The sequence below is a fragment of the Populus nigra genome, chromosome 5 (genome assembly GCF_951802175.1).
Source record: "Populus nigra chromosome 5, ddPopNigr1.1, whole genome shotgun sequence".
Lineage (NCBI taxonomy): Eukaryota > Viridiplantae > Streptophyta > Magnoliopsida > Malpighiales > Salicaceae > Populus > Populus nigra.
Window position 1 is genome coordinate 20,084,246 of NC_084856.1, and position 283,254 is coordinate 20,367,499.

Consider the following 283,254-nt stretch of genomic DNA (forward strand, 5'->3'; position numbering starts at 1 on the left):
TTTTTTTTTTCAAATGCATTAATATCTAATTTGTTAAATTTGTTATGAATGGGCAAAATTAAAAGACAGGGAACTAGGTGGCTGTTTAACACTTTGGGCGAAAAGTTCACTTCTGTTCTTCACCTCAAGAAGGACAAACATGGAGAGGGGTTTTCGCCAACTTGTTATAGATGAGGAAGGAAGGCTACTTGAAGATGTTCACCATACAGAACAAACAAAGATCTTTAATTGGAAACGATGCGTCCACTTTCATCACAGTTTCTGTACAAAAATACCAGCTAGCCCTTTCTTCTACGCCCAACAAATCTGGCAGGACTAAACCGAGCAAGATCAACAATGGTGGACTGCCCATCTACTATAAGCTCAGCCATTGCAGCCCCAGTAGCAGGACCGTTTAGAATACCCCAACAGTTGTGCCCAGTGGCAACATAACAGCCCTTCACCCCTGGAATCTCCCCGATTACGGGAACACTATCGTCAGTGCATGGCAAGAAGCATGCTTGCTCCGCCTTCAACAGTGCCTCTCCTTCTACCAAATGGCTCGACACCGTACTGGCTACTCTCTTTAGCACCTCTAATGACTCTGGGTCGCCCACTATCTGCTCTGGATCCTCCGGCACCTCAACCTCGGATGACATTCCGCACAGGTACACCTCCCCTATCAATCAAGTCAATTATTTTACTGCTAACTGCCGTAATTTATAATTCCCCAAAAAATATAAGAAGTTAAAATGGAATAAGAAAAATACCTGAGGGCCGTGGATACACTTCAGGGTCCATGGGCTTTCCACCTTGGGCCGGATAATAACTTAAAAAAAGAGCGTGAGGGGTTATAGCATCAGGCTCTTTAGGCTCCAAAACAATACTATGGGCTCTAAGCCCATAAACTCTAAACAAAGAACTCAGCATCTCAAACTTCCCAGACCATGGCCCTAGTGCCAAAACCACTGAGTCTGACTCAATAACTCGCCCCCCTTCAAGCACCACTGAGTCTACCCGCCCTCCCTCAACCCCAACACTATCCACTTTCCCGATCACCACTTCCACTCCGAATTTCTCCACCGCTTTTGATAAAAGAGTTTTTGTGAACATCTGGGGGTGGACTTGCGCCGTTGTTTCAGTTGACCCAATGGCCCTAAGGTCTCGGGCAGGCCCATCAACCCAAGAAGGCAAATTTTGAACACGCGAGGATTGACTCTGTTTTCCTGATTCGGTGATTGTGAGGCTTAGGGTAGTGAGTGGACGGTAGCCGTAGGATTCAGTGCCGTTAAGTTCTTCAGCAAGTGAACGGTGAAGATTGAAGCTGGCACGGGCAAGAGAAGATAGAGGCCCGCCGTCGCACCAATCTAAGGCGAGGAATCCTCCGGACTTTCCTGATGCGGCGCATGCGACGGATGATTTCTCAATTAGCGTGACGGCGGCTCCCTTCTTGGCAAGGAAATAAGCCGTGCAAACCCCGATTACGCCGCCGCCGCAGACGGCTACGCGTTTTGGTTGCGGGTCCATGGATGATGGTGGCGGTGGTGGCGAGGAGCAGTGAACCGGGGGTGTTTTGGTCTTTTTGAAGGTTTGAAGAAGTGAAGAGAGAGTGAAAGTTGTTGGTGATGGCAGCGATGTCGCGAACATGGTTGGGTGCCGTTTGTTTTTGTTAGAAATGTAGAAGCTTCCTTCACATCTGACACGTGTACTATAACAAAAGAATATTTGATGATTTGTTTTTTATTTTCTTATATTTGAACCTGAGCCCAGGTGATTTTGGGCCTCAGCCCATAATTATCTCAAAATTCTGCAGATGGGATTTTATTTATGATATGCATTTTTTGGTTGTAATTTGTGATTTGAATATTGAAGTCTTTTTTTCTTCTTCTTCTTATTTTTATAGAATAACTGCATATCGAATTGGTAAAGTATTGATTCATTTGATAACGAGAAATTATGCAATAATGTTGTGTTGGTACGAAATGAAGAGATGAGGAAGAGGAATTTCTATCATGTTTTCAATTAATATTGTTTCGATTGATTATTGTTTGAGGATAAAAAAAAATAGAGATTGCGAGATATAAACATATTTAATTGAATAAATAGAAATATAAAATATAAAATAAATATGTTTTCAGTATATTTTTAAAATGAATTTTTATATTTTCAAAATAAAAACTATATAAGAGATATGTTTTTCATTTTTATTATCTCTTTCTTTTTTATTATAAAATAGTGACTAAGCTTTATCTAAAATATGTTTTCAGGGTATTTTTAGAATGAATTTTCATACTTTCAAAATAAAAATTATATAAAATATATATCTCTTATTTTTATTATTTCCGTCTTTTTTATATTCTAAAATAGTGACTAAAATCTACCTAAAAGAATATGAAATTAATTATCTCATCTCAAACATTCACCATTACCATTTTTTTAATGCATCATATATATATATATATATATATATATATATATATATATATATATATATATATATAATCGGGTAAAAATAGTTATGAATGCACCAAGAATAAATTGTTTTTTTTTTATATATAAAGTTTCATAAGAAAGAGTCTTAACTATAATGCATGAAAAAGGACTTCAACATAGCCATAATACATGCTCTGGGATAGACAATAAGAAGTAAGGAGAACTTTGTCTCCGATTTCAAGGGGTTTTTTCTTTAAATTTTGAATAAAAGTGTTACCATCCTCAGTTTCTGCCAGTTTTTGGAGATATTACAAGTTTTATATATATTATTTGTTTGAAATATAGATTCAAAATGGTAAAACAAAAAATATTTTAAAATTGATAGACACCATTCAGCCCTATTGTGGGCTTGTGATTTCATTATGTGCAAGTTTGGACACCATTCTAAATAAAAAATAATATAATGTAACCATTCTAAATACAAAATAATATAATGTAACCACATTTTCTATTTGTTTTAAGTTTGGAAAAATATTTTGAAACTTTGAGAGATGAGCAAGTTTTTCTGATTTTTCATTAAAAAATAGAGAGAAAAATGACTCGGGGTAGATTTATTGCAAATAATTGCCTCTATATTCGAAAGTGGATACATATTAATCACCAACCAAGATGATCAATGATTCCTGAAACCACATCACATACATGCTTCAAACTATCCTTTCTCCATGTGCAAGCTCAAAAGGAAAAACCAATTCAGGGTACCTTCTAAATGCATTATGGCAAGCATTTTCTGGATAATATGAGGCACCCATGACCAAATTGGTAATGTATACATATCAAGCTTTTCGAGCAGGTATTATGGGTAGAAATTTAAATTCGTTTAGACCTTTAATCAGACCTGCAAAATCAGATTGAAATCTTATTTATAGCAGGATTCTTTGCTTTCATATATTATCAGGGATTTTTCACCACCACTCACACTCGTTGAGGACAAAATTCAAGATGAAAAATCATCATCTTTTCTCTTATTGAATATTTATTTTGGATTGCATGAGAAGTTTGAATTTATATTTTATTTAATAGTTACTTGAAAACTCCTTCTAAAAAACTAATTACCTGGATTTTTTATTTTTATTTTTATTTTCCAAGAATACATTTCTGGTACTTGGAATTCATTTTAACATGTATATTTTGAGCCTCAAACATCGAAATCATGTGATTCTAAAGCCCAAAATCATCTACACATTCAAGACTATAAATTTTATGAAGGATACTAGGTCAGATAAAATTGTTTTGATGGTGAAAATCTAGACACAATTTGAAAAACGAGATTGGTCTCTTGATCTGATGAGAAAATTAATGGTGCTGAGCATCTCATTACAGCTAAGAGTCTCACATAGAAACGGTGGGTCTTAGGACCCAAGAAAGGTGTAAATCAAGCCTCTAACATGCTATGAATGAAAAAATACAGCTGAGATGGTCGGATAATATAAGAAAGCAAGTAAAAAATGAAGTCTAAGTTGCAGCATAGTTGGAATTACTGCAGAGTTGTGACACCACTAGAGTCTATTTTCAACATAAATTCTGAGGAATTTAACCAACCTTAAGGATTAGATAAAAAAGAAAGGAATTAAGTGGCATAAGGACTTCTAATTAGCCTAAGAATTCCGAAAAAAATTGGTAGCCAAGGGAGAGAATAAATAAAGCAGAACACGACTGAAATAGGAGCTCTGCAACATTTTTTTTCTTTTTTGTTTTTGTCAATTTTCCAACAGTTATGAACTAATTTTTGGCTTCTAGTTCAAGAGGAATACACACCATCTCCATTAACAAGTTATGAGAAGTAATATTATCATTGTAATTCTTTCATATTCAAGTATTTTTTTTTTGTTCAGAATTATGCTATTACTTGTTATTCAAGCTTATTGAATTGTTTTGAGATGACATGTATGCTTTCTAGTTTCTTTCAATCTGTAATTGCTATTAGGGACTAGAGTAAAAAGAAAAAGAATTAATTTGATTGCTGCAACTCTCATCTTGATTTATTAGGGGAGAATAAATTAAATTAAATTGTCAAACTTTTAAACATTTGCTTAAAATAATTTCACAAACTTTACTTCTAAGGCTATTATCGAGTGAATGAAAATTGTTTTTAATATTAATTTCGCTTGATGATAAGAAATTAATCAAAGAGCTTTGTCTAATAAAAAATTGATTAGAGAGCGCTATGCCTAATTAATTTACTCGTAATTTTATTGATTTCTCTATGCTTTAAGGGATATCAAACTTATTTGTTTGACGTGAAATAATATTTATTTTTACTTTAATAATCAACAGATTTATAGGAATGGATGCATGGATCCTAACGACATATCAATTTATTATTTTTATTTTCAGAATTTTGTTTCTTTAATTTTTTATTTAAATCCCTTATTTTTTATATTTTAATTTAGTATATTGTAAAAAGATTAAATAATTTTTTTTTTTAGAATCGACTTGATTTTCACGATTACATTAAGAATTTATTATGTATGTGATAGTAAAGTAAGGTTCCGACTACCACCAAAAATCTAAATTGAACATTGATTTTGCCACATTATATATCCACACCTTTTAGTGTTTGTTAATGAGCTTTCACAATCATTGTCGTTCACATACCAAAGGCCAAGCCTTGACAAACAAGTTAGGATCAAAATTAGAAGCAGCATATCAACAAGCTGTTGAAACTTGTTTTAGCCCATAAACATCTTTGTTAAGCACAATACCTGAATGAGTTTGAGAAACATACCCAGTTGGCTGCTCTGCATAAATGTTCTTATCAAGCTCACTGTACAGGGAAAGCATTTTTGACATGAAGTTCTCAAAGTTTCAAGCCTAAGCCATTGCGAAAGCAATAACAATTCCGGCTAAAGTGATTTAGCCACAGGCCACAGGGCTCAAAATTTCGCTGCCATGTAAAAAAACATGGTGACATCGATTCACTAGCGCGCGCAAAATGGAAAAAGAAAAAACAGAAACTGGTAATACAGACCCTTCTACTCGCATACAAAGATATGCAAGTGCTAGCAAAGACTTCTATGAGATAGGAAGACAGCAAAAACTACATGGATAAATGGAAAAACGAAGACCTACTATAGACATGTGATTATTCTGCATTTGGATACATGCAGAGACATAGAATTAGAAAGACACAAGCTGAAGGAGATAAACTGAAGTCAGAAAAACACTTGAAGCTTTGATTTATACATGCCTGAACTCGGAAGCAAATATGCCATTTATAATACAAGAAATTTAGTGAAAGAAACTAAAACATCACCAACTTTGTTCAACATTTAACAATCCCAAACATGATTTTATTGTTTCCTTCTCACATTCAGACGGACAAACCAGTCTTCTTTTACGCTTCCATGCGGATGATACACCTGAGACTTGCTCCACCAAGCATGTAGTCAAAAGCCTTGTTGATTTCTGAGAAAGGGACCTCATGGGTGATGAATTTCTCCAGCTCAAGCTCCTGTAACATCACAACTGCTGATGTTAACAATTGATTGCATGGAATGCATCAAAACTGAATAGAGGAATAGCTACTGTTTTGTTTCTTCACACGAGTCAAGATCCAAGCAATGGTGTTGAGCCTGTGTTTGGTAGTGTGGTGGAACCAGCTCTCACATTTACAACATTTAGCTAGTAGCAGCCAGAGCTATCCCCAGGGTGCTATTTGCATTGCGCTAGCAAAGAAGGCTAAGAAGTTTCATTCCCAGTAATCAATTTCGATCATTTTAGTTTGTTGTTTTGACCAATTAATTTTACCTTCAAGTTTCCACGAAGAAATTTCACAGGGACCATAATTCGACTACATATACAGAAATATATTCGTATACTGCATACCGAGTGAGATTAATGGGAACTCAGATATACCTTGTTCATGTACATTTCAACCACTGAAGGAAGGTCGGAGCGCGGTTTGTAGTTGCCAAAGAAGGTACCCTTGAGAGTCTTCTCATTCAGGAAACTCATTGGATGGGTTTTGAAAGAATCATCTTTGTTGGGCACACCAACAAGTACAGCAACACCCCATCCCTGCAAAGCAAGCAAAACGTCAACAATGTTAAGCATATTAACTCGGTGATTCTCTTTTTGACTTTCAATTCAATGACTGAAAAGAATTCATCGGAAATTACATCATGGACACATTCAAAGGCAGAAATCATGGCATTAATACTTCCAGTGCACTCGACACTTCGATCAACTCCTCCGTTGGTCATCTCAGCTATCACCTAAAGACATGGAATCAAATTTAGAACAGACTTGAGAGATCCATACACGCTTGTTTCTCAAAACACGATCCACAATCTTACTAACCTCTTGAACAGGCTTCTTATAATCTTTTGGGTTTACAAACTCCGTGACACCGAATTTCTTGGCTGTTGACAAAGAACAAGAATGAGCATCAGAAAGCAGGTACAAATACAACAGAGATAACGTGACTCAATGGGCAACATTATTACCAAGAATCAATACTCAGGCTACTTAATTTTATCAGTTTCATGTTATAGGCTATTTGACTGTGCTAAATATATATCAGTCAATATATAATTTTAGAGGAGCACTCAGCAGTGGATGCATTGCAATTTGATCTCAGTAAATGCTCCTCTCACCTTCATTGAACCTATTGGAATTCAAATCGACACCAATGATTCTTGAAGCACCAGCAATTCGAGCCCCTTCAGCGGCCTGTGATATAGAAACAACACGAACAAGTTTTGCATCAGCATCCACATTCTGAATAGGAAAATTGCTCGCTAATCTTGTATTGGAAAAGAAACTTACTGCAAGGCCTACAGCTCCTAGTCCAAAAATGGCTACTGATGAGCCTTTCTTCGGTTTTGCAACGTTCAAGGTGGCACCAAGACCTACAGGTCAAAAAAAAACAAATCTTTATTACATGAAAGCTACAAATTCTTCATCCATAAAAGAAAGATTGAATTGGATTTCGCCCCTAACCTGTTGAAACTCCACAGCTGAGGATACAAACTTTGTCAAGAGGAGCAGCCGGATTGATCTTGGCAAGACAGCCAACATGAACCACAGTGTACTCACTGAAGGTTGAGGTACCAACAAAGTGGTAAATGGGCTGCCCTCTAATTGAAAATCTAGACTTTCCATCATTCAGCATCACACCTCTGTCAGTGTTGATCCTAAGAAGATCACACATATTACTCTCCTCTGATTTGCAATGTCGGCATTCCTTACACTCTCCTGTGAAGACGGGAAGCACATGGTCACCGGGTTTCAGGTCTGTCACCCCCTCACCAACACTTTCGACAATCCTAGAAGAAAAGAAAATATTAAATTAGTCCCCCCCATTCCTCACGATCAACATAAAATGAGTTTATCGAAGTAGCACAAAAAGCAATGAACTAAGGGATCAAATTCATACCCTCCTGCTTCGTGGCCAAATATGCGAGGAAACAACGGCGTTTGCCCCTGAACATGACAAATTAACCATGCTAATTATATTATCAATCTCTAAGAACACAAGAAGGAACCACCCAGATTATAAAACCAAATCGTAATAGAAAACGCTAATCACCTTGGCTTCCCAGAAGTAAACATCAGTATGGCAGAGGGAAGTGAAGAGGATCTTCAAACGAACCTCCATAGCTTGTGGTGGAGCCACCTCCACTTCCTCCATCACTAATGGCTTTCCAGCTTCCCATGCCACAGCAGCTACAGAAGATTACACGCATCCCATTATTTAAGTGACGAAAGATAACGAGAAATGTAAAAAGCAAGAACCAAGTAAAGTGGCTTTTCTCAGTTACCTTTGCAACGAATGACTTGACCAGCAGTGCTTGACATATTCTTTCTTGTCTTGAACGAACTTTATGTTTCTTGACTTGAACGCACTTTATGTTTCTTGTGTTGTGAAGAGAAAGGTTTGTCTTTGTGGGTTCTTATAGTAGCAGAAGCATGTGTGTCTCTGTCATGCTTATGGTTAAACATTGATTTCAAGTATTAAGGAGAAAAACCAGCTACGATCTCTGCTGTTTTGTTGTGTCCACTGTATTGGACCCGCGGCTCCATGGTTTCTTGATTCCCTGTTTCTGTTTATTCTGGTTTGAGCTAACTACAATTAAGTCCTCTATTTAACATATTTTGATACATATAGTGTGACCATCCATTTCAATTTTTCCTACCTTTTACAAAAATTCTCTATTTGAATGGATTATAGTTTTATTTTTTCCATGATATCAAATCGTTCTTGATACTAAGAATATAATTTGCATGCTAGCTGGCTTTCCCTAGTAATATGCAACCAGGGACTTGATTTTAAGAAATGATAGTTAGATAGTAAGATTTCCCTAGTTTGAAATTCAATTTGAAACCTCCATCATGATCGGGGATTGATTTCTATTTAGACTTGGTGGTTTTATATTTCCAGTTGTGGTTTTGTGATTTATTCTTAGTTTATCTTGCGGTTTGTTAACGGCTAGTTGACATATATATATAAATTTCCAATGCCCACTCTAGCTAGCAGCCAGTAATAACCAATCTGTTCGAAGACAAGGATTAGTTTCTAGTGAAGTTGGATTTAAAAACTCATCTTCCCCTTGACTCTTTCGATCCTAATCTTTCATCAATGAATAAAAAAATCATTCTATCATTGTAACTCCTAATCAAAGTGGTTGTTTTTTAATTCTTCAAGGTATCCATAGCCTATTTCCCAGAACTAATCCTTTGAGGTTACGTCGGGTATCAAAACAGGAACTTCTCCAAAAAAAACAATTTGCAGCATCCACAAGGGGGCTCAAACACGAGAACACTTGCTTAAGCAACTAGAGTCCTTTCCACTCAGGTCAACTTTCTTTGGTAATGAACTTAGTTCATTTGAAACAACATCATCATATTACCAGAAAACATATAGCTTGCGAAGAAAACATTAGGCGCATGAAAACTCTATATTTGTGTAAATTATATTCTTAAAACAAATTCTTATCTATGATATCAAATAGTTGTTGACACTCAAAATATAATTTATGTGCTAGGCCTATGAAAACTTGGCTTCCCCTTGTAGGATGCAACTAGGGACTGATTTTAAGAGATGATAGTAGGAGGGTATAATTGAAAGATTTTGTAGTTTGATATTCAATTTGAAACCTCTATCGTGGCTGGGGATTGATTCTCTTTAGCCTTGTGGGTTTATATTTCCAGTTGTTGTTTTGTGGTTCATTCTTATTTTATATTTTGGCTTGTTAACTGCAAGTTGACTTATATAATTAATATATATTAATTTATTATAGGTCAACTAACAATAGTATCTTGTTGTTCTTTTTTTCTTTCTCTTTTAAATAATTAATTAAGTTTGAAATATCTTTTGAATGAAAAGAGGCTAATCATTTGTAAAACATTTTTAGTTCATATAATTTTGAAAAATTTTCGATTGAAAGATGAAAAATAGTATTTAAGCATTTTTTTTGGGTTAAATAATAAATGAATAATTTAACTCTTTTAAAGTTTTACAATGGTCTATTAATTCCTATGAAGTCCCTCTTAGGAAACCCTTCAATTCTCATGGCTCACTCCACTAAACAAAATGTTGTCGAAGTGAATCACAATAGAAATCTTGAGAATTATAGTGAAAACAATCTTAAAATTTCAAATTAATTTTAGAAAAATATAAAAAAATAAGTATAATTAATTATACAGAAGCATTTAAAATTAGTCAGATAATTTAAGTCTACATATAAGTAGAAAAATTCATTTAAAAAGTAAAGAATTACAAGACGCACACAAAATTACTCTCTCACTTAAAATCCCAAAGTAACTCAAAACTTATATTTTCTCTCTTCTATCTAGCCATAAAAGTATAGAGAATTTAAACACTCACAAATAGACCTTGACATGTAAATATGATAACTTTAGATTTTTTATATGGGTTAAGTTAACATAGATATTTATTTCCTCACATAGAGGTACAATTTAAGATAAACCTAACAAATCTCTACCTTGACTTAAATTGAGTCAACTTATGAAACTTAAACTCCTTTCTGATTTTCTCCACCAAGAATCTCTCAAGTACTACACAAACCAATTAAGTTCAAGTAATGCTTGAACTTGACTTTAGAGATATGCTTTGTCAATATATATATATATAGAGTTTTCAGTTGTAACAATTTTCTTCACTGATATAACATCTTATGAGATGATATCTAGAATAAAGTGAAACTTGATATCAATATATTTGGCCCTTTCATGATACATTAGGATCTTAGCTAGATGAATAGCACTTTAGTCATTATAATGCACAATGATCAACTCGTGTTATAAACAAAGATTACAAATCAAACCTCTTAGCCATAGAGTTTGTTTCACTTCCTTCGTCGATGTCATATGCTCAACCTCTATTGTTGACAATGAAAAAATGAATTGTGAAATTTCTTTCCAGTTAATGACACACCCTAAAATAGTGAAAACATAACTTGTTAGTGATTTTCTTCTATCCAAACTACTAGTATAATCTGAGTCTACAAAACCCTTAACATTACTTTTAGTACCACTACTCTTGTCATATATCAAACCAATATTTGTAGTACTTTTAAGATAGTAGAGCATCCATTTCATGGCATGCCTGTGAACTTTATCAGGATTTATCATAAACCTGCTAACCACACTAACAACATGTGAAATTTCTGGATAAGTATAGACCTTAATATAAATAATGCTCCCAACTGCACTAGCATGAGAAACATTTAACATGTGCTATTTTCCTTCTTAGTTTATAGTGACAAAGTTGAAGATAACCTAAAATAGGTTGTAAGTAAAGTACTAACTAGCTTGCAATCTTGCATATCAAAGCATTCAAGTACCTTCTCAAGATACTTTCTTTGTGACAAGTATAACTTGTTAGGACTTTGATCTTTGCATATTTGTATACCTAAAATCTTATTAGTTGTACCTAAATCCTTCATCTTAAACTCACCACTCAATTAGTTCTTCAAATTATTAATTTTATACATGTTCTTGGAGGCAATCAACATGTCATTAACAAGTATATAAATGAACCATTTGAGAGCTTTCTGAAATACACACAACTATCATTATCATTTCTAAAGTAAGTGTGTCCAAGCATAAAAGTATCAAACATTTTATACCACTACCTCTATGACTGATTCAAGCCATACCATGAATTCTTTGATAAACATACATGGTCTTCCTAACCTTGAGCAATAAAACCATATGGATAATGCATGTAGATCATCTCCTCCAGCTCACCATGTAGAAAAGTTATTTTTACATCCAGCTACTCGAGCTTTAAATTAAACAAAGCAATCATAGCAAGCAATATATGGATGGAACTATTCTTCACAACTACATAGAACACTTAAATGAAGTCAATTCTCTTTGTGTAAAGCCCTTAACAACTAGTTGTGTTTAAAACCCAGTATCCTCAACCCCTGAGATTCCATCTTTCCTACTACAAACCCATTTACACCCAACAATCTTCTGGTATTGTGGTTCTTTAACAGGCTCCTATGTCTGGTTTTTATAAAGAAACTCAATCTTCTCGTTAATAAAAAAATCAATTGTGAAGATTATTTATATAAAAAAATTACCTCTTTATAACAAGGCTCATGATTGTCAAGATTCTCTACAATATTTAAGGAAAAATCAACTAGATTAGTATAATCATACTTAACTAGTGCTTTTATCTATCTTATTTGCCTTTTTGTAGCAATATTGCAATGTTGTTCTTCAAATGCATTTACATCAACAATATCATGCACCACTTCATCAACAAGCTCAATTGGAACATATTTTTGCATTGTCTCTAAAGCTATATCCTCAAGCTCCACTTGTTTATTAATACCCTGATCCATCTCAAAATCAACACTAATGGACTCCATTTTTTTATGAAACATAGTAGACTCTTCAAATATCACATCCCTCAAATAATAAACTTATATAACTTAGGATTAACACATCACAAGCGATATCCTTTCACCTCAGATCTACCAAGGCTAAATCTACTAAACATATATGATGAAGTCCTAAAAATTCAAGTAGCCTAAGAATAAAGCCCTCATGTTGGATAATTGGTTAATCAATTGGTCTAACAATCTCATTAATTCTCCCTAGACAATGAGGTTGATAGCTTATACCGAATGCTTAGTAGGTCAAGGTGACTTATGACTAATACCTACAAAAGATCTCTTTTGATGGAGGTGGAGACTCTCTGATACTTAAATAAATATATTTTTAGGGAGAAAAAATATAAGAATATTCTAGAGAGAGTTGCTATAAAAATATATATGCAGTAGAGAATGAAGATTGTGAACCTTTGTTTTGAATGTCTTATGATGTCTTTATAGCCCATATAAATCTTGTCATTTTATGAAGATTGTTATCTCAAACTTCTAAAAAATTATTACTAGGATCTTTTGAATAATTCTAAAATCAGAAGAATCAATACAAAGGAGTTTTACATTGTTGATAATGCCAAGAAATCTGTTAGAATATTCCTTAATTGTTTTTTATTCTTTCATCTTTTGCATCTCAAATTCTCGAATAAATTCAACACTTGCATCCCTTTGATCTTCTCATTTTCTTCATATTCTTCCTTTAAAAAATCCTAAATTTCCTTGGTTGTTTTAGAGTTATTATTCTATTGAAAATGATAGGTGAGACTGCTGCAAACAAAGTTGCTCATGCTTTTGATTTTCTTCGCTTTCTCTCCTTATGATTTTTTATTTGTGCAGTGGTTGGATTGTCTGACAAGGTTAGAACTTCATATACTTGTTCAATAGTTTTCTACATATTATTAGCATGAAGATAGACTTCCATTCTAACAGCCCAGACCTCATAATTTATCTCACCAAACACTAGAGGTGTAATTATAGTGAATGACATTTCTAAATTCATATTGGATGTGTAGTGTTAGGTGATAAGTATTTAGAGATTGTGTTTTGGCTTTCTTAATCTCACATGTCCTTAAGATAATCAACTCTGATACCAATTTATCGGTTTTATACAAAAGAAAGCAAGTCTTTTAATTCTTAAGATGCAGAAGATGATAATTTTATTGAATATCAAAGCATTTATTTATACAACAGAAATAAAACTGAATTGCAAGAAAATCTCAAGATTGATTCTGCTTCTTGAGTTATGCTTGGTCAACAAAACATAGTGACATCGATTTACTACCCCAAGATTGCCAACTAAATTGACAAGAAACCAAACTAGAAAGATTGCTTTAAAACAACAAGAACAAATGGAAATTTTACAGCTGAATTTTTCTGTAGGAAAAAGAAAAAACATAAGACTGGTGGTAACACAGAGACCCTTCTACTCGCATACAATGACATGCAAATGCTAGCAAAGACTTCTATGAGATAGGAAGACAGCAAAAACTACGTGGATAAATGGAAATGCAGTCAAAGACAGGTGATTAATGTTACTTGTTGGGACATTACTTCTCATAAATGCAGAGACATAGAATTAGAAAGACACAAGCTGAAGGAGATAAACTGAAGTCAGAAAAACACTTGAAGCTTTGATTTATCTGTACATGCCTGAACTGGGAAGCAAATGTGCCATTTACAATACAAGAAATTTAGTGAAAGAAACTAAAACATCACCAACTTTATTCAACATTTAACAATCCCAAACATGATTTTATTGTTTCCTTCTCACATTCAGACGGACAAACCAGTCTTCTTTTACGCTTCCATGCGGATGATACACCTGAGACTTGCTCCACCAAGCATGTAGTCAAAAGCCTTGTTGATTTCTGAGAAAGGGACCTCATGGGTGATGAATTTCTCCAGCTCAAGCTCCTGTAACATCACAACTGCTGAGGTTAACAATTGATTGCATGGAATGCATCAAAACTGAATAGAGGAATAGCTACTGTTTTGTTTCTTCACACGAGTTTCAAGATCCAAGCAATGGTGTTGAGCCTGTGTTTGGTAGTGTGGTGGAACCAGCTCTCACATTTACAAAACCATTGGTACATTTAGCTAGTAGCAGCCAGAGCTATCCCCAGGGTGCTATTTGCATTGCGCTAGCAAAGAAGGCTAAGAAGTTTCATTCCCAGTAATCAATTTCGATCATTTTAGTTTGTTGTTTTGACCAATTAATTTTACCTTCAAGTTTCCACGAAGAAATTTCACAGGGACCATAATTCGACTACATATACAGAAATATATTCGTATACTGCATACCGAGTGAGATTAATGGGAACTCAGATATACCTTGTTCATGTACATTTCAACCACTGAAGGAAGGTCGGAGCGCGGTTTGTAGTTGCCAAAGAAGGTACCCTTGAGAGTCTTCTCATTCAGGAAACTCATTGGATGGGTTTTGAAAGAATCATCTTTGTTGGGCACACCAACTAGCACAGCAACACCCCATCCCTGCAAAGCAAGCAAAACGTCAAGAATGTTAAGCATATTAACTCGGTGATTCTCCTTTTGACTTTCAATTCAATGACTGAAAAGAATTCATCGAAAATTACATCATGGACACATTCAAAGGCAGAAATCATGGCATTAATACTTCCAGTGCACTCGACACTTCGATCAACTCCTCCGTTGGTCATCTCAGCTATCACCTAAAGACATGGAATCAAATTCAGAACAGACTTGAGAGATCCATCCACGCTTGTTTCTCAAAACACGATCCACTATCTCACTAACCTCTTGAACAGGCTTCTTATAATCTTTTGGGTTTACAAACTCCGTGACACCGAATTTCTTGGCTGTTGACAAAGAACAAGAATGAGCATCAGAAAGCAGGTACAAATACAACAGAGATAACGTGACTCAATGGGCAACATTATTACCAAGAATCAATACTCAGGCTACTTAATTTTATCAGTTTCATGTTATAGGCTATTTGACTGTGCTAAATATATATCAGTCAATATATAATTTTCGAGGAGCACGCAGCAGTGGATGCATTGCAATTTGATCTCAGTAAATGCTCCTCTCACCTTCATTGAACCTATTGGAATTCAAATCGACACCAATGATTCTTGAAGCACCAGCAATTCGAGCCCCTTCAGCGGCCTGTGATATAGAAACAACACGAACAAGTTTTGCATCAGCATCCACATTCTGAATAGGAAAATTGCTCGCTAATCTTGTATTGGAAAAGAAACTTACTGCAAGGCCTACAGCTCCTAGTCCAAAAATGGCTACTGATGAGCCTTTCTTCGGTTTTGCAACGTTCAAGGTGGCACCAAGACCTACAGGTCAAAAAAAACAAATCTTTATTACATGAAAGCTACAAATTCTTCATCCATAAAAGAAAGATTGAATTGGATTTCGCCCCTAACCTGTTGAAACTCCACAGCTGAGGATACATACTTTGTCAAGAGGAGCAGCCGGATTGATCTTGGCAAGACAGCCAACATGAACCACAGTGTACTCACTGAAGGTTGAGGTACCAACAAAGTGGTAAATGGGCTGCCCTCTAATTGAAAATCTAGACTTTCCATCATTCAACATCACACCTCTGTCAGTGTTGATCCTCAGAAGATCACACATATTACTCTCCTCTGATTTGCAATGTCGGCATTCCTTACACTCTCCTGTGAAGACAGGAAGCACATGGTCACCGGGTTTCAGGTCTGTCACCCCCTCACCAACACTTTCGACAATCCTACAAGAAAAGAAAATATCAAATTAGTCCCCCCCATTCCTCACTATCAACATAAAATGAGTTTATCGAAGTAGCACAAAAAGTAATGAACTAATGGATCAAATTCATACCCTCCTGCTTCGTGGCCAAATATGCGAGGAAACAATGGGGTTTGCCCCTGCAACATGACAAATTAACCATGCTAATTATATTATCAATCTCTAAGAACACAAGAAGGAACCAACCAGATTATAAAAACAAATCATAATAGAAAGTGCTAATCACCTTGGCTTCCCAGAAGTAAACATCAGTATGGCAGAGGGCAGTGAAGAGGATCTTCAAACGAACCTCCATAGCTTGTGGTGGAGCCACCTCCACTTCCTCCATCACTAATGGCTTTCCAGCTTCCCATGCCACAGCAGCTACAGAAGATTACAGGCATCCCATTATTTAAGTGACGAAAGATAACGAGAAATGTTAAAAACAAGAACCAAGTAAAGTGGCTTTTCTCAGTTACCTTTGCAACGAATGACTTGACCAGCAGTGCTTGACATATTCTTTCTTGTCTCGAACGAACTTTATGTTTCTTGACTTGAACGCACTTTATGTTTCTTGTGTTGTGAAGAGAAAGGTTTGTCTTTGTGGGTTCTTATAGTAGCAGAAGCATGTGTGTCTCTGTCATGATTATGGTTAACCATTGATTTAAAGTATTTTAAAGAGAAAAACCATCTACGATCTCTGCTGTTTTGTTGTGTCCTCTGTATTGGACCTGCGGCTCCATGGTTTCTTGATTCCCTGTTTCTGTTTTTTCCGGTTTGAGCTAACTACAATTAAGTCCTCTATTTAACATATTTTGATACATATAGTTTGACCATCCATTTCGATTTTTCCTACCTTTTACAAAAATTCTCTATTTGAATGGATTATAGTCTTAAAATCAAGACTATAATTTATATGCTAGGCGTGAGAGAAGTTGGTTTTCCCTAGTAATATGCAACCAGGGACTTGATTTTAAGAAATGATAGTTAGATAGTAAGATTTCCCTAGTTTGAAATTCAATTTGAAACCTCCATCATGATCGGGGATTGATTTCTATTTAGACTTGGTGGTTTTATATTTCCAGTTGTGGTTTTGTGATTTATTCTTAGTTTATCTTGCGGTTTGTTAACGGCTAGTTGACATATATATATATAAATGTCCAGTGCCGACTCTAGCTAGCAGCCAGTAATAATCAATCTGTTCAAGGAGAAGGATTAGTTTATAGTGAAGTTGGATTTAAAAACCCATCTTCCCCTTGACTCTTTCGATCCTAATCTTTCCTCAATGAATAAAAAAATCATTCTATCATAGAACTCCTAATCAAAAAATTAGTTGTTTTTTTTATTATTATTATTCTTCAAGGTATCCAGATGGGATCTTCTCCCAAGAAAATTTGATGTCTTCACTCGCTTAAGCAACCAGAGCATTTTCCACTCAGGCCAACCTACATTGTTTTTTCATTCACCAAATAAGCCTAGAAAACTAAGCTTAGGGATAAAATGGTATTCTCCACGTGATCCATTTGTCTATATTGTTTTGATTAGGGATACAATGATTTTTTTTTAATAGTAAAACCCCTTCAATACTATTAAATGCACAAAATTAGGGAATTAGTCTCCAAGGGTTTTTTTTTGAGATTTCATATTTTCTAGCATTGTGAATTTCCTAAAATAACTTTAGTTTTAAAATTTAATAAAGCTTTCTTTGGGGATATTTTTATATTTAAAATTTACTTTTTTATAATAAAGTTGTTTTGAGGGGTGAATTAGTCTTTCATAATAATTAAAAAATATTTTAAAAAAACAATATTAAATGCCTCATCGTTTCAGCAATACATACACTGTTATACAGAGGGTAAATATTTACTTTTACCATGTTATTTAATCTTCCTTAGAAAATGGTGGGTGCTTGGTTTTGATAGACAGATTATCACTGGTGTTTTTTTCCTCTTCTCTTCTCTTTTCTCTTGAGATTCGTATCAGGCATTTAAAATTTTAGAGCAATCTTGTTGGTTGGGTATATTTAAATATCAGTTCTCATTCTTTTAATTGTTTAATATTTGTCTTTGGCCCTTTTGTAAGGTTTTTTTTTTGTTATTTTCAATTGTATCATTCAATTTAGGCTTTTTGTTTTTAGATCTTTCAAATTTGATCCTGATTTTGTTTTTTTATTTGTTCCTTGTTTTGTTTTAAACTTTCAATTGTTTTCAATCTCATCCTTTAATCAAAATTTTTTATTTTTATATATTTGGTTCTCATTCTCTTTGGTGGTTTATTCTTTAATTATTTTATAAAATTAATTTTTCTTTTCAATTTAGCCCTTCAGTCTAACATTATCCATTCTCTAATTTGTTTTTTTTTTCAAATTTGATCCTCATTATTTTAGATGCTATTTTTTCTTTTGAATCCTTTTTTTTATTGATTTTGTATTTTTAATTTCATCATTTGACATTTAATTTATTGAAATTTGGGTTTCATGGTTTTTCAAGGTTTGGTGTTTGTAGTCAAATGGCCCGGTCATGGATTCACATCGTTTTTTTTTATTTTCTTTTTTAATATCATTACTAAACATTGATTTTTTTTTGTTTGTAGAATAAGCTTCTTGTTTTTCTCCGTTTTTCTTTTTATAGATTATCCTGATTTTATAATTTAACCCTCAAATTTGACGAATTAAGCTAAGTAGACTTACACTTTTTTTTATTTTTGTTTTAAATCCTTTTGTATAGTTAATTTTTTTTTATCTTTTAATATTTGACATGTTAGGAATTGAGTTTCGTATTTTTTTTTTATGTTTAGTGTTTTCAATCAAAAGGTTCAGGAAGGAATTTTATGAGTTAACATGGGTTGATATTATTTTATAATTTTTCTTTCTACTTATTTCTTTTGTTTTTATTATTTGATATTAGTATTTTTTTATTTAATAATTTTTTTTAAAAAAATATGTTTACATTGATTGAATATTATTTTTTTAGATTATTTTTTATCCGACCTGTGAGCCGGTAACGTAGCTAGTTGTAAATATTTCTTGTAGTAGCTCGTCATTATATTGTAATAATACGTTGTTTAACTAATTTGTTGCAGGTCAACTAACAATAATGTCTTGTCTCTTTTTTGTTTTTGGTTTTTTTCAGAAAATTTAAGTTTGAATTAATCATTGGTCGAACAATTCTAGTTCATATAATTTCGATCCGTGTAATAATTCTTCGATGGAAGGATGAAAAACACGTATTTATGCTCTCTCTTTTTCGGTGAAAAATATATATAACTCTTTTAAAGTCTTACAATGGTGTCTTATTTATGAACCTTCCATCAACTCCAATGATCCAGACACACATAAACTGAGAGATCCTGAGTGATTTTTTCAAAAAAAAAAATTAATTAATAATAAATTAAGAGATTATGGAACAATAAATAATAACTTTAATTCTTATCAATTAAATAATATATTAATTAATAACGACACAATATTTATAATGATTGTCTATAAAGCATTAATTAGATAATAACATGGACATCAAAACCTTGGGGGGAAACGATTAATCACCAATAAAATAATAATTTAATTTGCCAAGTCTTAAGAAAAGGGTTGACATAGCCTTGGGCAGGGGAAGAAACAGGGAAGAGATGAACAAGAGACTTAGATGCCATTTTTTTTAACAAAGAAGTGAAAAGATTGATGTATAGGATGATCTGTTGATCCATATCTTTATGTGATAAACTGATTTATTTAATAATTATTAATAAATTATAACTCGACAAACATTAATGTTATTTTTTTATATAAATAAGTTAACTCCACTTAAATATTATCAATAAAAAAATGAAATTCAGATATGAAATCTCTTGGGGAAATACAAATTACAAAAAATGAAAAACCTAAAAAGCATAGATGTTGTCTAGAGGAATCCACAATTTTTTTTCAACTTTTTAGAAAGGAAAAAAATTAAAAGGTAAAGGATTAAAATAAAAAAATAATTAGAGAAAATAAGTGATAATTTCAAAATTAACACAAAATGTTTACTTTAGTCATTTTACTTTTCAAATAATAACTTTTTGGCTCCTTTAGATTTCAAGTATTTTATTTTAGTATAAAATTTCATTTTCTTTATATTTCGGTTATTGATTTGAGAGAGGAAAAAGAGTGTTGTCAAATTTTGGTGTGAGAGAGAATATTAATCTATATTGATTCCGACTACAAAAATAATTAATCTTAATATTAATAAATTTTATTTGATGAAAAGAATTTTTTTAAAGTGTTATTTCACATTCAAATTACTTGAGAAAACAAATCTGAAACTGGAAAGTTTTTGAATTTCAAGTCGGTTTTTTTTGTTATTTAAAGGCATAAACAAATTTATTTAGAGTGATTTTTTTATGTTCTTGAATAAAAATAGTTAAAAAATAAATTCTAGAGTTAAAATACTCTTACCCTGATTCCATTTAATCACTGAAATCTAGACACTATCTTTAAAAATAAAAGGCTACTTTAAAAAAAAAAGGAAAGCTTAAGCTCATATGCTTGAGTTGGCAGACCCACTGTGCCTTTTTTTTTATATTAAGGTCCAGGTGTGGTAGGTAACTTAGGCCTGCACTTTTAGTATTTATTTTTTGGATATTTTTTATAGTTGATGAATTTTTTTTTAATTTTATTTTTTAATTTTAGATTTTTTTCTGATTTTTTATTTTTTTATTTAATATTTTTTTATTTTAAATTGTTCTTCATAAGTTATTTTATTTTATTTTTTTATTAAGTTATTCTAATCTAAATAAACAACTTACTATGTTATTAATGTTTTATTTTGTAAGTATTTGATTTTTTTATTATTGATTGAGTTAATTTTTACATTGTTTATTTAAAAAAATAAATTAGCCATGCTTTTTTTGTTTTTTTTCATTAAAAAAAAGTTAATTTAACCCGTTTTTTATTTAGAGTTTGTTTGACAATATGGTTGCAGGTGTTTTTCAAATAATTTTTCGTATCAAAATGTATGTCAATGATATTTTTTTATTTTTTAAAAATTATTTTTGATATTAATACATTAAAACGATTCAAAATATATAAAATATATTATATTTTAATAAAAAAAATTTAAATTTTTTTAAAAATATAGATTAAACCGCGTTCCAAACATTACCTAAATAAATAAAAAAGTGGCTGTACCAACTCAATCATTTGTCTCACACAAATGGAGTCAACAGCATCAGCCTCCTCCTTCCTTCTCCTCCTCCTCCTCCTCCACCATTCTTCAGCCACAACACCAACCCTACCCACTTCAAACTCTAGTTTTCCCAATGAAGCACTGCCTACAAAATCTGGGTACCTCCCAGTCAACCCGAAAACCAACTCAGCCATTTTCTACACTTTCTATGAAGCTCAACACCCAACTTCACCTCTCTCTCAAACCCCACTTCTCATCTGGCTTCAGGGTGGTCCTGGATGCTCCTCCATGGTTGGGAACTTCCTCGAACTGGGCCCTTATCGTGTTGTTTCTGATTCCGAAGAACAAAACGTTACTCTTCAACCCAATTTAGGCTCTTGGAACCGCATTTTTGGCCTCATTTTCCTTGATAATCCTATAGGAACTGGGTTTAGTATTGCTTCTAAGAATGAAGAGATACCAAGAGATCAAAACACTGTTGCTAAGCATCTCTTTTCTGCAATAACTAAGTTTCTTGAATCAGATCCAGTGTTCAAGACTCGTTCGATCTATATAACTGGTGAGAGTTATGCAGGAAAGTATGTTCCTGCAATAGGACATTACATTTTGAAGAAGAATATGAAGCTGCCTGTGTCAAAGCAAGTGAATCTGAAAGGTGTTGCTATAGGTAATGGGTTAACAGATCCTGTGACACAGGTGAGAACTCATGCTGTGAATGCTTACTTTTCTGGTTTTATCAATGAGAGACAAAAGAGGGAATTAGAGGAAGGTCAAAAGGAGGCAGTTAAGTTAGTTAAAATGGGAAATTGGAGTGCGGCAACGAATGCAAGAAGTCGGGTCTTGAGTTTATTGCAAAACATGACAGGGCTAGCTACGATGTATGACTTTACTAGGAGAATGCCTTACGAGACAAGGTTGGTTACGGAGTTTTTGCAATCTGTCGAGGTGAAGAAGGCATTAGGTGCAAATGAATCTATAGTTTTTGAGCACTGTAGTAAAATGGTGAGGGAAGCATTGCATGAAGATCTGATGAAGAGTGTCAAGTACATGATGGAATTCTTGGTAAAGAATACTAAGGTATTGTTGTATCAAGGGCATCTTGATTTGAGAGTGGGTGTGGTTTCCACTGAAGCTTGGATTAAGACAATGAAATGGGAGGGAATAGGGAAGTTTTTGATGGCTGAAAGAAAGATATGGAAAGTGAACGGAGAGCTTGCTGGGTATGTTCAGAAGTGGGGGAGTTTGAGTCATGCCTTGGTGTTAGGGGCTGGACATCTAGTGCCTACAGACCAGGCAATAAATTCTCAGGCTATGGTAGAGCAGCGGCGGAACCAAGGGGAGGCCAGCAGGGGCCCGGGCCCCTGCAAAACTTTTTTTTTTTAAAATATAATAAATAATAAACTTTTAATATTAAATTATTATTTTATTAGTTATGTTTAACTTTAATAGGCTAAATATCAGTGTATCCCTATGCAAGTAGAAAACAAAAGCTTTCCAATTTTTAATTCCTTTCCTTTACTGTCTCTCTCACATTCTTCTCTGCAAAGTGCAAACCTAGCCGAAAAAAATATAACCTACAAAGCATAAAAGTTAAAGCAAAGCTGCAGCTAATTAATTCATCGAAACAGGTAATTAGTAATTTTTTTTTTAATGTTTGTTAAGAATTTAATGAATACATATATATAATTCTGCTATTTTTTTTTTCAAATCTACTAGTTTTATTATTTTTTATTTCTTGTTATAGTGAATGTTGTTTTTTCTAATTAATTGGATATATTTTATGGGTTTGTTTGTTTCGATTATGCTTGGATTTTTTTATGTTTTGTTTTTAGCAAAGCCACCAAAATTAACAAATTTTTCTCACATGTACCTTACTATCACCAGGTCCAATATACAATTAGACACGGTCTTTCTAGCCAAATTGAGTTCTTTGAAGAGTGTATACCCAACTTTGATTCAGTGTAAGTTTTCTTTTTTAGGAACCAGTAATCTCATTTTTTATGTTAGATATGCTTTTATATATCAATTTCTTTTTTTAATATGTTAATTTTGCTTTCATATGTCAGCGTGGTTTACATGTAAAAATTTATTTTTGGTTCTGATTATTGCTTCAACACATCGTTATTTGTATTTATTTTTTAAATAGAAAACAATAAAAATTTATGATGTTTTGATTTTAGGTTGAACCATGAACAAAATAAGAAGAATTGATTCCTTTTTTGAGAAAAAGAGGAAAAATATTGATAACTCACAGCCTAGTGAATCAACTCCAATGTGTAATGTTGAAGTTATGGTTGAACAACCCCAATGTGCTTCAATTTATGAAGAACCTGCATTGATTAATGAGCAACCTCCTACTAGAATCGACATTGCTCATCTGATTAGAGATCCAAGCAATCGTCCTCAAATTTGGGAATACCCAGTTAATCAACAAGATGAAATTAGAAGGGCATACATTAATTTGGGGCCATATCAACCTTTGATGTCTGAATATCCGCTGACTGGTAAAAAACATCCTCGTCGATTTCAGTCTCATTGGTTCAAAAGTTATCCATGGCTTGAATATTCAGAGAAAAATACTGCATTTTGTTTCCCTTGCTATCTATTTTCAAGTAAGTCATCTGGAAAGCCAGGATCAGACACCTTTACTGTTAAAGGATTCAGTTGTTGGAAGAAAGTTAATGATGGGGAACGATGTGCTTTTTTAACTCATATGGGAAAAGGTCCAAATTCAGCTCATAGATTTGCTACCAGGTGCTTGGAAAATTTGAAAAATCAGTCATGTCATATTGAGAAGGTAGTTAAGAGGCAAACTACTCAAGGCCATGTTTGTTTCCCGGAATTCATTTTCCGGGAAACCACTTTCCAAACTTTCCTGTGTTTGTTTGCCATTAGGAAAGTTGGTCAACGAAAAACACTTTCCGGTCAACGGAAAACACTTTATGGTCAACGGAAACACTTTTCGGTCAACGGAAAACACTTTCCAGTCAAAGAAAAATTTGGTTTGATTTCTAGGAAAGTGTTTTCCCTTTTGGCTGTGTTTGTTTTCCGGAAAGTGGTTTCCGGGAAATCACTTTCCAAACTTTCTTGTGTTTGTTTGCTATTGGAAAAGTTGGTCAACGGAAAACACTTTCCAGTCAAAGGAAAATTTGGCTTGGTTTTCAGGAAAGTGTTTTCCTGAAAAATTTGGGCGGAAAACACTTTCCGGAAGTTGTGAAAAATTTAGAAATGTCATTATTTGCTAATTATATTAAATTTGATCCTCAAACTTTTGATTGCTATATATAATTTGTTTTGAATATTTATTTTTCAATTTCATCTCTTAAAATTTAATTTTTATATTAATTTTGGTCCTTATTTTTATAATTGCTATTTGCTTTTTTCTTATCATTTTTTATTGAAATTTTTTATCTATCAAATTTGGTCCTCATTCTTTTGATTTTTACTTATTTTATTTGAAATAATTTATGAAATGTTAATTATTATTATTTTAATTTCTTCACCTTTCATTTTTTTTAATTTTTTAGATTTGATCTCTATTATTTTGATTATTATTTATTTTATTTGAGATAATTTATGAAATTATATTTTTTTTCAATTTCATTCTCATTCAATTTTTTAATTTGTAAGATTTGTTCCTCATTATTTTAATAAACTTGAAAAAATAAAACATTAATAAGTTATTTTCCAGCTCATTTTCCATAACATAACCAAACACTGGAAAGTGTTTTCCAACTTATTTTCCATTACACTACCAAACATCGGAAAATACTTTCCCGGAATTCACTTTCCCGGAATTCACTTTCCCCGGAATTCACTTTCCAAAAGGAAACTACGTTCATTATTTTAAGAAATTCTAAATAATCGATTGCGTATTAAAGCTTCAATAGATATTGTTCGTTGGCTCACATTTCAAGCATGTGCTTTTAAAGGACATGATGAACGTCCAGAATCAAAAAATCGAGGTAATTTTCTTGAAATGTTGGAACTTTTAGCATCATATAATGAACAAGTAGGTGCTCTTGTTTTGGATAATGCTCCACAAAATGCTAAATACACCTCGCATCAAATTCAAAAGGAAATTTTGCATGTCTTTGCTAGAAATGTTCAGTCTTCAATTCGTCATGAGATTGGTGATGCAAGATTTTGCTTAATTGTTGATGAAGCTCGAGATGAATCCAGAAGAGAGCAAATGGCCCTTGTTATTAGGTTTGTTGATAGAAGCGGATTTATACGAGAACGATTTTTGGATATAGTTCATGTCAAAGACACAACTGCTTCAACTCTTAAGAAAGAGATTTCCTTTGTTTTATCTCATCACAATCTTGATGTTCAAAATATTAGGGGCCAAGGGTATGATGGTGCTAGTAATATGCGTGGAGAGTGGAATGGATTGCAAGCTTTATTCATTAATGATTGCCCTTATGCATATTATGTACATTGCTTAGCTCATCAATTACAAATGGCTCTTATTGCTGCAGCTAGAGAAATATCTGATGTTCACACTTTTTTTCAGAACTTGATTTTTATTATTAACATTGTTAGTGCTTCTTGCAAGCGTAATGATGAATTACGGGCTTTTCAAGCAACTACAATTGAACATTTAGTTGATATTGGTGAGATTGAAACGGGTAAAGGAGTTAATCAAGTAGGTGGTTTGCAACGACCTGGAGATAACAGATGGAGTTCGCACTTCAAATCCATTTGCAGTTTGATAAAAATGTATGGGGCAACTTGTTTGGTTCTTGAAAACATCGCTTTAGATGGATCTACTTATGCTCAACGTGGTGATGCGGCTTTTTCATTTAAGTTGCTAATGTCATTTGATTTTGCATTCATCTTGCATATAATGAAGAATGTTATGGGAATTACTGATGTGCTTTGCCAAGCTTTGCAACAGAAATCTCAAGACATTTTAAATGCTATGCATTTGGTGACTACCACAAAGACTTTAATTCAGAAGTTAAGAGATGATGGCTGGGAAACTCTTTTAGAAGAAGTAACATCATTTTGTAAGCATCAAGACATTGAAGTTCCTGATATGGATGCTTGTTTTTCTAGTGTGGGACGATCTCGCCGTAAAACAAAATCAATAACAGTTGAGCATCACTACCGAGTTGATATATTTACAGCTATCATTGATCAACAGTTGCAAGAGCTAAATAATAGATTCAATGAGCAGACGATTGAGCTTCTTAAGTTGAGCGCAGCTTTAGATCCTAAAAATAACTATAAATTATTCAGTGTTGAAGATATATGCTTACTTGTTGACAAGTTCTATCCTGAAGACTTTTCTGACCAAGAAAAAACTCATTTGAGATTTCAGTTGCAGCATTATGAGCTTGATGTGCCCAATCATCCAAAGTTAAAGAATATGTCATCGATTGCTGATTTATGTCAAGGATTGGTTGAAACAGAAAAAGCAACAATTTATCCGCTCATTGATAGGTTGATTCGGCTTATTTTGACTCTTCCTGTTTCGACAGCAACAACTGAACGAGCTTTTTCAGCGATGAAGATTGTTAAAACAAGACTTCGCAATCGGATGGAGGATGATTTTCTTGCAAATTATTTGATTGTCTATATAGAAAAAGAAATTGCTGAAAGATTCACAATTGATATGATAATCGATGATTTCTACTCCATGAAAGAACGACGAGCACAATTAAATTAAATATGTAAGAATCATTCTTTATTATTTTTTACTTTATTTCAAAGTTTTATCATACATAAATAATGCATCGCTTTAACTAATGTTTCTTATATATTTTGTATATTTATATTTGATAGGTATGAAGATCAACAAAATTAAAGTGATGAATACATTATGAAGATGACATTAACTTCATAGCTTTGACTCAATTTGGTATTGCTTTAAACTTCTTATCTTATACAAAGATCGTCATATGTTTGTAATTACTTATTTGAATAAAACTAAATCATGCAGTTTTTTTTTATTTTTACAATTTATGTATATTATTTTGGCCCCCCCTATTAAATAATCCTACCTCCGCCCCTTGGTAGAGGACTGGGTTTTGGAAAGAGGAGTCTTTACTCATGAGCAAGAGGGGGATTCTGCATCAGGATTGTTGGACGCACTCTGAAATTAGTATTTGAATCAAATTCGCATGGATTTTTTAGGCTTTCAGGCAATTGTTTGTAGTGAATATCAAGTGAGAATCTTTGTTTCCTCGAAGCCTTTTCAACTAGATCGAGGAAATAGATGAACATTGAGAACAATGTTCATCTATGATTTAATGTGTCCCGAGTAATGGACTATCATGCTGGAAATATATAGTGATAAATACAAGTCGGACTAAGATTTATTAATGCCAGAAATAGGCAGTTCTTGTACAAGAAAATCAAAAGCGAAAGTAAAGTTCTAACAGCCTTGTTTAATTCGCAATCTGAAACGTGAATTTCTTGGCTCGTCTCACACTGAGAACAGACCATTCTTATGCATCCATCCGGATGATACACCTGAGGCTAGCTCCACTAAGCATGTACTCAAAAGCCTTGTTGATTTCAGAGAAGGGGACTTCATGGGTGATAAATTTCTCTAGCTCCAGCTCCTGCACATATTACAACTAGTGAGGATAACAGACTGTTTTGCGTTGTGATATAATGCTTCAAAACCCGAGGAGGAATGGCTACTTTATTGCTCATGTTCATGTTCTTTAAATTAAAGCAATTCACTGTAAAGATCATTGTAGTTGATAGTTTGAGAAACTTCACATACAGATTTTCTTCCGATCTACACTAATAGAAACCACAATTCTGCTGGCTGTGGAGAGATGATTGGGAACGTATGCACCTACTGAATTTGATTAGTGGGGACTGAAGTTACCTTGTTCATATATTTTTCTACGACTGAAGGAAGGTCGGAGCGCGGCTTATAGTTTCCAAAGAAAGTACCCTTGAGAGTCCTCTCATTCAATATATTCATTGGATGGGTTTTGAAAGCGTCATCTTTGTTCGGCACGCCAACTAGTACAGCAACACCCCAACCCTGCAAAGAAATCCAAAATGTGAAACAGATTTAGGTGTTTTTGATGTCTTCGGTTTTTTTCTTTCTTCTCAATCGGCTAATGGCTAGAACAGTTTTCACAGGAACTTACATCATGGACGAATTCAAATGCGGAAACCATGGCACTGATACTTCCTGTGCACTCAACACTACGATCAACTCCTCCATTAGTCATCCCAGCTATCACCTAAAGACAGAAAAATCAAAATTAGAGCTGAAGCAATAGGTTTGCATGAACCCTTTCCACGAACATGATTTATCTTCTTACAAACCTCGTGGACAGGCTTGTCATGATCTTTTGGATTTACAAACTCGGTCACACCAAACTTCTTGGCTGTTGAAAGAAACAACAGAAATGAACATCAGAAATCAGCTGTTGGATAGCATATTAAGCACTTCTTATCAGAATATGTCAGCACTGTCACCAAGAAACAACAGCAAAGGTACTCGATGATATGCATATCAGTTTCATCTTAGTTACTTGACAGTGCTAAAGTCCTCTGTGCAACATCTTGTGTTTACTATTATGAACATCATTTTCATCCTCTCTCTCTCTCTCTCTGTTTTTTTCTTCTTCTTCTTTGCAGTAATTGAGTAGATTTAGATACAACATATGTCTGCTACATAATTAATCAAGTAATGCAGCCAACAAGTTTAGCCAGGAATGGATAAAGAACCCAAAAGGCAAATGAAACAAGAATAGGATTGAACTAAATGTTTGGTTTACCTTCTTCAAATCTGTTGGAATTCAAATCAACACCAATAATCCTTGAAGCGCCAGAAATCCGAGCCCCTTCTGCAGCCTGATCATGTCAAACAATAGAAACAGTTTTAATATAAGCAGCGGCCTAGCATCTGAGTTCAGAAATGGATAGAAAAAATCCCTTTGTTTAGTGCTTTGGGAAAGAAACTTACAGCAAGGCCAACGGCTCCCAGTCCAAAAATGGCCACAGAAGAGCCTTTCTTTGGCTTAGCAACATTCAAAGTGGCACCAAGACCTACAGCACAAAACCAAATCCTCATTAAAAGAAGGTAACAAATTCTTTATTCATATAAGAACAATTGAATTGCTGTTTTAACCCAACCTGTAGAAATTCCACAGCTGAGGACACAAACTTTGTCAAGTGGAGCAGCTGGATTGATCTTGGCAGCACAGCCAACATGAACCACAGTGTACTCACTGAAGGTGGAGGTACCGACAAAATGGTAAATTGGCTGCCCTCTAATTGAAAATCTAGACTTGCTATCATTCAGCATCACACCTCTGTCAGTGTTGATCCTAAGAAGATCACACATATTACTCTCCTCTGATTTGCATTGTCGGCATTCCTTACACTCTCCTGTGAAGACAGGAAGCACATGGTCACCAGGCTTGAGGTCTGTCACACCCTCACCAACACTCTCAACAATCCTACAACACCCCAAAAGAAAAATGGAGACGTGAGCAAAATTATCAAATTAGTCACCCCAATTCATCACTATCAAAATAAACAAAAGCATAATCCAAGTTCAGCAAGCAATGACTAATGGCTCAAATTCATACGCTCCAGCTTCATGACCAAATATGCGAGGAAATAATGGGGTTTGCCCCTGCAATTTTAAAGCCAATGTTATAGTATCAATCTCTGGATGCAGAATAGCCGATAAACAAGATCACATGCATGAGTAAGTAGCAATCACATACCTTGGCTTCCCAGAAGTAAACATCAGTATGGCAGAGAGAAGTGAAGAGAATCTTCAAACGAACCTCCATAGCCTGAGGTGGTGCCACCTCCACTTCCTCTATCACTAGTGGCTTTCCAGCTTCCCATGCTACAGCAGCTACAATACAACCATCCAATCATTTATTAAAAAAAAAATTGAAATACATTGACGTATTAAAGCATAGTTCAAAAAAATCATATAATATTTTTAAAGGCCAAAATCACAGTTAGATCAATCAAATTCATAATCCAGTTTTCTTTTTCTTTTTCTTTTTTTAAAAAAAGAAAAATAGTAATTATGAGTGAGTTCTCTAATTCTCCACACAATTTGATCTCACCGTCTGGTTGAAAACAAGATTTTCCATAAACAAAAAAGAATCTCTTTTGTTTCACTTTCCAAGTAACCAAACAAACCATAAAGGAAAATAGAATTCTGAACAGTAACAAACTATCACTGTTAAACACGCAAAAACAATCTCATTCCCAAGAGTTAAGAAGGCAGAAGGAAACATGCTCTGTAATAGCAGTTTGTCTGTTACCTTTACAACGTATGACCTGACCAGCAGTGCTTGCCATTCTTCGCATAACCTGAGCAACAGTGCTTGCCATTCTTCCTCGTTATTCTCTTGACGTAACAAACTTTGTTTTCTTTGATTACTTTCCTCTGTTTCTTGAGTTCTGAAGTAGCTCTGTGGGGTATTTAACTATTTATAGCGGCAGAATCTAGTACTCCAGTTGGCCTTTAATTTTCTACCAGCTATATTCTTATGAGAAATTCCAAATACATTTTAAAGATGTTCGACAAACAATGGTAAATGGCTGAAATCCTCCATAACATCTGTGGAACAGAAAATAAATGCAGCACATATTATGGAGAATCATTCGATTCTTCCTCATCACATTTTCGCTAGAATCTCCTTTTCTACGTGCCTTCATGATTTTTATTCTTTTCCAAAATACGTACGTGTACTATTTCTCTTTTGTAAACATCAAAAAGAAGAAAATTGTTTCCTAAGTTTCTCGATCCACATATCAAAAATAAATTTTAGACAAATATTTTAGCAAAGGATGGATGAGGGCACGAGATTGATTCTCTTAATAAAAACAGAGCTTATGTGGGCTTGTGATTACCAGTCAGTGATCACCGCTAGTTTCGTTTGCTGTAAAGGGAAAAGAGATGTAGGGTGTGATGAATAGATGGAAGCAAGCAAATCCAGGGTCTCCATTGCACGTCTTGGTTCCCATGGAACACGCATGATTGTTCCCTGGTTTTCCATTTTAAAGAGATTCGAGGCTTCACTACAGATAAAAAGGTGGCGTAACACATAAAGCGGCATCCAAAGAAGAAGGTTATTGTCATGATTTAAGGATGTCGCTCTATCTAGTGACATAAAATGTTTTTCTATAAATTAAAGGGTTTTTTTTTTAATCAAATAAAGCAAAAGATTATAGAGAAGCAGATGAATATATATATATATATATATGTCCGAACGAGTTCTTTATAGATTAAGTCAAATTAGATTTTCGTCCAATTGGAACAAACCATACATGTCTCTAATGTGTATTTATTTAATCTAGTAAGATGGAAACCTAATCTTACTAAAAAAAAGGGGACCCCATTAAATGTTGAATTTCATTTAAGGATTAGTTTTCTAAGAAATATTTTCCACGTGAATGATTACATGATAGTCGAAAATAAGTATTATAATTGTTAAATATGATACGGTCACTTTTAAAAATACAAGAATTAAAATTTAACCCGAATTAAATTTTTATTTAAATCAAATAAGATATTAGTCTGATAAAATCTGGTTGAGCTAGCCAAACTTGATTGATTTTTCACTCGAGTTAAAAATAATTAATTTAATAAAAAAATAATTGAATAATTGATATTGGTTTATCCAACAATTAATTTCATAACTTAATAATTTAAGTTTTTTATATATATTTTTTATATCAAGTTTTTTTGTGATTATAATTTTTAAAAAATAGATTTAAATAAAATACTTTTAGTTATGGATTTTAAAAAAATGGAAGACATGTTTAATTAAAAGTGTTGTAAAATGGTTTTTTTATATAAAATAAATGAAAAACAGATATTTAACTTATATCAAATAAGAATCTTAATTATATATAAATTTCAATATAAAAAAAATTATTCAACTAATCGAACATTTTTTCTCAAAAGCTACTCTTAGGGTCCCACTTTTGTTTTCTTGAAGGAAACACTCAGCGGGCCCAAATTCTGGGTCGTGTGCTGTGAGTGGGAGTGGAGGATACCCATAGAATATACAACGTATTAATAAGGCCTTCTGTGATGATGTTAGCATAGTGAATGGACCCACCCAAGAGAATACAAAACCAATCGACCCAAAATTATACTGTGTCTCGCCCCAAATCCACTCCAACTTTAAAATTAAAAAACCAAGACATGGCTTTTATCTTTTTGTTGTCGCTTATTTGAGATTGAGATGGCACTTGTGGTTTAAAATGTTTTTTATTTTAAAATGTATTAAAATATTTTTTTAAAAGAAAAATCATCACATCAAAATAATCTAAAAATATAAAAAAAAATTAACAAAATTTTTTAAAAACAAAAATTGAGGAAACATGATTTCAACCGCGATCCCAAACGGTTAAGCGATTTCACCGTAACCTGAGGGGTTTTGTTATTTAGTTAATGTTCAAGAAAAAAGTAGTAGAAGAAATAAAAACCAGTGTTTTAAAACTTGTACTGGTAGTAGATTAATCCAAAACCTGTTTTGATTCAAGATCTAAAGTAATTTGAATTGAAGAAAAAAAAAAGGCTCAGCTATTCTAGTAAAACTAAAGTTGATCTAGGCCTAACCTGATCAAAACTTGATCATCAACCTGCTGATTATGTTTTTTTTAAAAAAAAAATTATGGTCTAAATGATATTATTTTGATTTTTTTTAATTTTTTTTAGGAACAATCCTCAAACCCATAACTTCTTATCTAGAGTCACCCCCGAGTCATATTTTAAAATTATAATAAGAAAATGTGTTTAATTAAAAAAAATGAAGACAAAAATATAAAATAAATACGTTTTAGAAACAATTTCGAAGTCAATTTTTGAAATCTCAAAACAAGTACATGAAAATATATTTAATCTATTTTCACTATTTTCATTCTTTTTTATTCCGAGACAACCAAACACTACCAATAATACTCTATCTCTTTAAATAATAAGAATTGAAATCTCAAATCACGATTTAAGAAATAAAATTATCATGAATTCTCTTATTTTAACCTAGATAATATATCTTTGATTAGAATGGAGATGAATTTAAATCTTAATGTATAGAAGCTGATTTCCATTAGACATATATAAAACAAAAAAAAATGATTTAACTATGGTTTAATGGGAATGGAAACTCTAAATATATAATTTCTCCTAATTTTTTTTTAGGTCCCACCTTATTTAGTAAATAATTTAAGAAATTATAAAAAATAATTTAGTAAATTAGATGAAAAAAATATATCTTTCATATACACATGCAAAATTTCCAACTTTTAATCTTATTTCTAATAAATTTAAATTTATCTGACTCAAAACACTATAAAAACATAAATTTAACAAATCTAAAAAACTCTATTAAGTGGACTGTGCATAAGTTATCGCACAAGCCCAACAGGAACAAGTCTAGGTAGCCTTATTAAGCTCATTTCCCTTAGGTTTTGGTGGATCTTTTAGTATTTTATATTATTTCAATACATATTATTTTAAGTGAAATACAACTTGAAATGCCATATTAATTTATAGAGGTGAAATTACTCTTCAGCCTCTCTTCTCCATAAAAAACAAGATTAATAGGTTATAAATACTCTATGAATCCACCAAGTTTAAGGTTTATAATCTCTTCATTTTTAATATTCTCAGCACATATATTTCAGAGCTTATCTCTCTAAAATATTTTTGCATTTTCTCTTTCTATAAAATTATTGACTTAAGTATATAAGAGTCCACACATTTATCAAATAATATCTTTTATAGGTACCAGCTACCAACCACATTAGCTTATCAGGTACCAGACATTAGCTACCAACCACCTTAACTAGAAAAAATAAATCATATTACTAGAATTAAAAAATTAATCAATTATCTAATACATTAATTTTATTTCTAAACTATTTGAATATTTGACGTCACTCTCTAGCTAGAACATCATTTACAGCCCTTGGATTTTTTCCTCCCAGGATCTGCTAATGGCATATCACTAAGTTTGATAGTGCAAATTTATTAAAAACGATAGCTATCATGTCCATAATTTGTACGTAGTCCGTTAAAGATTACTCAGTCATGCTTTCAATAAAAGAAAAAAAAATCTCAATTTAATATCTTAGAAGAAGAGGGAACATATATAAATGTCTGGTGGGTGTTTGTTAATATGGTATAGGGTGTTTTTTAAAAGTGTTTTTTAATTAAAAATATATTAAAATGATAGTTTTTTTTATTTTTAATACTAACATATTAAATTTATATACAAAAAATATTTTAAAAATATCAATTTAATATTTTTTATATGAAAAATAATTTAAAAATTACTTAAAAAAACATTTTCAACCACCCAAAACAAACACTCAACAAGTAATTATAGTACATATATATCAATAAATTAATGACAACGATCAATTGTATATTCTTTCTATAAACTATACATGATTTCTATGATTATAGTACTTAATCAATGTTTCAAGATAAAAAGAAAAGATATAAAAAAATAAAAATATGCTTGGCTGGAATAATAAAAATAATAAGAATATAAAATGAAATTTCATAAATTTGTCTTTTATTAAAATAATGAGACAAACAACATATCTCATCGAATATTGTTTTCGTCTTTTATATTTCGATACATGCATGCACCATAAGTTTTGATAGTTTCAAACATTTACTATTGAATTATCAGAAGAATCCAAACACGACGTGATCTGCTGCAAAATTGGACTTTGCAATAGAAAAGTCCCCTGTGATCGAAACCTTAGTTAATGGGTGTCACCATGACTACTTCTGTCCATGGCAACTTGCCTGATCCGTTGCTACCATGAACGAACGATGCTTCTTCAACTCCATTGCCTTGGACAAAAACATCCTTCTTTCTCGAGTGACTCCTGCATTAGGACCCAACATTATTAATTCTGTCCGTGGCAACTTGCCTGATCCGTCGCTACCATGCATGAACGATGCTTCTTCAACTCCATTGCCTTGGACAAAAACATCCTTCTTTCTTGAGTGACTCCTGCATTAGGACCCAACATTATTAATTCTGTCCATGGCCACTTTCTAATGGTTTACATCAATTAATGGTATTTATGATCTTGGCCACTATGATCGAAACCATTCAAAGGGTGTCACCAATATTACTACTTCTGTCGATGGCAACTTGCCTGAGTTGCTACCATGAACGATGCTTCGACTCCATTGCCTGGGACGAAAACATCCTTCTTTCTTGAGTGACTCCCGGACAAGGACCCAAAAAATGTATAAAGATTGTGTTAGAAAAATATATAAATTATATTTTGATGTTTTATTTAAAAGTTTATATTATTTGTTTGAGATAGTTCTTTGACATGGTATCAGAGTTTTAATGACCAAGCAGCTGTCACGAATTCGAATCTCACCATTCTTATTTAATAAAAATTAAGTATAAGATAGTTTGAGTTTATACAAGTTCAAGCTCAAAAAGATTTTACTTGAAATAATATGTTAGAAAATTATATAAATCATATATTGAGGTCTTCAGATGTTGGGTTCGGATGATTCTTTGACATATTAAAAGGGATCATTGGGTAAATTTAAACCAAGTGGACATGATATTTTGTATATATGTTTATGTAAGGTAAGAAGAAATTATTTATAAGACTTATTGTTCATTGGTATTTCAGAAAAATAAAAGAAAAGGATGGATTCTTGAATTCGAATTTCATCCCATGGTTGCTGATCGATTAATATGATTTATTCTTAAATATCAGACCATTTTTCTTGATATGGAGTGGAGTTGAAGACCTATAATTACCCAGTGATGGATCCTAAATAATATTTTAACGAGAACAATATCATGGTTAAACACATAGTTTCATAGCTATTGTTAGCATTTAAAAAATTATTTATTCTTTTTTTTTCCAGTTATCTTTCTCTTGCTATATATTCTTTTGGATTCTATGGATGCAGCTCTGTGGACTCAGCCAAGATATTTGAATGCCTTCAGTTAGACGGCACATATAAACAGATAATATTTCTTAAGATGCTTTATAGTTGGAGAACAGCTTGTCTATGTTAAGCAAATCTTCAATCTTCTAGGGGTTTTATAACTGTATTTTAAGTTAATATTGTTTAGTATATTATTTTTTAAATTATTTTTTTACTTAGAAATATATTAAAATAGTATTTTTTTATTTTTTAAAATTTATTTTTAATATTAACATATCAAAATAATCCACAAATATATATATATATATATATATATATATATATATATATATATATATTAAATACAATACATAGCTTTTATGGAAAGAAAATCACATGTGACTTCATATGTTGTGGGCTTGGATTAGTTATAGGTTTAGAAGTCCTTGTTACACACAAGTGTGTTTTTTTTTCTAAGCAATATTAATTAAGTATAAAAGCGTGGGGGAAAATATTGTTTTCATATATTCTTTATAATAGTAATATATGGTGTTTTTTTTTACTGATTTATTTTAATTTAGACTTTAGTGTGTTTATGAAGATTTAGAGTTGATAATTTATTTTAATATTTATTTTATATAGTTATTACATTATAATAAAATATCTTAACATCATGGTATGATTTATTTTAAAAAAAATTAGTTAAATAAAAAATGATTTAAAAAAACTAAGTTATTAATTTTATGAAGTTAATGACTTGATTTGTGAGTTTGACAAGATAATTCTAATTACTTTAGTTAGCAGGTTTAGCACATAAAAAAAATATCTAGAAAAACTAATTAAAAATTAAAATTAAAATTTTTACAAAATAATGGTTGAATAGCATCTTTCATTGCTAATGATCATAATCCATTGTATTTTTAAGAATAATAAAGCACCGACTTAGATTTGAATTGTCACGTGAGTTTATTTTGGTTATAATGATAAAGTATTGATTTTATTATATTTTCATTTTTTATATATAAATTTATGGTTTCATTAAGAAAATATTAAAATGACTTCTTATGATATCATGCACGCATCGGATGACCAATCATAGTTCAACAAGAAATTATATTGAGCTTAAAATATTCAAGCCGAGAAAAGAAAAAACAATCCAAAACTTTTATATTTATTTATTTTTGCCCAAGAGGGAAGGTAACTGATTCCGGGAAGTCATAAGGCAACTTCTGAAATATTTTTATATAACAATAAAGTAAAAAATAAAAATAAAAATAAAAATGGTTTAAGGCACACGGTTTAAGCTTTAATTAAAAGGGGGCTACCTCCTGATTTTGAACACGCGTTTCAAGCGAGTTTGTGACGTGGCGCTCGCGAGTTTGCCTTTTCAATTCTTTCTCTCTTACAATCTGCTGGCGTTTTTGGATAATTTTTATATAAATAAATAAAATTAATATTTTCAGAGCCGTTAAGTGAAAACTATAATCGTAACAAAAACTAAAACAAATGTCTTATTAAGCCACGAAGATCCATTTATTTTTACCTTTCACGAATATTTTTGAAATTTTATTTATTTTAAATTATTTTGATATGTTGATTTAAAAATATTTTTAAAAAAATATAAAAAAAATTAAAGAAAAATAAAGCATTTCAACCAAAATATTTATGAATTCGAAAGCTTGCCTTCCATCTTCCCCATGATTGCTTGGAATGAGTGTCGTGCGCGTCATGTTTTGGTTTTTAGAACACACGTGGAAGCTGTCCTATTCAGACAAGAGAAGGTATTTTTTTTATCACCAAAAAATTATCCAATTTAATTGCGACAAGTTGCCTGCCACATCAGGCGACCTATCATCCGGTGACATATCATCAGTTAAAAAAACCCAAGACAAGAATGGATATTATATTGTTTGCTCTTGAGAAAAAAAATAAAATAATATCAGGAAAAAATATAGGATTTTTTATTATAGGCCAGGCATGGGAGCTTCTTTTTTTTGTTTAAGTTTTTTCTATTTAAATATTGATTAATGTCATTTTTTGTATTTTTTAAACTGTTTTGTTTAATTTTATTTTTAAAATGGTGATTGATCTTTTTTACGTTCTTTTTTAGTGCTTGGAATAGATTAGTTTAATTTGATTCTAAATTTTTCTCTTTTATATTTTATATAAATTAGTTGTATTTACATGATTTATTTATAAAAATAAAAATAATTTGTTATTAACTATGACAATTAGCCTCTAGTATAAAATTAACAAAAACATATAAAATAAAAAAGTATAATGAATGTAAAAGATTTGTGTATGCATTATCTTTTGCTTTTAGTAATTAATTAGTGTTGGCAATTCAGCTTTCCGTTTTAGTAATTAATTAGTGTCGATAATTTTATTTTTATTTACTAACTTATTTTTTAAAATTTATTTTATAAATAATAATTAACATCATTTTGTTTCTCAATTAAAAAAGTTTATGATATATGAAAAGGCATAGAGAATGAAGTTATATTTTTTTTCATTTAGGATAGAAATTAATTTGAAATCCACACCAACATAACACAGATGGGCAGAGAATTAGTATAAGCTGTTCAATTTGGAACAAAGAAGAAATTATGAGAAAACTACCTTAAATCTCACAAGATTTGAACGCAATAATATTTTTCCTTTGGTATTAAAAAGTCGCACTTCACATATCATTATTTATTTATACAATTAATTTCACTTTATATTCCAAGCCAAGAATTCGTGAGCTCAATAAAAAAAAAAATTTCTAAAATTTTACAATTTTGCTATTATGATTGATTTAGAATGTGTTTGGTAGTATGATTATGATTGTTTTTCAAAGTATTTTTATTTAAAAATACATCATAATAAAATTTTTTATTTTAAAAAAATTATTTTTTAACATTAATACATTATAGAAATTATTTGAAAACATCCAAAAAATATTAATTTAAAATTAATAAATAAATAAATAAATTTTAATTTTTTAAAAAAATATTTTTAAAACAAAAAACAAACATGCTTTTAATATCCAAAATACTCTTATAAATTTTAGTAGAAGAAAAAGAAAAGAGACACGAGCTATTAATATACATGGATATTTTTATATTTTTATTAAAATATAAAATTGGGTTGACCCTGAATGTAAAAAATAAATTGTTAAACATAAAAAAAAAAAAATTCATCGCGTTCAAAAATTTTCCATGTAATTATTCCTATGATCAAGATCCTAGAGTATTTGAATCCGAACGACAATAAAAAGAGCAGAATTTATTAACCATCATAATTATTAATTAATTAGAATTCGAGATATTAATTATTGGGCTCCGAATAAAAAGATTGACGGCAACTGAAGCAACATTTCAATGCGCGCGTGGTTTTTTTCTATACAGAGAGTCGGAGACCGCGGGCTGGCCATATGTGGAATTGACGCGCAGAAGCCACCCGAATTAGTTAGCTTTTGCCGCCACCTTTAACCCACAGGAAAAAATATTGACATTTCTCTATAACTACTCTTTAATTTTCAAGCATTCTCCAAATAAATAATCCATTTATCATCATCGGATCATCTTCTTCTTCTTCTTCTTCTGTCATCAAACTCTTGTTCATCATCAACCCAGTTACCATTCACATATCATCATCTCCAGCTTCTAGTTCTGTAACATGGAGATGGAGCTTGAGCAATCCATGCAGAGAGAGACCACTCCTAGTGCTCAAGCTATGCCCTCAAAAAATACTTGGACTTCTACCATTTTGGCAAACGACGTCTCACCATCAGTTACAGTACCTATTGGTATTAGTAGTTCTTCATCTTCTTTGATATCATCTTCTGCTAAAGATCTTTTCCGTTGCTCGAAATCGTTCAGGACACTAGATATCGGTGCCCCGAAGAGCTACACCACAGATAAAAAGCTAGCATGGTTGCGCTCTCAAATCATTGGTGATGATGTAGAGTTTGATTCTCCCTTTGGAAAGAGAAGACTCACCTATGCTGATCATACTGCCTCCGGGAGATCTCTTCGCTATATCGAGAATTTTATCATCAACAACGTCCTCCCTTTTTATGGTAACTTCTTATCTGTTTTTTTTTTTTGCTATATATATATATATATATATATATAGACTTGATAGTTCTTCATCTTTCCATTTTCAAGTCAGCAAGAGTAGGATTCCCACTTGAAACTTCCATAATCCTGTTTGAATATGCAAGATTTAAGAACATCGTAGTTTTTTTTACATAAGACCCAATTAGTAAGTCCCTGGTCACAGATAGATCAAATTTTTTAATTTTTTATTTTAACTGGATTTTTATCCGGATGAACGACTCGGGAGTCATCCAATTTTTTTATTTTTACTTTTATCGAAACTTTATCTCAAATCACTCTCTAAAATAATCATAAATGTATGTCGACAAAGAATGTTGAGTTTCTTCAAGCACTGTTTGACCAGAACTTTTGTGTCAAGTAAAGAAAGTACATTCACATGACGTTAATCGGGTGATTTTGTATCTTTTCCTTCTTTTCTTGCAACCATTTGCATAAAATAAATCTTTGTTTTTATTTAACGATAATTTATTCCTGAATACCCACTACTATATCTCTTTCGTCACCAAAGACGCTGCCACAATTATTTTCTTTTTTGGCCTAGATTGTTGCTTGTAGTATCTTCTTTTGTGTGTGTGGGCGCCCATATATATATATTATCCTAGATATTAAAACAAGTGGGAATTTCTCGTAGTAGTTGCCATTGTACATGCATCCACACACGGATAACGTTATATATTTTTTACAATTTTATTTTGATCCTTGAGATTTTATTTTATGCAATTTCATTTTAATTGAAAGTCAATTAATTGCTTCTAATTTCTTAGTCAATTGTGAAATTAAAAGAAAATAGATCATAATAAAAAAGACACCAAACATGGGTGGCGTGTGAAAAGTTTCAGAAAAGATACATTTTAGTTCTCTAATTTTAAAAATTACATAAATTTTTAAAATTTTGTTACCTCATTTTTTTCTAATTCAATTTTGATATAAAAAATTTATTTTTGTTATTTTTTAGTTCTTGGTTGAGAAAGGAGCGAGAGAAGTTGCCGGATTCCAACAATAGAAAGAAAAACATTGTTGACATTGATTTAGATCATCAAAACAGTCGGTTCCATTTGATTAGGGGAGTTCATTTTAGATTTTTTTACCTTGAAAATTCATGAAAAACAAGATCTAAGCTCGAGTAGATTTTTTATATCCCATCTTACAAGATTAAATAAGTTGATTCGTATTTACCTTTTAATTTTTCTAGTTTTTATAGTTTTTTATCATTTATTAACATATGTATTTCTCAATTTATTTTATTGCATGTATACATAAACTTTTTTATTTTTACTTAAAAATTTATTAGCTATCAAAACATGTTAAAAAAATCTACGTATGTATTTTGTTATTTGAAAAAAAAAAAATTTACATCGCGAGGCGCGAGTCAAGTATCCAGTGTACATATTAATTTATATACAAAGCCCTGAGATATATATCTCTAAATTAAAGTCAACAGATTGATTTTGAATTTAATTTATGTGCAAATACAATTTAATGACACTTGGATTTCTACCATTCAATTGAAAACATACAGTTTTATAACTTTCTTAATTAGCTTTCTTGTTAAAATAAATTTATTTTCCGGTCGTTAATTATTAGGAATTAATGTGTACAGGTAATACACATACTAGTGACAGTCATGTGGGACATAAGACCACAAAAATGTTGCATGAAGCTGCCGAATATATCAAGAAGTGCCTAGGTGGTGGCCAAGATGATGCCGTCATGTTTTGTGGCTCAGGCACGACCGCAGCCATTAAGAGATTACAAGAAGTAATGGCCATTGCTGTGCCATCAACTTTGAGAGATAGGCTAATTAAATGCCTAAGTAACGAAGAGAGATGGTTGGTTTTTGTTGGTCCTTATGAGCACCACTCGAATCTGCTCTCGTGGAGGCAAAGCTTGGCAGAAGTAATAGAGATAGGTTTAGACGACAATGGCTTGATAGACATTGAAGATCTAAGGCAACGACTTGAATCATATAAACATGCAAACAGGCCTATTTTGGGTTCCTTTTCAGCTTGTAGTAACGTGACTGGGATTTTCTCGGATACTCGAGGAATTGCTCAACTTCTTCATCAACATGGTGGTTTTGCTTGTTTTGATTTTGCTGCAAGGTAACACGAAATTTATTCTTGTTTTTCCTTCTGCTTTTTTAACCAATATTTATGCCTGAAATGCACTTATATTTTGTAATTGTTTATTGCATCATCAAGCACTAACTTCTTGGTTTGTACATGTACATATTTATGTAGTGGTCCATACGTGAAAATTGATATGAGATCCGGCGAGATTGATGGTTATGATGCAATTTTCCTTAGCCCACACAAATTCCTAGGAGGGCCCGGATCACCGGGAATACTTCTGATGAGCAAAGCCCTTTATCAGCTAGGATCCTCAGCTCCATCAACTTGTGGAGGTGGAACTGTTGATTTTGTAAATGGCTTCTGTGAAAAGGTATGCCTTACATGTTTCCTCTATTTGCTTCATCTCAATGGGATAAAAAGTGGGATGTCAACCTAAATTAAAGTTTTTTCATTAATTGCAGCATACATTGTACTTGAATGAAATAGAGGAGAGAGAGAACGGAGGAACTCCTCAGATAATTCAAACCATTAGAGCAGCATTAGCTTTCTGGGTTAAAGAATACATTAGCTACAGAGTGATTGAAGAGCAGGAGAATATGTACATCGCAAAGGCACTCGACAGGCTTCTCCCAAACAAGAATATATGGGTTTTAGGTAACACTACTGCTAAGCGACAAGCTATACTGTCCTTCCTCATATACTCCACCACAAACTCTTCATCAACTCGCATGATACATGAGAGCAGCACAACTGATAGAAAAAACACCAACGATGAGGTTCTTTACATGTGGGGAGAGATAGGAAACAAAAGGGACAAGCCTCTTCATGGACCTTTCGTCGCAGCACTCCTTAACGACCTATTTGGTATTCAAGCTAGAGGTGGCTGTGCTTGTGCTGGCCCCTACGGTCATAGTTTGCTCCTTGTCGATGAGCCACGCTCCCTAGCCTTCAGATCTGCCATAAATAAGGTAGATAGTTCTTTTAATATTTCTCGACATTATTCAATCAACTGCTGCTAAAGCACTGATGCTGTGATTTCACTAAATGTCAACGTTTGGTGCCATTAATTAATATTCTAACGCTTCAATTGCAGGGTTATGTTGGAGTAAAGCCAGGGTGGACAAGAGTTAGCTTCCCCTACTACATGTCAAGTGAGGAATTTGAGTTCATTCTTGCTGCGATTGAGTTTACAGCCATTTATGGCCAGCGATTCCTTCCACTGTATCACTTCAATTGGAAAACAGGTAGCTGGACGTTCAGAAACAAGGAATTCAAGAACCCAGTAGACAAAGAAAGCAATAATGATACCAACAAGTTTGCGTCATATTTTACGAGGGCTAAACACATTGCGAATCTGCTTCCCAAATTCCCTTCCCAACGAAAGATTCCTCGGGAAATAGACCTTGACCTCTTGTATTTCCGAGTCTAGTACTCCTCCACCTCCTGCTGGTGGCTACTACTTACTGATTGTTCCTGTGTGGAGTCATGTTGGCATGTCAATTTTTCTTCTATTGAGGTATTAATTAGTATCACATTGATATATATATATATATATCAAGAAAATATACACATTTTTTTTATTTTTTTTTATAGTTTATTGTTACTTGCTGCTGTCTGTCCATAATATTTCTCTCTCAACTATGTGCTCAAATAAATGCATGTTTAGAATTATAGTGTAAAATAATCTTTAAAAATATTTTTATATTTATATAAAAAATTATTAAAATAATTTAATTTTTTATATTAATATATTATAATTATAAAAATATTTAAAAACAATAATTTAATATTTTTTTAAAACAAATATACTTTCAAAAATACGAAAAATATTAAGCATTAGCTACTAAATAAAAATAATATTTTTAACATAAAATCATAAAAAATAACTTATAATTAAAAAATTTTAAAATACAAAAATTAACAAATTTAACAAATTAACATGATTAACTCTAAGATTTCATCAATATTTTAAAAATGATATTTTGAATTAAAAATATTAATTTAAAATAAAATTTAAATTTTTCAGAAAATCTTTTGAAAAATTCCAGATAAATAAAACCTCACGTATCCTCTTGTTTCTTCTCAAGATGGGTATTCATTATAAACTTCAACACAACTTAAAACAGACTCATTTAACTTCCAATCTCGATACAACAATGATTCATTAGAAATCCTTAATCTTAACAAGCTTTCATCGTGAAGTCTTAACTCCCTCTTAACATCCACAATCCTTACCTGGTTTTTTACCAGTACTAACAAAATTCGGATTTTGAAACAAGAACAGGAAACGTGATTTTTTTATTGTTTTGGTGTAAAAATAAAGTGAGTGGGATGCTAGCCAAAAAGGTCAAGAAAAGTGAGCAGTTGATTTGGAAGAAAAAAGATACGGGAAAGAAAAAAAGAAGTGGGGGAATAATGGGTTTGCTTGCCTGGGAGAAGAGGCAAATGGAAGAATTGATTGAAAGGGAAATTTGGAGGCCAAAAGGGAGAAGAAGACGACGACGACGACGACCAAAGGTAAAGGAAGTGGGTGTTTTGAGAGAAGGAAAACGTGCCGGAGAAGAAAGTGACAGGAAAGGAAACTATGGCAAATACTTGCCTCTTCGACAAAAATAAGAGTTTGGTATTCCAAAAAATAGCGAAGTGGCTTTCAAGTTACAATCACAATCATACCCTTTTTAAAGAGTTACGCTATTTTCACGTGGAAAATCGGTGGAGCTCTCCAAACATTTGCTTTCATTTATAAGATATTCTTGTTTTTCAATCACTTGTAAACAACATTAATATTTGAGAAAATGTCTCTGCAAATCTATGCTAGACATTTACCAGAAAAACGCTATTCAACTTCTGATCGCACTGGCTCGGGGCTACTTGTAAAAGTTGCTAGATATTAAAATGCTGCCAAAAATTATTTTTAATTGCAGTTCTTATAAATATTCGATGTCCCTTGTTAACTGTACTAATGTTGATGTTTTGTTCTAGGGTTATGTTGGGGTAAAGCCAGGATGGACAAGAGTGAGCTTCCCTTGCTACCTGTCCGATGAGGAATTCAAGTTCATTCTTACAGCTATCGAGTTTATAGCCATTTACGGCCAGAGATTTCTTCCACTGTATCACTTCAACTGGAAAACTGGCAGTTGGACTTGCAAGACAAAGGGATTGAAGGACCTGATGGGTAGAGAAAGCAGTGGCAATATTCATTTTCTTGCCATTGGAAAATACTAAACATCCTGGGATTGTCAAAATAAGGGGCCTCGAGTTCAACAGCCTTGAATCTGCAGATGATGTCGTTCACAGAAGTAATTACAAAGGGGACGCAACAGCGAGTCCTTCTATAATGAAAACTAGTGATGGACAAGTCAACTGGCTTGTTGCATCGACTTATAATGGGATTGTAGCAAATTGAAGATGATTCACAAATTCACCAATTTGTTTAATTCTGGTAAGCTTTGACTTGCTAAGATTCAAATAATTGATCTGCCTAGATATCTAAACTGATAGCAACCAATTAAAAATCGACCACTGAAAAAAGTCTTTCCATTTCCCACTTCCATGCTGGCCCCCGTGTAGTAATCATAGCATACAACAACAGTTGATACTGAACAAATTGTCTGCTGATGGATTCACAATTAGCACCTGTATCTTTGAGATTGACTGAATTCAACCCTTTCTCAGATTTGACAATCCTGCTTAATCTTGGAAAATTATGATAACAATGCAAGTAAAAGACCTGTTACCGTGGAGACATAGCCTTTGTGAGATTGCAAGTCCACCTGCACATAGGAGCTGAGAGTCTCAGACCAACATATTAGTGGCATGTTTTTTGAGCATACAAATATAATGTGCTGCTACTGCTTCAACAGAAAAGAAGCTTCAATCATATTGTAGAAAAAGATAAACAGCCACATAGTTAGCGAACAAGACTGTGGCAGCAGGACCATAAACTGTCACCAAGAAAAAGAAAAATGCTCAGCGGATATCATAACAACAAAGTTGTTTCTATATCAACATGCTTGATTCCTATTCCATGCAACACTTAACTTGGTTTGACAACTTGTCCAGCCCAAGTATGTGCTCACTAATTATGTTCTTGGGGGAAGACAGTGAACCCAACTTCCAGGTTGATCCAGCCTCTGGCAAGCGTGGAGGATTCAAGGGTGGTGGAGCTTGCTGATGATTTTTCAAGACTTTATGCTACTTATCAAAACAAGGATGAGATTTTACAAAATAAACTCTTAGAAAATGCCAGTGGTTCAAACCAGAATTTCCAACTGCAATTACAGAGCAATAATAAATAACAGAAAGTGGTTTAGTTTTATTTCCTTTTCATTTTCCCCTGAGAATTTTGAGGCCCATTCTTCATGGCAAGAAGCAACTGCATCTTGCCTATGGAACAAGTTTATGTAACTGACCAAAAAGGAAAAGGAGACTGTAAGGGAAGGGAAATGTCTTCTATGAGTTGACTAGAATGGACAGTGTGCATCATTCGCTTGTCTTTATGCATTTCATGAAACTCCACCACCCAGAAAGACAATGGAAGAAAGAAAGAAAGAGCATGAGAAGTAACTGAATACAAACAATGAAGAAAAACCCCCCACCTTTTTTATATCTAAGAAAAAACCCATCTGTTTTCAAAGGAAATGGCTGGCCATCAAAAGTTGTGGCCTCTCCTTGTCTTCTTCAATCTCCATTGAAGCTTCAGATCTTATTTCCTGAACCCTTTGATCCCAGATACCATCCATTAGCTTCCAAGTTTCATCACTGACAACTTGTGTCTGTTCACGAAACCATTTGAAAAAGAAACAGTCAGCATTACTAGCACGACAATGAATTTAATGTGGAATACTGGAATTCACACTACTTCATTACCTCCATAGGGCGGGGTGCACCAAAGGTTGCAAACCCAACATTTCCAGGTGCAAATGTAACCCTCCCAGGAAGGGTAATCCCATGGATCCCCCATCGTCCAGCATAAATTAGGGCTCCATATTCATCAACAGGATTTACAGCGGGCTGAATAACGAGTAATAGAATACAGAAATTAAAATGCTTAAATCAACATAAATATCCCAATCATCAACCCTTTATTATTTAAACATCTAGAAACTGTGGCATGACAAGTTAACTGAACAAGCATGAGAGCAGAGAAGGAGAGGAGCTGCCATGAACCTTGATGTTTTATGCAACTTCTCCTTCCCTGGTCTACCCCTTTTCCTTTACAGGCTTTCCTTTATCTAAACAAAACTTGTAACCTAATTATTTTCATCACCACTTATTTGAGATATTGCAAGTGCCATCAGAATTTGATGTTGCAGTATAATTTGACCTATCCCCCTTAAAATGTCTACAAGTAAATGTAAGACATCGTCATATAAACATGTATTTTATACTCTGCAAGCACTTCACAAGTTTAATATTGTGTAACATGTCCCAAATTATTTTTAAATGACACAAGAGAACAACTGGTACAAATTTCAGCAGAACCAGACTATAAAACTAAAATCAAATAAATCAAATCAGGATAGTAACAGTCAAGATAATAGTGTTTTAAGAAAATTCAAAAAGAAATCGTAGACCAATTCTAAACTCAATTTCTATAATAAGCAAATTGAAATAATCATATTCAAGGATAAGGTCAAGAACTCACTTGAGGTATTCGAGGAGCTCTTTTGTATATGTCCCAAATTTCTGACGCTTCTATCTGTCCCTTCTCAAGTAAAATGTCTGCACAGAATGAAGGAACAAGGCCAACAGATATCAAGCACTTCACATATAGAACTGCCTCAAATGACCAAGTTTCAACAAATAACTTATTAACAAATTGATAAAGCCAAAAATGTAACCTGTAATTGTTTCTACAGCTGAATGATATTCTCTCAGGACAGATGAACATTTGTCCACAGCGTATCGCATGTATTCATCTCGCAGAGCTTCAAGTTTAGCTGCAAGCTGTTGTGAAAAATAAAAATAAAAATAAAAATAAAAAATCACAAATGCAATATATGCATTCAGAAAATCTATTCAAAAATGTGCATAAAGCTCTAACAGATTTGGCAATTGGTTCCCAGAAATATACATTGGGCACAAGATCATTATGTTTCCTGTAGAATGCTTTCCCAAATGCTGTCATCCCAGTTTGGAGAATAAGAAATTCTGCATGGCGCGAAGCTTCCAAGGTAGCCTTTGCGGAGATCCAACACATGTTGTTTATCCCAAACATCTCCTCCTCAATCACTCTAGCTACATCAGATTACCAGTAAAACTCCTTATATGCTTTAAGGGAAAAAAAAACAAAGACAGAAAGGAAAGAAGAAACAACAATAAAGCCTTTTAATACAGTCCATGAGTATGATTCAGTGATCAGACCTGATTCAGAAGACTGCTAAATAGGAGTTAAAGCATAAATTACAGTCAAGGCCAACAGTAAGAAGGTGCCTAAAAGATGAAGTATGCAGGAGACTCTTTCTAATTGTTTTGTGATTAAAATCTTTCCCCAGTAATACTCCACATGCAGTTCCTTGGTGTTTTTCCATTTGTTTTTGTTTGGCACCTTTTCTTTATCCAGTGAAATTAGGTAAATGTAAGACTGTTATATTAAATAATTGTTGAGGAGAATTCTTGGAAGTTAAAGCAAATCCTTAGATGATAAACTCCCCCAAAACTTGAAGCTTAAAGAAAATGTTAACAGAAATTGGAAAAAAAGAGAGGATATTTAGGATTTAAACTCAAAGCTCGATAATTAAACCAAAATTTAAACCTTGAGTTTTTTAAAGCAAAAGATGATCCGATTATGCAGGGAAACAAAGATTGCTTTGATGGGATGCTTGATTTAAATGCTCTAGGTAGGAAGAATACAAATTCATTTATTTGCTTTCAAAACAGATTTCCTTTTATAAAATGATAGAAAAACAAACAAAAACATATCCAAAAGCTCACAGCATTGATCCATAAAACATACTACATTAATCTGTTTTAAAACAAATGCTAAACATAAATGTATGTAACAATGATATTTTAAGACAAGAACAAGATTCATGTAACCTACGAGCACATGCACGCACTATAGAGTTCACATAATCTGATTTCCTTGCAAAAATCCTTCCTGCAGTTTCTGTATAACGCATATTTGGCTGGCTGGTGATAGAGTTTATATCAGTCTGCAGGAGGAGATACATTCAAATACATAACTGTCAGATATCTCAACACTTGATCACAAAATACAACCCCGGAGCATATTCTTCAATTACCTCTGTGAAAGGGCGGAAGGGATCCGGAAGGTAGCATGCAAGAATAGCAACAGCTGCTTCTCTGTATGCCAATCTTAATTTCAATTCCTCAGGAATTTCAGTACTATCTTCTTGTCCTGTTTCAAATGTGCCTTTTTGCTGCACAATCACATAGCAAATGAATTGAGAAAATGAGAATGTTGGAAGTGGAAGGAAACATGGTTTTCACATTTATTTTAAGAAAAAAATTGTTATTTGGTGCAAAAAGAGAGACAGAAAAAGAGCAGCCCTAACCCTCTTCAAGGCCTCTAAAAGTTCTTCTCGCCCAATATAGTCTAAATCCTTCCTGGCAGTCAAAATTCCAGCTTCATTCCTGTCATTCAGTTTATGAAGAAATTAGCATCTCCTTTTACTGATATTCAATCAGAAGTAGAACTGTGCATATTCAATACATAGAACTATGCATTAGGCATTACGCACAGTATGTTCTGCAGCTCTGCCCCAGTAAAATCTTCTGTAAGCTCAGCAATTTCCTGCAGTAGAGTGTCCCTTTCCTTTTCTGACCGAAAAAATTTATTTCTAGCATGCACCTGCACAAGTTAAGTCCCAGTGATGATGTCAACACAAATTTAGAGATCCTGAATTTTTTATCATTTTGAAGAAATACCTTCAATATTGCCAATCTGCCATCCTTAGATGGCAAACCAACTCTCACAATCTTGTCAAAACGACCTTTTCTCAAGAGAGCAGGATCAAGAATATCAAGTCTATTTGTTGCTCCTATAACCAGCACCTGACAAACCCAAGTTTAGCTGTTGATCAAAAAAATTCAATGTCTCCAGCCCAAATAAATAATACAAGCACACCTGTGATGTAAATTCCTTAAATCCATCCATCTCAGTCAGTATCTGAAGCAGACCTTGCTCTCTCTCTGCACCACCCTACACAAACAATTGCATGGATGCACTGAATTCAGGGGGGGAGAGAGAGAGAGAGAGAGAAATAAAAGAATTATGTTCCAGTTTGTGTGCAGAAGTCACTGATATATCAACAAAGGCTTATAAAATGTTAATTGCTGTGCTGCTCGACCAAACTTCAACTGCTGGATATCACAATGAATAAGAAAATAAAACAAATACACTGCAATATTTCCAGTTTTTTTTCTGGTCATTTATTGGTCTTGTGGCATGAAGGTTGAGATACTAATTTGACAAGTTCTGCTGTGAATTTTATTGCATGTTGCTATTAAAGTCAGTATGACTTTAAAAACTAAATGGAAGCTCCTTAATTTCCTTTGCAGTTGTATAATTGCCACTGAAGCTCCTGTATGTTTTTGTTCATATCATTTCATTAGTGAAACTTAATGAATGCAGGCAATAGTACATACTATCTTACCCCACCAATATCAGGTCCACCACGCTTGCTACCAATGGCATCAATTTCATCAATAAAGATGATGGAAGGAGCGAATGATCTGGCACTAGCAAAAAGATCCTTGACACGAGATGCTGCAACTCCTACAAACATCTAGAAAGTCAACTTCGTTAGTTAGACAATTTTCTTTTAGTTCAAAGAGTTCAAAATGACTAAAAAGGGAAAATGGAAGCAATTTAATAAGAGTGAAAGTCAAGAATAAGAAGCAATGCCAGTCACAAGTGCCAGCCAGTTGTTAAAGCATAAGTACAAACGAGTAGCACGGAATTTATCAAACTTGTTAAGTAGTTACATAAGCAAAAATAAGTGGTGCTTCATGAAAAAGATAATTAGCTACTAAGGAAGCAACTTGAACTTTATCCTATCAACATTTATCCTATCAACAGAGGCTGACAACAGAAAACAACCAAAACCATGAAACAAAAGAAATGGCTATTCCTTTTAGATGTAAAGTATGTCCACACCTCTACAAAATCTGTGCCATTTGCAGCAAAGAAAGGCAGTCCTGCTTCACCAGCAATGGCTTTAGCGAGCAGTGTTTTACCAGTTCCTGGAGGCCCATGGAGAAGGACACCTTTTGGGCAATAGATACCTTTATCTTGAAACTCTTCATCATTCTTCAAAATGCGTACAATCTCTTGCAGTTCCCTCTTTATATATTCCTGGCCAGCAAAATCATCAAAGGTAACACCGGTGGTTTCTTCTGCTGATATAAACTTTGCCCTGGTGGAAAGGAAGTCAGAAATTAGACCCTAAGCGCATCATTGCGACACACAATAGTAACCATTAAATAAATCCCTTTTCCGGAAACAACAATATTTGAAACAATTAACTCAGAAACCATAGAGAATACATGCACGAACAGAAGTTTCAAGGGAGCTTGGAAGATCTAATCAAATTTGAATTAATTTCCATAAACAGAATAATAATTCTTTTGAAAACAACTAGTGAGAGATTTCTAGATAACACATGCAAGCCTGTGGACTGTATAGTAGATGAAAACGATCACTGGATGGTAGTCCATCAATTAACTTTAGCGTTACCAAAGTTCTAAACTGGCAATGGATAATAGATAACAATTATTAGGACACCAACTCTCCACACTATTATTTTCTTGATTTTAAATTAAATATAGTTTAAGCAAAGCTTCTAAATTCTGACAATTTTCCACTTACCTACTCTTGCCTAATGACCCAAGTGCACGACGCTTGAGTGGCTGCCTAACTGTTTCGCTCGGCTTTCCCAAGTCACAAGGTATTAACTTCGCATAAATAGGTCTCGTCATATTATCAATCCAGAGATATAACACAATAGAAAGAGCAAGTCGCATTGCCCATATGACAGCAGTTGCAACAGTGGAGTAGACTTCTGCAGGGACTGCATTCACATTATGGACATCAACATTGACTATTTGCTGGTGCAACTTTTGCCAAACATCATTCCAACAATCAATTGGCATACGGTCAACCACATGGCGCCGGAAAATTATTTCTTTGTTTGAATTTCCTTCTGATCCTTCCTTTTTTGCCTCTTTGTAGTATGGAAGAATCACTGTTCATATGAGCAATAAATTTTCAGCTGAAAATCTCCAATGAACACACGATGAGTAAGGTGTGGGCATCTTTCAGAATATAGATCTATTATAAGGTGATGAGGCAAAAGGCAAACTATGCCTTCAGGAAGTCTACGATTAAATAACAATAAAATCAACATTACAAAAGACCAGAAGATTCACTTGGATGATGCATCTGAACTTTAGCATCAATAGCAGGGACTGCAATATGAGAAAGAAATTTGCAATGGGGTACACATTTGTTCATAAGGAATAAATAAACAGAACATCATTGCCTTAATCCAGGGGCCAGAAAAAAGAAAAGGCTGCTTCGTATGTTACATGATGAAATCCAAGGAGATATTTTATAAAGATTATGATTCTAATATATTAACTTCTACTCAATTATGCAAAACATTAGTTTTTGTAATGGAATTCGAAAAACGACTCATGTGGCCAACCTGATTAGGCTTGCATTTGAGGCTTGACTGAGATAAGTTTAATCAGATATTTTTCTGGCAACATTCTTAGAGCGTGTTTGGCAGTGTGGTTACGGGTGCTTTTCAAATAACTTTTCGTGCCAAAATGCATGCCAACGATGTTTTTTTATTTTTTAAAAATCATTTTTGACATCAGCACATTAAAACGATCCAAAACGTACAAACCATATTAAATTTTAACAAAAAAAAAAAACAAAAAATTTTCAAATTTTTTGGGAACGCGGCCGCAGCCGCGTTCCCAAACGGTGCCTTAATCTCATTGAGAATTCCATTTGCACACTAATCAATTATTTTAAAAAACAGAAAGAAAATCATTTCCTATAATGTCTCTAATAAATGGACTACGAGAATGCACGGAGCAATGTACTGGACCCAGTTGCTGCAAAAACAATCCCAGCAAACGCAAGTACATATAAAAAGCACTAATTATTCATTAACCACTAAAAACAGTTAAAAGAACTAAAACCCAGAAAAAAAAAAATAACAGCAGAAAAGATTAAAAAGAACAACTTTCCAACCTGAAACATTCTGGCCGTAATTTGCGTACTCCATAAACTGAACATTATTGGAGTTAACAAGTCTCAAAAAATCACTAAAATCAATCCTATGAGAATTCTCAGGATCCCATTCCGTTCCTTTTAACTTTCCTCGCATCATCAACAATGCCCTGCTCCAGTTTGAAGCCATTACTAGATTCCTCTCTAATTGTATATCTGCCTTTCTCTCCAATTCTTCCAATTTATTAATTCTTTCTCTCTCTGCTTCTTTCAGTTTCTAAAAAGTTACACAGAAATAAAGTTACAATCTTTGAGAGGTTTTATAAATAAAAATTAAAAAAATGTACTTTATTGTTACCAAATCATTGAAATACAAAGATAGCCCTTCTATTTTCTTCTCTCACTTTCTGAGTGACCAAACAGTGGTTCATTCTCGGAAAAAAATAAAATAAAATATTTCAGAACTTGGGGATAGATAAATATGAATTTCAGGACCGTGTAGCTACATTTTCTTTCCGCACTTTCTCAGTATCCAAACAAAACTTATTTTTTTTGGAAAATAAATAAATCAAGTATGTGTGTGTGTGTGTGTGTGTGTGTATAACTGAAATTTCCAGTTTCCTAACAAATGAAATGAAAAACAGCGAATACTAAAACAAAAATAGAAAATTCACTTCAGTTTTTTTTTCCCATGAACTTTCCCTGTAACCAAACAGAACCCAACTTTGTTATAAATAAAATAAAAAATAAAAATACTAATGCATAAAAAGAAGAGAGGAAAAGATTAGTAAAAACCTCGAATAACTGTGTGGACTCGGGGTCTTCTTCAGCTACTTGTGCTGAGTTAGAGGAAGAGGTAACCGAGTTAGAAGAAGAAGCAGCAAAGACAGTGAATTTAAGTGACTTGTGATTCCTAAAGAGAAGTGAGTGACGATCTCTGAAGCTTAATTTGGTTTTGAAAACAAGCTTATGAGGGAATTGAATGGCTAGAGATGAATATGGGATTTGAAGAATTGAATTCGAAACGAGGGATTTCATTTCTCTACTACTAGAATTTATTATTAGAATACTATCAGTTTGAAGAGGAAAGGAAAAGGAATTGGATTCCTCTCTCTCTCTCTCTCGGGAATTCAGTTTAATGAATAGCAGCGAATGTGGGTTTGGATTAGAAATGAGTGTTTGGATTTTTGTTTTATTTGTTGCCCACTTCCTTCTCTGGGTTTTTGTGTAGGGGTTTTGGGATGGGAAGAAGGTGATGATCCATGATAAACCTTCCAACGGTGCCGTTTTAAATGATGGGGATATAGGAGGATACAAATGTTATAACTATTAAATAATATTATTTCTTTACACCTAAATGTTTATTTTCTTAATATGATATTTGAAATCATTTTTAATATTGTTCATAAAGTTAAGAAATTACATTTTTAAAAAACCTTAATATGATAATTGAATTCATTTAAAAAAACTTGCATATAGAAGAAACTTAATATATAAACTATTAGCTTGATTCAACAATTTACAAATTCATCAGGCCAAAATAATTCTAGTTGTAAAATCTACATCAACAAACTTAGACTGATTTAGATTAAAAAGGTAAAAATAACTTAACTCACCCTGATAAAAATCCTAGATCAATCCAAAATAAAAACTTAATCAAAACCGAACTTTTAATTTATTGATTTTTTTTAAAAAAATAAATTATCAAAACAATATTATTTTAATTTTTTATTTTAATCATACCTAGTAAACCTTCCTAACTTATAACCTAATATTGCCCCGGATATAAAACCATTAAAAACTATATTATTAAAGTGTTGTGTGACAGAAAAGAAGGTTTTACAAATCCAATTTTTTTTCTTTCATGCCATAATACCTCATGTCAAAAATAGTAGAAACATGGAATTTATTGTTAAGTTAATATTTTAAAAAAAATCTCATGACCCCAGGAAAGAAAAAAAAAAGAATCCCAATGGACTCGATTTCAAAAGAAGAAATAAAGATATTTCTTTCTTTACTTTCTGTCCCAACAACATGGATAATCGAATGAAATGCTCTCAGGATCACAGTGGCCAGACGGACAAAAGGGCGGGCTGATAAATTTCGGTCAGCACTCACATGAGATACAGTGTTTTACATACCAAACCATGATATGGGGCTCTCCTTGAACCGAATAATTCAAACAAAGAATATTAGTATAGGAGTGATACAACAACGAAATCTGGGTTTTCTGCTAGCGGCCATGCAAGTCCTTCTCCCCTCCTCTAACTCTGCTAATGTTAAGAACTAAGAATGAATGCTGGCTAGGCTCCATCGATTTTGGTTTAGACAACCAGCTAGCTTCTTGTTGATTTTAGTCACCGCCATACACTAACGGATACAAAACTTGGAAATCTTATGTAACGTCTAACTTGAGGGCATTAACTTCATTTCAAACTGCTTTCTTTGATCGGCAGATACACTCTGGATATGGATTCTCATAGAAAGATTCTTCAGTCCTCAAACGTGCTCGGCCTTTTATTCCTGGCAATGGACCATGTCTTTTTCTTGGAGCTCCTTGCCTGCAATTTTGATTAAAACAAAGTGAGTCCCTGCAGTTCCTCTGAGTATGTTTAATCGAAACATCTTACAGCTGCATAAGCAATTTGTATGTTTACAAATCATGATGAACAAAATGCAACTATTTCAATTATCAAAAGTACAAGCAGTGTGGTACAGAATGGTTTGAGATTACACGATGCAATTGAGTACAAAAAATTAATAGAGATGCACAACAAAAACGAAAACACAAACACAGAGAAAAAAAGAAGCAGCAGAAATAGACAGTATAAACTCTTTCAATAGAGTTACCTGTTCTTGTGCATTTCTTGAACAAGGTGAGAAAATGAGGACCCTAATTTCAGCTCTCCACTTTCTAGCTTATCAAATAGTTCAACAAGTCCTTTCCTGGATCACATTATTCACACAAGGGACAGGAGATAGTCAGAAGGAATTATATACAGAATGCAGTGCGTGAGTGTGCATGTGCAAGCAAGTGTTATGTATTCCCACACACACAGAAAGAGGAAAAGGAAACTAATTTATATCAACATCCATCTTCAACCACAATTCCAAAAACAGAGGGTGCCTTGTGCAAATCCACATTCGATTTTGTGTCAGCATTTGATTCTTGATTCTTCTCATCAAAAGGCGTTTAAGAAGTGGGTTACCCATATAAGACCTAATTTTCAGTTCCCATGCAACCCTAGTTGAATTCAATAACACAACACCGTGACTGGGTCCATACCTGTCTGGGTTGATTGTCCTGCGGTGTCCTAAGAATCTTCTGTGGCCCTCAACAGCTCTGGCCATATTACCTGAATGAGAGGGAACAAAGACATTGCTCTCTACAGAAATAATATAATCAAGTGCTGCAGTTTGACTGCCATGATTGGCAAATGGTTCTAACTCCTTTGCTGTAGCCAATGCTTCCTGATATCAACCCGACAACCACTTCATTGTTACTGGCAGTTTTGATGGCATCAAACCATGTCAATGAAATTAAATCATAAAATTATCATCAAACCTTGGAAATTATATTTGGGAAGCGAGACTTAAGTTCTGAAAGGCGAGCTTCACCACCATAAATTTCCCCCGATGCAATATAAATTGTTGTTATTGGAGGATACCCAAGAGATTCAAGAAATATTCCCACCTCTTTCGGAGTTAGAGGGCAAAAGCCTCCCACCCTCTGTTCTGTTGAGTTTATCTTTTTAACCTTCCAATGGTTAGTATTCTCCCTGAGAAAAATGACAAGAAAAGCATAAGTTATTGATAAACAAATATATCTGACAGCAAAAGAAACAGTTATCATAAGACTATGGCATTCTCTAGTTAACTACGTCAACATAATAGAAAACAAGACCCATCTTCTCTAAGTTTCAGACATTAAACCAATTGAATTTTCTTGTACACTGTTCAACAACAATCTCGATAATGAAGTTCTCATGGATATCTCTTGATATAGCAGGAATGCATCCTCAAACAGCACTCAAAATTTGAGAGAGTCCTGAGAGCATAACATCATTTCATATTTATTATTTCATATTTATTATTATGATCTTGAAGTTGAGGACAATTAGAAAATGCTAATGATTGCTCTCAGCATTTCAGATTTATTACTGGGATGTTGAAGTTAAGGACAACTAGAAAATGTTAATATGAGGAAGCCCTAACTGCTATATCCTTGGCTGATATATATGGATTATATGTCTATCTATCACACTTGTATTTCAGAGACATACCCATGCACAAACACATCCTCACCTCATTATTCGCAGCTCTTCAGATTCTGCCTCAGTCAGCCCATATGTACAGCCAGTAAAAGAGAGCATGTCCTTCTCATATCTCAGATGGAGAGCAATGTATCTTCCGCTGTGTGATCTCAGACGCTCCACAAGCTTCTGTGGTGTCATCGTCATGCATTCTCAGAACCTAATTTAGCAGGAATCCCCATAGGAGACCTCAATGCATCAATACTGAAAATGAATGTAAATTCAAGATCATGCACATTGAGTTTTAATCTTTTAAATCATGAGTATCTAAAATCGTAATGGGTAATGCCTTTCAAAGTTCAGTGTTGAAAATTCTTGGAGACTTCAGCCATTTCAATTGGCATAATTCACCGGAATCCAGTTTAAACTTGAGCAAAAGTTACAGAGGTGCTAATAGAAGAGGACAGGTGTTCCAAACCTTTCCTAGGCTTTCAATTGAAGGAGAAAAACGGAGAGCACGGTATAGAGCACGACATCTCAACCTCTGTATATCAAGAGGCAAATCATTGTTTGCCAGCCGGGAATCTGACTTCGCAACATGAATTACCTGCAGAGATTAAGATATTGCCATGATCAAACATTTTAATAATAGCAGAAGGCCCCAGAACTAATGTGCAGGGCTTATGCAAGAAAAGTGCTTATTAGACATGGATTGTTTTTTTAAAGTGACTAGACATCTTCATGAAGATAAAATAAACCCATATGACAAGGAACGTATTGCAAACATGTTTATGGACTAGATAGACAAGGCCAAACCTGAAAAGAAATCCATGAAGAAGCTCAGACACATCAGATATGAAGCTTGACAAAAACATCAGTAACATAAGATCAGATTGTTGGATCAGACTCAATTGGTCATATATTTTGACAGGCCGAGTTCTTATAGAGACCCACTTTGTCAGACATCAAACCATATAATCTTTCAAATAGAATCTTCCAAAATTAGGCTCAGAAGTTGTTGCTTTTTCTATTTTAATTATTTTCGCAGTTAATTTCAGATTTTAATTATTTGTTTCTTACTTAGCTTAGGTTTCTTGTTTAGGTCGGTTTTAGGATCTATTTAGATAGTTTTGGTGTTGTTTTAACATCAGATTATTATTCATATATTTTTTAATAAAACATGAGAGATTTTCTCTATTCCTTTATAGTGTTTAAGGTTGCAAGTTTAGGGCTTGAGAACCCTAACTTTTATCTTCGCTATCCGCTGCGTCAATATGCCCTCTATTAGAAAATGCAATAACTATTCCGCAGACTGTACCAAACTTCATATATAACTACCATGCGATTACTTGACACCTTTCTCACATGCAAACACAACAAAATCACACAAAATTAGCATGCATGGGCATGGCAATTTGTGGTGATCTAGAATGTGGGGGAAGCAACAACGACAATGAAATACAAGATATGACAGTAGGTTCTTCAACACTGAAAACATCCAAAACAAAATCTTAAGTTATTAGATGGCAACACACACATTAAATCAGAGAAGATCACAATTACAACCAACACAAATCGATCAACACCTTCTCACAAAGTTGTCCTTTCTGAAGCAAAAGGGAAAAAGAAAAAGGAACACCAAAACAATGATTTTGGAGACAGGGAAAAACAGGGGTTGAAGCAGACTGCACACAACCAGTTTTCCCATTTCAACTATGTTCATAAGATGTAAAACAAATGAACTAAGTGCATATTGCATGTAAAGAGGTTTCATCCTAGTGTGTGCATAAAGCAAGTTGGATTAGATAAAAACATCTAGTTTCAATTTCTGCTTATTTTTATAACAAGCATGCACCAACTGCTCTTCTAATTTCACTGTACTTGAAATCTGAAATTCACAGTTCTAAATTAGACGATTATATATGCAAAGCAATAATTTCATATACATGTCAATCATTACCGTCATTTGTACTCAAGACTACTAGAGGTTGAAAAAATTAATATCCTTTACCTGATAGTCCTTCCATAGTCGAGCCATCTCTTCGTAGTAACCCATGCCAGACCAGGAGGTGAAGTGTTTCCTGGCCCGAGGAATTGACTCCAATTCCTTCGGAAGCGCCTTAACAATCCTTACATCATCTTGTAAGGTCGTAATGAAATGAAGCTCATCAAATATATCTGAAAATGTGCTGTACATTTGGGTCATGTTAAGTGAACAATTTAGTAGGAGAAAGAAGAAAACTTAAAAAGAAACAGGGGATGTGAACTGAAACATTTCAAAAGAACACCATATATGATTGCTAAAAGAACACCTCGTGTCTTGCCAGAATGACCGTTTATCCAGTTGAGGGATGACTAAGGTAGCGTTCATAATGTGTGCCACAGCCACCATGTCTGAGATCTGCAGGAAGACAAGGTTAATGAGTTTATATAGATGAAATTATTCAGCCAGAATTAGGTTGTAATCTAGCAGAAATGTGAAGCCCCGTTCACATATTCACCAGTTACCAGTAGTTCACAAAACTATCCTGTGGTTATATTACATTTTTATTTTGCATGTGCTCATCCAAGACATATATGAAACAATGGACAGCATACTTCAAGCATCTTCCCATGCATTTGCAATGAGTTAACTATTCACAAAATATTCATTCATTGAATAAACCTTCATTACTATACTTCATAATGAATAAGGGAGATGTATGATTGCATAAAAGATACTTTAAAAATTCATAAATGATACTTATTCAGAACCTTTTTGGCATTTTGCTATCAAATGAAAAGGTCATTTTGGTACTTTGAAATTATGGACAGGATTTAACACCCAATAACATAAACCATTAAGAGAATGAATGCAGAAGACAGTAAGCAAAATACCGATGGTATTGAACTTACACCAGTGCGCATTTGATTTAGTCCTCCGTTGCTTCTCACAGTTATATAGTGATCTGATCCTTGGGCAGCTGACATTTGCAAGTTGAATTTAGAAAAGACTAGAGAGAGAAAGAGAAAGCCAAAGAAAAATGAAAAAAGAATTCATACATGGACAAGGTTCCAGGCTAGTGCATTACTCAACAACCACACATGATACACCTAGTATCCTTTAATTTAAAGGGGTAAAAACTATAAAAAAAAACTATTGAATAAAAAAGAAAGCAGGTTCATGTAAATGTTAATTACAAATTGAAACTTGGGACAGATGGAAAGACCCATACAAACAGAAAAGGAAGGCACAAGTATATGTTTATTTTTTAAACCTTTATGTCTAACTGTTGGCTTGATACATGGGTGCAAGCCATGGCTTAGAGAAGCACCCCAAAGGTTTTCATCTGACACCTGCAAAATTAGAAGCAGAGCAGCCTTACTTTCTTTAAAATATTAATACCAGTTATTTTCTAAAAAGGATATGAGCTCTCTAAAGCTTGTAGCAAACATAGAATGATATTTTTCTATTGTATTTTAAAAATGAAAGGTGCAAGAAGAATTTTGTGACATGTTTTGATAAGCCACTTTACATGAAACAATCTTTATTTGTCATAATAACCAAGCACAAAACAGATTCAATGCATTCAATATTGACATGAAGGTAGGTCCATCTCACAGTAGTCCTACCACATTAATGCCTTTCAACAGCCTCCCCAAAATGCTCAAAAGACAGAACCATGTCTTCAAAAGTTTGCAATTACAAGGATACTGACCAATGTTTATTATTCGTCTGTTCAATCTAAATTTAGCTTCCAGCCTTTTTCAAAGTTAAAGGGAATTCAAGTGACATTTTTTACTTTACTTGGGATAAATTCTTGACAGAAGCATGTACAACTTCCTCCAAGGTGAACCCAGAAAAGTTCAGGTTCAGGTTCAGGTTGATTAGGTGTAGTTGGAACATTCTAACTTCCCCATGATCCAATCAGCAATCTCCCAAGTGATTTTTATCCCGAAAAAACCAAAAGAAAATTCAAGCACGCAAGTGCAGTTTCCTGGACGAAACCATTACTACTCAACAACAATCATGAAAGAAACACCTGATTATCCAAGGCCAAAAGCTCAAAACTCCTCGCATTAAAACAAAAATAAAAATGAAAGAGACATTTAACATTTCTCAAAATTAAGAAAAGAGAACCGTAACAGTACCTGCTGCTGCACAGATTGAGATTGTTGGGGTTCTTCAAGTCTTGTATCATCTTTCAATATGTCATCTTCCTTTGGGGCAAATCCATAAAGTAGAAGGAAAATAGAAAAAACAAAAGCAAAGATTGTGAAGAGAGCTGTCGTAAGAATATATTGTCTTCTTGAGAGAAATCTTCTGAAATGGGGATATCCTCTGTTGTTTGCCATTTTCTTCCACGATTGCCGGGAGTAGCAGAAGCGGTTAAGGTAGATCTCTCTTTCACAGGAACCTCGGAAATCAGAATGTACCAGAGAATTCAATGGGCTTGGTTTTCCTCTTCTTTTTTTTTTTTTATGTCCATATAGGAAAATTACAGCATATAGGACAGAATTTCAATTTAGAAGCACAAGCCCAAATGTGTTAACAACCTGAAGAATGAGCCTATAAATCTTGGGCCAGATCACTAGGTGATTGGTAAACTATGTTGAATCTCATAATTGTAGACTAGCAACCTCGAAAGTGAGAAACCCTGTAATCTTCATAACTTCATGCCTAATTTCAATCTCTTTTTATATGAAATCATTTTATTTTATTTTCCCAAAACCTGAAGATCTTAATTAAATTCATATGAGAACATATATATATATATATATATATATATGGTCTTAAATACTTAACTTGTAAATTTTATAAACATCATTTCAAATAATTCTAAACCAGTTTTTTTATTACAAAGAAATCGGATTCATTTCTTTTGCTTTTGAATGTAGATTAGAAAAAAATGAAAACAGGTTTGTGCCCTATTTACTAGCTTAATTCATAAATCTTATAAGACATCATTTTAAATAACCTTATATCAATTTTTCTTTTAATAAAAAAATTCAAAATAAGCTAGTAGCATGTGAGGAGGGGATTCTTTTCCGTGTATCTAATAAAGAACTTAATGTGTTTGGTAATACAGTAAGAAAAATAAGAAGTTTGTTTTACAAATGAGATGAAGGAAAACAAAAAGAAATATAATAGGAAAGAGCAACTGAATTAGTATATAGGGGTGATCATTTTCGATTTGATTCGGTTTTTATCAAAAAAAAAAACCAAACTGAATTTTTTTTTTAGAAACCGAAACCGGTTCAAACCGATTGTTTCGGTTTGGTTCAGTTTTTTATGACAAAAACCGGTTGGAATTGGTTCGGCTCGATTTTTTCAATTTGGCTCAGTTTTTTTCGGTTTGGCTCGATTTTTTTTTCGGTTTGAGTTCGGTTTAATTTTTTCAGTTTCAACCTTATAAAACCAAACCGGTTTGTTTTTTTAAAATTTTAATCGTTTTGATCGGTTTTTTTTTTGTTAGGTTTCTTCGATTATTTTTTTCCGATTTAATCAGTTTTTCAGTTTTTTTGCTCACCCCTATTAGTATGTGTATTTGTTTACATTCGAATATCGTCTGCACTATGAATAAGATTGTTATCAGTATAGTTAAAATTAGATTCATTATACTATTTAAGTATGAGGTCATTCTTCAATTTATTTTTATGTGTATTCTTATATAAATAAACAAAAAAATGTTTTCATATGAAAAAAACTTAAACCTAACCTCTTAAAAAAAATGAGAAGAATGACATTTCTTTTTTCAAATCTAAGCAGGATTTGAATTTCACTAGTTAAGTATTTCTATCATTATGCATGATGATACATCTTTTAATAAATTAGACAATGATATAAAAATAGATTGGAAGATGTTAAACTTCTAAAAACAAATTGAAGACTAAATCTAAGATCTAAAAATAACTAAGAAACAAAAAAAAAAGGTTTTTAAAGATGAATTGAGTTTTGAAACTAAACAAAAAACACCAATATTTTACAACGTGTTTACTCGATCAATCCTTTTCATATGGAAAGGGGATGATGAGTTTGTTATCTTTATTGCTATAGGGATCAGTATTATACATCATCACTCATCCATTGCTCTTCGTTATTAGTGCTTAACTTTCTGTGTGTGCTTCTCTAACGATCCAATAGATATCTTTCTTTTCCGTATTGGATAACTTTTAGTTGTTTGTTTGGTTAGCTTTCTCTGATCAGTATTGCATGCACTAGTGTTTCCATTTAGCAAAAGAGAGGAACCCTAGCTCCAGTTTTCTCTCTCCCTCCCCCGTCTGAAGGCAATAGTTAGGGTTTGATACCAGGAAGTACTGGAAAGAAGTTTTTCCATGGCAATGGCCCCCGACTCAAAAAACCCACACCAACACTACTTTAACTCCTTAGCCATATCTATGCTTTTTCTATGATGATATGTAATGCAGAGCAGCCAATATAAAAAGCAATCGATTTTCTTCTTCTTCTCTTTAATTCATCCTCTTAATCATGTACTCTATATAGTTTCAAGATTAGAGTTGAATTCAAAACAAAAAAAGTGTGCGTGTGTATTTTTGGAAGTTAAATTTCAAAAATAAGTTAAATTTTAAAAATTAAATGATCAATAACCTTTATGATACTTTATAAAGAACAATAAGTTCACTTTTTAAGAGCTCGCTCCCTGAAATTTTGAAATTTTTTTTGCTAAAAATTATTTTTTGTGTTTTTTCAGATCGTTTTCATATGCTGATATCACAAATAATTTTTTTAAAAAAATTATTTTAATGCATTTCTAAGTGAAAAGCAATTTGAACCGTAACCACTACCACAATCCTAAATAGGCTACCACAATCTTAAGTTGGGTCATCGCCCAACTCCATGTTGAGCCGAAAAGCACCCACGCCCAACATCAAGTTAGGTCATGATGAGTCCGCGTCCAACTCCACCCTAGGTCAGGACGTGTTTGCGCCCACACCCAACATCCAGTTGGGCTATGATTAGTCCGCGCCCAACTCCACCCTAGGTCAGGAGGTGTTCGCACCCAACTCTAAGATGGGCCATGACACATCCCCGCCCGACCACTCTTGGGATCAACACGCAAGCTAAACCCTAGTACTATTCTCGGGTTCAACGTATAGCTAGAAAGTAACCCCACACTGAGTCTTCCCTGCTCCGTGCATGAGCTACTAATTATGATACCTATCACATTTCATTAATTACGAACAAGCAGTCAATGCTTATATTAAAGAGATGTGTTGGCACGAACAGTAGAATACTATTATTTCTACGAGATTACATCTCTACTCCTTACATATCATATGAAACAAGTCAAGATAGGTAATATAAAAGGAAGCTTGAGTACACAGAAAAAATATTCGAAACCTTATGCTCTTAGATATAAACACGTTTCTTCTTCTTCTTCCCTAACTTCTATATTTTCTTCTTCTTCTTCTTCTCTATCTTCATAAAAGCTTATTAATACATTCATTAATGTTTTTTTTTTCAAAAAACAAAATACATTGTACTGACATGATCTTCGAAGGGTTTCTCATCAACATCCTCATGGGTCTCTAAAGGATATTGTGCAAGAATTTACTCAAGAGAAAATTTACAACCTCTGAAAAAATTCATTAAAAAAAAGTCAATGCAGTCTAGAAGTGAAGGTCGTAGAACACACTGTGAATGATTTATAGGAGTCTTTAGGAAAAATTCCTTCAAGAATATTCTTTAACATTTTTGTAACTTCATCAAGTTGCTTAATGATTTTTTTTTTTTCATATTTCATAAAATAAAAGGAGCGCATAAATTTTTTTATGTCAAAACTTAGCATTTGAAGTAGAAGCACAAATATATAACTACCCTGAGGCGTCATAAGGCTCGGTTAAAATCGCTACAAAGTGCACTTGAGGGCCTAGCTGCTGTGGTCAATCGTGTGACTTGTTCCGCCCCCGTCCCGGGTTCGACCCTCTATGTGCACGCCTGTCACCCTCGCGGTGCCTAACCTGCCCCTGGACTTGCAGGATGTCCAGTGGGCCGTGGGGAATAGTCGTGGTGCGCGCAAGCTGGCCCGGACACCCCACGTAAATCAAAAAAAAAAAAACCGCTACAAAGTTGATTGGTAAATAACTTGTATATTAACAACAAAAAGAAAAAAGAGAAAAAAACTTAGACATTGAATTCGTACGAAAAACAAGAAATCCTCTAATTTTTACGTGTTTTTGCCACAAGTGACAACTCCATGCTAAGTTTTTATTTATCTTTTTTTTTTCAAAATACTACTTGGTTGTTTTAAAATATATATTCTATTGTGTATAAAGGATAAAAACCGATCAACAACTCTCTACAAATCAACATAAACTAAATTTATCCTTCAATCATTTTTTAGATGGAAAAAGCTGATGATCTTGTTATCTTTATTGCTTTAGGGATGAGTATGTATATCATCACTCATTTATTGCTCTTGTTTATTGCTGTGCAAGCAACTTTCTCCGTGCTTGTTTAAAGCTCGCGATCCAATGTATATCTTTCCTTTTTAGGACCATAGTCTCAGTGCTTTTTTAGATAATTTTTGTAGTTATGGTTTTTGCAATGTGTTTACTCGGTCAATATTCCTTTTTCATATGGAGAAGGGATGGTGAGCTCGTTATCTTTATTGCTATAGGGATATTCAGGACTCTGCATCATCACTCATCCATTGCTCTTCGCTATTAGTGCTTAACTTTCTGTGTGTGCTTTCTCTAACAATCCAATGGATATCTTTCTTTTCCGTATTGGATAACTTTTAGTTGTTTGTTTGGTTAGCTTTCTCTGAGTATTGCATGCACTAGTGTTTCCATTTAGCAAAAGAGAGGAACCCTAGCTAGCTCCAGTTTTCTCCCTCCCTCCCCCGTCTGAAGGCAACAGTTAGGGTTTGATACCAGGAAGTACTGGAAAGAAGTTTTTCCATGGCAATGGCCCCCGACTCGGAAAACCCTTTCAAGAGACTATGCCGGGCTTTCTATTCAAGGACCCCCCACACCAACACTACTTTAACTCCTTAGCCATATCTATGCTTTTCGAATGATCAATTAAATTTCTTTTTTTCCCTCTATCATTAGGTCTGAAAAAAAGGGGAAAAAAATGCTATGGAAGCTCCATCAAGGCCTTCGGCTATGGTGGGAGTTGCCTTCTTCAGATCTAATCCCACCGGCCCTTTCAAGGGTCCAAAACCTTAAATTCTTTAAGTGGTTAGCTTTCACGAGTACCGTTTCCATTTAGACATATACAGCAAGAAAGAGGAATCCCAGTCCCATTTTTCTCTCCTGCGGCCTCCCCCTGTAAAAGCCGTATTCTTAATTAGGGTTTTTGGACTGAAATCTACAAGCCCTCTTCGAGAGTACCGAGGGACGGGTGGATACAAGTTTTCCAAAGGAAATGGACCCCTACTAAAAACACTTTTTCGGAGAGCATGCGTAATGCTTGGCTTCCTTTTCAATGACTCCCACCACTACTTTAATCATAATCCTGCTTTTTCTTTGATGATAAACCCGGATTCATATATGCGTGCAATGCATGCAGAGAGATGTAAAGCGATCCTCCTCCCCCTTTTGAGTATGTATGATTTTATTTTCTGTTATTTCTTAGAAGATATTGATGTACAGATCTCCAGATGATAGCTACCAGTTTTCAGAAGATATTGTTTTTCTTGTAAGAACTTAATATCAACTGTTTTTAAGGATTTCCAAACTGATGCATGGAGTTGGGATCGTCGTAAACACCAGGGATCAATTTATTCAATTCATCTTCTTCCAAAAAAAAAATTATTCAATTCATGCGCTCACAATTAATGGACAATATTTTATACTACGTAAAAACTAAAAAATAATCACCAAAGCAAGTTTAGCGTATGCTTTGAGTGTATGATAGCTTATTTTTTAAGTAAAATAAGATTTAAACTAGATATAGAAGTGTTACCAATGCTTTAAATCTTGAGGGATCTACTGCTTCTCATTTTAGGGTATATCATCTGTTTGGCCGATCGTCAGAATGTGCATGGATATAATTAGATTCCTTTATAAATGAGAAGTTTGAAATTTGAATATCTTAGAGAAAAAAGAGACACTAGTAATTGTGGAATTACAACTGATCATTGACGTTAATTAAATTTCATTTTTTAATCCACAATTAAAGACTTTTTAATTGTTAACTTGGAAGTTCGAAGAGTTCAAGTAATTCTATGTTTCAAAATATTCTATTCTGTATAATTAAGGATAAAAACCGATCAACAACTATCGATAAATATAACAATATAAATCTTCGGTTAGGTCTAAATTTATCCTTCAATCCTTTTTGAAATGGAAAAGGCTGATCTTGTTATCTTTATATATTTTTTTTAGTTTTTACTTGAATATTTATATATATTTTTTTAAAATAGAATTAATTTTATTTGAGGTTTGTGATTATATCTCCCGACAAGTATGTTCGTTGAGAATCGAAATTGTATCTTGTTATCTTTATTGCTTTAGGGATGAGTATGCATATCATCACTCATTTATTGCTCTTCTTTCTTGCAGTGCAACTTTCTCCGTGCTTGTTTAAAGCTCGCGATCCAATGTATATCTTTCCTTTTCCCTATTGGATCACCTTTAGTGGTTGATCTGGTTTAGCTTTCACGAGTACAGTTTCCATTTAATTAGACATATACAGCAAGAAAGAGGAATCCCAGTCCCATTTTTCTCTCCTCCGGCCTCCCCCTGTAAAAGTCATATTCTTAGGGTTCTTGGACAGAATTCTGCAAGCCCTCTTCGAGAGTACCGAGGGACGGGTGGATACATGTTTTCCAAAGGAAATGGACCACTAAAAACACTTTCAGAGATCATGCATAATGCCTGGCTTCCTTTTCAATGACTCCCACCACTACTACAATCATAATCCTGCCTTTTCTTTGATGATAAACCCGGATTCATATATGCGTGCAATGCATGCAGAGAGATGTAAAGCGATCCTCTTCCCTCTTTTGATTATGTATATATGATTTTATTTTCTATTATTTCTTAGAAGATATTGATGTACAGATCTCCAGATGATAGCTACCAGTTTTCAGAAGATATTGTTTTTCTTGTAAGAACTTAAAATCAACTGTTTTTAAGGATTTCCGAACTGATGCATGGAGTTGGGATCGTCGTAAACACCAGGGATCAATTTATTCAATTCATCTTCTTCCAAAACAACTTAGTCAATTCATGCGCTCACACAATTAATGGACAATATTTTATACTACGTAAAAACTAAAAAATCATCATCAAAGCAAGTTTAGCGTATGCTTTGACTCTATGATAGCATTTTTTTAAGTAAAATAAGATTTAAACTAGATATAGAAGTGTTACCAATGCTTTAAATCTTGAGGGATCTAGTGCTTCACATTTTAGGGTACATCATCTGTTTGGCCGATCGTCAGAATGTGAATGGATATCCATGCAGATGCAATCTTTTGGCGTTTTAACGCAATACTTTAGTTATCAAAAAAATAAATAAATACCAAAAGCTACTTTGTTAAATTGTTGTCGCCCCACCAAAAAAAGTTTTGGCCACCCAAGAAAAGCAATTCAGGAAAAGGCCGTATATATCAAAGAAAACATGAATGCACATTTCACGTGTAGATTATAATCTCCACTGTTAGAGCCTCTATATAAAGGGTTTGATCATAAGAACTTAAACCATAAAGCCTTTGAACAATAATCACACTTAGCAGAAATGGCTATCAGAGAGATGTCTCTTCTTTTAGGGTTCTTAGTGTTGCTTAGCTCATTGGCTCCTACCATGCCAATGACATATGTTAATTGCACAATCCCACATGATCCTACATTTAGCAGAAATTCCTTCCCAGATGGCTTTGTTTTTGGGACTGGCTCAGCTGCCTACCAGGTAGCTAGAATATATGAACTTATCCTTCATGGGATCCAGTCCTAGCAATATGTTTTGTTTGTTACTATATAGTTTATATTTTAATCTTGATTTCTTTCTTTTTTATATATGTAGTTTTATTCCTATATAGGTCAGTGTTGATTGTCGAATCTAATGACAGTAGAGGAGGAAACTATACATCGATCCCTTTTTTAAAGGGCGGGCATGGAATATATAGTTCCTCTCAATCATAATATTCAGAAAAATATCTGTGTATTTCTAGATAAATCAAAGATAATACTCATATATTAAGGAGATTAAGATATCCTCTAAAGCATTACAAACTATAGGTTGCATCTATACGTTATTACTTTATTTATTTGTATAATATTAAAAATATAATTTATTTAGGTAAATTAGCAAACGTAAATTCCTATAGTTTTAGTTAACAGATATTGTTCATATATATTTTGATAAAACCACGATATAGAGTAAGTTTTCAGTATTTATTGTTGTGTATATATTGGCAATTAGGTTTTCATATCTAGCTAATGTTGAAACTATCTCTGTGCATGGTGTATATTCAGTACGAAGGTCATGCAAACAAAAGTAACCGAGGGCCGAGCATATGGGACACATTTACTCATGACTATCCAGGTATCTCAAGCATAAAAAGTCTGTGTTTTTTCGGGGAGGAAGGGAGACTATGATTATGCAATATCATGGGATTAATTGTTATTATAGTCGGCTCTTATTATTATTTATTATAATTTAGAAAAAACAATTGGCTATTTTTATTCTCCAGTAAGTTATATTTTTGGAGTTATATCAATCACATACAGACTCTCAAACAAATTAATTTGAAATGTTATTTGCATGAAATTTTGCAGCCAGAATAAAAGATCATAGCACCGGTGATGTTGCAATTGATTTCTACAATCTCTACAAAGTAAGGAGTGCTTGACAATGTTTTTGTTACAAATGCTTTCATGGTTCAGCACTGGGTAACAATCAATGATTATGGCAGGATGATATTCGCAAGATGAAGGACATGCATATGGATGCCTTTAGATTCTCAATCTCTTGGACGAGAGTGATACCAAGTAAGTATCTTAATTATGGCCTAGATTAGTGGCATGAGGCGTCGTTTAGGTATACAATGTTTGCTTAATTTTTTATAATTAATCACATTTTATTCTAATGATATATCTTTCTATATATATATGTGTGTGTGTGTGTTTGAAATAGGTGGGCAGGTGCAATGGGGAATAAATGATGAGGGAATCGAGTTTTACAACAACCTCATTGATGAAATCATATCGAATGGTTAGCAAATATTAACTCTTATTTCAAAATAATGTTCGGATTATATATATAGTTTTATAATTAATTTCTTATCTATTTCATATATATCTACAGGACTTGTGCCGTATGTGACTATTTTTCATTGGGACACTCCTCAAGCATTGTTTGATAAGTATGGAGGTTTTCTAAACGAAAGCATCGTGTAAGTTTCATATTTAATTTTTCATTAAAAATATAAACACCATTAGGAGTGCTTTTCAAGTTTTTGTATTCGAATGAAGTCGAGGATTTTAACTTGTATGATGATGAGTTTTTATTATCTAAACGACAGCAATGATTTTCGAGATTTTGCCGACTTGTGCTTTCAAAGTTTTGGTGATCGGGTGAAACACTGGTTTACTTTAAATGAGCCAAGCATTTACAGTACTCGTGGCTTTGATTCGGGCGTTTTTGCACCGGGACGATGCTCGGCGTGGGTGGATCAAGCATGCCAAGCTGGAGACTCTGCTACTGAACCTTACATAGTCACTCATAATTTGCTTCGTTCTCATGCAGCAGCTGTAAAATTGTATCGGGAAAAGTACCAGGTAGAGCAAAACTGATGAACCAAAATGATTAATCCATGAAACAATTACTGCTTATCTACAGTAATCGAGTAAAAACTTATTCCTCGTGTTGTCTTCTTCTGTTAAGTCTTGTAATAATGGATTGTGTAGGCACAACAAAATGGCAAGATCGGCATCACACTCTGTACCTTTTGGTACGAACCTTATTCAGAGACCCCGGCAGATTATGAGGCAGCTCAAAGATCACTTGATTTCAATCTTGGTTGGTGAGTATTTCTTACACTACTATTATTGAAGTCTTGATACAAATATAAAATAAAAATTGTCCAAAAAACTAATAGAGATTTTGATGTTTCTAGGCACTTGAGCCCAGTCACTTATGGTGACTATCCAAGGAGCATGAGAAGTTTAGTCGGAGATCGATTGCCGAATTTCACTGCCCAGGAAATCTTAGATCTTCGAGGATCTTATGACATGCTTGGATTAAATTACTATGGTGCATACTATGCAAAAAATCTTACCCATGATGATCCTGATCCAACTCGCCTTCGTTATGAAACAGATTCTCATGTCAATGTTACTGGTAAACTCACAATTAAATTCATAATAATTTATGAAATTGGAAGATAGAACATGGAAAGATAATGGATTGGCTAACTTTAAAACTCTCTGAGTAAGAGACAAGATGAATTCTTCACATGGTTTTTAAATTTTCTTTATATGTCTTTGCGCTTGGCCTGACTGTACTATAAGCGCAAGCCAGTTATTAATTAATGCCTTCGTAGATTGATTCATTAATTAAAATTTAATCAACTTTCAAAAAACAAAAAAGCTCTCGAAGTAAGAGAAGTGTTTGACAAGTGTGTTTTTGATATAAAAGATAACTTGGAGAGAAGTTTTATATATGTTCAGATTTTATAAAATAATGAATACAAAATTAAGAGTTCCCAGGGGAAAACTCAAGAATAAATTAATTTTAATTTGAGCTTATTCAAGCTTGGTGTATTACTATTCATGATTTATTTTCCTTCTTGTCTCACAGGGGAGAAAAATGGAAAGCTAATTGGACCGCTGGTTTGTGCGCAGTAAAACCTTTCTATAAAAATTAACAATCAGATACATTACATTAATATGATTAAATGCTAATTAGTTAATTACTAGAAAAACACATATGATTAACATGGTGTTTCTGAACATGTATAGGCCGCTTCATCCTGGTTATATGTTTATCCAAAAGGGATACGATATCTTCTGAACTACACCAAGGATCAATACAGGAATCCAACAATTTATATAACTGAAAATGGTATGGAAAATGTTATCAAATCTCAATTTAAGTGTAGTTAATTGTTATATTGTTAGATTAATCGTGATTTCTTCATTGTTTTGATCTATCATCAGGAGTTTCTGATTTCAACAACGGATCCCAGATATCATTGAAGACAGCACTTAATGATACTTGCAGGGTAAAATACTATCATGACCATCTCAAGAATGTTCTACGCTCCATTGAGTGAGTTTAATCTCTCTCTCTCTCCCTCGCACACACAGCTAGCAACTGTCTACTAATTTGACAATCTTGGCAGAAACTATGGGACCATTGTTAAAGGATATTTTGCATGGACATTTGCTGACGATTTTGAATGGACGGATGGTTATACCATAAGATTTGGTCTCTACTACACTGATTACCTGCATAACTTGCATAGATACCCTAAGAGGTCAGTGCACTGGTTCACAAATTTTTTGAAGGGATACAAGTGGAACAAGGAACCAGTGTCGAGCTCTCCATTGCGTTTCTACAGTTCTCCTCCGAGTGATCATCAGTTCCTGGATGAATGAAAAGTCATTTTTAAATAATCACCAGGATTGCATATCCAGTGAATTATAAGTTTGTGTTTAATTATTATGTATGCTTGTGTTGTGTGATAGTTATCTGATGCTTCCAGCATGGACTAGGAATTATCCCTTCCCTAGTTTACCATGATTGGATTAAAATTGTGATGGGACTTATAATTAAATAAAGCTTTGTGTTTACTTATTGTCTAGATCCTGTTTTCCCCTTTTTACATCGATCCTTTGGTATGTATAAGAAAAACGGTTGTTTCGTATTAATGCGTGTTCAAATATTTATCAAATTATATATATACAAGAAAATCATCAGGCTAATGTTAGAATTGTTACACAGTGAGTATTCAACACGAACACAATCAATGGTATAAGATGAAACAGAAATCAATTACTTTGAATTTTATTTTATTTGATCTCAAGGTGTCCTTATTTAACAGCATTCTTGCAAAAAATATTTGAATCACACACTTGTAGAATTGGTCAAGAAAGCTTGGGATTTCCTCTCATAGTAATAGTTATTAGAAGAAGAAGCATCAGCTGAGAAGATCATCACGCCATTGACATCAAATCCATTTGCCTCCAGCAGATTTAAAGCATCAAAAAATGCGTCTCCTTGAATACCCCTTCCATTCACTTCATAGCTAGGTAACAATTTATCCTTATCGAATTGCGTGGCTCGAAGCTGAAATGCTGCTAAATACCCTTTGGGGCTCGTAACTTTATCAGTATAAAATTGGTGATTAACATAGTCAATAACATCTCCATACTTATTAAAGAGCTCAATATAGGGCAAAACAGTGGTGTGAAAAGGTGCGATAGTGGCCACAGAAATGACACCTTGGTTTTTCAGTAAGGTAATGAGCTCGCCTATGCAGTAAGCGAAACTAGCATTGTTTATAGGGAAGTTTTCGTAATCGATGTCGATACCATCAAGATGATATTCCTTAGCTAAGGATGTAAGAGAGGTGAAAGCATTATTGATCCAAAGTTGAGGGTTTTCAGGGTTGTACCAACGAAGGACTTCGCCACCTAAACTCCAACCAGAAAGACTTGCCAAGGCTTTCACATTAGGGTGACGCTCCTTGATAGCTGCCACTGATTGTGGGGTTAATGTGTCTGCCCAATATGGTGAGAATTTTCCATTTTGAGGCTTAGCAGAAGGATCTGCATCAATGGCAAAACTAAGTATGAAATGGAAGTCAATGTTGTCTTCAACTGGAACAGTATTAAATGTCACGGGTTGGCCTGTGGCACCAATGTACTCCATCATCACCTTCGCATCTGATCAGAGTCACAAGAACAATGTATACATCAAGAGTTTGTGGATTTCAGCCTATACAGATTTTCTTTCCTGAGGTGGAAAAATACTCTTGATGATCATTTCCTGTTTTCTTGCAGAAAATCAATTATATAAAAAAAAAATATTTGATGAAAACTCCTTGTGGCTCATATTTTGTTTTATCTCTCACATACTTTGCAGATGAAAGTCTTGATAATTATCAGTATGATCGAACTAGCTGATCATATGTGTAGCTAGGGAGTGTTAATTTGAAGCTATTTTTTTAAGTTTTAGAATAAATAAATAAGAAAGGAAACAAATGAATGCCTGGCCCAATCAATATAAATAACCTTTCTTAAAGGAAATACTGGATTCTAAAGTCCTCATATTTCTTTTCTTTTTTAACAAAGAAAAACATTCCGAAGAAGCAGACTGCGTAGGGCCAATTTTTCCTTTTATTACGAAAATCAAAGGGAAATAGATGCACAGTTTGATGTCCTACAGAAATCGTAAAATTTCTATTGTTTTGACTTATTATATCTTTGAATATCTTGAAATCCGAAAAAAAAAACAATTATATAAAAGCTAGTATATAATCAACAAATGAATCCATTAACTTTTATTTTTATTACAATGGGATACAAAGATTAGTTTTATGTTCTTGAGATATTATTAAAATCTCAGATGTAAAAGGGTCGATTCACATACCACAGCATTGGTGACCAAGGAGAACAACTCCAGCAACACAGAGGAGAAAGAGATGAACCTTGACCAACCTCATGGTTTTCTGCTGTTTGTGTGATTAATTGGGAAGGTCAAAGGATTAGTACTGCATGTTAACCTATATATGGTCTCTTTACGAGCCAAGCCACCCGGCCTAGGGAGTAAGTAATCAGATGTAAAAAGAAAAGCCTAATATATTAAACTGACAGTAAATTAATCTATTTTTGTGACACTTTCAAGGTATCATTGCAGATTTTTTCAAGAAAATACTGCAGCATCTTTCTTATATTAGCCGCCCGGATTGAAAGACTAATTGATTTCAAAGATTTTATGACCAACATGGATTTAAATGATATTGCCGGCAGGGACACAGAAGCAAAGAATTTGAAGCAGTCAATGACTACATAGGAGCATATCTAAGGCAATGCTGCAAGAAAGGCCAAATCCCTCCCCCTCTTTTTCCCTCTACTAATTGACTCCAGATTACACTCGATGATAGCTAGAATATTAGTCATATAGTGGCCGGCCAACTCTCAACCCAGTTAGTTTTTGAATCTGTAATATATATATATATATATATATATATATATATATATATATATATATATATGTAGGATTTTTCTTTTTTCTTTTATCATCGATCAGGAATTTTTCAATTGATCTTGTACTAGACAATGGAAGTATTCTTTTTCCATCTCTAAATCCCACAATGCCCCTCAAAGGATTTGAATTGAGAGATGCAAGTTGCTATGCTGTCCATATCTTTCTAGGTGCAAGTAAAACTTGATATGAAGTTATTTGAAATGATATGTATTTTTTTTTTATTTGCATGTTATATGATTCATCATTTTTTTATTCTCATATTGATAATATCTTAAATAATTCAAGTAGTTTAGAAAAAAGATCTCGAGTTGGATAATCAGTTAATTAATTAGTCCTTGTAATCTCATCATTTAATCTTAGCCAAGATAGTTAATATCCTGTATTTGATATTTGGTTGGTCAGGATGGGTTATGACCAGTATGTGTAAAAAAAGTTTAAGTGACAAGGAAGTTTTAAATTGAAGGATTTTTCATTTTGCCACATTGTTTTCTTTCCCTTTTTCAAAACCTCTAAAGCTTGTTTGCTTTCTTTTTTTTCTTTCCTTTTAATATGTATGCTTTTAGCCATTTTCTTAATAATACTCTTGACTATTATAAAAAAAAATGATGATCATTTTAGGATTTTTACAACAACTACTATATTAAAGTTTTGGAACAAATATAAAATAAAAATTGTCTTAAACTAAAAGAACTTTTGATGTTTTTAGATGCTTAGCCTAGTTACTTATGGTGACTATCTAAACGCTACGAGAACTTTAGTTGGAGATCGATTATTGTTTTCACTGCCTCTGAAACCTTAAATCTTCAAGAATGTTATGACATTCTATGATTAAATTACTACTATGGTGTATACTGTCATAATTTATTTTTGAGTTATTTTTTAAATTCATCTTTTTTTTTCAAAACAAAAATCAAAAAATAAAATAATAATAGTACAAGGACTAGCATTTTGGCAAAAGTAAGTTGGGAGGATTTCAAATGTAAAACAAAATCAAGTTGCAATTTTGGATGGAATCGGATGTCTAATTGTATCTCATTTTACCCAAAACTAAAGATACAGTACATATTCAAGGTCAAGTTAAATTACCACTATGGTGTATACTGTCATAATTTATTTTTGAGTTATTTTTTAAATTCATTTTTTTTCAAAACAAAAATCAAAAAATAAAATAATAATAATAATACAAGGACTAGCATTTCGACAAAAGCAAGTTGGGAGGATTTCAAATGTAAAACAAAATCAAGTTGCAATTTTGGATGGAATCGGGTGTCTAATTGTATCTCATTTTACCTAAAACTAAAGATACAGTACATATTCAAGGTCAAGTTAAATAATTATTGGACGAATCTGCATAAAATTAAGTACAATGATATAATTAGATTTTTAATAGGCTAATTTGAATTAAAAAGTTTAATTATGTTTAAGAATTAATTTAATTACGTGTAAAAACTTAATTACACTTTAAATTGGTCAAATTAATTTTATTAGGGGTTTAATTGTTGAAAAAAATAAGTTTGGAAGCCCAATTTGGGTTTAATTGAGAAGATTAGAATTTTAGGAGACGAAAATTAATTTTTACAAAGTCAATTGATTCAAATCATGGGTAAAATCATTAAAAAAAATTAACAGTTTTGGGGTCAATTAAGAGCTAAATTAAAGAAATTTGCAACCAAGAACCATCTTGCAAAAAGCGTCGAACTATAAGAACCCAATTGATTGAAATCAAGGGTGAAATTGAAGTAAATTGAAAGTTTAATGGTCAATTGAGGGTCAATTTGCATAAATACAAGACTAAAGACTAAAATGAAAAAGACACTGAAATTTGGGGCTAACATTGAAGTTTGACACGAGTAGAATTGTATAAAATTGAAAGTTTAGGGTCAATTAGGGACAAGGTTGTCAATTCTGTTTCGGTAGGTGTTTTGTTTTTTCATCTATATATAAAATTCAACAAACATAATTCAAATTCAAGATAAATTAATTATAAATTATGCAATACAAACACAATGCCAAACAAATATAATTTCAAAATTTAAAATATTTCTAAATAGTCAAGATTAAATAGATCTTTAACTTAAAGTAATTCAATTTAAACAAAATATCAAAATATTATGAAAGTAAAATACTTTAACACAAATATTTTAAATATAAAGTTAGGTCAATGTTATCAAAGCTAATGGAATCTAAAGCATCCATTGTTTTGCTCAAATTCCTACAAAGTATAAACATGAAAAAAAACAACATGAATATAAACCATATATATTAGTGATAAATCTAATTTTAAAAAATTAATATCATTATTAATGAAAATAGTAATAATAATTTTCAATATTATTATTAATATCATTGCTATTGAAAATAGTAATGAAAAGGAGCTTTTTATATTTGGGTGGTTTAATTAATTGAATAAGGTTCAATTTGATTCAATAGCTTTTTAAGAGCGGAACGGAACATGTGAAATGGAACCGGAACGTTCCAGCCAAAATTTAGCCGAAAAATCCAGAACGGACCGAGATTTAAAATGAGATGAAAATTGTTCCGTTTTGTTCCATTTTTTAAATTGGTATGGAATGTTTCGGCCATTTCAGGAAAAACAGAACGGAATTGACAACCTTGATTAGGGGTGCAATTGAGAGAAATTAAACTAACGAGGATCAAATTGAACATTGGCCAAAACCCTAAATTAAAACTCTAAAAGCTAAAATGACGTTGTTTCATTAAATGAAACGTGTTTTTACCAAAATGACATTGTTTTGACCGAATAGTTAAACAAATAAGACAAACCAAACGACTTTTCATCTGGTTATTGTTCATCTTATTTTTCATTCAACCCGAAAAGACTGCTAAAGAGGCTACTTTTCAAGAGCATTTAATGATTCATCTCTCTATCAAATTTGACAAAACTTGCACAAAAATGATGACTGGACACTCAACCATACCTCGGTATGGGTTTTTTTGGCTGATTGACACCATAGCGGCATCAGCACCGCCTCAAAGTGACCAAATCAGGCAGCCTTGAGTTGTCAACATCTGACAGTCCATGATAGCCACTTTGACCAATGATTAGGATCCTTTCGATTCGAATTAAGGGTCAAGATTTGTCCCCAAAACAGATAAAATGTCCTTTTTCCATTCCCTATAAATAGGGGTGGATTCCATTTCCTGAGGGGGGAATTAGAAGCCAAAGTTGAGAAAAAAATCATTTATCTTCCCAGTTTTTTCTTTCTCCCCTCTCGGCCACCACTTTGGCCTCTTCCTCTACCACGTTTCAATCGTTATTGCCGCCATCAACCACACTCTAATCTACCCTGCAACACCATAAACGACTCCAGTAACTGTTTGCCTCCCGCCAAGCAAGGTTTCGCTACCTCCTCCTCTTACTTTCCCCCCTCCCCATGGTGGCCATTGCATGATTTTTCATGCAATGGCCGGATAATTAACATGGTTGTTAGGTCAAGCTAGCAACCATGCGAGCTTAGGTTGGGTCCAGCCCTACCCAATATATATAAAAAAAGGATTATTGGGTTGTCAGTTAACCCAAACTAGCAGAGTTGGACCCGTTCCAGCCCAAACAAAAAAAAAAAAAAGAGTCAGGTCAAGTTAGGCTGATAGCGGCCTAACTTGACCTCGCTGGGTCCAATATAGATGGTTGGGCTGGTCCATCCCAATATAATAATAATAAGAAAATAATAATAATAATAATTCACAAAAAAAATTCAAATGTCCTTTAAAAAAATTTGTGATTTTCTAGCATTTTTTCTACTAATTTTGCATAATATCGGGTTGTATATTTACACTATAAGATATAGATCCGATATTTAAATACTCAGTTTTCTCCTAAACATTTCTTAAAAAAATTGAAATTTCAAAAAAAACTCAAAAATTTTTAAATTAATTCCCTCTTTCAAAAAATAAAAAAATATTTTGTTTTTATGCATACAGTCGAATCCTAAAAGTTTTCCAAGCATATTTTCATTAAAAAAAAAACAAAAACAAAAATTGCATCTTTTTCATGTTTTAAAATGCAAAATAGCTACTGTAACAAGTTTATGATTATCCGTTAGGGTTTGACCAAAATATAAAAAACCATTCACCAATTATTTTATTCACTTTATATTTAAAGTGTTAGGGTTTAACTATAGACTTTAATATTTAGGGGTGTAAAACTATACAACAGAGCATACCTGCAGGTATTAAAGATACAAAGAAATAAATACGATGCTAAAATTTAGATTTTAGAATGGTTAGGATTTAATCTAATAAAGTGAAGACTTCTTCACGAAAAAATATCTAGCTTGAACCTTAAACAAAACCAACGAATAGAAACTTGACTCAGAAAAACAATCAAATAACAATACAGCTTACCTCAGGTAAGGTGCATTGGGGGTAATGCATCTTTCCCTTACACAACCAATATCTTACTCGAACTCTTGCAGATCATAGATTTTCTAGCAATCATAATATAAGGTGGCGACTTCTGAACTCATAATCATAATTTTCTGACTATTTCCTAACCCTATTTTCAACACATCCTCCCAGAAGGCAAACCCGTCGTCCTCGACGCCGCGCATGCCCCGCGACACATGCTATGTAATCCTGATCCAACTCACCTTCCTTATGCAACAGATTCTCATGCAACTGTTACTGGTAAACTCACAATTAAAACCATACAAATTTTTTCCCATCTAGCCATTCTGTCATTGAAATTGTTCTATCTTCTTATTATATCTTTTCTACATAATTTTCTCTCCAGGCATTAGAGTTTGGTTTCTGTACTGTCAGAAGTTAATTCCACAAGAACTACTCCGAAGCTGAAGACATCACTCTTTACTGTTAAATTACCTGTCAAGAGACACTCACTATCCAGGTAGCCAAAATTCCCCTGTATTTTTGTGGCTATATATATCAGCTTCACCTGGTGAAATCAGCTCTTAAGCTCCAAAATTAGCATCTTTACTGTGAAATCTTCATCCGGAAGTATGTTCACTGTCTTGACATTCCCATGAACGATTGGAGGGTTTGCTAAAGAATGCAAATAATCAAGTGCAAGTGCAGTCTCAGCAGCTACCCTCAAATGGTTTGTCCGAGTTCTCAACACCTGAGACTTTTATCATGGTTAAGATGCAAAGGGGTTCCGTTTGAGATGAATTTGTAAACTGGTAAAGGCTCTTTGGTCTGCAAAAATAGCCCGAATAGCTTTTGACCACATTCTTGCGATTGACTTGTAGCCAATTTCATGCTGAAATTCCTCGTTCATTTGAGCCTTCTCTACTCCCTTAAACTTCTTGACTGCAAGTTGGGTATAATCTGGTAAAACTCCTTTGTATACACAGCCAAAACCACCTTGGCCAAGTTTCTGATGATCATCATAATTGTTCGTTGCTTTTGCCAGCTCTGACTCACTGTAAATCCTTTCTCGCTGATGCTTTAAAACCATGCCCCCATATTCTCTAAAGTTTTTCTCCTTTCTTAATTTCATCAAAATGATGTAGAGTAGCACTTCAATAACCACAAGGGAAATACTTCCCCCGGTAACTGTATAGAAATATTCAATGGAAAGAAATGAAAAAATAATGAACTTCCGTGATAATCAAGCTCGTGTGTTCTAGAGTGTCCCAGAAAAGTTAAGAGGTTGAATTCTTATACCAAATTCTGAAATGTGTATGAATTCTAGTAATAAATTCCAAAGTGTGATTGATTTTTGGAGGCAGGCTCCATCAAGTCCCTCTCCTGTCAGTATAGATGGACCCAGACTTCACAGGCCAGTAAAATACAGATATTTTGGTTTTGAGAGGCAGACTCCCCTGAATCCATCTATGGTCTAATTTCTCAGTTCTCATACTAGGAGTAGTGTGTGTGTGTGTGTGTGTGTGTGTGTGTGTGTGTGTGTGTGTGTTTGTAGGTGTTGTCACTCAATTTTGGATCCACCAAGATTTTCTCGAATGTTATTTTATTTCTATTATTATTTATAAAAATCCAAAAAAATTAAGAAAAAAAGTTTAAAAATTCAAAAATATACTTTTCTCGAGTCAACTGCAACTTTCCATCAAAACCGAGTCCACCGGGTCAATACGGGTCAAACCATGTCGACCAGGGTAAAAAATGAGTTTCGGGCCGTTTCAGGTCAAAACCGTTATTTTTGGTCAAAACCGAGTCCACCGGGTCAATACGGGTCAAACCATGTCGACCAGGTTAAAAAATGAGTTTCGGGCCGTTTCGGGTCAACCGTCATTTTTGGCCAAAACCGAGTCTATCGGATCAATACGGGTCAAACCATGTCGACCAGGGTAAAAAATGAGTTTCGGGCTGTTTCGGGTCAAAACCGTCATTTCCAACCAAAACTGAGTCCACCGGGTCAATACGGGTCAAACCATGTCAACCAGGGTAAAAAATGAGTTTCGAGCTGTTTCGGGTCAAAAACCATCATTTTCGACCAAAACCCGGTTCACTGGGTTGATACCCATCAAAAGTTTTTTTCCCAGTGTTTCAACATAATTTTCGGTCATTAAAATGGATTTTTAGCGGTTGAATCAGGTTTTTTCTAATACTAAATAGAGTTTTAAATTTTGCCTACATAAATATATATTATTATACATAATAAAAAATAAAATAAAATAAATTGTCAAACGGCGCAACACGTTGCGCCGAAAGCAAACGGTGATTAAACAAATGCCGAAAGCAAACGGTGATTTAAAAAATAAGATCTGTGGAAATTCAAAGATTTGCATGCTCCACGTGAGTGGCTATAGCCAATGACAGTTCGCGAGATGGGGGAGGAAAAAAAGAAAAGAGGAGGAAGAAAAAGAAAGAAAGAAAAAAAAGAAAAAAAAAAAGAAATCTTTACTATTCACATTTTTTTACTATTTCTTCATGTGAGTAGGATATTAATTTTCAAAAAAAACAATTTGAAAAATACCAAATATATCCTAACCGTTAGATCTATAGTGTTTAAATCTGAACCGTTGATTTAATAAGATACAATAGGGCTTACCACACCCAATTAAAACCTAAATCAATCTCAGCCCTTAAAACAATTCTCCCTTGGATCCGGTGGCGCCACGTCACACGGTGTACTGAGCTTTCGGTACACCGCGACACATCTGATCACACCTTAGCCCATCCGGACCGTCCGATCAACTTGCAGATCCACCCAATCGCAGCCGCGGGATCAGTTCAACGACGATCCAACGGTTCACAGCCTTCAGCTGCACCGATGAACCGTGCGCGCGTTTACACCATAGCACATCTCAGAGCCTCTCTCTCCTCTCGCCGGCAACTCTCTCTCTCCCCCGATCTCCCATCTCCGGCCGTATCAAGCCTCCAAACCACCACAGAAAGGTCGCCAACCTCCTAAAAAGCATAACAACGGTCTTTTCTAGCGTTTTCTCGGCCCCGTTTGGCCGGAAAAGGGTCGCGATTGTCGGCGGCCACCGAAGCTTCAAGTCGTCGATTCTCCTTCGTCAGCCATCAACGGCCGACGATACCACCGCCATCAGAATCCTCGTCCTCAAATCTACCAGGATCGACCGTCGGTTGGACAGAAATCTCGCCGGGAGACCTCGCCGCCACCCACAGTAACCGCGCGTGTGCCACACGCGCCGCCAGTGGCATTTTCGTAATTTTTCAAGAAATCCGAGGGTATTTCAGTCTTTTACCTATACATTGACACTCAGGTAATTTTTTGGGTTTCAACTGGTATTTTTGATATTTTTTATATATAAATGCTTGTAAATTTTCTTGCATGTTGTAAAAAAAATACAAAAATCAAAGTTGACACGTCTCTTTTTTAAAAGGACCGATGTCAAAAATGTAAATACCAAATATAGATTATTTCCATTATTTCTTTTGGTAACCCAGACGTAATTCTCCTTTTTAGGGTTAAAACGTCAGTTTTTAGACGAGTCTCCTAATTTTTAGGGACTGATGTCATTTTTAACGCGTCTCCTATTATTAGGGACCGGCGTTAACCATTTAAAAAAAAAAAGCAAATTACCAATAAACCCAAAATATAATGGATTATATCTATTATTTCTTTTGGTAACCCAGACGTAACCCTCCTTTTTAGGGATAAACGTTAATATTTTAGACGAGTCTCCTAATTTTTAGGGACTGATGTCATTTTTAACGTGTCCCCTATTTTTAGGGACCGACGTTAATCATAAATTTTTTTACAAATAAGCCCAAAGTATAATCGCATTTGAATCAAATAAAAAACACACAAGTAAGGGTAACCTTTCTTTTGAAAGGATGTTTTAAGGGTGGTGTCTACCTTCCCTTAATCATAACTAACCCCGTACCCGAATCTCTAGGACCAGTGTCTAATTTGGGATTTCTAGTTCCCTCAAATTACTAGATGGCGACTCCAATAAAATCTTTGTTTCCCCCAATTGAAAAAAAAAACCCTTTTTGTTAAAATAAACAAAAAAACGGGAGCCGTCGCCCGACGTCGTGTATCGACAGTAGGGATGGATCAATTAATATAAAATCTATAATCATGGGGGAAAACTTATCAAAACTGTTAATAGATGTTCTGATAATATTGCCTTGATCAAAATTGACTGTATTTCTAAAACCTAAAACTAAATAATTTTTTTGAAAAGTTGCGCTACTCTCAATGAGGCAACATGACTCCTATGTTATGGCATGCAATGCATAGACGTATCAAATCAACAATCTCCATACTAACTGAAACTTCAAACAAAAATCTGTTTAAAAAAAAAACCAAAGCAAAAATCATGACTCAGCTAATTAAGTGTCTTGTAACATTACATGACATGCTGAAACCAATAGTTCTTCAAAAGCAGATTTTCTAGCTAGCATTGACAGGCTTAGTAGTGAGTCCAAAATCATAGGGGAAGAGGGGATCGTAATGAGAGTCACCAACATTCATAGGGAGCTGATCAACGGTCTTGAACCAAGTCCGAGGCAGCTTTCCAGTAAATCCATAATCCCCGAAAAGCACATCTGCTACTCCTTGACCTTCAGTGCCTGGCAACCAAGCAGCAACAAGAGCATCGATTTGTGACTCATAGGGCTCAATCACGACTGGACGGCCAGATACTGTGACCGCAACGCACTTAACATTGCCGCAGACATTGAGGATCGTACTTGGACCTGGTTCAGCAATGGTCAGGTTCAAACTGTCTCCAGCTGTCTCAGCATAAGGAGTCTCTCCGACCACAACAATGGCATAAGAGAAGTTGTTGGACTTGACGAAATCAGCACCAGGGTTCTTGCTGTAGACGATTTCTGTGCTTGGATCAACTGCGGCTGAGATACCACTTAAGATGGTGGTTCCTGCTCATTGTGCGATGGGACAAGTTCCATCAATACTGCTACTATTATATTTGAATTCAAGAGAATCGTGCTTGAAATGGAAGCAAAAAGGGGAAGCATGTTAATTATACCAGCAGTGTAATTGTTGCCATCAACTCCTTGCCAAGTTGCAGTCCATCCTCCACATTGATAGCCCAAATTGTTGGCATGGCTTCCGGCTACAAGGATCCTAGATGCTTTTTTAGGGAGGGGTAGAACTGGAGCATCCGCGTTCTCTCCATTCTTCAACAGCACAAGTGACTTCCTCACAGCTTCTCTTGCCAAATCTCTGTGAGCCTGTTTCATAACAAGTGGCAAGTTTTCAGGCAAATAAGTAATCTCCTGAAATGGGAAAGGAATGCTTAGAATCAGACGTATAAAGCTACCTGGCTTCCGAGCTGGTCAACCAAGGTCTCATCAGCTAAGGGAGTCTCAAATAGACCTAAAGTTAATTTCACTCGCAAAATCCTCCTGACAGCATCATCAATACGGTCCATGGAAATGTAACTGTTATTTACTAAGTCAGTCACAATATTGATGAACTCGGTATGGTTGTATGGAACCATGATCTGAAACACACATGTTAAAGCTTCAATGTCAAGAAAAGCAGCAGCTCTAATCAACCAGAACAAAAAAAACATTTTGTTTGTCAAGGATAGGAAAATTTCTGCTAGTCTTGAGAATAGAGAGATAGGAATCAACTAACCATGTCAATGCCGGCTGAAATTCCTTTCAGAACTGATTCTGTGTAGTTTGAATGAGGTGGGTAAGTAATCCTGTCAATACCCTCCCAATCAGAGATGACAAAACCCTGTGACGTTCAAAAAATGAAGGCAAAAGGTTAGAATTGTTTGCTTTTCATAATATTCTATGACTTAGTTTTGGATACATAATTTAATCAAAAACATCAGAAATTTAATTAAGCAGTACCCTGAACTTGAGGATATCCTTGAGAACAGTCTTGACAAGGTAACGATTGGCATGCATCTTCTGTCCATTCCAGCTTGAGTAAGAAACCATAACAGTTGAGACACCCTTGATAATGGAGTGAAAATAACCTGGCATATGAATGCTCATCAATCCATGGTAACCAATAACAGTATTGTTCTCGTTAATGCCCTTGGTGGTGCCCCCATCGCCAACAAAGTGCTTCGCACAGGCTGCAACTTTGTCCCTGTAACAAGGTTAGCATTATTATCTGAGCAGTTAATATATATATATATATATATATATAAATTAAATGTTTAAATTAAGTCACACTTACTTTCCACCAACATAGGGAACACCCTTTCTGGAATCTGGAGGAACATCACCTTGCAATCCAGGTATAATCTCTGTCATCATTTCAACAACTTTAGGATCCTCACTATAGCTCTCATAGCACCTACCCCATCTGGGATCTCTACAAACCTGTTTGTTATCCAATGATTAATATTTTATAATGATAAATAAATAAATCCTAATTTTAGAGATATGATCAGATTCAAATTTTTCTTTTAGATCACTGCGTACCGCAATGCATGGAGCAAAAACGTAAGGAATGCCTGTAGCCCTAACTTCAAGAGCAGTCGCTGCTCCGATCCTCTTCACAAGGTCAGGATCCCTGAAATAAAGAATTGTTAAGATCACAACTATGAACAAAAAAAAAGGCATATCTATTTTTATTTTATTTTTTGAGAAATTATTGCATAAACCTGGTCACGGTCCTGGTCTCGACAGTTTTCTTTCAATAAACCATGTTCGTGTAAAACTCTCTAAATTCTTTGGAACAAGAAAAGGTGGTAACTAACATGTGTATGTGTAGGTAAATGATATCTTACCTTGTGGCTCCAAGACCTACGTTATGGGGGAATATAGTGGCCTTATAAATATTGTTGTGCCCATGAACAGCATCAATCCCATAAATCATAGGAATTCCAAGACGACTAGAGAGTGAAGCATTTTGGAATCCATTAATCATATAAATCCAATCTTGAGCTTTGGCGTTAAAGAGAGGGCCACTTCCTCCAGCACTTAGTATGCTGCCAATAGAGTAATCCCTCAAGACATCAGCAGTTGCAACAGATCGCTCTATCTGTGCCATCTGACCAATCTTTTCTGCTAATGTCATTCGACTCATCAGGTCCCTTATTCGTACGTTAGTTGGCTGTTTCGGGTCTTTGTATTTTATGTAATCTCCTTCAGCTTGAATCTTAGTTGCAAGACAGCATAGCAGGAGAAATCCCACTATAGGGATTGAAATCCTTGACATCTTCTTGCCTTTGAAGAAACTCTTAGAGATTTCAGAACTATCAAAAAATATATATACATGTAGAATTGATTAAAAATAAAGTGAACTATAATTAAATAACATAAAAAAACTAATTACTATATATAAACAACAAAGTAGGCAAGCTCATTACAAGAGACTCAATATGTCTATGATAGGAGCGTAGGATTCAAAAGAGTATTTGATTTGAGAGACGGAAAAAAGACAAAATAAATCTGTCTTCGAAACATCAACAGTAATCAAACACTTGGGATATATCTTCTCCAATTTCTAAGTCGGGCATCCCAAACCCTTGTAAGTTGTAACTATAGCAATCTCAGATTTCAAAGCTTTTAGTAACAGTACTGGGTAATTATATGAACCTGGTTATTTATGTTTAACCATTGCTTAAAGCACGGAAACAAACTGGACATACCTTACAATAACATTAACATGAAAAGCACATAAACAAATATTTTTAAGTCAGTCCACACTCGACACACATGGACAGAGTAAAAATCAAAGCATGCTTAATGTGACATTGTCATGATAATATTCCAACTATTTCACATAAACATGAACAACATCCTCGTTCCTCCTGTAACAATAACATCCTCGTACCTCCTGTAACAATATCAACTAGTGCTTACCTGGTCACGTCAAAAACCTAGTAAGAGAGACAGAGGTGAAGCCACAATTTGTTGACTGAAACAAAGACGTGGAGAGTAAGTGCTTGGTTTTATAATAGTAATGGTGTTACAGTTGGTGAGTGACCGTGACACCTTTTTCTAGTAGAATTTGGAAAGTTTTGATAACTGATTTTGACTCCAATTCTATCGGATTATGTGAAATCATGGGTGTGATAAATGGATCTAAACTGTCTATATTTTTATGTAGAAAATTATACGGGTAGTTAAACATATTTTTAGATAATTATGGATAAGAACTCCATGATTAACAAGTTATTTAGTTTAATAAGATGATTAATCTTATAGGGTTTCTTTGGTCTTAATATACATAATTTTAATTTTGTTTTGAAAGTATAAAATCATATAAATTTATTATATGTTTCTATATATCTTTATCTTTTCAAGGTTGTATTTCTTCTGTACTGAAACCCTAATCAAAAAAGATTTCTTTGATTATATCGCTAAACGGCAAGTAAGGAGACCTTGATTATAAATTTATTATATGTTTCTATATATCTTTATCTTTTCAAGGTTGTATTTCTTCTGTACTGAAACCCTAATCAAAAAAGATTTCTTTGATTATATCGCTAAACGGCAAGTAAGGAGACCTTGATTATAAATTTATTATATGTTTGTATATATCTTTATCTTTTCAAGGTTGTATTTCTTTTGTACTGAAACCCTAATCAAAAAAGATTTCTTTGATTATATCGCTAAACGGCAAGTAAGGAGACCTTGTGGCCGCTGGGCCATTTCCCCTGCTGGGCCCGGTGTTGAATAACTAGGAAACTTAATATCTTAGAGAATCGATTGATTATTTTGGATGAAATTGAGAACATGGGTGGTCACATGGAGACAATTTTGAATTTAACTCGCCATGCGTTATGGATTGTTAGCTTGCCTAACTCACCTGCGTGATTTTAAAAAAAATTAAAAGTTGATTAAAGATTGAATGGATTAAATTAGAAACTAAAGATTTTTTTTAAATGGTGTCGAATCCTGGTGTTGAATTACATGGAAATGGCCATTGCAGGTGAAAACGGCGCCGTTTCAAAGCAAACCGTTCATCTTCTTCGTTCCACCGATTCAGCAGAAAACGACAGCAGATCGTGGTCAAGTTTCTCTCCCCCACGATGCATGAACGCATGGTATTCTCTGGATTTATAAAAGCCAGAGAAAGGCCATGATGAGAAAAAAAACGAAGAACAAGGGGAAGCAGGACGAAAGGGAGATAACACCAGAGGACGAACTGAGAGAACGAAAAGAACAAGGACGAACTGAGAGAACGAAAAGAACAAAGACGAACGTGAAGAACAGAAAACAAAACAACGAAATAGAAGGATCCAAAGAGATGGACCAGTGCGCCATCGTCTTCGACTTTGTCTCCGGACCAGGGGATGGAAAACTGAGATACAACGGATAGCTAGAGAGAGAACGAAGGAGGACGAACAGACAGCAAAAGACAAACAACAAAATATGGCGCCAAAAGAAAAGCAAGAAGAGAGGAGGAGTGAACGAAAAACAGAAGCAGAGGGGAGAGTAACATCAGCCAGAAAGAACGTCGCCGCCAGCTCCAGCAGACCAGCTAAGTCTTTCTTCTTCTCCTCCCGCTTTGTAATTTATGTGAAATCGATCCAAAAAAAAAACATTTGCTGTGTGCACATCACTCATTTATTGCTCTTTTTTTTTTATATGGAAAAAAGATTCGCTTTACGGAAGAGTCACTCAATTATTGCTCTTTTTTATTGGTGTGCCTCTTTCCTTCGGCCATGCCCGCAGAGCGAATAAATAACCATGCACCTTTTCCCTCAGCAATTTCTACAAGTCTTGGTTTTTTGCAAGAACTAAAAGTCAACTGTTTTTATGAATTTCCCAACTTATGCATGGAGTTGGGATGCGTTTATTTAATTTATCTATACGTGTCTGTTTTCTACTCGTGCTTCATGAACAATTTTTTTAATAATAATAGTTTAAGGAAAACGCATCATGCCATTCACTGTAAACGCTATTATGTTAAGAGCTTTTGATCTAATTACTAAAATATTATATTTATCAGACTCCATAATACAATTTATGTTAAGAGCATATATAGAAGTAATTAATACTCAATTGAAGAGCATTTTAAATTGTAGAACAGGAGAAGACACATGGAAAATTTCCTTCCTTGTGTCTTAGAACCCCACCATTTCCAGAGGGTCCTGACTTTATTTTTGAAAAAATATCTACATTTTTTTTAAATAATTTGTATACTATGTAATTTAAAAGAATTTTATCTCATATTAAAAAAATAAAAAATTTTATTGTACCTTATAATACACGAGAGACAACAAATCAATAAATTTAGATGTTGAAGAGAAGATTTGGAGGGCTTTATATATACATATGCACTATTGGTATTATATAATAAATTATTTTTATTATTATTTTTGAAATTAATTAATTTAATTTAATTGATTAAATTTTTTAAAATTAATTAATATAATAATTATACATGATATCTCTTGTCAAACTATTCAAATGATTTGAATAAAGAGTTGTCTTTAAACTCTGTAAGGATGTTATTTTATTTATAAATATCATTTTGATGTTGACAAAAATTAATTAGAAAGAATCTATTTCTCTTTTTAATTTTTCTCTACAAACTTTCTGTTTATATTTATTAGAAACAAAACAAAATTTCTTAATAAATTTATAGAAGCTATTGTCTATACGTTTAAGGTTTTGTTGTATTCTAAAAATATATTGGTTTAACCCTACAGCAAATATAATAACAACAATTAATACTTTAAAGATAATAATTTTCACACCTCAAAACTTATTTGTTATATCCATGCTGAATTACTTCCCACTGTAGTTATAGTTATGTTGGTCCATATTATTTAATGGACATTGTATTATACTATAATTAGATAACAATTAGATAAAAAAAAACAAATAGTAAACATTATCATTATTTAATGTACATTATATTATCTCTCAAGTCAATTTATCCGATTCAAAAACAAAAACAAAAAAAAAATAACCAAAGCAAGTTTAGCTTATGGGTTAAGTATATATGTGATAGCTTCTTTTAGCACAGCAAGATTGAAATCCCAGGGATCTGGTGCTTCACATCGTGGGGTATATCATCTGTTAAAATTGGTTTGGTCAATCGTCAGAATGTGAATGGATCTTCTCTAAAATTTTGGTCGCCCCACCAAAAAAAAAAAAAAAAAAGTTTCGGCAAGTCAGGACCAGGCAGAATCAAGGGCAAGCATGCATGAACGCACATTTCGCAGGTAGATTATACTTTCCAGTGGTAGAGCCTCTATATAAAGGGTTTGATCATAAGAACTTAAACCACAAAGCCTTCGAACAATAATCGATCACTCTTGCAATGGCTACTGGAGAGTTGTCTCTGCTATTAGGGTTCTTAGTGTTGCTTGCTTAGCTCATTGGCTCCTACTATGCCAATGACATATGTTAACTGCGAAACCCCAAAGATCATAAATTTAGCACAAGTTGCTTCCCAGATGGCTTTGTTTTTGGGACTGGCTCAGCTGCCTATATATCAGGTAGCTAGAATATATATATGGACTTATCCTTCATGGGATCCAGTCCTAACAACATGAGCTATATAGTGCATTTTCTAATCTTGATTCTTCCTTTTCTATTCATTCTTATAGGTTAATGTTCATTGTCGAATCTCATGAAAGTAGAGGAAGAAACTATACATCGATTGTTTGAGCGCATGGAATAGTTTCTCTGATCAATTATCAGATTAATATTCAGAAAAATATCTGTTTATTTTTTGATAAATCAAAGAGAATATATATATATATTAAGGAGACTAGGATGTCCTTTAAAAGCTAGCTAGCATATACACGTTATTAGTTTATTTCTTTATAGAAATAATAAAAATATTATTTTATTATTAGAATGAGGGTTTAATTTATTCATACCTAGCTAATGTTGAAACTATCTTTGTGCATGGTGTGTAATCAGTTCGAAGGTCATGCAAACATTAGTAACAGAGGGCCGAGCATTTGGGACACATTTACTCATGACGATCCAGGTATCTCAAGCATAATTAAAAAGTCCCCATGTACTGTGGGGCTGGGGAGGACAGGAGATATGATTGTGCACTACCATTAAATTAAATTATAAAATAAAATAAAATACATTGCGTTTTTGTCGTGGATGATTTACAGGGTACTTTCTCACACTTCATTGTACATTGGAGAAATTTTTTCATTTTGTTAATCAATTTTATTTATTTAATATTTTTATAAGTTTTGAAGGTTACTCTAAATTAACACGATTTTAATTCAAAATATTATCATCTCACATTAAAAAAACAATTCATTCTTTTCCTTTAATTTAAAGTAGATGAAATTAAAATATGTTTAGGGTATTGTTTTATTGAATATTTTTCAATCTTTGCTTTAAATTAAAAATGAATTGAATAACTCCTGGTGACTGTATCTATCTCTCACTTTTTTTTAATTTAGTTTTTGGTTATTATTAACATAATTTTTTAACATGGTGCATATAACTATATATATCGATTGATTTTATTAGAAAAAATATTATAAAAATTACTACCAAAACTTCAATTCCCTTCCAAAGGCATGTTATAAAGGAACATGACAATTTTTATTTGGAGCAATTCATGTTCTTCTTATAATATTCTCCAGTAAGTTATATTTTTGGAGTTATATCAATTATATACAGACTCTCAAACAAATTAATTTGAAATGTTATTTGTATGAGACTTTGCAGCCAGAATAAAAGATCATAGCACCGGTGATGTTGCAATTGATTTCTACAATCTCTACAAAGGAAGGAGTGCTTGACGATGACTGATTGAAGAAAGATATTAATATATAGTTTTATAATTCATTTCTTATATATTAATATATAGTATGGAGGACATTGTGTAAGTTTCATATTTAATTTTACATTAAAAAATAAATATCTACAACAGGAGTGTTTCTCAAGTATTTGTATTGGATTAATTAATGAGCTCGAGATTTTAACTTGGGTGATAATGAGTTTTTATATATTATCCGATCGACAGCAATGATTTTCGAGATTTTGCCGACTTGTGCTTTCAAAAATTCGGAGATCGGGTGAAACACTGGTTTACTTTAAATGAGCCCGAAACTCATGCTGGTCTTGGCTTTGATTCGTCTCGTTCTGCACCGGGACGATGCTCGGCGTGGGTGGATAAAGCATGCCAAGCTGGAGGCTCTGCTACTGAACCAAGAAATGACAGCTTTTTTTATTCAATTCTAAATTTGTTTGTCTTTATAAATGTTGTGGAATGAAAAACACATTCTAATCTATGAAAAATATTTTATAGTCAAAGAAAAATTTAATTTAATTTTTAAAAAAATATTTTTTTCATTTTGATAGGAAAACACTTTCTTGAAGTTATGAAAAATTTAAAAATATCATATTATTTGCTGATTATATCAAATTTGATCATCAAACTTTTGATTGCTATATATATTTTTTTAAAAATATTTTTTTTTAATTTTATCCCTTAGAATTTAATTTTTATATTAATTTTGATCCTTATTTTCATAATTATTATTTATTTTTTCCTTATCATTTTTTAATTGAAATTTTTTATCAATCAAATCATTTATGAAATGTTAATTATTATTATTTTAATTTCTTCATCTTTCAATTTTTTTATTTTTTAGATTTGATCTCTATTATTTTGATTATTATTTATTTTATTTGAGATAATTTATGAAATTAATTTTTTTTCAATTTCATTCTCATTCTCATTCAACTTTTTAATTTGTAAGATTTGTTTCTCGTTATTTTAATAAAATTAAAAAAATAAAACATTAATAAGTTATTTTTCAACTTATTTTCCATTATATAACCAAATACTGGAAAGTATTTTCCAACTTATTTTTCATTATACTACCAAACATAAAAAAAAAATTTGCTTTCTAAAAAAAATTTACTATTTTTCAACAAACAAACAAATTTTAATTTATAGTTTAATTAGCGTTCATAACTCTTGTCATCATTTATCAGTTAAAAATATTTTTTAACTTATGATATTAAAGGCATGCATTATCTTTTTATTTTTTAATTATCAAGATATAAAAAAACACATCTACGACACAACGTCATCTTTTCCTGCGCTAGTACCACACAAAACAATAAATATAGCAGTATCATCATCCTTTTCCGTATCAAAAAGACTGGTCGTTGCAAATACTGGGTTTGGGTATTTGGTTTAGCTTGGCTTCAAATTAAAATTTAACCTATTTTTATCTCTTTTTTTCACTTCGATTAAACCCTAACCTGAGTTTATTTTTTATATATTTTCTAAAATTCTGGTTTTTCACTCTTGAAAGTCTACAGGCTATTTTTAGTTGATCTGTCTAACTAAGTTTTTTGAATAAGTTTGAGAAAAAAACCAAAATAATATTGTTTAGAAAAAAAATTAATCAAATCTCACTCAAGCTTTAATAAAATTACTCGAGTCACAAGTTAAACTTTATAGCTTGTCTAAAATTGAAACTCGATCCGATAAAGGACTATAAAATATGAAGTTGTTGTTATGTCAAGTATCTAGATATATCATTAATAAATTTGTTTATCAAAATAAATTGTAGTACAAATTAACATACATATAAAATTAGTTTTTTAAAAAATATATTTTTTTTAAATAATTAGTTTTACGAATCACTGATAAATCATATCAACCTCATTAAAAATTAACATTCAATATCATTAAAAAATAATCATAATCTAAAAAAAGACTAAATAAACAGAAAAAATCATAAAAAATAGATATTAATTAAAATATAAATTAAAAACTTATTTTTAAAAAAAATATAAAAAAATAAATCAGGCATTATTGGGTTGGATAAACCAAGGCCATTGACTTATCCATCATGCAACGCCCCTGAGTAGTTCGTTGCCTGAGAATTAAGCGTGGACGACAACATGCACTCACCTCTAAGAGTGTGTTTGGTATCGAGGTTGTTGTTGTGGTTGTGTTTGTGGTTTTAAAAAAGTTATTTTATAAAAAATATTTTTAGTTTAGGTTGGTTTGAAAAAATATATATTTAGTTAAAACTGTGATTAAAATTAAGGTTGAACAAAAGGTAGTTTAAGGTGTTTGGTTAAAAAAATGCTTTTCAAATTGAGGTTATAAAATAATTAAATATATATATATATATATATATAACATTAATATTAATGATTTTTAATTTAAATATTGTAGATTTAACTACTATTATTACATCATGAAATAAATAATATTGATATCAAATATTTTTTATTATTCCATTAAACTATGTGCAATGTCATCATATACGAAATTTATCAAATAAGGACTATATTTTCCATGGTTTCTTAAGCGCGCAACAACAAAAACTGAATTTTTTGTTACGTCATCAAGCAATCTCCTTTTAATTTTTTGAATAAAACACAATTAAAATAAAAATAAAAACTGATTTTACTGGGTCGAACCCGGCAAGAACATAATTGGAATTGCGATCAAATTCCACAAATGCTACGTTATCATGCGATATCCTTCTAATTTCTGTAGTGTTATTAAATAATATTAAATACTAGTTTTTCGAGTAAAACATATTTTTTTAAAAAAATCAACAATTTCATTACGTACAAAATTCATTCGACAATAACTACAATTTCCATGATTTATCTTGCGTGCAATAAAATTAGGTAAAATATTATCGGCAATAAAATTGAGATTACAGTACAGGTAAATTTAATTCACCTTAAACTAATTTTAAAAAAAACCGTTCACGTGAACAATGTGAGTATAATCAATTAACTGCACTAGTTTTTCAAAAAAAAAAACCACACTTTTCGCACTGGTTTTTCAAAAAAAAAAAAAACAAAACTATTCACTTTAGTGAACGGTGCAACAGTGGAGCCATGCTCTGCTATTGAGGTTCCTCCCCCACCACGAGAAGCAGCAAAATGCTGCTTCTCAAAACCTGTAGCCCAATCTTTGATTTTAGTGGGTCCTACCAGTAAGATGTATTATAAATATTACTCTTGGGCCAAACGTTGCAGTTAGACCAAAGACTCTTGAGTATATCTTTGCTGAAAGACCTAACACTCTTAGATCTTAGCATTTTTTGATGTTTTTTATGCAAGGAAAAAAAATAACTCGTGGCGTATGCCTTTGTTTTTTTCCTTTTTCTTTTTAAGCGTTTTACTGTGGACTGCACAGTGAAAAAACTGATATCTTTAGTTTTTTTTGTCTTTTTATCTTTTTTTAATTATTTTTTTTAATTTAGTTTTTTAATATTAAATTTTTGCTGTTTAATTATCAGACTTTCATGACATGAATCATAGGTTTGACGGGTTAACCCAATTGATTCAGATTTTTTTTCTTTTTCTTCATTAGTTTTTTTCTTCCTGTAGTTTTTTTTTCTCTTTGCTTTGTCCTTTTTAATTAATATTTTTTTACTTATATATAATAATAATAATTATTATTATTATTATAACATTTACTAAAAGTGCTATGTGTTGTGCACTGCACAGTGAAACACTGAGCTGTTTTTTTTTGTTTTTAATTTTTTTTTTATTTAAATCATTTTCTATTTAGTTATCACACTTTCATGACACGAATCTCATGTGTGACGGGTTAACCTAATTTGGTGGGTTAACCCAGTTGATTCAGATTGTTTTCCTTTTTCCTCATTATTTTTGTTCTTCTGATTTCATCTTTTTATATGTATGCAGTCCACAGTGAAAAGGCTGATGCCTTTATTTTTATTTATTTTTGTTTTTTTTACGCCTTTCACGGTGTATTGCACAGTGTAGTCCACGGTGAAAAGGCTAATGCCTTTTTTTTCTTTGTAATTAATTTTTTTATTTAGTTTGTTGATATTAAATTTTTTTCTATTTAGTTATCAGACTTTCATGGCACGGATCTCAGGTTTGACGGGTTAACCTAGTTAATTCAGAATTTTTTTCTTCATTAGTTTTTTTCTTCCTGTTGGTTTTTTTCTTTGTTTTTTTCTTTTTAATTAATCTATTTAATTATTACACTTTTATGACACGACCTTGCAACCAGACTTACATCCAAGACTATTGGGTCTGGTATTCCAGCTAGACCCATTTAAACTTGATTCATGCAAGTTTAATGTTATTATTAATATTATAAATATTACTTTTAAGTCAGGTGTTGCAGCCAAACCCGAGACTCTTGGGTATAGTTTTGTAAAAAAACCTAACATATTTAGATCTTAGCGTTTTTTAATATATTTTATGCAAAACAATTAACTCGCGGCATCGCGCGGGTCATATAACTAGTTCAAATCTAAATTCACTTTGATATTGTGATAACAAAATAATATTTGAAACTTAAAAATATATGAATGACAAGTAATTTTTTTAAGTATTTTTATTTAAAAATATATCAAAATAATATATTTTTTTATTTTTTAAAATTTATTTTTAATATTAACACATCAAGATGATTTAAAACCATAAAAAATTAATTAAAAAAATATTAATTTTTAAAAAAATATTTTTTGCATCGCTAAAACAAAACAATGCTTTAAAGTCATCTAACTCTTACCCTGCTAGTCAATCCATTTTAATTATTTGATTAATTTTGACTATTTTTACAAATTGACATGTAGGTATGTAATTGAAAAGGCTTTTTAATAAAAGACTAAGATGTAATAACAAAAAAAGTAGGCAAAAAACTTTCTGATGAGAAATAGTTTGCAAGAAAATAAATACATAAACGGAAAATAAGTTTGTTTTTAAATTTCAGGAGCTAAAATGAACATTTCCAGAAATTTCATTTTACGGGTACATAAATGAATAGACTAAATGCCGCCATCTAGATGTTGTCACGACTATTCATTGACAGCACGTTGTCTACCAGGCGCTATGATGCTGCTGCTTTTTAATGTACATTTTTAATTATATATTTAATTTTTTATATTTTTGACATAAAATATCAAAATTATTAAAATATATATATTAATATTTTTTTAAAAATATATAAAAAACAATTTTTTAAAAAATTACCTCCAAAACAAACACTACCTCAAACAAAAGTGGACCAATTAAAAAAAATTAAAAACATCCAGAAAAAAATTCCACATCTGTGCCATATTTGAAGAAAAAAAACTATGAACATGATGGAGGTTGATATTTTAGCGGAAGTTTCTCTTTTTTTTTTCTTTTCCAAGCAAAACTATTTCTATTAGTCCTCTTTTCAGGATTCTTTTGATTTATATATATTTTTATTTTTTTCTTGGCAACATAATAATTATTAAACCTAATTTTATCTAATAAATTATAAACTCATGATAAAAAATTTTAATTTTAATTTAAATAATTTAAATATTAATTTAATTTATTTTAATAACCGACAAATTAATTTGTGATGTAATTAACTTAATCAAATTTTATATAAATTAATTAGATTAAAATTATAAATTAAAAAAATATTATAAAAAAAACTGTAATCAACTCAACAACTCACAAATTAACTCAATAATTCAATAATCCAAACTCTTAGACCACTGAATTAAACGTTTGTCATGTTTGAATGGAAAATATTGCAAAGAAATAAAATAAGAAAATAATCATAATGAATTATTATTAATGATAATAAATCCTCTTTAACGCCCTCCCACTCCATCAGCGCGCATCAGCAAAACCCAAATCTTCAGACATTATAAAAACTCAAATCAAAATTCAAATTCCTAAATTAAAATAAGAAGAAGAAAAAACAATGATTACCTCACCTTCCTCTCGCTCTCCCTCTGCAACAGCCACACCATTCCACCACCACCATTGCCAACACCAGTGACGACACGTCGTTCCTTCACAAAATCCGATTCGAAAGCGCAACAGCCGACGATCCCCTCTCTCTCGCAACTTCTCTTTATATTACATTTTCTTCTCCCTAAGTAAAAATATCAAATTTCTCTCATTTCTCTCATCAATTTCCTCGAGAACCAAACAGAAAACTTCGATTTCTTTCTCTCTCTCGGTAATTTCTCTCAGCTGATACCTGCCTCCGACTTAGGTTTTTTTATTATTTATTTTTTTGCTTCGATTTCGATTGGGCGTCTCAGTGCGGCATTTCAATTTTTAATCACTCAGACCAGTGAAAAAAATAGGGTTTCAGATTTCGAAATCAAGGTTTTTGGTCATTTATAGGGTTTAACATTGAATTCCAACTTTGTGTTTGTAGTTAGGGTTATCTTTGAATATCTGATTTGGAGAGAGGGAGAGATAAGTTAGGGTTTTATGATGGTAGATAGACAATGGTGAGGCTATTAGGATTAACTCGTGGAGAATCAGATGATTCTCCACGAGAGATTACCTCGAGGACGACTCCTTTAACTAGTGAGTCAGGTGAGAGTGGATGGTTAATTAGATTTTTTGATTCAGCTTTCTTTTGTGAGTGGATTGCAGTAAGTTATCTATATAAGCATGATCATGCTGGGGTTCGGGATTATCTGTGTAATAGAATGTATACATTGCCCTTATCGGGTGTCGAGAGTTATTTGTTTCAAATTTGTTATATGATGATACATAAGCCGAGTCCGTCGCTTGATAAGTTTGTTATTGATATGTGTTCTAAGTCATTATTAATAGCTTTGAAAGTACATTGGTTTTTGTTGGCGGAGCTTGAAGATTCGGATGATAATGATGGGATTAGTAGGATTCAGGAGAAGTGTCAGATTGCTGCTACGTTGATGGGAGAGTGGCCGCCATTGTTGAGGCCACGAAATGAATCTTCAAGTCCTGGGAGTAAGAATCAGGTTCTGAGTAGACTCTTGTCATCGAAGCAGAAGTTGCTGTCATTGACTTCTTCTCCACCTCCACAGAAGTGCATTTCGTTTTCACCCTCATCGGGGAATGGTTTGCAGGAGGATGGGACTGGTAGTCAGCTGTCACCGGATGAGAATAAGATTTTTAAGAAGTTTATTCCTGGTTCGAAGGTTAGAGATGCATTGTTGTTTAGGAAGTCATTTGATAAAGATGATCAGAAGGCTAGAGATGCTTTGTTGTTTAAGAAGTCAGCTGATAAAGATGCGGAAGAGGGTGAAAAGGATGGATTTTTCAAGAGGCTTATGAGGGACAGTAGTAAACGTGAGGATGAGGAGTTGACACAAAGTTCAGATGGGTTTTTCAAGAGGCTTAGAGGTAGTATTAAAAGTGAGGATGAGGAGATGACATCCGGCTCAGATGGTTTTTTCAAGAGGCTTCTCAAGGATAGTAGTAGAGGTGAGGATGAGGAAGTAACCTCGAGTTCCGATGGCTTTTTCAAGAAACTGTTTCGTGATAGTAAGGGCGACGCTGATGAAAAGTTGGTTTCTAAATCTTCAGCGGATGACGAAAAGGAGGGGTTCGTTAAGAAGTTTTTTAAGGATAAGTTTGAAGACAAGAAAGATGGAAATGATCAGAATGAGGATGAAGAGAGGTCAAAGTTTGAAGAGAAAGGTTCAAAATCTGCAGAGGATGATGAAAAAGAAGGGTTCTTCCGGAAGTTGTTTAAGGATAAGTCCGAGGACAAGAAAGATGGGACCGAGAAATCTGACGAGGGGGCTACCAATTTTGAGGAAGAAGAACCTTCAGACTTTTCCTTGTTTCGTAGACTGTTTCGTGTGCATCCTGAAGAGGTCAAAAATACTGGTGCAAATGAAAATAACGGTAGTAGCAGCTTGTTTGAAAGCAGCCCTGGTACTGAGAATTTTTTTCGCAAACTGTTTAGAGATCGTGAGCGCTCAGTTGAAGACTCTGAGTTATTTAGTTTCAAGAAGAACAAAGAGGTACGCTGATAATCATTTTGTTCATGACCTGTAGTGTTTGTCTTGAAAGTATGACTGTTGCTCTGCAGCACATTGCTCTTTTCAACTTATGCATTGTGAACCAGCACTTTGTAATTATCACTGTTAAATGACTATAAGTTATATTCTAGTGCTTGGTGATCTTAATCAATAGAAAACTGTGGCATGTACAGTGCATGTCGATACCTTATACTAGCAGTTCCCTACAGTGGGAATGTATTTTACTTGTAGTTATCTGCTGCGGCAACACAGTTATATTGACCTCCTTATTGTGTGCTTAAGCTCTAAGAAAGATTAGGGTCACTACATGCTGTTTGTTGGTTGACTGTATACTTTTTTCTTGTTGATATTGATAATTGGAGACTAAAAGATTTTTCATGTTGGAACTTAATTACCTCTCTTGATTTCTTGAAAATCATACTTCATATCCTGTTAGCTTAAACTTTAAAACAATGTTAGGGAAATTGTTTTTTTCTTTTTCATTGTCAATCTTTGTGATAGTATCATTATCCATGCTTGGTTTGTTCTGCTCTGTTCTGTTCTGTTCATCTGGTTATGCTAGTTGTAAATGTGAGAGGCCCCAGAGCAGTTTTAAATCGATCTCATATTGGTCTGTATAAAGTTTGTTTAATCTTAAGTGTGTGCTGTAGTCGTTTTATACCTTCTGGTCTTGGATGCTCTAATGATACTCTTCCAACATCTTGCTTGCAATAGGAGCCATAGACTACTTAAGCTTAGAGTGTTTCTGGAGGTCTCTCTCCATCTCTATACCTCTTCTTGTGAGCCGCGTATTTCTCATAACCTTCATCATTTTCTCTTTGTAATCGTTTCTTATCATAATCCATACTTTAGGTACCTGATAAAAGACCGATAGTGTTTTCACTTGAGAAAGTCAACTTATTGTCTGGTAGTTTTAACTGTGTAGCTACTTTTAACTAGTGAAGCCACTTGATGTGGTACCAAGGACCTGTGATTAAGGGAGGGCATGAGGGGCTGCCCTCAGTCCTCAGCCCTCTCTGATTAAAAAATAAACTAATATATAGTTTATATTGTCCATCTATCATAATTCATAAGATTTTTCATAACACCTTTCTTTTATGTGGCCATTTAGACTCTTAGTCTATTGCATCACCCATAACCCTGAATACTTAATGATATGGCATAAATTTGAGAATTGTGTACAAAAGTAGTTTTCTTTTAGTGAGAAATATAATCAAGAACCCTTTTTAATCGAGTGGTGTTCAGGTTACATGTACAATGGGCATCTAAAGATGTCTTCCATTCAAGCAAAAATCAACATTGAACTTGTGGATGTGAATGTCCCCATTTGTAACTATTATGTGGGGGTCAGGAAACTCTTTCAATACAGTGATACTGCAGGGGGGAAAGAAAATAGTTGGAATATGAGCAGCTGTAACTTTCAATATAACAGAAGAAGTTCATGAAACTGCACATAAGAATATTATAATCATGTAAACAGCTGGAAATAAGGATTTTTGCTAGGTCAAACCTACTTAAATTATCTTGGAAAAGCACCTAGTGGGCCTGATCTGCATGCTATTGTCGATGTCCTGTATTTCTGCTGGTTGGGAAGTGTATTTATCAAAGACTCTTGGCTACAAGTTTCTAATCATTTCCTTATTGAAATTTCCTGGGGCTCTAATCTTGCAGAAGCATCCTGGATCACTGAATCAACAGAATGAGAAGTTGAATACGAAGCCTCCGCTTCCAAATAACACTGCATCACAGTTCCGGAAAGGGGCTTATCATGAGTCATTGGACTTTGTGATGTCGTTATGTGAGACTTCATATGGTTTGGTTGATGTATTTCCTATTGAAGATCGTAAAAGTGCTCTTTGTGAGGTTAATGCTTTTCTAAGCTTTCTGTTTCTTACATACAGATATTACACGCACATATGGGATTTGCTTTCCTGTCCACTCTTTGGGCAGGTTAGCTAGCTGCCCACTTTTCTTTGATGAAGAAATGCACTTATTTGTTAGTTTTCTTGCACTTAAAATGAGGTCAAAACGGTGATTGCACAGAAATGTTTCACTTTCTTCACACAATATCACTTTTCTTGGACAAATAAATACCCTTAATTGTCAGTTTCTTGCATTTTAGAATGAGGTTAAAATGGTGACTTAACAGAATCTCTCTCCTTCTCTACACCTATCTGATCATTCTCTCGTGAAATCCTCAGTCAACAAAGACTCAGAAACCTTAATACCTTGGAATTGAAACTATGAATTAACAAACAAGTCCAAGATGAAGATAGTGGCCCATATCAGATACTCTGTCTCTTCACAAACAAACAGTCGTGAGTATTTAGATATGTGACTCATGGAAGAAAAAAATATTGATAGGTCTGGTAGTTCTATAGGCAGAAAGCTCACTTAAAGTGATCTTCAGCTCAAACTTAATTTATATTTCTGCCAACAAATTGCTATACAACCAGTGAAATCAATTAAGAAAGCTCAGAGAGCTCAGAGATGAATATTCATCTAACAGCAAAGATGAAATAGGTTTCGTTGTTTTGCAACAGTGATGAGAGAGATAGCAAAGATGAGTTCTATATATTTGTTTTCATTGGTGCATTGGCATGAAAGAGATTGTGTAATTAAATACAAAAAAAAATGTACTTGCATTTTAAAACTTTGAAATGATTAAAATAACATTTGAAATTTCAATTTTATTTGTACGAGGCTGAGTGTTTTAGTAAAAAAAAATGGGCCTCATGCTAACCTCCCAGAGCCTGGCAGGTTAATGCACACATACAGTGCATGATATTCTGCTTGAATGCTTTCTGAAAGAGTCTTTTTTTCATTCTTGTGTTTTCAGTCACTTGCAGAGATCAACATGCATTTAGCTGAGGCTCGAAACAGTGGAGGTATGTACCATATTGTATTTTTGTTGAAACATGACCATCTCAAAGTCACAACATGTTTAATTGTTCTGGCATATGTAATAGTTTGATGTGTGTAGTAGCGTCTAAAACTGGTCTTACAAATTGTGGCAAAGATAGTTCTGATTCTAGGAGGGTTTCAAGGTGTGAGGCAAAACACATGATTTTGGAACAAATCTTTCAGAATTTGCGTGTATAATAACTGAAGTGTGTGGGAAATCAGTTAAAATATGTATTCCTATATATTTTTAGCCCATCATACATGTATATGTGTACCTATTTTCCAATGATTTTAGGCTGTGGATGGGAAATCTGTTAACATATGCACTCCTATATTTTTTAGTCCATTATATGTGTATATTTGTACTTATATTTCTCAAATATGTTAGGTGTTGTGGAACCATTTTTGTAGCTTTTGAAAGATCATTTTGTAATCTGTGCTGCAAATTTATTAAGTTTCTTTTCTTTCCTTTTGAAATTTATCTGTAACCATTAAGGATTGTTATTATTTGTGTATGCAAGCTGGGCTGCTATATGTTATTTGGTGCTTTTTTTTAGGGGGGGGGGGTGTTCTTCAAAAAAATTCCCTATTGCCCCCCTTCTCTCTCTCTCCCTCTCCTTCTTCTGTCTATCCTTTTTGAATTACAAAAATTATGGCCTTGTTTAAATTGCCGATGTGAGTGGTCTAGTCAATGTTTATTCTTGCAATTGGGCCAGAATATGAATACGTTATGATCTTATGCTTTGCTGACTAGAGTTCACTATTTAATAAACAATATTTTCAGTTTCATTGAAGTTCTCTATATGGATGTGGATTTTAAACGTGAAAACTTTAACCATCAAGAAACTAAAGATTCTGCTGCTAAGTAATTTCACTCCTTCCACACATCATCCTAGTTGACCTGCATTCTTGTTCCACTTTTATACATCTGATCATTTGGTATATTCTCACAATCTTAATGTTGCTCTTTATACTTATAGGAGTTTGCTTTCCAATGGGAAAAGGGTTGTATCGTGTTGTTCATATACCTGAAGATGAAGCTGTTCTTTTGAATTCTAGGGAAAAGGCACCTTATCTGATTTGCGTTGAAGTATTGAAAAGTGAAATGCCAAGGTATGTTATGGAATTACAGCACTGGAAAATCCTGTAGATTCCAGTTGGAATGCATTGCAATACGTGACTTTCTTTTTTTAACAATGATTTTACGGGTACACATGCTTGATTTTTCTTCCCCTAATCCCTTTTCAGCAATAGCAAGGACACATCTGGTGCTCAAAACCTTTCCAGAGGAGGAATTCCTCTTGCAAATGGAGATGCATTCCTGCCGAAGCCACCTCCTTGGGCTTATCCTTTGTGGACTGCCCAGGATATGTATCGAAATAGTAGTGATAGGATGTCCCAATCAACCGCTGAAGCGATTGACCAGGCAATGTCCCATGCATCTGAAACAAAAATGAAATTTGTTAATGTGAATCTTTCTGTGGAGAAGAAATTGCCTAGCCAGTCAACTGTCATTGAAGCACCTAAATTAAATTCTGGCATCAATTTTATGCATCAAAATACTGCACATTGTAGTGATTTGGAATGGGTAAGGGTATTGCTGACAGCAGATCCTGGAGTTAGAATGGAAGATGTAGGGGATGAAGGGGCGCCACGACGTAAGGAGCATCGTCGTGTTCCTAGCACGATTGCAATAGAAGAAGTAAAGGTGGGCTATTTTGAATGGAATGCTGTTATCCTGTCTTTTGGATGGTCTTGTTACAACTTTACCTGTCTTCTGCAGGCTGCTGCAGCCAAAGGGGAAGCACCTCCTGGACTACCTCTGAAAGGGGCTGGTCAAGTTTCATCAGATGCACAACCAAATGTGAAGATTCATAAAAATAGAAAAATCATGTTTCCTGTTTCTTAGTTCAGAATGATGGAATTGAAAGTTTGAATTTCCACAGGTTAATGGTGGCAATCCCAAGGCCAGTGATGCCTTATCTGGTGAACTCTGGGAGGTCAAGAAAGAGAGAATACGTAAAGCTTCAGTATATGGGAAATTACCTGGCTGGGACTTGCGCTCTGTAAGTTCTGCTTATCAAACTGTGTTTTCTCTTTTAAGTTTTGCTGATAATTGGAATGGTTTGCTCATAATTTTTGTTCTTCTGAAACATGGTGAATTAGTTAATGCTTGAATGTTAATTGAATATCACAGGCACATTGCAAGTACATACATTTTCTTTTGTTGTAGAGGCTTCTTGTTTATCCTCATATTTTCTGCTTTAATTACAAGAACATGTATCTTGATGATGTATAGGTATTTACCTTTATCCTGTGTATGGTTCTGTATATCATCTAGAATGCTTAATTGTCTAAGGTGCTTGATTTGATTTTCCTTTTTAGGCTACAAACAGAATATGTTATGCTAATATAATTCTGCAGGTTGCTATTGTTTAATTGCCTCATGTTTTAATGAAATTGTTCACCTTTTTGTTTCTCATGTAGGTTATTGTGAAGAGTGGTGATGACTGTAGGCAGGAGCATCTTGCCGTGCAACTCATTTCACACTTCTATGGTAGGTGCCTGCAGATTTTGTTGTAGCCATCACAACTTACTGAACTATAGAGATTGTTTCAAGTTGGTCAATAAATTTACTGAACTATAAATAGGATGTCTGTATTTGCCCCCATGCGAAATAGCTAAAATTGCCTGCATTAAAAGAACCATGTTCCTCACCAATTTAGATGAGCAGTTCATCAATAGTACCAAAAAAGAATTACTGTTTATACCTTAGAGCTTACTTCACTATAGTGTGATGATTTACATATTCTCAGGAATCCAAGATGGCTTGTTATTTTCTTGATTGTCGGCTCAAATACTCTGGCGAAGTTGATGATGCTTAACTTGTTGCATATAAATGGTCTTTGATTTTTTTCCTCCTTCTTTTCTCTAGTGAAAATTAAACTTAGCTGTTACATTGACTTTGAGATGAAGAGTTGAGCCTCAATTGTATTCCTGTTGATGTTGCTAAGCTCCCATGCCCGGATTTTTTTTTACATGTTAAGCACTTATGTTCAAATTATTCCAAGAAGTTGGATCTTGTTTCCCCCCCAACAGTATGTTCAAGCTTAAAATGTTTAGGTTTTAATGCCAGATATATTTCAAGAAGCTGGTGTCCCTCTTTGGTTGCGTCCTTATGAAGTTCTTTGTACTTCATCATACACAGCTCTTATTGAAACAATTCCAGATACGGTAACTAAGTATTTATTTCTGTTTGAGTTGGTTGACAAGGACCGTTCTTTGGTGTCTCAGTGATATCATTTTGTTTTGCAGGCTTCAATCCATTCTATCAAGAGTAGATATCCGGACATCACAAGTTTGCGTGACTTTTTTGTTGCCAAATATGGAGAGAACTCCCCACGTTTTAAGCTTGCACAGGTATTAGACATTGCAAAAATAGGTGCACTGACAATGTGGTTAACCAGCCTTATTCACCCCAAGAATATCCATTGATGTATTAGCAAATGTATGGTGATTATTTAGGTGGGTTAGTCAAGCTGCTTATTCTTCCTGGAAGTGGTAGTTTCTTTCAAGTTTTTGTGTGTCTATACAAATGTGGGTGGCTTTCTTCATCTTTTATTTCGAGGGGAAAGCTACTAGAGGAGGAAATACTGTAATATAGATGGTGATGATAAAAGTAATCATAGATTGTGACATATAACTATAAAGAATTAGCATCCAGATTTACTTTAGACATTTTGTTTGCAACACGAATGATGATGTGCCATTGAGCAAGTGGTTGAACTTTGCATGTATTATGATTTACTTGACAACTAGCAAGCAGCAATAAATGTTACCTGATATATGAAGTTGAATAATTTTCATGTATCATGCCTTCAAAATTTCTGTCTTTTATTTCAAGATCATGATTTGTTACTCTAAACCTGAACTCAAATGTTTCACAGGCTGCTTTGAATTCAACCTCTCAGCTTGAAGTTCCCTAAATTATTATGCAAACCTTTCTACATAAATTAAGTTGAAAGGGCATAACCTGGAATTCATAGTAGTTGGAAGAAATGTTGTTTCTCTCAATAGAAAATGATCAACAATCTGGATTAATGTGAAAGCTGCCTTTTCTGTTTGATAGGATCGTCCTTCTATTAATGATATTTCCTTCTCAAGCGTGGTTTTTGTCTGAGAAAGATGGTGAAACCTGTTCTTGTTTTTGGAACATTTTCTCTTGTTAACAGAAATTATATTGCTTTTGTGACTGAAGTAAAAGTAGTAAACAGTGTCACTCTCCTAAGCTGTACATAGCATTAAAACTTCTGCTGTATTCTTATATTTGGCATATTATGTCCGTTCATAGAGATTGGAGCCCCATTGTTGATATTTGTAGTTTCTGGATTGTTGCTGTTCCTGTAACTTGAGACTGCATTTTGCATCAGTCCCACAGACCCTTGTCTTCCCCAAATTCTTACTTTTAATTTTAGCAGTGAATAGTGCATCGACTGTGTAGTTAGCTAATTTTTGACCTTTTTTTTTCTCATTGAAAGTATCTCTGTTTTTTTTTATTTACTTATCTACTTTTCATTTCAGAGGAACTTCGTTGAAAGTATGGCTGGATATTCTTTAGTGTGCTACCTTTTACAGGTATGGTGCCTGATCTCACTCTCATTTAACAATGATGCAGGTCCCAAAAGCAGATGTCCTGACTAGTCACCTCTCACTGGTCACACTCATCCATCTCGGGCTATGATAGAAAATTTAATTTTTTAACCATGTCTTAACTACTCTCTTTGTCACAAAAAATTTCTTAAAGGCAAATGCAAAGATGCTCTTTTACAATTTAAGAAATAAATTAAAACTACCATCCGCTTTTGAAATGGACAAACAATGTGGGATGGAGGGAGTATTAGATTTGCAGATAAATTAATTGCATATTTGTGTATCTGTAAAGTTAACCTTTCCTTGAGAGAAAGCTGCATTCCTCAATTAAGTGTTACTGTCATGTGAAAAAATATTTGACACTTCCAACCAACTGGTCAAACAGGGTGTATTTGCTTGTACTATTATCATTTTAACCCTAACAAGAGCTTTTGTGACTAGAGTATATTGCATCTTATGTCACTTATTAATTCTCTGTGGGAAAAATGTCTTCATCTTTTTGTTTAGGTGAAGGACAGGCACAATGGGAACTTGTTAATGGATGAAGATGGCCACATTATACACATTGATTTTGGTTTCATGCTCTCTAATTCTCCTGGTGGTGTAAATTTTGAAAGTGCACCCTTCAAACTAACCCGAGAACTTCTTGAGGTCAGATAGTTTATATTATGTGCCAGAGTGTGCGCGAGTGTACACATTTTTATTGCCTCCCTTTGTTATTGTTCCACAAGCTCATTATGTATTATGATATTTTAGAAACTCTCAAGCTGGTTTTTGAGTTTTTCTTATATTAATACAAAACTGGCTACCTGTAGGTCATGGATTCTGATGCTGAGGGAATTCCAAGCGAGTTCTTTGACTATTTTAAGGTATTGATAGACTTTCTAATGTTTGGATCTAATTATGCTATTTTTGCTTTTCAATCCTCTTGGATGTAACTTATGGTTTACGCCCGTCAAATGCAGGTTTTATGCATTCAAGGCTTCTTGACATGTCGTAAGCATGCAGAGCGTATAATTCTCCTTGTTGAGATGTTGCAGGTATAACTGATTTATTAGTAAACCTTCCAGTATTTTCTATTGTTTTGGTTCTTTATTTATTTCATTTTTTCCTATTAGCCGTTTCATAAACTAGGCACAACACATGCTGTTTTGGGACCATATGTTCCTGAGGCAAACATCATGAGACTGTTTTTTACGAGACTGCTCTTGAATTGCACACTTGATGGGTTATTATGCGTTAGAAGGAAAAGGTGGGACAAGTAAATGTTTAGGCGAGACTTGTTGGCCCATTGTGAAAAAGCAGGATCTTAAGAATGGGAGAGGCCAGCTTTATATGGTTTTCTGATCTGTACCAGGTGGGCTGGTTGTTAACATATGCCTCTTCTGGGGTCATGAGCTGAGATCAAAACCTTGTGGGAGTGGTTATGTTGGATATTATAGGTTTTTGAACCTGTCCTTGCACCTCTATACCCAGAATTTATCCTGGGCATGGGCTATCTATGTTCCCCATCCTCTTTCCAATTTTCCAATCCTTTCTCTGTCTGCTTCACAAAATCCCCCAGGTTTCATTGGCTTTCTCTTGCTGAAGTCTGCTTTCCCACACATTGTCATTTGTTTGGTTTCAGAGGCACTTGAGCTTGTCAGTTTCTTTCTATAAACCTGCATGTTTTCCTTTGAAATTTTGGTTCATTGTTTAATTTTGTGGCAATTTGTCTAGGATATTCATTAAGCCTTTAGATCATGTTTTGTTGCCTACAAAATTGGTAAAGAAATGAGGAAGAAAGTTGAAGTTTTTTATCTTTTATTTTATTTTTTTGTATTCCATGCTGTGGATTATTGTTGCAATGTGTGAATTTTGGATTTGAGCTCCCATAAATATTTTACCTCTGATTTCTTTTTCTCTGGTATAGAGTATCTCAGTCTGACCTATCAACCAAACCTGATCTGTTTCAACTTTAATAGTGCTGTTATTGTTGAATCAATAAAATCTGTTTGGACTGCTCATCCCCAATATGTAACTGGGAATTTGGGTTGGGGAGTGATGCTTGAGAAGTGCCAAACCTGGCCTATTGTCACTGAAGTTTAAATACGACAATTAGTATTTTCAATCGAACAAAATTATGTATTTTCTTTGGAGGGACCTGGCTTTACCATGCTGGTGCTTTTATGTTTGCATAACAATGCTTCGTTGACTGAAGGCACTTGTTTGCCATTTCTTTTTCTGGGTCAGGATTCTGGTTTCCCTTGCTTTAAAGGTGGTCCCCGGACAATACAGAACCTAAGAAAGCGATGCCATCTAAGTTTGACAGAAGAGGTAAAATTGTAATTTTATATTAGCATCTATCTGGACAAGATTTGACTGCTATTGTAATCATGATACTGTGTTTTTCTTTCTTGCAGCAATGCGTGTCATTGGTGCTCTCTCTGATCAGCAGCAGCTTAGATGCATGGCGGACACGGCAGTATGATTATTATCAAAGGGTTTTAAATGGAATCTTGTGAGGTTAGATTTGCTTGGTGATTGCTTTCATTGCTCCCCCTTTGATAAAGCCAGTCCAGTGAAGCACTTTTATTGGAGCTGTTTGTAAATTGATGTCGTATGAGGGAAATTGATTCACTGCACTGTGGCATTGGCAATTAAGCAGGATACTGATGACAGTTTGTGGCTGTTTTCGCTTGGTGTGAGGAAATTGTAAATGTATCGGCTGAAATACTTTTTAGAAGTCTTGCAGGCTGCATTTACTTCAGCAGGGTTTTCTTCTTTTCACTGTTTCCCCTTGTCATTTGTCGTAGAACTCTGCTGGCTGGTGGGGGGAATTTAGTTACTCAACAGGAGAACTTCCTTTTACCCATCTTCAGACAGCACATACTTGTACATTGTGATTCCTCTGGAGACAACGTTCCAGACATGAAATGGTGTCTGAGGCTGTAATTGCTGGTTGGCGTTGCAGCTGCTCTACATTTTACACCGGTCAGTGATCAGAAGCAGCCAAACATTCCCGATTTTATCTATCCATATTTGAAACTCATTATATTCTTCTGATTAAAGTTTTGACGCACTATATCGGACTGGTAGCCTGGTGGTTGGTAACTGGTCTCCTCCATTTGATGGCTATTCTTCCCAGGGTAAGATTCTTCCATACTTCCTATCAAAGGCTTGTTAGCAACATTAATGTTAGATTAGATCCCATTTGCTGTTTAACAGTTAAGAAAATTTGTTTATTTGATATTCCTGTTGTATATCAGAGTTTTGGTGGCATCGAATTTTGTTTCCAGGTTGTGTATTTCTTAATGAAAAGTTTGATGCTTGTCAGCTTGCTTGCACATGCTAGGTCTTCTTGCCTTTTTGGTCTTTATTTAGAATTTTATTACGTTATTGAATTTGCCACTGTGATGAGGAATTATTTAATCAATTTGTATATTGATCAATACTAAATCTATTTCCCAATATTTGAACTTGAGGAATTGATTTTTTTGGTGAAAATTTCGATTCTTAAGTGTCAATCTTGAAGACATCCCTAATAATTGACTTTAATTAATTTGCAAACGCTTTGACGTGTTACCAATTAAGATTTTCTTTTTAAAGTAGGTCTTGTGTGGAGACGACACGCATATTATAGTCAAAGTGAGGATAATTAAGTTTGCAAGGATAATTAAGTTGATCTATAAATATTACTGATAGGGGGTGTTCGGAAATATTAATGACTTTATAGTAATTGTTTATATTAATAAATTTATAGTAATTGTTTTTTAAAGTTTTTTTAATTTGAAATGTATTAAAATAATATGTTTTTTATTTTTTAAAAAATTATTTTTAATATCAATATTTTAAAATAATTTAAAAACATTAAAAAATTAACTCTAAATAAAAAAAATTTAAATTTTTAGAAAATATATGGATAAAAATAGTTATTAAGATATTAAAAAAATTAAAAAAAATAATGGATCAAGATAGATCCCAATTACGGTTTTTTTATATATCAAAAAATAAAAATAAAAATAAAAAAACCTAATAAGCTATAAAGGTTTTTTTTTATAGAGAAAACCTAAGAAAACTAGGTAATGCATCAAAAAAAAGCAATAAAAATCATAAAGAGAAATATTGAAAGAACATACAATAGAATAATTCTTTATTTATAGAGAAAAATAAGCTTAATGACCAAGCAAACTTAGAGGGAAAAAAAAACTAGATTAAACAAGAAAAACACTAAATAAAAATAAATTATTTTTAGAACAATATTTTTCCTAAAACAAGAATTATTTTTTTGCCGATCCTGTTGCTTCTTGAATCAGCCTCCATAAAGTTCACGGCAACCTTTCCCAATTCTGGCTTGTCTTTTCTCCAAATTCGGTCCTTGATGCTCATCAAATGTTTGGATTTGATACCTGAATAATGAAATCTTGTAATTTGCCTCAGCTGTTCATAATTAATTAAGAATGTCTATTTTGATCGTAAGCAATATGATATCAACTCACTTTATTATTCCTTTTTATAATTATAATAAACTTCTTGTTACATTTTTTTTAAAGCGATCAAAAGAAAAATATTATCTTAAATTAAAGTGAATAACTTTTTCAAAAATCAAATCAAATAAAGATTTAATCTTGATATATAAAAACTAGCAAGTAGCATTAAAAAATTAGTTTTTTTTTCTCTTTCCTTTTCTATTTATCTATTAGCAATAGCTTGAGTATTATATAAAAAACAATTACAGTATATTTATTATAAAAGAGAGAAAGGAATATTCCAACAACTAGATTATAATATTGGGCGAAAATATATTAAAATATTTTTTATTTTTAATATTATTATTTTAAAAACATTAAAAACATTAATTTAATATTTTTTATATTAAATATATTTTTAAAACGCTTCAAAACAGGCTGAAACAACGCAAAACAGCCTAAAAACCGGCTGCTAAGGGCGATGTTTTATAAATATATATTATATATTGTTAGTATCTCCTCCTTAAAGTCAAAATTAGTGAGGTAATCCAACCAATCACAAGTCACAACACAAGGAAGGATTCTTAATCACGCCGTATTGCTAATTTAATTTAGTACCCCAAGCCCTCTCTCTCTCTCTCTCTCCCGCTCTCCACACATCCTCTCACCGTGTCTCGATAAAAGCCGACCGATCCTTACGTTTGTTTCCCTCTGCTTTTCCACACGTTATTGTTGTTGGCGCTCCACATTTCGGCGTCTCTCGCTCGCTCGCTCGCTCTTGATCACAGCTCCTCTCTCTTCGGGTACGATTTCTAGGGCTTCTTCATCCTCTATTTACTTCTATTGCGTGTCCTTTTTTGTTTGATTTCTCGCTAGGGTTTGTAGCCTTTTGGGGTTTGATGATTTTGAGCTGTTTGATTGAAATTTTCATCTTGTGTGTGCAATTTAGGGTTTTCTTTATGGGTTTTTGTTTTGCGGAGGAGCTGTGATTGTTTAGGTGTTAAAGATTGTGTTTTTGCGTGATGTTTTTTTTTTGGTGTGTGTGTTTTGGTTTAGGGTTTGATTTTGAAATCAACGTCTTGATTGTGCGATTTAGAGTTTTGTTTTTAATGGATTTTTGCTCTGTACGAGGTGTTTTGGTTCTTCAGATGTTGAGTTTGTGTTTTTGCGTAATGTCCTTTTTTTTCTTCTGTTTTTGTGGTTAATGTATTTGGTTTGTGTAATTTAGAGTTTGATTTGAGTTGTGTTTTATCTTGATCCAGCTGAGATTTTGTTTTTTCTAAAATGGGTTTGTCTTTTATTATTGTTGTTGCTGTTTTTGTTGTTTGATTTCAGCTGATTTTGATTGTCAATGTCACTATTGTGTGATTTAGGGTTTTTATTGGTCATTTTTATTTTGTATATTTAGATATTGTGCTTGTGAAGTGACTTAAGGTTATGTTTTTCTAAACTGGGCTGTCTCTGTGCTCTGAGTTTCAGCTGATTTTCAAACTATTTTATTGTTTGCTTGATTATTGTTTTGAGGTCCTTTGTGTGTGGTATTTTGCCTGTGACTTCATTGTTTTGCACGTTGTTTTTTTCTGGTTTGTCTTGATTGGAATAGAATCTGTCACGATTTGATATTTTGTTTTATACTTTTTTATTGGATTGGTGTGACTAATAGATTGTTTTATACAGGGTTTATATTGCACACCAAATGTCTTTAGATCTCTACAAGACAAAATCATCATTACTGAGGTGTGTTTTTGGGTTTATGAACCGGGGGAGGCTTTGGTGTTCTTGGAAGTTCTTATTCAGGCATTGGACTTGACCATTCAGCTCTTTGTTTTTCTTTTGACACAAGTGTGTCATTCTCGCTGCTTTCAACTTTTAGATTCATTGTTTGTGCAAAAGACAAAAAGTGTTAGTGTATTAGATTTTGCTACCTGCCTGGTAAGTGCTCTTCTTCAGGCACCATTGGTAGCTGCTCCTGAAGGATCACACAGTGCATTGTGATTTGGGTATTTTTTTTTCTCGCTTGCATTGACATTCTCTTGGATTTTCTCAATGGGGAAAAAAAGTTCATTGCCTCCTGGCTTTAGGTTCCATCCAACTGACGTGGAACTGGTTAAATATTATCTGAAGAGAAAAGTGCTGGGGAAGAAACTCCATTTTCAAGCAATTGCAGAGGTTGAGATTTATAAATATGCTCCATGGGATCTTCCAGGTAAATCTTGCTTGAGAACTGGGGATCTAAAATGGTACTTCTTTTGCCCTACAGAAAAGAAGTATGCTAGTGGGGTAAGAATGAAGCGTTCCACTGATATTGGGTATTGGAAAACCACTGGCAAGGATAGATCTATTCAGTACAAAAACGAAGTTGTGGGGATGAAAAAAACTTTGGTTTTTCATACTGGTAGGGCACCTAAGGGGGACCGAACAGACTGGGTCATGTATGAATATAGACTTGAAGAAATAGAGTTGGCTGACAAAGGAATTGCTCAGGATGGTTATGTACTCTGTGTGATATTCAAGAAGGGACCTGGCCCAAAAAATTGTGCACAATATGGAGAACCGTTTAAGGAGGAAGAATGGGATGATGATGATGATGATGATGATGAGGTGGAGGAAGTGAATTTCCATAAAGCTATTTTGCCTGCTGCCATGCATACACCAGCATTTATGTTGCCAAAGAACTCAAACACGTCTATTGCAATGAGCTCATATGTGCCAGAGAGCACATGCACTGGACTGCCTGTCTCATGTCCTTCCCAAACTCCAACAGCTTGCACAACCCTTCCTATGGTTTCTAGCAATGATGTTGCTTCCACAGAAGATCATCAGGTTGTGCATGAGTATGTGAATGGTGGTGAAGCTGATTCTTCTGCTGGCATTTCAGCAACAGCTTATCAACAACCAAGTAACCCAAAAGGTTCCATCCTAGCAAGCTCTAGCTCATATGTGCCAGAAAATATATGCTACCCTGCTTACATTCCTAGCATGGATGCTTCTCAAGTGGAAGCTCCTCAAATCATAGATAACGGTGGTGATCTTCTTTTGCCACTGGCTATCTTCGACAATACTGAGGTGTGTTATATGTCCCATTTAACTCAATGACACGCATGTAATTATTTGCTCTGATTTTGGCTTTGTGCTATACATGGTGGCGGGTGGAAATTGACTTGTGAATCTATCATGTGGATTGCTTCTTGTGTTTTAATTTGTGTAGTTCTTGGGACCTTGTTAACTATGTAAATAAATCTCGTTGATTTGTGTTGTTCTTGGGTTTTGCTTTGGGTAGTTATTAAGACATGGTTAATCAGTTGTTGTAATGTACCCAATTATTTTCTTGACTTTCTGCTCAGGTTGTGCATGAATACATTACTCGTTATTTGCTGTTCCATGGCCGCTGTAATATCTGAAATCTACCATCCCTCGTCTTGATTTTTCTTTGTTCTGTCTAATACATTTATACTTCAGTTTGTTTTTTCTTTGCGATTTTATTGACTCTTTTGTCTAACAACTTAAATGAAATTTGATTTGGATTCCAGAATGTTGGCTTTGGTGGGATTGCTGAGCCAGAGACTGACATATATCAGAACTTGGGAGACATTGCCTCTTCGGGAACTGGGGATTATATATCCAACTCCAAGTATTTGATGGATCTAACGCTCCTAGACAGTGATGTGGGCTTTTTGGAGCTGATGGATCTAGACACCCCACTCTATCATAGTTAATAAAAATGTAAATTTTGTAATGTCTTCTCTTTTTTTCCAAAAAAAAATGCTCACCGAGTTCGATAGAGTATTGATCCATTAATTCATACTTGTATGGCATGAATTGGTTTTAAATCATACTGTAAGTGATTATTTTAAACCTGTGTCGATTTGATGAAATCTAAATTTGATTATTCTTTAGAAGTCTTGAGTGTTAACTTATAGCAGCCTTTTATTTTTCAGCAAGCTTGTTTTTAATAGTTGGTTGCTGCATGGCTGATTTACAGAGGCCGAGTTGCCTTGATTCCAAGAAACACTGGCCATAGAGAAATCAATATGTGTGGACCTTTAAATTTGTGTGGACCTTTTCTTAGGCCCAGCAACATGTATTGATGATTTCACCATGATTGATTAGAAAAAATAAAAATAAAAATAAAAGGCTGTATAGTTTCATTTATCGTAGATCATCTAACAAGAGCACTGTGGAGTGCTATAGTGGATCCACGATGATTTTTTTAATTGTTCATGAGATACAGGAATGTTCAATTTAGTCTTTAAAGTTTGATTTTCTCAACTTTAATCCTTGTAGTTTTTCATTTTTACATTTCAATCCTTAAACTTTATTCTTCTCATATTTTAATCTCTTTTAAGTATTAAAAAAAGAGAGAAATAGTTGCAAAAAAAAAGGAGAGAGATTTAACATTTTAACCACAAGAAATGTCAATCTTATTATGAATCATCTTGCAGAGGAAAAATCAATAAAGATAGTTTGGACCTTTAATAATATATAAAAATATATAGATTGAAACTAATCCAATTTTATTTTCAGCTGATAGATTAATGAGTGTTTTGGAGTTGAAAATAAGATTATTTATATTTTTAAAATATTTTTTTTATTCTTAGACAAAAATATGTTGAAATATTTTATTTTTAAAAAAAAAGCGTAGTTCTTTTTAAAAAGTAGACCAGCAGAACTAAGTTTTCAAGCCCAGAAACTTCAAAGCTTTTTCCCTGGAGCCTGGCCTTTTATGCAAGTCCAAGCACCTAAGCTTGACTATTATGCTGACCCTTCCCTTCTTTTATATTTTTTTAATGAAAAAATTACAATTATATTTAAAGAATATAATAGTGTACTTTTAAATAAAATTAATGACATTGTTAGTAATTATTTTATAAATAATTATATATGAAACTAATATGTATAATTTTTTCAGTAAAATTTTAAATAAGAAAACAATATAAAATAAAAAAGGAGGCTGAATGAATTGAATATGTATAGATAGGTGGCCGATATAGGGAAAGGCAAAACTTGGATATTCATATTTACATTGTCATATGAAAAAGAGAATTAAAATCAATTAAAAAGGAGCAGATGCTATATCTCTTATCTCAGTCAGCTGCAGCTGCTCTAATTCTTCCACAGACTGCATTTCTCTGCTAATATCCTTCATTCTGTCTCCATTTCGTCCTCCCACGGGCTCCAAACCCTACAGTTTCGATAATTACATATAATATCCATAGTTTACCATACAATTCATACGCGATAAATTAATAATAATTACTGAAAAATCATATACACCAATAACAGTTACTAACACCCAGGAAAAAAAAAAGATGAAACATATAAAATCATCAGCGATTTAGCAGGTCAGGATTTCAATGAAAAATAATAATATTAAGCTTCTATTATTTAACATGGTATAGAAACTTTAATGAAAAAGCGATTAAAGATTTAAATCTCACCACTTTATTTTTTTCTAATGAATCAAGTTGGAAGAATAATATAAAATCATTTTGACACTTTATTTAAAAAGGTTGAAATAAAATCGTTAATTGGAAAATGTTAATTAGGGCTTGCATTCTTGTTATAATTATTATTCTGCAAAATGAAATGAAAAGCATGCAAATTGTAGATTATATAAATATGCACTTACTCAAGAGGTTATTTACCTCTGTAAATATACTCAATGCTTCTTCTATGCTCCTCGTATTCACCACATACAGAGCTGCCTCCTGTGATAAAAAATTTAACCTAATTTTAGCCTGCAATATCACCGAATATGAAATAACTCCGCCCTACCTAATCATCAATCCCACAAACATTCCTAACATAGAAGTGCTGCCTGAAGTGCTACAGTACCATCCAAGACCCTCTCCTTCAGATATATATACCTAAACTATGAAACATCCAACATATGCCTTACTCTAGCAAATTGGATTTGATCCATGGTCAGAGTCCTTGGCTCACTTTCTATTGATGATTTTCTTTGAATCCTCACCATGGCTGCATCACCTTCCATCATTCAGAGAGAGAGAGAGAGAGAGAGAGAGGCAGAGAGTGAAGCTCTATGAGCAGGGAAGGGGGCCTGCAGGATATGGTATTCTTGTGCAATACTGGACCTGCACGTAAGTGAAAAAGAGCGGCAAAATCTTTATACAGGTGAGGTGATACGTGGCTAGGGTTAGCTGTTGCACCGCCTAAAGTAACTTCTCGATGAGGAACCATCAAGATCCGACCACGTGGCAAGCTAGGGATCGTTGATGTGACACGTGTCAGTGATCATATCTCCGTCTCTTTTCAAGAAATCTTTTGGTCCCTATGTGTACTCGTAAGATTTTGGTTCAGTTTATTTTGGTTTAGTTACGTGTTCCTTATGGTACGGAAACCAATAAAAAAGGGCCACGATCTATGACCTAATTGGTAGGTGTCGGAAACACTGTGACGACCAGAAACAACAAATTAAAAGCAAACCCGATACGTGTAGAGACATTATTTTCATGGATATTTCTCCATTATTCAACATGTTCATCCTTCAATCAAGGGATGCAAGAAAAGCAAAGAATCCAGCAAGGTACGAGAGAATAAATTTATCATCTTGTCTTGGCACTCTTTTCATATATATATATATATATATGTATGTGTGTGACATTTATATGACGTAAGACATCCAGAAGATTATTTCATGTTTGTTCATATTATATCTCCTCCTTCATAAACTCTTGAAATTACCATTTTAGATTAATCTTTTTATCTCTTTTGTAAGTGAATGATATTTTTCTCAATAGTGTGGATCATGGTGAAAAAAACATAATTTATTAGGGTTCAACCTTGTATTTAAACCACTTTTCATTGAAGATGAATATTGCATGAAGTCAATTTTTGATAGTAATCAATACATCAACACGTGTCATTGTAAAAAATGTGGTCAAGAACTCGAAAAATATCAAATAATCACATATGTATCCCTTGGTGTTTTTTTTAGATGCTCTCGTTAGAAATTAATAGTGTAATGGAGACTCTTTCTTTATAGAAACATGGTGATATTATTTAGTCACGTTAGCTTCTCTTACTCTAATGTAATTTTTTTTTGGATGGTGAGTTTTTGATCTATGTTGATTTTGCAAAACAAGTCCCGTAGGGAACGAGACATACTATAGCACTTAGGTAAGTATTTGAATTTGTTTAATCAAGTAACAAGCATATAGAAACTCAAGATGATTAAATAAAATTTTTTTGTGTGTAGAGAACAAATGTTAAGTGTAATGTTGTTTAGATCAATCCTCTTCTTTCTTTCCAGAAACATAGAGTATATAATTTTAAAAAATATTTAAAAATTAAATATATTGTGCAATTCACCATAAAACAAGAAAGGTGGCAATTTTCTTTCATGGTAATTTCCACCATGCACCTATATCTGAAGTGTAAAATAAAAAAGTGAAATAGAATAGAGAGAGAGGAAAAAAAAAAGGCTAACTCATTTAAGCCATGACTCAATTAAGCTAAAATAACACAACCCGACCGAGCTTAGGATAAAAAAAACATGTTTGGAAGTATAGTTATAATTATAATTATTTTTTAAAGTATTTTTTACTTGAAAATATATTAAAATAATATTTATTTTATTTTTTAAAAATTATTTTTAACATTAGCGTATCAAAATGATCTAAAAATATTAAAAAAATATTAATTTGAAATAAAAAATTTTAAATTTTTCCAAAAATATTTTTAAAATATAAAAATAAAAAAGGCAAAAACCTAGTTGGACCTCCTAACCAAACTTCATTATATATATATATATATATAAAGTGATTTTTTTTACCTAACAGGTTACAACAGAACCAGTCAGTTGGAATTTGGGCCTTGAAATGCTGACCAACCACAAAATTAGTTGGTAGCCTTTAAACAACTGACAGGGGCAAAGATAAAGAAAAATATTGATGGTTATGAATGTATTTAAAGAATATAATGTATATACAATATCTGTGATAATTTCACTCCCTTTATTATTATTATTATTTTTACCAGAGACTGTCTCAGAATCTCTATTTTCTTAACCATGGAGAATATCGTAGTAACACTTATATGAGAAGCTATTTAAAACTGTTTTTAAGAGTAATTTTTATTTAAAAATATCTTTACATAATTTGTATTATTGTTTTAAACTTATTTATAACATCAACATGTTAAATTAATTAAAAATTAAAAAACTTTTTAATAAAAAACAAACACACAGACAAACACCTGCCAAACTGGAGCTGTTCTTTCCCGCTGTCCCGTCGACGTCATGCATGAATGGGTTTTGGGTCAGCTTTGGAGAGGACACAAGGGATCTGCAAAATCTTTCCTTTTCATTTTTGATTTGACTGCTCGTGTCGTTTGTTTCCACTTTCGTGATTTAATTTGTCGGCCAAACATTAAAGAAATAACTTAAAAATAAACACAAGAAATTTGGCTTCCTTCTCGGTAAATGTTACTGTATCAATACCATGGTTTTGGTTGTTATTTACGGTAGAATTGGTTGTTTTTTAAAATATTTTTAATATTAAAATAATATTTTTTTATTTTTTAAAAATTATTTTTAATATTAACACATCAAAATCTTTAATTTATTTCTTAATTTATATTCATATACTTTTCAGGCTGGGTCATGTAATTATTAATTTTATCACAACAACTAGATTATACGATGTTAATTGAGTTAGAATTCAACCCCCTAACTATTAAAATCAATTCAAAATAAACATGGATTTACTGTGCTAACCCGCTCAATCGGATTGAATTTAAAAACTATTTCTCTGTCGAGTTTCGAAACAGAACTTTTATAGTCAGCATGATCTTGTGAACAACGAAATCTCTAGTCAAGAAAGGGAAAACAAGAGATTTAAAGACAAAAAACACGAAAAGGGTGAGGATACTTTTGGGTATGCTGGCATTTAGCTTAGTTCATATCAATCTAATCACCTTAGGCATTTATTAATCGGTGAACACAAAACTCAGTCAAAGCTACTGTGTGTCCAACATTATGACGTAATTTTTTAAAAAAAAATATATTAAAATAATTTTTTATTTTTACCTTCTGTATTAACATATTAAAATATTAAAAAAATAGAAGCTCCTAGTCAGTTTCATACATATTGTTTTACCTATAATATCGTTTAGTGGTGGTGAACCTTTCTTCTTTTTCTTTTCTTATTCTCTCTCCTCCCTAAAAATTATAGCTTGATTTTTTTTATTATTAATATTTCAATTTTAGTCTTTATTCTTTCTATTTCTATTTTTTTTCTTGGCTATTTTATAGAAGTTTTATTTGTTTTTAATTTTATCATTCAATCTTAATTTATCATCTATTATTTTTGCTTTCAATTTGGTCTTTATTCTTTTGATTTCTAGTTTTTTTCCTTGGTCTTTTTGTAAAAGTTTTATTGGTTTTCAATTTTATCATTCAATCTTAATTTATCATCTATTATTTTTGCTTTTAATTTGGTCTTTATTCTTTTGATTTCTAGTTTTTTTCCTTGGTCTTTTTGTAAAAGTTTTATTGGTTTTCAATTTCATCATTCAATCTAAATTTATGGTTTATTATGTTTTTCAATCTGGTCCTTGTTCTTTTAATTTTTTCTAGGCTTTTTGTCGAATTTATTTTTCCTTTTAATCTCACCCTTCAATTTCAGTCCTGTTGTTCAATTGAGTTTTTCTTTTCAATTTAACCATCTAATCAAATATAAATTTACCTTTATTTTAATTTTGATTCTTATTATTTTAATTGCTATTTGTTTTGTTTTGAATTCTTTTGTATAGTTGAAATTATTTTTCAATTCTATTCTTTAACATTTGATTAATTGATAATTAAGTTTTATAATTTTTTTCATATAGGGTGTTTCCGGTATAATAATTGAGATAACAAGTTTGAAAAGTTAACAAAGGTTAATTTTGATCTTTGAAAAAAAATAGGTTCTATAATTTTCATTGTTTTTTCCCTACCAGATTATCATATTTTCACGACCTAAGTCATGAGCTTGGTGAAATAACTCATGTTGGCTAGGTCCTAATGATTGGAGTTATAAGTTTCCCACGCTAACTCGGATTGACTAAAACCAGTTTTTTTAGATCCTTTATTTTATCCAATTTTATCGTTATACATTTAATGATCTGGAAATTGAGTTGCATTTTTTGTTTCCTTTTGAAAAAATATTATTTTCTTGGTTATCGTAATCATTTTTTTTTAATTTGATCTATCTATTGTTGTTTTTTTTATTACCTAATTAAAATAAAATCAACTTATTTAACATAATCATGTTTATAATTCAAATAGTGAATTCTTCTTCCTTATTTGAAACGTGTTTACGGTAACTGGATATTATTTTTCATACAGAAACAATCAGTCCCATGGGACAGTGCGAGTCCATAGCTAATGTATACTTCAGCCACTTTATACTAAATCCTTCATTAGTCAATTTTAAATAAACATTTTTTTACGGGGATTACAATTCACCCGATTCATTGTGTATTTTATGTAATTAGATACGGTAAATTCAGATTTTTATCTGACTTGACCACGAGGTAGATGTGGGCTTACCCAACCCGGTCCACCCGGTTTTTTAACCTTTTTATTTTATTTTATAGATATGTCATTTTATCTTTCAAAACAGCAGACAAGCATTTATCTTATTATTTACGAAGTATTTTTATGATTTCATGCATGGATTTAAAATTTTAAAGTTACTTTACAGGTTTACGATTTATAAATAAAAATATATTTTGTTTTTTTAGAACTCGACTTTATCTTTTAATAATTAATTTTAAAATAAAAAAATCAAGCGTACTCAGTGGGTACTCGTCAGTCGTCCGGTAAAGAAAGTTTTCCGATTAAACTGAATTGTTGCGAAGACATGTAATAAATTTAGACATTTCAAAATTAAGCTCCAACCCCAACCCTAGCCATTCATAGCCTCGTGGACATATAAAGAGAATATTTTTTTTTTTCGAATACTGAATCTAAATTTGAACTGAAGGAAGCCAAACCACCAAACTTACTATTAAGATAGTTAAAGTATAATAACCCATCAACAACCTTTTCTCAGTGTTCATCAACAAAAGTTTTGGAAAAAAAAGAAGAATGTTTTATAAAAACAAAACAACAAAACACCCTTTCTAGCTTATATCTCATGCCGTGTTTGTTTTTGTGATTTGACGATGTTTTTAAAATTTTTTAAATTAAACACTTTTACTAGTTTATATTTCTGATCGTATTTGTTTTTGTTTTAAATTATTATTTTTTGATTTTTTAAATTATTTTGATGTTATAGTATTAGAAATAAATGTTTTAATTTTTCTTGTTTTAAATTATTAATTTTTGATTTTTTAAATTATTTTGATGTTATAGTATTAGAAATAAATTTTAAAAAATAAAAAATATTATTTTAATATATATTTTTTAAAAAACACAGCCTCCTTTCCTCTCATCCGCAACCAGCCAAAAAAAGAAAAGAAAAGAAAAGAAAAAGAAAAGCCTACAGCTCATTCCCTGCCTCCTTAATCAAGCATCAATCAATCTTCGTTAAACCCACTTATCTTTCTGCTTTATCAACCTTTTCTTACTTCTACTTTGAACAAGAATAAAATTTATATATATTAAAAAAAAACAAAAAACACAAAAACTGGCATCGACAGAATATATTCAACCTTCGCCATTCCCAAGAACCAAACTAAAAACAAAAAAATAAATCTCTTTTTAAATAAATAAATAAAAGTAAATTGAAGGGCTGGAAACAGGTATCTTTCAGAGACACCCAATCCTTCTCTTCCCTCACTCCTCAATCCTACCCTCTCTCTGTATGGCTTGACCCGCTCTATCACTCAGTACTGAATCATGGCCCAGTCCAATCACACAAGGCAATGCTCTACTTCCCACCCTCGTCGCCGGAGATCTTCTTGGTGTTGTTCCTTCGCTGTACAGCCTTCAAGCCCAGAGAACCGTCCCTTCACAAAACCCGCTTTCCGCAAGAACAGGAAACCCGATAGTTCGGTCTCTAAGCCTGGCCCCTACTCGGTCCCCAACTCACCCAAACCCGGGTTAAATTTCGTGGGTCGGATCGACCCGAGAAGAATTCTCTCTCCAGGCCGCGTCTCGCCTATTGATTCGGATCCTACTGCCGACACGACCCGAGATATCATACCCGACCCGTCACCTCAGGTGGATTTGAGCTCGAAATCGAGATCCGAATCTTTCAGGGGAAGGAGTGAGAGGAGGTCGTTTTCGGATACGGGGTCAGATTCGGGTCGGGGCGTTTTTGATGTGAGGCTGAATTTGAGAGGGAGGAATGGTGGGGGTTTAGTGTTGGAGCTGAATTCGGAGGTCTTGATTGCAAATTCAGAAGTTTTTGCGGGTTCGATTTGCGAATATCGAAAAAAACTGGGGTCGAAATGTAATAGTAACGAGGATGATGGTAATTTGTCAAGAAAGATTTGTAGAATTGAAGTGCCTGATGTGGAGAATTTGGGAATTTTTAGGGACACAATTGAGTTGATGTTTGAAGAGGATATTGCTAAAAGGTTACTCAAGATTGGGGCTTATAGAGCCATTGGCATACTCGAGGTTAGTTGCTGCTGCTTCCTTTTCTTTTCTTTTTAATTTGAAGATTTTAGTTGGGTGCTGTCTCTATTAACGCTGGAGGAGAAATTTTTTTTATGTTTTTTTGATTTAGGGGCTTTGGATCACTTAAGTTTGTGTAGTTACAGGAATTGCTGTGAATAGTTGTGCCATGACTGTTTAACCTCAGTTATTTGTACATGACATGTGCTTGTGGTCAAGCGTAAGGATGCTATGGAGGCACTTGTGTATGTCATGCACGGATGGTTGAGATTGGACTGTTACATCAATGGCAAATGTTCAAAGCATTCCTCGCAGGCTTATATCTTAATCCTGCTTTGTATCGATGCAATACCATTGCTCTACAAGAGCTAGAATAGTAGTATCCGATTTTAATTTAGAGTAATGGATAGGTTAAGGTGGCAGTTGGATAAGGGTTTTGAGCAGTTGTGACATCGTTGTCGTTGTTTGTGCATGACTTGAGTATATGAACTGGTGGGATTCCCAGGTGCATGCCCGTGTCATACACGGGCAATTGAGATTGAACAATCACATTGATTGCAACTGTTAACAGTTTCCTTTGTGTGCTTTCTGGAATACCTGATAATCTTGAATAGATGGTTAAGATAAACAGTGAGCTAAGTGCTCCTCAATTTTTTTCACTGCATAGAGTTGTTCTCAAGGAATCAATGAACATTTTGGGCAGGCTTTGCAACAAGCGCATTATGAGTTCTGAGAAATAGCTCATGATATTATGGGGACAGAATTGTGGGCTGGGTTATAGATTTAGTTGTCTGTATGAACTGCAAGGCATGTGACATAGCAAAATAATTTCTCAAACATACCTTGTCTCTTGTTCAAGTACATTTTGTTTTATCATTCATTGTCGATTACTGGATGTGTTAAAGAGTAAACGGGGGAGAGGGCCTTATTGACTGTCTACTTTGCAATTGACTTATAATTCATGGTGCCTTTGAACATGTTTTTTATCTTATACTTTTGAATAGAAAAGAATTTGTAAATAATGTTACATAATCAAGTTAGAGAATTTTTTTTCTTGGCTTTAAATATTTTGCAGACAATCTGTTTTTAAGCATCATGCCATGAGTTGGAAGAAAATGATTTATGCAACTGATCCTAATTTATCAGAGATTGAGATACAGTATAACAGAGTTGACAATTACTCATTCCTCACTAAGACACAACACACACATGCATGTATGCTCATAGACATGTACAATTCACTTTTTGCAAGGGACCCTACCTAATCCCTTCTTCATATTCTTCCATATAGATATACTAGATGGAAATTGAGTCTGCAATCATTTCTGAGGATTCTTGAAGTGTGTGTTTGGTATTATAGGAGCAGTCACAAACTTTTCATCCTAATTGGAAAAGCATCAATATGAAACTTTTCCAATTTGATTGGTAAAGAAAACCCGAGATTTTTTGTCATTGCAACCACAATGTCACACACCAACAAAATTGTTTCTGCTCATCATTTTTATAACAGGAGTCGTCTTTAGAACCACTTCTGTGAAAACATTTCTCATATAAAGAGATCAAAGAAAGATCAGTTGATGCATTTTTCTTTTTAACCTATTTTAGAGGCATTATTATTTAGGAGTTGAATTCATAGATTATGCTAGGTGGGATAACTTAAAATGGGTAAAATGGGTGATGTATTTGAGCATCGGCTCAATGTCACTGGGGCTGCTAGATTTGAATAAAATAGCAAAAGGTTATCAACAAGATTCACATCTTGTAGTTTAATGGCTATCGACATTGTGTCAATGATCAAAGTGTCGAGTTGTAGCAAACACCCATTATTATGATCTTCAACTTCTTGTACTGTGCTCTCCCCTTTTCTAGATTATTACACAGCCTGGCATTAGAAAAATGATTGCTCACATTAATTACCATAACATAGAAAAGTTTACAGTACAAGGGCTTAGATTTTGTCTGTTGTAGCCACATATTGAAGAACTCAAATGAGGATGAGTTTTACTGACAGTCCCTTTGTCTTTATCCATTTGCTTATTGATCTAACAAGATCTTTTGAAACTATTGCAGGTATCAGCTGGCATCATGTTTACTAAAGGTGTTTTGTCTTGTTTGAAATACCTTGAGGCTGTTCCTTGGACGGAGGAAGAAGAGGACAAACTTAGGAATCTATTTACAGTGTTTAAATTTGATGAGACCACAACTCGAGATATTTTGGCTAGACTCCACTTGCTTAGTTCAGAAGATTCTCAACAAAATCTAGCTAGGCAGCTTGTTTGGTCTATTACTACTTGTGCCGATGCCAACGCAAGAAATGAACTGAAGTCATTAGTTAAGGGTCTCCTTTGCAAAAGTTCAGTGTATGAGAAGGATCAACATGATCTCACCAAGGAGGATCTTTATGATGTTTGTCATTCCTGTTTAGGTTCGATGGTCAGCCTCATGGAGGAAGCCTCTGATATCATACCCCAAGGGACAGTGGTGAAAAAGGAAACGAGTAAGCCCTTGATTGGACGCATCTCCAGACAGGTTGATAACATCATTTGGCTGCTGGAAATCCTCCTTGATCGTCAGATTGGTGAGGAGTTTGTGGGAATGTGGGCAGATCAAGTGGACTTGCTAAAAATGCATGAGAGTACATCTCCGATGGTTAGATACGAGCTCAGCCGGGTTTCTGCAATTTTATTTATTGCAATGGGAACAAGAAAATTGCATTGCCGCTCAGAAGCAAGAGCAGCGCTTCTCCAGGCATGGTTTGGCCCAATGCTACTGGACTTCGGTTGGTTACAGAGATGTAAAAAAGGGCTGGACATGAAAGCATTAGAAGAAGCCATGGGTCAGACACTCCTTACACTTCCTATGAAGCAGCAGTATATGTTGTTCACAGAATGGTTTGGGTATTTCTCCAAGCATGGTACTGAATGTCCCAATCTCAGCAAAGCCTTCCAGATCTGGTGGCGTCGTTCATTTCTGAGAGGGTCAGAAACTCACGCAATTGAATCCAGGTAATAGGTGTCTCTTGTCATTGCCTACCCCTGTAACCTTTGTGGTCGTGTATGCTGAGGGGTTCTGAAAATTAGGAACTGAATAATGTATATCTTGATGTAGAATCGTTGTAGTAGTGGTTAGAGCATTAAGTGACAAGATATTTTATTTTTTTGCTAAATTTATTTTAACCTTCATCCACTATAAATTATTTTGTGAAAAATATTTTCATGAGGAAAACAAGAGTTATTTGAAGGAATATATTTTTCTATAATTTATATTGTTTTTTTGCATATAAATTATAATATTTATGATAAAAATGATGGTAGTCATGATGGCAGCATTCAAGATTATAATGGTACAGTAATAGATTCAAGACTATAATGATGATTGTTGTTTAGTGGCAATGATGATTATAATGCTATAGTAATAGAATGATGATTGTTGTTTAGCGCCAACGACAATAATGAAGAAATGAAAATCGCGATCTTTTCTCCATTTATATTTTCTGAAAAGCCTCTATCCAGTAACGGTGAATACTTGAATTTGAAAGGAGTTCACGGATTCAAAAGCTTCCTTCCCTCTCAGCAATTCAAGTTAAATGCCCCATTACAAGTTGGGGCCGGAGCATCCTTCTTCGCAGTGGCAACTCGTTTAAATCTTACGACTCCCTTGGTTCTGTTAACTACTAATTATTACTCTTAACTTCAGAGATATATCCACATGCATGTTAAAATAAATTAAATAAATAAAACGTGTAAGAAAATTCATGATATTATGTTATAAAAACATTAAAACTTAAAAATATCCACAAAAATTATAATGAAATCCAAGAATTATCTTCTAGGACGTAATGATGAAAGCACCCTCTTCCCATGCATGCCCTATGCTTCGCCAATGTTCCTTCCAAGGAATTGCTATATGAACAATGAACTTGCTAGAGAAAGCATACGACAGACTTCGGTGGAGCTTTATTCATGAAACCTTATACCTAGCAGGGCTTCCTGACAGTTTGGTTGGTGTTATAATGAAGTGCATAACAAAATCTTCCATAAAGCTTTTGTGGAATGGGGATACTACCGAGAGTTTTGTTACATCGAAAGAAATTCGTCATGGGGACCCTCTCTCACCTTGTATTTTTGTTCTTAGCATTGGAAGATTAGCCCATCTTATCTTAAAAGCCGTTGAAAAGAGTTAACTGGGAACCTTTTAAGGTGGCTGGAAATGGTCTCTAAAAGTAAAAGTGTTCCTAGGAGAACAGGGCTGGAGTAGATGTATGGGTTTTCAATGGACTCATAATCTTGGGAAGATACCCTGGAGTTCCTTTAATCCCAGAGAAGGGTCACTAAAAGTACTTGTGGAGATATCGTGGATAGAGTGAACCGAAGATTAGCCTCAAGAAGAACTAAACAATTATCCTTTGCTGGTCTTACTTTTAGTAATTCAGTTTTAGCTTCACTTCCTATGTTTACTACGCAGACCACTACGATATTAGATACCTAAGGAGGTTTGTGAGATGATTGATAAACCTTGGCAGGGGATTTATTTGGGGTGATTCTAAACAAAGTAGAAAAATCCGAATGGAAAACTATTTGCCAGCCGAGGAACATAGGAGTGCGGAATCTCAATGAAGTTAGCTTGGGGTGCTGTGACAAGCAAAGAGGCATTGTGGGTTAAAATTAGTACTTTTACGAAGGGTACGAGGGTTTCTCTCTCTCTTTTACATGTATTTCAATTAATTTTTTAAAATTTTAAAATTAATGACAAGTCTTAATGAACTTGAACTCGTAATTTCTAAGAACAGTACCTGACCAATTAGATTAAAAATTCAGGTGGAGTATCTCACTCGTGTTGGCATGTGAGACTAGCGCGGGAAGTTGTGATGAAGAGTAGGTTTTGGGTAGTGGGAAATGGGCAAAAAGTGACATTTTGGTTAGATATCTGGGTGGATAATTTTACCATCATGCTGCCAGGAGATGTTTGGCCAGTGAATTGTCAATGCAATTGTATCCATTTGCCCCCTCTCCCCTGACAATGGTCATCGTCATCTGCTTTTTTTGGTCACATGGTGACAGAAATTCTCTCTCTTAAATCAGCTTGCTCTTGCTTGGAGAGTGGTAATCAATTTTGGAACCCTAAGGACAAGGTATGGGATTTAGTTTGGAAGTGGAGAGGGCCACAGCGCATTAAGACGTTTCTTTGGTTGGCAGTCCATAATGGTTTTCTTACAAATGGGCAAAGATTTCATAGAAAGTTAACTGCAAATGTTAGCTGTATTTTATGCTCTGATAGTGCTGAGACTACTCTGCATGTCTTATTAAGAGACTGTTCTGCAGCCATGCCTTCATGGTTTGGAGGATTGAGACGCAGTATTTGGGGTCTTGGCATGAAACAAGTGGAGTTGGCATGACGATAAGGTATCTCATCCCAGAGCCAACACTCATTTGAACCATGAAGGCGGCTTGGAGGTCTTTTGGCGCGTCTCCCCATGTCCAGTTACATTCAAAAAAATTGATTAATTGGACGCCTCCTCATGACTGTTGGAAAAAACTTGACAAAGATGGGGCGAGCAAGGGAAATGTTGGTGCTGGGGGCCTGATCAGAGACTTTAATGGCAGGTTAGTAACAGGTTTGGAAGCTGGCGGAGGAAGCTGCGAGGACTTGAAGGCGGAGGAAGCTGCGAGGACTTGGGTTGACAAATTGGGTCTAGAGATGGCTTGGAGTTCAGATGTGAGACTGCTCCATGCGGAGCTGGATTCCCAGTTTTTCCGCTAATCTCTGGCCTTTCGTACAAAAAAAGGAAGAGAAAAAAAGAACAATGAACTTGGTTCATGGGATTATAAATTAAAAAATAAAAATTTATTATATATTCAAGTAAATCAAACCAATCGTCTTATAAATTTATCTTTTTATCCAATAAACTCAATCTGTGAAAGATTTTTTTTCTCAAAATCTTAAGGGGTTGACTTAATAGTTGAAGATATATATTTTATTTCTTGATTTTTTATATTTAAATCCTAAGACAAGTATTTAAAGAAAGTTTTTATATTTTGACAGTTAAAGATTATCTATAATAGCTTTTAATTACTATCTTAAATTAAAATAAAAAAAATATGTTGTTTTATCCCTCTTGTTTGTTTTGAAGGAAAAAAATTACATAGAAATAGATTTATTTAATATTTTTATATTTATTTCTTTAAATAAATATTTTTTTTATTCTCTTTCTATATATATATATATATATATATATATATATATATATATATATATACTTATAAGAAACAAACTATATCACTATGAAATATAAGTTGTTTTGGTTGAGGTAAATCCAGTCAGTGTAATAATTTTATGTTCTTGAGGATTTTTTCTCTCAAAATCTTAAGGGGTTGACTTAATAATTGAAGATATATATTTTATTTCTTGATTTTTTATATTTAAATCCTAAGACAAGTATTTAAAGAAAGTTTTTATATTTTGACAGTAAAAGATTATCTATAATAGCTTTTAATTACTATCTTAAATTAAAATAAAAAAATATGTTGTTTTATCCCTCTTGTTTGTTTTGAAGGAAAAAAATTACATAGAAATAGATTTATTTAATATTTTTATATTTATTTCTTTAAATAAATATTTTTTTTATTCTCTTTCTATATATATATATATATATATATATATATATATATATAAGAAACAAACTATATCACTATGAAATATACGTTGTTTTGGTTGAGGTAAATCCAGTCAGTGTAATAATTTTATGTTCTTGAGGATATTTCTTTTCGTTTCCCTTTCTGAATTAATTAAAAAAGATAAAAAAAATCGACGACTCTAACCAACACTGCCACCCAGCCTTTTCACTCGCTCTCTACGAATGTTGACACTCAAATACTCTCTCTTTGCTGCTAGCTGGCTTCTACTGTCACCTTCATTTACTACTTTCTTTTGTACATTTTGTAGTCTGTTTGGTTCCTGAGGAAAAAAAAGGAATGAAAAAGAAAAATGGGTTTCTTTTTTAATGCTTTCTTCTGTTTTATGTAACAATCTGAGGTTCAGTTTTGTCAAAGATTTCCTGCAATTCCTTGGCTATGTCTTATTGTCTGTGGAAAAACTGCTGCATTCTCTTTTGATTGTGGTTAATGTACTATGATTGGCTTCAAAAAGGTTAAGATGCTGAATTTTTGTGTTTTTCTTTGTTGGATTGTTTAGATAAGCTAATTTGTGCAAAAGGGTGTCGGTCAAGATTCATGCTTGTAGTGAAAATTCATGTCATTTTGTATAATGAAGTGAGGTTGTAGTTTTCTGGGTTTAGGCCAAGAAATGATACCAAGGAGGCCACAGACTCCAATTGGCGGTTCCTCTTTGTTTAACTTGTGCTTTTGAGATCAAATTCTGCTATTTTGGGGTCTCAAGGAGGTGGTTCCATGCAGCTAGGTCAGTATAACATGAATTTGGTTGGGGACTTTCCAAGTATGTCTTCTCTTATCAATCAGAGTTTTGGGAATGGTGGCTCGAGCTCTGGACTTTCTGGTTTGGAGTCTAATCCCATTTCTATGGTAGCAAATGATGTAAGTTTCAGCTCATCATCTGATGGTTTTAATATGGTGAGTTCTGGTTCATCCGGGAAAGTTCAAAGCAAGCGAATTGCCAACTCTTCTGGTAATCACCAACCTCACGTTCAACAATTTGAGCCACTCATGTTATCGCATGGGCAGAAGCAATTCCATTCCATTCGAGGTAGTTTAGGGGCGATGGGACCTGTAAAATTGGAGCCACAGGTATTCAATGAACAGATTGGTCCCCAGCGTAGGTTGCAGTCCTTGCAGAGTCTGGGTTCAGTGAAACTAGAACCACAACAGAACCAGATTGGAAGAGGCATTGGACCTGTTAAAGTTGAAAATCAACTTTCTGTTCAGTCGAATTTACGACAGCAGCAGCTCCTCCACATGTCCAGGCAGTCTACTCAGGCTACTTCTGCACAGATGAATTACTTGCAGCAACAGCAGCAGCAACCTTTGAGGGCATTTCCTCATCAACAGCCCCAAATGCAACAGTTTCAACAGCAAAATCTGCCAGTTAGATCTGTTGCAAGACCACTGTATGAACCTGGAACAGGTGCTAGGCGTTTGACTCAATACATGTATCAGCAGCAGCATAGACCTCAGGTAAAATTGTTTGATTCCTGGAGAAAATGAGTTTTGTCAGTTTTTGGCATTTTACTTGTGTGTTTGTAGTTACTGATCTTTATGTAGGATAACAATATTGATTTCTGGACGAAATTTGTGGCTGAGTTTTTTACAACCAGTGCCAGGAAAAGATTGTGCGTCTCATTATATGGAAATAGCCGCCAAACAAATGGCATTTTTCCTCAGGTATGCTGTTATATTGACGAATACTAATTGACAGAAGGAGATTTTTCTGAAGGGATGTGGGTTAAAGTAACAAAATGTCTTCGGTCTACCACCTTATCTGTGCTTTAGCTTCAATACTTCTACAATGGTTACCTTGTTCAATTTTATGTAAGAGAGGTGATGAATAATTGCATTTATGAGAAAGATAATCGGTAAAATGCACAACTTTTGAGCTTAAATTCTATCCGGTGCTATGTGTAATGCTACCTCTTAAGCAAACACTAGCTTATGTGTGCAGTTGTTTTTATTTGAATCTTTGTAGAATTCAATGCAGTCATGACCAACTTGGAATGAAAACCATAGGGTTGACTGTGAAGTTCTTGAGTAATCATATGGAACTTGTGAACTTGATGTGAGAAAACATTTGAAATTTAATGGCAATGTTGCAGGATTTGTGGCACTGTGAGATATGCAATCACAAACCTGGTCGTGGTTTTGGTATGCTATTTTTATAGCCTGAGCTTTTTTGTTATTTACCATCAATTTGTTATGAGTTACAGTGAAATTTTGTGTTGTATTATATTAAGAAAAATGTGCCATTTATCATATCTTTGTCTACATGTTATACAATCTTCCTACTATATTTTGCAAATTGTGGATCAAAACTCAAAATGTTGCTGATTAATATGTGATGCTCTGTAATTATGAATGCAAATTTTTTAAGGTATCTAATTTTTCCTGTATCAGGATTTCAAAAACTTGCCCTTTGTGGATGCTTGATCTTTTCAAAGCTGAAAGAACAACTGAAACATGTTCTCTCTCTGAATTCGTGAGACATTTATTGCAATCTATTTAAATGTTTAAAACTTAACCTTGTTGGACATGGATCAGTTTTGAGGGGAAGTAGGTTTGTGAAGAGAAGGCGCAGATATTTTTTTTCCAAATGTGATGATATCAGTTGCACAAAGAAAATCAAAGTTTAGAGTTTCTCGCTTTCTTTTGATTAAATGATGCAGATGTGAAGTTGATCAACATTTGATGAAAAAAACGAAGTCTTCAACAAACTTTAAAGTTCCAAAGATAATAATTTATATAAAGTGAAGAAATTGCATCACCATTCTCTTTTCTCTTTCCGAAATAACATTTGATGTCATGTGCAGTACTCATTCTTCAAATCTTGTTTCTGCACTTTCAGAAACAACTGTAGAGGTTCTTCCCAGGCTGTTCAAAATCAAATATGAAAGTGGCACTTTGGAAGAGATTCTTTATGTTGATATGCCTCGTGAATATCAGAATGCAAGTGGCCAGATTGTACTTGACTATGAAAAAGCAATACAAGAGAGTGTTTTTGAGCACCTTCGTGTAGTACGTAATGGTCAACTTCGCATCATTTTCTCTCCAGATCTGAAGGTTTGTTGGTTGATAAATGGGCTTCTGGGGAATATTTAGATCTATATACTTTTATTATTAATTGATATTATCATTGATTCCCTAACTATCTTACTTCTTCCACATTCTCTAGATTTGCTCTTGGGAGTTTTGTGCATGCCGTCATGAGGAACTTATTCCGCGAAGGTTGATAACACCTCAGGTTGCTAATTTAATGCTTCTAGTCTGTATTATAAATTATGTTTTCTCGTGTGTGGGAAACTTGCTGCAGCCTTTCGTGGAGTCATTGAATTAGTTTATCATGCTTAGTGTATGTTCTATTCAATTCTCAGAATCTATCGTTGAATGGTCCTTTTTCTTTCCATATTCAGATTTTAAGTTCTTATGAATTTAGAGATTGCGTGAAAGTAGGTGGGAAATTTCCTCCTTCATATAAGCAGCAAGCTAAACTAATCTAGGAAGGTAGAACACGCATAAATTTGCAAATTAATCCAGCAGTGAAACCTTATACTTACGTATCTACATAATAAGCCATCTAGGGGATGGCTCCTAATGGGATTGGTGAAGGGAGGGGTCTTAAATAAATTCCTGAGATGCTTGGCCTCCTTGTCTAGGGAATTGGTCTCCATCCTTGATGAAATGATTCTCTTCATGCTTTTCCTCGATACTTAATTGGAAGTGCCTAATGATGGTCAATATATCCAAGTTTCATCAGCTTGTAGAAGATGTGTATGAAATTTCCCTTTATGATATTTGAGATGCTTCCAATGCTGGGCTGATCTAATTACTGCAATACTTGTCATCAGAGGTCAATTATTTTCTGAGTCACAGCTATGAATATTTTCCAAAATCAGAATCACTTGGTTAAATTCTGCTCTGAAGACTTCCACTTTTATGTGAGTGTGTGTATTTTTTCACGTGGATAATTTTTTTCCGTACATGATTTATTCTTTCTTGTCCAGTGGTGCTACTGAGGTGGTAAGGTGGAGGTTTTGTCAAATTCTTGTGCAACTTTTTATAGATCAAATTCCTATCTTGTAGGTAAACCAGCTTGGAGTTGCAGCACAGAAATACCAAGCTTCTGCTCAAAATGCTTCATCGAACTCATCTTCACCTGATTTAGAAAGTAACTGTAACATGTGAGTTCTTTTGCTGTGAAATTCATTTGATTGCGGTCATAAGTTGGTGGTGGTTTTTTCTTGCCACTCTTGGAAAATTTCATAGTTGAAAGCTTGTTGCTTTTTGTTGCACTTTACTTTGCTGAATGATGAAAATTACTGAACCTGAGAGGTAACATGAAGCTCCCCCATCTCACCACATGATCTGAAAGATCTTGCATTCTTTATAATGGACATGCTCCACTTATTTACATAATTTGTGTCATGTGGATCTTTGGGCATTCAACAAGCAACCTTGATGATGTAGCTTGGAAACTAAGTCAGCAAATCACTGCCCTTAACCATCAGATCTGCGATGTGAATAAAGTTCTTTTTCCATCCTACTCAGCCAGGACAGTTTTGCATTTTATGTTGTTGGATTTATATGGCATATCAATTTGGTGCCCACCCTCCTATGAATAACTGAAGGAAAATGCAATTAAAGTTATTTTGAGTAAAACTATTGCAATATGCTAATTTAATTCTTTGACTCTCAAATAGGGATTGATTCTCACTCCGCTATTCACCTTCATGATGATGTCGGTGTTAGCATCAAACAACTTGGCCTTTGACATTATTATGACTGATAAAGTGGAAACAAACAAGGATTGCAATCTAATGCATTTAAGATGTGTCTGGCATGTCATAGAAAAGTTACATTTAAATTTTTATCTGTGGGGCTACTCGATGAATATTCAACTCAATATAGATAATTTTTAGATGGCTAACTTGTTCAATTGATTGTTAGATTCTCAATTTGATACATATGATGATTGGTAAACTTGGTGGAACTTTTATTCACATCAGGCGGCCTTTGTTTGGCTTATATTTATTTATGTGAAATTTCCAGGTTTCTTGCATCTGCTTGTCAACTAGCAAAAGCCTTGGAGATACCTTTAGTTAATGATTTGGGATACACAAAGAGATATGTGCGTTGTCTCCAGGTACCATTTATTGCAATTTTCTGATTTCCTATTAACCATGCTTGATTATTGGACCCAAATAGGGTCATCTCTTTTTCCTTGGTTACTAGTGCACTGTTTGATATGTTCTGGAAATGGCCAAGGCATGATATTTTACTCAAGTCAAATAGTTTCTCATGTGAATTCATTTGAATGTGGTTTAAACTTGCTCGGTAGTTGCTCCCATGCATTTTTCTTTTTAGGCTTTTTTGATGCCATTGATGCATGATATCCTCTCCCAGCCCTTCATTCCTGCCTGCCTGATTTGATGTTTTGATCTTTGTAGTAACAGTGCTTACCAATTTACCTACCAATTGACCTTACTCTCGGGATTTTGGATTTAAGATCTATATCCAGCACTAACAAAGCACATGTACTTGAAGATGAAATATGCATCTTCATTTTTGTTCAGATTGCATTATATTTGAAATGTGATATTTGCATTCTGCTTGTTTTGGAGAATGTTGGACTGATCATATCTTGATTTTTTCTTTCTTTTTGTCTTTTTTTTCCTTCATGTTTGGTTAAACAAACTGCAGATATCAGAGGTGGTTAATTGCATGAAAGACTTGATTGACTATACTGCTCAAGAGGCTGGCAAGGGACCATTAGGTAAGCTTAAAGAAACTTCCAACATTTGGTATATGTTCTTTTTGACCTGTTCTGATTTATTGCAAATATAACTATCAATCAATTCTTATCAGCACAGATTGCCATAAGCTGCAACAGTTTGATGTTCTTATCTTTTATTTCTCTTTAATTTTCTCATGCTTTTGTGCTGATTGAAACTTTCTCTAAACTTTCACATCTATGCTTAATCAAAAAAGACATGAAAAGAAACCTACAAATTGAAATTTTCTAGGGAGGGTGCGTTGAGTATCTAATAATCATTCATCTCACCACCCAAGTAAGCTTGTCGATGATATGCAGAAGCTTTCTTTCCAAAATAAAAATAAAAATACATCCTTGCATAGAGCTTCCTTAAAGTAAAAGCTAGTAGCTTTTACAAACACCAAACTGACAAATAGATTGCAATGACACCTTGCTAGCTGCTGCTAGGTTCGTTGAGGATTCCCAAGTATTCTGCTAAAAGGGGGGAATAGCTTCAAAGGTTATATATTGGTGAGAATGGATTAATATATTACTTGACAACCTATATGTGACAAAACAAACTTCTCCTATTTATCCCAAACACATCAGAGTTTCCTAGAACGCAGGCTAAATTTGAATCTTTTGAGTTTTGACTCGTGGTTATTTAAGTTTTTATTTCATATAATAACATCTTGTTTGTTTTCCAGAGAGTTTGGCTCAGTTCCCCCGCAGAACTAGGCCTTTTTCTGGGCTTCACAGTTCTGATCAGCAACCACCTGAGAAAAAGCAGCATACTAAACCTACATCGAATGATGATCTTCATTCTGTACAGGCAAGTGTCATGCATCCTTCCACAAGCAATGGTGTTGCAAGTGCAAACAATTCCCTCGGCACAAGCTCCACCTCTTCCTCTGCCATTACTATTGCCAGGCTTTTTCATCAGAATTCCGTGAATTCATGGATTGAAAATCAGATGACTAGTCCCGGCAGTCCATATACTGGGACATTTGTTCAGATTCCATCTGCTGTCTCTTCAACCACTCTGACACTAGCTCAGCTCAATCCCTCCTCTCCCTTCTCTTGTTTAACACCATCATCATCTAATAATCCTCAAAGTTCTCACAATATGTTAGCTGCATTAACTGCAATAAACCATGTCAGTTCAGCACATTCACCTGTTCAAACACCAATGGAGCAGTCATCTCAGTCAAATGAGGTTGATCCAAATGAATTTCAGAGCTCTGTTGAGAAAATTATACAAGAAATGATGATTTCTTCACAGTTCAGTGGGGCAGGTGGTATGGTCAGTGTTGATTATGAAGGAAATGATATAAAGGACATAAATTGGGTCACACGGTCAACACAAAATGTGTTCACCAGCGGCCCTTGCCTGGAGGGCAGTGTGATGGGAAACAAGAAGTCAGGTACTATGGATGGAGGATTTGGGAGTTTGAATGGTCAAAATCATATCTCTGCCTCTACTAGCAGATTCACAGATGCCATGGGGAATGTCTCCAGCACTTTGTCTGGTAGGTTTGCCATGCCAGTGATGGATCATGATGCTGGTATGAATCATCAACAACAGGCACTGGCTTATCAGTTGCGTCTTGGAGCAGTAAATAGATTTCTTGATAACCAATTTGATTAGAAATCTCCCTGAAGAATAGTTAATTTTACTGGTACTTTCATGGTGATAGTTCAGACCTAGTACGATACCATTCAGGTGGTGATACAAGGGGCTTGAGACGTGGCCATTTTATCCCTTCTGTTGAATCATGAGAAAATTTTGTTTCCTTTGACTGGCAGCAGCTGCATATTGTACAAATATAGAACTTCTGCCAATAGGCAATTTCAGCTGATGGTGATGGGGAGTAGATATTTTCTTAATTAGCCAGAGATGGATTAGAATTTTATGTTTTCAGAAAGAATCAAGGAATATTCTGCTTTGATAATTAGTTCCATTTGTTCCATATCTTTCTCTAAGCTAATGTAAAATTCTGCAATACCTTATCACTGCTGCTTCGGGATTTCTTTGCACCCGAATCACTAGGAATCCTCGTTACTTCAAGATATTGTTCTCAGTTACATATAAATGGTTAAGGATGGTTTTTGCAATCGCCTTGGTTTTTTGGGTAAGCAATGATCGACCAATTTTCATGGATGCATTTTAGCTCAAGCTCAGAATTGCGAGACACGCAGCAATTGCGGTTCAGCAGATACATGTTTTTATCAAACTAGACTATCATGATATAAAAACTTGGGACAACATTGACACGACAAATACAAGGCAATGACAATTGTAACTAATGATTTCTAAATGATGTTTGCCGCTGCTCTTTATTCTCTTCAAGCTTCAACGTATTTTTCAATGGCAGCTGCCAAGGTAGCCTTTGGAACTGCACCTATAACACCTTCCTTCTTCTCTCCATTCTTGAACATTAGCACTGTGGGAATGCTTCTAATCGCATATTGTGATGCAATGTTTGGGCAATCATCAGTGTTCACTTTGAAACAAGCAATCTTTCCTGCGTATTCTGCTGCCAATTCATCAATCACCGGTGTTATCATTCGGCATGGGCCGCACCATGGTGCCCAGAATTCAACTAGAACTGGGATTTCACAGCCAATAACCAGGCTATCCCAGCTTGAATCTGTCACCACTTGCACTGTAGAAAAAAAAAATTAATCCCAAGAACATTCAGTGCACAAGCGCAAGCAAAAATGAACAATAGTTGTTTTTTTTTTTTTTATATAAAAAAAGCTATTGTGAGGGAGGGAGAGGGGCTTACCTACACCGACAGCTTCTTGAGCTTTGCATACAATGGTGGATTTATGATTTTTGACTGAAGCATATGAAGAAGAGAAAGAAGATGGAAATGACAAAGAAGAAGACCTCCTTAACCCCCTGCCCGTGGGCAATTTCAACTTCTCTTTTGAGCAAGCTACATGGTTTGAACATAATACTCCAGCTCTAGTAGTCGACATGGTGCTCATATTCATGCTTGCCTGCAGAGCCATGAACTATATGCAGCTTTTCCCCCTCCGTTTGCTAGTTTTTATATCCTTTGTTTACTTGGAAAATGAATCCTAGATATCCAGATATTAAAGGGTACTCAAAACAGATAAAAGAAAGCATGTGATCTTTCTTTCTTTTCAACTCGTTGGATTTTTAAGTGGATATTGTAAGAGAAATGTAAGGTTGAGGTGACTCCACTCGTGGATGAGATTTTGTCCCCATATATCTCATCACATGAAACTACTTCGCTCTGGAAAATAACATGTGGATTTTTGGATCTCTATTGTAAACAATGTGCACAGAGCAAAGGTTTTTTTTTGTTCTTTTCTTTGATAGATATTTACTTTTCCGTCGATAAAGAAAAAAAAAAAAAAAACTCTTGACAACAAAGGCCACCTACCAATCTACTATAGAGTTGTTAATGGGCTGAGCTCCACTTGGATTTTGTCAAAATCTAAGTGGGCTTGAATCAAAATCCAGTAAAACTGTTTTAAGGGTTTAAGATGAGGCCAGCCTCAAACTGGGATGCCATAGTCTTCGATTATTTGGTTCTAGTCAGTTCATTCATATCCATAAGCTATAATGGCTAAGAGTGATAATGGTTAAGAGTGATAATTTATGTGATAATGAGATCGTGAAAAAAACCTTAGATTAGATATGAACTTTTCATGATTATCTTGTGAAGATTTGGGTTGTTCTTGAAAAATAAATTCCTTGTGGATACATAAACTCTGATATTTAAGTTAATACATATAAGAGGTGAAAATAATACAAGGAAAATAAAACAAAATGAAGTGGTAGATAAGAAGAAGAAAATTCTCGTGCAAGACTGTTTTTGTCTTTTAAATTTATGCATGGAGTTTAAGACTTGTTTATTCTTACATGTGATTGGGGTATTTATACATCTAGTTCTTGAGCTTAGTTCATGAAATTTTTTTTTTAAATTGAGTCAAGGAGTGTTATGACATGGTTGTCATTGATAAATATATTAGTGATAATATTTTTCTAGAAAGTTGAGAGTTGCTATGCTATGTTTTTTATTAGTGAAGATGTTGACAATTATAGTACCAATAAATAACAACAGTCTAAAAGACACCATTGGTGAAGATGTTAGCATTTATAGTACCAAGAAATAATCATTGTCTAGAAAAGTATTGCCGGTATTTCATAGAAAAAATTGTGTGAACATGGAAAGTTTATATATGAGACTTGGAAACTTAAAATGTATAGAGGTGTGTGTATGACATTGCTGGGTAAGGAAGAAAAGAAAATGAAAAAGGAGAGAAAAAGAAAGAAAAACCCATTTCTTTGGTTTATCTATACTACTAAAGGAGCAACATGACTAGTGTGTGGAAAGGTTGGCCATCTTAGCCATTGGTACTAGAGGTATTATCATTAGAGCTTGTGTGTGACCCCGATATTCCATCCTTTCTTTTTTTATTTGTTTTTTTTCTTTTCCTTCTTCTTTCTCTTTGCTTGTCTTTTGTGCAAACTCATTATTCTTTATTCTTTTTTAGCCATTGGATCTCTTTATTTGGTTTTGTAGCCATTGAATCCTCATAAAACTTGTGAGTTGACTTTTACTCATTATTACAACTCACGAGAGAAAAATTCTTGTGCAATGCATTAGACATGCACAAGAAAAAAAAATGTGTGGACATGGTTAGGTCTTCCAACCGTTTAGACCCAATCCAAATTTTTTTTTTATTGCATCATTAGTTAAGGAATTATTAGATACTCTCAATACTATACTAATTCATTTAATTATGTGATTACATAATATCTAACTAAATTGCTTATTTTGTTAGTTGACTTGTCAATACCGATGAATTCTACAGTACTCAAGTTATAACTATTAATATTTATAATATATAAGAGAGGTAAACACAATAAAAAGAGAGTCATATTCTAACTTACCAAAAGTGATAAGAATATCTTTTCTTTTTAAAATTTAAATATACATATGAGGAGGAATTAGAAAAATAAATTTTAAAAAATAAAGATATTCTTATCATTTTTTGTTAGTTTGTATGTGATTTTCTTTTTCTTTTATGTATATTTCTCTATGATCTAAGTATTAGTAATTAAAGCTTAAGAATCATACAATCTTTCTATAAGTGCCATTACTATCATCTTATTTTTTGTTTCCAAAAGGAAGTTTCACTCTATATTTTAAAAATATCTCATATCTAAATTCTGAAAAGAAGGTAAGGAGATTAAAAAAATTATGCAATATTATTTAACCAATAGTCCTATGGATTGTTTGTTGAAAAAAGAAAATAGACATTTTCTTTCTTTTTTTCCTTTTCTTTTTCTTTTTTCAAAAAGATAACTATTGTCAAATAAAAGATTCTATATTATGTTGTCTATAAATTTGGTAGTATTAGTCAACTCTATAAATTATGAGTCACTTCTAATTAGGATAATGATTTGATCTGGTTCGTAATTTCATACCTTGTATTCTTCTTTAAATATGAATTTTACAGAGATTATTTTGATTCAAGTTAACATATTGATTTCTAGATAATACTTTGTCTTCATGGTATCAGAGCAGGGATTTGATCATTGACTTTTTCTAAAACCCTATATTTTTTGTTCTCATCCCTTTGCCACTCTTGTTCAGTGTGTTTGAAACAAAATCTATTACTACCCATAGCTCTAGTAATGAGCCACACTCAGTCTAAATCACCATCATCCATCTTAATGGCAATAACTTCTTATGTTGATCTTAATATGTGCATATATATATATATATATATATATATATATATATATATATATATATATAAAAAAGAACGAGAGTAAATAAGTTATCTGACTGACAACATAAGATATAAAATCTAACATATGGTACCTAGGATGCTGGAAAATCCAAGGTTATGCTACGTGAACTCCATGGATGAAGATATAAACTCTTTATATATATATATATATATATATATATATATGTGTGTGTGTGTGTGTGTGTTATTCAATGACAATGGAACTCTAGGATAATATTAACTAAAAATATTTTGATTTAGGTAATCAATCCCAAGTTTACGACTTGACTTTGAAAGATGGTGAGATTTGACAAGGGGAAAACAATGTCACCAAATTCTTTGACACACTAAAATGATTACAAGACATTGATATGTTTAATGATTACAAATTAATGAAAATCTATAAAGAAATGCAACCATTACAAGAAACATAGTAGGACTTTTAGATTTACAAATTCCTGACTGGACTTAATGTTGAGTTTGATAAAGTAAAATGAAAACAATAGGTAAAAAACCCCCATCTCTAATTGGAGAGGCATTTCAGAAGTTAAAATAGAGGAAAGCTGCATAGAGATCATGCTTGGAAAAACAACAGACTCCGTGACAAACACAAACATGTGGTTTCTGTAGCAAATAAAAAAGCCTTTTTAGTAAGGAGTATATGGAAGAAATTCTAAGACTTATAAAGTTCAATTCATTATCTATTATTCCTAGTGTTTTACTCGCTCAAATAAATAGTCATCCTTGTGCTCTATTTTGTTGTTCAAATCTTGCTTCTTGAATCATTAATTCAGGTGTAACCCATCATATGATCAATTATTCCCATCCATTTACAAATTATTTATCATGTCCTAGTAATGAGAAAATAAAAAATGTAGATAGTAGTTTCTTACCTATTGCAGGGAAAGGGTTAATAACAATTTTTAAAAGTATAAATCTTAAATTTTTTCTCCACATTCCTACACTAATTTGCAATATTATTATGTGAGTAAACTAACCAAAAATTGTAATTGTCGTGTTATTTTTTATAATTCTATCTATATATTTTAGGACTAGAGTTGGGGAAGATGATTTGCTAGGATAAAATCTTTACTACCCTGATGACAACTTCTTCGGTAGTAAAATAACTTAAAGCTTTATTAATATAAGTTCAATGTATATTTATGAACGAATAATGCTTTGGAATCTTAGACTAGGATATCCTAATTTTCTCTATCTTAAATATGTATTTCGTGAGTTGTTTAAAAAATTAAATTGTTTATCTTTTTATCGTGAAAGTTGTTCTTTATCAAAAAACCATTGTACACCATTTCCTTCAAAACCTTGTTGTGGTTTAAAACTATTTAATTTAATTTATAATGATTTGTAAGTTCCTTCAAAGATCACAACTTATCTAAAAAAAATTAATTTTTCATATTGATAGATGATCATATATGATTATGTTGGATTTTTTTGACGAGGAAAAAAATTGAGATGGTAACATTATTTAAATATTTTTGTCAAATGATAGAAAACTAATATTAGACAAGGATTAACATACTTTATTATGATAATGAAACATAATACTTTAGCAAGTATTTGTGAATTTTTTTGAAAGAAAAAAGGGTTTAACATTCTTCTATATATCGTAACACTCCTTAGCAAAAGAGATTTTGTTCCAACCCAGAGGGGGCCAATAATCTAGTGTTTGATAAAAGAAATATTAAAATCCTACAAACCATTTAGTTATGGAAGCATACCTCCAGAAAAATAAAGCAGTTCAAACTTCAGAAAATAGTCTCTAGCCTGATGGACAACCAAGACTGGTTAGTAGAAAGAGAAGCTTACCTTGTACTTGTAGAGAGAATCCGAGGACCTTATCTTTGCTACGTTTCCATGTTTACAAATAACAGATAAAAGAAATAAATGAATGCCCATGATCAACAATTCAATTAATTGAATATCATTCTCCTCAGGAATCCATACAATCAACGGTGAATACATAGACAGGAAAACACAATGACAACATGATGTTGACATTTGTGCCTCCAGTACACCGACAGTATTCGTTTATAAGAAAAATATCAGGGTGAAGTGTGTTATGAACTGGAAGTCCTAGCAGTTCATACATTCTCAGTGTCAGCTATTTTTTTTTTCATAGTTCTCAATCGCTATACGATCACAACCCCGTATACGCAAACCTCATTTGTTTTTCTTTCCGCCAGCCAAGATACGTTGAATCTGAAGCCCTCGGCTGAAAGCTTGGTTAAACAGCAGCCTGGTCTGGAATTCTGAAACGAATGGGAACCAGGCAAGTACAGCCACTGGTGCAAAGATGACCAAAGCCATCATGTACTCGTACCCGCGGGCTAGAGCTTTCACAGATCCCCACATTTTAAGGCCCTTCACTACTGGCCTGCAAGCTTGTGCTATCTGAAAACGAAATCAGCTTAATTTGTAAAGATCGATATTTAACTAGGAAAGCTCATGATCACCATTATGTTATGTAAACACAGAAGAGAAATATAAATTAAGGGAATGAGGCTCCTTTTTCCAGTACGTTACATTAAATTCCATGTAAGATGGCGTTTGATAAAACTTAGTGGGAGGTGATATGCTTGCGAGATAGAGGAAATGATTTTGCATGGTAGTCATGTACATACCTGCAGAATTGCCAAACCAGTTGGCAGAAAAGCTAGCAGACTCTGAAAGATGTCTCCAACTGTGAGGTGAAGAGTAGTGAACAGGATAACGAGAGTGATCACAGATCCAATAAAGAGAAACAGCTTAAGAAGTCTAAACATGAGCTGAAAATCTGCACTAAACTTCTTTCTTCCCATGGAAACAATCTGCGGTTTGAAGGCACTAGAGTTGGTGAATTGCATTCCACATGACAAGTTCATTTTTAAAAAAGATTTAAGATTTTTAGAGTTTGAACAATAACCTTTAAGATGATAATCATAGCAACAATGACCAGCCACGACAGACCATATACCTGAAATCACAAAACAAATTCATAGACATGAACATGGAAGGCATATAATTTCAAAACACAATACAGCTAAGGACTTCAAATTCATTTTCGTTAGGCAAAACAGCCAGCATGATGGTTTCCGGTTCTCATCTTATTTTATTTTTGCATTGAAAGGAAACCATGAGGGGCACCCCCTTGCCAGAAGCCCCCCTCTATAAACAAAAACAAGAAGCTAGTGATTCCACAAGAGTTATCCCTTTCAACGCATCATTATGGTTCCATGGTCATAATCACTATAAAAGACATCTATCTCTGCAATCCTTGAAAAGTAGATTTTGATATTGACATTTTGTGAGAAAAAAAGTTGGTAGACAATGAAAGATTTCAGAAGTTCCTTCATCAAATTAGACTAAGATATGTGCTACGTTTTAGAGTAGAAGAATATTAAATTTCATGTACTCACAATAGCACTCCGGCTTCTTCCAGGCGTGCTTTCCTTGACTGCTTTTAGCTGGTATACAATTCCATATTGATAGATGAAGAAACGCAAAGAGAGAAATATCTCCCAGAACCGGCCTAAAAATCCAGTGTGTTGCAGGTGCTCCTGTTCCTCATCCCACCAAGACTCCCAGCTCTTGTTTGCTGGGACACCAATACCACCCTGGCTGCTTATCCACTTTGACCAATCATCCCAATCATCCACAATCTTCTGCCACTCAAATCCGGATGGATTGAAAAGGAAAGGAGCAAACAAAAAAGAAGTCACTAAGAACCACATTGAGGCCGTGACAAGTGCAAAGCCTACTCCACTTGCTGCTTTTCCATATATCTTATAACATATAAGCAATATTAAAAGCTCCAGTCCTTTCACAAAGTGACTCCTCGAGTACATCCTATAGTTCTCAGCAAATTTCTGATGCCGAACCACAAAACCACGCCCAGTAGCCCTGTATTTTGCTCCACCATGCAGGATAGTGCGCCCAAAATAATGGACCTTAGTCCCAAGGGAAAAGGTGAAGAAGACAGAAGCAAGCTGAAGCTGCATGATTATTATGTCACCTAATGCTGTTCTGAACCCTCTCTCTAGCCCCATCTCCATGACCATGGGCAACGCCATCAGAAAACCAATCTGAACAAGAGACTGTGAGGCCATGGCTGCTTTTAGGGGATCATTTCCCCTAGCCCGTGCATACTTAATTATTGATTCCTCCAATCCACTTAATGACAGGTAAAGTTTACAATACAAGAAAGCATATACCGTAAGGACAACTATCTGCATATTAAAAAGATAAAAATTATCTGTTAGCTGAACTTCCCAAATGTGGAAACATCCTAACATCCCAGCCACAAATGCACACAGGAATAGCATTCAACTCAATAATTGCATAATCTGTGCAGGGCACAGCATATCAGAAAGAGTTTTCTGCACGATAAAGATGCAAATAACAGATCACATTTAAAAGGAGACACTACATTGAGTATGGTTTGAAAATCAAATGAAGATATATAAGTTGTTTAAGATAAAGGGTTTGCAAGCAAAGCTGTTCTTTCATAAAGATGCATAGATGACTCTGGAAATGAAACTGACTTTCATACTGAAAGCCTCTTCGAAAATCTTATCTTCTCATCAAACACAAGGAAGCAGCCATTTACTTGAGAGAAAAACCAAAAAGACATGAGAGATTCCAGACAGTTTAATGTAGCAGTTTGACAACTAAGAAAAAAAATATAAATATAAAAAAACTACATGATTTTTTTTACAAAATATAAATCATTGGATCATAAAAGAGAGAGAAAAAATTCTTTAGGTGATCCACAAGAAACAATACCCCTTTTCTTTCCAATTGAAATTATGAAATCCATATGACATTTATTAGAAGAATTGCTCTTCAATTCTTTGTCATTTAGCTCCTTGCTATTTGGACTTTGAACCAAACTGAGCACTGCAAAAAATGCATCTTATAAACAATGCACTGACACGCACGTGAAAACAAACAAATGCATACATAAGCAGACCAACACATTTATTCCCTAATGAAATATCATGGCCAAATATTTCAATCTCTAAGCTGTTCTTTTTCCCATAATGTACGTAATTTTCTAGGTATATTATGGCCTTGATAGCAACTATTTTGGTTGCCTTTTTTCATGCTTAGATAGAGTTCTCTGGAAAACAACAAGGTAACAATTAGATTTTTCAATTAGCCTTGTCCACACTGCTTGTCCAATTGCTTTTCAACATGAATTACACATTAAAAAAGAATTACCATTGAACTGACGTAAAATCCGATCGTTGTATAATAACAGGACATCATGCGGAAGAAATCAAAACGATGGCCTAGTCGATAGATATCCCTGCTGAGTGTCTGCTCCCCATTACCACATGCTACCTTTGCTTCAAACAGAGAGATTTGGTTGAGCCCGACATCTCGACCTTTCCCAACTTGAATATACTCATGATGAGTGACATTCCCTCGTCTCAATGTTGAGTTGAAACCTACATTGTAGAACAAGCATAGAGAAGCCGATGAAATTGTGTTACCGGAGATAAAATAAATTCCCAAACATTTTATTGGTTACTCTTCAACTACTTTTCTAGGTGACGAGAACAGGTTCCTTGAGAATAGTACCAGCAAATATGTCCTCACTCAAATTGATGCCATGAGAAGCCTTGCTGATGCCACCACGTGTTACGTGAAAGATTCTATCAAACACATCTGGATGCCCATAATGGAACCGGACCCTATAAATACCAATACAAATTTCAAGATAAAATGTCAACATTAATAAGATCAGCCAAAAAGGCCACCTGAATGGTTTTATTTAACAAAAGCAAAGACATCTTATGTTCTTCACGCTAAATAAAGTGGATGATCTAATATTTGGCATGGCCCAATTTCGAAGAAGCAAATGAACATATATGCATAGGGGACCACATGGACACACATGCGTGCAAGAGAGGAGTGGATTATCGTATCTATGCTAGTGATTCTCAAAGCTCTTTTTTTTAACACTGGTACATATTAAAAATATATTTCAGTTAAGATTAGCAAAATCACCTTTTTTTTTTATAGGAGCGGTACTATTTATTCCTTAAAAACCTTTATCTCAATAATGTATCTTAAAAAACGGCTGGTATTTTGCATACCATAGGTTGTACTACACTGTTATCTAAACATAGAAAGGAAGAAAAAGAGAAGGTTTACTTCAATGGTCTTGCTAGAACCCTTTGACCAATGGTGACAAAACTCGTTTCTTGGTTTGACATGAACCAAGCCAAAGAAGAGACACTGCAGCATAGATGTAAAAACACATTAGAACAATGACAAGGTATGATATTTGATGGTAATAGAGCATCAGAGAACTAGAAAAGATAAACATCCATCAGACCTTCCAGTAAAGATATGCTCCCGAACACCCAAAATTGTAGGTGGAAGCACTCCATGATCCTCATTAAATTCTTCAAGAAGGTTACGCATTTTAAGTGCTTCTTCTAAGTAATTATCCTATAAGAAATTGATATGAAAAATCATCAGAATAGGTATAAAAATCATAATGAAGCAACAGTACATTCAGTTTTTCCATGTTTTACCTGATTCATGTCAATGGCTTGCAGAGCTTCCCCTCGAGTAAATATAATGGCATGATTCTGATTCTCAGGCTTTCCTTCTCCTAATTTAGCTGCACCTGGCAATCTTATGCGATATATTTCCTTTTGGAGAAGATAGAAAACAATTAGCTTTATGGAAAAAGTTGCTCAAATGTAATTAAATGGGAATATCATAAAAATTACCTGATCAAGATTATCAACAGCTTTTACCAACACAGAATAATAAACCTTCTGTACCTTGCCACCTTCTCTTTCTCTTTCTTCAACTTCGTCAATATATGCAACACGGAGAGAGGGATTACTGTAGAAGATGTAGCAGGTTCAAAGTCTTGAACAAAATGTGCTCAGCAAACTGCTTGGGATATTCAACAGTGAGATGCTATAATTAGACAGAGAGCATACTTGACCATTAAATTGAGAATGTCTGTTGCACGACGATCTCCACTCCTCTTCTGATTTCCATAGTTCTGACAGGTAGCAACATAAGTGAATTTCATGTCCGCTACTGCCTCTATTTGAGCACTCACAGATCTTTGACTTTTCTTATCTTCCTCAGTTGGATCTGTGATGGCTTTGTAACCTTCTAGTATCTCTGCATTTATGAAAACATGTCAGACATTGGCATATTACTCCAAAATGAAACTGCTTCACTGGGCACTCATCATTTCTACTGAAAGAATTGACAGGTATATTGAAAACAAAAACCATAAGAAAATGGTATGCATCCCCAGGAAAAGTACAACTAAGGTCAGAGGCATTGAGCTCAATTTTACCAGTAAATGAATTAGATTCAATGAATAACTACTTTATAACATCAATTGGATTTGTATTCTTGCAAATATATGCTACTACATGGCAAGGAAAACGAATGAAAGAAGCCTGACGCAAGTCTAAGGCGTTGACAGTGAATTAATTAAACCGCAAGGGAGTCAGGAAATTATTTTATTCTTGAGAACTAAACTAGAGTAGCTCCCAGCGCATTCTTTCATGAAGAGCATAATTTTCTTCTTCAAGACTGAAAATGAAGTTTGAACTTTAGATTTTTTTAAAAATCATTTTTTTTTCTTTCTCCTTCAGATTACTTATCATATTCCAAGTTTTGGGAAAAAAAAAATACTGTTAAGGCCATTTATTTAAGCCATCATTCCTTCTTGAAATTTATGACCACGTGATTTCATCATTTTTAATCCTATAAAAAAGATCAGATATGACTGACAGAAGAAAGCTTATATCGAAGAGTAAGAAATCATATCTTATTTAGAAGATTCTGATATTCCAAGAATGGAACATGGATTCCACATGTTTGTTATTTTCATATTTCTAGAACTCATTATTTAATTTGCTCAGGAGGGCTACTTTCAGGAAATGAAGACCAAATGCAATTCCACATTTGAAAGTCATTTTCAAACAAAATGAAGAAAAGCATTTAGGCTCTCACCACTTTCTTTAGCCATATCAAGGAAAGCTTGAAGTTTTAAAGCTCGTCTGTAGTACATCATCCCTCTAACTGCAACATTTATGATCATTTGTATAAAAAAAAAAGAAAAAGATTAATGCATTTAAATGAGAAAATGTAAAGGGATCAACTACCTGTGCGACAAAGAGTTTGACCTCTTAAGGAGCCCCAATGACGAAGTTGCAAAATATTTTCTTCATTTTCCCAAACCTCACTCTCTTTTTTGCAATTTATTCTTTCCATGAAGTTATTCCATTCATCTGATGACAATGCAAATGGCTACTGAATTAATTACATCATTCATTCATTCAAAACAAATGCAAATCATACATGGTATTGTACTATAGGAGTTCACAAAACAACCCTACCTGGGTAAATCTTTTGCAAGTAGTAGATGATTGATACACCATCTTCATTCTCCATTTCAAGATCAGATTTGGAATAAACTGTCTCTTCACTATAGTAGGGGGTTAAGACACTGTGCATGGCAGAAGAGTAGTCTTATTATATAAAAGTTCATGTTGTTAAAAATACCTTAATTTCCTCAAAGAAACTCATCAAATTTCTCAAGACCTTGAAAAACTGTGTAATTTATCCAGGACAAGTTTATCTAGAACTTACAAATGTACTTTCACAAAAACTATAATAAATCAGACACTGACTTTGAAAGAGCAAAGAGTCTCAATAGAAGCATGTAGGATGATATTTGAACAAGCAATATTATAACAAAGAATTTGAGAAAAGGCACTGCCTTTCTTCTGGCTAACTGTTAGTTAGAAGTAGACTCAATTTGATCATATGCTCTGAACATATATTGTACAATGTCTGGTCAGGTGTAACCTAATATGGCTACCAATGACCAATATTTGGTCAAATTCAGGCCACTTGTCCATTAAACAACATAAAGGTAGCAGACAATCATTAGACCAACTGTAAGTTATCAATAAGTTGAATTCAACAAAATGTGAAGGCAATTCTTTGCAACTTGGCAAAGTCACTACAATATTCATTTTGCTATCGTTTTTTAATAAAAATGAATCAGACCTGAATGAGAGCATTTTACGGACTCGAGGAGGACGTGGCATGTCCATAAACAACGAATTTGTAAAGAATGAAATCCTTCTACGTGCTTCAAGGTTTGTTGGGACATCATTGGCAAATTCGTTCACCGTCAAAAGGAGATGAATGCGTCTTATCTAAGAGATCATTAATCAAAGCTTTCATCAATCCTTACACACACTAGAAGGGTTAGTACTTAAGATAATCATTGAAGCTCAGCAAGTGCTAGGGTACCTGTTCTTCCCATTGTGCTGTAACTACAGGAGGGAACATTATAGCAGGTTTTGTGTCAGTACCAGAAAACACTTGTCTTCCAGAATCCTTGCCACTTTGCCCAAGGTCTACCAATTCACTGAAAATCATCACACAAGAACAAGCTGGACTGTTAGCACTCATATGAAGGACAGGAGTGTGCCACTAAATCCAAGTAGAAGATGCAAGGTTCACCAACCGATTCTCATTCACCATCATATCATTAGTAAATACTTCTAACATGTCCTGCAGTATCAACACCACGGTATTTTGCTTGGAGGGATCAGCATCTTTCTGCAAGGTGGAAGGAAAAAGGAAGCGGTCAGTTTCCAATGCACAGCTGCAAAGAGAATTTCAGATTTACAAAAGCAAGCTGAATATACCATTAGCCGAGTTTCATAAATGACTCACCAATAATCTCACGAGCTCCACAAATTTGTTACATAATGCTGGTAAGGGACCCATTCTGAAATTTGTAAGAAGTGTGTTCTTTGAAATATTACTCTCAACTTCTTTAAAGATGATGCTAAGTATCCTGTTACATTACAACCACAGTTACACACTACACTGAACCATCATCCTAATTTCATTCAAATGCCAGATAAAGCTCTGCAGCAGATAGATTAACAGCCAAAACAATTAACTTTGTTAAACGCATATAGATATTAGTAAAGCACTAAATACCAGACCGGAACTCAAAATGTTATAGAAGGAATAAAAATGCTGAAGCGGAAATACTATAACATAGATTGGACTCTTGCAAACTTAAGCTTTGATTGGGAACAATGAAATTATCAGCTAAGAACCTGGTCTCCAAAGGAGGTATCTGTAACATTTAAAAGATTTAAATCCACAGGACAAGTCATCTTTCTATGGTAAGTTTCTTTCTTTCTTTCTTTCTTTCTTTTTTTTTTTTTTTTTTTGGGGGGGGGGGTGGTTTGTTGTTTAAAGAGAGGATGGAGAAAATGGATATGGATTATCATGGGTAAGGAAAAGAACACCGTCATCAACCTTTTCTCAATTTCTCCAACTACCAAAATATTCAGGACATGCTTAAAGGATTCGTAGCATTCAATGACTGCACATTTCATGTATTCATCTGCACATATGCGTTTCCAGAGGTCCGCATCCCTTGATCGGAATTGCACTGCCATATCCAAAGCTATCGGGATCTGTAAATGTAGAATATATTCAACAGTTAAAAACAAGTTCCATTCACTCAATCTGCAGAAAGAAAATACATGCTGACCTTGCTTGCAAGCATAATCGGTGGCCACTGAATTAATTTGAGGCTAGGATCTGATGTATATGGAACCAGCAACAGATCCATCTCCCTGCATTAAAAGAAACCAAATATTTAGTCTTAACAGGGGAAGGAACAGATAGAAATGAAATTTTATCTAGCTTATGAGGCCTTTCCTGTCACTAATGAGATCTTCTTCACGGAAACTACATATCACTTCATTCCATAACTGAGCAAATTTGGCAGCTTCACTTCTCTTGCTTGCAGTAACCTAACAGGAATGACATTGTAATAACTGAGTGAGATGCATGAAACTGCAAAACAATGATAATGATATAGAGAATTTGAAACATCAATCCAACCTCAGAAAATCTCTTTGAAAAAGAGAAACCCTTCTTCCGTTTCTTATCTGAAGGAACCAAATATGTGTTAAATGCACCGGGTAAGGACTGGAACCGTGACCTCAGCATGCCCAGAGTTCGAATCTGTTAGAAGAGAAGGAGGAAATTAATAGGCTACAGCCTTAAGTTACAAAAAATCCTGCAACCTAAGCTCGCTGACATAACTCACCCAAAGATTTAATGACATTTGAAAAATCACTAAAAGGAGAGTGAAAATTAAATGAGAGTTATATTCTCAAAAGGTGTTTGATATCTTACATAAATTACAAGAAAAGGAGAGTGATAGAAAATATTGGTGAACTTCAAAAAATCAAGTAAACAATGTGGAACACAGAAACTAGCCATTGGAGGTAAAATAGTATTCAGTGAAAAGGAAGGCTATTGCACATCTCCAAAGTAAGCACTAAGTTACATCTCTCAATAGAACAGAAAATACAATGTCCCAGCCAAGTTTACATAAAACAGGCCAATTATCTCACTAGAATATGTAACATGGAAGCAAGAAACGCAGCCAAATGCCTCATTTCAAATGATACATGAAGGTTTGTGACTGTATATGGTTTATGTAAAAGCATCCAAATGCCTCATTTCAAATGAACACAGAAAATGACCATCCGAAGCAAAAAAAAACAAAAATAATTGAGATAATTACCTCCCCTAGGCGATCAAAGGCCCCGGCAAAGCCACCATATATGGTTGAGAAAATAGAATACCAAATTTGAGTATCCATAAAATAGACCTGGATTATATTGTAACATGTCCGGAGACATCAATCATAGAATAAATATAAATTTCACCAAATAAAAGATATGAAAAAAGAAAAATAGGAAAGAGATAGCAGCAGACAAACCAAGATTACTGGTAACCAGAGTGACAAAACAGCTCCATAATTGTTTTTAGCTGTATACACAGGGTAACAGCTTATGTGAATATAAAACCTCAGCTGAAAAGCAAAATAAAAATAAAGTGAAAGAGTGATGAACACCATTTGGAAAAAATTCGTGCCACTCATAATCTACATTCCGAATGTTCATTATAGCTTTCGTTGGCTTCACCAGAGGTTTTATCTAGGCAAAGGACATGTAAAAGGGTTAAAGGAATACCAAATGAATGACCATAATAACAATGACAGTGATTATGCTGATAACAAAAGCCAACTAAAAATAGCCAACCTGGACAAAATAGCTGAATGCTATTTTTGAACACAAAAGTAACAGCCAAAAAATAGTATACCTGAAACAAAAAGAAAAACCTAGTAACAAAGTGAACTTGAACCAAATATGTTGGTGACTGCATAAATATAAACTCTCATCAGACTCACTTTATGAGTACAAATTGACTCTCATGCATTCCCCTGCCAACATAAATTCTTGGCTGCATAAATATAGATTTACTCAGTTAATCAGGAGAAGAGATAAAATTTTCTATAGCTGGATGACATAAAAAAATCATGAAAATGATACTGAGATAATGGTATCTAGGAGAAACAAATAACTTGTGGGAGAATCAGGCCAGCGAGCATACCTGTGACCACCATAAGAGAAATCTGATAATCAGCCAGTCTGAGTTTTCAATCCATCTTCGGAGCATGGGAAAGATAAACAAAGCAGCTGCCAATATATTTGGAAGCATGTATACAGCCACTGCCAAAAGGTATAGTGCAGGTATGTCCTTCACTTCTTTAAAGAATGACAGCAAATCTTTGATTTTATCAGGGGCCACTTTGAAGGAATGCACATAACATAGTGGAAGAATGATTGCCCATGCAAGACTAACAATGATCTTGAGAACATTTCTCAGGACATCAGTGAATTTCCACTTGTGGAACCCTGGGAAGTTCAGAACAAGGTCCAGAATACCTAAAAGGAAGAATGATGAGACAAAACAGTCACTTGAAACAAAAGCTATTTCAGAGACAGCAAATCAGGTCATGGGGTAATGACGAGAGCATTGAGGGCTCAAGTTGAAGGTAATATCAACGTAAAATAAAATATTAAAACAATAACAGAAAATTATCAGGTTTTATCACCAATGCTGATTAATATTTTAACTCTCATGTCACCTTACAAGCTTCACCAAATCATCAAAGGAGGAGTTGGTCACGGAAAATGCAAAATACATGTGAAATAATGTTAACAAAATTAGGCAGTGATTGCATAGTAAAAGAGTCATAAAAAGGTCCGAAAATTGTTAAAGAAGCAAAGAAATGCAATAAGAATGCTAAAGAAACAATTGCAAATTTGAGGCTTATATTTTTTTATGTGATGAATTATACTCTTTCCAGGTTTTCTATAAAAAAGATTCAATAACTTTACCATGTTACCTTGATTATAAAGGATAATGAAAGAAGAAGGTTATGGATAACAATAATTTCCCATTAATATTGGGATTTAAGAGAGGAAAAAATAAGATGGATAGAGGGAGCATGAGGCTAAGAGCATCATACTTTGGAGCAAGCGAAGACAGGCTGCTGTGATGAAAATGCTGGATAGCTGATATAATACATCCTTTTGAACAATGTTCAAAATCGAGACCCCACTCCAAGCAATGATGATCATTGCCTGCAACAATAAACCCATGTCTTACTGGAAAAGATTATATTAAAAGATAAAAACTAGAAAGATGCGCCAAAAGGTTAATAAAGTTGAATGCCTGAAGAGCAAGAATATAAAAGGTCCACAATCTGTCAAAACTTCGAAAAATGTGCCAAAAGGTTCGTGTCTCTACAAAATATGCTTTGCCTGTGCTTCTGGGTTTTTCTGAAGAAGCCTTTTTCCCCTGACAAAGAAATCATGTTAAGCAGATAGTGGTAAATCATTTCAAAAGGTAGTGTATTACTGGCAACATAAGCGCACTGTACCACATCTCTTGTAGATGTAAAAAAACTTCCATCATCACGCATAGGCCAACCAAGAGAAAAGCAGTCCGATGACCTGAAAGATATAAGCAAAGCCAAGTGTTAACCAGAACGAAGTGATAAAAAAACTCAAAAAGATCTATTCTTCATCAGAATTCTAATATTATATCCAAACTAACCAGAAGTATTCATTTAGATCATCATAATTGCACCACTGTGAGTGTGAAGCTTTACCATTTTTGCTTTTGTTGGCTTCCTGCAATAATTGGAACACAATTTTCATATTGAGAACAAAAGGACCAGAAATTTGATGACGAAATGAATCCTTGCACAATGACATACCTTTTCAATTACATGGTAAATTGGTGTTATAACCTTCCTCAGGAAAGCCTCGTCGTCTCCACCATAAGAAGGCTTAATATTTTCTCCAGTAACGATGCTGACGTTTCCAGCCAACAGGCCATGGAGTTCATATGCCATCTGAACAAATGAGAGGTCAACCTTATGAAGCTTTTATATAACAGAAAATGTGCTAATTACTTTTAAAAGGGATAAATAAAGGAAAGAGCATCCAACGCACACCAGCCTTCCATCCTGAATTCTGGTCTTAGAATCACCCATTTTCTGTCCTGAACTAGCTAAGGAGTCCGTTAATGTTATGATCAGTACTTACATTATGAAAAATATAGCATAGACATTCAGGCATGAACCGAACATTTGCTGCCTCGCCCCAGATGAGAAGAAAAAGGCCCATGTACAGTATCTTTCTCTGCTGGATTTCTGGCTGGCCTTGAGGGAGCCTGCAAGAACCACACATGTAGATGTTAACATAGCAAATTAATGATCATTCATTTGCAGCTTGCTTTAAGTTTTGAATGAATAAAAAAGAGTCCACCTACTTACCTTAAACTATGTTTCCGCCCTAAAAACTTGCACCATGTTTTATAATTCTTAAAAAGCTTGTTCATAACTTCATCAACAGCTCGATCATCAAGCTGCATAGGAGATGAGAGTCTAAGCACAGCACAGCCATTAATTAAGTATGGAAGTAATAGTTAATCAAGGATACTTGGTGAATTAGAAAAGGGATTAGCTAGAAAGGTTCAAAAGTTATTCAAATAATTTGCGATTAAATGCACATGCACATATACACATTCACTTCAGCTCCAAACCCTGAATCAACACCACAAACATCACAATTACCCATATCCTGGATGCTATAGCTATCAAAAGGTAGGATAATGTTAGAGCTGTAGCAACATCTAATATATAACAGGAAAAAAAAAAGGATTAAGGATTAGAGCATACCTTGCTAATAGGTTCAGGCTTGGGATTAAGCCTTATATGTTTGTTGGCAAGTAGTAAAATCAAATGCTCCCTCTGGTTCCTGACATTGTCTCTCTGCGTTCATCAAATTTAAGAGCCAAATTTTTAGTTACTGAAGATTCTAGTGTAACTCTCAGCAATTGAATTCTCTATTATTTCTTTTTAAAAAAAGTTTTCTTGGGTCAAGAACATGCCTGAAAGCCAAACATGGCCCTCAGCCAATCAAGAAGGTCTAAATCACCAGCTTTCTGCCTTTGTGGATCAAATGCAGTGGGCCAGTTCAAGCCACGAGTGTTCCACAGTGCAGCAACAGCAGCTTTGACCTGGTACATATGGACAGGAAATTCTCAAGCAGCATATTAAACTATGCATCGAGAGAAAAGGAGTGATCACAACAGCAGCAAGATAACTATGAAGAATATGTATAACCTCCTCAAGCTGCATTATGGACTGTGAAGCCCCGGCAGAATCCAGAGGAAGGATGTTGAAAGGGGCATATATTTCTTTCTTTTCCTGGACATCTCTGGCTGCTGCAATAATCTGCTCAGAGTAAAGTCATTAAAAAATACTTCACTACCCTGAAAAGGATTCATGCCGTAGAATGGCCAACTGCATAAGAACTAGTAAACGACAGACTATAACAGGGACTAACCTCAGGAGCAACTTCTTCTACTTTCTCTGTTTTGTTAACAGCACAAAGCACTTCAAAAAGAACACCAGCTGTCTGATAGGCCTTTCCAAGTTGAGCTCTGCAAAGATATTAAAGGTTCGTCATCACAACAGCATTTATGCTCTAAAGAAAAAGAAGTAAATAAAACAAGGGAGAGAGTGAAATAGCATTTATGCTATTACCGGTCTGCTTGCTCTCCCTGGTCAAGTGCTCTAACGTAGTGTTCATAGTACTGCTGATAAAAGCTCTCGATTTCCCGCGCATCAGTCTTTTTAACCCGAGAGGCAAGACTGGAATTATTGTCCTGAGATAAATAAAATAGTTTTCACATAACTTCTTCTGATGCTTCAAAACAATCCATGGCAAAACTATGTAAAGTTCTTTTGGATTATTATTAAAGGGCCCGATAATTGGATTTGGTTTTAGAAAATGCGAAAAAGAAGCATTCCTACAAACAAATTGAGTGCAATAGCTATCTATGTGAATGAACACGCCAAGAATGCATTCATCATGAGACTAGCAAAGGGAACAAATAAATTATCGCGACAACCACCTACTTTTGGAGATTATCGCATTCCCGCTATTCAGAAATTCTCCTTATTCCACAAATGACAAATGCAATGCAATTTAATTAATTAGTTTCTCTCTCCCACTTCCAAATGAGACCACAAATTCCCTCCGCCAGCTCTAGGCATTTAAGATTGCAAAATGACCATTGAGACCCCATTAAAAGTACTAAAGTGCAAACAGCTTCTTATGAACTTGAGCACATTTGATCACCACCCCCCTCTTTCACAACATTTTTTTTTCTTCCAAAAACACCGCCGTTGAATATGTTTCGACCAGGAAGAGAGGATCTTTCGCTTGTCATAATTCTTAGTAGATATAATTACTGTTCCATTACCCCCATTATGCTCACTCAAATCAGATAAGAAAAACAACACAAGAAAGAATGTGATCAAAACCATTGATGATTTAGAAACAGAATTTAACGAAAGTAAAATTTACCCTCTCCAATCTCTGCAGCAAAGATGTCTTGAACTGCCTCACACCACGACCACTTGAATTTGGATCCAGTCTATGGGCTTTCTCAAACGCATAAAACCTACCTATATTCCCCCAAATCAAAAAAAGAAAGAAAGAAAAAGAAAATAAATAATAAACAATGATTAAAAGAATAGTGATTTCCTTGTTACAACATAGTCGCTAAAATTGATGTAACATTATTACGTACAGAGATAGGCAACGCGAGGGCGTTCATGTTCGATTTCAGCTGCAATGCGGAGAACAGGGGCGATGGAACCGAGTGAGGAAGGGACGACCTCATTATCAAAAACCTCAAGAGAGAATGTAGTGGTGGCAGCGCTGCGAGACGGTCTCCGGCTCAGCATCTGTGACCCAGATGGTTCCAGGTTCGACATTGTTGTTCAATCAAATGCTAGCTCGTGAGATAGCCACCTTTTGCTCCTAACAGTGTCTTATTTCGCTAATTTTAACCACCTGCTAGAGAGTAAATTAATGAAAATCAGCAATTATGAATTTATCTTCTTCTTTTTTCAAGTCTGGTTGGGAAATGAGAAAATATGTAGGAAAGAGAAGAAAAAACGTAAGAAACAAGCTAATTATCTGAACATTGCTTCTGCGCTACAGCTACATTTTCAGCTTAATTATCGCTTAAATTGGAAAGGATAAATTAAAGCAAAAACTCTCGTGAAATTCATTCATTTAGCATCTAATTGAATTAAAACTCGGCTTATTCCTCATTAATGGTGCAGTTACATTTCTCGTTTGATTTTCCTGTTATTTATCGGCAACCAAACAGATAAAAAAAGTAAAAACAAATAAATATGTATGAGATCTCATTTACTTCTACTCTCAGATTCTCGTTTTTCTTTTTCTTTTTATTTTTCTCAGCAACCAAGCAGAAAACAACAGGGCACATACGTTCCCTCCTTTCTTTTCCAATGATTCTCATAAACCAAACAGCAAAAAGAGAAACAATAGATTAGCAATTATAACTTATAACCTATTTTTCCTTTCCTTCTTAATTAGCAAACAAACAGAGAGATAAACAAACAAACAAACAAACAAGTATTTCAGAATTCTTTTTCGTTTCTCGGAAACCAAACAGAGAAAAACAAATAAAATAAAAACGCACGTTATAATTAAACTCGAACTTCTCCGTCTAATTTGTTCTTTCTCTACAACAATCACTCATTCTCTTTAATCTTCCTACCGTTTCTCAGAAACCAAACAGAAACGACTTAATCCTTCAATAATATGTATCAAGTTAATAAATACCAACCAACTCCGTCTAGTAACAAGAAACTATACGTAAGTACATGCAGAAAATGTACGAAATTAAAAATAAATCTCGCATTCATTATTTCTTTTCTTTTCTCAGCAACCAAACAGAAACCACAACACAAAGAAGGAGGAGGAGATTCCAGAAACATGAAGCTTACGCGTTTTACAAGGAGAGATGGATAGAGGAGTATTTTAATCACCTACTTCGCCTATAAAGAAACAAAAACAAAATCAAGTTTATGATAGAAAACCGGAAATTTGTAGAGAGAAAGAAAAATGTTAGAGAGAGATACAGATTTTTTGTGTGGAATTTAGTAACCTTTCGCAGAAGAGAGGCGGGAGGAGAGGGAAAGAGAGTCTACTGAGATTAAATGGACGAGGAAACTTTAAAAATACGCGCGCGTTGTTTGTCCGTACATAGGTGGACACGTGGCGGGGAATGAGAGGGAGGGTGGTAAGAGAGATGAAAAGGGGAGTGGAGGTGCGCCGTTTTCGGGATGGAAGGAGGCCGTTTTGAAGGGGTCGTCCGATTTTCTCTGTTTGTTTTGTTTCCTTTCTTTCGCTGTCTATTTGACCTTGTAATAACTTAATTTTGTTTTTTACGGAATTTTAATTGGGATCGATAATTTTGGGTTTGGAGATTGACTGGGACCCATTGGACGAGGCCGATGTTTTGGCCTTCGTGGATTGAGATGGTTTGCTTTCTAGTTTTTTTTTTAGAATCGTGTATTAAAATAATTTATAAATATAAAAATAATAAATTTCAACTCATCATTGTTTTGACGGCAATCTCAAATATAGACTAAGGATTAAATAATACCTGTATTTTTAGGGAAATAATTAGTTAGTCTCTTAATATATATATATATATATATATATATATATATATATATATATTGAGCTATTATAATTGAATCATAGTTCTTTTTAAATAATTTTTTAATTGTTTGCTAATAGAAAGAAATTCAAAAGATAAAATAGGTATTTTTTAAGAAATAACAATGATAAATAATTATTTATTTTATATGAAATAAAATTAATGATAGTCTAAAAATTAATTATATAAAAAAAAGGTGTTTTTAGAAGGTCCAATCGTATATATGGAAGGAAAATCTGTTAAGGAGAAATTATAGTAATAGATTTTCCTTTCATATATACGGTTGGATCTTTCAAAAATACCTTTTTTTATATAATTAATTTCTAGATGATAATTGATTTTATTTCATATAAAATAAATAATTACATGTCATTGTTATTTCTTAAAAATACCTATTTTATCTTTTGAATTTCTTTAGATTAGCAAATAGTTAAAAAGTTATTTAAAAAAAACTATGATTCATAATAGCTCAACAACACACCTCTCATTTGTTCTTGTGATCTCAATTCAACTAGTAATTTTTATTAGTTATTATTTAAAAAAAAGTTGAAAACAAATAAGAGAAAAAATACGAGATATTATTATTATTTTTTGTGAATCATAAATTTGATTTTTTTCTCTTTTTTATTTGTCTATATCTTTCTTAAAAATAAATTCAGAAAATAACTAATAAAATACTATTAATTACTCCATTTTATTTGAAAATAATAACTCCAATAAAAATTGAGATTATTTTTTAAAAAAAATATTTTAAGGGTTCATTTCCATATTAACCTAGTGTATTTAAAGAAATTTAATATTTTTTTTCAAATACTTACTCAAGATTTGTTATATAATTAATATGAATTCTACATCTTTCAACATTACCATGAAACAAAAGGTATCGAGAAGAAATTATTATTATTATTATTATTATTATTATTATTATTATGTACAAACTAATTTATTGTTAGAAACAAGAGTGGTAAGTCAAAAAAACAAAAGTAAGGATCGAAATACTACGGTACCTGCACCTAAATTAAAATTGAGATGTTCTTGGAGTGATGAGAAGTCATGCTCATTCTAATCATATATCCAGCCCCTATTTATATCAGAAAAATCCATTCATTTTATAAATTTTGTTGTTAAATACGTGCTTTCTACGTGATTCATGTTGATATTTCCTACATAGATGAATAAAGGAAGAGAATGTTTGGTGATAACTTAAAAAATATATTCAATCTAGTTAATTTTCTAATCTATATATTTAATTGATGACTTTTGTATCGTTTTGTTCTATCTAATTTTTAAATTATGTTTATTTTCTTATAATCAAAAGAAAAAAATTAATTTGCTAATAATAATATACTAAAATCAGTTCCAATATTGTTATTTTTGCAATCTGAATTATTGGTTTTGAGTTTCTGTGTTATGTTTTTTTTTTGTCTGTCTCTTTTTTTTTACATTATTATTGGTTTTCATCATTTTATTTTTATCACATAGTATGAAGATTTTTTTTATTTTGTCGGTTGTCGGTGATTTAGTATTCGTTTTTATTGTGGTTTTTTCTTTTTAATAATTTTTAGTAAAGTCTTATTACTCGTTTTTCATGTATTTTCTATATTAGATTTCTTGGATCTTATTTAGATTATGCAGGGAGTGTGAGGGTAGAATTGTCCATGAAGAAAATGATGAGCTAGTGGAGGCTAGTGTTAATGAATTAGAATCAGCTCAGGATATGAGCAGAATTACTATCAGGGAAAAAAAATTCAGTAGCAGAGAAGATTTTCCTTTCCCTTTTCCAGTTTTTTTTTCCCAGTTTTTTTATTCCAATAAAAAATAAAAATAATATGTTCATTTTTAAAAAGTTTTAGAATATTTTTCCAACTTAGAAAACTAGAAAATATGATCGTATTATATTGTTTTTTATTTGGAGAAAAATAAAAATAATGAAAATTGTGTTGAAATTAAACTTGTTTTCTGTAATATTCTTTACATTTTGACATACTGTAAACACAGTTTACAAAGATTGTATTTTTGGGCTTACTTATCCCCAAAGATGCATAACTTCAACGAGCAAAATTGCAAAGATCAAAGCACAATGCATCAAATAGAATGCAAAATGTGATTTAAACCACAATAGCATTGTGTTGTGAAACGATCCAATTCACACAAGAAAAAAGTAATAAGAATCAATACGCCATTCTGTCAAGGCTACTCCTTCAGTCCTAATAGATTTGATCTTTGGGATGCACTAACCATGTTAAGGTGTGCCTTAGGTGTTCCTTGCAGCCCGAAGACAGAAGTGGTGGTTTGTTGCACAGTACTGGCTCGACTTCATATAGAGATTTTTGAATGTCTGCAACTTGATAGAGTTGCCTTTGACTAGGAGACGGTGACTCTATGAGCAGGATTGACAGGACTTTTGCAAGTTAGAATGGCTTCTTCAGTTCTCTTCCTTTGTGTAACATGTCTTAAGAGAGGGCTTTCTGACCATTGTCCTATTCTGATGAGAAGAAACTTAGTCAGCTGGGGATTACGACCTTTAAGATTTTTAGACTATTGGTGGGGTTACCCAAATTCATTAGGAATTTCTAAGCGTAGGTGGGAAGAGGTGTGGTTGACAGAGCCGAATCAATATAGAGTGGTCAGAAAACTGATCAAACTGAGAGTATTGCTGTGGCAATGGAATGCCTCTTCATTTGATAATTTGGAACATCAGCTAATGGAGGAGGAAGGACAAATCCATGGCCTAGTTATCATCAAAGAAGGACAAGGATTGTCCAAAAAGGAGAAGAACACGTACAGATAGTTGACCGCGAAGATGTGGAGCATTAGTAAAAGGTTGGAATCTTTGCGGCGTCAGAAGTCTAGAGCTACTGGTGTAAAGTTGGGTGATCATAATACTAGATTTTTCCAGCTACCAGCAACTAATCGGGGAAGAAGAAATTTTGTAGGAAGGATTTCATCCAATGGCGGTTGGATAACTGACCCTACAGAACTCAAGGCCGAAGCAGTTAATTTCTTCTCAGGTCTGTCTTCAACCGAAAATTGGTCACGACTGAATATTGGAGGACACGATTTCAGAAAGCTCAGCAGTCTCTCGGATGGTTTCTTGGAGAGGAAAGTGTATTTAAATGAAATGAAGCTAGCTGTACGGATCTGTGATTGTTCGAAAGCTCCAGGACCTTATGGTTTTAACTTCATATTCCACAAACGGGCTTGGAATTTTTTCAGTGGAGACTTTTTTCACTTGGCTTCGAGATTTTCCAGAAAGAGAATTTTGCCAAGAAGAATCAATGATGCCTATATTAGTTTGATTTCAAAGGAGAAGGATGCTGTTGCTTTTTCGGAATTCAGACCAATTAGCTTAGTGAATTCAGAGGCTTGTCTGTTCTTATTGAGAGAGATGAGGATGGCGGATTCTTTACTGGTATCTCCTTGGGACATGGTCTAACAGTTACCGATCTCCAATATGCTAATGATATAGTGATTTTCAGCGAGGATGATCATGACAGCTTGCTTAATATAAAGAGGATTTTGAGGTGTTTTGAGCTTCGTTTAGGCATGAAGATTAATTTGCACAAAAGTTCCATTATAGATATCAACGTGGATGATAGTTTCAGTGAAGGTATGGCTGGTTTACTACGGTGTAGGAAAGATACTCTCCCCTTCAAATACCTTGGATTGCCTTGTTAGAAAATTTGTTTTAAAAAAATGATTAATAGGTGGCCCAAATAAAAAAAATGAGAGCCGCAACATAATAAAAACAAAAATCATAAGCAACACAAAGATTCTGCCTAATAACATCACTATATAAAAACTTTAATTTCAAAATTTTATTATTGAATATTTATTTTTAAATAATCTCCTGAAATACAAATTAAACAACCATATTTATATTAATTCTAGGTCTAAACTAAATAAAAATAAATAAAATTTCTAAACTAAATAAAAAGAATAAAAACACTATATAAAAAATATTTTTCTAAACTAATTAAAATAGAAATAAAAACAACTAAGAAAACAAATAACTTCTTCTAAAAATCATGTTGTATCAGTCTCTCTAGGTTAGAAGAAACTCATCATCGAATTCAAATTATTATTGCCTCAATCTCATGGATATTCATTCAAGACTCTCCAACTTCTTTTATTTCTTTGCTTCAAGTATATAATAATTTTAGATATCAATTTTAATTTTTTAATGTTAAGATTATCATAAGAAATAACAATTGACAATTTATTTCTCTTCCACTGGATTCTAAAGTATTGAATTGCAAACATCAAACTTATTTTTTCAACATATCAATATTCATATAACCTTTGAATAAATATATATATTTTTGTGATAATAATAAACTTTATAATCAAAAGTTTTGTAAGATTCAATGGTTCGATGAGCGATAAAATAAATGTGTGACGAAAAAATGCTTGTAAATTCATCTAAAAATATTTGAACTCGATCCAATAATTGAATCTCTCGTTTATGCTATTTTAAGCCACTATTCTATTCTAGTTTAGCGCAATTAAATATTTTATTAAGCCTAAACTATCATATTGGTTTTTAAAAATAAGTCATCCATATAGTTTGTCTAGACTGATCTTCATCTAACTATAATAAATCATATCTAAATACTTAAATTTTAGTTTTAGAAGCTACATCATTAACCAAGTTTTACCAAATTAATATATTGTTTAATTCAACCAAAAACCCATATCAAATCAAAACTTTTTAAATCAACCGAGTTGGGTTTGGTATATTTTGGTATAAGTTGGAGATATCATCGGATGTCATATCCACTGCAAAGAGAATCAACTAGCAACCAATTTTTTTTATATAAAAAAAAACATAAAATGGCTAAAAACAGCCTCGTTTCTCAGCTCAATTTTGATTTCATTGATCTTCTCTTCATTTCCATTGCTGAAAGGCACGTCCGTGCTAGTAAGTACAGAATATGTTACGTATTCGTGTGTAAAAAACAAAAAAAAAAACACAGATCCACACACGGGGGAGTCTTTTCTTTTTATCCCACTTACTATTCATGTATTAATATAATTATTTCTTCAAAAAATAACATATTCATGTTCGAATTAAATGCATTCACGAGATGTTTTAATTTTTAATATAAATATAAATATATTCCTTTAAAATGTATGCTGCTGTTAAGGATTTAATGTTTCCTATCATGTATAGAAACAAAACAAGCTGTAATTTAATGGCTTTGTATTGCTGGATCAGCCTAGTAATCAAATTTAGTAGCTGCTAGGCCTCTGGCCAGTCTAAGTGCTCGAATAAGAAGATCACTTTAGCCCATTTACCTCTCTGTAGATTAGTTTCATTATGAATTTCAAATTAGAGTCTCGATGAATTAGCTAAGTACATATCTCCACCAATAATGAATAGTGAATCTCGCCATTACAAAATTAGTATCTAACTAGTCTGATTAACCATGCTATGCTACGGATTGTTATTTTAATCTACCAATACTTCGTAGGAGTAGATGAAAATAAATTAATTGTGTTTTTTTTATTCTTTATTTTTTTTATCCAAGATCGAAAATTTGTTTAATATGCATAGTCTGCTTTACTTTATTTACATAGAAATTTCATAACGGTACATGAAAATCAATTTTTTTTAATGATAAAGTATGGAATAATGCGTCTTTGACATGAAAAAAATCTTTTTTTTTGTTTTATCATATCATGGTTTTTATTAATAACAACTTGCCATGATTTAAAAAGCAAATTTTAATAAATAAAAAAAAAACATTATATCTTGATAATTTTTATGTTATTGCATAGAAAATAAAATAATAATTATTTCGAGAGAATTGTATAAAAATCACAAATTAAAAAAAATTAAAAATGGATATATTATTCTCATTAAATAATCATGAAAAGATTTTGAAAAAAATTACGCTCGCATGCTATGTTCATATACAATTATTTATAAAATAATTGCTAACATCACCATAAAAAAGTTATACTTTTATGTAAAAGGTATGATATAATTGTATTACAAATTTTATTTGAAAAAAAATTATTTTAGAATATAAAGAAATAAAACTGGGGAATTTTACCAAAAAAATATTTATGATGAATTTTACCATAAAACTATAATATTTTTAATCATAATATTTTTTAAAATTATCATTGTGATTATTGTATTTGAAGATATTTTTATTTTAGAATATAAATAATTAAATAAGAAATAAAATTGGGGAAGGGTCAAGAAAACCAAGCCTAGTTGTGCCTAGACTTAAAAAAAAAAAAAATACCAAATGACATGTAATCTCTTGCAACAATTCTCGGCCACTTCCATTGTTTGGAAAATCAACTTCCGAGTTTGTTTATCTTCAAAACTCAATTTTTAACATGTTTGCATCTAAAAATAATATAAAAAATCACATCATATATATAAACCATTATAATTAACTTTATTTTCACCCCTAGAACACATTCTAATTAATCTAAAAGTTCAAAATCAAATCAAAATACATTGTACAGATTTTTATATTTTTTTTTGGGCATGATTTAAAGCTTAAATCACCTCCATTAAACTATGTTATTTAAAAAAAGCCTACTGATATCAAATCAATATTTTTTTATTGTCGAACCGCCTAATTATGTTTTCTTTCTTGTGTCCTTTTTCAGCACCTCTTGTCAGGAATTAAAAAATATGACATAAATACAATTCCATGATCCAAATATAAAATTTAAAAACTAGAAAGACCAGAGTATGAAAAGACATGCACCATACACAAACATCGCACCTATAACTCAGTCTATTTGAAAACACACTTGAATATTATTTTTTGCACAAAAATATCTCCGGAGAAGCTCGGACACCAAAGCTAGTGGTTACTTAAAGGGATGGAGTTGGGTATTGGGAGGAAAACATTATATGGCTATTTTTTATTTTTTATTTTTTATTTTTTTTTATAAAAAAGTGTTATAGCAGACCTAACATGAATTAGAAGGATCGTGAACAGTCCAGTGTTTGGTGTTGTTAAAGTCAGGATTAGCCATCTAATAATATTCTTTCCTCACCAACACCTAAATTAATTCAAATTAATAAATTAATCCACTAATGTACATAGTAAAAAATTAGCCAGATTCCAATCATTTTCTTCTTTGATATTAATGCAACACCAAATCAGAAGAAAAGTATCAAATTGGTGGCCAACAAATCGTACAAAGGAAATGTACCAAATGATAATATTTTTATTCAAATTCTGCTAATTTTCCAAAAACTATGATTTCATTTTATGTGGTGGTTTCAACTTATGAATTAATATATGCATGCATGAAAGAAAGAAAGAAAGAAAGAAAGAGATTCCTGTGAGCGAGTGGTGAACTCCATTCATGTTTCTGGTTTGGCTTGAATAGATATATATTCTTTGCTAGACAGAAGATCAGCACTAGTCATGAAGGATATGGCATTGGTAATTAATTAACTAGCAGCGTATAATTAATAGTGGGGGGTATTATAGCTTCCATTGGTAAACTCAGCAAAGATACTCTTCTTTATGGCTTTTTTGTTTTGTATCGTCTGAAAATCTTCTTCTCTAGGATCGAATCTGCAATATATGTAATCGGTATTATTAAACTAGATCGAGTACGTTAACTCAATGATTTATTGATTTGTTTTTGACATATACTAGATTTTAAATAAAACCAAGTGAGAATGAATTTGGTGTAGCCTAATTAATTTGACTGTTAACCTATTATCTGATTGATTTGATTTGATTTAAAAAATAATTATTAAAATAATATTTTTTAAATTAACACTGTTAATATGAATTAACGCATCTAACTTGTAACTCTTATCTTAAAGTTTGGTTTAATAACTTTGGATATATTTAAAAAGGAATTATTGGTGAGCAAGAAAATAAGATATTAAAGTCTTCGTTAAATAGCATAAAATATCATCATAGAGTGTTTTTTTCTCTAGTTATTATTTGCTAAATAAGGAAACTTCAGAATTTCGTGAAATGGCACTAATATATATATATATAATTAGTTTGCTTACTTTTCTACATTGATTTATCAGTTTGGCCAAATGAAATTGAAAAAAAGTTGAAGTTCCATTGCCTGGAGTAATATATGGGATTGCCTGGCACTTCTTGGATCACTCCATTGTACTATGACTGTAGTCGCTACGTGAAAATTTTGTTTTTTTCTCTAGAAACAAAAAGAAAAAAAGAGAATATAATTTATTTTTTAATGTTTGAGGGGCAGAGAGAAGATTTGCTAAGCAAATGGGTAGATATATAATTAATATTTGAGCATTGTTATTAGAAACGAACAAAACAAATCAGGTGAACCGTATGCTAAATTGCTTTAAGGAGTTGCTTGAAAGCAATCATTATATATATATATATATATATATTTTGAAAAGATCAAAACTAAATTTATGTCATAATATATATATTTTTTTGTTAAGCTTTGTGTTGGAGCAAAAATACTTGATAGATGTATGAAATATTATAGAATAATATATATTATATTTTAAAAACTCATTTAAAAACTTAAATTATTAAGTTGAGAAGATTCTTTGATATAATATTAGAGTTTTAAAGACTAATTAGCAGTCACAAGTTTGAATTTTACTATTTATTTATTTGATAAAAATTAAGTATAAGATAGTATGTAATTATGTAAATTTTTTAAGTTTAAAAAGTTTTTATTTCAAGAAATATATTAAAAAATAATATATATTATATTTTCGATACATTAGTTAAAACCTTAAGTTATTGAATGAAAATAGTTGTTTGATATAAAACATAGAAATCATCTCATTGTAACCAACCAGTTAAAAGTTATTTTCATGCACAAATTATAATATCTCGAGGCTGCTGTTTTGAAATATTCTTTATTATTTTTGGACTCCTTTTCTAATGAGATTTGAGATATTTATTTAATTCAGATATTAGTAATTCAACTGTGCGAAAGTCACGCTAGTATTAGTGGTGAAATTCATGGATGTTTCTGTTCTAGTTTGGCTAGTTTTTATCTGCTAGACAGAGGAGAAGCGTAGGATTTGACATGGCATCATCTTACAATTACCTGTATTAGATTGACAATCAGCATGACTAATCACACAATTAGCAGTAAATAATTATGATTTGGGATATTAATTTCTTGGTAAAACTGGAGAATATCATAGCTATTAAGCTAAACATCCATAGGTATACGACAAATGAGATTTATATCACCTCAAAAGGAAAAAAAAAATTGGGGATCTTTTTTTTTTTTTTCCATAGTTATCCAACATGATTTGGCTGGCCGATCAATTTAATTAGAGACCTTAAACCTAGGATAAGTTGGCTTTTAATGTTTTTTTTTATATTTTAAAAAAATAAGTTGTCCCGTGTGTCACGCAGGCAAATAAACTCGTATATGTGGGTGTAGCATATTTATAAGAAATAAAAAGAATTACAAAGAAATTTTATAATTTAAGAAGATGAAATTTTGAAAATATTTTTATGTCAACTTTAATATATTTTCTTCAATGGGCATGAAAGTCATGCATGCTCACTACATATTAACTTTATGCTGGTTTTTTTAATTTTTTTTAATAAGGAGATGATTAATCGTAGATGTTCTTGCTTTCAAAGAGATAATCAATCGCAAATTTCTTAAGTCTTTGTTCGTATGAGTAGTTTCTATTTAATAATTTTTTATTTTTATTTTTTGTTAAATAAAAGGGCTAAATGTTCAAAATAAAAAAAGAGACTGGAAAGCACAAAGACAAAGAATAGCAACCCCGGCCCTTACTCTTATCGATAATTCTTATAGGCGAGGAATCAAAATAAAGCACTCCAATTGAAGCGAACAAGACTTGATTCACCGGCCAATCTGCAAACCTAAAATATATCCTCAAGAAAAATCAAACTAATGAATATGAACACCCCATTCTCTACTCAGAAGCTGCGATAATTATTCGAAGATAAGGATCAAGGATCAGAGATAAGATAATCATGGAGTCGACAAACTTGAGAAAATCATAGAATCATGGACCGAAAGGTGAACGTTAGCAAGCTTCTGGGAGATCTAAATTAATATCTAAGAACTCCATGATTGATCACCATGGGCATCTGTCTTCTTGCTTCTGCTGCCTGTCAATACTTACGTTCCTGTAGTGCATACACCAAATAGAGACAAAATACAATAAAGCCTGACAAAAACAAAAACAAAAACAAAAACCAAAACCAAAAGCATTAACGTATACTCTCCCCTTCTTTCTGCGAGAGGAGAAGGAAAGCCTGCCCTCCCCCTGTTTTTTGCCACCTGTTTTTAGAAGAGCCACTGGTTTTTGCCTTTCAAGACTCTGTCATTGTCTTGTATTTCTCACCTGTTAGCTTGCGGCCCCTACGTCACTCTTGGATATGCTTGATAATTATTGCACTATGTCATGGAAAAATATTGTTGGATATGATCGGAGAGACTGTTTCGATGGTGCAGAAAGCTTGGTCGATTTATTGATTTGATTAGTTTAAAATCTTGTGCTAGGAATCTTTAATCCTGATGGTCTGCAGGTAAATTATTAATAAATACTATGACTTTTTAATATAATTTTTTTTTAACTTGATTGAGTTACATGATTTGAAGTTTTGAATAACTATTTATTTTCAAGGGATTTACGCTTGAAATACTTGTATAGTGACGTGTTAATTTAATCAATGAACCTACTGATTTTTTTTATTATCATTAGTGTCTACATAATAATTAACACAACTACATAATAATAAAATCAGTTAAGTTACACAATAATTCTAAATCTTTCATATGATATTCATAGCAAAATATACATCAATTTATCAAAACTCATTTCAATATATATATATATATATATATATATATATATATATATATATATATATATATATATAAAAGTATGTTGATTAAATTATACTTAATCATTTTTAGACATTTAAATTATTTATAGACACACATAAAAAATTTGTATGAACTCACTAAGTCAAATATGTGAAACAAGTTTTAATACTATACCATACTTTCAAATAAGAAAAAATACCGAGAGAGAAAAAATGTAACTTATAGGATCTAAACTTATGCCCTTTCCTAACTCCAAGCATTTCGTTAACAATTAATTACAAATAAATATGTGATATAAAATGACAATCAATATATGTACATTGTAAATTAAGAGACCTCAATTAAATAATTAATCCATAATTATAGAACTAAGAGACCTTAGTTAAATAATTTTAATAATCTACTATGTCAATACAAGAGATGTTAAGAATAGTGGTTTTGCATGAATATTAATTTATTCATTTATAATAAGAAAAAAACATTTAATTGGTTAAATTAGTAAATTCAAACATTTATTTTGAACATATTTGAACACATTCATATTAAAACCCCTAAATTATCATAAACCCTGATATTTTTAATAACTAATTATAAAAAGATAAAACTAAAATTAGATAATGAAATAAATAGAAAAGATAAAAAAAAATATATCTAAAGTATAAAGCAAAAAAAATTACTTAGTTATATGAACTTGAAAAGAAATTTGCATAAGAAAGAGAAAGACAACAACTCAAAAGGAAAAATGATTCTCTATTAATTAGTGAAAAAAACAAAAAAAAAGGAAAAAGTTTAAGTAAATAAACTGAAAATATATATTATATATTATATTAAAATATAAGCAAACAGCAACTTTCCACTTTCCGTGTATCAAATCCTCCCCAAATTATTATATTAATATCCTAATATAGAAAATACTTAAAAAAAAATAAAGGGGGCAATTGCCCCCTTTTGCACCCACGTGGCTCCGCCACTGATGGTCTGGTTCTATCCATGATTTATGAGCTGGGGTGATCAACTTTTTGATGGGTGAATTAATCAAAATTTATTGAGTTTTTTTAATAAAATAATAAAATTTTGAAATAATATAAATTATATCTTAAAATTTTATATAATAATTTAAGTTATTGGGTTGGGATGGTTCTATGATATGCTATCAGAGCTTTAATAACCAAGTGGTCACGAGTTCGAATTTTATTTATTTTATCATCTTAAAAGTTTTCACTTGAAAAATATGTTAGATAATAATATAAATTATATATTGAGACCTCACTTAATAATTTAATCTATTGGGTTAAAAAGGTTTTTTAATATATTTTTTTTAAAAAAAAACTAAAACTACATCTTTTTAAATTAAAAAAGAAACTCAATTTAAATCAGATTTTAGTTTAATAAATTATTATATTTATTTGTAACTAAACCAAGTTTAATAACTATATATAATTAGAAATAAATGAAGAATAAAAATATGCTTTGAAAATAAGTCATAAATCAAAAACACGAGAACTGGACAACGGAGGAGTTCGTCCCTCTTCCGGCAGTTACAATTTAAAATTTATCAACATCAACCCTAACGTTTTTAGAATGTTTCAATGTAATCCCTGACTGACATGATGGATCTTAATGACTCATCCACTTTTTCCATCATCTTCTTTCATTTTTCTTTTCGTGCTCTCTCTCTCGCACACGTACACGCACACGCACATCCTCGTTCATGTGATTATACCAAAGATAATGCTTACAAGCTTGAAACAAATTAATTCAAGGAAGTTATTCGAAATTCGCTCTTGCAGTTAGGTGTTTAACATTTAGGGGCTGCATAGTAAAATTCTGGAAACATTAGGTATGATATTAAGAAATTCCAAACTATAAGGGCCAAAGTGACAAATCACTGAAAATATAGGCCACCTACCCATGAGCGATGTGGAATTGCGGGTATCCAATGTGCTGTTTCACCCTCTCTTTATCATTGTTTTATTATATTTTTGTTTATTACTTTATTTTTTTGTACAATAAATATTACCAAAAACTTTTTAGCAACAGCTATAATAAAATAAACAATGTCAAAAGACTTTATCAAATGAATTGGAGCGCAACTTGCTTTGATAATTGAAGAAGGGAAAAGAGAGGGACTATTCTGCACTAAAGACTTGTGTGCTTGGGAATTAACAGTAGCACAATGTATTATTCTTGCAAATATCTCCCTTACATTACAAGAAGTTCCTCAGAAAACTCAAGCTGTTATGATCAATAATCTATCAGTCTGTCAAATTTAGAAACTGGGTTGCAGCAAAAACACGGTCAGCAACAATTTATGCCCACGCTGGAGAGCTGACTAGACAAGCTAGACCCCTTATCTTGGGCTTAACCATTGGAGGTGTCCACAGACTGCTATACCCATGACGTGAGCCATTTTTAGCTTCACCATTTTCTCTGCTGCTGTAACCAATGTTACTGTCATTAGTGACTTTGCAACACCTGGATAGCCATTTGGACTGCATGTATGAGCTAGTCCTCCATGGGGGCACATGGAGCCCTCTCTCTCTAAGAGACTGTTTGGCAGCTGAGCAGAGCAGGGAGATGATTTTGCTGAGCTTGTCTTCACTGCCAACAAAAAAAGATGGGAGTGTGTCTGTTAGTTCTTTGTAGAATGGTGTTGGTCTTGCCAGTTCAAACTGGGACCTGAAGTCTATGTCCACTATGAGCCTCACTGTGTCACCATTTTCACCTTTCAATGTGATGTCAATGTACTCGTAAGCACCTGTAAAACAGCATTAAAGAAGAGAGTTAACTCCCACAAAAAACAAACACATAAATGAGCTTCAGAAAATTAAAATTACTTCCCTTGGACACTACACCATTTCCCTAGGAGCCAGAGCTTGAAGTTCAAAAAAGAAAAAGAAAAAGAAAAAATCCAGAGCTTTGCATCCAAGATCTCCAAAGATAAGGGTGCTGTCAACAAGAAGCACCCTGTTCAGAGTGTAATTACATGGCATGTCTGACTTTTTTCTGATTAAGAAGGGATTGAATTTATTTTTTTTTATGCTGAAGATTTCTGGCACTACCCCACATACACACACAAAAAAAATGTTTGTATCTACTTTGTGAAAATTTTGTGAGACAGACTTGTAAAACAGCTTTTTGAAAACTAATTTGTAAGGGAAAAGGCCAAACTAGCTAGCCTAGACATTTCAATCAAGATCAAGTACTCCAAACAGATATTTACAGAGATACGTAACAGAGAAAATGAGAGAAGTTATAGGCTTTAGTATATGTGGAGGTGTGTGAATAGAGAGAGGGGAGAGAGACTCACCAGCAGGGCATCCTAAGGAAGTGGCCCAAGAAGTTCGACAAATGGAAGCATTAAAACCATCCATTTTCAGCCTCTTCAGGAGCCACATCTTCAAACTGGTTGTTTTCTCTGCATCATTTTTGCTTCTCATATGCTTCAATAGAGTCTCAAGAACTTTAGTCTCAGCTTCCGTTACTCTCCCGAGTATCTCCTAACAAAACATAAGATCAAAATGAGCCCATAATATTAGGAGACACACATGGATAAAGGCAAAGCCAGACAAAGAACAAGAAGGAATATTTCAAGACACAACAATATTAAAGAAAGATTTACCTGTAAAGTAAAACACCTGGCTTGGTTGATTGAAAGGCAGTTTGAGGAAGCAGGAAATATGGGTGGTGTTGATGATTCTGATTCTATGAAGTCATGTACCATTTGAACCAGCCTTTCTTCTTCTAAGCTAACCATCCCTTCTGAACTAAGAACTTGATGAAGATTTTATCTTGGTTTTTCTTCCTCTTTGTACAGGCTATTGTGTTCTTGAAAGTCTTGCTTTTATAGCAGGCGGTGGAGTTTACAGCCTTACAAGGATGACAGATGAGGTCACAACCGGAGGTGGCATTACATGGTAAATATTGCTGGGAAACTATAAATAGGAAGAGAATAATAGAAGAGGATTATCCTTATCTTTGATAGATTTAAAAAGACCATGAAAGTGATAGTGAGATATTGTCCTCTTCCAGTTGTCCTGATCTCAGATGCAGTTTTCTATGCACTGAACACTTCAAGTCCTCATTTCTCTCTTTTTAACTACAAACCCATAGCACTTACTGGATTTTCTTTTTATTTCAACATTTGAACTATAAGCCATTTTAATGTTTTTTTTTTAAATTACTAGAAATTTATCAAACCTATTGAAATTTGATTTTTTGACCATAATCTTATCACATCTTAAACTAATGTTTTATTAATAAAAACCGTGGAAGTTAATGTGTTTCAAGTCTTTTGACCAATATTTTTTATATTATCTTGATATTTTAAAAAGAACTATCTGCAACTTATATATATAACATGAAGCAAAACATCCTGTACTTTAATTATAATAGTTTATAGAAGGGTAATTATAATGATCTAGATTTCAGAACGTGTTTGTTAGGACTAATCCTATACAGTAGTACAACACTATAAAGTGGTTGAGGGCATCTCTCTCAGAGGCAATTTGTGGTCTTTAATACGGCCTGATGGAGGCAGCAGTACCGATCAGATACTCATGCTTGCCCTATGCAGAATAGGGTTGAACCTTATGGCCAGGACAAAAGTTCACAAGGCCTTCACGTGCATTGAGGCATGTCCATCTCCAAAGATTTTGCTTTTTTATAGTTTTGGATTTTCCCATGCACTGGATATCTGTCGGTATTTATGAAACCTGATCCAGGTTAATTTAATTAAAAACATTATATGTTAGGTTACATAGATTAATTTAGGTGAATTTAAATTAATCCGAATTTTTTAAAAAAAATATTTAAAATTTTAATATTTCACATGAAAAAATTAAAAAACAATACATGTGAATATATGGTATATAAGTTATAAATAATAAAGTTTAAAATATTATTTTAAAAGGTTTTTTATCCCACGTTAAAAACAATACTATGTTATCCTTTTAAGTTGAAGTATTTAAACCAAAAGGATTTTTTTATCCCACATTAAAAAAATATAATTTTTTTCTTGTGAACATAGAGTATATATATTAAAGAGTTTCAAATCCCACATTGAAAAAATAAAATATTTTTCTAGTATTTATATAATGAACTTTGAAAAGTGTTAATAATCGATTAAAAATATATAAAAAAATAATCTCTCACTATAAGAAAAACCACATTTAAAAAAAAAAAGGTTTCTACCAGGTCACTCAGATCACGGGTCAACTAGGTTTAACCCTTTTTCTGCTTTTGCCTGTCTTTCACCTTTCTCAGACCGGTTCAATCACTAGGTAGACCAGGTTCTGGGTCGAACTACCGGGTCAATCCAGGTTTAATAACTATGGTCGGTATTAGTAACCTGAGACTTGGTTTGGATAATTTGACAGGATGAAGTATTAACCATCTGGAAATTAATAGACCTTGTTATATATATTACTAGTATATTCTCTCGCACTCCGCTACGAGTTAGAATTTTTTTAAAAAAATATTAAAAGTATAGAGATATTTTAGCGATATCAATAAATTTAATCAAACAGTTTGATCTTAAAACCTATCAACTTGACTCTTTGTTTAGCTTGAGTTTCAAATTAAATGGGTCCAAAGATAACTAAAATAACCAGTAAAAACTTTAAGATGATATATTTTTTTTAATAGTAAGACGATACTAGATTGGATTGACCTCAATCACTGGGGATCTAGATCATGGACTTCAATTAGTTTACTAACTTTGTTATTTTTATAAATTATTTTTATTTAATTTTATGATAAAATTAGATGTTTGCGAAAGCGAGCATCAACCCTAAAAAAACATTTATTTGAAATCATAATAACCCTATAAAAAATAAAAATAAATAAATCATGAATTCCGTTTCTCAATCAATCCAATATTGAAGAAGAGTGAAATAAAAAAAATAGAAAAATTAAAGGATCAAAAATTAAAAAAATATATATCAAGTTTTATGGGTAAGCTGCTAAACTCATGAATTGGATAACCCGAGTCAACACGTCAAACCTATAAACAGGATAATGGACTCCATTGGAATTAATACCTTTTTTTTCTAAACTTGTTTATTTAACTATATAATAGCAAAAATAGACAATCATAAAATCAAGTGTCAAACAAATACTAGGATTTTTTTTAAGACTATAATAATATCATATAAAATAAAATAAAATAAATTATGAACTCAATTCTCAAACGCATAATATCGAAGAATGAAATCGAAAAAAATAATTTTTTTTAAAGTTGAACTCGTTAACAGGCTCATGGAATTTAATAAAAAGGTTTTTTTCAAAATTATTTTTTTAACTATATATATAAAAATAAGAGATCACGTAATCATGATCAATAAGTAAAAAGAAAAACCACAACTAAACCTGTAAACCGAGGTAACCAAGATTACCTCGCTAGAATCACAAATTGGGTCATTGACTCCAGAAAGTTTAATAACCTAGTTTTGTTTTTCAAAATCATGTTTTATTTAACTAATTTTTTTCAAAAATATATCGTACTGCGATGCTGAGATATTTTCCTGATACTAACTCTATGCTAGGATATTTTTTTGATATCGCGATAACCATATAAAAGGTAAATTAAAATAAATTATCAACTCTAAATCCCCTAAACACATCATATAATGAATAAATTAAAAGGTCAATAACCAATGGATAAAAAAAAGGTCAAAACACAAAAAAAAGGTAGATTACAATTACAGCGCTAAGGTAGATTACAATTATAGTGCTAATGGGTGTGAGGAAACAATGTTTTCCTCACACCTTTTAACTTTATACTAGTACATTTGTTTGTGCTCCGCTGTGAATTGAACTATTCTTTTTCTAAACTAAAAAAATATATTAAAGAATACAATTATGTTTTTGGTAGTATCATTAAATCCAATCAAGCGATTCAATCTTGAAATCTATCAATCTGACTCTTTGTCTCGCTCGAGTTTTAAATTAAACCGCATGAGAGCTGATCCAAAGTGAATCATTCAATTTATTGTATCAAAAAATAACCAAATGACCTTTAAAAACATGTCATATCTTTTAACAAAACTTTAAGGCGACAATGTTTTATTAATATTGAGATTATACTATATTGGATCGACTTCAATCACCTGGCGACTTGGATCATGAACTTCACTAAATTTAATAACTTTATTATTTTTATAAATTATTTTTATTTAATATTATGATAAAATTATATACTTGCAAAATCGAACATCAATCCTAAAAAATATGTTTATTTGAGATCGTGATAACCTTATAGAAAGTAAAAAATAAATAAAAAAACCATAAATTCTATTTCCCACCTAATCCAATATTGAAAAAGAATGAAATATAAAAAACAATTAGAAAAATTAAAGAACCAAAAACTAAAAATTAAGCATATAAGGTTTGATGGGTAAACCCGCTAAACCCATGAATCAGGGAACCCGAATCAACATGTCAAGCCTGCAAACCGGGTAATGGACTCAATTGGGATTAATAACTTGTTTTTTTTTCTAAATTATTTTTTATTTGACTATATGATAACAAAAATAGATGATTGCAAAATCGAGTATTGGAACTTTTTTCAAGACTATGATAATCTCATAGAAAGCAAAACAAAACCAATTATAAAACTCAATTCTCAATCAGCCCAAGATCGAAGGATAAAATAAAAAAATGATTTTTTTTAAAAGTCAAACTCGCTAAACCCGTCAACATGGTCATGGACTTCTTAAAATTTAATAACATGTTTTTTTTTCAAAACTATTTTTTTAACTATGTGATAAAAAAAATAGATGATTACATAATCAAGTATAATTAGTAAAAATAAAAACCACCGCTAAACCCGTGAACCGGGACAACCAGGATTGCCTCACCAAACTCGTGAATCAGGTCATTAACTCCACAAAATTTAATAACCTAGTTTTTTTTTCAAAATCAGTTTTTATTTAACTAAACTCTTAAAAAATAGACTATATCGTGATGACGAGATATTTTTTTTTTGATACCATGATAATCATATAAAAGGCAAATTAAAATAAATTATCAACTTTAAATCCCTATAAACATATCATACAAGGACTAAATTAAAAAAGAAATCAATAACCGAAGGAAAAAAAGAGTGAAAATGCAAAAAAAAAAAACATTGTGGATTACTATTGTATAATCCACAATGCTAATGGGTGTGGGGAAAAATTGTTTTTCCCACACGTTTTAACTTTATACTAGTTATTTAACTCGCACACTGTATTTTTTATATATATAAAAAAACCCTAGGTATGCAAGCTATTTTCTAAAAAAAAAAAATCAAAGTATAAATCAAAAGGCTCATGTCTAATCAAAGTATAAATCATTTATGTAAAAAAAAAAAGTTAACAATAACCAAAATATAAACTAGAAAAATTAAGAGATAGATATAAGCCAATATATTTGATCTTGTAAAATGAGATATTTATCTATTTATATCTATTGAATTTACTTATTAAAATCAATAAAAAATGATACAAACAAAAACAAATACGGAACTAAAAACATTATGCAAGACCAAACATATAAGAAATATTATTTAAGAATAAATATTTTTATATAAAATAAAGCTCACTTTATGAAATAAAAATCATTTTTAAAAAAACTTTTATTAAAAAAAGGTCTAAAACCCACGGCTTAGGCCATGAGACTAGAATAAGCTGAGAATGAAATTGAAAATCTAACAAAACTTTAACAAAAGAGTCAAGGAAAAAAAATAGAAACCAAAAGAATAAGGACTGCATTGAAAAAATAATAATATATGACATTGTAATTCAATGACTAAATTGAAAATAACTAAAACTTTTATAATAAGACCAATGATGACAATAAACAATAGAAAATAAAAGAACTGAAATTGATAAATCTAAAGAAAATAGAACAAATGTACACTTTCTCTGGAAGAGAGAGAAAAGAAAGGAAAAAAAGAAAGGAAAGAAACGATCGCCGACAAGAAACCAACCATAATACACCGGTATGACATCTACTCGCTGGCGCGTGAACGTAACGCGCTAGCACCTTTTTTGAATAAAATAATTATTTTACAATATAGAAATACCAAAATGCCCTTCATGAACCTAAGAATCACAAAAAAAAAACTATAGTGAAAGTACACAAATGCCCCTAGACGCATGTCTTGATTTTTATCTTTTCTAAGAATATAATAGTATTTCTATTGTATGTCAAAGTATAAAAAATCAAAAAAATCCTCGATCAACAACTCTTTTTTTTCTTTTTTTACTTCAAAGGTAAAATAAGTATTTTAACTATTTCAATGTTTTTGAAAAGACTAAAAAGCCCTTGGAAAACAACTCAATAAAGGGTTAAATTTAGGAATATCCCTAAACAACTTTTTAATGATTAATGGACCACTTGTAAAGACTAAAACACCCTCAATACCAATACACTTCTTTTTTTCAACTCAGGGCCGAAGAGTGATTTGACTGTAGCCATTCATAGGAACTGTATCTACTACTACAATGAAAAACCATTACAGTTTAGAGTTTTGGTTAATTAGGCTGTTAAAGAAGAGTAGAAGTTACAGGAGCCTTGCAAAAAAGCTCCTGTTTTCAGATTTTTACAACGGGTCCTATCAGAATAAAACACTGTTATATTGAAGGTTAGGACATGGGTTTTGGTGGTGTAGGCAAAACGCATGACCAAGATTTTGTCCTGTGAGAAGGCAAGCAATAATGGGGGACACTTCCAACTTTGATTGTTATATTGGATTTTGAAGACTTTAATTAAAATCAATAAGTGCTAAATCCCCTGCAAAAACAAGATATGATAGCTGAAGAAATTGATGCACTAGGATATCTTGTGTGGGACTGGGACTGGGACTAACTGGGACTGAATGAATAACGGTGACCACCTCTGTATGTAATCATGAATTTGGCATTTCGAGCTTCTATTACCATGTCGAAATTAATAGACCATTGAATTGGTTAGAGTTCACCACACAAGCCAAAAGTTAGATTCAGGTGCCCTCACCTACTCAGGAAAGTGGGTCCATAAAATGCGATACTGAGAAACTTTTAGCAATTGGTCTTTGTAATCTGCTTGTACCATGCAAAATTCAACCTGTAAGTCCCAACAAAAGAACACAACGCAGGTGCAGTATTTAGTACTCACTATTGGTAGGGGAAGAGGATTACATTATTTAATTTCATTGCATAAACTTTTAACAGAGTGCGAAGTATCTGACAAATCATTGAACATAAAGTTCATTTAATCAGTTAGGCGAACAAGAATTCTGGTAAAAGAAACGTTACACAAGCTTGACATTCTGTACAGACCGTGATATGCACAGTTTGAAAGCTTAACAGATGAACTTACTATATTTCACCTGCATCGAAACTGTTTTAGTCATTCCATATCCAGTTTCAGTCACCTGTAATTGTCAGATACCTAAAATCAGCACCTGGAAATGATCTTTCTATCCAATGCTGAGCTGCAAATCAAATAATTGAAACACAGCTTTAGATGCACAACTTGAACCTGACTCTCAAGCATGTAGAACCCTGAAAAGAAAGAAGCCATGTAATTCAAAATTTAATGAAATGGGAACTCTTTATGTCAAAGAATAAAGCATCATCTGGGGAGAATAACATGGCCAAGGTCATGGATCCCAGAGCATCCTATAGCCCATTTGCTTATCAGTTTATATATTCCAAGTTGGAAAAACTCGGAATGGATTTTCAAAACAAATTTCAGAATTTATACTATAAATTTGATGGGAGATTTATTTATCCTTTTCTTCTCTATTTTTTCAAATTCACAAATATATTTTACAAAAGAGAAGGGGAGCACCTCGGCTTGAAGATTTCAAAATTTGTGAAGATTTTTTCGTCTGATGAAATTTCCAGCTAACAAAATTGATACCTCCTAGAGTGGTGATGCTGTCCATAAGGATTCTCACTGTCTGTTTAGATCAAACATCAACAAACAGCAACTTGAAAGAAGCAAACCATCTTGTCAAACCTGAAAATAATGCATCACACGTGCATTGTCATGAGTAGGTATAAATATAAGTGAAACCAAAATGTCCACGAATCCACATAAGTGAATTTGAATGAGAATTTGGAGATTGTACAACCCTTTCAGTTATGCCAAATGAATTGGCTGCTCTCGAGACTTGAACCTCAAGCCTTATGATTCCAAGAAACAGCCTCTATAATGCATGCATTAAGCAACAATCGAAGGCATTCACATCAAGATCTTGAACAGCCTTGGTGTATAGGCACTGGACCCAGCAGCTTAATTGATCTTTCAAAATAAACAAAAATTTTGTATGCATAGGAATAGGAGGCCAACATGAGACAACCAGCAACAAGCATCCAAAGGTGCACAGCACATCTCATGTCCCAGTTAACTCTTATCAGCAGCTTTGAAGAATCCCTTTGAATTATCCATGGATAAATGGAATATCTCAAAATTCACAATTGAGAAGTCAGAACGTAAAAACTGAAGAGAATACAGAAAGATATGTCAGCGAAATTTCATGAAAAGCTGCAGCATATATTGAACCAGAGTTGATTAGATACACCATGAAAGCCTCTGCAATAAAGCATTCATTCCAGTGTTCTACTCCAACATGATGGATCAAATTGAATCACAAATAGGGCTGACAGAAAATATAGCATCAATATGTAAAGCAACTGATAGCAATACTTGCTTTTCTACAGATTATGAACCAGCAAATCATAACAAAGGTGAAAATACAAAATTGCATTTAAAAAAATTTAGTTAGTGAAATGTAGAGGGGGAAACAATTAAAAAAAGCACGAATGGATATTTTTAATGGAAATACTTTGTAAAAGACCAACAGATTATTAACGCAGAGGATGCCAAGGAATGCAAGTTGCAATATTCCATTGAAATCTGTATTACAAAAAATTTTCCTTCAAAATATTCCTAGGCTAAATTCTAAGGAAAGTTTCTCTCCTGCTCTATTTATGTCATGGTCTCAGAAAAGGCCAGCTCTACATCATAAATTACTAAATAGCCCATGGATACATTAGAAGAAATGCTTTTTGACTCTGCAATAGCAATGAGTAAACCCTGAAATAAAACGCCGGATGAGAAAGGATCTAGCTGGATCCAAAATTGCATCCCAGTTCCGTAGGATTGTTAGATATCTATAAGTTTTCTCAAACAAAATGTTGAGTGGGGTATTCATGCTCATATCCATTATAATCATAGTATAGCTTCTCCCCTTTAGCAATATCACGAGTAGCAACCAAAATGACCCGGCATTCCCCATTTACACTGTATCTCACACATTTACAATTCTGCTTCTTCTTACCATCCCTGCACAGAATTGGATATAACTTTAAGCTTAACAGAGGATGGGCTGATAATTTCTAATTCGGATACAATTTGCACAAAAAAAGTAGAATTTTATATGTGAAGTCACATAGGATATGTGGAAGGGCAACATGTGTCGTATAGAGCAGAAGACATAGCAATAAAAAGGTTTAAGAATAAACTGGTCATATTTTGCTTCAATATATATATCATAATAGGAGAAGCAATGGGTTAAGCGGGCTTACGGGGTATGGTTGTTAATGCCATTGATAAAGCGAGCAATATTTCCACGTTTATCAGGGCAGATGACAAGGCTTTTGGATGGGTCTCTTGCCAAAAGAAGGGTCATCATGCTATCACAATCATCATGTTCTCGGTTTTTGATGTAATCCACATCACCTGAGTATTCTGCTATGATGGTCAAATCCTTTATCTGGTCATCTGCCTCAACTGTATATCTGCATAGAAGAATAGAGTTGAACCTACTCAAATATGCAGTGACCAAAATATAGTTGCTACCTCAATAAAGCTGTTCAAGATGCAAGTACCCTTCACATGAATCAAAAACAACTAAAAGAGGAGGGCATTCGCCCCTTTTGCACATGGCTCTGCACTGTTCCAATGTCTCTATGTCCTCCTTGGAAAGAACCTAATAGAAGTACCAGATAAAGCAACCAACATGCAATACAAAACAATAAAAGGTCTGGAGAAAAAATAAGGATAAAAAGAAAATTTTAAATTCAGACCTGCATGCCACCCTGCTCAAACTTGGCCTGATTGGCTGATTGAGGAGCCATGCCAGGCAAGTAGGTTAAATCATCACTAAATTCCATGTGCAATGCCGTTAACGCAGAAGCAAGGGTGCCCATTTGTTTCAGCCTTTGGGTGGGATCTGCTGATGGAATAAACGGCAACAGTCTCCTTCTTTTCTTTTGATACACCAATGAACGTCTCCGGCGCTTCCTAGAGTCTTGAAAACAACTCGAGAGAAGGGAATGAAAACATCAACTTTACATCACCAAATCTAATTCAACTAGTTGATGCATTAGCACTAGCATTTCTTAACTAAATGTTCATGTGCAATAAAAAAGCACAAAAAGAGCAGTGATAGAAAATTGTGTTTTCAAAGGTGCATGTAGCAAAAAACCAGGCAATAATATCATTCATGGAAACCAAAAGGCAGAAATAGGTTAGACAAGGCCCCAAACTATTTGTTCCATGAAAGTCAAAGCAGTTAAGAGAATAATTTAAAGCAAACAACAAAATACACTGACAAAACAGCAATTTCCTGTATTAATGTTTAACTTTTATCTAGGGCTTTTGCCTTTTCATTTTACAAAGATACATGGAATTATTAGTAAGAATTTAGAAATTTTGATACTTATATGGTAAACGTACAGTACATTTACCAGAGTGGATTCAATTTTCAAGAAAACTTAGTCTTAAAGAAAGGTTTTGAGAATATAACATAATTTATAAGAGTGATGCTTTATTATGGGAGTCAACAGTACATCAATTCATACATAATGTTTAGCTGAATACAAGGGAATGGAAAGAAACAATGATTTTGCCTTTCTATTACATTGCAGTACCTGCTAGTAAATGCAGATGTTTGGGAGAGTGGTAGCAGTTGCTTTTCAAAGTGTTTTTTATTCCAAAACACATTAAAATAATGTTTTTTTTAAAAAAAAAATTATTTTTGACATCAGCACATCAAAATGATCTAAAAACATAAAAAACATATTAATTTAAAGCAAAAAAAAATTCAAATTTTTTCAAAAACGTTTTTGAAACGCAATGCCAAATACACTAATCTTGTTGGGTAGCTAAGTACTATAATCCTTTTTTAATAAATTATGTCATAAATGGTGATGAATATGCAATCACAATCAAAGTCCAAAAAAGATGTGATAAATACACAAATTTAGGTGTCATTTGGTTTTCGGGAATGAAAGATCCAGAATGGATGAATTGGAATGAAAACTAAAGAATCGGAATGACATTTTAATTCTAATACTGTAGTTGGAATAGTAACAAGAAGTTGAAATGAAATTTAAAATTTTTAAAGCCTTATTTTTAAGATAAAAGTGAATAATGATTAAAAGAATGATTTCATCAACTATGATGGTACTGAAAGTAATAAAAATGATTGCGGTGGTGGTGGTATGATGATGTACGAGTAGGTGGTGGTATGATGATGTAAGTATAATAATAACAATTATCTATTTTTTAAAAAATTAATGTCATCACATTTGGAGGTGGCGGTGGAAGAAAAGTGGTGAAAGTGGTGGAAAAGTGATGGTGTAATAATAATAATAATAATAATAATAATAATAATAATATTTTTTGTAAAAAAAAATCGTCACCACCACCAATGATGACAACGACAATAGTTATTGAGGTAGTGATGATGGTTGAAATAATTGATATATAATGAAAAGAAATAATATAGCTTTCTTAAGAAGAAAATTCATTCTTGTTCCTTGTTTTTATTTCTACCTCCCTCATAGAAATGATACTATATTTAATTTTCATTCCCATTCCCATTCTTCATTTATATTCTCATTTCATTCCTTTTAACCAACTACCTATGAAGTAGGAATAAAACTTTCATTCTCATTCTCACCATTCCATTCTTTGTTAGCAAACAACACCTTAGTATGTTTGTGTAATCACATAACATATCATCAATGATCACACTCCAAACATTGATCCCACTAATTTTGAACATGCATGGGCAAAAGCTTGATGCAAATAAATGTAATTGTGTGAAATGATTTATATAGTATCCTAATATGCAAAACATAGTGATGAGGCATAATTTTGTTGATTATGAGATGAATTTCTCAACATATGTCGACAATAGAGCGCAATCTTCCCTGGCCCATGTGATTCTACATGTAAAGCAACAATTTGCTTGTTCTACAAAGTAAATGTTGAATGGACGTATCCAGGACTTGATTACATTGCTTGCTGACCATTCTATGCCTAAGTCATGGAGGACATGGATTCAAATGCTGATTTAAGAAGGAATTTATCATTTTCCTTCAATAAAATCTATTCCTCAGTTAACTCTATTTAGTATTATTCTGTTAAGAGATTAAGAAGAGGGCTTGATTAACAAAAGTTAAAGTTATTATCCTCATACTTTCCACCATCATTGCCATTGTTGCTGCGCCGCATCATTTTCAAATCTTTTATGTCTATACCCTCTATCCCTTAACTGTCCATCTTTTAGGTTGTTTAAGAATAGTAGATTAAACGCAGTTCATTTTTCTTTTCTACCAGTTTTGAACTCAATGTGTTTATTTAAATTTTTACCCTTAACATATGGTTCATGTTAATGAGCCATATGTTAGGTTGTTTAAGAATAGTAGATTAAACGCAGTTCATTTTTCTTTTCTACCACTTTTGAACTCAATGTGTTTATTTAAATTTTTACCCTAAACATATGGTTCATGTTAATGAGAAAGAAAATTAGATAATGCTCTCAATTATTACCAACTGATTTCTTTTACTTCAACATATTTTGGGCCATAAAAAGAACCAAATTTTAGACCATTTTTACAAGACATAGAATAAATAACCAAACTGAAAATATTTAAAACTTGGAACAAATTTAGTTAAGTATTTTCTAAGTCACTGAGTTTTTAGTTATATCTTAGACTGTGTTGTTAATAGTAATATAATGCTCAAAACAGTTTTATAATACAGTGAAACTCTAGTCCTTTGATACCACCCATTTAATATACCTTCTAAGGACTACTTTGTTGGTTCTAAATGTATCTGGACTAGTTCTGCTGAAATATTAGGTAGATTAGATTACCCATCATTTTGTGTTCTTAGTATTTATGCTCTTGACAAATACTCTCAAAACAGTTTACTCACATGCTCTATTTGGTAATGCAGTTCAACCCGCTTTTCAAAGTATTTTTCAAAAAAATAATTCGCCTGAAAAAGCATCAAATTGAATTTTTAGGTGCTTTTCGATGAATTTGATATATTGATATCAAAAATAAAAAATAAAAACTGAAAAGACATCATTTTGATGTGTTTTCAATTGAAAAACACTTTTACAAAAACACTCTTCACCACATTACCAAATACATTAATCCATGTCAAATGCAACTCAAGAGTGTAAGCCAACTGAGCAAAATTTGTTCAGTGGACATGAGATCTTAAAATTGATACCATTTATGATTAGATTAAATGTAAAATCAGGAAAAGAAGAGAAATAACTATCTTACTCAAAATAACAAGGATTATCACAAACCATACCAGAGGTCAATCACGTTTGTTGGAATCTTCTTTTAAGATGTGAAATGCCTCAAAGGTTTCTACATTTGATCTAACTTAAATATCTCTACATCTGGCAATGATCAACATTTAGAAAAAACAAAAAAAAAACAATAATTAAATTTCCCCATGGTGAAAAATAAAAGAATCAACTTCGCTCTAAATTGCAAGGCATTGAGCCCCTTGCCACGCTTTGTGATAGGTATTGAAATTCATAAATGTTCTAGCAGTAGTATTTCCAAAACTTCCTATGAGCTAGATCCAAAACAAAAATAATATCCATTTTTTCTTTCTTTCCTTTTGTTTTTCACTTCTTTTTTTCATTTTGTCTCAAAGTTCTTCTTTGTTCTCTATTTCTTTCCTTCTTTCTAAATTTTATTGTTTGTGAGTCATCTTCTACTGTCCTTGCTATCAGTTCTAGTAAAAGTTGAAAAATTTTAATCAATTTTTTTTACTTTTTTTTTCATTTTATCTCACAATTCTTCTTTATTCTCCTTTTCTTTCCTTCTTTCTAAATTTTATTGTTTGTGAGTCATCTAGTCCTTGCTATTAGTTCTAGTAAAAGTTAAAAAAATTTGTCTTATTTTGAGTTCTTTTGGCAGGAAGGGCACAATCCCACCCGAGTCCTACCCTCTCCCAATGCTTTGCAGTAAAGAGTACCATTTAGCTACACACCTATGATCCCCCCCCACTCTCATTCTTTATTATTATTATTATTAAAAGATTTGAACCCAGTAATTTTTTCACTTTTTTTTCATTTTATCTCAAAGTTCTTCTTTATTCTCTCTTTCTTTCCTTCTTTCTAAATTTTATTGTTTGTGAGTCATCTTCTACTGTGTCCTTGCTATTAGTTCTAGTAAAAGTTTAAAAAAATTATCTTACTTTGAGTTCTTTGGGCAGGAAGGGCACAATCGCACCCGAGTCCTACCCTCTCCCAATGCTTTGCACCCGAGTACCATTTAGCTTCACACCTATGATACCCTACTCTCATTCTTTATTATTATTATTATTATTAAAAGATTTGAACCCGGCAATTTTTTAACTTTTAGTATAATTTTTTGCTTGCAAATCCTGAAACAAGTTCAATAACAATCCAAAAAAATAAAAAATTCCATTAATCACAAAAACACACAAATTAGATGAATGAATAAATAAAAGTAAAACAATCTAGCAATTAGAAGGATAAATAAAGAATTCACCTTGTAGGGACCGGCATTTCATTTTAATATCATCCTTCTTACACTTCTGAATCCTAAAAAAATCGATTATCTTCCTCTGCGATAACCCTAGCACACAAAAATCAAACCAATCAAAACGCACATTTGTTACTCTCAAAACGACACTACAATCACATAAAAAAATTCAAAAGCAAAAATCAAATTCCCCTACTTCTTACACGTCTCTGGCCATCTCCAGAGCACTTGTTACAAATCCACGAGCCAATCGGAACCCTAACAACAATCGGTCTCAAGCACTTCATGTGATATCCTTTATCACATTTATCACATAACAACAGCTCCTCCGATCGTTCCCCGGAGCGGCATTGTTCGCAGCTGACATCGCCGTAGTCCTCCCTCTCCACCACCGCATACGCCGCCTTCTGCAGTATCTCCGTCAACAGCTTCATCCTCTTCGGAGGCGGTGACGGAGGCGGCGACCGCCTCCGAGGTGCCGATGTGCGGCGGCGAGAGCTGATTTGGCGCCTAGCCGCCGCCGTGGTGGTGGAGGTTGGAGGCATTGGTAAATTGGGCGGTGAGCGGAGGGTAGAATTGGAATTCTCGAAGCTAATTTGGTGTTTTTTTTTTTTTTTCTGAGAATGAATTTGGTGTTTGTTTGTTGCACTGCAGAGAGAGAGATATCAGGAGGTCTTTTTATTTTTTTCCCAGTCGCGGGTAATGGCGAGAGATGCTAACGTGCGCCGGGTGAGTGCACGGAATTTGATGTAACGGCCGTGACGGGGTTTTGGATTTTATAGCCGTTTGATAATTAAAAGACAAGAGTGGCCTTTATTTATTTATACTTGGTAAGAGCCTATCTCGGAACACGTTTAAAATTATGTTTTATAAAATTTATATATTTTTTAAATTATTTTTTTATATTTTTAAATTATTTTAATATGTTAATATTAAAAATAATTTTTAAAAAAATAATAATAAAATATTATTTTGATATATTCATGAGTGAAAAGTATATTAAAAAACAACTGCTAAAACATCCTCAAAAAATATTATTTCAAATTTATAAGTCAAACATTTTTTTAAGCCTTATTTGTTTTTGCGTTTTAAAAATACTTTTGATAAAATTTAAAAAAATTTTAATTTCAAATTAATATATTTTTATGTTTTCTGATTATTTTGATGTACTAATTGTTGATATTAAAAGCAATTTTTAAAACATAAAATTTGTTTATGATGTATTTTAGTCCTTAGCTTTTGTTTTAAAATAAACAAAAGGGGTCAAAATTTTATATAAAGGGTTACTTTAGATTTCTTTTTTGTTGTATAAATATTGGGTGTGCCTATCACTAATAAAATAAGGGAAGAAAAATGACTAGTGCTAGATTTCATGAACTTGTTTTTCAATTTTAATTTTTTGAAATTAAGCATATACTTGTATGGTCTCATGAATTTCGCACAATAAAGTTTTTATTGATCCGTGTGGATGCATGAGAAATTATTGATGCAGGAATTAGTTCAATTGATATTATACTGAAGTTTTTAAATTCATGTTAAGGATAGCATTTCTCATGCTTAATTTAATTATATAGATTACATGGATTGTTTTTATACCAAGAACAGATTAGAGACTCAATTTTTCCATATAGTTATTCAAATTGAGAAAATACACAATAATCAAACTTAAAAACAAGTCAATTTTCTTTTAAAAAAAATTAGTTTTTCTTGTCCATAAATATTCATGAAAAATCGAAGGTAAATATTAGATGAGCTTATTCACAATTGAATCCCAAAACAAACACATTTTATCAATTAAGTCCCAAATGTTTCAGACATTTTCAATTGAGTCCACCTGCCTTCGCATAATATCTATAAATCTAAGAAGATCCAGGCACCAGAGAGAAATAGAATCAAATTTGACTCCCTAATCCCTATGGAAAATGTAGTGAAGTCCTTTTATTATAGTTTTAGATAATAATTTGATACAAAAACTTGACAGCATCAACACACAACAGATTCTCCTCTCAATCCCAACAAGAGAGGATGAACAACATTCTCAAAATCTCTATTAGTAATTCATAAGCTACCTTGCTCTTTATATATGTATATTGACCAGAGGCTTGAGATGAATTCAAGACTGCTCAAAAGAACTCCACTTCTTGGGCCTGTTGAAAATGCCGGGTCCGTATGTTGAGAAGAAAATCTCAACAAGGAGAGGGAATTGTAGCAGAGCGAAAAGCGTGACAGGAAGACTAGCCAGCAATATAATCGGAAAGGAAATCCACGGAAAACGATCGCGAAGCATCATAAAAAGCGTAATGCCGAAGGTTATCATCATAGTTGCTATCGAAAAGAAAAGACAGGAAAGGCCTACAATCATTTTCGTAGGCAAGGACAAGAGGAAATCTTCCTCTCTGTACCGTGATGTCAGGATTCCTAAGAACATCAACAACGAAGATGTAGACGCAAACAATGACATTGCATCGGACACCATGAAGACCATGAACGAATTCCTGTGCAAGTATATAGGAATCCCTGAATACTGATCATATCCACCTGGAACAGTAAAGATCGCTGAAAACATTATGGTAGAAATAAGAGCAGCCACGACCGTGCAAGACTCAGATGTGTCCTTCATCCATCTCTCCCCTTCTTCCACTAATTTCCTGTGCTGTTCAGTGAATAAAGCTTGAGGTGTTCTATGGTTAAAATTTATCATCTCTCTGTACTTGGGTTGGACAATGCTCTCCACCTCCTGCAGTGCAGCAAACTCTTCTGAGAAATATGTGGAGTACATTCTGATGAAAAATCATCAACTATAGGAAGTAGGATTACCTTATACCATTGCAGCTCTCTTTGCATTTGTAATGCTGCACCCGAAACACGATCGAGCTGAGAGGAGGGTGCTAAGAATGCAGCTTGGTGTAAAATGTTGTTGTGATACTTGTCCCAAGAAGTTGCCATTGAGTTCTTCTTTGCTCCCATTTTGTATATAAGGCTGAATATCTTTTCTTGGCGTTGCAGGGTTGCATACAAGAATATGCCCCGGTTAAGATCATCCTCGCACCATATAACGTCAGGATAATGTCTAACAATCTCAACGATGAATTCAACAATTCCATGCTTAACAGCATTGAATACAGCCTTGTACACACCAATTTCTTTGAATTCTGATCTATGAAGAGTTGATATTTGTTCGCATAGGCAACACAGAACTGCTAGTGCTTGGCCATGTTTCAACTTCAGGTTATACATTTTCTTGATAGCTGGAACTGCAAGTATAATTTGGTTCAGGTTATTTTCGCATATAATTTGGTTATCTATTATTCAGAATTTACTTACCAAAAACCTTCAATCCCTTCCAAGCCATTACCAACAACTGGTCAGATGCTGCGAAGTCCATATAACATATATCAAAATGGAATTTCTGCTCTTATAAGGGAAAATAATGTAGTAACTATAAGAAACTGAAAACTTTTAAATCTCAGATTGACATCTCGTCATGTTTTATGGTATACCTCGTTTAACAATGTTCCTTCGATCAGTTGGTCCCTTATTCGGCCTCTCAATGTCCCCATGGCTGTGGCTAGAGGCAAGTGGATGAGGTACCCGGATACCTACAACAGGATAATGCCACAGTGAAGGATGTGAAAAGAAGAGCCAAACTGTCTTTCATAAAACCATCAGGTTTTTTTTGGCCTAATGGTCAAGTTCATCATGATTTTTGGAGATCATCCTCAATGGTATTATGTTTTGTTTGTAAACTGAGTGATAACAGCTGCATACCGTTGTATATCCATTGTTGCCACCAAGCAAGTTGAGTTCCACTGGGAAAAGCAGAAGGTTTTTGAGCAAGCATATCAAGAGCTGTGTCTTTGTCACTATCTTGATAAAAAGCCAAATGTGGGTAATGTTGAAGCAGATCCAAGGCAATATCTGCATGAGCATTAAACAATGAACCAAGAAAAGCGAACAACGGCTAAACAAGATAGAATTTTTAGGTGAACAGGAGGAGAAAACAAAAATATGATCAACCGATCTTATTTTTGGACTGAGCTCTTCTTATACCGTAGAGTTCGTCCATGATACATGTTGTGAGAAGCATAACCCCATTCTTATTGTTTGTAGCTGGACTGAGCTCTTCTTTCGGACTCACGCTGTACAGATAACGAACCATGCCTTTATGCCCATAGAGAGAAGCTACAACAACTGGGATGTGGCCATTCTGGTTTGCAACTTTAAGTAAACCTCCATTCTTTGCTACCAAGTCCTCGGCAATGCTTGTGATCCCTCCAATGGCAGCATAATTAAGAGCGGTGGCATTATTTCTGTTTCGGATTTCCAAGTCATCCGGATCTAACTGGTCCACCAGCTTCACAACAATCTCTCTGTGTCCAGCCAGAACCGCAACATGGAGGGCAGTATCCCCATCTGCTGAAATGCTAGCAGTCAGTCCATCAGGATGTTCTTCCAGGAACATCATTGTAGCGTCTAGGTCGCCCTTGTCAACAGCCTTGTATAGCGGCAGATACTGAATGTATTCCATATCTTTAATCTCAGCCAAGTTATAGCATCAAATGCGTTCTCATTAGTTATAGCATGAAACACATTGAATCATTTGTATTGAACACCAGACAAGATTTAAAGTTTGGAGGGTTAATTAATTACCATATTCCATGCTTGAGCTCTCCTTTGATTCTGAAGGCGCCCGTGATTTTAACTTGCGGGGTGACTTGCTTAAGGCCAAATCACTGTAAGGGTCCATATCTGTTGGAGAAATAGCCTATAGATATCATTGAAACTTACATCACATATTGTGACATAATTTGTTCACTAGGTAAACTAATTGAGTTATATTGTGCTTGACTTTCTACTTCCAGAGAGAATTTTTGGACATGCTCCCCTGCCACTACAGTGAATAACAGCCATAACAATGTGTGGGTGTGCACAAGCAGAAACTCTCAAAATTATGATACAAATCAATAAAATGGTGTATTTTTATCTCTAACAAGTGAGAATTCTGAAACATTGACAAGTATTTTAGGAGGTTATCAGTAGAAGTGAGATATCTTAAGAAGCGTGCACAGGCATGTGCCCTTTCAGGTTATTGGTCTGCTAAATACATAAATCTAATACACCAAACAGTTTGACTAAGAACTCAATATGCAAGTTCAATACTTACAGGAAGTACACTGTACAACCACTGCTTGCACTCGACAGGATTGGTTGCTGCAGACGAGGTGACCTCAAAATCTTGACAACTTCAAGGAAGTGAATCCAGATAATTTATAAGAGAGAGTGAGGCATGAAACATGAAAGAATAGAGGAAATCTCCATTTCAAGTAAATGAAACAAGCTTATGTTTCTGCTTTGGATTCTAACAAAGAAATGATTCTTTGTGTCTTTTGAAAGAGCTGACTGAGAACATATATAGGATCACAGTAATGTTTTCTTTCTACTGTGACCTGGATCTCATGTCCTCTTTAATGATTCTTGCAAAGGTTAAAGTTGAGAGAATAGATTTACGATCCAATTGTTCAAAGAAGATCAGTGTGCTTGCAGTCCAAGCAAGCCAAAGATTAGGGGTAGAAGACTCAGCTTCAAATACCTTTAGGAACAGCAAAAAAAAGGCATGGGATCATTGATATTAATATATATTTTCTTGCTAAAATCTTCTTTTTGTACATTTTGTTGGGTATAAACATTGAAGAAAGATGGAGTGATAGCTGGAAATCAAAAAGGATAGTTCCTGGTAAAGAAGAATAACTAAAACAGAAGTTTGCTCTTGCCGACAATAGCAATCATCCGAATGATTTGTGAGCACAGCGTTTCTTTCTTCCCTTCTTTACTCCTTTTCTCTTTTCTTGTTCGATTACTGCACAGAACTTCGAAATTCTTGCTCTTTTCTTTCTTTTAATTTCAGAGAATCGTTACAAGGATCGATTAATAATTTAACTGCTGGATTAATTTCCATACGAAAAGCTTAGTTAAGGCAAGTTCATTTCATAGATTGTACTTTTTATTATGGTAAATTTAGAATTATATAGATAGGGTGCCCGCACTATCTTACAAGTCTGCTCAATTTTTTTCAAATGCAAAAAAAATACAAAGCCAACACATGGCACTTATAAAAAAGCAAAAACAACATGAGATTCAAGTTATTGACTTGATTAAGTTTAATAAGCTTCATTAATTTAAATAATATGAATAAAAAATATAATGATAATAAATAAATTGATAAAAAAAATTAACAATGTAAAAAATATAAATAAAAAAACTTGCGCTTATCTAGGTCCCGGTTGCAATATTGGAGTAAATATGTCAAAAACAAAACCAAATGGAAGTATGAAGCTTAATTAGAAAAAAAAAAAAGATTTGTGTCAACCTGTTAACCTCGAGACCACATGTATAAGATTGAGGATAACCCAATAGAAAAGAAAAATGAAAAAAAAAAGCACGGAGATCAATTCTCAATAAATCAAATTATAAGAATGAAAAAGAAAAAAAAAACTCAATTTTAAAAAGAACCTAAAGAATAGATCAAATTCAAGCCGTGGTAACTTTCGTAACTTGTGACCCTGATCATGAGTTGTGGACCAACCCCATTAAATGAAATCAAATGATAGAGATAAAATCGAAGAAAAAAATCAATCAAAATAACAATCAAAATATAACAATCAAAATAATAAGAACTAAATTGGATACAAAAATCAAATACGAGTACACCTTTACATTTTTGTAAAAAGAAGAGAGAGAAAAGAGGAAGGAGAAGAAGAAAGTTGACCTAGGCCAAACCACTCCTTTGTCACCAGCACACGCAACAATGTTGGAAAGAAAACAGCACACTCCTTCTAATGCCACTTTGGAAGGCGTTGTTTTTGCACAGGGCAACACCACACATATTTTTTAAAGGGTGTAGGCGTCACCCACTCGTATACGCCAATAATGTTTTTAAAATAAACATCACAATTAATAAAAAGATTAAATTGTCTCTGTCCTTACATTTAAATTACAAGAAAACCAACTTAAAATGACGCAAATACCTCCCATACATCACTTTTTTTCTTGTTTTTTGAAGGTATATTTATTTTTATACTGTGCTTTAAAAAATAAAAAGACCGAATTGATCTTGACCATCCCTTTAACATTTTTAGCCTTTAAGGATAGATAAGTCATTTAATTGTCTATTTAAAGGTTTAAAGACCAAGTCACCCTTGATTAACCCTTAATTTTTTTTTCTTTTAAAGGTTTAGAAGTTATTTTACTATGCTTTTTAAAATTACAAAGAGAAATTTATTCCCGGTAAATTAAATAATGATAAATTAGTTAAATAAAAAGACAAAAATACCCTCAAAGTAAACTTAAGATTTTTCTTTGTTAGATTGTTAAAAAATAAGAAGTAATTATTCTATTCAAATGAGTAGTGCAATATGTCTAGTGCTCCAAGGATTTTACCATGGCAATCAATTTTTCTCAATTTCACATTTTGAAGAGGAATGCTATGTATAAGCCTATAAACCATGCCAAGGTTACAATGCTTTTTCAGCAATTTGTTTTCAGAAATTTAGTTATTTTTTATGATCTTCAAAAATTAATTTAATTTTACATCAGCTGAATAATTAAAGTAATATAAATTTTTATCTAATTCTGGTCTAAAAAACAACATACCAATATCTTTCTTTTTTTTGTTTCCTGAAGAAAATGAATATACAAATAGACTAATCACAAATCCAGCAAAGAATATTGGGTCTCTCACGTCCTTGTAATGAGACTTATATATAACACATTTATAAAAAGTCAACGATAAAGTTAATTTAATCATAAAAACTCTAAATTAAATGAGTTTTCTATGATGTGAGTCAATCCCCTGTTAGCATCTATATTAATTAATACTACCTTAAAAGACATAAAGCAATTTTTTTTCCAACAAGGTTCTTTTAGTTCTGGAGTTTTAAGTAAATTATGTGTCTGTTAATTTATTTTTTAATTAAAAATATTTTAAAATAATTTTTTTATTTATTTTTAATATTAATATATCAAAATCATTAAAAAATACCTGAAAAACATCAATTTAATATTTATTTTAGATAAAAAAAAACACTTTGAAAAATTGAAACTAACATGATATCAAACAAGTTTTATATATCTTTGCATATATAATTGGTGCATTAAATAATTTATTACAAACTTATTTGAATTTAAACTTAATAACCTGATTATCATGTTTATTTTTCTTATACTTGCTTAATCTAATATTTCAACTCCCTCACACTAAAAATAAAAATTAATCACACTTTCCTTCTCCTACTAGAGACTTTCACCGAACAAATCTTAGTTATAATAAGCTCAAATCAATTATTTTCATTAAAATAATAATATTTTATTATTTTATTTGATTAACCCAAATATTTTTAGAATGAATTAAACAAATTATTAGTCAAGTCAAACAAGTTTAACCAGGTAAATGACTTGCTTAATTGAACCAGGAAGTTGATATGAATTAGAACATGAATCCTTAAATTCTTAATTTTCTGAATATATTTGTGTCAAATTAGGTTAGGTTTAATAGCTATTTATAAAATTATTTTTTATTTTTTCAAATATACAATTTATATTTCAAAATCCAGTTTGATCCTAGGAGGTGAGGACTGCCTCCAAATAATAAAATATTGAAATTGAGAGAAGCCATCCATTTTGACTCAACTAGCAGAACATTCATTTCCTTGCAAGTACTTATATAGTGCCCATGATGTTTTGAGCTTTGACTTGTATTGTCTTCGATCAGATTTGTCTTTCAATTTTTTTTCTGATCTAAAATTATTATCAATATCAAAGCTTGCTAAGTGGCCAATCGTTTTGTTTTTTGTTGTCCAGCCACCGAAATAATTGCCCTGAACTTGGGGCATCCACACCACCTTTCACTTCATTTTTCTTTTCTTTTTTTCTCTCAATCCACCGTTGATCCTCCATCATGGACCCCTACCAGTATCCCACCACCGGCAAACCGCCACAACGGCCACCGCCACCGCCACCATCTCCAAAAAAAGAAATTCAAATCCAAGGCCCTAGACCTTCAGCGCTAAGACTCCACCAGGGCTCTCACAAAATCAAGAAGCCACCCCTCCCTCCTCAAAGACAACCTGTCATCATCTATGCAGTCTCTCCAAAGATCATCCACGCAGAGGAATCCAACTTCATGGCCGTCGTCCAGCGGTTAACAGGTCTCTCCTCCGCTGATTTCTCCCACGACGGGTCTGTTTCTCCAGCTGCAAGACTTGCTGCCACTGAGAAAGCAAGTCCAAGAGAATTAACGAGACCAAGTACCATTAATGATAGTAGTAATGATGATCTCATGGAGATGATTGAGGAACTGGATTTTGGTCAATTTCCAGGGATCTTGTCACCGGCACCAGCGGCGCTACCGCCGGTACCAACTGGGTTCTTCTCACCCGTGTCGACGGATGCAAATATTTCACAATCTTTCTGGAATGATAATTATAGTATGAGTCCATTATTTACGGCCAGCCCTTCAGGTTTCTTCTCAGGTTCTGGGATAGTTTCTCCTCTGCATTCACCAGATATTTTTAGCAGCCTGTTCATGGATCTCTAGACAAGAAAAGGAAAGGATTGTGAAGACTTTAGGGTTTAGTTTCGGATTGGATTCTTGTTTTGACCAAGACAAGAAGGGGTGGTTGGATTCTCGCATTGACTTTTATTTAGAAGACGATTCAAGATCAATAAGGTTTGGAAAAATTGTTGTAGATTTTGTTAGTGGTTTAAGGCTTTTGTGGTTAATTGCAACTTGTACCTATACAATTAGCAACATTTGGAGATATTTAATTTCTACCTACTCTTATATTTTTACTCTTTTTTTTTTTTTTTTGGAACTTTGTTTTCTTGGTTTTCCGTGGAGATGGTGTTCTATATTTAATGGTATTTATAGCTTTGATGGCTGGTGGGTCAAGTAAAAGGACACTTTTGGTCCACACTTCCTTGCTTAATTGCTCTTTCATGGTGGGTTGCTCATGCCTGAGGTGTTGCTTTGATCATCATGATGTCTCTTGAAGGAGAGTTTTCTACAGATTTAGTTTATGTTGATCGAAAGTAGTTTAATTGGTTGGGGAAAATATAGTCCATTGTTGTAATTGACTGATGTAAATGATTAGCCTCGTCTACAATACATATATCATAGCCTTTTTTAATGTATTTGAAAAGTAACAAAAATATTAAATTAATATTTTTTATAATTTTAATATATTGATATAAAAAATAAAAATTTTATTTTTAAGTATTTTAAAACAAAAATTACATTTTAAAAGTAATTTACATGACAATATCAAACATATCAAAGGGAATATTTAAAATTATAGTCTAAAGTATTTTTCAAAATTGTTTTTTACTTGAAAATAAATTAAAATTTTAGTTTTTTTGTTTATTTTTAACATCACTATATCAAAATCTTAAAAAAACACTAGAAAAATATCAATTTAATATTTTTTCAAGTCAAAAATATTTTTAGGTGTTTTTTTTTTTAATGACTCCATTAAATCCAAGAAACTTGATGTAACTCAGATTATAGTTCGGTTAAACTTAAAAAAATTAGTTGGCTTTTTTTATTGAAATAAACATGAATTAATCCACTAAATAGTGATCTATGCTTTAGCGTTTGGAAACGTGGGTCAACCCTTGTTTTTAAAAAATTCAAAAAATTGCTTTTACTAAAAACTAATTTTTTTTATGTTTTTGATCGTTTTGATACACTAAATTTAAAAATAATTTTTTAAAACATAAAAAATATATTATTTTAATATATTTCAGCATGAAAATATTTTTTAAAAGCAACCGAAACATAATTCCAAACAAACAAGCCATTAAATTATTGATAGGATTGGGTTTAACTTTGATTTCAGTAGTGATGATTTGTAAGGGAATCTACTATTTCTACAAGAAATCAGCTAGGAAAGTTGTCATCGTCGACTACCAAAGATGTAACGACAACCTTGAATATTAGTCTTTATCTGTACATCTAGAACATATATATATATATATATATATATATATATATATATATATATATATATATATATATATAGCCTAAGTCTAGGAGCAGCTTAATCTCCTCAATCTGTATTTATACACCTATTGTTTCAGCAGTAAAAAAAGAATAATCAATTTTTTTTATTGAATTCTCTATATGATTGATGTCTAATATATAATCCACAAGTTCGATCCACTCCAATTAAACGCGCTAAATCTTTTAGTCACAATTTCAAGTCAAGAAAATCATCTCAAGAATTCACCGCTAAACCGGAAACAGCAACCTACTCTGAAGTACTGAAATAAGAAATTTCGGGAAAACAGTCTTGGATATTATTTATTGGATTAGTTATTGTTTTTTAAAATATTTTTTTAGAAAATATATTAAAAATATATTTTTTTTAAAAAATAATCTTTTATATTAATACCAAAATAATTTAAAAATAACAAAAACAATTTAAAAAAATACAAAATTTTACAAAAAAACTTTCCAACTACAAAACACAGATAAAAAGTTAGACATCGTTTGTTTGCTGGAAAATATTTTTTTTAGAAAGTGAATTTCGAGAAATTGAATTCCGGAAAGTGAATTATTTTCCGATGTTTGGTAATATAATGGAAAATAAGTTGGAAAATACTTTCCAGTGTTTGGTTATGTCATGGAAAATGAATTGGAAAATAATTTTATTAATGTTTTATTTTTTTCAAGTTTATTGAAATAATGAGGAACAAATCTTATAAATTAAAAGTTGAATGAAAATGAAATAAAAAAATATTATTATTTCATAAATTATCTCAAATAAAATAAATAATAATCAAAATAATAAAGATCAAATCTAACAAATAAAAAAATTAAAGATGAAGAAATTAAAATAATAATAATTATCATTTTATAAATTATTTCAAATAAAATAAGTAACAATCAAAAGAATGAGGACTAAATTTAATAGAAAAAAAATTTAATTAAAAAATAATAAGGGAAAAGCAAATAATAATTATAAAAATAAGAACCAAGTTAATATATAAATTAAATTCTAAGAGATAAAATTGAAAAAAATATTCAAATATATATATATATATATATAAAAGTTTGAAGATCAAATTTAATATAATCCGCAAATAATATGATATTTTTAAATTTTTTATAATTTTTAAAAAGTGTTTTCTGCTCAAAATAAAAGAAAAACACTTTTTTAGAAACCAAATCAAATTTTTCTTTGACTGAAAAGTATTTTTCATTAATTAACTGTTTTAATGATAAATAAACACTAAAAAAATTTAAAAAGCACTTTCCAGAAAGAAAAAAAAAAAAGAGGCATTAAGCTTATTCCATAGAAAATCTAGCGATATAAAGAGTACATTTGATATTCTCTTTTATAATTTTTGGAACAACCATTATTTTCAACAATATTGTATTCAAATTGTATTATTTTTCTAATATTTTTTTAACATGAGCTATTTTTCTAAAATTTGTATGAAACTCTAGGAGAATTCTAAAATACCCCATGTATTAAATATAAAATGACTAAACGACAGCATGCTCACCATTCAATTTTACACGATTCATGTTCTCTGACAGAATCCACAAATATAATGATACCAATATGGTTCTAGCACCCAAGTCATTATGCCAGGAGGAACTGATAATCCCCCAGAATTGGTAATTGGTGCAAAATTTCATATGATTAACCCCAATGAACAATCATTTGAAACATAATTAACACCATAAACACAATTAAACCTAAGATTATAAGATGGGATTAGAGAGGCTCAGCGAAAGGAGAAGTCGTTTATAAAAGAGAGCTCACGACAAGAACACTGCGCTTCAACACATTTGGTGCTTAACCTCATCATAGCAACCGCATCCCTTGTGATACAAAAGGCATTGACTTGATAATGTCACTAAAATCCGCTAAGATAATTATGTTATCAACATTAGCCCAAATGAAAAAAAAGCTCTTTTTTTTCTCCCAAAAAAACCTGAACTATTCCACAAGAGAGATAGAAAGAGGGGTAAAAGGAGAATGAGCAAACAAGAAAGGTGCTCAGACAGCCAAGGGTTAGTAATCAAGTTACGGGAGAAGAAGCCCAGATCAGAAACTCTAGCCCACAAACAATTTGCTTCATCGCTATGGGAGTCGCGTAGAGGGAGTGGGATGGTTAGGTCAGGGCGGCGACGCAGTCTGTTGTCGTTGTTGTGACAATTGGTGGAGGAAAGGGGTTCTGGTGGTGGTGGTGGTGGTGGTGGTTGAATCAGTTTCATGACTGAGTTGAATCAAGTCAGATGACTTGAGGAATTTTGATAGAGAGAGAAAGGAAATGGAAAGAAAAGGGGGAATCCTTTTGCGTGAGAGAGAAAGCGGGATGAATTTGTAAGGGAGGGAAAGAATCGGGAATTTTAAAGGGAGGGAAGATAAATTTTATTTATTTTTTTAAAGATGTTAAATATTGGTGGGCGTATAAAATTCAAATACAAATAATAAGTTTTTAAACTATAACTGGTAATCTTAATACGAACCAAACTAGAAATTTTTCCTTTAATTTTATAAAAAATATGATTAGAAAAAATTTAAATAATACATTTGTGGTTTAAACATGAGTAAAAGGGGTGGATTCACCCCAAGAAATGAACACGTAAGTAAAAGACTGATCAAATTATTTTCCCTTCTTTGTTTTTTCTTTTTCCTCTAAAATTTCCTCTTTTCTTTTAAGGGTAGGAATAAGTTAGTTTCAAACTCTAATATATCAAAGTGAATAAGAATAAGTTGCTTGACCAACACTGCAACAAAATTTTCACCGTCAAAAATACAATGCAGTTCAAAAGAATCCAATATTTGACAAAATTATTTACAAAATTAACTTTAGTAGGTACCTCAGCTGGCAAATTTTGATGATGTTTTGGTTTCAACCCTGGCATGCTTTTATCTTCTAACTTCCAATGCAAGCTCCGAGATGCTTCCAACGAATAAGCTGTTTGCACAAGGAGCAAGTAGCCTCTAATCTAAAATCCTAAGCTACAATAGTTGAAGCAGCAAACAAATGGAAGTAATCATCATGTCCTTGCTACTGTTGAATTGCATGTCCCTCCAATCAACGTGCCAACCCTTTCTCCCTTTATTGCTTTTGCAATGTTACCCGGTTTGGATAGATTGAAGACAACAACTGTGATGAAGAAGCTCAGTGCAATAAGTCCCTTTTAGATGCTTTACGCTAAACATACCAATGATACACGCCACTAGAATTTTTCAGGAAAAGGAGAGGGAGGGAAGGGGAGAGCTGGCATCAGTTAAACAAAAATAAGGAACCATTCTCTTATGGTAACAATTTAGCTTCCCTGAGCACATGTGAGCCAGTGAACCTCTCTAAGGCAGCCACCTGACTCATTTCACCCATAAATGCAAAATGTTAAAATTCCACACAGATCATCATCCCAGATCACAAACCTTGGTAACGTGTCTATTAGCCAATCCTATGGATTTGAATGAGCGGTAGAATATCTTGGATCAAGCATCTTGTAAATTGTTAAAAAAAATCCCCAAAAAATGCAGGCCCAAGTTTCATACCCCTCAACAAATCCCTTTTCAGTGGCCACCTCCAACAGCTGCACAGGGCATGCAGGAAGGAAGGTTTACTTGTGCCTACAAATTAGTCAGATGCCTAATATGTCTTGGACATCTTTAAAATTTAGACAGATCTACCTACAGGCTACTATCTAGATGCAGATTATGTAGACATACCTGGAATATTATTTTCTTGGCACAAAGTAATGGCAGTCATGTCCATCACTGAAAGATCTTTTGAAGTCACCTCATGGTAAGTTAGATCTTCAAGAAGACGAGCATTTGGATTACGCTTTGGATCATCATCATAAACTCCATCAACATTTGTAGCTTTCAACACAACCTGTGCATTAACTGGAAGAACAATAGAAAATATCAGGGCAGTGAAATCATTTTTGTGCTAAGATACAAAAAGGTTATTTTGTCCTTCGATTGGAGTATATATTGGAAAAGAAAAAAAATTGTATATAAATATAAAGAATAAAAATACTAACATTTCAAAGTTTGCGCTAAGACACAATTTTGTATACTGAGGGGTCAACTAACGTTCAATATAGAAGTTTTTTATTGAAAAAGAATAAAATTAGCAAGATCAACAGGGGTTGCATATTAATTAAGAATGACAATGTGCAAAGTAAAACTCTGATACAGAAAATTAAACTTACTTTCTGCACAACGTAGTGCTGCAGCAGTATCTGTGGTGAAAAATGGATTTCCAGTTCCAGCTGCAAAAATCACAACCCTTCCTTTTTCCAAATGCCTTACGGCCCTTCTACGGATATATGGTTCTGCAACCTCTGACATGCGAAATGCAGTTTGAACCCTTGTTGGGATGCCAATACTCTCCATTGTTGCTTGAAGAAATATAGCATTCATGACAGTTGCCAGCATCCTATCAAGTAAAAAAAAGCAGAACACAAATAATGCAGCAGGGACATAAAGCTCCAAGGAAAGCATTTAGATTTCTGATAAATAACCACTTAATATCTACTGACTAAAATATCCTCGTGCCTATACAGGCTCAAAAGAGCTTTTAGATTTCAGATAACTAACCACTTACTGTCTTCTGAATAAAATATTCAGATAATATACCTATGTGTATCAATAATATAATTATAATAACCATCTGTACATTTTAATTGGTAAAAAATAATTGAAGAAAGCATTTATACGCAGCATGTTGAACAGAAAAACAGAACTGAAATTTTTACTTATGAGCTATGCTCAAGGTTGTCAAGTTGTATAAGGTCTATAACTTCATAAAAATGAAGCCTGTGTTGAAAAAAAAATAATGTGATCCAGAAAAGCTTTGCTCACGTATATGCTAGCTTATATTTTAAGTTAGCTTAAAAATAACTTATCTTTTATCATTGAAATCCCAGTTTCAAGCTCCTTTAAACCTAATAAACCAAGCTTTGTTGAAATCTTCTTCAACTGATTTTAGATTTGAGGATTAGGATAGCTAATGGGATCCAATTCCCATCCCTGGCAATAGTTGAGCGGCAGATATCCATGGTTAAAAGTCATGTGTGATTGCTGCTCATTATTTTTTATCAAAAGTTAACAGAAGTTTCCAATAGGTTAACCCAGAATTTGAGATTATTGGAACTAAAATCCAAGGACCAAGTAGATGTAGAAAGCAAAAGGGCACTAAAATGTAGTTAGGCCTGCTTTCTTTTGATAACATGTCAAAGATAAGATTGAGATCATTAAAACTTCTAATGGTTCCACCTTTTAGAATAAATTTCCAGATTGAAACCATTATAGAATGAGTGATCACTGGTATTAAACAAGTTTCCATGTGAAATAGAGAGGCAGCAAATCAATTCAGGAGAGTACCCAATGTAATCAGCTGATGACCGGTCAAGACCACTGCATCCTGCCCATGAAGATCCACGGAAGATATTCCCCCCACCAACAACAATTGCAACCTGCAGCAATGACCATAAATTATTTAGATGAAACAATTGATGGCCAAAAAGCATCCATCTTGTGTTCACAATCTCTATCCTGTAACAACCCCAATTAATATTAAATTTATTCTTGTCAGGCTTATTTACTTGACGAGATAACATTCCTCCCACCTAGCATATTGTCCACATCACATGGACCCTTTTTATCCAACACCAAAGCAGTTTACATGTTATAAGCTACACAAAAGCAAGAACCAGATATGAACTATGACACAAAAATTTCCACCAAAATGATCACCTAGCTTATGATTTGTACAGAAATCATCACACATGCCTTAGAAATGCCACAGTGAGATCACTAAAGTTTATTTTAGAAAACATTAAAAATAAAAATAATATCAATCACAACCATTAACTGCAATAAATTCAAGGAAAAATGAATTAAAAACAAATATATAGCAAGGAAAACTATACAAAGGTGTTGATGGTTAACCTCGATGCCAAGGCGTGTCACAGTTGCAACCTCCCTTGCAATCGCCATTGTAACCTGCATAATTACGAAAACTCATCTATCAGTGACCATCAAGAAATGAAGCCAGTAGGACCTTAAAATTAACATAATCATTCGCATTCCAAAACCTTAGGGTCAATATTCTGCATTTGGTCTCCTGCAAGTGCTTCTCCACTTACTTTAAGCAAAACCCTTTGCCATCTATAAGATTGCTCATTCATTGTCACCCCAAAGGGAGCCACTGATGACATTTGAGGCTGCCTGGTAACAAAAAGAAAATAATTTCTTAAAAAACACTAAGATTTAAAGTGTCTACAAAATGCCCAAATGCAGAAACTACATATAAATAGCAAAGCTAGAACAATGGTATTAAAGGCCACCGACAAGACTCTGCAATCCTGACTATATCATGTCGGGCCCACAATCATGCACTGTTCACAACACGCATCCAGGATTGCACAGTTGTGTCCATCGCAACCGCCCTCTAAAACCCATAAAAAGCCTGACCAAAAACCCATTGCTTCACACAGGCATTTTAACAAACACCCATAAGACATGAACACGAGCATAAACTTAAATTCCAGGAATCCATGACATCAAAATATAAACAAAAGCCATGTTAAGTTATTACCTTAGATTTATGGGGTCTGAAGTCGGACCCATTTCAGAAGAGCAATTAATCACCAACCGTCCATTTGAGCTTCGCTTACCCTTTATCAAGCGATGGTGATTAAACTTCACTGGACTCAAAGAAGAAGAAGGGGAGATAAAACTTAGTGAGGTAAGGGATGCAAATGAAGGAGCAGAGACGGCCATTGAAAACAGTAGTGGAAACTTAAAATAAGTGGCGGCAAAGCTGTCTGCTTCCGTTTATGGGGACTCTTGTGAGTTTCTCTATCTCTAGCAGCAAGATAATTGCTTTGTTTTTTAGATTTTATTTATTTAGTTATTGGAAGAGATAATAATGGCATCTTGGAGAAAAAAAAATTCTCGTGCGGAAAATAATAGCCATCTAGAAAACGACACCACAAAATATCATCCATATTTGTATTTTGTGCTAATTTTTCTTCCATAATTTTTAAAGGGAAGACTACAGATCAGTCCTCACAATATATGCTTGTTAACATATTAGTATCTGATGTTCAAACACTCGCTAATTCTTCCCTGTACTTTCTTTAAGTTCATTTCCTTAAGATTCCTTCATGTAATTAAATTATAAAGGTTTTCTATTGCAAGGGTGTGATTAAGAAAGGTACTTGAGGGCATAGCTGTTGTGGTCAATCGTGTGACTTGTTCCGTCCCCGTCCCGGGTTCGACCCTCTATGTGCACGCCTGTCATCCCCGCGGTGCCTAACCTGCCCCTGGGCTTGCAAGATGTCCAGTGGGCCGTGGGGAATAGTCGTGGTGCACGCAAGCTGGCCCGGACACCCCACGTAAATCAAAAAAAAAAAGAAAAAAAGAAGAAGAAAGGTATGTATCGAAATTAATGTCTGGTTAATTCATAAGATAAATTATATTTACTCGACCTCTTTTCTTTTTTTATGATTAAATTCATTTATTGCATAAGTTAATTGATTGAACTGTGAGAAGGGTTATAAAACATTTAAAAAAAAACATATAAATTAATTAAATGTGAATGATATATTTAAATTTTAATTACAAAAATTAATCTCGATTTACAAAATATTACCGATAAGTAGACCCCTTTTCCACTTCTTTTTTTTTTTTTTAATCTGAAAAAAGGAAGAAGCTTGGTGCGTGTTTAATTGTGCTTAGAAAGTCCATGGATTTCTGATGGGCTCTTGATGGGTCTCTGAGCTTGTTGCTTACGAGTTTATGTGCTGGGCCCTTAATAAATAAATTTCCCTGTTCGTTAAAATGAAATAAATAAGGCCTTGCATCTGAATAAAACTGAAGCTGAAAAATGTAAGGATGCAGGAAGTAATTGCAATGTATCATCACCTCGTCAGTGCTGTAATCATGCAAACTCTCTACACAAATATTAATTGCAATGAAATCAATATATATATATGTATGTATATATATATATATATATGTATGTATATATATATATATATATATGTATGTATATATATATATATAAACACGCGCGCGTGCGGTGAAAATAAAATAATATTAAATTTTTTTAATTTATTAAGAATTAACTTTTTTTATTTTTTTATATATAATATTTCTGGAATAATGACTCATTATAAGTTTAAAAAAAATAATATGTGTCAACATCTTCTGTTTTTTTTGCTTAGATTTTTAATTTTATTTTGTTGGGTTATCTTAATTTCATTACCTAGTGCATGATTTGCCTCGAGTTAATTCAAACATGATTTTTTTTAATCTATTTTTTTATCTTTTTATGTATTTTCAAAGATTTTTTTCAAAGTTATTGTGGTTTTTTTTTATATATATAGTGTCTGCTAAGTTTTGAATTATTAAAATCTGAACCTGTAATTTCCTTAACAGTTTACAAGCTACGTATCATTTTTTAAAAATTATTTTTTTCACTATTCTGCTGACAATTGCATTACCAACATCAAGAATCAAGAATTCCCTTTTTTTATATATTTAAAGTTCAAAGAAACATTTGGCCAAAAAGAGAGGAGGATAAAGGACACCTAACAAAAGAAAAAATTGACTGTATTTCTTTTTCATACCATATACATGTTAATCATTCACAAATAGGGAGTGAAGATTTTTAAGAAAAAAACTGTGGCATGACTCGATAGGCAGCATGTGACCACAGAATCCTAATGGCATGCAAGTTACAAAGCATGTCAAGTGACTCTCTTTCTGCTGGTGATTTGAGGATATTCTATCAAGAACAGGGGTGAGTACAAGAACTAGAGCAGGGAACATTTACAATAGAAGTCGTGGGGTTCGCATTTAAAGCTGCAAAATCATGATCATTTTACCTGCAGACTAAGATGGACCTGGCTAAATCACAAGTTGGCCCAAATTTGGATGACACCATATGTCATCTGGAGACACAGTGCTCGAGTAAACTTCATTAGCAAGACCAGGAAGATTGCTTGAATCTATTTGAGCATGATGGGCAATCCATAGTTGTGGAAAGCCCTGATCTTTCCATCCCATCCTGCAGTCACAATCACGAGCCCCCATGCTTCTGATAAAGAGATGTGGTCATTGGTGTTAACGCACTGCTGTTCATGAAGGCTTTTGATCTGCTGATTTTGATATTCAGCATCTAGAATTGGTACATCCCACATAGGAAGTTTCTCCTCAGGCCATGTTGCGTAGCTTCCCCTGCATCGACCGTCCATGAAGAACCAACTACCGAGAGAAAACCGTTCTGAATCTTTCCTCCAGGAAGCAATCTCCTCTGTTTGCGCATGACTCTGGAAACTTCTTCTACTACCCAGGCCTCTCACTTCTGTTCCCGTGCCTGACCAAGGCACTGCAACAGACACGCCTTCAGAGAAGAAAAACTCACAGGACTTCACAGATTTTATGTGTTTAGACCATGAGGTGCACAAGCCATCATAGTTCCATACATAAACACGACAGTCCTCTCCAACCGAGATTATATGTCTCCCATTTGAAGTAAACGAAGCCGACATCTGACTTCCTGACTTTGGAAGACCTATAATAATCAATAAAAAAAAATGCTAATTTAGGTTTGACTGGACCACATGGAACAGCAAACAATGAATATGGTGCTATAAAAAATGCAGATAAGATCACCAGGAATGTATGTGGAAATGCGTTGGAAACTCATAAAATAGGAGCATTGGAAGGGACTTGGAGGCCCTTTCTAGTACTTGAAAATATTGATTCTTATGAGACTGGTCTGTGGAAAGAATAAAAAATAAAAACCCAGAAGACTAAGCAGTTATTTGATCTCATGCCAGATCATCCTGAGCAGATATTACCAAGCATGAAGCAGAGAAAGCTAGGCATGTCTCTCACGAAAAGGGCCTCCCACAAGACACTTTAGACCTTTAAAAACTACCATATGCATTCTACTGTACAACAACACATGGCTCTTGATCACTAGTCCAATAGAACAAACAACTAGAGCATCTCTTTGCACAACCATAAATTAAACAAAAGAAGATGAAATGGCACTTCAAAATAGGAAATGTACATCAGAAACAAATTAGTAAAGGGTCTCCAAATAACCCTTGAAAAGAATTGATATTGCATATTTTACCTTTAAATTTATTAACGATGTCAACCCCATCAAATACACGAACTTTAGAATCTTCGGATGTGATCATAACCCTTGGACATATTTCCTGGGAAAACTGCAAGATGAGATGATATCAAATGTCAATACTGAACAAGATCATGTCAAGTTCAACTTTCTAATGAAAAGGGATTCAAGTGTAAAACCTGAATGCCAGTTATTCTGTTGCCAGAGGTTCTCCTTCTGCCTTGAATATGTACTTCTGCCTCAAGCTGGAGATCAGTACCTATACACCATAAAAAATCAGTTCAAAATCCTCTAAGAGAAGGATGAATGGAGGATGAATTTAAAAAAAGTAAAGCACTTCAACGTAGAAGAAATATCTACCTGATACTTCATAGAAACGGCAAGTGCCTTTAATGGTACCAACTACAAACCCCTGCTCAAAAATAAAAAAAGTTAGCATGATAAAAGTGTGGAAAATTTAGATGGAGTATAATATGAAAAGAATAAGGACCAGAATCATACTCTCCCATCTGGCTGGTAACTTATGGCAGATATTACATCTCGTACATCAGTCCAGTGAACAACTCGCTTCTCAGACACTCCCCAAATTCTAACTTTTCCATCGATGGAGCCACTAATGAAATAGTTTTTATCAACAGGATTGAACTGAATGCATGTTACTGTGCCATTCAAAGAAATGAAGCAGAGTCAGCTTAGAAATCATTAACACGTAACAGATTCAACTGGAAAGGGGGAAAAAGAAAGAGAACATATGAAATGATTTGCAAAAATGATAATGGAATCGCAGATCAAAGAGGTATGAGAAGGAACTTTTCTTGTAATTACCATAATTACTGTGGCGAAAAATGTTCAGACTATGGTTGCAACCCAATCTCCACAAACGAACAGTTTTATCCATTGAAGATGAAAGGAGGTGCTGCAACAGAAATTACCAATTTAGCTTCATATATATTGATCAAAGATTTATTATTTTGACAATTATGTAAATCAAACTGAGTTTTCTACACGATTTACTCACGTTTGAATCAGACCATGCCAAGTCTAAAATTTCACAGGCATGACCATGAAATTCTTGCATTGGTGTCTCTTCAATCTGGAAAACCTTCTCAGGAATTACTACAGATGAATACATTCCTTTCTTTGTACTCAAATTATTAGACTTGGCTTCTTTCAGATTGCTATCACAATGTCCTTCAGATGGGAAAGACTTGCAAGATGAATCCACCAATGTAACACGCCAAACGCGTATAATCCTATCTTCACCCCCAGTTGCCAAATACTGCCCATCTGGACTAAACTTCATTGTCCAAATGAAGCCCTTGTGAGCTTGAATTTCCTGTCCCATATATACCCCTGTAAACTCCATGCAACTCTTTTTGTTCTGCTTCACCTTCGTTCTGTTTGTTTTTGGTGCTTCAGTATCCAACTTCGATACCCCAGATACACAGCTACCTACTCTTTCCTCCTTGCTATTTTTTAAAAAGTGTTTCCACCAACTCTTCATTATACTGTTTCCTGAATCACACTTTTTACATTTTTCTTCTTCACATTGTTCGCATCCTTGCAAATCGAGTAAAGGTCCAATATTCTCATTTCCAGAAGCTACATCCGATTTGTCCACCTTGTCTTTACTCATTTGATCAACCACACAATTGGCTTCAGAATTTTCTTCTCTACCAGCACTGCAACTAACGATATTTACCTCTTCAACATTTGTACATGGAACTGAAGAACTTGACACAGCCCCACTGCATTCAGTGATCCTCTCCAACCCTGTATTCTCATGTCTCTTGGAAGCAAACCCATCTAGACCCATTCCGCGTAGAAAACCTTGGCGTCTCTCCTCAACACTTTGTGGCTCGGTCAACCAAATATCATACTCCAACTGATCACAACCCGATTCGAAGTAATCCACAGAATCATAGAACAGATCACGCTTTCCTTCATCAGAGCTCAGCATCTCTCCAAGTACTTGAGACCAATATTCCACATCAAAAACCACTGTCCTCAACACGCCCTTCTCTAGTTAACCATATCAAGTACTAACAACCACCTATATAAACCCACCAATGGCACAATTCACGGACCGAGTTCCACTGTATAAAATATGGAAAACAATATAAGTTTGCATTTACTAGGAAAGTACTAGGAAACAACTTCTAACATCAACGCCACCAATAACAAAGTCACAAGCTATTCATAAGCATTTTCTAAATCACCAATATAAGAAAGACCCCGAAACGAATAATTTATAACTATAAATCGGCACACCTAAAATCCGGAAATGACAATAATAATCAAATGGAATAAACAAAGACCAAAGCTCCTAGTAACATGTACCTTGATATTCATGCAGAGTAACCAACACCTCCACTACAAAAACCACTATCAATCACCGCCCCCTCCTTTAATTATGTATTGCAGCACCTCAAGAGTCAACGTGCACACCTTTCTGCACATTTAAAACAAGCCCATCAAAACCAATGCTCCTTAAGCGCTATGTATCGGAACACAATTCCAAACTCAATTGGTTGGCTAATAAGAGAAAATGGCGGATGAAGGAAAGGTGACACTGCCACGCACACAACAAAAATTGAACCACACCAATAAATGAAATGGCAACAAATGTCAATATCACCAATGGTTAAAAGGGTCCCGAGATCTGGATAATGTGAATGAAAAAAAGTCTATATCTTTACTTTATTTTGCAAGCGCACGAGCATCAAACACGAGTGGCTGCTAGGTCCAATAAACAAGAAAACTAGTGTTGGCTGTTGTTTTAGCTACAAATACTGCTAGCCTCGTTCTCTTTTGTGTGCTGTGATTGTAATGTAGCAGCAAAGCAGCAGTCTTTCCTTTCCCTCTGCAACAGAAAAGCCAAAGAAAAAAAAAAGAAGCAGCAAAGCTTAATGAGACACTGGTTTGAGTAACGAAACTTAACCAAGGGAGCAAATTTCAAAAGAATCAAACGTTATAAAAAGAAACCAAATTTAAGCCAAAGAATTGAATTTTTGAAAAGAACGACAGCTAGAATTGTACTTAATTATAGGCATTAAAGTAAAGCCACGTGAACATAACACGGTTGAGCCTGGTTTTTACTTCCTTTTTCTTTTTCTGGGTTTTTCGTTGAGAGTTTGTAAAAAGGCATTAAATGGTGAAATTTACAAGAGAAACTATAAAAGTAAAGGAAAGAACCAACCATGAACCAGCCAATCAAGACAGGCTGTGATACTACAAGAAGTAGCATAGCTATAGGCACAACAACACTGCACAACAGCTGCTGTGAGCCTAAGAAGCTATTGTCAGCAGTACTACCGAAACAACACAGCACATAAAACACGCTAGGTTGCTAGCTAGAAAGAGGACCTGAAAGGAGAAAGCGATTACTCAGCTGTTCTGATCACTTAATTAAAAGCCTATAAAATCTTGGGTTTTGTGCATCTTTTTTTCATTTTTAGAGATCGAAAGGAAAGGAGAGATTAGAGAAAGACCTTTCTGTTTCTGGGCTTTTCTGGTTTTCCGTTCTTGTTTTTTTTTTATCACACATTTCCGGGTTGTCTTGCTGACAGATAAATCCACAGAATGCAATAAAAAGACTGTAAAAAAACAAGAAAAGTCGAGAGAGAGAGAGAGAGAGAGAGACTTCGGATTCTATGATTACATGAAAACTCGGCTTGATATCTTTTGTTGATTGAAGAAGTATCTTGCTTTGTTTCCCTTACTATCATACATACCTTTCAGTTTCTTTCTTTCGCATTCTCCAAAACCCAATTCTCAGTTTTTTGCCTTTCCTCTGTGTAAACCCCCTTTTGGTTTTATTTTTTCACAAATTGTGCTGTGTCATTTTCGGTGAATTTTCCTTCATTGAGAGTCATTCCTGGTGAGGCCTAAAGACCTCTGCTTTCCTACTGTTCTGGGACTTGTAATATGGAGACCCTAATGAATATAGAGATTCTTGTAATTAGAAAAAATATATATATATTCTGAATTGTCTTAATAAATATGGAGACCCTAATGGCCACAGAAGCACTCCATTGTGAGGTGAAGACTGCGGTGTGCCAAACAGTACGGATGGTTTTGATGGTTGTGGGGAAGAGGAGACTCGCTGGAGAGGTCGCGACTTGTGAATGAAAAGGAAATGATAAGATGGATCATGGTCGGGTATCTATCTATCAATATCAATATTGGTAATGCATCGTGTCACATCGTAAATAAATAAAATCAAAATTGAGGACATATTGTTTTGTTTTTCAATCTTTAGAAGCCTCCAAACCCCTTTTTAGTTTGTTTTTTTTATAGCTAAAAACATGTTAGATAATTTTTTATTTTTAATATAAGTATATTAAAAACCATTAAAAAATCAATTTAATATTTTTCCAACACCACCCGAAACAAGAATAAATTAAAAGAAGAAGAATTCATTGTGAGTGTCACAATCTGAAAGGTCCGCCACAAGTTTTGGTATGCTCTTTAACTTTATCAACCTTTTGATTTGGACACGTTGATGTGTTGTGTTTGGTATTGGGTCCATGATTTAAATGTAGCAACAAGAAGTGACCTTATTCTATTTGCTCGATGAAAAGGGTTTTGTCTCCTTAGCCAAATACGTCTCCGTGAAAAGGAACCTCTTTTTCACCATTTGGAGTCGAGGGGAGTTGCCAAAAGATCAAATCAAGAAAAGGGCAAAAAGTTGAAGCAAGATCTTTTAGCATGAAATATATATATAAAAAAAGGGTTTTTACTACCATGGAGGACCGAGTAGAATGCCCATAATGGTTAAATATATCGATAGATTTGAGTTTGGTGTGATTTTTTATTATATTATTTAAATCTAACAATCTAATCGAGACGAATATTTTAGATTTTGTGTCGTTAATGGAAAGAAACCTAACATAAGAAACCTTGATGAGACCCACCATGTGCGATGGACAGATACTTAACTACAATGACTACAATACAAAACAATGTGCAAAAGTCTTAGCCTATTTATACCTAGAGATGCTCTTCTTCTTCTTCTTCTTTTTTCTCTCCTTTTCTTATAAAGATTAATGGGTTTTTTTTTTAATTAATGATACGGGCGCTAATTAATGATTTTTTCAAAATAATTTCCTTTCATGGATGAGATTATGCTGTAATTAAATGTGATTGTACGTATTTATATTCTATCTTGACAAGGAGAGCAAATCTCCTCGTTTATTTGCTGCATTAAATATGCATTATATATATATATATATAGACATCCACATCCTTAATTTATGTGATTGATGGGACGATGAGATGTTAACAGCCTTGCTATTTGCATTGTATGCCTCCACTGCCATATACTAGCATGCCCATATGAAGACAAGAATCCAAGGATAAGGACAATCAATGTGCTGGTTTTGTGTGGCATATCTCATCTCAAGGAGATAATCATTATTGATCTTCTAATTTTCAATGGCTGAAAAAATGAAGGTTGTGAACCCTACCTGGCAAGGGCATCTACTCACTAATCAAGATAGATTACAACCCACACGAGCTCTAATTATCGAGCATGTCAGTAGATCTAATCACTAATCTAATTCTTAATACTTGGAAGCGTTATGTGCTTCTCATATAAAATAGACAGGGTAAACCCTAAAACTTTTTTTTTTCCCGAACAAAATAATTGAATATTATAGAAGAAGTTTGCATGCCACTTCATGATTGAATATTATAGATCACGAAATCCTAGTTAATGCAGCCGAATGAACATAAATTATTCGTAGTCTTGAAATGCACAAAGATTACCTGTCATCAGTCTAGCATTTATAAGCTCTAACACGCAGATAATTTCAACTGAAATGGTGTTTTTGGAGGAGGGTCATGGGGTATTTTAACAGTAAAAAGTTTATCACACAATAATCAACCAAAAAATAATTGCAATAACCTAGTCGGAGATGGAGATGGATAGGTAGAGGTGACAAGACCAAGATATGGGCCAAAGTATATCGGGGAAGATGACAAGGGGTATTTTGGTGTTTAGTGCTGCAAATTACGCAGTTATATGACCCAAAAATCATGAGATTTGATGTGTTTAGGATAATATTTCGATCCTTAGAATTAAAAACACACTCCTCTTTTGCTTAATAAGAAAAAGGCACTGAAAATATTCACTAATTCTTTGCTACATATGCTATGTCTACTGTGCTTCGATGATAAGCACAAGGTATTGGACATCAATTCCAAGCTACAATAATTCTTATAGAAGGAAGTAATGACAAATAAATATATATATTTATTTTTTATTATCACTGCTATCTTAATTTTAGTGCCAGGAAACTTGGAGAGAAATGAGAATTCCCATACCATTTTTTTGCTAAATGGTAAGATCAAGACAGGGTTAATTTCCAAAGACGTACAGTGCCTATGTAACTATGCACTACATGGCTAGCAGTGAGAGGAAAGATAACAGTGGAAAATAAATTAAGAAGAAGAATTAAAGCAAGGGTTCAAGTCCTATCTTAGGAAAAGGACTGCCTCGTTTCAAAGAACGAGAATAAACCTACTGTTAGCAAATTAAGGGTTCTTTTCTCGACAGAAAAGATCAGCACTCAAAAAAACAATTAAGTTGGAAAAAGCAAGAAAAGGGAATTAATGGTAGATGCGTATAGTGTGAATTAAATTGCATCTAACCATAGCTTGCCTCTCATGAAAAAGATTGCTACTTTTGTATGTAGAAGAGAAATGTAGAAGGGATATCCAAGATGCGAACCCTAATGACTAAGGGACTCAAAAATCCCTTACTTCAGTTTCGAAATGGTTTTTATCCTCCATTCATTCATGTTTTTCTCGCCAAACAAACATGAGATAAATTCATGCATGCACATATATACACATAGAGAGGTATTCAACAATGAAAGTAAACACAAGCTCAAAAAGCCATAGCACGAGTATAAACTTGTACAAGAAGAGCAAATATTCAAAAAAACTGACCTGAAAAGTGAAAGCAGCGATGGAAGAGAGAGGGAGCCTCGTCAAGAATGAATTAGAGCTTGCAAATGCAGACTATCAATGTCCTCGACATATTTATATGGATAGATAGATAGAAGAGAGCGAGATGATAGATAATTAGTATGAAGACATGTTTGGGTGTTTAGCAAATCAAGTAGGAGCACATTGTCTTGTATATCATTTTTTATTGCACAACTATTGGAGAACTTCTTGCTCCTAGCATAATTAGCCACCTAGTCACCAAATGGTCCCTAGGTTTTTTTAGGGGCAAATCTCCGCTCAATCTTCTCTCGATTTCCTCTCATTTAAATCCAAAAAGGTGCATGCTTTATATATATATATATATATATATATATATATATATATATTGGTAGAGTATAGGGAAATCATGTTGGAGATTTTGTGGGTGTTTGATCACCCATTTATCATTAATTCTTTTACCACACACACACACACACACACACACACACACGTTAAGTTTATTACCCTCGTGCACACACACGTAAACACATGTATATCCATAAAATTAGCAACCCTTTTCCTATTATTTATTTTTTATTATTTCAATAGTTTTTTTGGATCTGCTTTTATGCATCAAAACCAAGGTTGTTTTAGATTATCGTGTGTGTATATAATTTGATGCATTCACGAGAATTTTTTTTTATTATTGAAAATCATCTGATAATGGAACTAGTGTTTCTACATACACTAGCTACATCGGATAATTGACCCTTTAATTATTGATTAAAATAAACCAGTTAATTCTCATTAAAAACAAAATAAAGTTAATCCTCTCATGAAATATGATCTATTATGTTTGTCAAATCTTAGTCTTTGAATTCAAATCAATGACTAATATTGTCCTGTATTATTTTTTCATATTTTAAGTAAAATACATCCTGTATATTTATGTATCATTAGTGAAAGGAATTAAAAAGAAAGATTTATATTTACTGTAATAAAGGAATTCTTTTCCAAGCATTCTCTATTCTTTAAATCAACCTTTTTTTATTAGTATTCTATTGGTGAAATAACAACCTTAAACTTATAATTAAATTTAAAAGAAAATGATTTTATCAGGAATTGATCATGTTTTACCTAAAAAAGATTTAATTTCCTATCAAGAATATCAGCAAAAGAGATCACCTCCATGAAGGTCAAGAGAGCTCCATTTAAATGTTCTGAGAAAATGGTTGATGTCTTTCAAATTAATGGCTAGCTTTTCCACGAGGCATAATTAAAAGTTTTTGTTTTTGTAGAGAGAGAGAGAGAGAGAGAGAGAGAGAGTTGAATAGCTGCTTAATTATAGCCTTATAATGCTCTTTATGATTAATATTTTTTCTTGAAATACTTAGTGTACGTGATCTTTTAAAAGTTCGCATGTAATTAATCTTTATTTCCATTTGAATCCAAGTTTTGATTTAGAAAGCTGTGAAATCAAATCCTAACCTTGATTTAAATCTTAAGGCTGCTGCATAAAAACATGATGCATGAAAGGGTTACGATTGATTTGTGTAAGAAAATCAACTAATTAATCAACAATATCGTTGGGTGGAAGAACATATACACAACATGGTTTCATAGTAGCCAATTGTCGTCAGCTATATATCTTAGCTCTACTGATTAAGACTTGTGTTCTTACAGTTCATCGTCATGATCATTGAAAGATTTCTTTTCATCAGATATGAACAGTCTTAGCTATCCATGATCGCATGTAAATTAATTAAGGACATGTTGACCATCTTCGCCATATTAGAATCATTTCTTAGTAGTTAATCTGTCATGGGACAGATCTCCAGGATATCTTCTACTGATATCTTCTTAATCAAAGCAAAAAGGTGGCTTTTATTCTCTTATTGTCTCCCCCACAGAATTCTTAATTACTTTCCATTTTTTTAATTTCTCAGGTCCTGTTTGTGTGTTAATTACGTATACTTGCCGAATAGTTTTGTATTCTAATAATTTGTCCTCAGGGATCTGAATATTTGCTATCAAACCCTCGTTTCCAAGAACACTTATCCAGGGGAGGAGGAGGAGAAATTCTTCGCTCATGCAATTTGGGATTCTTATTTTGAAAAGGCCCGCATCAAGAATTATGATTTTACATGAGATATTAACTATATAAATGAAGATTTAGGAATTTTAGGATTATCCATATTTTAGATTTATACCCTCATTTTCGACCTAGTCTATGCAAACAAAATTAACTAAACTATAAGGATGAAACTAGTTTTTTTTCTTAGCAAGAGGCAACATTATTGCAGTCTCTATATATATATATACTCCAGCGAGCAATTACATAATTTCAAGAACAGATGTGTGTCGACTGAAAAGAAAAACACCAAAGTGCAGTGACTCAAGAGCAATCAATCATGTTTTGCTCATCCTTGTCAATCTGTTAAGCATGGATATGCCTTCCTGCCTTATCAAATCCAGGACTTTTTGTGGGCTTCATGTTGATTATGAACCTATACCCCACTCACATGCCTTCCCGCTAGCTTCCTTTCAGACTCACCTGACTTGGTAGAATTTGACTTGAAATCATACACAATTTCCAAGTCCCAACCATCCTCTTTAGTTGCCTAAGTGCTTGTCTCATCAACCTCTGTGTATAGAATGGCCCATTGACAGCCCTTTTTGGTGTTACGTTGCTCTATTTAATAAAGTGATTAATTATGATTAGAGCAGCATTAGAGACTGATCTGAGGATATGAAGATCGTTTATCAATTAAATTATAGGAAAGTAATTTAAACGAGGGCCAGTGAGACCATGTGATCATATATTTAGCCTACCTACTTTATGATTTTCCCAAAGTATTTCCTCATGTATTCCACCCCACCTCCTCTATTTAGAGCTTGCCCTTGTTGCCTAAACCCACAAACACCATTTGTTTTTTTCTATTTAGAGATTAAATTAACGGGATATTAAATCAATTTATGGATACAAAATTAGTTAAAAAGACTTTCGATCAAGCTATAAGCAGATCGTTCAAGCTGAGATTAAGAAATTTACAATGATTTGATATCAATAAATTGATAAATTTAGAGCACTTGTGTCGTGTGTCTATCCACACAAAAATAATTTAAGAAGAATTTGAAGCACTCAAGCTGTCACTTCGACTCCATTGGGCGGGTTTCTTCGCAGTCGTGACGTTAAAACTTGGAAAGGTAGAGGAAATATCGTCTTCCAAGAATCACAGCCAACACATATTATTATCTTCCAGCATTTGGCGATCCATGATCCCACGAGAGCCTACCTTTCTGCACCCACTATACTTTAAAAGAATATTGACTTTTTAGTGGTCCAATAACAAATGCACCAACTACACTTGAATGATGCGGATCAACCCGGTCTCAAACATGTCGACGTAGAATCAAAAGATGGCATGGAGAATTAGAAAAAAGAAAATGTTGATCACATCATCCGTCCAGACAATAAGGACAGTTTGTTTGATGAAAATTAATTTTGATTGAAAGAAAGTTACTGGAATGTTTTTTATATTTGATATTTTTATAAATAAATAAAAACTGTAAAGTATTTAATTGAAAAACTACACTAAAATTATAGAGAGGTCAGAGACTTTCTTGACTGGAAAGGAAAAGACACGATCTCCCTCCATGTAGAAATATATTTTGGGGTCCCAAACAAGTATCTTTGAAATGCAGAGATTTGAGTGAGTGGACAAAACTTTTTATTACATAAAACAGGGACAGTTGTATATGGGTATAATGTAACACAAAGCAGACGTGTCATGACATGAACGTTTCATTATTGTCCCTAAAGATTCATTACGGGAAAAAAAAAAAAAGAATGCCTCCATTTTACTTCACAAGCAAAGTTAAATATTTCCATGTAATTTGTCGTGGCACAAGTTGGTTCATTCCCTCTCTTGCTGCACCGCTGCCATAAGGCTATCTTGAATTATGTTCCTTCGAGGAATATTTTGAGTGCTTTATCCATATGCAAATGGAAGCGAGTTTGTTATATTTTCACATTGTTATTTAGGATTTTAATTTTGAGGAAAAAATTTATGAAGTTTTTTTAACACACAAATCTAGATATAGATGGTTTAATTAAAACCCAATTAAAAGAGTAAATAATGCAAGAATAAATAATATTATATTTGTTAAATTTAACTCGAAAACTTGCTTTAAAAAAAAAGTCTTCATTGTTAGATTAACTTGCAGTTAAACTAGGTCAATGGTCAATAATTTTTTGAAAAAATTTCTTGGTGCCTCCATCAGATTTAGCAAAGTCTTGACAAGATTTTACAAAATTAATGTTTTTTTTTTATCACCCTGCCGAATTAAGCCGGTTTAAAAACTAGTCAAAGTCTTCAATTGAAAAAAGAGGTACAATATTCAAATCATAGGCATGCGTGCAATTCATCAGCAGACGAAGGGCCGAAATATTAAAATCTTACTCTTGTCTCAAGAGGGAAAATGTATATATTATATACATAAATGCTTAATTAATTGGCTAATCCTATAGGATTACTATGTAGTGGTTGACTAAAAAAAGATGGCAATATTATTTGTAATGCAGGGGGAGTGTGGTGTGGTCATTTCAAGGCCAACATGTGCTTTCTTTACTTTACATATGGTGGGATTTAGAAATGTTATTGGTTTGCAATGCATGAAGCTGTCGACTGAGTTTACGAGGATTTAGCTCCATTTTGTACAATCCATAGCTGGATAGAAAGCAATTGTTGAAAAAGGTATGCAGTAGTTGACATGGTGCAGTGTGTAGTTTGGATAGTTACGAGAGCACTTGACCTTTAATTTCTTTTTCTTTATTTTTTATTGGGTGGTCTTCGATTTATTTCCAAACTATATAAAAAACTTCATTTAAGTTTTCAAGTTTTTTTTTAAAAAAAAAAACAGAGAGAATTAAAGAATCATACAAAATTTGATTGTTATTTTTGCTTATAAGCATGGTTTTCAAGACAAAAATAGTGAAATAATACATTTAAAAAAATAATAAAATAGTATAATTAATTTATACATATCACGATTGATAAACTCAAAATTTAAATTTGTTGCTATTAAAAAATATGAAATTTTAAAGAAATTATGAAATGACATGCACAACTTATGATAAGTAGATAGGAGAGAAAAAAAATATAAAAAAATAAACATTACATAAATAATAAATCTCCAATTCATACTATCTCCAATAATAAATCTCCAATTTGACAGTAAATATGGCCCGCTCTCTTCACACCTTTCTTTATGCTATTTAATTTATCTTATAGAGATTTTTTTGATGGGGTTAGTAATGCCATAATCAAGATTTCATTGCACCTTAAGGGGTTTTTTTGTGTTTTTTTCTCTTCTCGTCATAATTTGTCCAGGCTATTTTATAATTTCTTTGAAATATTGCATTTCTAAATAAAAACCAAATTGAATTTTGTATTTTTCCAATGGCAACATTCACTAAGAGTGTTATTTCATCAATTTTCTTTATATCGTGTTATAGTGCTATTTTTTTATATATATAAAAAGGTGTTCATTTTCAAAGGAAAAAAATTCAATTTTTTTTTCCCGCAGGAGAATAATTAAGTTAAACTTCAGGAATGGTATTTGCTAATTGCAACAAGGGAGCTTGGCCCGATAAAAGTAAATGGACTTCTGTAGGAATTTTAGATTGATGAAAAGGGACTAGTTTTATAGGCAAATTGTTGGGCTCGAGTCTTCTCTCAGGTTCCTTTTGAACTTCTCTTACAGAAAGCTTTGCTGGTTATGGACTTCAATTATACCTCAAATTTCGAAGAGCAAGCACAACCCAGTCTCAGTAGAGCTCTGTCAACAAATATAATTGAACCCAAAAGCCAAGTATTTGATGACTGCACTGCTATGTGCTGTGCTCCGTTGGGAATCAAGAGTAGCATTACTAAAAATAGTGTTAGATAATAATTGACTGCTATGCCTTTAAACTTCACCTAAATAGTGATTTTAAGCCAAAAACAAATAAAATAAAAGTAGCTGAGCTTTAAAAACAGACATGTGTTTTAAGGAGGTGCATGCTTGGTATCTTTCTTTTTTTGTTTTTTATTTTTATGAGATCAAAAACTATATATCTCTTGTTTATTATATATAGCTTTTTAAAAATTGAATGGTTAGTATGATACCATTAATAGTGATGATTATTATAGTAATAGTTGAATTCACGATGATATATTAAAATAAAAGGTGATAATAAAAAAATAACAATAAAAATGATAATTAGTAATGGTTCCGATCATAATATAATATGTGTGGTTTTACGGTGAGAAAGTGACAATAATATTAGTTGTTATTATAATATTATTGGTAGAGTGATGATACGATAATAATAATAACATTAATAGTATAACTTGTACATAAAAAAAATATTCTCCAAATCCATTTACTTTTCTAGTCTTTGAACACAAAAGACTACAACAAAGTCGTGAAAATCTTGGGCATGGATCAAATATTATCAAAGTTTTGATGTCTATAGCAACAATGGTGTACAAGGGGATCTTAGACAATGTGTAGTGAGTGATGCAACCAAGTCTACATTTTAGCAGTCCTCTGTCTGTCTCCATGTATGCTGGCTTAAGAAGAGAAAACTGCAGTCAAAGCACGGCCTAGCCGGATTGAAACCTGAAATCATGGAAATATCTGATGTCTTTTGACTGAAGAAAGCCTGAATTCCACCGGAAAAGGGCCGATAGTCCAACTTAAAGTCCCATCACGCCACCAGGCTCTGTTATCTTTTATTTATATTGTAATGGTAAGTCTGCAAAGACCGTTGACCGTTACCTTAAATCTTGGTTAGTAGTTCAACTAGATATTCAATGTGGATATGGATATTGAATGTGGTTATGTGGGTTGTTTTGAATGGTTTTTTAAAATGGTTTTTATTTAGAAATATATTAAAATAATATATATGTTTTTTAAAAATTTTATTTTATATATTCATACATTGAAAATTTAAAATTCAAAAAAATCTAAAATTTTATAAAAATATAGTTGGCCCTTAATACCAAACAAAGTCTTAAATACAGCCAACGCGTGATTCTATTTACAACCCTACCAGACTCGAGAAATTCTGTATGGGGCTTCATTTTGGGTCTGCAGTTCATTAATCTATATATGAATGAATTAGTAGAATTCTCACAGGTCTGAAATCTGGCTTCCTCCTGCAAAACAAGAAAAAGAAAAGAAAAAAAGTGGGAGATAAAGAGCTGGAATACAGTGATTTGTCTGGGTCAAGAATGAGCAATCAAGCACACTTTCATAGCAAGAAAAAGAAAAGCACTGCAGAACACAGACAGAACGGCCTGATCCACAGGCGAAGGTACTGGGTCGGATTTCCTTTTAGCCCAAAAGGTGAACGACTTTCATTGACTCCGCCATCACCTTTTGAACTTTACGATTGTCCTCATTCTTAAAGTGAAGTGAGAGCAATTCTCATTTAAGAGGAAGATTTGCATTTTAGAAATTTCAAGCTACTTTTCTAACTCTTTTTTTTTTAATTTAAAATTCCTTGACATATTAAACACGACATCGCTTAGGATTTTGAACTTTCAATAGAGGAATTCAATATCTTTTAACCAAATGCTCCCTCAATTGAGATGTTGGTGTGGGTGCTAAATGAATGCAGCAATTTGTTGAAGTTATGGGATGTAAAAAAGCATTGCTAAATGGAGTTATGTACTAGAGCTCTCTATTCACATTTCGCCCTCTAATTTGAAATCACGGTCCAAATAAAGATAGATTAAAATTTAATTTTACTTTTTACTTAAAATTAATTTTTTCTATATATGTTTTTAGATTATTTTGATATTCCGACGTTAAAAATAAATTTTAAAAAATATATATTATTTTAATGTATATTTTAGCTAAAACTATTTTGAAAAACAATTGTTATCACACTCTCAAATACCCCTTTCAGGCTTGAGACAAACTAAGAGAAGATAAAACAAAATTATTAAAAAAGGTGAAAATACTAGTTTACACATGAATGACCTAGAAAAATATGAAATCTAAGTATAAAGATGTTTTTAATTTTTATTATAAATGTAATATAATTATTTTGAGTTAATAATACAACTTTTTTTATTAATTTTTTAATTTAAATGACTTTTTCATTTTTTAAAAAAGAAAAAAGAAAAAATCACGATAAATTATCAAGAGTGATACATTTAACGTGATCAGAATTCAGGGAATCAACAAAATATGATGTAACATCATTCATGTGTCATGTCACATATAACATTGCAAAGAGAACAACAAGAACAAACAAGCCCAAATTATTAGACGATTTAACATCACTCCCTTTCCTTCATGCTAGATGACAGAAAGTGCAATGCAGATGAACGAGCATGAGCAAAAACAAGGAACTAAGCACAAATTATTGAGTGAAAATTAGCATCATTCTCTCTTTCATTTATGCTTGGTGGGAGACATTGCAAGCAGCAGCAGCAGCAACATCAAAACAAACAAAGAAGCTAAGACAAAACAAGAACTATTAAGGTCATGCATCAATCAATACCAAGCTCCACCTTCCTTCGATCACATCCTTGGAGAGTAAGCCACAGTGACGATGATATATGCAAGCCCCCCCGCTTGAAAATCCATGGAGCTTTACCTCTCAAGATACCAGGAGCTCTCATCAATCACATGAAAAAGGTCACATGAGATGTCCATGGTGACGCAACATTGTAACCCCATAGAGAATAATGACACCTCCACTAAAAACAAGTAACAATTTGCACTCCATCACCATTTCATGTACAACTCTTATGACTACTAACCACACAAGGATCCACTCCCCAAATTAAACCCACCAATGTATAATGCAAGAAAAAGAATGAGAACAACAAAAAGGAAATGATAAAGTAAAGGACCTCTCCCTCTCTCAAGTGCTCAGGGAACCATCCTTTGCCACCTTTTGATGTTCATGTCGCAACCTCTCCCCACCCTTTTTGAAACATAGAAACCCCATTTCATATTTTACTATATTACTTGATTAATTTGCAATTAAGCTCGAGGTTTAGGTGGCTCCCTCTCTTTTCAAATCAAATTTTATAAGGGCCAAGCTTTCTGCTTTCATAGGGATTGGAGCGGTCAAGCCTACGCATTCATGTATCTTTCTCTGCTTTAACAGATTTTTTTTTTTTTTTGTTAGGGTTGTGATTCCAATCCCTTTCTCTCCTTTCTGCTATCAAACAAATCTAATTTGAAAGCTATCAAGCGAGCAAATCTTGAATGAAAGAGAGATATGTAGCTTGGAAGACAATATATTAGTCAGCAAAGCAAACCCATTTCAGAAATTATCATGGCTCTGTCTTACTCTAAATCTCTATTCGTTTGTTTGTTTTTAACCTAATTTAATTAATTAAGACGCACAAAACCAGTTTTGTAGTCAAAGTTTCTCCAACTTTGCTCCCCTGTCTCTAAGCTCACTGGGTGCTCGATTCCGGAATCTCTGTTTGCCTGACCACAAAACTGTCTAGTAAAGAGGACAAAAACAATTCAAGGCAGTGCAATTCCAGCTCATGCATGTGTTTCATTTTATCAGCAGCTTTTACTAAGAATAAATAGCATGCTAATTTGCAGGCCCCATTTGGCATCACAGCTCAGTAGAGAAAATTACATAGCAATTCAACGGCCATAAATATGGCAGATGAAAGTGATGCCAAGCTGAAAAACCATCAACTCAATGAAATTGGCACAGAAATTCTTTCTTGGTTTCTTGCATGAACCATGAAAGTAGCCAGAACATAGATCCCAAGAAAAAAAAACAGCACTGAACCCTGAGCAGCCCTCTTCTTTAACCTTATCAAAAAAAAAATTCTGAGTTCTTAACGTGTGATTTTAACTGTCGGGGATAATAAATATTTGGGAGTGCACGGTGAATTTTAATCTTCCTCAAACCATTGGGTTTAAGTTTTTGGCAAACCGGAGTTGCTAAAATGCTGATTATTAGTAAATGGGTGCATTTTTTGTCATTTAAAATATTTTTTTATTTAAAATATATTTTTTAATATTAACAATTTAAAATAGTAAAAAAAAATTAATATTTTTTTAAAAAAAACACGAAAGCTAGTGGACTCCAAGCATATTTAAATTATTGGATTTGAATCTTTTTTTTACCAATGGCAGAGATTTCACATCTTGAGTTAATCTCCCAAAGGTATAATTTGAACATTGGATGAGAAGTCCTTCCATCTATTATTGCTTCTCTTCCAGTCTGTCTATGAATTGTCAGTCACTTTTGCTTGCTATAACTGCAAATATTACAGAGGTAGGAGACCACAGTTTGGTTTCAGAGTACGAGAAATCTCACTGTTGATGAATGGCAAGGGCAACACAGGAACAATTTTGCAGGACATGATTGCAATTTGCATCAAATCATCTATTTTCACTTTCATTTACAAAACAATACCATAAAGAAAATCCATGAATTTCCCATGCAAAATCAATCAATTGGATTCTCTTTTTGTATTCACTAACAAAATTTTCCTTTGGATTTACAAGAACAAGAAAATCTCTCTTGAAAAAAGAGAGAAAAACTATATCAATCACACCCCATATTTGCAAACACACGATCAGAAGGGCATGATGTGAGTAGTCTTAGTTTCATAGCTAGAAAGACAAGAATCAGACTTAGAATTCACCCTGAAAATCTTCAGCAAATCACCAGACATTTGCCTGGCTCCAGGTGAACAGTTACTTTGCATTAACAACAATATCTTCGTCAACCCGTTGCTCTTCACTACTGCATCTTGTGCCACCCGATCTCTGAACAAATAACACGCACTCCACAATATCATCACCGCATGTTCCGTCGCCTCACTCGAAACTTTCAGCACTTTATTCATCACAGCCTCAACACAAGCTGCGTCATTGCAAAACTCCGCCCTCCCTTCTCTGAATGACGCTACCATTTCTAGCAACTTCAATGCCTTTTCTATGATCGAAACGCTCGCGTTCTGCCCTCCTGTTAACAGTTTTCTTAGCTCTGCAATTATTTTTAAATTGATTAGCTTTATTTTAACACGTTTCGACATAGATATCGCTGTTAAACACGATAAACTTGCTTCGATCAAGCTCGGATCTTTTTCTAAGCTGATCAATTTAACCAATTCGAGCAAGAACCCTTCTTTCTCCGAAAGCATCTGTTTTGACTCGGCGTCGAGAGTTATGGCTTCAATGATTTTAATAACTCCAACTCGTGAATTCACGCTTCTTCCTTGTTTCAAGACAAGAAGGAGAGAAGACAAACAATCGTGAGAGCCATCATTGTTTTGCTTCAAAATCAATAACCTTAACGCCTTGTAATCTCCAACTTTGTTCAGGATCATAGCAAATACTCTAACGACTCGCTCGAGAAAATCAATGTCCTTATCGCCATCAAGAAACCCGACGAGCATTTCCACGAACCCATCAAATTTCGCCAAGAACTCGCAGTTCTCCTCGGATTCTTTAGCGAAACAGATGAATTTCGACAAATGATCAACTTTCTCCTTCTGGGCTCTCATTTCTTTCACTAAAACCTCAACCTCTTCCTCGGTGACGACCGAGTGGGCGGCTGAGTCGACTCGGAGATCGTTCTGAGTCTGGACTGAGTCAGACCAGATCTGGATGAGTCTCTGTAAAGTGCGGTTGGGAACGAACTCCTTGCTGTTGAGAACCTGCATCGTGGCAGGACACGTGTTGTTGCCGCTATCCAACCACCGCTGGATGCTGGTGCGGTCGTAGGTGACACCGGTACAGAGACTCACAGGTGATTTCATCACGTCAAGTGAGATGGGACACCGGAAGAGATTAGGGACCGTAACGTACAAATTAACGTCTCTCACCATTTTTATTTTGTTTTCTTTTCTCTGTTTGGGTGCTGAGAAAGTGGGAGAAACTGAGAGTGGAGGAATGGGAGGGCGAGTGGAGATGGTGGGTTTAAAGAGAAGATAGAGAGGGAGGGTCAAAGGTTCGGTGACGTCAGATTTTTACTTTCCGTAGTGTTTTTTTTTTTAAAAAATCGGATTTAATTAATTATATTTCTTCGGCTTTTTAATTTTTTTTGGAGTCTTTGGTCAAAGGGAGAGTTTGTTTTCTTTGCTTGGCGTGTGTAATGTACAAGTGCGTGTGAGTTGGAGTCTTTTATTGAATAGTAGCAAATGACCTTTTAAGAAAACTCAATAGGGTTTATCCTTTTCGGAGTTAGATGTGTAAAAATAATTTCGAATCTTATAAAATTATCCTAGTTTTGTTGAATGAATGATCTTAGCTAACAAAACGGTGAGCATTTAAAATTGTAATAATTTATGTTTTTATATATATTTTTAAAAATAAATTCACTTGAAAAAATATTAAATTAATAATTTTCTAGTATTTTTTTTATGATTTTGATGTATTTTGAAGATATTAAAAATAAAAAAGATAAATATAGTTTTAAAAAATATTAAAAATAAACACTTTTTGAAAAGTATTTTGAAGGTGCGACTCTAGGATTGTGTCTACTTCATATATTAAAATAAAAAAGATAAATATAGTTTTAAAATAAATTTTTATATCTTTTAAAATAAGGAGATGTAAGAAGATATATATTCATTTTATTTCTATTATATTTATCTATTTTGTTCCAAGTCTTACCTATATAAACTATAATTGTAATGCCATTTTTTTTATAAAAAAAACAAAACTAGTTTTAAGTGACCAAAACTTGTTTTGTGACAAGAACCATTTTCTATATATATATTTTTTTTTTTATTATCGTGGGTGTCCGGGCCAGCTTGCGCGCACCTCGACTAATCCCACGGGCCCTGAAGTTAACGACCATGTAAGCCTCCAGTGGCCATCATATGAGCAGTCATAGGGTTTGAACCTGAGACCTAAGAGGGAGCAAACCCCTTAGTCCCAAGCTCTTACCACTAGACCACCACCTAGATGGATATGGATATTTAGGTCAGCTTGCGTGTACCTCGACTAATCTCATGAGCCCTGAAGTTAACGATAAGTAAGCCTTCAATGACCCTGAGATTTGTGAAACTCGAATTGGTGACTAGGGGTGATCATTTTTTGTTCGGTTCTGTTTTTATAAAAAAAAATAACCAAACTGAATTTTTTTAAAAAAAACCGAAACCTGGTCAAACCGACTGGTTTCGGTTCGGTTCGGTTTTTTAGGGCAAAAACCAGTTTGGCTCGGTTTTTTCCGGTTTTGGCTCGGTTTTTTTGTTTTGGCTAGGTTTTTTCAGTTTCGGTTCGGTTCTGTTTTTTGCTTATAAAACCGAACTGGCCGGTTTTTTTAAAATTTTAATTGGTTTTTTTGATTTGGTTATTTTTTTTCCAGTTTTCTCGGTTTAATCAGTTTTTTTGCTTACCTCTACTGATGACTTCTAGGGAGCAAGTTTAAAATCTGAACAGGTGAGCTACACACCTCAGAATTAGACATCACCATGTTTTTATACAGTATTAAATATTATCCCAAATATAATAGTGTTACTAGTAACTATCCTCAAAGTGGCAATTCAAATGATAAGTTATTCTTTATTAGATCATTGTCTCGAGTTGCAATTGAAACTAATAATCGTATGGATGGTTCATCGGACTCGACTGAGAAAGAAATTAATTTCGATATTCGTCTGAGGATATTTTATTGTGTACAGTTTGAAAGCAATATTGTTTGAATCCTCGAGGTATAAATCTAAATGACGAAAAGAAGATTCGTTCAACTTGAGTTTATATATTCGTGTCTCATCATGGATATTTTACAATATAATATATTTATGTTCAATTAAATTTATTTTATAAAAATATTTTAAATTTTGATCTTAATTTATGTGTTGTATAGAGTTCTTTAATATTTAGAAACTATTTGGGAACGCGATATAAACCGTGTTTTTAAAAAATTTAAATTTTATTTTTGTTAAAATTTAATATTGTCTGTATGTTTTAAATTGTTTTAATGTGCTGATATCAAAAATAATTTTTTTAAAAATTATTTATATATATTTTAAAATAAAAAATTATTTAAAAAATAATATCTATTGCATTGCCAAACATACTTTTACTGGGAAGGAAAGTCACAAAATTATTTTGAAAAATAAATAAAATCAAACTGAGCGAAAGAAATCGATTGCACGCTCCGTTTTACCGCTCAATCAAATTATTTTGATCCACATGAACTGCATTAGAGGGCTAGGAGCTTTGATGATGGGATAATGGACGGCTGACATGAGAGGAGAAGGTACACGTGGGGAGGAGTGGAAGGAGGGTTCCATGAAAATAGATGAGTATGATGAGCAGGGAACGTGGGGGTGGTGAGGGCCCAGTAAAGCCCACTGTGGGTTAGGTTTGGTCGGTCTGATTGCATCATTTGTACGTTGAGTAGACCAAGGGAAGATATGGTTTTGTGGAAGGGAACTTTTTGGATTTCTTTTTGCTATTTTTGGTTTTTAACACTTTTTTAGAAAAATACGGGTGGAATAATATAGTTAAAAATATTCATATAATTTATATAGGCAAGACTTTTATAGCTCATTGCTATTTAAAATAACATCTTTTAAAAAAAATTAATTGGACAAGAAAGAAGCAAGAGAAAAAAAAGAAGGAATACACATCACAAATATACATCAAAGTTTTGATTACTATACCATTAATACTATCAAAAAAATATTAATAAAACAAATTTAACGACACAAAAAAAATCAATAACAATGACCTAAATGGACTATAAGATGAAAAATAACTCGTTTATTTATTGTTGATAACCTTATTTTATTTAGTTAAATTCATCTTATTAAGATTGTTTTAATAATTTCAGTGATATGGTAATTGAATCTTCATTATATTTCCAAGTCTATTTCATCCATTCTTTTTATAACTGTTTTATTTGCAAATATTTTTAATTAACTGTGAGATTTTTTAAAAATCTTTTTTTAATCCGGGAGGATGTTTTTCTATTGTTGGAGTTTGCCTTTTTTTTTATCCCTCACTTCACCTCCACTTATTTATGTCTCTTTTAAATCTGATTAATCTGAAATATTAATTTATGATTCGATAGTTACAATTAAACAAAGTAGTGATTAATTCAATTAAAATATCTGATTTAATATCTTTTAGAAATAGTTCTTTCAAAGAAAACAACGTTATTTTTTTCTTGAAATGATGAGATATACTTGTACGGCATGCGTATAACAAAATCCAATTGAAGACGAATTCCACGACTGAACTCATTCATCTACACGTACATGTTTGTATTTTAGAACTATACTAGCTTCTTAGACAGGCATCCGAAAATGAATTATCATTATCATCAACCTTTTCCTTTTCTTTTCTTTTCTCGGTCGCTGCTCATCAAATATGTCCGTGCGCAATGGGCAATGGCAACCAACCTAGGGCTGAGAGCTCATAATTTACCTCTAGGTAAGAGACATCATTGCCATAGCAATAGCACCGAAAGTGTCATCTAACAGAGAGGCTACAGCAGCATTTTTTCTTTTCTCGAGAAAGTTCAGCAATGTTTTCCTTTTTCACCGAGTGCCTTGATAACATGAAAAGTGCCTCATTTTCTTGCCTGAAGCTTTAAAAGGAATTCACGGATTGATGGTGATTATTGCATTAATTCGGGGCGTGCAGGCATTAATCATGTACAATTTTCAGATGTGACAATCAACTTTTGTTTTCCACTGCACATTTTCATGTTAAGAAGATGATTTCATGAGTGCTTGATAGGACAGGGATAGTTTGGATTGATTTTACATGCGCCCATGATATCACATATTCCTGTATATAGATGGCTTCATTGACGACTACAGGGTCCAATAGCTTTTAGTCAATTTGCATAGGATTCCATTTATACTTTGATTTGGAAGTCCTGTGAATCAGATTTTTTAAACCAAGTTTGTTTTGTGATGTAAAAGTATTTTTTTAAAAAATTAATTTCTTTCTTTGTTTAAATTATTTATTTTATATTTTTAGATTGTTTTGATGAATTAATATTAAAATTTATTTTTAAAAAATAAAAAATATTATTTTAATATATTAAAAAAAACATCTTAAAAAACAACTAAAGTTACTCTTTAAAACGCATGGATTGTGATAGGTAACTAATTATGACTAATAATGGTATAGTCCATTCTAATTTTGCTACCGAATACATAAGCATATAGCTGACTATGATGGTAAATAATTAGTATAATGAAAAAAATGATGTCAAATTAATATGTCAATGCTTCCAATGAGAGATTCTTCCCCATTTGTACTCTCTTTTTTTTCCCTTTATCTCGCATATGGTGATTAGATATTTGAATTTCTTGTTTTTTAATAAAAAAATAAAATGATATTATTTTTAATAATATTATATTAATTTTTTAAAACAAGAGTTATCCTAAATAAATTTAGATAATTCAAGTTAACTGGATAAAATCATATCAATTTTTTATTTGGTTAAATTTCAAATCTAGCCTTGATCAGGTATTAATGGATACACGTATATATCTAGCAAAATCAAGTTTGATAACATTGATTTTAGACTAAAAGACATTTAACTTTAAGAAACTCCTAAACCAAAAAAAAAAAAAACAATCGAAATAAAATCAAAATAGCATGCTCGAGATGCCTATTGAAATGCATCTTTTGTATTGAAATCATCTGACTAAAGTTTAATTATACTGGATAAAAGACTTCCATGTTCCCATGGAGATTACAATATACAATACAATATACATTTTTGCATCAAGAATTAAATATACCAACTTTCCTTTTCAGATTGTTTTTTCATGGTTTAATAAATATATCGATGCAAGTATTGAAATTTTAATTAAGATTATAGTTAATAGATATATTTGAGGTCAAATTAAAAAAGTTATCTGCTCACTTTTTGAGTTAAGATTTTGTTGAAATATAATCTCTAACATAAACTATTTAACATGAAACGTTAACATGGTTTAAATAAATTATAGATGAATAAAAAATTAATTTTAAAAAACTTTTAACTAACATGTTTGAGAATCAAATTTGATATAATCAGCAAATAAGATAAAATTTATAAATTTTTTCACAACTTTGAAGAGTGTTTTCCGTCCAAAATAAAAGGAAAATACTTTTTTAAAAACCAATCTAAATTTTTCTTTGACTGAAAAGTGTTTTTCATTGACCAATTTTTTAAACGATAAACAAATATAAAAAAGTTTGGAAAGTACTTTTCAGGAAATCATTTTTCATAAAACAAATAAGGCCTTAATTACTCTGTTTTTAAAGTTCTGATTTTACTTTTTATTTACTTTCTAATCAAGAGTATAGATTCAGTTTTTATATAGAGATCACTGACTTTATTTTCTTAATTTATTATATTTTATTTATAAATATATCTAAATAAAAAAAATGATTAAATTCTGAAAGGCCTAACCAAAAGAGTCTCTTTCCACCAAGTGATTTAATATCATTGTAAAACATGTATTTATAAACATGAACAGGTCTATCTTATACATAAACAAACAATCAATATCTTTACAGATTATACACATCCAGTAATATTACTCCAATATACTAAAGTCCAGCATCAATCAATACACCAAAAGTTAATATCAAAAAATAATAATAATAATAATAAAAAAGCTTCGCCAAATAAAAAAGTTGCGTGTAATCAAATCACGAGGCCGTGTAGCCATGTCAAAGTACGTAGATTTTGCATGACAAGAAGACAAGGGATTTATGCGGCTTGTGGCAGTGACTTGTGGACTCGGAACTAAAAAATTTCCAAGGCAAAGACTCTCGCACTCCAAGCAATTTCCCCATTGACCAAACCTAACCTTGTCGCCTTTCGTAAATTCTATCCACCACCAAATTGGTGGATATCTCTGCTCCATACGGCAATTTGCTTACCATTTCAAAGTCAAATCTTGGAAAATCTCTCCACCTTCACATCAGGACCAACTGCTCTCACTGCTGGAAGAGAAGAGTTGATTCACATGCACGTAAATTGCAATGTTTTTCTTGCCGTTGATTGCTTGCGAAGGGTTCTTGATAATACTTTGAAACTGCAATTAATTCTTGTAGTCTGTGGAGTCGGCAAATTTATTTTGGGTTCCGAGTAACTTTCGACATGGTGGTTAATGCCACGACTCATAGGGTGGAGTCCAGTCTCAGGCTGCGAGAAAATAAATAAATTCAAGAGTCCCTCTACTCACGGTATATATAGTAAACTTTTGACCAAGCAAAAAAAATCACTCTAATTTTAATTTATAAAAAATGTCCTTATAAGATAAAATCAAAATCAAAAATCGAAACTTGTCCATGCTCAGTAAATAATTTTATATTCTGTGTTTGGAAGACCGACCATTTGGGTACTAAAATTTTAATATTATATTAAAGAGCTAATTTAATTAAAAATCTTAAACTTTATAATTGATGGAGTTAATTAAATGCTCTTATAAGAGCTCATAAAACTCTTTCAAAACAGGGGGGAGAAAACATAAGTGCTCAATACCTAAATCTTGGAACGCGTCCCTGTTTTAATTTTTGAAAGATTTATGCATTAATCTATCGGATTGTGTTAAAACTTGTACAAATTAACTCTATTTTATATTATTAATTAAATTTTAAATAAAAAAAAAATAAGATTCAAACTCGTGATCGTGTGATTATTAAAGTTTTGATTTGATGTTAATGAATCGTCATATCTAAAAACTTAAATTATTAATTATAATTTATATTAATTTTTAATAAAATTATCAACTAGAACCGATTTCAAATTAATCCTTGATCCGGAATAGTCTTAAATCAGAATTCAAGCCGGATAAAGGAAGCGTGTAGACAGGGAAAATGAACGGTTCGAGAGAAAATATTCCAAGGCCACAAATTTGTATAATAATTCGATTCCTCATCCATTTTTTTACAGAACTGGTGCACAATTAGTCAACAAAACATACACTAATCTCTTTAGACTGGTTGCATTCACTTTGTGAATCTCTGCTTTTGAAATTTGGGTAAAAAGAAATCTCCAAAATAAATTTCTTTTCCCTTAATTGTTCCCGAGGAAATTTAAAAAGAAGAAATGGAAATCATGCCCTTTCACTGGCCGCTAAAATAAAATTGATAGGGAACTTAGGGCATATGATAGTAATCTTGAAAGATGCCTCGTGTTTTGGGTGGCTCTTATGTCACCAATGCACTAGTAGTGGACATGATTTTCAGCGGTGAAAGCAAAGCTTGTCCAGCTTACATGAACTTTGCTTTTCTTTATACACACACAAAAGTCAAAATGAAGAGGATTCCATGCAAGGATTTCTATTCCTGTTCATCACCGAATAATTTGAACAAAACGTGGGTGTTTCTCTTTTGTAAAAAGAGGGGTTGACGAACAGTTCTTCAAGTCTGACCAGGCATGTCTCTTACTCCAAGATTTAAATTGCAATATGACAAATTATGTATACCAAAATCAAGGAATTTCTGGTTATTTTTTCTTAAAAAAGAAGCGTTCCTCACACGGCCATTCATTAGATGTAGCTTGTAAGAAACCATCTATAGAAACGAGTAATGAATTAGGTATAGAGTGCAATGTTGTACTGCATAGTATTATTATTATTATTATCGGTGTTTCCAATCATGTCATTTGCTTTGGATCTTGATTTGGAAAATAACAATAAAGCATGTATTAATGCATATTAGACAATCCTTTTCGTTTTTCGTTTGTTTCTTTTGGGAGGGAGGTAGATTTGACAATCTCTTGCAATTATTTAAATGTGTGTTTTTGCACGGGTGAGGCTTGATTAATTAATAAGGGTTATTATATTAATTGTTGTGTATTTTTCTTTCAAGGTGAGTGCTATGATTTTGGAGAAATTTGAGGGCATGAACTTTGTTTTTGTACATATAAGTAGTTTTGATAAATAGCTTGAAAGATATTATTACCTTACTGTTAAAAATTATTTTATGAATAATTATTTATGAAACTAACATGAAGATTGTTTTTACTTCTCATGAATATTAAACGAGGATAAAATATTTATTTTTTATTGTATTTTTTATATAATTTCATTAAATTAATTATTCTTTTATTTTTTTATGTAGTCGCGTCAAAATTGAAATTATTAAGTCATAATTTTTTTATTTTTTTATTCAAACTTGCTTTTAGGTGATAATTGTTTATTTAAAAAATCTTGTTCCTGATAAAAAAATTCTTTTTGTAAAAATAAATATGTAAATACAAAAATTAGTTTCTTACTTGAATAATTATACTTCTTATAATTACTTATTTTAACTGATCTAAAATTAAATAAAAATAAGATTCGAACATCACCTTGCAGTATCGCGCCCCTTAAAAAAAAAAACTAGTTATAGTTATAGTTGAAGTTAAAAAGGAGGTGAAGTGTTCGTGCCCCTGATGCCCATGGGCTAAGTAATCGGGCATGTTTCTGAAAGCCTTATCTTTCAATGAGCTGGGCCCGAGCAATTAAGAAAAAGGCCTCGGCCCATGACAGTTGGAGGTTATATACGCCTTTCCATTCCCTTTTTTTTTTTTTTTAATGAATAATAACCACCTTCCAATTAGCAAGTTCAAGAAATCAGAAGACATTGGAAGTACACATGATTGTTAATTTTAGAATTTATATAATTAGTTGAGATATACGACAAGCTGTTCTGAACAATTTATATTAATCAAAAAATAAAAAAAATTCAAGAAATTAGAACCTCAAGCACAATCAGCTATAATTTGTTAACAACTCAAATTTTCTCAACATTATCAAAATCACCTTCCCATGATTTATCTGATTAATCCACATGGTATATAATAAAAGCCTGTTTCATGTTATAGTAATGATTATTTTTTATTTAAAAATATATTATTATAATTTTTTTAACATCAACATATAAAAAAATTGAAAACATAAAAAAACTAATTTAAAAAATTATTTGCGAGACTTTATCCAATAACATGAAAGAAGCTAGATTTACAGATCACAAAGCTCAAAGGGAATAAAAAAATAATAATAATGTGATAAAACAGCTTGGCTGTTTTCACCTTTTAAATTAATTTACCCCCACATGAAATAGTGAGTGGGGCCGGCAACATCCCATGCACCATCAAATCAGTGGGGCAGTCTTAGAAGACTATATTATTGCATTAAAAATGCAATCCAGTCCTATGCACTTTCCTTTACTGCTTTCATTAATGTGTTCTCTGAAAAAAAAATAAAAAGTATGATATTCAACGGTCCATTCCTAATTTGTCCAGCTTATTTTAAAATCTGTAGGCCCCTTTAATTTAAGAACCAACCAGTAAGTATCCTTTGCCCTCGAATTCCAAGTGAATTTGCTCTTTAGAACTCGTATTTTTGTCATTTACTCTTAAAAACTTATGTTGTTATATATATGATATTTTTAAAACAATTTTATATTATTTTTTTAACTATTTGGAGTTTAATTTGTATAAATACACCACTAACTTGTGTTTCTTTTCTTAAAAAAAAATAAATTCACAATCACTTAGTAATTAAAACTCTATCTAAGATTATTAAAAAAATTATTTTAAAACCACAACATGAGTTTTAGGTTATCATATTGTATTTTATCCACGCAATTTCAGCAACATTTTTGTTAAATCTAAGATTTTTACCAAACCTTTTTCAGCTCTTTGCACGAGATGGAGCCCCCGATTGAGTTAACGACGTTACCTCGAGTGAATTTGGATCAAACCCAAAAACCACTCGATGGTTCCATTTCCCCCCCGCCATTGCTCCCTTTTAATATGCGAATGGGATTGTGTAGTTTCCACACATGCAATCTTATTTTTTTACCATACAAATTAAACTCATGTGTGGGCATGCACGAATAATTCAAGTGGCTTTTTACATAATTTCGTGCTTTTTATTTCTAGGGCACGAATGTTTACTTTCTTAGTGAAATCAAGATCGATATTGGGATCGGAAGAATGCTGCGTTAGAACACTACAGTAGTAACTAACATCAAATCGCATTTATTAGTCGGTTAGGATCGAGTTGAAGAATGAAGACCAAGTCACCCAGAACAGATGAATTTGGACCAGCAAAACAATGAGGGAATTTATTGAACCTCATAGGTTTTGGTACGGTCCAGTCGACACAGGCATGGTCCACGAAGACCTAAAACACACATCAGATTTTCTTGGCGTGGAGGTTGGAGCAGGAACCATTTATTTAATGGCCCAGATAGATGCAGTCTGTGTGAGAGTCTCGTATATAGCACACACCCTCGTATGATTTTGTTAGGTGTGCTCTTATCCAAAATAGTCTTTTCTCCCAATTTTTTATAAGCAGATCTTCACTGAGGTTGATCTGGAATTTGGGTCAACAAGGACTCATCTTGGTTCCCCCCCCCCCTCGAATAGACTCCATGTTTATTTTTTTCAGTGACGGGAGAGGCTCGAACACATGTAGGTTCCCCCCCCCCCCCTCGAATAGGCTGTGGTCCAACTCTTTTTTCTTCTTCCAAACAAATGTGGGTATTTTTTTTTAAATTGACCCAATTTAGATTTTGATATATTAACTGGTTCAACCAATTGACTCAACTAAATCTCATAACACATCACTTCTAGTATCTAAGCCAAGTCTTAACTACTTGAGATAATCCTAGGGGTTTAGAAATGATCTTCTAATGGAATGTATTTGAGTAAAATCTCTACTAAAACAGAAACAATTATATAATATAAGATTCATTAAGATCAATAATATAATCTCTATTAAAACAGAAACAATTATGTAAACAGAAACAATTATTATTTTTTAATGTTTTTCAATGATTTGGATGTATTGATATTCAAAAATTATTTTAATAAATTTTTCAATAAAAAATATTTTACATCGCAATAAAAAAAGTAAATTTTATAAATTTAATTTATATATAAATAGATCCGTGCTAACTCAATAAGTTTTGATAAAGGACCTCAAATATAGCGCTTAAAAAGTTGAACTTTAAATTAACAACTCACAAGTGGCTCGACCCAATATTAATCAATATTATAAAACCAATTCTCTAAAATTATGTCGGTAGTCATATACACTACCACAATCTTTAGATTTACCGATGGAATTTTCTGTCGGTATTTGTACTATCATTTCGTTGGTAATTAATTTATCAATGAAATCACTGACGAAAATACTCCGTCGGTGAATCTTTTATCGGTAATTTTTTGTCCATCGATAATAAAAAATATTATTATCGATTGATTTACTGATGGAAAAGGCAGGAAAAAAAATAATTATTCGCTTCATTCCGTCAGTATTTTCCTCGCAAAATATCATATGTAATTCCATCGGTAATTATTTAAAAATATTTTTTAAATAATCCATTTTACAAAACTATAAAATAATTAAATTAATATAAATCAACACTCTATAATACTCAAAATGCTTGGAAAAAAGAAAAAAAAATCATATGAAAAACAAATCCTACAACAACATTCATACAATTATTAAGAACAAAAACAATTAAAAATAAAAAAACAAATATAGTGAAAAAAACACAAAAAAAAAGAAAAAAGAAAAATCTTACCTTAATGTGGTTGCAAGTGAAGCTAAGAAAAGAAAAAAATAAAAATTCATAAAGTATATTAATTAAAAAAACTGAGAAAAAAAAAGAAGAAATGAGAAAAATACATACTTGAGCATGGAGGAGAAGAGAGGGAGTTGAGGAGAGAAGAGAAGAGAAAAAGATGGATATTGATGTTTTTTACATATGGGGAAGAAGAAGAAGAAGAAATGAGCTCTGTCTGTTGTGAAATTAGGGATTATAGGTTTTTTATTGGGCGTTTTACCGACAGTTTTACTGACAGATAATTAAATATTAATATTTTTAATCATTTCATCGGTGATTCCGTCTATAATATTTAATTTTAATTTTTAATTTAATAATTTTTTTTAAATCGCCAAATATCATCGATAACTTTTCAATCCGTCGGTGATTCTTTCTGTAATATTTAATTTAAAATTTTAATTTAATCAAATTTTTTCAGAAAACCGCCAAATAACACCGATGAATTTTCAATCCGTCGGTGATTCCATCTGTAAAGAACAATAATTAACAGTGCAATTGGGAAGTGAACAGTTCCAAAGCTCTTTAAAAAATACTGACGGAATTTTCCGCTGATGATTCATTTTGTAATTGACATGATGAACATTGTTTACAGTTTACCAACAAATTTACCAATTGAATAAATTCATTTGATAATTTCGTTGGTAAAAATGACATGTCATTGTTTCTCTTGTTTTTTTTAATTATTTTTTTCCACTATAATTTCATCAGTAAATATCGAGAGAATATTGCCGTCGGTAAAATCCGTCAGCAATTTATCAAAAAAAAATATTTTCACAATATTTTTATTTGTATTTATTGATTTTTTTATAGTTACACGAGTTATATGTGCAGGCTAGCAATATTATAAAAAGTTGTACTTTGAACAACTCTCAAGTCGCAACATAAACTGATTTTAGTGATTGAATTAGCAATCGAAATAAAAATTTTACTATACTAGAATTTTGTGGGGATTTTAGTTGTCTCCTAGTCTCTTGTTTCTTCTACGAACTCGATATCTACCACATCCCACTTGCAACTCTCTCTTATCGCTTCATACAGAGGACCTTTCTACGTAATCTCACATCTATTGTGGCAATATATATGAGGCTCAATATTGGACAGTAGACATGACTGTGAGCATGAATGGATCTCTTAACTATACTCCTTGGAAACCATATCTCTCTGGCTAGAAGACGATTATATGTATGGTAGCTTTGAGAGCTATAACAGTGAGGGAGATGGAGATAGATTTGAGAGGCAGTAGGTTGTACGTCGACCTACTGTAAGTGAAAAGGCACTGATTTTTGTTTACTCACTGTTCGTGCAGAATGACACACTGTCCTGTCGCCTTTAATTTAGGAATATGGGCAGGACAGGAAGAAAATACTATTAATTATATACGGATTTTCTCAAGAGTGAAGGTCCCTGTGATTTGATGTTTCAGTCATGTTAAAAACCTGTGCTTGATTTAAAGAATGATAATTGGATCCTTGACGTTCTGGATCCAAGCCGAAGTCATCCGCTCTTTCCATTTGCAGCCAAGTTTCCATTCATGTCAAGATTGTTAGCTTATACAAGAAGAAAAGGATACGTAGTACGCTTAATTGATTGAGATCTTGATCAAGTTTGACAATTCGCTAAACTTTATCAATATTTCTTTTTGTTTTACAGGAAAAAAAGTTCGTTTGAGATGTGATTTCAGGGCATGAAATATATAAATACCATTTTTCATGGTTGTTAACCTAATATGACTTCGCGAGCTGATTCAAAAAATAAAATTTAACTTGTCTAGGTTTATGATTGGATTGCCTAGGATTTTGACAGGTTCAAGGGCTCAATTAGGTCAAAAACAAGTTGACTTGAAAAAACAAAAAAAAATACCAAATTGTTTGAAGTAAGATTTAAACCGTGGATCTCTTTTACTAACTTCACCAAATTACTAATATAAGTGATTCAATTTATTCAAAAGAATATAAAGTTGAATTTGTTAAGGTGAATAATTCACGCGGACTCAATAAGTTTATCTAAGACTTTGCTTGAATTAGTCTCGTATTAAAAGACTATTTGAAAATTGTTTTTTATAAAAATTAAAATTTTTTATTTAAATTTAATATTTTTTATATTTTCATATCGTTTTGATGTGCTGGTGTTAAAAATAATTTTTTTAAAATAAAAAATATATTATTTTGATGCATTTCTAAACAAAAATCACTTTAAAAAGCAATCACTATCACACACCTAAATATACATACCCTAAGTATAATAACCATGATTCCATAATTTTAATGATCCAATTAGCTTTTCTAAACAATATGGTTCAATATTACTGAATCATCAAATCAGAAATACTTGTCCCAAATTTATACATCAAACTTATCGTATAGTTACTACCATATAAGTTCTAGAATATTTATCCAAGAAAGTTATCTCCTTGCAATATTATCTAACACCGAAACAACCTTACACGCGCGCGCGCGCGCGCGTGTGTGTATATATATATGCTGCATTATTAGCATGAAATATAAGAAATATTCAAGCCCTACAAATGTAGGGGTGGGGTGACAAGTAAGGGACAGGTTTTGCTGTTACAAGGACCTAAAACTACAGGTGGTATTCCAGCTTACAGTCGGCCATTTATAACAAGTGGGACCAAACACAACCTAACCCCAAGAAAAGATGACACCACAAAACCTTCCCATAACTTTAAAATCTTTAATCTTTCTTCCCTTTTTGCTCCATTCCTTTTCATTTGTTGGCGTTTGATCACAAAAGGAAAACCCTTTTTTTCCCATCTTTTAATAACACCCCTCCCAGCCCCAATAAGACCCGTTCAAAAGCTTTTTATCCAGCCTTTACATTTCTTTCAACTTTCTGCCTCCAACACTACCACTACTTGTAGAAGCATCTGATTTCTGTCTTTTAAAATCATCTCTCTCTTTCTCTCTCTCAACACTTCACACGCAAACGCACATATAGCCAGCCAACGTCTCAATCTAATAATACACACGATTCTTCATTGAATTGCCCATGTTTCCTGCTCTCAACACCTTTTGCTCATCAAAGTTATACCCTAAAAATCTAGCGCCACCCCCTTGTTACCTTCTCCATCTCTCTCTCTCTCTCTCTTTCTCTCTGTCACTTGTAGTTTTGCATGATGGTTGCATGTAGAAGACCTCTAACTCTACTTCTTTGTCTCTTCTTCTTGATCTTCATTTTCTTTGTTGGTTACTCTCATGGTTCAAGATCCACCAATGTTTTTAAATTCAAGCCAAAGACTCAGTACAAAGGCCATTTCTTGAATTTCCTGCCAAGACATCTACCTATACCAACTTCTGGCCCTTCACGGAGACACAATGGCATTGGCCTACAAAATTGGAGATCACCATGAAGATTAAAATAGAGTTCTTGAAGAAAAGGTGACTATTTTTATTTCATTTTTCTTGAAAACACTGAGGAGTTGGTGGGTACTGTATATGGGGTTGCTGGGTAGCATAATTCTTCTTCTTTTAATTGGAGGTTTGTTGAAAGAAAATGTAATGATTATGTATTGTTTCTCCTTTACTCTCAAGGAGAACTGGTTGGTAATTTTGGTGTGTATCAAATGTAGACAAAAACAGTGCTAGCTTGATGACAGAAGTCTAATTATTAGACTTTTTTTGTTTATATATTTTCCGTTTTGGGTTAATTACTCCTAAAAAGAAATACTACATGCAAAATATCATCAGTTGATGAAGAAAAGCTCCTTCGTTGCAATTTGCTTATATTTCTGAGCTATATAGACCCATGTTTCTGTATAAATGTACGTGTACGTATATACAAGTTATAGTTCTCTTTCGGGTTACGTATATATATTTTGGTTGAGTACCCAAAGCTTGAACTACCACTTCATTAATTAAATGTTCTTCGTCATCCATAAGGGTGAAATTTTCAGAAGTCATGTAGATTAATTTATTTCTTTATTTTCATGTACTCGTATGGAACATGAAGAAAGAAATTGAACAATATACCGATTTATGGATTTAGAGTATTTTAATAACATTTGAAGGCTATAATTCTAATTCCACCAAACTTTAATTAGATCTGCTCCTTCAAGGTTTTTTTATTTTATTTTATTTTATATATATGAAAGTCTCTTGGCAGACATTCTCAAATTAATCAAGAGGGTTGAGTAGGGTTTAGCCTTAGGATCATTAGGTTTCTTACACTTTCTTGATTTCAGTAATAACCACTGGCACAACAAAAAGCGTAATGGTAAACCTCATGTGATATTTTCTTCAACAAATCTTGATCACTGCCATTGAATATTAGGCAGAAGAAATCTCATGTGCCATGTGAGGCAGTTGTTAATTTGTACTCTTTTTTTATCCTTTTTTTGAAGAAATAGCCTGTACTTTCCTTGATTTGATACGCACGAATAAATCAATGCTTACATGTCTCCTACACCGAGTCAAAAAACCTACACGACTTCTACCACTATAGAACTTGTAATTTGTTTGCCATAGCATACACTATGTAATTCACTTCATCAAATCTTCCTGTCTTGACAGCATGGAGTATAAATCATTAACGTGTACGCGTATATCCACGATGTACGTATGTACGTATGCATCCATCATCAATCAACTAAATTTTCAAGCAATGATGAGAGAAGTGGACTTTGGAGAATTGTCCATCCATTTGTTTTTCATGGATATAGTGAATGAACAAGCGAAATTATAGGCTTTTCTGTATTTGTGGGATTTATCATAACATGTTATCATAACAAATAGCAAAGGACTTGAAAAGCCTCCATCAACTCAATGCTTCCCCTTTGATCATGACAAACCAAGGGAATAGGGGAGCTGGGGTCTTGATGGATCCACGTGTTTGGTTATTATTCACAACTCAATGGGATTCCGATCGAAAAAATTGAATTTTGGAACGATGAGAGGGCATTTATACGTGGAGAATGATATACCAAGCTTTTCTCCTATAGCTATGAATGTATGATCATGCTTAAAAGTCCCATTAATTTGATGTAATCAACCCTAATTACCATTGGCTTTATAGGTGAGTGGTATGAACTATGAAGCCTCTAATTGCATCGTGCAGGCTGTTCCGGATTCTATCCAATTTGTGATGTGACATAATAGATCCTAAACTCTTCTTTTGATGGCAATTAAGCCCCTGTTTGTGTCGCAATCAAACAATTTCTTCTCTTGTTCCGCTAGCTATTAAGTATTTACTAGCCCTTATCTGCCCGCCACCACCAAGACTGGATCGTAAGTCTATTTCTGGCAAATGAAAAGCGATTCAAGACCTAATCCCTCTTTCTTTACTTCGCTAAGGAGCCGGATGGATGTTTACATTCGAGTCACAATAACTGTAAAATTCTCATGTTATTTAAGAACGAATTAGAGCTATCCCCATGCATGCACATATGGTTTGGAAATTATATGCAGTTTAATTCGTGGTTACCAAGTTATAGTGAAATTAAGGTGTTGGAAAGTGGGAGTTGAAATACTTGCTGCGGTTAGTCGTCCAAGTTTGAAAAGTGGGAGTTGAAATGCTTGCTGCCAACCCAAATAATTCATGCAATTAATATTGGATAACCTATCACATTTTTCCATTGAAAATATGGGAGCTTTGCGTTGAATTTTTGCTGGTCGGTTGCGAGGGAGAGACTTGTTAATATGCTTGTCGGACGGCAAGCCAATCACTTTGATTTAACTTTCATTTTTACATTAGAAAAAATTATTCTACATGTCCACGCATGCATTACAAAAATAAAGTCTTCTACAACGTCTTTAGGAATTTTTAATTAGGTATGTCACTAACCAAAAAAAAAATCCTTTAGATTTAATGCTTTTTTAAATTTGTTTTGTTTTTAATTTTGTCCCTCGTTATTTAATTTCATTAAATTTTTTTTATTCAATTTACTTCTCATTCTTTTGATTGATATTTTTTTATTCTTTTCATTTTTTTTATTTTGTCCTTGAAATTTTAATTTAATTTTACTTTATTTTTATTTTTAATACTTATTTTTATAACCTTAAAGGTTTTTTTGTTATCTTTCTCTCATGTTTGCGCAATGCTAACCATATAATTGATGGTTTTGCAAAAGATGGTGCGGCTAGAAGTTATGATTTTATGGCCTGACATTGATCTTCTTAACTATACCGTGTTTCTAATTAGTTCATATATCTTTCAACTAATAGATTGTGTAGATACATTTTTGTTTGTTTTTCACCTATTTTTTTAGCATTTTAAAGCAAGCTATTGCTTATGAAGAGAAAAAGGAGAAGATTACTTCCTACTATGTAGTCCAACATCAATTAAGTTTTTTAATCCTCTTCTAAATTTTGATAAATAAGAATTCGGCGATTCATTATTTTGATTAGTGACTAATAATTTTACTAGTAAAATAACAAACGCACACAACTTGATCATGGCTATTTCGTGAATAATGAGACCCGTACTCTTAACATTTTCACTTATAGTTCATGAATTTGATTTGAAATTTGTAGGACCTCGATTAATATTTTTCTCAATGTTTCTTGCAAATCTTTAAAACTCCTTTGACTATAGCTTGAACAGTTCTCAATTCTTTTCCCTGTTTCATGGAAAAAAGTAATTTAAAAGGACCCAACAAAGTTTTCCAAATAAACAAAGAGTTAGAAGAACAATGATGCGCAATGCACCAAAACAACATATCGTGGCCCGTGAACAACTTAAAAAATGGTTCAGAAGAACCCCCATGAATTATGTGTTAAAAGAAATCATGCTAATCATTAGCTTCCATCCCAGAACCTAAGACGCTTGCTTTTACCACGTTTTGTCGCTTAAGGATGGCAAATTATGGGCATTTTCTGCTAAAAATTCTCAGCTTTCATCTCTTCCAAGAACTTTACAAAGATGATGCAGTATCTTCTGATGCATTGGGGGTGATTATGCATTTCGTTAATCCATTGCAAAGATTTAGAGGGAGGCCCATTTGATGTAACAGGCTCAATTAAATTACCATGATTACAGTAATTTTGTTTGCTTTAATCAGGGCCCATATATAGCAGCTTCCAATAACACCAATTAGTCCCTTTGCCTTTCAAGGATAAGTTTCTATTATAATACTATTTTGGATTTTTTTATTGTACTTTCTTTTGGCAAAACGTTGACCTATTTTCTTACTATAAATTTTCTTGCTACACTTCGGAAACCGAGAATGATCAAAATGTGATCTTGTGCACATTTTGTCGCTTTGAAGTATTATACGTTGTAGAAATGAGTGATTTAACAGAGGGGATTACAAGCACGAGATACTACTTTATAATTATTTCGAATCAAAATACATGAAACGATCGAAAATGATCTTGTGAAGCGTTGTTGGTTTACAGCCAGGACGTTCTAATAAAGGATTTTAATTTATAAAGAAATTATTGAATCTAGGAATTGACAAGTGTATATGATTTGAAATCATTATGCTAAAATGTAAAAGAAGGATAAGACTTGTGAGGCATGAGTGATCTTTGTGAGATTGGCTCTACTCGCATGCTTCATTATTTGATTTGTCCAACGAATGTTTTGCAATTATTACCATGGATTTTGTTCATGAAAAAAAATTAAATTCTAAAAGGATTCTTTCAACCGTCTTGTATTATTGTATCAATTAATTCTATTTTTTTAAAAAAATATTAATTCATTCTAAACCCCCCACCCCCAAAAAAAAAATCAAATAGAAAGTTTGATATGTTTAGGCTAAAAATTACATTAATTAAATTTAGCTCTTCTCTTATTTTCAAACTTTCATTCCATTTATCTTTTAAAAAAACATTAAATTCAAAAATTTTTTGTTAAAAATTAACTTTTTTTTATATGTATTGGATCATTTTGATGCACTGATCTCAAAAATAAAATAAAAAATATATTATTTTGATGTATTTTAGCACGAAAAACACTTTAAAAAACAATCACAACTACACTCCCAAATAGATCTCTTTCAACAAGAAATTAGTCTCTTTCAACTTGTAATATATATCAGATGACAACAATAATGCACATAACAATGATAACAATGATCTAAAATTATAATAACCAGGCGATTCCAAGAATAGTGTTTTGATTGAAATGCATTACCAATAAAAGTTGTTTTTGTAATCTTATTTCTGATTCTTTCTACGTTCCAATATTCCTCAGAGAGCCCATCACATTGAATGTGACCCTTCTTTTGGTTGATTTTACACAGCTCCTTGATCATCATGGCTGCGATATCTCTCTCATGACTTCATGGAAAAAAACTATTGGGATATGAAAATAATTGAAGCGATGCATGTACTATATTCTTAAAATATAAAAAAGAATATGAACAAAAGTGGTTGGCTTTCTGCTTGGATTTTCTTTGAATTGACCAGTCAACATGTCTCCTGTTCAAAGGCAATTGTTCAATTCAATTAAAATACCAAAGGAACAAGAGCATCCTTTATTAGCTCTTTCAATTTCTTAATCTATTAAGTAATTTGATTAATACTTGAAATAGTACTGTGGTGTAAAGCACATAATCAGATATATAATATGAACAAAATGATTGCTTACACATTAAATATCCTTGTCAATACCCAGAATTGCCCCATTTTTAAGGCCGATATGGATATCCTTAATCCCATTTCGTTTTTTTTTTTATTATTATTCTTTTCCCCTGATTTTTTCTTAAGGCTGATATGGATTTCCCCTCATTTTTCTTTTATTAGATCAACACCCCTCTACCATATGTTAACTAAAAATAACTCTATTTTTTTTAACTATATAGTAGGTGATTAGTGGTAAAAACTTAGAATTAAGAGGTTTGCTCCCCCTGTAATCTTAAGTTTGAATCCTGTAGGTGTTAATATAATGGCTACTAAAGGTTTAGGTTGTTAACTTCAGGACACGTGAGATTAGTCAAGATACGCACAAGCTGATCAAGATACCTACATTAATTAAAAAAATAACTTTTTTATTATTGTTGTGGAATGACACCCTTTATATGTGTTATTACTACATGAACTATGATATGTTTGGATTAGAACCCCTCTTGTCACCACCATTGAAACTTTTTTTTTAAACCACAATAATCAACTTAAAATATCAATAAAATAATTATTTTATCTTTATAAATAATATTTTAATATTAAAAATCATTTTTAAACATAAATTAAATTCAAGATTTTGAATTTAAAATTTTCAAGTTTTAAAATAGTCAAATCCATAATGATTGGATTTAAAATTAGTTCAAATAAACTTGCATCGACAAAACTTTTATACGACAAATAGTGGTATTGTTGTTGATATTGGATGAAACCTAATAAAAGGGCCTGCAATTATAGTTCATATATTAAAATAAAAAAAATATAAAAGGTGTTAATCGAAAAAACAGAAATAAATAAAGGGTCTATTAGTAGTTTGACATGGTGAAGAAAATATATATATAAAAAAAGAAGTCTCCATCCAAATAACCAATAATTAAAGGAGGTGCATGTTTGTACGGATTTACCTCCTAATCACTAAGCTAACATTGAGACATTAGTCTAATGATAAGAACAGGTGTCCTCCATTCTTCGTGATCATCTGGGGTTTAATTCTAAAGTTATGTTGCGAGGATCAGTGAAATTATCAGCAGAGATGTACATGATCAAAATCATATAGAATTCAATCAAATATATCTATCAATTTAAATTATTTTTTCACTACCCCCAACTAAAAAAAAAGATACTAATTAAAATACAAAGCTCAAGGTTTTAATCATATAAAAAATATTAATTATCATATAGAATTGGGTGAACTATGTTTTTTTGTCCATGCATGATATACTTGAAGTTAATATATTTCTATCTATTTTTCTTTCTGGCATAGCTACATATATAGGGTGGTTTGTGGTTTTTATTTCTTATTTTATTTTAAATTTTGTTAAAGCAAAGTGAAGTAGAGTGAAAGTAGATCAAAAACTATGATAATTACAGTGAAATTTGGGCTCATAATTAGCTATAATGTAGAAATATGACCCCAAAAATTACTCTCCTTTTCATTTCATCCTTCTTGCAGTATTTCCTAAAGTTTAAAAACTTAAAGAAGAAGCATTGTATATGACACCTAATTTGCCAATCAATTTTACTAAATGATGCTGCAATAACGTGCAACAAAGCATTATTTACAGCACAATATTCTTAATGGAGATGGAATTATTGCTTAAAATACTCAAAAAATAAAAAATAAAAAAATAATAATCACATGCAATGATAAAAATCATGTGAGAGAAATGGAGCTTAAGAATATAGATCACACAGATAAATACCATTAGTTGACCACGATCCCAAGCCTGATTAATGAGGATGGCCCATCCTGAATACTGAAGCTTTTGTATTTTATACACATCATGTTCCCTGTTCATTGACAAGAGCTCAATTCAATTATTACACAACCAAACGTGTCCTTAATCATTTGACCTATCAGAAATATATATAACATGACAGATTGCAATTAGGATTCTAACCAACATTCTTCCTTGATCTACTGTAACATGCATCAAACACTTTGTATTATAGATTTTATTTTCTTCAATTCGTGCCCCCATTTAATTCCCATAAATAAAGATTCGATGCGAATGCTATCTCAAGTTTTTTTTTTTCAAAAAAAGAACTGATCTATTAGATTTTGGATTTAACCAGAGATGATCATCCTTGTCGCTCTCTAATTTGGTGCATAAACGGGAGATAATTAGATTATGCCAGCCTTTCGGATAAAAATTATTTACAGCTTTATAAGGGAGTTAATGCATGGGATGGAAATTTGTCATCATTGCTCCAAAAGATTATGGCATGGACCAGCACATCAACCATTCGAATGATCTCTTAGGGGTGACCATCCTTCTTCAAGTAGCTAGAAATAGAAATGATAATCTCATCCATTCCATCTGCTACCCAGTTTTTTCTAATTTATTTAGATTGAGTTTTTATTCAAATGAAATGATGGTAAAAACTAACAGTTTTAGAGTAAATTTCTATATTTTTAAGACACGAAATACAAGAAACATGTTTTTTTTCTGTTTTTATTACTTATGAGACACCAACGAAATGTTATCAAGGATTATACGAACTAACAAGCACCCATGCTAGCGCTCTCAGGATCATGCGTAGTTTTACAGAGAAATAAAACTGGAATCTGGCATTAAAATTGGAAATTCAAGAGTGCGAGTCCTTATTCAGAAGCTGGATTACACTTGTAACACGAGTAGAGATATATAGATGAAAAATACTTCACAATATTTTGCTGTGTTGATATAAACCTTTTCCAGATGGCAAGTTTGAGCAGCAGATTAACGATATCATTTCCAGATATAGGGTTAACATAACCTGTTCAAGCAGAATCCAGTAAACAATAGATATGAACTAGACTGAAGAATATTATTCACTAAATAAGCCAATTAAAGGGTACCTATAGATAGTTTTGCCAAGACCGACTCTGCTTTTAGCGCATCAGCAATCTTTTGAACTGTTCTTGTAGGGATAGGACAATATTGCTCTATATTCAAGCTGTACAGTGGTATAAAAATACCATTTTTTAATGTGTAATATATTAAAAAACCTTTTTTTTTTCATGTTTTAACAGTGGTTGGAGCATATAATATTTACCAGCTCAGTGGTGATAAACCAAGTTCAAAGGATGCACCAATGTCTCAAGATGTTAGACCAATGTCTAAACGTTTTGCTTGATAACCTAATAATTCTTTTTTACAGAATGCTATTTCTCTGCTACTTAGATTGTTATTATCAATAAAGATAGAAATATTCCAATGGTTTGAGTTTTCTCCATTCGTTGTTATTGCGATTCCAGGAACTGGTAGCACATTTGGAAGCAACTGTTGATAAACACTGCCAAAGTAAGTGTAACGCAATTAGCAATCTACTTCACAAGGGAAACAATACACTTCAGCTTTTGAGCTATATATCTGTTCGTGCACCAGAAATCCACATGCAGAAATATCTGGTTTGCTTGCCCGCTTAACTGCAATTGAAGAAGAAATACCTCAGTAAAAATGGTCTTCGTCGTAGATTCCTTGACTAATTGAGCTTAAGCAAGAGATAAAATGTACATCATAAAAAGAGTGTGTTTTGCATTAAAAATTGCTATGCAGTAATGATTAACCAATCCATTCTTCCATTCACCTTGACCTCTTTAAATATGCTCGAGGGGTGAAAAATGGAATTGACCTGACTATTTCAAGCTGGACCTCCGGTGTGGGGGGAAAAAAGAAAAGGAAAGAGATGTTCCATTTACACTTGATTTTTCTCCTCCAAAAGAAAGTATCTGAACTTTCAACAAAGATTGAAAGGAAAAAGAACTGAAGCAAACTTGAAGTAGAGACTAGTGAAACGACTGTACACTCTTCTGAGACAAACTTTTTGTTGTCTCCTCGATAGCTTCATGCCTTCTTTTGGATATTTCTTTCATTGCTTCCTGATACTGCAGTTCAATCTTTCCCAGTTCTCTTCTCAACTCCTCATTGTCATCCTTGCAAGATGAAGAGGAAACATCAGATGCGTAACCAGAAGAGATGAAGCCATTCATACCAGCTTCGAAAAATTTGCCCCTGTCATCAATTGATGTAAGGATTTCCCTTTCAGTTAAAAAATCCCGCAAGATACCTCTCAAGCCATTCCCATCAAAGTTCACAGGTCCTGAATCTGTGGACATGTATGAAGTAAAGGAGAGCTTTCTATCATTCAATTCACTCGAGTTTGCTGAAACATATGACATTTCAGAATGCCGATCTTCGGCTGCAGGTGGATTCTGGCTATCAAAATCATCAAGATTGGACATCAAATCATCAAGTTTCACTGTACTGGGGCTTTCTCCTACTGTTGGAATCGATCCACCAAGAGAATTGGGGCGACTTGAACACCTCGAATGATTGGCAGCATCATGAGCATTTTGGAAAGGAGCCACAGCCATCTTTCCATTTCCCAATGAATGGAAGTCCTTTGACTGGACCCTAGGGGTTTGTTCTCTACTTGGCGGCACTAGATGCTCAATGTGAACACCAGGTTTCCAATTGGGTATTAATTTCAACAACAACAAATCAATCAACTCTGCTATGAATCTAACATTTTCAACTTCGAGTTCCAATTGCTCAACCATTTCACTTGAAACTGATAGCGCAGTATCACCATCAAGGTAGAATAGGAAATGAATATTCCTTACACGAGCACCTGTATTTAAGGAACAAATATGGAGTCCTGTTCTTATGAAAAAACAATGGAGAAGATGAGATTGGGAATTAGTTACAATAAGAATATACTTACCATTCTGATCAGCCATTCGAAGTATTAATGATACAGAGTTTTCATCATTTCCTTCACCTCTTAACAGGAAAACATTGCCTCTCTTTGCCCTTCGAACCTCCAAGCATAGAGAATGGGTATCCTCATCAACAGAACTGTTAAAAGAAGTGATAGTGGGAATCTCAGGATCATGACTCAAATCCATGGAGGGGGGCTTATTCCGTGCAGTTGCAGGTCCTTCTGACATCAAACAACGATCTCCAATAGCTGTCATCTTCGACATAAGAATATCAGAACGAGGGATGGAAGAATTCCTTGCAAATCCATTCACATCGAGAAAAGGGTCCATCAGAAGCTCCTTTGCTGGCAGTCTTTCAGATGCTGGTAGTAAACACTTTTCAATAAATTGTTTTAAATCTGGATCTTTAACCTTAGATAGGGAAGCAGGCTTTATTCCCTACAAAAAACTCAGGAATGAGATAACAGGCAAACCTTGTAAGAAACAGAATTTACAGTTAAATGAAACAAAAGCATGTTATCCATTGCACTTACAGAAGAAACTTTCTTATATATCTGAGCTGAGTTCCTACATTCACTGTAAGGATATTCAAAAGTGACCATCTCCAGCATGCACATTCCAAAGGAATATATATCAGCTAACTCATTGTAGTTCTCGTCATACAGCTCAGGTGCCATAAATTCAGGGGTTCCTAATAACAATCATTGACAAACCCATTCAATAGGTCCACATCAATTTAGGAAAAGGTGTACCATGTAAGAATACAATTATGGAAATAAAGAAAAAACTCCAAAGGACCTATCAAAATGAGAATGATTCTGGTTAGATAGACTATCTGATAAAGTATGATGATGCACCAAATCTACGTCATGTACAAGCAATATCAAGGAACAGACACAAAAGAAATACCTATTACACTTTTCGCATTAGCCTGCTCCATGACAGTTGCCAAACCAAGATCTCCGATTTTAACTTCTCCTTGATTACCATTGATAAATATGTTGTCACACTTTAGATCTCTATGTATAATCGGTGGATCATGATTGTGAAGATAGTTCAAACCATTCAAAATCTGTCTTGCCCAACCCTTCACAGCCTTCATTTCAATCTTTCTGTGTTTCTTACAGTATCTGCAACACAAATTAAATCAGCTACCACAGGGCTAATTTCACCAAAAATAAAAAAAGAAATCAAGTCACAATGGATAATTAAGAAAGAAATTAGACTTACTGTCTCAGGCTACCCGAAGTGAATAGCTCGGTTATAATATTAACAGTCTTCTTTTTATCGTCAATCCATGAATTGTAAAACCTTACAATATTACTGTGTTTCAATGTTTTCAGGAGATGCATTTCAGAATATAGCCTCTCCAAGTCATCAGGCGACTGCAACACCTCATCAATCCTAACTTGGTTCCATGCAACTTCAATTCCATTAACTTCATCAAATGCCTTGTAGCTAAACCGGTAGTAAAAAATAAGGATATAATCCAAATCAAAAGATGGAGAAAAATTTGTATCACAAAGAGGTTTTGATATTCCAAAAGTAATTATGCTAAAATGCTCCTCAGTTAGATTTCATCAGTTACTATAAAAAGAATTACTAATAAACAATTAAATAGCAACCAGTTCACTGAAACAAAATAAAAGGATACACTGTCTTGAAAGCACCCCTCCCTAGCACCTCCTTGTACTGTTCAAACCCAACATGCTATCGGTTAACAAACGATAGAACAGAAACCAAACCACACAGACATTCAATTTCATAAACGTTAAAAGATCAGCCAAACTAATAAGATACAGATTCTAATCGTGAGCTACCCATATAGACTTCAGTAATATAAGAGATCTCTTAAAATAAAAAGTAACCTGTCACTTCTCATTTAGAACAAAAACAAACATAAGACTATATAGCCAAATAACAAAATAAGAAAACCAAAACATTACCCGAATGTACCGACAAGTTGGATCAATCTCAAGAACATCCGGATCGGGAGGTTCCGAATGCGAACCGCCATCTTCTGAACTTTCCATATCAGCAAACCTTACAATTCTAACAACTCTAAAATCTAAAGTTTTTTTTTAAAAAAAAAAAATATGAAAAACCCACCAAACCCAGATTCCCAATATTAGTGATTCATAAAACAAATCAAATTAAACTCTAATAAGCTTCTACTAAAGCATAAAAAAAGCCAAGAACAGCCCTATACCTACATTCATTCATAATTAAATTCTCAACCGTAATTTAATACATCAAATCCAAATTAAACTCCCTTAAGCTTTCCATAAAAGCATAAATCATCAAAAATAGAAAAGAAAATCAAAACCTACATTCATTCAACAATGAGCACAGACATGATACCATAACTTCACAAGACAATCAAGGCCCACGATTTTTAAGCTAAAAATATTCATTACCCAAAATCCAAAAATCAAAATTAAACATCAAATTTTTTTAAAAAACCCACATAATAAATTGACAAAATTTCACAAAAATAAACACAACCCAGATTCAGATATCAAAATTGAGCTTCTAGGTTTTTACCTGAATTGAGAAATCACACCAAATTCTCCTTCTTTGCCTCCTATGCTTGATAAAAACCAACAAAAAATTAAAAAAAAGATTTTTTTTTCTTAAACCGGGTGATATTTAAAACAGAATAAAACCTAACCCTAGTTGAAACAATTGTTGTTTTGATGAAAAAATTAATAAATCAGCCTCTTTTCTAATCAAAATGTTCTATGAAAAAAAATTTGCGAAAGCTTGGCAGGTGATAAAGAATGTATATTTATACTTATCTATTTAACATTTCTAATTAAAATAAAATATATATTTTTTGTTGTTGTTAAGGTTTACTGCCTGTGATTTTTCCATTGAAACCATTAAATATATGGAGTTCAGTTATTGGTTGAGTTTGGGGTGTATCCATGAGGTGGAGTTTCCTGACTGGTTGAGTCTGGGGTGTATCCATGACGTGATAATGTATTGATTTTTGGATCCTAATAAGAATCTTTGATGAAAATACAGTCCTAACAATAATTTAATTTAAATTCTATATAAATTGTAAAAAGATAATATATTAGTTTTTGAATTCTAATTAGAACTTGATGGAAATATAATTCTAATAATAATTTAATTTAAATTCTATATTTATATATAAATAGGTTGGTGAAGTACATCAAAAGATAATGTATTGGTTTTCGAATCCTAATCAGAATCTGTTGATGAAAATATAATCCTAACAACAATTTAATTTAAAGTTTATATTCAAAAGATAATGAATATAGGCTTTAAATTAAATTGTTGTTAAGATTATATTTTCATCAACAGATTCTGATTAGAATCTGAAAATCAATACATTATCTTTTGACGTACCTCGCCAACATATATATATATATATATATGGTAAATTAGTGTCTTTAATTGTACTTTTTTTTGTATTTTTAAATTAGGTAAGTTTGGCAAATTATGTAGGTATAGTAATGTGGTGCAATATTTTAGATTTTATGTTGTGATATAATGTTTAATTCTTTAATTATTATGTGGAGTAAATAGTTTTTTTTTAATTTTTTAGATAAAAAATAGTTGTTATTAAAAAATATGCTTCTCAATGAATTAAATTTCTTATAAATTTATTTGATTATTATATCAAGTCGTGAACTAGAATCCTAGATTGTTTATATAGTTCAAGCTCTTGTTTGAGATTATGATTTAATAGAGGTTGATTAAAATTATTTTTATTTTATTTTTTATATTTTTATATCATTTTGATATGCTAATGTAAAAAGATAAATTTTTTAAAATAAAAAATTATTTTAAAACATTTATGAGCAAAATTACTTTGAAAAACAATTACTATTATACTCTTAAACACCCTCTAATTTATTTTATTTATTATTTGTTTTCTAACTTAAATAAAATCATACAAATCGCAGCTACAATAATTAGGATATATCTCGCAACATATGAGATAATCTTTGGCACATGCATGCATCTCATACATTTTGTTTCTAGAAATACATTAATGGATGATATCTGATTTTGCAAAAAAAAATATATGTAAACATATTTTTTGAACCTTATCTCTATCCTTGGATTGATTCAGATCATATTTCTTTGGTTTGGTTTTGAAATAAATAACCGATTATCAGAGCCCCAAAACAATTATATTTACTGAGATATGCTTCTGCCTGTGTTTGGTTGTTCATCAATTAGTAATTAAACCTGCGGCAGCCCACGAGATCAACCTGGTGATTTGCTAATCTAGAACCTTGTTTAGGCTTGGTTTTTAATTAAATCATGTAAAATTTGATTTAATTAACTTGACAAGTCAGCTTACTACACGGTTTATCTTTTTATTTTATTTTTTAAAAATAAACATTTAACTTAAAAATATCTAATGACACAGTTTTTTTTATTGACTCATGTCAATCCTAGTTAACCGACCCTACCTGTAACCTATATTTTAAACGAAGTCATGAACTGAGTCGCTTTAATAACTTTGTTAATAGGTTAGCTGGTGTCTTGTCCGGATGAGTCGACCTAATGGTGGAATTAATGCATTCAAATCTTTGATCAATCTAATGGTTAAAATAATGTAATTACACTGTTAAAAAATTATGAAATACAAATAAAAATACTGAAAAAATAAATATTATTAGAAAATAAATTATAAAGCCCCTCAAAGAGCACCCATGGCTTTGAAGCTAGTCAGAGAAGACATTTTTGCTGAGAAGAGTGCCGGCAAATGCTCGGTTGTACATTGATTCAGTCCCTGTTGCGACCACCTTAATTATACTCTGAATAAAGTCATACAGTACATGCACCCTCAATCGAACTCACCTTATTAATACAATAAAGAAAGACCGGTTAATACAATAAAGAAAGACTGGTTCCAGCCAAGGACAAGAGATACATTACTTTACTCACACGTCCACTTGCTGTTCCTGCAAAAAAACGTGTGGAAATAACCATAGAATCAACGGTCCATTGAGTTCCAATTTTCAGTTTTAAGATTATTCATATAGCTAGCTGAGAGTAAATCCATCTTCTATGAAGTTTCACGCAGGCCATTCATATCCAAACTAGTGTATTTACGAAAAAAATCCTTTAAATTCGAGACTAAAATGAAATCGTGAGGAAGCAAATAAAAGTTTTATTTCAAACAAAACTTGAAAGCTCCCATAATTAGTATAATTTCAGGAAAAATGTGCCTTGGAAGGAATGTTCTTGCAGGAAGCTAAACATGAGAACAAAGGGAGAGCCAAGTTGAACACGAGAAAGAAAAGTACAACCTTGTTGAGATTACCCGAATTCAAAATCCCTACTTTTCACATGTAAATTATAACATGATCTTTCGTTAGAAAGTGAGGTTGCTATCTAGCCTTTTGCATCGAGGGACATTAATATAATCAAGTTGTTCTGCCTTGCCCTAGTATTATGGCGGGGTATTAGCATTAGCACTAGCACTAGCACCACAATTGGCATCTCTCAAGTAGTTCAAGCTGTCTGCAGGAAGCTAAAGATTGTGTTATCAAAGCCTATTGATGGTACTTGACAACTAAAAAAGAATCTGCTGCAGAAAATTAGAACCAAGAATAGTCCCGGGGAAATTATTAAATGGCTGTTCAAATGGGGGATAGCATGATGGAAAAAGTGCACCAGCGCCAAGTAATTCCCGAGTTTTTTCAGTGACTTGACTGCATTGGCTTTGAAAGCAGAAAAGTAAGAGCAAGGATTTCCACCAATTGGTAGGGAAACGCGGTGGATTTTATGGCTAGACTTTTATGTTTTGAGTGCCTGGCTTGACTGCTGGACCAAAGAAAGAGACTGGACTGCTGGAACAATAGACATCCTTAAATTGACACAACCGTACCAAATGTTGTGTGTGGTCCCGCACCATGTGATGGTGGGACCACCATATTAATTAGTAAGAGACAGCAAGGCAAGGCTGTCTCTTTGAATTAATAGAGGAGCTGCCACTGTAGAGGCAGTAGCAAAAACGGGAGAAAAACAAGAGAAAAGAGAAGAAGAGGCAGCAGAGCAGCCTGTGTTCGTTCTTCGATTTCCAGCTCGTTCACCGTTGGATCGGGCTGAGATTTTGACAGCAGCTTCTAGACACATTCCTCTTCATTCTGGACGGTTGGATCGAAGATTGGTGGTGTGGAAGCTGGCCGTTTTGACAGAAAACGGGGCTGTCATTTTTGTGAGTTTTTCTCAAATAATTCTCCTTTAATCTTGTTGTAATCCGAGAATAAGTAGTTCTTGATGATATATATGTTGTATCCCTTAGTTGAATCTGAGGAAGAACAGTTGTGAACCCATTATTTGTGATAGTGGAAGTTTTTAGGTGGACTCCGGTCCCGTGGTTTTTCCCGCATCGGGTTTTCCACGTAAAAATCTTGGTGTTAATTTGTGTGATTATTTGCATTATATTTGATCATTGTTTGAATCTGTTTTTTACTGCACAAAGAGGGAAAAAGGATTGGGACTTGTGAATTGTGAATTGTATTCCGCTGAATTGATCCGGTTAATTGTCCCGAGTTTTCCCAACAAAGTGGTATCAGAGCATTTGGTTGTGTAGATTGAGTTCTTGTGCAGTTAAAATGGAAAAGGAAGATTCGGGCATGATAAAGCTCACTTCCTCAAATTATTTTCTGTGGAAAACAATGATGGAGGATCACTTATATTGCAATGATTTGGCTTTGCCGATTGAATGTAAAGGAATAAAGCCTGATGACATGGATGATGCAAAATGGAATGGACTAAATAGAAAGGCTACCGCTAATGTTAGAAAATGGGTATCTTCTAAGTCCATTAATCATATTTCTCAAGAACATGACTGCTATACAGTGTGGAAGATGTTGGAAGAAACATTTGCCAAGGAGAGTGCACAAAACAAGGTTTTTGTAATTAGAGACCTTGTGAATTTGAAGTATAGAGATGGTGAAGATGCTTCAGTGCATATAAATGTATTCCAAGGGTTCTTGAATCAGCTGTCATTGATGAACCTTGAGTTAGCCGATGAAATGCAAGCATTAATCCTATTGAGTTCATTGCCGGATAGTTGGGAGACTTTGGTAGTGTCACTTAGCAATTCTACTCCGAATGGAAAGCTCACTTTGAAAACAGTGAAGGATTGTATCCTCAATGAAGAGAAGAGGAGGAAAGGGACAAGCACTTCCGAGTCTCATGCACTTGTTACAGAAAGTCGAGGGAGAAGTCAAAGCAGGTTCTCTCACAGCAAGCAAGATGGAGAATCCAGCAATAGAAAAGGCAAATGGAAGCCAAGAGGAAGATCTCAGTCAAGGAAGGGTTTTAAGTGTTATTATTGTGACAAGCCTGGGCATATGCAAAAAGATTGTAGAAAGTATAAAAGAGATAAAAAGGGTAGAGATGAAGACAAGAATGAAGAGAATGGTACAGCTGCAGTTGTATCTGATGGTGATGTTGCCATTGTGTGTGATGATGGTTGTGTTAATCTTGCATGTCAAGATACCACCTGGGTTGCAGATTCAGCAGCTTCTTACCATGTTACACCCCGACGTGATTTTTACACATCCTACACTGCTGGTGACTTTGGTCAAGTTAGGATGGGAAATCAAGGGATGGCTAGTGTTGTGGGCATTGGAGATATTTGGTTGGAAACCAATACTGGGTGCAAGTTGCTACTCAAAGATGTTAGGCATGTGCCTGATATGCGCCTACATTTGATCTCTACTGGTACTCTTGATGAAGAAGGCTATCACAGTTACTTTGGAGATGGTAAATGGAAGCTCTCCAGAAATTCCCTAATTGTTGCTAAAGGGAAGAAGATGGGTCTCTACATGTCACAAGCCAAGGTGATCAAAGGGGAGGTAAATGCAATTGAAGATTGCTCTATTGATTTATGGCATAAGCGGCTTGGACATTTGAGTGAGAAAGGCCTTGGAATCCTTGCCAAGAAGAATTACCTTCCTTTAAAAGGTATGAACTTGAACACATGTACTCATTGTTTAGTTGGTAAACAACATAGAGTTGCATTTCAAAGATCATCTTCACATAGAAGGTCACATGTTCTTGATTTAGTTCATACTGATGTTTGCTCAATGATTGATAAGTCTCTTGGAGGTGCATTGTACTTTGTTAGTTTTATTGATGATCACTCCAGGAAGATTTGGGCTATTTGTTTGAAATCCAAAGATCAGGTGCTTGATGTCTTTAAGGACTTCCATGCCAGAGTTGAAAGAGAAACTGGTAGAAAGCTGAAATGTGTTCGAGCAGATAATGGTGGTGAATACAGGGGTCCTTTTGAGAAGTACTGCAGGGAACATGGCATCAAGTTAGAGAAGACAGTTCCTAAGACTCCACAGCAGAATGGAGTGGCTGAGAGAATGAACAGAACAATTGTTGAAAGAATTAGATGTATGCTCTCTCATGCAAAGCTGCCTAAGTCCTTTTGGGGCGAGGCAATGAAGACTGCAGTTGCCATGATCAACCTTTCTCCATCAGTTCCTCTTGAGTTTGATGTTCCAGATAGAGTTTGGAAAGGAAAGGATGTTTCCTATGCACACTTGAGAGTGTTTGGATGCAGAGCATTTGTACATGTTCCAAGGGATGAAAGGTCTAAGCTTGATAGCAAGACAAAGCAGTGTATTTTCTTGGGCTCTGAAGATGATGAGTTTGGTTATAGGTTGTGGGATCCAAAGGAGAAGAAAATTGTGAGAAGCAGAGATGTTATCTTCTTTGAAGATCAAACCATTGAAGACTTTGAACTGAAGGAGAAAACAGAGTCTACTACTTTTATTCCATCTAATTCAAATCCAGCACCTACTCCACAGTTATCTTTGATGCCTGCTAATCATGGGGGAGACTTGCAAAATGATGAAAATGGTGGTTTTCTTAATGAGCCATTAGTTGGTGATCCTGAATCAGCTAATAATGATATTGATGTTATTCCTGAACAGGTTATGCAGGAAGCTCCAGATGAGCCACAATTGAGGAGGTCAACTAGACCTCGCCAACCTTCCACCAAATACTCTCCTCATGAGTATGTGCTGGTTACTGACGGGGGAGAGCCAGAATGCTTTGATGAAGCTATGTCACATGAGAAGAAAAGTGAGTGGTTGAAAGCAATGCAAGAAGAGATGAAATCCTTGCATGAAAATCATACATTTGATTTAGTGAAGCTTCCTAAAGGTAAGAGAGCACTCAAAAACAAATGGGTGTTCAGGTTGAAGATTGATGAACATTGCTCACAGCCAAGGTACAAGGCAAGATTGGTTGTGAAAGGTTTCAGTCAGAAGAAGGGTATTGATTTTGAAGAAATCTTTTCACCAGTGGTCAAGATGTCTTCAATCCGAGTTGTGCTTGGCTTAGCTGCTAGTTTGAACCTTGAAGTTGAGCAACTTGATGTGAAAACTGCCTTTCTCCATGGTGATTTAGATGAGGAGATCTACATGGAACAACCTGAAGGGTTTGAAGCAAAAGGTAAAGAGCAGCTAGTTTGCAAGTTGAAAAAGAGCTTATATGGGTTAAAGCAAGCTCCAAGACAATGGTACAAGAAGTTTGATTCTTTCATGGTGGATCATGGTTATGACAGGACCACTTCTGATCATTGTGTATTTATGAAAAGGTTTCCAGATGGAAACTTTATTATTCTCCTGTTGTATGTGGATGATATGTTGATTGTTGGCCATGATGCTAAGAAGATTCAGATGTTGAAGGAAGAGTTAAGCAAGTCTTTTGCAATGAAAGACTTAGGACCGGCAAAACAGATTCTTGGCATGAAGATCACACGTGACAGGAAGAAGGAGAAACTTTGGCTATCTCAGGAGAGATATGTCCAAAAGGTACTTGAGAGATTCAACATGAGCAACTCCAAACCGGTTTGTTCTCCACTTGCAAGCCACTTTAAATTAAGTTCTAAGCAGTGTCCTTCAAGTGATGAAGAAAAAGATGAGATGGAAAAGGTTCCTTATGCATCCGCAGTTGGTAGCTTGATGTATGCCATGGTTTGCACAAGGCCGGATATAGCTCATGCAGTTGGTGTGGTTAGTCGGTTCCTCTCCAATCCTGGTAAAGAACACTGGTCAGCAGTGAAATGGATACTCAGGTATCTCAAAGGTACTTCCAGTTTCAGCTTATGTTTTGGTAATGATAAACCTGTGTTGGATGGATACACAGATGCAGATATGGCTGGTGATGTTGATTCTAGAAAGTCCACATCAGGATACTTGATGAAGTTTGCAGGGGGAGCAGTCTCATGGCAATCAAGGTTGCAAAAATGTGTGGCATTATCCACTACAGAGGCTGAATATATTGCTCTTACTGAAGGGGGCAAAGAGTTGTTATGGATGAAGAAGTTCTTACATGAACTTGGCCTAGTTCAAGAGAACTTTGTGTTGCACTGTGATAGTCAAAGTGCAATCCATCTCAGTAAGCATCCTACTTTTCACTCTCGGTCAAAGCACATTGAAGTTAGATATCAATGGATTCGAGATGCTATGGAGATGAAGTCATTTGTTGTTGAGAAGATCCATACTGATGACAACGTGTCAGATATGATGACCAAACCTCTACCGAGAGAGAAGTTTGAGTTTTGTAGAAGGGAAGCAGGCTTATCAGAGCCTCCTAAATTGAAGCTTACATGTTGATCGCCAATATGGCGAATTCCTCACATGGTGCGTGAGGGGGAGATTTGTTGTGTGTGGTCCCGCACCATGTGATGGTGGGACCACCATATTAATTAGTAAGAGACAGCAAGGCAAGGCTGTCTCTTTGAATTAATAGAGGAGCTGCCACTGTAGAGGCAGTAGCAAAAACGGGAGAAAAACAAGAGAAAAGAGAAGAAGAGGCAGCAGAGCAGCCTGTGTTCGTTCTTCGATTTCCAGCTCGTTCACCGTTGGATCGGGCTGAGATTTTGACAGCAGCTTCTAGACACATTCCTCTTCATTCTGGACGGTTGGATCGAAGATTGGTGGTGTGGAAGCTGGCCGTTTTGACAGAAAACGGGGCTGTCATTTTTGTGAGTTTTTCTCAAATAATTCTCCTTTAATCTTGTTGTAATCCGAGAATAAGTAGTTCTTGATGATATATATGTTGTATCCCTTAGTTGAATCTGAGGAAGAACAGTTGTGAACCCATTATTTGTGATAGTGGAAGTTTTTAGGTGGACTCCGGTCCCGTGGTTTTTCCCGCATCGGGTTTTCCACGTAAAAATCTTGGTGTTAATTTGTGTGATTATTTGCATTATATTTGATCATTGTTTGAATCTGTTTTTTACTGCACAAAGAGGGAAAAAGGATTGGGACTTGTGAATTGTGAATTGTATTCCGCTGAATTGATCCGGTTAATTGTCCCGAGTTTTCCCAACACCAAACAAGAGCTATATCCCTATCCATGGCTTCCATAATCTTTTTTCTTCTTCTTGCCTTATCTTTTACAGCTTCAGCTCAAAGACAGACCAATATAACCCTGGGATCTTCTCTAACACCTATCACAAACTCCTCATGGTTGTCACCTTCCGGTCTTTATGCTTTTGGATTTTTCCGACAACGCAACGGCTATTCTATAGGGGTTTTTCTATCCGGGATTTCACTAAAGACTGTTGTGTGGGCTGCTAGAAGGGATGATGCCCCAGTCCCCAGTAATGCGACCTTGCTCTTCACCAGTGATGGCAGGCTTGTCTTGACATCAGCACAGGGGGGTGAGACTTTGATAGTTTCTGCTACCCAGCCAGCTTCTTTAGCTTCTATGTCTGATTCAGGCAACTTTGTGCTATATAATTCTGATCGCGAGATTATATGGCAGAGTTTTGACCACCCAACAGATACCCTTTTGCCAACTCAACAGCTCAAAGCAGGGGCAGAGCTGTTTTCTCCTGTTTCAGAAACTGAACTCTCAACTGGTATTTACCGACTCAAGATGCAAAAAGATGGCAACCTTGTGCAGTATCCGGTTAATACTCCAGATACAGGTTCATATGCTTATTTTGCTTCTGGTACTGATGGGGCGGGAGATAATGTGACCCTAAATCTTGATCCGGATGGCCGTCTCTACCTGCTCAATTCCACAGGTTTCAACATAAAAAACATTACAGCTGGAGGATATCCCACGAAAGAAGCAATTAATATGATGAAACTTGATGCTGATGGGATTTTCAGATTATATTCACAAAATCTGACACGGAATGGAAACTGGTCAGATGTGTGGTCATCCACAAGCAACAAGTGTGACCCCAAAGGATCATGTGGTCTTAATGGATATTGTGTTATGAAGGATCAGGAAGCTGAATGTACTTGTCTTCCTGGATTTGAGTTTGTTAGCCAGGGAAATTGGACTTCTGGCTGTGAGAGGGATTTCGATGCTGAAAGTTGCAAAGACAAGAATGGAAGTAGCACATACACCATGGAAGAGCTGTCTAATACTGAGTGGGAAGATGTTTCATACTCCGTTTTGTCAACAACAACTAAAGACAATTGTAAGCAAGCCTGTTTGGAAGACTGTAACTGTGAAGCAGCATTATTCACTGGTGGGCAGTACTGCAGAAAGCAAAGGCTTCCTTTGAGATTTGGGAGGAGAAACTTAGAAAGTTCGAACTTGGCTGTCGTCAAGGTGGGCAGACCCATATCCACCATGGACAGAAAAGAGCCTATAACCGAGAAGAACCTTGGCACGGGCAGGACAATCCTAATAATAAGTTGTTCATTGCTTTTGGGCTTGCTATGGTGGCGATTTTCGGAATCATCATTTACAGATATCATGTATTGGCATATAAAAAGGTGCCCAGTAATGATAGTACAGGATTGAATGAGGAATTTGCTCCTCGAGCTTTCACTTATGCAGAGCTAGAAAATGTTACTGGTGGTTTCAAGGAAGAAATTGGCAGGGGATCATTTGGGACAGTTTATAAAGGGATAATATCAAGTAATCAGAAGGTTGTTGCTGTCAAGAGACTGGAGAAAGTTCTAGCTGAAGGGGAAAGAGAATTTCAGAATGAGATGAAAGTCATTGGGAAAACACATCACAGAAACCTAGTCCGTCTGCTCGGCTATTGCCATGATGGACATCACAGGCTCCTGGTATACGAGTACATGAGCAATGGCTCCCTCGCTGACATACTCTTCTCACTTGAAAAACGACCTTGCTTCCCTGAAAGGTTGGAAATTGCTCGCAACATTGCAAGGGGTATTGTTTATCTACATGAAGAGTGCGAGACTCAGATCATCCACTGTGATATAAAACCTCAGAATATACTAATAGATGAAAGCAGGTGCCCCAAAGTTTCTGACTTTGGATTGGCAAAGTTGCTGAAGTCAGACCAAACTAAAACCTTCACCGGAATTAGAGGGACGAGGGGATATGTAGCGCCAGAATGGCACAGGAATATGCCGGTGACAGTTAAAGCAGATGTTTATAGCTTTGGAGTTATGTTGTTGGAGATCACATGTTGTCGAAAGAATGTGGATTGGAGTCTTCCAGAGGATGAAGCTGTTCTCGAACAATGGGTTTACCAATGTTTTCATGACGGTGATATGGAAAAACTTGTGGGTGAAGAAGTCGTCGAAAAGAAACAGTTAGATAGGATGGTTAAAGTGGGAATTTGGTGCACTCTTGACGAGCCATCCCTCCGCCCTTCAATGAAAAAGGTCCTCCTGATGTTGGAGGGGACAGTCGAAATCCCAATCCCTCCAAGTCCTACTTCTTTTTTTACTGCTATATGAGCTGCGTTTTGTTGTTCAGAATAAGGGATTCATCAGCAGAGTATTGTATTTTATTTTTCAGGTCATTTATTCCTTTTCTTTATAAAATTGCAATATGTTTCCGCAGCATTCCTGTTGATTTTTCTTCTAGTGTTAATGCCTGTAAAGTTGTTTCCCACCGTATCTTAGATATTAAAAAAAAAGGTATATAAAGAGGAGAAAAGAAAACGTTAGCATGAAAGCTTCATGCGTTCTTAGTATAAACAACGTTTGTTGGTCTTATGTTATCTCAAGAGTGAGCTCTTTACGAAGAATAGAATTAATGAGACTATGATCTTTGCTTGTTTTTTCCCCTTCTTCTTCTTCTTCTTCTTCTATTCTACAAGGCAATTCCTTGCCTAAAATGCAATTGTCCATTCCCACGGTCAAGCTCAGTTGCAGGGCATTATTGGTGAATCGAAGTCCAATACAACGGTTGGTGACAGTACGTTGTTGCAAGTCGCCACCAAACAGACTAATTGCCAGAAGTGAGAAGAACATATATGTTGTCAACTTCCTTTTGTTTTGTCCGGAATGATTCAGTTGAATCATTTCATATTAATTTAAAAAATAAAAACATAATAATTTTCATCTTATTTTAAATCTTGATCCGTTCTAGATTTTTCAGCTAAATACTTTTTAGAATTTTCCGGTTTCATTTTACATGTTCTGTTTCGTTCTTAGAAAATCATTGAATCAAATTGAACTTTATTCAATTTAATTAATTAAATCACTTAAATATAAAAAGTTCGTTTTCATTACTATTTTCAATAACAATGATATTAATAATAAAATTAAAAATTATTATTACTATTTTCATTAACAATGATATTAATTTTTTAAAATTAGATTTATCACTAATATATATGGTTTATATTTATGTTGTTTTTTTTTATATTTATACTTTGTAGGAATTTGAGTAAAACAATGGATGCTTTAGATTCCATTAGCCTTGATAACGTTGACCTAACTTTATATTTAAAATATTTGTGTTAAAACATTTTACTTTCATAATATTTTGATTTTTTGTTTAAGTTAAATTGCTTTAAGTTAAAGATATATTTAATCTTGACTATTTAGAAATATTTTAAATTTTGAAATTATATTTGTTTGGCATTGTGTTTGTATTGCATAATTTATAATTAATTTATTTTAATTTTGAATTATGTTTGTTGAATTATATATATATGAACAGTACAACCCCGAAATGGCATGTCGAAACAGTTCAAAACTGAAATATTCCATTTCAATTAAAAAATCAAAACACCTATCAAAATATTAAAAAAACAAAACACCTATCAAAACAAGAATTAACAACCTTGAATATATCAAGCAGAATTATGTTAAAAGGAAGCCTTTACAATCAAATTGCAAACAAACGGAGAATATATCATTTATCATAGTTAAGGTACATTTATTTGAAAAATATCTTAAACATTTGAAATATATATACTAATAAATTATCAAAAGAAAAATATTATTCTTTCTAATTATGATCTGAAATAAAAAAATATACTTTTTCCATCATAAAACTATTAATCCATGGTGAAATGTTACTAATAATATTTTTCAATCACTTTAATCATCATTACCATTACATCAAATTTTATTATAAACTAAAGGTTAATTTATTAAATCAAATTTTATATAAAAAAATTCAATTAAAAGATCTATTAATTAAATTAAACTTATCTATTTTTCAAAAACATAAAGTCGAATTAAACCAAACTGGATTTGATTATTTGGCCTGGTTCAAGATTTCGGGGTGGGCAGGTTTGGCTGGATTTTTTATTTTACTAAAACTGAACTGTTTAGACCAATGCTCCTAGTTTCAAGTCCAAAATATTTTACAAGTTGGAAGAACGAGGAAAAATGTAATGCATTTATCTTCTTGTTTCGTTAGTTTTTTTTTTTTTTTACGCTGGATAATTAAATGTTATTTTATTTATTATTTGTTTTCTAATTTAAATAAAACCATACAAATCGCAGCTACAATAATTAGGATATATCTCGCAACGTATCAAATAATCTTTAGCACGTGCATGCATCTCATACATTTTTTTTTTTTAGAAATACATTAATGGATGATATCTGATTTTGCAAAAATTATATATGTAAACATATTTTTTTGAACCTTATCTCCATCCTTGGATTGATTCATTCTCTGGTTTGGTTTTGAAATAAATAACCGATTTTCAGAGCCACCAAAACGATCATATTTACTGAGATATGCTTCTATCTGTTTTGGTTGCTCATCAAATATAAAACTAGCTAGAAGGTCTGCAACAAGGACACCAAGAAGAAAAAAAATTGTATGTATCCTCTCATGTACCTATACATGGAACCTTCATCATTTTATTATAAATCAAGCTTTTATTATTATAAATTCATCCACCTCAACATTTAGTCTATCAATATCCATGTTATATTCTTTTTTTTCTTGAAGATTCATTACATCAAGTAAACAAAACTATAATTTTTTTATAACCCATTTTTTATGTCAATTTTTTGACAATTTAATGCGGTATATATAGTTTTTTTTATGTGTTTACTTATTTTATAGCCTTTTCCTTTAAAAATTTATTATATGAATATATAATTTTTAAATGTTAAGGTTTGTTTAAGATTTTAAAAAATTATATTTGCTTGTTATTTAATAAAATTGAGTTTTATTTTATAATTTAGGTGTTTAATTTATAATGAAATAAATAATGAGTTATTTAATGCGTATGTTTCATATTTTATTAATTTTATTATTAAGGTGAGAATTTAGATAAATTTAAGGAATTTAATTTTTTTTTGAAAGAATCAATTGATAACATAGATTGAGAAGTAAAATTCTCGTGAATTTGTAGTATGAAAATATGATTGGACCATAAAAAAATAAAGGAAAGGAAAGGAAAATTATGTATTGAACTGTTGATTATATATATACTTGAACCTTGATATACTGCAACTTTCATGGCAGCAACACTAAATTAGATCCGATAAAATAGAGAGGAATTCGGTGGAGTAGGTGGTGGTGGTGTGACTATAGCCCCATCCACCATCAAATTCACTTGCATCGTTGGTGGCCTTAAATCTTTCTCTATTTTCCCATACCACAATCCAATCCCAACCATTTCTCCAATTCTTCCGAGTTCACTTCTACTTCACCAATCACTTTCTTCAGCTCTCCAGCTTCAGAGCACCCGTGAACCCACCATCAGTATTACTTCTTCATCAGGAACTGACAAGTCCATGTTCTTCCTCCAACACACAATCCCAAGCAATATGATGCCAAAGCTATAGACATCAGCTCTGGTTGTGATAGTTGTTTTGTTTTTGTGCCACTCAGGAGCTTCATAGCGACTTGTGCCTCTTGGAATTGTGTATGTTCTTGTTTGGTCAGGTTTTTAGAGCTTGGACAGTCCAAAATCTGATATTTTTGCAGACCAAGATTTATCCATGAGTACATTTTGAGGTTTAATGTTACAATGAATGATCTTGAACTCATGCACAAGAAGCCTATTTGATCCTTCACTGCAAAAGCCAATCAAACGTACCAAGTTATTGTTACGAGTCCTCTCAGTTATCTTCACCTCGTTTCGGAACTCCCCTTCTCCATCTTCCACCAACTTCTCTAGACTCTCCACTGCTATCTCTTTCCCATCATTCTTTGCTAACGAGCCTCTACAGACCCTCCTGATGCCCCTTTACCGATTTCTTCCTTAAATCATCGTGGCCACCGCAAGTTGATCGTAGCTAAATGGTGCAGATTAATACCTTCAGCGACATCTGGTGGACAAGCTTGGCGTGTCATCATGACCATCAAGTCAGATGATGCAAAGACCACCAAAGAAAAGGCAATCAAAACCACACCAGTACTTAGAAGTTCCTTGCCAATCTTCTTTGTGATGATCTTATTTGGATGGGTTGATCTAACCTTCATAAATCAAGTTGTGTGGGTTAATCTAACCTTCACAAATGCTTTAGGATATGTTGTTGTAGAGAGAAAATTTGAGTAGATATTTTAACTCATAAACCTTGATTGAATGTGCATCTTTTCAAAGTACTGTTGCTGAAATCGTGGAAAGCAAGTTGCACTGAAATCGTTTGCCCATATCGACAGGCAATTTAGCCTCAAGGAAGAGGATACAATCCTCACCAACAAAAACGAGGCTTGCTCTTGATAATTAAGACTGCAGGTTCATTTCACAGTGCGGTCCATACAACTGTGTTTCTTGGCCTACCAATGAGCCAAGTCCCCGCCTTGAAGCCATTGGAGCTAGGATAAAACCCGAAAGCGAAATGACCAGAAGGAGAAGGCCAGAAGTTTGGGGTGGAGTTGGTGTAAAGAGTTGGAGCCTTTTGTTGTGTTAAATTGTGCAGATTAAGATTTTTCCGTGGAGCATAGGTATATAAAGAGGAGAAAAAGATTTGTTGGCATGAAAGCTTCATGTGAGTATAAACAACGTTTGTTGGTCTGATGTTATCTCAAGAGTGAGCTCTTCATGAAGAATAGGATGAGAGTAGGATTTTTGCTTGTTTTTGCCCCTTCTTCTCCGATTCCACAACGCATGCAGTTTCTTGCCTAAAATGCAATTGCCCATACCTTCACACAGGTACAGTTGCAAGGCATAAACGATAAACGACAGAATACCATGCAGTCGGTAATTGATCATGTATTTCTGACGGATTCCCTTATGGAATCGTCAACATAGAAATTATGTCAGTGATTCTATCAACAGTGCCAGAAAAATAAACTGACAAAATCATCAACATAATTTTTATGTTCGTTGGCTATTTTTTTTTAACATATTTATTTGGATTAAACAAGTTGATATTAAACAATATTAAATGAAAGAATACATTTTATATCATTAGTTTAATCATAAAATCAATTACAAATATCTTAATACATTGAAAAAACTCCTAACTCTAACTAACTAATGTGTTGGAGCTGCATGTGGAGGTAGAGGTGGAGAGGAATGAGTATTTCCTGAAGGTATGCTATAATCTGCTCTCATCGCTTTCTACAATTCGTTCTCCCTTCCTTCCCTCGAGGTGTTTACGGTCGTACAGTCTGTCTTTGTATTTTAAGTTATATAACAACTTAATAATAAAATGGATAAGGATTTGTGGCAAAATAAGGAGGGTTGCTATTTTCTGATATGAAAAAAAAATATATATATAGAATAAGAAGTAGAAATGGATAGAGGTGGGGTTGTTGCAATACTAATAAATTTATCGATAGAATTTTCGATGAGAACTAGTGATAAAATATTTTCATTAATAAATAATTATATATCATACTGCCGATGGAATTACTAATACAATATTTATTTATTTTCTAATTGTTTTTATTTCATCAGCAATTCTATTGACAATTATTGATCACATATATTCCATCTTAATGTTCAACAAATATGTTTCATCGCTATTTTCGTCGGATATTATCAATGTAATATTTTTTGTCCATTGCTAATTGTTAATTTTTTGATAGTGAGAAAATTTAATGTTATATTCGGTAGGCCCATTTCAATAGTTTTTTGTTTTTTGGTTCTAATAAGACGCATTTCAATATAATTTTAATTCAATTATAAATGGATTCCACATTTCTAGAGGTATCATTTATCAAAGTTAAGTTGTATTTATTTTATGAAAAATATTTGACATATGAAATATAGTAAATTTTTTTTTCTAATTAACAATAAATTTTAATCTTGTAAAATAGGATTTTAATCTTAAACGACCAACATGTAAACAAACTTAGTTTTATTTTGTTTTAATTTGTTGTGTTTATTATCTATGCGAGATAATTCTTCTTTTTTCATTGCAAAGCAAAAACTAGAAATTTAGGAGTCCTAATTTACGGTTTTCACTTTACATTTAAATGCATCAATTTCGCGTTCAATCGATTTGGTATGTATGGGATCCTCTAGAGTTTGTTTAATTCTATATATATATATTTATGCCAAGTAATTAAATCCTTTTAAATTAGTCAGTTTCAGTCATGTATTTAGAGAAGCAAATCAGATTGCAAAACATTTAGCAGCTATAGCAAGAGACTAGATGTGCACCTGCGCGCTGCGCCATAGGGATGAACTTTTTTTTTTAAAATAATAATAATAATAATAATAATAATATTAAAAAGAGAGAGTAAAATTCCTTTTAAAATAAAAGCGACCAGTAAAAAAAGTCAAATTAACTTGAATTAACCTATCAAACTCGTGACTTTAAGTTAAGAAATCGAAATAACTAAATTAAAATGGAAATAAAAAAAACCATAAAACCTTTTAAAAAAAACTAATTTTAAATGATAAAATAAAAAAAATAAAGTAAACCTTTATAAAAATATAAAAAAGCTGTTAATTTTTTTTTTATCCAAAAAGAATAATTAAGTTATTCCATATATTTTAAAAATATAAAAAAATTGAATTATCTCTAAATATACCCGATAAAAAAACCACCGTATTACCTCAAGACTAAAGCTAATGATTTTTTTTTTTAAAAAAAAACAAAGTCATCCATGTGCTGTTTCAATTCATAAGGTATCGAGTCTTGTGCTACAATAAACATGACTTTCAACAATATTTTTAAATTCAATTCCCAGTGCTAATGAGTTTTTTAAAGTATTTTTGTATTCTAGTCTGGTGAGTTGATTCAATTTTTTTTTTATTTATTTTTAAATTTTAATTTTTAATATTAGATTATTGAATCTTGAATTTTATAAATTTTTTTATATAATAGTATCTGATCTTAATATATTTTTAAATAAAAAATATTTTAATCCGTTAACAAACTAAAAAAAACTGGCTACAGCCAAGGACAAGAGATACATTTCTTTTTTTGTTCCTGCAAAAAACGTGTGGAAATAACCATAGAATCAACGGTCCATTGAGTTCCAATTTTCAGTTTTAAGATTATTCATTTAACTGTCATTTTTTTCTTTTCTTTGTTTGCATTTCAAAAGTATTTTTAAATTTTTTTATTTTAAATTAATATTTTTAAATTATTTTGATGCATTAATATTAAAAATAATTTTAAAAAATAAAAAAATATTTTTTAATAAAAAATACTTTCAAAAGTAACATGTCACCCTTCCAAAGAAGCTAAGTTTCACGCAGGCCATTCATATCCAAACTAGTGTATTTACGAAAAAAATCTCTTAAATTCAAATGGCTGTTCAAATGGGGGATAGCATGATGGAAAAGGGGGACCTCACCCTGGTAATTCCCGAGTTCTTTCAGTGACTTGACTGCATTGGCTTTGAAAGCAGAAAAGTAAGAGCAAGGATTTCCACCAATTGGTAGGGAAACGCGGTGGATTTTATGGCTAGACTTTTATGTTTTGAATGCCTGGCTTGACTGCTGGAACCCAAAGAAAGAGACTGGAGTGCTGGAACAATAGACATCTTTATATTGACACTCCTATACCACACAAGAGCTAAATCCCTATCCATGGCTTCTATCATCTTTTTTCTTCTTCTCGCCTTATCTTTTACAGCTTCAGCTCAAAGACAGACCAATATAACCCTAGGATCTTCTCTAGCACCTATCACAAACTCCTCATGGTTGTCGCCTTCCGGTCTTTATGCTTTTGGATTTTTCAGACAACGCAACGGCTATTCTATAGGGGTTTTTCTATCCGGGATTTCACTAAAGACTGTTGTGTGGGCTGCTAGAAGGGATGATGCCCCAGTCCCCAGTAATGCGACCTTGCTCTTCACCAGTGATGGCAGGCTTGTCCTGACATCAGCACAAGGGGGTGAGACTTTGATAGTTTCTGCTTCCCAGCCAGCTTCTTTAGCTTCTATGTCTGATTCAGGCAACTTTGTGCTATATAATTCTGATCGCGAGATTATATGGCAGAGTTTTGACCACCCAACAGATACCCTTTTGCCAACTCAACAGCTCAAAGCAGGGGCAGAGCTGTTTTCTCCTGTTTCAGAAACTGACCTCTCAACTGGTATTTACCGACTCAAGATGCAAAATGATGGCAACCTTGTGCAGTATCCTGTTAATACTCCAGATACAGCTCCATATTCTTATTTTTCATCTTTTACTGATGGGAAGGGAGATAATGTGACCCTAAATCTTGATCCGGATGGCCATCTCTACCTGCTCAATTCCACAGGTTTCAACATAAAAAACATTACAGATGGAGGATATCCCACGAAAGAAACAATTAATATGATGAAACTTGATGCTGATGGGATTTTCAGATTATATTCACAAAATCTGACACGGAATGGAAACAGGTCAAATGTGTGGTCGTCCACAAGCGACAAGTGTGTCCCGAAAGGATCATGCGGTCTTAATGGATATTGTGTTATGAAGGATAAGGAAGCTGAATGTACTTGTCTTCCTGGATTTGAGTTTGTTAGCCAGGGAAATTGGACTTCTGGCTGTGAGAGGGATTTCAATGCTGAAAGTTGCAAAGACAAGAATGGAAGTAGCACATACACCATGGAAGAGCTGTCTAATACTGAGTGGGAAGATGTTTCATACTCCGTTTTGTCATCAACAACTAAAGACAATTGTAAGCAAGCCTGTTTGGAAGACTGTAACTGTGAAGCAGCATTATTCACTGGTGGGCAGTACTGCAGAAAGCAAAGGCTTCCTTTGAGATTTGGGAGGAGAAACTTAGAAAGTTCGAACTTGGCTGTCGTCAAGGTGGGCAGACCCATATCCACCATGGACAGAAAAGAGCCTATAACCGAGAAGAACCTTGGCACGGGCAGGACAATCCTAATAATAAGTGGTTCATTTGTTGCTTTTGGGCTTGCTATGGTGGCGATTTTCGGAATCATCATTTACAGATATCATGTATTGGCATATAAAAAGGTGCCCAGTAATGATAGTACAGGATTGAATGAGGAATTTGCTCCTCGAGCTTTCACTTATGCAGAGCTAGAAAATGTTACTTGTGGTTTCAAGGAAGAAATTGGCAGGGGATCATTTGGGACAGTTTATAAAGGGATAATATCAAGTAATCAGAAGGTTGTTGCTGTCAAGAGACTGGAGAAAGTTCTAGCTGAAGGGGAAAGAGAATTTCAGAATGAGATGAAAGTCATTGGGAAAACACATCACAGAAACCTAGTCCGTCTGCTCGGCTATTGCCATGATGGACATCACAGGCTCCTGGTATACGAGTACATGAGCAATGGCTCCCTCGCTGACATGCTCTTCTCACTTGAAAAACGACCTTGCTTCCCTGAAAGGTTGGAAATTGCTCGCAACATTGCTAGGGGTATTGTTTATCTACATGAAGAGTGCGAGACTCAGATCATCCACTGTGATATAAAACCTCAGAATATACTAATAGATGAAAGCAGGTGCCCCAAAGTTTCTGACTTTGGATTGGCAAAGTTGCTGAAGTCAGACCAAACTAAAACCTTCACCGGAATTAGAGGGACGAGGGGATATGTAGCACCAGAATGGCACAGGAATATGCCGGTGACAGTTAAAGCAGATGTTTATAGCTTTGGAGTTATGTTGTTGGAGATAACATGTTGTCGAAAGAATGTGGATTGGAGTCTTCCAGAGGATGAAGCTGTTCTCGAACAATGGGTTTACCAATGTTTTCAGGACGGTGATATGGAAAAACTTGTGGGTGAAGAAGTCGTCGAAAAGAAACAGTTAGATAGGATGGTTAAAGTGGGAATTTGGTGCACTCTTGATGAGCCATCCCTCCGCCCTTCAATGAAAAAGGTCCTCCTGATGTTGGAGGGGACAGTCGAAATCCCAATCCCTCCAAGTCCTACTTCTTTTTTTACTGCTATATAAAGCTGCGTTTTGTGGTTCAGAATAAGAGATTCATCTGCACAGTATTGTATTTTATTTTTCAGGTCATGTATTCCTTTTCTTTATAAAATTGCTATATGTTTACGCAGCATTTAGGAGCTTCCTGTTGATTTTTCTTCTAGTGTTAATGCCTGTAAAGTTGTTCCCCACAGTATCTTAGATATTAAAAAAAAAAAAAAAAGGTATATAATTATATAAAGAGGACAAAAGAAAATGTTAGCATGAAAGCTTCATGTGTTCTTAGTATAAACAACGTGCTCTTTACGAAGAGTAGAATTAATGAGACAAGGATCTTTGCTTGTTTTTTCCCCTTCTTCTTCTTCTTCTATTCTACAAGGCAATTCCTTGCCTAAAATGCAAATGTCAATTCCTTCGCTCAAGCTCAGTTGCAGGGCATTATTGGTGAATCGAAGTCCAACACAACGGTTGGTGACAGTACATTGTTGCAAGTCGCCATCAAACTGGCTAATTGCCAGAAGTGAGAAGACCAGAATGAGCTAATTAGTTTGTAATTACATGGAGTATATCAAGCAGAATTATGTTAAAAGGAAGCGTTTACAATCAAATTGCAAAGAAACGGAGATTATATCATTTATCATAGTTAAGGTACATTTATTTGAAATATATCTTAAACATTTGAAATATATATACTAATAAATTATCAATAGAAAAATATTTTTCTTTCTAATTATCCGAAATAGAAAAAAATACCTTTTTCCATCATAAAACTATTAACTCATGGTGAAATATTACTAATAATATTTTTCAATCACTTTAATCATCATTATCATTATATCACCATCATCTTCATCACAAGTGTAACATCATTAATATTATAAATATCATAGCTATGAGGAAATTCGTTTTTTTTAATATTATAGCATTTTTTTTTCTTTTTCATAGCACATTTGTAATAAATAAATTATAAATCCCCTCCAATCAGCAACCATGGCATGAAGCTGGTGAGAGAAGAAGCTTTTGCTGAGAAGAGCAGGTCAGCAAATGCTAGGTTGTCCCTTGACTCAGTCCTTTCCGTGACCACCTCAATTGTACTCTGAATAAAGTCGTACAGTGGAATTGATCATAAAATCAACGGTCCAATGAGTTCCACTTTTCAGTTTTAATGATCAAGGGATTATTTATTTACCTAGCTAGGATTTACATATTGAGAGTAAATCCATCTTCAAACATCCATAACACGACGAGTATGTTAGTTACGCAACATGTAGAGATGCTCTTTCGTTAGAAACTGAGGTTGCTAGCTAGGCTTTAGCATTTGAGGGACATTAGTATAAGCAAGCAAGCTGTTCTGTCTTGCCCTAGTATTATGCCAGGGTATTAGCATTGGCACCACAATCGATATTTCTTAACTAGTTGAACCTGTCTGCAGGAAGCTAAAGATTGTGTCTTCAAAGCGTATTGAATGGTACATGACAAATGACAAAGAATCTGCCGCGGAAAAGTAGTACTAAGAATAATCCTGCTGAAATTAGCAAATGGCTGTTCAAATGGGGGATAGTATGATGGAAAAGGGGGACCTCACCCTGGTAATTCCCGAGTTTTTTCAGTGACTTGACTGCATTGGCTTTGAAAGCAGAAAAGTAAGAGCAAGCTTTGAAAGCAGAAAAGTAAGAGCAAGGATTTCCACCAATTGGTAGGGAAACGCGGTGGATTTTATGGCTAGACTTTTATGTTTTGAATGCCTGGCTTGACTGCTGGAAACCAAAGAAAGAGACTGGAGTGCTGGAACAATAGACATCCTTAAATTGACACTCCCATACCACACAAGAGCTAAATCCCTATCCATGGCTTCTATAATCTTTTTTCTTCTTCTCGCCGTATCTTTTACAGCTTCAGCTCAAAGACAGACCAATATAACCCTAGGATCTTCTCTAACACCTATCACAAACTCCTCATGGTTGTCGCCTTCCGGTCTTTATGCTTTTGGATTTTTCAGACAACGCAACGGCTATTCTATAGGGGTTTTTCTATCCGGGATTTCACTAAAGACTGTTGTGTGGGCTGCTAGAAGGGATGATGCCCCAGTCCCCAGTAATGCGACCTTGCTCTTCACCGGTGATGGCAGGGTTGTCCTGACATCAGCACAAGGGGGTGAGACTTTGATAGTTTCTGCTTCCCAGCCAGCTTCTTTAGCTTCTATGTCTGATTCAGGCAACTTTGTGCTATATAATTCTGATCGCGAGATTATATGGCAGAGTTTTGACCACCCAACAGATACCCTTTTGCCAACTCAACAGCTCAAAGCAGGGGCAGAGCTGTTTTCTCCTGTTTCACAAACCGACCTCTCAACTGGTATTTACCGACTCAAGATGCAAAATGATGGCAACCTTGTGCAGTATCCGGTTAATGCTCCAGATACAGCTCCATATGCTTATTTTTCAACTCCTACTTATGGGGAGGGAGATAATGTGACCCTAAATCTTGATCCGGATGGCCATCTCTACCTGCTCAATTCCACAGGTTTCAACATATTAAACATTACAGATGGAGGATATCCCACGAAAGAAACAATTAATATGATGAAACTTGATGCTGATGGGATTTTCAGATTATATTCACAAAATCTGACACGGAATGGAAACTGGTCAGCTGTGTGGTCATCCACAAGCGACAAGTGTAACCCCAAAGGATCATGCGGTCTTAATGGATATTGTGTTATGAAGGATCAGGAAGCTGAATGTATTTGTCTTCCTGGATTTAAGTTTGTTAGCCAGGGAAATTGGACTTCTGGCTGTGATAGGGATTTCGATGCTGAAAGTTGCAAGGACAAGAATGGAAGTAGCACATACACCATGGAAGAGCTGTCTAATATTGTCTGGGAAGATGTTTCATACTCCGTTTTGTCTTCAACAACGAAAGACAATTGTAAGCAAGCCTGTTTGGAAGACTGTAACTGTGAAGCAGCATTATTCACTGATGGGCAGTACTGCAGAAAGCAAAGGCTTCCTTTGAGATTTGGGAGGAGAAACTTGGGAAGTACGAACTTGGCTGTCGTCAAGGTGGGTAGACCCATTACCATCATGGACAGAAAAGAGCCTATAACCGAGAAGAAGAACCTTGGCACTGGCAGGACAATCCTAATAATAAGTGGTTCATTTGTTGCTTTTGGGCTTGCTATGGTGGCGATTTTCGGAATCATCGTTTACAGATATCATGTACTGGCATATAAAAGGGTGCCCAATAATGATGGTACTGCATTGAATGAGGTATTTGCTCCTCGAGCTTTCACTTATGCAGAGCTAGAAAATGTTACTTGTGGTTTCAAGGAAGAAATTGGCAGGGGATCATTTGGGACAGTTTATAAAGGGA

The 283,254-nt window shown here is 33.4% G+C and overlaps 29 protein-coding genes, 2 non-coding genes and 2 pseudogenes across 51 annotated transcripts in view; 13 read left to right on the forward strand and 20 right to left on the reverse strand.

The window, feature by feature from the left end:
- Window positions 1–204: 204 nt before the first annotated feature.
- On the reverse strand, window positions 205–1,678 carry LOC133693787 (putative oxidoreductase TDA3). Its single transcript, XM_062115109.1, has 2 exons — window positions 750–1,678; window positions 205–658 (listed from the first exon to the last, which is right to left on the reverse strand). The coding sequence occupies exons 1-2, from the start codon at window positions 1,624–1,626 to the stop codon at window positions 279–281; spliced, it is 1,257 nt and encodes a 418-aa protein (XP_061971093.1). The 5' UTR covers window positions 1,627–1,678; the 3' UTR covers window positions 205–278.
- A 3,944-nt stretch (window positions 1,679–5,622) lies between these two features.
- On the reverse strand, window positions 5,623–8,476 carry LOC133694663 (alcohol dehydrogenase-like). Its single transcript, XM_062116289.1, has 10 exons — window positions 8,238–8,476; window positions 8,006–8,142; window positions 7,853–7,899; window positions 7,417–7,742; window positions 7,243–7,325; window positions 7,071–7,146; window positions 6,775–6,836; window positions 6,594–6,689; window positions 6,331–6,492; window positions 5,623–5,926 (listed from the first exon to the last, which is right to left on the reverse strand). The coding sequence occupies exons 1-10, from the start codon at window positions 8,272–8,274 to the stop codon at window positions 5,810–5,812; spliced, it is 1,143 nt and encodes a 380-aa protein (XP_061972273.1). The 5' UTR covers window positions 8,275–8,476; the 3' UTR covers window positions 5,623–5,809.
- A 5,465-nt stretch (window positions 8,477–13,941) lies between these two features.
- LOC133694662 (alcohol dehydrogenase-like) lies at window positions 13,942–16,798 on the reverse strand. The gene is made up of 10 exons (XM_062116288.1): window positions 16,574–16,798; window positions 16,342–16,478; window positions 16,188–16,234; window positions 15,752–16,077; window positions 15,579–15,661; window positions 15,407–15,482; window positions 15,111–15,172; window positions 14,930–15,025; window positions 14,667–14,828; window positions 13,942–14,249 (listed from the first exon to the last, which is right to left on the reverse strand). Exons 1-10 carry the CDS (start codon window positions 16,608–16,610, stop codon window positions 14,133–14,135), a joined length of 1,143 nt encoding a protein of 380 aa, XP_061972272.1. The 5' UTR covers window positions 16,611–16,798; the 3' UTR covers window positions 13,942–14,132.
- Window positions 16,799–21,255: 4,457 nt separating this feature from the next.
- LOC133695324 (serine carboxypeptidase-like 50) lies at window positions 21,256–22,771 on the forward strand. Its single transcript, XM_062117257.1, has one exon. It carries the CDS (start codon window positions 21,281–21,283, stop codon window positions 22,634–22,636), a length of 1,356 nt encoding a protein of 451 aa, XP_061973241.1. The 5' UTR covers window positions 21,256–21,280; the 3' UTR covers window positions 22,637–22,771.
- A 2,461-nt stretch (window positions 22,772–25,232) lies between these two features.
- On the forward strand, window positions 25,233–27,049 carry LOC133694864 (uncharacterized). Its single transcript, XM_062116560.1, has 2 exons — window positions 25,233–26,774; window positions 27,044–27,049. The coding sequence occupies exons 1-2, from the start codon at window positions 25,233–25,235 to the stop codon at window positions 27,047–27,049; spliced, it is 1,548 nt and encodes a 515-aa protein (XP_061972544.1).
- Window positions 27,050–27,548: 499 nt separating this feature from the next.
- On the reverse strand, window positions 27,549–30,817 carry LOC133695325 (alcohol dehydrogenase-like). Its single transcript, XM_062117258.1, has 10 exons — window positions 30,523–30,817; window positions 29,965–30,101; window positions 29,824–29,870; window positions 29,366–29,691; window positions 29,196–29,278; window positions 29,008–29,083; window positions 28,553–28,614; window positions 28,372–28,467; window positions 28,101–28,262; window positions 27,549–27,825 (listed from the first exon to the last, which is right to left on the reverse strand). The coding sequence occupies exons 1-10, from the start codon at window positions 30,590–30,592 to the stop codon at window positions 27,709–27,711; spliced, it is 1,176 nt and encodes a 391-aa protein (XP_061973242.1). The 5' UTR covers window positions 30,593–30,817; the 3' UTR covers window positions 27,549–27,708.
- Window positions 30,818–39,563: 8,746 nt separating this feature from the next.
- On the forward strand, window positions 39,564–43,920 carry LOC133694995 (uncharacterized). The gene is made up of 5 exons (XM_062116719.1): window positions 39,564–40,197; window positions 41,838–42,339; window positions 42,478–42,679; window positions 42,771–43,277; window positions 43,403–43,920. The coding sequence occupies exons 1-5, from the start codon at window positions 39,795–39,797 to the stop codon at window positions 43,736–43,738; spliced, it is 1,950 nt and encodes a 649-aa protein (XP_061972703.1). The 5' UTR covers window positions 39,564–39,794; the 3' UTR covers window positions 43,739–43,920.
- Window positions 43,921–45,545: 1,625 nt separating this feature from the next.
- Window positions 45,546–54,786, reverse strand: LOC133694994 (probable inactive ATP-dependent zinc metalloprotease FTSHI 4, chloroplastic). Of its 2 annotated transcripts, XM_062116718.1 has the most exons (18): window positions 54,314–54,451; window positions 53,877–54,220; window positions 53,540–53,795; window positions 52,145–52,520; window positions 51,434–51,692; window positions 50,931–51,062; window positions 50,402–50,476; window positions 50,203–50,328; window positions 50,016–50,125; window positions 49,830–49,908; window positions 49,557–49,694; window positions 49,355–49,466; window positions 48,386–48,549; window positions 48,153–48,258; window positions 47,957–48,033; window positions 47,179–47,322; window positions 46,908–47,084; window positions 45,546–46,082 (listed from the first exon to the last, which is right to left on the reverse strand). In XM_062116718.1, exons 3-17 carry the CDS (start codon window positions 53,706–53,708, stop codon window positions 46,941–46,943), a joined length of 2,211 nt encoding a protein of 736 aa, XP_061972702.1. In that variant the 5' UTR covers window positions 53,709–53,795; window positions 53,877–54,220; window positions 54,314–54,451; the 3' UTR covers window positions 45,546–46,082; window positions 46,908–46,940. The 2 variants fall into 2 exon arrangements, with proteins under 2 accessions (XP_061972702.1, XP_061972701.1); XM_062116717.1 differs by lacking the exon at window positions 53,877–54,220 and having other exon boundaries at window positions 54,314–54,786.
- Window positions 54,787–55,500: 714 nt separating this feature from the next.
- LOC133693575 (O-fucosyltransferase 38) lies at window positions 55,501–62,226 on the reverse strand. 2 transcript variants are annotated; one of them, XM_062114809.1, is made up of 11 exons: window positions 61,903–62,226; window positions 61,029–61,107; window positions 60,667–60,734; window positions 60,084–60,172; window positions 59,783–59,960; window positions 58,250–58,378; window positions 57,824–57,960; window positions 57,084–57,297; window positions 56,805–56,989; window positions 56,369–56,464; window positions 55,501–56,079 (listed from the first exon to the last, which is right to left on the reverse strand). In XM_062114809.1, exons 1-11 carry the CDS (start codon window positions 62,104–62,106, stop codon window positions 55,950–55,952), a joined length of 1,509 nt encoding a protein of 502 aa, XP_061970793.1. In that variant the 5' UTR covers window positions 62,107–62,226; the 3' UTR covers window positions 55,501–55,949. The 2 variants fall into 2 exon arrangements, with proteins under 2 accessions (XP_061970793.1, XP_061970794.1); XM_062114810.1 differs by lacking the exon at window positions 61,029–61,107 and having other exon boundaries at window positions 61,903–62,041.
- A 7,184-nt stretch (window positions 62,227–69,410) lies between these two features.
- Window positions 69,411–73,532, forward strand: LOC133693847 (beta-glucosidase 12-like). The gene is made up of 13 exons (XM_062115185.1): window positions 69,411–69,634; window positions 70,201–70,270; window positions 70,504–70,562; window positions 70,641–70,716; window positions 70,862–70,939; window positions 71,033–71,120; window positions 71,250–71,505; window positions 71,635–71,750; window positions 71,844–72,067; window positions 72,527–72,558; window positions 72,688–72,790; window positions 72,886–72,997; window positions 73,071–73,532. The coding sequence occupies exons 1-13, from the start codon at window positions 69,464–69,466 to the stop codon at window positions 73,324–73,326; spliced, it is 1,641 nt and encodes a 546-aa protein (XP_061971169.1). The 5' UTR covers window positions 69,411–69,463; the 3' UTR covers window positions 73,327–73,532.
- A 263-nt stretch (window positions 73,533–73,795) lies between these two features.
- LOC133694865 (chitinase 2-like) lies at window positions 73,796–74,605 on the reverse strand. Its single transcript, XM_062116561.1, has one exon. The coding sequence runs from the start codon at window positions 74,603–74,605 to the stop codon at window positions 73,796–73,798; it is 810 nt and encodes a 269-aa protein (XP_061972545.1).
- Window positions 74,606–84,695: 10,090 nt separating this feature from the next.
- LOC133695460 (uncharacterized) lies at window positions 84,696–87,506 on the reverse strand. The gene is made up of 8 exons (XM_062117473.1): window positions 87,076–87,506; window positions 86,768–86,858; window positions 86,520–86,665; window positions 86,186–86,429; window positions 85,962–86,066; window positions 85,642–85,824; window positions 85,348–85,552; window positions 84,696–85,237 (listed from the first exon to the last, which is right to left on the reverse strand). The coding sequence occupies exons 1-8, from the start codon at window positions 87,504–87,506 to the stop codon at window positions 84,750–84,752; spliced, it is 1,893 nt and encodes a 630-aa protein (XP_061973457.1). The 3' UTR covers window positions 84,696–84,749.
- Window positions 87,507–98,858: 11,352 nt separating this feature from the next.
- On the forward strand, window positions 98,859–111,887 carry LOC133693132 (phosphatidylinositol 4-kinase beta 1-like). 3 transcript variants are annotated; one of them, XR_009842072.1, is made up of 17 exons: window positions 98,865–100,989; window positions 102,679–102,870; window positions 103,847–103,895; window positions 104,892–105,024; window positions 105,160–105,619; window positions 105,695–105,775; window positions 105,858–105,977; window positions 106,399–106,468; window positions 107,048–107,145; window positions 107,227–107,331; window positions 108,493–108,546; window positions 109,069–109,212; window positions 109,377–109,430; window positions 109,527–109,601; window positions 110,794–110,877; window positions 110,964–111,534; window positions 111,613–111,887. XR_009842072.1 is itself a non-coding variant. In XM_062114265.1 (16 exons), the coding sequence occupies exons 1-16, from the start codon at window positions 99,478–99,480 to the stop codon at window positions 111,063–111,065; spliced, it is 3,333 nt and encodes a 1,110-aa protein (XP_061970249.1). In that variant the 5' UTR covers window positions 98,865–99,477; the 3' UTR covers window positions 111,066–111,887. The 3 variants fall into 3 exon arrangements, 1 of the variants encoding a protein (XP_061970249.1); XM_062114265.1 differs by having other exon boundaries at window positions 110,964–111,887; XR_009842073.1 differs by lacking the exons at window positions 108,493–108,546; window positions 109,069–109,212; window positions 109,377–109,430; ... (2 more) ...; window positions 110,964–111,534; window positions 111,613–111,887 and having other exon boundaries at window positions 98,859–100,989; window positions 107,035–107,145.
- A 1,677-nt stretch (window positions 111,888–113,564) lies between these two features.
- LOC133695284 (NAC domain-containing protein 82-like) lies at window positions 113,565–116,908 on the forward strand. Its single transcript, XM_062117200.1, has 3 exons — window positions 113,565–113,812; window positions 114,687–116,075; window positions 116,540–116,908. The coding sequence occupies exons 2-3, from the start codon at window positions 115,056–115,058 to the stop codon at window positions 116,723–116,725; spliced, it is 1,206 nt and encodes a 401-aa protein (XP_061973184.1). The 5' UTR covers window positions 113,565–113,812; window positions 114,687–115,055; the 3' UTR covers window positions 116,726–116,908.
- A 1,091-nt stretch (window positions 116,909–117,999) lies between these two features.
- LOC133693372 (uncharacterized) lies at window positions 118,000–119,096 on the reverse strand. The gene is made up of 3 exons (XM_062114575.1): window positions 118,909–119,096; window positions 118,655–118,717; window positions 118,000–118,191 (listed from the first exon to the last, which is right to left on the reverse strand). Exons 1-3 carry the CDS (start codon window positions 119,005–119,007, stop codon window positions 118,063–118,065), a joined length of 291 nt encoding a protein of 96 aa, XP_061970559.1. The 5' UTR covers window positions 119,008–119,096; the 3' UTR covers window positions 118,000–118,062.
- A 5,567-nt stretch (window positions 119,097–124,663) lies between these two features.
- LOC133694938 (BTB/POZ domain-containing protein At2g13690) lies at window positions 124,664–128,840 on the forward strand. The gene is made up of 2 exons (XM_062116625.1): window positions 124,664–125,580; window positions 127,648–128,840. Exons 1-2 carry the CDS (start codon window positions 124,855–124,857, stop codon window positions 128,584–128,586), a joined length of 1,665 nt encoding a protein of 554 aa, XP_061972609.1. The 5' UTR covers window positions 124,664–124,854; the 3' UTR covers window positions 128,587–128,840.
- A 3,476-nt stretch (window positions 128,841–132,316) lies between these two features.
- Window positions 132,317–139,979, forward strand: LOC133694511 (transcriptional corepressor SEUSS-like; annotated as a pseudogene).
- A 170-nt stretch (window positions 139,980–140,149) lies between these two features.
- Window positions 140,150–141,157, reverse strand: LOC133694512 (uncharacterized). Its single transcript, XM_062116050.1, has 2 exons — window positions 140,799–141,157; window positions 140,150–140,675 (listed from the first exon to the last, which is right to left on the reverse strand). Exons 1-2 carry the CDS (start codon window positions 141,025–141,027, stop codon window positions 140,356–140,358), a joined length of 549 nt encoding a protein of 182 aa, XP_061972034.1. The 5' UTR covers window positions 141,028–141,157; the 3' UTR covers window positions 140,150–140,355.
- A 4,546-nt stretch (window positions 141,158–145,703) lies between these two features.
- On the reverse strand, window positions 145,704–161,035 carry LOC133694866 (callose synthase 5). The gene is made up of 43 exons (XM_062116562.1): window positions 160,849–161,035; window positions 160,623–160,723; window positions 160,172–160,180; window positions 159,797–159,918; window positions 159,597–159,693; window positions 159,374–159,484; window positions 159,139–159,267; window positions 158,927–159,019; window positions 158,522–158,613; window positions 158,292–158,418; window positions 157,961–158,098; window positions 157,798–157,874; window positions 157,622–157,694; window positions 157,414–157,539; window positions 157,208–157,322; window positions 156,286–156,620; window positions 156,083–156,135; window positions 155,934–155,994; window positions 155,747–155,828; window positions 155,612–155,661; window positions 155,414–155,500; window positions 154,723–154,845; window positions 154,540–154,631; window positions 154,367–154,454; window positions 154,129–154,289; window positions 153,529–153,652; window positions 153,317–153,411; window positions 153,100–153,217; window positions 152,851–153,002; window positions 152,175–152,284; window positions 151,941–152,066; window positions 151,789–151,857; window positions 150,753–150,942; window positions 150,534–150,651; window positions 150,333–150,452; window positions 150,131–150,246; window positions 149,947–150,030; window positions 149,371–149,483; window positions 149,008–149,237; window positions 147,204–148,013; window positions 146,711–146,761; window positions 146,430–146,615; window positions 145,704–146,199 (listed from the first exon to the last, which is right to left on the reverse strand). The coding sequence occupies exons 1-43, from the start codon at window positions 161,033–161,035 to the stop codon at window positions 145,969–145,971; spliced, it is 5,772 nt and encodes a 1,923-aa protein (XP_061972546.1). The 3' UTR covers window positions 145,704–145,968.
- Window positions 161,036–165,601: 4,566 nt separating this feature from the next.
- Window positions 165,602–166,234, forward strand: LOC133694867 (uncharacterized). The gene has a single exon (XM_062116563.1). It carries the CDS (start codon window positions 165,602–165,604, stop codon window positions 166,232–166,234), a length of 633 nt encoding a protein of 210 aa, XP_061972547.1.
- A 9,540-nt stretch (window positions 166,235–175,774) lies between these two features.
- LOC133694125 (uncharacterized) lies at window positions 175,775–177,665 on the reverse strand. Its single transcript, XM_062115573.1, has 3 exons — window positions 177,242–177,665; window positions 176,930–177,119; window positions 175,775–176,377 (listed from the first exon to the last, which is right to left on the reverse strand). Exons 1-3 carry the CDS (start codon window positions 177,374–177,376, stop codon window positions 175,929–175,931), a joined length of 774 nt encoding a protein of 257 aa, XP_061971557.1. The 5' UTR covers window positions 177,377–177,665; the 3' UTR covers window positions 175,775–175,928.
- A 6,113-nt stretch (window positions 177,666–183,778) lies between these two features.
- Window positions 183,779–192,195, reverse strand: LOC133693121 (probable Histone-lysine N-methyltransferase ATXR5). 11 transcript variants are annotated; one of them, XM_062114253.1, is made up of 8 exons: window positions 191,620–192,195; window positions 191,430–191,516; window positions 186,681–186,904; window positions 186,483–186,583; window positions 186,180–186,392; window positions 184,724–185,937; window positions 184,510–184,608; window positions 183,779–184,078 (listed from the first exon to the last, which is right to left on the reverse strand). In XM_062114253.1, the coding sequence occupies exons 1-6, from the start codon at window positions 191,966–191,968 to the stop codon at window positions 185,778–185,780; spliced, it is 1,134 nt and encodes a 377-aa protein (XP_061970237.1). In that variant the 5' UTR covers window positions 191,969–192,195; the 3' UTR covers window positions 183,779–184,078; window positions 184,510–184,608; window positions 184,724–185,777. The 11 variants fall into 11 exon arrangements, with proteins under 11 accessions (XP_061970237.1, XP_061970232.1, XP_061970234.1 ...); XM_062114248.1 differs by having other exon boundaries at window positions 183,779–184,148; XM_062114250.1 differs by having other exon boundaries at window positions 183,779–184,148; window positions 184,438–184,608.
- Window positions 192,196–193,310: 1,115 nt separating this feature from the next.
- On the reverse strand, window positions 193,311–196,794 carry LOC133694215 (ankyrin repeat-containing protein ITN1-like). 2 transcript variants are annotated; one of them, XM_062115681.1, is made up of 8 exons: window positions 196,588–196,794; window positions 196,074–196,172; window positions 195,474–195,953; window positions 195,192–195,341; window positions 194,924–195,022; window positions 194,748–194,795; window positions 194,241–194,677; window positions 193,311–194,160 (listed from the first exon to the last, which is right to left on the reverse strand). In XM_062115681.1, the coding sequence occupies exons 2-8, from the start codon at window positions 196,168–196,170 to the stop codon at window positions 193,537–193,539; spliced, it is 1,935 nt and encodes a 644-aa protein (XP_061971665.1). In that variant the 5' UTR covers window positions 196,171–196,172; window positions 196,588–196,794; the 3' UTR covers window positions 193,311–193,536. The 2 variants fall into 2 exon arrangements, with proteins under 2 accessions (XP_061971665.1, XP_061971664.1); XM_062115680.1 differs by having other exon boundaries at window positions 196,074–196,188.
- A 3,304-nt stretch (window positions 196,795–200,098) lies between these two features.
- Window positions 200,099–201,269, forward strand: LOC133694291 (protein MKS1-like). The gene has a single exon (XM_062115779.1). The coding sequence runs from the start codon at window positions 200,377–200,379 to the stop codon at window positions 201,013–201,015; it is 639 nt and encodes a 212-aa protein (XP_061971763.1). The 5' UTR covers window positions 200,099–200,376; the 3' UTR covers window positions 201,016–201,269.
- A 2,759-nt stretch (window positions 201,270–204,028) lies between these two features.
- Window positions 204,029–204,104, reverse strand: LOC133695507 (small nucleolar RNA snoR80). The gene has a single exon (XR_009842458.1). It is a non-coding gene; the product is annotated as a small nucleolar RNA snoR80 (small nucleolar RNA).
- A 103-nt stretch (window positions 204,105–204,207) lies between these two features.
- LOC133695497 (small nucleolar RNA Z152/R70/R12) lies at window positions 204,208–204,302 on the reverse strand. Its single transcript, XR_009842450.1, has one exon. It is a non-coding gene; the product is annotated as a small nucleolar RNA Z152/R70/R12 (small nucleolar RNA).
- An 891-nt stretch (window positions 204,303–205,193) lies between these two features.
- On the reverse strand, window positions 205,194–209,396 carry LOC133693511 (uridylate kinase PUMPKIN, chloroplastic-like). Of its 2 annotated transcripts, none has more exons than XM_062114731.1 (7): window positions 209,058–209,395; window positions 208,555–208,687; window positions 208,409–208,462; window positions 207,842–207,933; window positions 206,668–206,894; window positions 206,180–206,356; window positions 205,194–205,604 (listed from the first exon to the last, which is right to left on the reverse strand). In XM_062114731.1, exons 1-7 carry the CDS (start codon window positions 209,240–209,242, stop codon window positions 205,495–205,497), a joined length of 978 nt encoding a protein of 325 aa, XP_061970715.1. In that variant the 5' UTR covers window positions 209,243–209,395; the 3' UTR covers window positions 205,194–205,494. The 2 variants fall into 2 exon arrangements, with proteins under 2 accessions (XP_061970715.1, XP_061970716.1); XM_062114732.1 differs by lacking the exon at window positions 205,194–205,604 and adding an exon at window positions 205,729–206,043 and having other exon boundaries at window positions 209,058–209,396.
- Window positions 209,397–211,062: 1,666 nt separating this feature from the next.
- On the reverse strand, window positions 211,063–219,676 carry LOC133695209 (uncharacterized). Of its 5 annotated transcripts, none has more exons than XM_062117094.1 (12): window positions 216,350–216,638; window positions 216,107–216,177; window positions 215,815–215,981; window positions 215,315–215,478; window positions 214,956–215,067; window positions 213,634–214,711; window positions 213,441–213,531; window positions 213,117–213,274; window positions 212,976–213,027; window positions 212,795–212,874; window positions 212,613–212,706; window positions 211,063–212,042 (listed from the first exon to the last, which is right to left on the reverse strand). In XM_062117094.1, exons 6-12 carry the CDS (start codon window positions 214,573–214,575, stop codon window positions 211,477–211,479), a joined length of 1,983 nt encoding a protein of 660 aa, XP_061973078.1. In that variant the 5' UTR covers window positions 214,576–214,711; window positions 214,956–215,067; window positions 215,315–215,478; window positions 215,815–215,981; window positions 216,107–216,177; window positions 216,350–216,638; the 3' UTR covers window positions 211,063–211,476. The 5 variants fall into 5 exon arrangements, with proteins under 5 accessions (XP_061973078.1, XP_061973077.1, XP_061973081.1 ...); XM_062117093.1 differs by having other exon boundaries at window positions 216,277–216,638; XM_062117097.1 differs by lacking the exons at window positions 215,815–215,981; window positions 216,107–216,177; window positions 216,350–216,638 and adding an exon at window positions 219,570–219,676.
- Window positions 219,677–230,023: 10,347 nt separating this feature from the next.
- On the reverse strand, window positions 230,024–231,505 carry LOC133693975 (U-box domain-containing protein 28-like). The gene has a single exon (XM_062115371.1). The coding sequence runs from the start codon at window positions 231,422–231,424 to the stop codon at window positions 230,168–230,170; it is 1,257 nt and encodes a 418-aa protein (XP_061971355.1). The 5' UTR covers window positions 231,425–231,505; the 3' UTR covers window positions 230,024–230,167.
- Window positions 231,506–255,204: 23,699 nt separating this feature from the next.
- Window positions 255,205–259,252, reverse strand: LOC133694935 (probable serine/threonine-protein kinase WNK7). Its single transcript, XM_062116622.1, has 8 exons — window positions 258,960–259,252; window positions 258,362–258,483; window positions 258,070–258,107; window positions 257,646–257,873; window positions 257,325–257,545; window positions 256,949–257,106; window positions 256,418–256,853; window positions 255,205–256,324 (listed from the first exon to the last, which is right to left on the reverse strand). Exons 2-8 carry the CDS (start codon window positions 258,446–258,448, stop codon window positions 255,480–255,482), a joined length of 2,013 nt encoding a protein of 670 aa, XP_061972606.1. The 5' UTR covers window positions 258,449–258,483; window positions 258,960–259,252; the 3' UTR covers window positions 255,205–255,479.
- Window positions 259,253–267,699: 8,447 nt separating this feature from the next.
- On the forward strand, window positions 267,700–270,444 carry LOC133693754 (G-type lectin S-receptor-like serine/threonine-protein kinase LECRK3; annotated as a pseudogene).
- Window positions 270,445–277,376: 6,932 nt separating this feature from the next.
- Window positions 277,377–280,015, forward strand: LOC133693673 (G-type lectin S-receptor-like serine/threonine-protein kinase LECRK3). Its single transcript, XM_062114938.1, has one exon. It carries the CDS (start codon window positions 277,579–277,581, stop codon window positions 279,904–279,906), a length of 2,328 nt encoding a protein of 775 aa, XP_061970922.1. The 5' UTR covers window positions 277,377–277,578; the 3' UTR covers window positions 279,907–280,015.
- Window positions 280,016–281,420: 1,405 nt separating this feature from the next.
- LOC133694868 (G-type lectin S-receptor-like serine/threonine-protein kinase LECRK3) overlaps window positions 281,421–283,254 on the forward strand; it is a 3,019-nt gene continuing 1,185 nt past the window's right edge. Inside the window, exons 1-2 of the mRNA XM_062116564.1 lie at window positions 281,421–281,471; window positions 281,640–283,254. The exon at window positions 281,640–283,254 is cut by the window's right edge and continues 1,185 nt beyond it. Of these exons, the coding sequence (XP_061972548.1) occupies window positions 281,421–281,471; window positions 281,640–283,254 (1,666 nt within the window). The remainder of the gene's footprint in view (window positions 281,472–281,639) is intronic.

What these genes read in the sequence shown, in the direction of transcription:
- LOC133693975 (XM_062115371.1), bottom strand. Translation starts at nt 231,424, where the DNA reads ATGGTGAGAGACGTTAATTTGTACGTTACGGTCCCTAATCTCTTCCGG.
- LOC133694662 (XM_062116288.1), bottom strand. Translation starts at nt 16,610, where the DNA reads ATGTCAAGCACTGCTGGTCAAGTCATTCGTTGCAAAG. An exon ending in ATAAGAAGCCTGTTCAAGAG is followed by an intron (nt 15,026 to 15,110) that starts GTTAGTGAGATA and finishes CCATGTCTTTAG; the next exon opens with GTGATAGCTGAGATGACCAA. An exon ending in CCTTTGAATGTGTCCATGAT is followed by an intron (nt 14,829 to 14,929) that starts GTAATTTTCGAT and finishes CTTGCTTTGCAG; the next exon opens with GGATGGGGTGTTGCTGTGCT.
- LOC133694938 (XM_062116625.1), top strand. Translation starts at nt 124,855, where the DNA reads ATGGCCCAGTCCAATCACACAAGGCAATGCTCTACTTCCCACCCTCGT. An exon ending in GAGCCATTGGCATACTCGAG is followed by an intron (nt 125,581 to 127,647) that starts GTTAGTTGCTGC and finishes AAACTATTGCAG; the next exon opens with GTATCAGCTGGCATCATGTT.
- LOC133693372 (XM_062114575.1), bottom strand. Translation starts at nt 119,007, where the DNA reads ATGATGGAAGGTGATGCAGCCATGGTGAGGATTCAAAGAAAATCATCA. An exon ending in ATCAAATCCAATTTGCTAGA is followed by an intron (nt 118,718 to 118,908) that starts GTAAGGCATATG and finishes TTTTTATCACAG; the next exon opens with GAGGCAGCTCTGTATGTGGT. An exon ending in CATTGAGTATATTTACAGAG is followed by an intron (nt 118,192 to 118,654) that starts GTAAATAACCTC and finishes TCGAAACTGTAG; the next exon opens with GGTTTGGAGCCCGTGGGAGG.
- LOC133695209 (XM_062117097.1), bottom strand. Translation starts at nt 214,575, where the DNA reads ATGCTGAGCTCTGATGAAGGAAAGCGTGATCTGTTCTATGATTCTGTG. An exon ending in TGGCATGGTCTGATTCAAAC is followed by an intron (nt 213,532 to 213,633) that starts GTGAGTAAATCG and finishes TTTCTGTTGCAG; the next exon opens with CACCTCCTTTCATCTTCAAT. An exon ending in CATCGTTAATAAATTTAAAG is followed by an intron (nt 212,043 to 212,612) that starts GTAAAATATGCA and finishes TGATTATTATAG; the next exon opens with GTCTTCCAAAGTCAGGAAGT.
- LOC133694864 (XM_062116560.1), top strand. Translation starts at nt 25,233, where the DNA reads ATGTTGGAACTTTTAGCATCATATAATGAACAAGTAGGTGCTCTTGTT.
- LOC133694215 (XM_062115681.1), bottom strand. Translation starts at nt 196,170, where the DNA reads ATGGACCCTTACAGTGATTTGGCCTTAAGCAAGTCACCCCGCAAGTTA. An exon ending in TATCATGGACGAACTCTACG is followed by an intron (nt 195,342 to 195,473) that starts GTATAAGAAGAG and finishes ATGCTCATGCAG; the next exon opens with ATATTGCCTTGGATCTGCTT. An exon ending in AAGGAACATTGTTAAACGAG is followed by an intron (nt 194,796 to 194,923) that starts GTATACCATAAA and finishes TGGACTTCGCAG; the next exon opens with CATCTGACCAGTTGTTGGTA.
- LOC133694994 (XM_062116717.1), bottom strand. Translation starts at nt 54,556, where the DNA reads ATGAAATCCCTCGTTTCGAATTCAATTCTTCAAATCCCATATTCATCT. An exon ending in AGTCCACACAGTTATTCGAG is followed by an intron (nt 53,796 to 54,313) that starts GTTTTTACTAAT and finishes GTAACTTTTTAG; the next exon opens with AAACTGAAAGAAGCAGAGAG. An exon ending in GTGGACCTGATATTGGTGGG is followed by an intron (nt 50,477 to 50,930) that starts GTAAGATAGTAT and finishes TTGTTTGTGTAG; the next exon opens with GGTGGTGCAGAGAGAGAGCA.
- LOC133694865 (XM_062116561.1), bottom strand. Translation starts at nt 74,605, where the DNA reads ATGATGGAGTACATTGGTGCCACAGGCCAACCCGTGACATTTAATACT.
- LOC133693575 (XM_062114809.1), bottom strand. Translation starts at nt 62,106, where the DNA reads ATGGCAAACAACAGAGGATATCCCCATTTCAGAAGATTTCTCTCAAGA. An exon ending in TAAATCAAATGCGCACTGGT is followed by an intron (nt 60,173 to 60,666) that starts GTAAGTTCAATA and finishes GTCTTCCTGCAG; the next exon opens with ATCTCAGACATGGTGGCTGT. An exon ending in GAAGAGCTGCGAATAATGAG is followed by an intron (nt 57,298 to 57,823) that starts GTGAGGATGTGT and finishes CATTTTTCTCAG; the next exon opens with GGAGAATACTAACCATTGGA.
- LOC133694867 (XM_062116563.1), top strand. Translation starts at nt 165,602, where the DNA reads ATGTGGAGCATTAGTAAAAGGTTGGAATCTTTGCGGCGTCAGAAGTCT.
- LOC133695325 (XM_062117258.1), bottom strand. Translation starts at nt 30,592, where the DNA reads ATGGCAAGCACTGTTGCTCAGGTTATGCGAAGAATGGCAAGCACTGCT. An exon ending in TTTACTTCTGGGAAGCCAAG is followed by an intron (nt 29,871 to 29,964) that starts GTATGTGATTGC and finishes TTAAAATTGCAG; the next exon opens with GGGCAAACCCCATTATTTCC. An exon ending in CATTTGAATTCGTCCATGAT is followed by an intron (nt 28,263 to 28,371) that starts GTAAGTTCCTGT and finishes ATTTCTTTGCAG; the next exon opens with GGTTGGGGTGTTGCTGTACT.
- LOC133693132 (XM_062114265.1), top strand. Translation starts at nt 99,478, where the DNA reads ATGGTGAGGCTATTAGGATTAACTCGTGGAGAATCAGATGATTCTCCA. An exon ending in GTTTCAAGAAGAACAAAGAG is followed by an intron (nt 100,990 to 102,678) that starts GTACGCTGATAA and finishes CTAATCTTGCAG; the next exon opens with AAGCATCCTGGATCACTGAA. An exon ending in CATCAGATGCACAACCAAAT is followed by an intron (nt 105,776 to 105,857) that starts GTGAAGATTCAT and finishes GAATTTCCACAG; the next exon opens with GTTAATGGTGGCAATCCCAA.
- LOC133695324 (XM_062117257.1), top strand. Translation starts at nt 21,281, where the DNA reads ATGGAGTCAACAGCATCAGCCTCCTCCTTCCTTCTCCTCCTCCTCCTC.
- LOC133694291 (XM_062115779.1), top strand. Translation starts at nt 200,377, where the DNA reads ATGGACCCCTACCAGTATCCCACCACCGGCAAACCGCCACAACGGCCA.
- LOC133694512 (XM_062116050.1), bottom strand. Translation starts at nt 141,027, where the DNA reads ATGGCTCTGCAGGCAAGCATGAATATGAGCACCATGTCGACTACTAGA. An exon ending in TCAAGAAGCTGTCGGTGTAG is followed by an intron (nt 140,676 to 140,798) that starts GTAAGCCCCTCT and finishes TTTTTTCTACAG; the next exon opens with TGCAAGTGGTGACAGATTCA.
- LOC133693121 (XM_062114253.1), bottom strand. Translation starts at nt 191,968, where the DNA reads ATGCCTCCAACCTCCACCACCACGGCGGCGGCTAGGCGCCAAATCAGC. An exon ending in GAAATGCCGGTCCCTACAAG is followed by an intron (nt 186,905 to 191,429) that starts GTGAATTCTTTA and finishes GTTGTTTTCAAG; the next exon opens with ACTCTAGGAAGCGCCGGAGA. An exon ending in TTGAGCAGGGTGGCATGCAG is followed by an intron (nt 186,584 to 186,680) that starts GTCTGAATTTAA and finishes TACTTCTATTAG; the next exon opens with GTTCTTTCCAAGGAGGACAT.
- LOC133694663 (XM_062116289.1), bottom strand. Translation starts at nt 8,274, where the DNA reads ATGTCAAGCACTGCTGGTCAAGTCATTCGTTGCAAAG. An exon ending in CAGCTGTGGAGTTTCAACAG is followed by an intron (nt 7,326 to 7,416) that starts GTTAGGGGCGAA and finishes TTTGACCTGTAG; the next exon opens with GTCTTGGTGCCACCTTGAAC. An exon ending in TTGAAATGTACATGAACAAG is followed by an intron (nt 5,927 to 6,330) that starts GTATATCTGAGT and finishes GTGATGTTACAG; the next exon opens with GAGCTTGAGCTGGAGAAATT.
- LOC133695284 (XM_062117200.1), top strand. Translation starts at nt 115,056, where the DNA reads ATGGGGAAAAAAAGTTCATTGCCTCCTGGCTTTAGGTTCCATCCAACT. An exon ending in CTATCTTCGACAATACTGAG is followed by an intron (nt 116,076 to 116,539) that starts GTGTGTTATATG and finishes TTTGGATTCCAG; the next exon opens with AATGTTGGCTTTGGTGGGAT.
- LOC133694866 (XM_062116562.1), bottom strand. Translation starts at nt 161,035, where the DNA reads ATGTCGAACCTGGAACCATCTGGGTCACAGATGCTGAGCCGGAGACCG. An exon ending in CTGTCTTCGCTTGCTCCAAA is followed by an intron (nt 156,621 to 157,207) that starts GTATGATGCTCT and finishes TCTTCCTTTTAG; the next exon opens with GTATTCTGGACCTTGTTCTG. An exon ending in CATTCAGCTATTTTGTCCAG is followed by an intron (nt 155,829 to 155,933) that starts GTTGGCTATTTT and finishes TCCTTTGCCTAG; the next exon opens with ATAAAACCTCTGGTGAAGCC.
- LOC133693511 (XM_062114731.1), bottom strand. Translation starts at nt 209,242, where the DNA reads ATGGCCGTCTCTGCTCCTTCATTTGCATCCCTTACCTCACTAAGTTTT. An exon ending in AGCACTACGTTGTGCAGAAA is followed by an intron (nt 206,357 to 206,667) that starts GTAAGTTTAATT and finishes TTGTTCTTCCAG; the next exon opens with TTAATGCACAGGTTGTGTTG. An exon ending in CCAAGAAAATAATATTCCAG is followed by an intron (nt 205,605 to 206,179) that starts GTATGTCTACAT and finishes TCTTCATCACAG; the next exon opens with TTGTTGTCTTCAATCTATCC.
- LOC133693673 (XM_062114938.1), top strand. Translation starts at nt 277,579, where the DNA reads ATGGCTTCTATCATCTTTTTTCTTCTTCTCGCCTTATCTTTTACAGCT.
- LOC133694995 (XM_062116719.1), top strand. Translation starts at nt 39,795, where the DNA reads ATGGAGATGGAGCTTGAGCAATCCATGCAGAGAGAGACCACTCCTAGT. An exon ending in CAACGTCCTCCCTTTTTATG is followed by an intron (nt 40,198 to 41,837) that starts GTAACTTCTTAT and finishes TAATGTGTACAG; the next exon opens with GTAATACACATACTAGTGAC. An exon ending in TCAGATCTGCCATAAATAAG is followed by an intron (nt 43,278 to 43,402) that starts GTAGATAGTTCT and finishes CTTCAATTGCAG; the next exon opens with GGTTATGTTGGAGTAAAGCC.
- LOC133694935 (XM_062116622.1), bottom strand. Translation starts at nt 258,448, where the DNA reads ATGGAAAGTTCAGAAGATGGCGGTTCGCATTCGGAACCTCCCGATCCG. An exon ending in ACTTCGGGTAGCCTGAGACA is followed by an intron (nt 257,546 to 257,645) that starts GTAAGTCTAATT and finishes TTTGTGTTGCAG; the next exon opens with ATACTGTAAGAAACACAGAA. An exon ending in TATATAAGAAAGTTTCTTCT is followed by an intron (nt 256,854 to 256,948) that starts GTAAGTGCAATG and finishes AGTTTTTTGTAG; the next exon opens with GGAATAAAGCCTGCTTCCCT.
- LOC133694125 (XM_062115573.1), bottom strand. Translation starts at nt 177,376, where the DNA reads ATGGTTAGCTTAGAAGAAGAAAGGCTGGTTCAAATGGTACATGACTTC. An exon ending in CCAGGTGTTTTACTTTACAG is followed by an intron (nt 177,120 to 177,241) that starts GTAAATCTTTCT and finishes ATGTTTTGTTAG; the next exon opens with GAGATACTCGGGAGAGTAAC. An exon ending in TTCCTTAGGATGCCCTGCTG is followed by an intron (nt 176,378 to 176,929) that starts GTGAGTCTCTCT and finishes GCTGTTTTACAG; the next exon opens with GTGCTTACGAGTACATTGAC.
- LOC133693847 (XM_062115185.1), top strand. Translation starts at nt 69,464, where the DNA reads ATGGCTATCAGAGAGATGTCTCTTCTTTTAGGGTTCTTAGTGTTGCTT. An exon ending in TTGGACGAGAGTGATACCAA is followed by an intron (nt 70,717 to 70,861) that starts GTAAGTATCTTA and finishes TGTTTGAAATAG; the next exon opens with GTGGGCAGGTGCAATGGGGA. An exon ending in TGTATCGGGAAAAGTACCAG is followed by an intron (nt 71,506 to 71,634) that starts GTAGAGCAAAAC and finishes TGGATTGTGTAG; the next exon opens with GCACAACAAAATGGCAAGAT.
- LOC133695460 (XM_062117473.1), bottom strand. Translation starts at nt 87,506, where the DNA reads ATGTCAAGGATTTCAATCCCTATAGTGGGATTTCTCCTGCTATGCTGT. An exon ending in TTTTTGCTCCATGCATTGCG is followed by an intron (nt 86,666 to 86,767) that starts GTACGCAGTGAT and finishes GATAACAAACAG; the next exon opens with GTTTGTAGAGATCCCAGATG. An exon ending in AGGATATCCTCAAGTTCAGG is followed by an intron (nt 86,067 to 86,185) that starts GTACTGCTTAAT and finishes TGAACGTCACAG; the next exon opens with GGTTTTGTCATCTCTGATTG.
- LOC133693787 (XM_062115109.1), bottom strand. Translation starts at nt 1,626, where the DNA reads ATGTTCGCGACATCGCTGCCATCACCAACAACTTTCACTCTCTCTTCA. An exon ending in AGTGTATCCACGGCCCTCAG is followed by an intron (nt 659 to 749) that starts GTATTTTTCTTA and finishes CTTGATTGATAG; the next exon opens with GGGAGGTGTACCTGTGCGGA.